The sequence below is a fragment of the Carassius auratus genome, chromosome 4 (genome assembly GCF_003368295.1).
Source record: "Carassius auratus strain Wakin chromosome 4, ASM336829v1, whole genome shotgun sequence".
Classification (NCBI taxonomy): Eukaryota; Metazoa; Chordata; class Actinopteri; order Cypriniformes; family Cyprinidae; genus Carassius; species Carassius auratus.
Window position 1 is genome coordinate 13,501,679 of NC_039246.1, and position 213,766 is coordinate 13,715,444.

The 213,766-nt window shown below is 35.5% G+C and overlaps 2 protein-coding genes across 27 annotated transcripts; both read left to right on the plus strand.

Annotated features, from left to right (window-relative positions):
• Window positions 1-26,262: 26,262 nt before the first annotated feature.
• LOC113059362 (pleckstrin homology domain-containing family A member 5-like) lies at window positions 26,263-169,807 on the plus strand. Of its 25 annotated transcripts, none has more exons than XM_026227824.1 (31): window positions 26,263-26,411; window positions 26,521-26,597; window positions 27,080-27,137; window positions 118,220-118,303; window positions 125,067-125,105; window positions 129,480-129,600; window positions 131,204-131,308; window positions 132,663-132,735; window positions 136,947-137,047; window positions 139,288-139,403; window positions 140,502-141,395; window positions 146,911-147,361; window positions 148,842-148,916; window positions 151,165-151,284; window positions 153,148-153,201; window positions 154,484-154,564; window positions 157,768-157,833; window positions 159,318-159,398; window positions 159,480-159,629; window positions 159,713-159,814; window positions 159,929-160,037; window positions 161,160-161,203; window positions 161,355-161,489; window positions 162,853-162,976; window positions 163,051-163,166; window positions 164,035-164,238; window positions 165,129-165,278; window positions 166,084-166,193; window positions 166,263-166,414; window positions 167,423-167,545; window positions 168,909-169,807. In XM_026227824.1, the coding sequence occupies exons 1-30, from the start codon at window positions 26,320-26,322 to the stop codon at window positions 167,527-167,529; spliced, it is 4,191 nt and encodes a 1,396-aa protein (XP_026083609.1). In that variant the 5' UTR covers window positions 26,263-26,319; the 3' UTR covers window positions 167,530-167,545; window positions 168,909-169,807. The 25 variants fall into 25 exon arrangements, with proteins under 25 accessions (XP_026083609.1, XP_026083659.1, XP_026083640.1 ...); XM_026227833.1 differs by having other exon boundaries at window positions 26,320-26,411; window positions 168,912-169,807; XM_026227874.1 differs by lacking the exon at window positions 161,355-161,489.
• A 2,201-nt stretch (window positions 169,808-172,008) lies between these two features.
• Window positions 172,009-184,460, plus strand: LOC113059485 (zinc finger protein AEBP2-like). 2 transcript variants are annotated; one of them, XM_026228014.1, is made up of 8 exons: window positions 172,009-172,584; window positions 177,824-178,034; window positions 178,227-178,334; window positions 179,044-179,236; window positions 179,315-179,439; window positions 180,114-180,181; window positions 182,794-182,907; window positions 183,560-184,460. In XM_026228014.1, the coding sequence occupies exons 1-8, from the start codon at window positions 172,148-172,150 to the stop codon at window positions 183,570-183,572; spliced, it is 1,269 nt and encodes a 422-aa protein (XP_026083799.1). In that variant the 5' UTR covers window positions 172,009-172,147; the 3' UTR covers window positions 183,573-184,460. The 2 variants fall into 2 exon arrangements, with proteins under 2 accessions (XP_026083799.1, XP_026083804.1); XM_026228019.1 differs by having other exon boundaries at window positions 179,044-179,230.
• Window positions 184,461-213,766: the final 29,306 nt, after the last annotated feature.

A 213,766-nucleotide genomic window follows, 5' to 3' on the forward strand; every position in this document is an offset into this window, starting at 1 on the left:
GGTTTGTACCTGCTCAGATTCTTCTCTTTGGGTTTAGTGATTCCCAAATGAATGACTCAGTGCAGCCAGTGTCGTTGATTCACGAGCAGTGCTTCTGTGAGTCAGATCCTTTTTATTGAATCAAACACAGTGTAAAAGTATGACTATTCAATGAATTACTCTTATGCAAAAGTGTTTTTAGAGAATCATATACTGTATTTACAGCTGAGATTATTATGACATGTAGGTAAAGATGCACATTATGCATTTTATCAGTGGTATTTAAAAATAAATAAATAAATGACTCATACATCCCTATATTTAATGTATAGGATAAAGCCAGTTATTGGGTTTTTATTTATTTACAATTGTAATTATGTTATTTGACAATGCAATTTCATTTCTTTATTTTTATTGTAGTAAAATAAATATAATAAAATAACAAATGTAAAAATAAAATAATATTTATAAAAAATAAATGAATCAAATGTTATTACATTTTACTACGTTTTGTATTCTTATTAGAATAAAGCAAATACAATTAAAAAATAAAATGAAACAATATAAACTAAAATTAAATAATTTAATACAAATAAATTAATGAATTATGGTATCATGTGTTATTGTTGTTTAGTATTGTTGTGTAGTATTGTGTAAACTCCTCTTTACAAAACATAATACATTTATTTAATGTCATAAATATCTCAGTTGACAGCAGCATTACACCACTTTCTTAAAAAGATTTATTCTTAAATAATTTTCTTATCAGAATAAATAAAAATAATAATATTGTAAAAAAATCTTAAATATTCAAAATAAATATAAAACATTATTTTCATTATTTGTTTAGTGTTACTGTGGATTTTTGTTTGTTTGTTTATTGCTGTAATCATCTCATTTGGAAATATAATTGCATTTCTTTTTTTATTCCTAAATCTTTCTTAAATGACAGAAAAATAAGATATTTTCTATTACATTAAATATATCTAAATAAGTAAATAATATTCCCATCACTACTTAACTGTAATACTTTGAGTTACCGGCATGCACAATATCTCAGATCTTATTTACGAGGTTTCTTTCCTCTGGTGACAAGAACAAAAGAAAGTTTGGAAAGAAAGGAAGATGGGAGGATGTCGAGACAAAAAGAGAAAATGCAGGATCACTTTGTCATCTATTGAAGCTCATGCAAACACCGCCGGTGAGTGAAATCCCCATGCAAACAAAACAAACGCTCTCTTTGCTCTGCACACAGCTGCAGTCTTTGTGTTGCTCTGTATATTGTCTTCTCTGTGTGCACCGATCAGGACTTGCACTGTGCCAGGACGACCCAAATCCTGCCATCGCCTGTAGGGCCGCCGAGGGACTTCCAGCATGCTGTGGCCAGCTCAAAAGCTGCTTGGACTTTATCCTGTGGCTCTCTGAGCTGGGATGAGTGCTCCTCATGGGCCGTCCTGGCAGATATGAACCCACAGTGCACAGCAGCTTTATGTGACCTATTAAGTAGAAGTGATATGCACCTTGTAGCTATAAATCCAGATAAGCTGCTCTGACTGACAGGCTTTTATTGCCAATAGTCCTCTAGGCCACAATTGGCATCTGACAAGTGACGTCCCTCCGGCCCGGGGTGGTCCCATTCATTAACATGATGGAGGTTTTAATGGCGTGCTTATGACAAGGTAAAAAAGCAGATGGATTGAGATGTGGAGGATGGCTTTAATCACAGCTGTTGACCTCAAGACTTTTTGCCTCTCACAATTTAACGTGAGACATATAATGCCTGAAAATATGTTCATAGACTTTAAGAGATTATGTGTTATAATAAATAATTGCTCATAATTTAATGATGTTTAACTAGTTTAACTTCCCCTTTTGTTGCTTGGTACAATGCTTAAAAAAGCAGGTCATGCAATACCACAAAAACAACAATAACGAAACTTAATATGGCTGCTTTATTTATTTTGTAGCATTTCCTTTTTCAGGCTTTATTTTATTATAATTTGTTCAGGAATCTGCACTGCATATTTTTGATTCACTATAAAGAATTGACTCATTATAATAATTTGATAGGGAATCAAACCCCAATTCATTAGAGATTGTGTGTTATAATTAATCTAAATATGATCTGTAGGTAGATACTGTACACTGCAAGATACTCAAAAAGTAGCTAAAACTAACAAAAATTACCTCAAAATATTTGAAGTTTTTTTTCTTTTCTTTTTTAGCATGTTTTATATATTTTTTTATTTTATTTTATTTTATTTTGCAGTAATTAGCATCCCTGTTTATCTAAATAAAATATAGAGCACAACATATTTGGTACAAAACAATTAGGAATTCAATTAGAATCACAGCATTAAACCTAAGAAAATATAACTAATAAATTACCCTTTAAAGTATTATGGAAAGAACAGGAATAATTAACATATTTATATACATATAAATAAAATATATATAAAAGTGCCTTAAACTAGTTTAAGCTTGTTTAGCTTTAAAAATGTTACAAATATTTATTTTATTTTATAAATTTGTTATTTGTCAGTTTACTGTGTTCATTTCTATTTTATTTTATTTTATTTGCAATGATTTGCAGCCCTGTTTGTGTGAATAAAATATAGAGCAGAACATTTTGCCCTTAAAAAGTATGATAACATGAATGATTACCATATTTATATTTGGTAAAATATTTATGAGGGAAAAAAAAAACTTAAAAGAATCTTGCATATTTGTATGTGTATGCATTTCATTTAAGCGTGGCAAATGCATATGATTAATGTACACGAATAAGGCCCTCATTAAAATGATAGACGTGTCAGTGATTTCATTACGGCAGAAAACACGAACAGAAACACACAAGTTAAAGAGACGGATCGCAGTTAGCAGATCACAGCACATGTCCTGAGGATATAGCTCTATTTCCAGACTCTAAACACAACAAAAATAACATTTGTGTGCTTTAAAAATTAATATGGTTCACACCAATTTATCTTTTTATCTCCGAAACAACTTTGTGAATATTCATCAGCGAGTCTCCAGAGACCGAATGCTGTTTTAGAGGGGAACACTGAATAGTGAACAGCTCATAACAGAATAATACATTCACGTCTTCAAAGCGGCTCAATTGCTTTAAATGATCTTTAATTCTCATCTATTCATGGATATCTAATTACAGTAATGGTTAGAGTGTACCTTTTTATTCCCGAGATAAAACAACTGTCGTGGCCTAGTGGAAATACACTATCATAAAATCTGCATCTGTGAAGCATTTCCTTTTAAAACACTTTATTCACGGTAATCAATATAAACCATTGTCAATCACATAAATATCTCATTCATGTGAGCGCTAAACTACTTCCTGTGTACACTCAAAAATCCAATGCAGCTAATGGATAAACCCTATTGATTAACTTTAGCATGACATTCATTTCGGTCTCGGATGAAGTACTGCTCTCTCTGTTGTCGTGCTGTGTTTGTCAGGGCATGGCTATGATATGGTGATGCTCGTTCACTCCTCTCCAAACGCAGAGAGAGAACAGCAGCACTTCTGCAGTCGTCACGTCAGGAGATGAAGCCACGGACAGCATGGAATGAAGTTAGATGCCTCAAATGTCTGATAAATGAAAGGGCATGACTGAGTGGAGAACGCTGTGAGAACGAGAAAACAACACACAACACAAAAGCCAGTGAGAATTCATTTATTTACTTTAATTTAGTTTTTACTTACAGACCATTCTCAATGTAAATGATTAAAAAAAAAAAATGAATAGATTCTCATTTCTTATTTTTTATATTATTTTTAGATAAAATAAATGATATAATACATAAAATAAAATAAAATAATAAAAAATAATAAAAGTTGAACCATTTTAAAAAATGTAAATATATTTTTTAATTAAATATATTTTTTATTTTCTCAGAACTCTCATTAACATAATACATATACATATTGATAAATAAAAATATGTATATGTATGTATATATATATATATATATATATATATATATATATATATACACACAGACACAGACAAATACATATGTATGAGTATATATATATATATATATATATATATATATATATTGAATTTAATACACGAGTATCTTGATTTGAGTTGAATTACTGAAATAAATTAACTTTTCCATGACATTCAAATTTTTTGATTTTAAGATGCACCTGTATATATATATATATATATATATATATATATATATATATATATATATATATATATATATATATATATATATATATATATATATATATATACATAATATATAGGTGCATCTCAAAAAATTTGAATGTATATATATATATATATATATATATATATATATATATATATATATATATATATATATATATATATATATATATATATATACATTCAAATTTTTTACATTCACATTTATTTATATGTGTTTGTGTCAAATATGTTACAAATATATATAAAAAAATATATTATGTATTTTTGGCTACATTTTGTTTCATTGGAGTACATTTAGAGTATTTAACAATTTTATTGTTTCAATCATTTAAAATATTTACAAAATATTTCTAAAATAATTCTATATATAGTATATTATAGTAGTGACATTACAATTTTCTTGGCATTGCAGTAATGAGAATTAGGAGCTGGGGGTTCGGTGTGCTAAAAGAAAACTTCTCAAAAAAAGAAAACATTTTCTCATTAAGTTTTTCTTCCTCTCCTTCTTCTTCTTTGATCGTCTTCAGTGCTCATGTGATGTCACAAACAGTGAAGCAGTCTGGTATTCTCAGCATTCCTCACAGGGCACAACTGCCTTCGAGCCGTGCGTGACGAACGCCAGAGAAATATCTGGATTATAGCTATAGATTCTCCAGCCTCCTGCAGAGCCCAGCACCATATGCTCAGCTCCTCTCTGATGAAGAAGCGTGCAGGGGGCGCAGAGATTTACATCAGGATGAAGTAATCCTGTCTCCACCTCCAGGTTCAGAAGTCTGCTACCAAACGAGATATCATGTAACTGGCCACACTGCACACGCTCGTGCTCCTCTTCACAGTGATTCATCTCGTTCTGTTCATGCACAGTTTAGTTATTTATGGATGGACTCATCATGGTTGACATAGTGATAGCTGTTGCAATGTTTTGGCATCTTGCAGCTGTAACTAAGAGACAAAATCCAAGCTGTTTGGAGAGATAAATCCCACTCTACATTGCAAAAAAAAAATGATTTTCTTAATCATTTACAAATACCTAACCCTTCTAAAATCAAGATGCATTTACTTGAGAAGCAAAATTGCTTAAATCTTGTTTTCTAAAACAAATTCTAAAAATGTATGTACATTTATACTTAAAACAAAAAAACAAATATATGCCAATGGGCATTTTATTCTTCTGACCCTGCTGGCGGATGTTTTAAAAAAAAAATTAAATGTAGGCTCAGATGTGTGTGTTTTCATGCATTTAAATATCTCATAAATTGTTTAAATCAACTTTTTTTCTCTTTCTTTCTTTTTATTTTTACCTTAAAGAAGTATTCTTTATTTTTTAATTCTCATTACCATAATGTGTAATTTTGTTTACATTTACTGTCTCATTAGATTTTCATTCATTAAGACCAGAGTATTTTTTTTATTTAAAATTTTTTTTTTTATAAAAATAGATTGTGTATAGTACAATGTACTAAAATAAAAATCTTAATATCTTTAATATTTAAATAAATATAAAAAATATTTATGTGTGTGTGTGTGTGTGTGTGTAATGTTAAAAAAATTAATATTTAAAAAATGTATGTATACATGTATATAAATATAAATTACATGTTAACTTTGCACAAATCTCATTGTTATAATGTGCCATTATAATCATTATTATTAAATGCTTTTTAGATAAAAATACTTGTAGAAACACTTATGTTTTTATACATTTAAATATCCCTGAAACGACTGAATTTTACCAATACATATCAAGCACACTGTTCAAATGGAGGTGGCAGTGTGAGCAAGAAAAGTGTGGGAACTTCGCTTCTGTCACGATCACGACAGGTGCTTTTAATGAAGCCGCAGCTCTTTAGACACGTCTGCGTGCATTTCTAAAACAGGAAGTCCGATCAGCTGAGAGAGGCAGAGGTGTGGGGTCGTTTGATAGCAAGCAGATTTCCATCACGCTTCCCGTCCTTTCCTCCCAGAGCAGCATCTTCCTGAGTGTCTGATCTCTTCACACGGCTGTAAATCACCACTGGCCCTTGTCCAGCTTCATTCGTCATTACTCTTCCTGTATTAGTACATACATGCAACATGATGTTAAGATTCGTCTTGAAATAATGAGCCAGTCTGAAAGAGGGTCTTGGTTAGACTTGTAGGGGAATTTTACATTTACTTTTGCAGGTTGACTGACTTGAAAGCATTTTTTTTTATGTTGTAATTGTAATAGCACTAATGTTCATTAAAAAAAAACATAGTAACATCCCAGAACAGCCTGTGTGTGTGTGTGTGTGTGTGTGTGTGTGCATATATATATATATATAAACCTTGCTATGTGTCCTTTGTTGGGCTAACAGAGACTTCTCATAGCAATTGCATTTTATCGCTCTTTATTGTTAGTTCAGATTGCTTCTGTTGTCCTCATTTGTAATTGAAAAAAGCATCTTCAAAAGCATCTTTTTTTAAAAAGGTAAATCAATGTAACGGTGTAATTGTAAATTGAAAGATTAAATGATTTTACTAATATGATAATGCACTCTTGAACTGCGTGTTATGAATTGAAATACTCACATTCTCCGTATGTCCTCGCACGAGCAGAAGCCATAACTCCAAAAATAATATTCAATATTCATGTGTTTACATGGTAGTGAGCATCTGAACTCAGTGTATCACAGGTTCATTCAATATGAGTGGCTTTATTTTGAGTCAGTGCGGGTTGAGATGCTCTCAAACATCTGTGTTTAACACGAGATGTTCAACAACGCACCGCGCGGCTCTGAACCTCCAGGGGTCACATGACCTCCATCCTCCATCGATGATCAATGAAGTCATGAATTAACACTGAAGCTCATGGTGAGGAAGTCTTTTCGCTGCAGTATCTCACCCTGTAACCTCCTTGAACACGCGGATGGTAATCACTGCAACAGCATCAACCTGTAGGAACACCATATAGACTACAGTACCTAGCAACCACATCGCAACCTCCAGATCACCATAGCAACCGTGCAGAAGAGCTAGTACAGTGTATTATGGCTCTGCAGTATCTCATGTTACAGCTTGTGATTTCTTCTTCGGACGAAAACAAACGATACTTGTTTTAATTGCATTCAAAGTGCGGCTTCAGTGTTGGTCAAGCAGCAGTTTGTGAGTCGGAAAAGAGCACATTCTCACAGTTCCCTCATTAGAAATAGCATTATGGACTGTGAGAGACGTGCTTTAAAACAGATCTGACTGTCTCTCATGTGCACACGACACTGGCTCTGTTCCCGACGGTAGATTAACATGCTGTTCTTACGGGTTATGTATAGAGTACATAGTATGCAGATATTCTATGCATTAAATGTGCAGTATACAGAGTGAGCAGTGTACAATGCTGCAAGTGCATTATTTGAGATATTGTTATAGTTTAATATTTTGAATGTTTTTAATTTTCTGTTTTTAGTCTACTAGTAAACTAAAAATTTAAATATACAGTTAAGTATTAAATTTCAATTTAATTTATACATTTTGTAATTTATGTTAATATTTGAACCCTCTCTTTCTCTCTCTCTCTCTCTCTCTCTCTCTCTCTATTGATACATTATTCAACATTCATAAGTAAATAATTATATTAAATAATATTGTTATAAAACTATTTAAATTCAGAAATATTAACATTAATTATTATACAAATTATTGATGATAATTCAATTTTATACTTTAGTTTTCAGACCATTTCTAATTCTATTAAATTTTATTTACAATTGAATATAAATATGTTTTAGTTTTGGTTATTTTAGTACATCAAGTTAAAATACAAATGATATGTTCTCTTGCCACCTAGATAAAAATAAATAAATAAGGGTTATTTTTATTTTTTAATGATTCAGTGTTTTATACAAAACACACAAAAACACAAAATTGTTTTACAATTTTTTTTTGCATTTTATTATCAGTGATAACTGTACACTATGTGTGTGAAATTAAACATGCATAAAACTATTAAAAATCAAAATTGCTATAAAATATGCAAATGCATTTTACAAAATAGTTAATTTATAAATATATAATTTACATTTAAATCTAAAATAAATACAATCTTAATTGTATTAATTAAAATGCTTTTTTGTGAAATCATGTTTTAGATCAGTTCTGTTCATTCAGTGTAAATGGAAGGTGAGTGCATTGCATTGTGGGATACAATGTTCCAGTAAGTATGGTTGTTGTATGTCATGCAGAAATGGCGTCCTGTCCACAAAACACATACTGTGGAAATAGTCAGAGAACACATGAGGAAGTGTAAGGTGGAGCTGGTGATTGTCGTCCCTCTCTTATTTCAGCAGAGAGGAAGCGGCGTATAATGACTCGCAGTGAAGGGAGGTGGAGGAGACAAAAAAAAACAGAAGCAAAGATTTCTTTTCTTCTTCTTTGTGAATGTCAGAACAAAAGCATTACCTGACACTCGCCACAAAAAAACAAAAAACAAAGCCACGGTCCCTCAGTAAGAACAACACAGAGAGTCTGAGGCCCCTGGGAACAAATGAAGCTGATCTCCGTCATAAACAGCATTCACACTCACTATTTACAAACTTAATTAAAAAAACACTGTACCCTAAATGAGAAAACAAATGTCCCATGTACAAAAAAAACCTTCTTTAGTTTTCATGAATATATCGTAAAATTATACAGAATAATTAGCTTTATTTCAACATTACAAATACAGATCGAATGTACTGAATAAAATAAAACGTTATATAAATGTATATCTTCAATAGCTATATAATTAAAATAATAACATTTTGTAGTTTGATGTAGTATTATAGTACTATCTTAAAGTATTATAAATTATATTCTTAAATTAATTATTATTAAATTAATAAATATAATGATTTATCGTGCTTTAGATTTTATTTTTTACTAAAATTACTAAAACTTTAATTATAAACTTGTTTGTTTAATAGTAAACTTGGATGTTTATTCAAGTTTATTATTTTTTTTATTTTAGTTTTAGTAATTTTAGTACATCAACATAAACCTAAATTAAATTGAATATCAATATATAGAGTATAAAGTTATAAAGTATATATATATATATATATATATATATATATATATATATATATATATATATATATATATATATATATATATATATATATATATATATATATATATATATATATATGTATATATATATATATATATATATATATATATATATATATATATATATTATCAATTAACAAAAATGCTTAATAGTTTATAACCCTGACTATAATACTGAAAAAAAATTAAGATATTTAACACAAAATTGTATTGCAAGTGTCAACTGGACACCATGTGTGAAATGAAACTAGCATTAATTAATAATAATAATAACAAATAATAGTAATAATAAGAACAGTTCAGTTATTTATTTATTTAGCTACAGTATCTTAATGCATCTGCTCCACTGCCTGATCATCTCTCTGTTGGTTCATATATCTGTGCTGTTTAATTTGGTGGTTATTAACTTAAACGTAATGTAATTAAGGTCTTGCTCCTTTTTCTGAACAGGATCAGACACAGAAGCCTCTAACAGCTGTTTGATTTCATGTGTAGCAGCGCATGCTAATGCTCCTCCGGGTTCAGCTTACACAACTGTGTGATGTTGTCCTGTCAGCTCTGCTCGTCCTCAGCTCCTGACCTCTCACCTTTATCATTAGTGTGTGTGTGTGTGTGTGTGTGTGTGTGTGAATGCAGTGTGCACTGACAGTTTTTAACCCCTGTCCTTCTCTCTTAGATCACTTTGAGATGTCAGAGAGTGACCGGGGAAAGCATTTGGACCTCAGCGATTATTGTGAAGGCAATCCCATAATGCACTGCGATGAGCTCAGTGAAACAAAATCAACTAAGAATGAGAGAGAAATACTGATCTGAAACATAATTCATTACAATTCATTTATTCTGCTTGAAAATGATTGGTTTAAATGTATTGAATATAATAAAAAAAAGTATTTACTCGATAAAATTCAAAATATATATTTAATGTACTGAATAGATACAAATATGTAATACAATAAATGTATTGAATGTAATAACAAATCTGTTATAAATATATATATAATACAATTTATATAAAATAAAAATTTACAAAATTTATAGAAGCTTAAAAAAATATGAAATGTATTGGATATAATGAAAATATTATTTAATATATAATAAAATTATAAAAAATTATTATATTTAATTTACATTGAAAATATAGATTGAATTTATTGAATATGAATTAATTTATACAAAGTGATTACATTTAATATAGAAATAAATGTACTAAATATATTAAAATAAATAATAAAATGAATAATTAGATTTATTTGTTCAACTAAAAATATATAGATTAAATGGTATGGAATTTATTTAAGAATAAAATAAAATTATAAGAAATAATTAAAATGTATTCACAACTTAAAATATTAATTAAATGTATCATGTAAAAAAAAGTATAATCTTTGATAAAAATGTAGAAAATTATTTATTTAAATTTATCCACAGCTTAAGAATATTGATTAAATATATGGTATAATAAAATCTTGTGTAATATATAATAAAATATTTCAAAGTAATGATTTCAATCACAACAAAAAATATATATTAAATGTATTGAATATAACCCCAAAATATATTATAGATAATAAAATGATAGAAAATAATTCAAACATATTCACAAGGTTTAAAAAATACATAGATTAGCTGTATTGAATATAATAATGAATATTATATATGTAATTGGTTTCACTGCAGGATGCCTCAGTAGACTTTTCCACGGTTCTCAAGGAATGAGGTGAATGGAGGTTAAGCAAACAGAGTCAGGTCTGCCTGCAGCGTTATCCCAGACCCCTAAAGCAACAACAGAGCAGAGCTGAGAAATGCAGAAAGTGCTGACCTACACCTCCTCTGATGATGACCAGCGCAGAAGACCCTTACAAACCTGCAGGAGTTAAGCACAGAAAGAAAGAACTTGTAGGAACATTAGGGACTATTCGATTACAAACTTGCCAAAGAAGGTCAAACGGAGCTGATTTTCTGGCCACCTTTACCTCTTTGTCTTCAAATTATATCCAGAGAAGTTCACTCTGTTCCTCAAGAAGTAGCTGTGCTTTTGTGTCTTGACAAGTGTTTAAAGCCTGAAGTCCCAGGTTTAATTTTTTTTTATCTTTTATTTTATCTTTTATTTTTATTCTTTTAGTTAATTTTTACTTGACTTTAATTTACTTAAAATAAGAATTGTTATTTTTACTTCATTGACATTTTGCTACATTCGTTTTTATTTGTCTTTATCCTTTTTATTGACTTTTTCTCTTATTGTTTTATTTTATTTTATACAAGTAAATTAATGTTTATCTAAATTAATGTAAATCAGTCTATCCATCCATCCATAACTAACTATATCTTTAATGTTATATTTTATATTTTTTTATATATATATATATATATATTGAAGTGAAGATAATGGTTAAACACTCAGTCAAGGTGCTAATTCTGGGTTTATCACCAGGTTCACTCAGGTGTGTCGGCCAGAACACCACTTAAGGCCAAATATTCCAGAGTATGAAATGAAGAGCGGAGAGATAATTCTTATTATTCTGTTTATTCCTCCTCTTTCTTGTATGAGTGAGTTTAAAGGTGAGAGTAATTTCTAGTGTGGTTTCTATAAAGAGAGAACAAATACAAATGAATAAAGGAAACATATGCATACACTCATTCAACACTCATTCAATAAACATTACAAACATAAATTAAACAGTAGTCAGAATATGACTATATCTCTTAAACCCTAAAATGTAAGCAGAGAGAAAGGATTCAGACACTTCTCAGATTTTCTACCATGCATTAAGTTATCAATAACGTAGATAGAACTTTCTGTCTTCTATGATATACTTTAAAGCATCAATAGCGGTCCAGATAATGATATTTAACACCACTTCATATTTTACTCAGCCACAGAGCACTTAACATTCATAACAACAAGTATTGAATAAAATAAACATGTCTGAACACGATGTGACCCATTTAACCCAACGTACTAAGTCAGGTGGACCGAAGCTAGAAAGTAACGCACAAACGTGAATATAATTAACACAGCGGTCGTGTAACGACCCCTAAACTCCTAACTCTCATCCATATCGAACATCAGAAATAACGGCTGTCCAAGAAATACAATATCACGAGTAATGCAGCAGATTTACTTACTTTTCTCATTCACGCACACGCTGAGGAAAGTGTCACTCACAATTATAATTTTACCGACCGATGATCTCTATCATACTGAATACTAACTGCGTGACAACCGACTGACCATCTCTATCGTACTGCATACTACTGCGTGACGTCAGATATAATATACAAACCAGCGCGTGCCTTTGCTACCCTATTACAAACACTGAATAAACGGGAGTAAAGTGAAACATAAAGCACGTTATGGTCAACTGTACTAAATAATAGCAACAATAACATAACTTTGGGGCCTTTTCTACAGCCGCCCCCAAATGTATGTAATACATTTGCTCATCACTAAAGGCAACAATGTTCTATGGCTGGGGTGTAGTGGCAGGAGTGAAACCATCTCCATCTTCACCAGAAGGAAGTGCAGGGAGAACAACCAGCCTGGCAACTGGCCGGGTGTAGATTCTCTCCTTCACCTTTACATCAGCAGACCTGATGTGCCCGTCAGGGCTGGGATGAGTCTTGACTACTTTTCCAATGGGCCAGAGGGCCCTCGGAAGATGCGGATCAGCGATCATCACTACACAGTCCCCTGCAATATCAGCTGGTGTAGCCTGCCACTTCTGGCGAGCTTGTAGACTCGGCAAATAGAGTCGGATGAAACGGGCCCAGAAGTGATCAGCCAAGATTTGGGAGTGCTTCCAACGCCGGCGACAGATGAGCTCACTTTCGGGGTAGACTACCTGAGGTAGCGAACCATCAGGCCGCCCCATGAGAAGAACACTGGGAGTCACTGGATCTGGGTCACTGGCATCTGAAGACACATAACCCAAGGGTTTACTGTTAAGGATCCCTTCCACCTCAGTAAGTACGGTCCGAAGCACTTCTTCTGGAACAGGCTGAGCACCGACTGTGGCATAGAGTGCGCTCTTAACTGAGCGTATCTCCCTCTCCCACACCCCTCCGAAATGGGGAGCTGCTGGGGGGTTAAAGCGGAAGGAGATCTTCTGTGGTGCAAGGAGATGTCGTAGTTCTTTAGACATTTCAGTGAAAGTTTCACGGAGTTCCCGCTCACCTCCCTTGAAATTTGTCCCCTGATCGGAGAACAGCTCTGCAGGCGTTCCTCTACGGGCAATGAACCGACGAAGGGACATCAGAAAAGCATCCGTATCAATAGCAGTAAGGAGGTCCAAGTGCACCGCCCTAGTTGTGAGGCACTTGAAAATGATCCCCCATCTCTTCTCCCGGCGCCGGCCCACTTTGATCTCAAATGGCCCAAAACAGTCCATCCCCGTAGAATAGAAAGCAGGCTTGAAAAGGTGCAGACGGGCTGATGGCAGGTCTGCCATCTTCGGCACTGCAGGTTTTGCCCTCCATCGTCTACAGTCAGCGCAGCTATACTGGTAGCGCCGGATAGCCTCACGTCCTCGCAGGATCCAGAAGGAGCGTCGAAGCTCGGCGAATACCCGCTCTGGTCCTGGGTGGTGGAGGCGGTTATCAAAGTCTTGAATCAAGAGCGTAGTTACTCGATGACCTGGGTCCAAGATGACTGGATGAAGAGTGGTCAGTTCTAGACCTTCTGCTCGACGGAGTCGTCCTCCAACACGAATGAGCTCTCCCTTTTCATCCAGCTCTGGAGACAGCATGCGAAGTCGACTGTAGCTGGGGACAGGTTTACCAGCTTTCAGAAGGTGGTACTCCTGCTGAAAACTATCCCTCTGAGCCCTCTGAAGTATTAACTGTTCAGCCTGTCGGTAGTCTTCAGCTGTGGGCTTATCATTAGAGTTGGCCGCCCCATGCAGCTCCTGCACTGTCCCTTCCAACAACTCCTTCCACGAGCTGTATTGGCCCAGTTCTGAAGTTGACTGGCTTGATGCAACGGCGGCGACCCCCACAGAAGATAGGTTTGCGTAGCTCTGAGGTATCTTCTGTTTGGTCAACAGTGGGGTCCTCTGGCCATGAGGCTGGACTGTTCAAGAGGAAGGCTGGTCCCAGGCTCCATCTATTTGGTTGAATAAGCTCTCGCAGCTTCTTTCCGCGTGTTACGTCATCCGCAGGGTTTCTTGCGGTATCAACATATCTCCAGGCATGCCCGTCAGTCAGCTCCTGTATCTCGGCCACGCGGGTGCCCACAAAGACCTTAAACCGACAGGATTCAGACCTCAGCCATGTCAGCACCGTTGTGGAATCTGACCAAAGGGTTGTCCGATCAATGTGGATGGTAAGCTCCCTCTTCAGCACCTGAGAGAGCTGTGCACCAGTAAGGGCAGCACAGAGTTCTAATCGGGGCATAGAGTGAAATCGCTTAGGAGCGACTCTGGAACGGGCCATCAGGAATGACAGATACACTTCACCATGTTGGTCAGTGGTCCGGAGGTACGCCACTGAACCATACGCCTCTTCTGAGGCGTCGCAAAATACATGCACCTCTCTCTGAAGACCGGAGAAGTCCACAGACTTTGACAAGTACGGTCGGGGCAGGGTGACTTGAGGTAATACTTGTAGTTCTTCTTCCCAGTCTTTCCATTGCTGCAGAAGCTCCTGCGGTAATAGTGGATCATCCCATCCCCTGTGTTTGTCCCAAAGGTGTCGGACGATTATCTTAGCCCTGGTGGTGTAGGGTAGGATGAAGCCGAGTGGATCGTACTGACTCGCCAGCACCTTGTAGATATTACGCATCGTGGGGACACCGTACTCCACATGGCGATGCTTGTAACCAAGAACATCCGTGTGGAAGAGCCAGCTTAGCCCTAGAGTAGATTCTGGGGTATCGATCTTGTTCTGAGCCAGCCACAACTCAACACTAGCAGAGCAGCTCTCTTCTGGTAGGTGACTTATTACACTTGGTTCATTGCTGGCCCACTGACGTAGATCGAAGCCTGCAGACGCAAGAATGGCTCGTAGTTTGTTGACTAGGTGCCTCGCTTCAACAATTGTGGGAACACTCTGGAGGCAGTTATCTACATAAAAACATTTCTGAACTGATATCCTCACATCTTCATCTGGCTGGCTGTTATCAGAGACATGGCGCTGTAAGGCGAATGTGGCACAGCAGGGGCTACACGTTGTACCAAACGGTAGCACCTGCCACTCGTACACTGCGGGAGGTCCTTCTTGACTGATGTCGCGCCAAAGAAATCTGAGCAGAGCACGATCCTCTGGGAGGAGGCGAACTTGGTGGAACATGCCTCTAATGTCTCCGCTAACTGCAACTGCATGCTCTCGGAATCTTAGCAGAACTCCCAGGAGTGATGCTCCTAAGGTCGGCCCAGGCAGTAGATGGTCGTTGAGGTTCTGCCCTCGATACTGATAGGAGCAGTTGAATACCAGCCTATTCTTGCCATTATGGCTCACCATATGGTGAGGGATATACCATTCCTCACAACCTTCCTTGTCTGAAACTTTCGGTCCACACTTGATGACAGAGCCCGCCTTTATTAATTTCTCCATCTCCACTCTGTAGGCTTCTGCTCGTGCAGGATCTCTGGCAAGTCGCCTCTCTACACTTCGTAAACAGGGCATGACGGCTTCTTTGGTAGCCTGAAGGAGCGGCATGTCTTTCCGGCGGAGCAGTGGGGTTGCGTAACGGAGAATGCCATCAACCTCTACCCTGATGGTTTTGGTCTCCAGGATGCTGATGGCCTCTTGGTCCTGCCTTGAACGAGTAACTAGTTTCTCGCTTCTGAATGGAACAATGTCGACCTGCCATAATCTCTCAACATGTTTCATAAGCTCGCTCACCTGGGGTGTTACTGTTGTAAATAGACACTGCTGTGATTGGGCGTGGTGACGGACTACACTTGATGGGCCCTGCAGAGTCCAGCCCAGCCTTGTGCGGATGGCAGCAGGCCCACCTGGAGGTCCCAATCTGACAGGTTCAATGGGAGTGACGAGATGGGGATGGTCACTCCCAATGAGAAGCAGGGGTTTGACATTTATAAGAGTCCGTATGGGAAGGCCAGTGAGGTGCTTGTAGGTGTTCCGGAGTTGCTCCATGGGGTAAGTATGGGCAGCTAGTCCAATACGATCACTAGTGAATGCACCTGTAATCTTAAACTTGGTCTTTGGGTTTAATGGCGAAGAAATAAAGAACGACACTGATGCACCACGAAGTGTCTGCACTTCCTCTCTAATTGTACGTAGTGGTAGGTCCTCTTGAATCCCCTGCACACCTAGCTTCTCTGCAGCATCTGACAACAGCATAGTTCTCTCAGAACCGTCATCAAGTATGGCATAGGTGTTGATTGATTGGTCACCATGGTGAAGGCGGACTTTGACAACTTTCAGAAGGACCCGACTGCCTTCAGTGGGTCTGTCTAAATACAGAACCTCTGTTGTCCCCCTGGTGCCTTGGCTTTCCACTGCCGGTGTTGACGCTGCCTCCTTGGATGACCTCATATTCACCTCATGCAGAACCTGGAGATGTTTCCCTTGGCAGAGGCTGCATGTTTTTTTTAAGTTGCACTGGGCCGCCTGGTGTGGCCGTGCACATCGCCAACACCTCTTGTTACTTTTTATCCATTCGGTCAGCTGATCCTTTGTTAGCCTGGATACCTCTGTGCACTGGCTAAGGTAGTGTGCCTCATTATTGCAGAATGGACAATATGGCTTGCTCTTGATCCTTTTGAAGGAGCTGCTTGGAACTGGAGCCTCAGATTTCTTAGCAGTGTCCTTCACACCATGGAGGACAGTAGTAGGTTGCTTACCCTTCCTACCCTCATATCTGGATACCGGCTTCTCCCGAGCTCCTCTCACAGCTAACTGTCCTTCAGAGTCCTGGCACCAAGACTCGTATTTCAACCAATCTGAAAGATTAGTTAAAGTGTGGGTTTGTGTGCCCTGATGGTACATGCAGCGGCGAAACTCTGCTCTCTGCTCAGGCGGCAGCTTGCTCAACAGACGAGCAACATGTGAGCCACATTGTAGTTCCACTTCACCCTCGTGGCCAAGCGTCTTCAGCATCCCCACCAGTGATTGTATCTGGAGTGCAAACTTCTCAAAGGCGGCAAAGTCTCCCCGCCTTATGTCTGGTGAGTCCATCACAGCAGCAATACGCCTCAGCGCTATCTGATGTGGCCGGCCGAACTTGTCATTGAGGGCAACCATTGTGTCTGAGAAGGGTGTTGGGGAGTTAAGGTAAGCATCTGCTATTAACCTGGCTTCTTCTAGTTGCAGGTGATCGACCAACACTTGATATTTAAACAGCTCAGATGCATCATGTGGTAGGAGGTTCTCCAATGAGATCTTGAGCCGCGCGAACTCACTTGGGTCCCGACTTGAGAAGTTGCGGATTGTTGGGCGTGGCCCACGGTAACTTGGTTCTGGGATGCTGTAGTTACGATCCTGAGGTGAGCTAAAAGGCGGGGGCTGTGTCCATGCCATGCCTGGATGGCGCTGCTGAGGCGTTAGGTTGGAGCCAAGCTCACTCCGTTGACCACCATAAGCTGTAGGGTACTTGGGCTCAGCTGAAGGTAATCTGTGTGTCTGCGGCAAAAACTGAATGGGCTTGAACCAGGGAGGTGGATGACGGGCAGTGTCCTCCCATGGCCTGACGGTAGGAAGGGCCTCACGTGCTGAGTGATTAACTTGTGGCTGGCCCACAAACATGTTAGGAGCTGGGGCTGGTGGTGCTTCTTCCTTAATTCTTGGAACCTCATCTATTCTACTGATAAGCGAGTGTGCTATAGGTGGGACACTAGGGAGAGGCTCGTCCAATTCTGGGTCTGGCCATGGTGGTGGTGCAGGCCATTCATCCTCTTCCTCAGCTTTAGGTTTGCGTTCAACAGGTGGCCATGGCGACATCACCGTTAACTCTGGCTTTCTGGTATGAATAGAGGTTGGACTCTGCATGTTGCGAACAGCATCTACTAACTGTTTCATGTCTGCTCGCAATGCTCTTAGCTCGACTAAGTCTGATGCCATGTCCCGCTGTGTCTGCTGCAGAAGGTGTCTTTCATGACGAATGTCATCTAACTCAACTCGGCTCTCCTCCTGTGGATGTATGGGGTGCAGCACTGAAGGCAGGGGAGTAGAGTAGTCTCGTAGCTGTTCCCTAAACTCTCTCTCTGGAAACCGCTGGGGGGCTAGCTGATTCTTCTGGCTGGGCTGTTGGTTCTCCGCCCTATAGCCCAGGTCCATCTCCTGAAGAATAGCATCCCGCCTCTGCAGGCGAAGGGAAGAGTCATAAGGGGAGGAGAGGGGTGTCATCCTGGCATTTCCCTCCTGGTGAGTACTCTCTAATTCCTCTCTGTACCTCTCACCGATGTAGCCCCTATAATCAACCTCATAATCTGCATAGCGCACAGGTGGGCGAATGTGCCGTTTGGGACGTGCACCACAAACATCATACTCTGGATGTAATTCCATCTCTGACATAAACCCAGTAATATCCGGCTCGAAGGACCATCAATGAAGTGAAGATAATGGTTAAACACTCAGTCAAGGTGCTAATTCTGGGTTTATCACCAGGTTCACTCAGGTGTGTCGGCCAGAACACCACTTAAGGCCAAATATTCCAGAGTATGAAATGAAGAGCGGAGAGATAATTCTTATTATTCTGTTTATTCCTCCTCTTTCTTGTATGAGTGAGTTTAAAGGTGAGAGTAATTTCTAGTGTGGTTTCTATAAAGAGAGAACAAATACAAATGAATAAAGGAAACATATGCATACACTCATTCAACACTCATTCAATAAACATTACAAACATAAATTAAACAGTAGTCAGAATATGACTATATCTCTTAAACCCTAAAATGTAAGCAGAGAGAAAGGATTCAGACACTTCTCAGATTTTCTACCATGCATTAAGTTATCAATAACGTAGATAGAACTTTCTGTCTTCTATGATATACTTTAAAGCATCAATAGCGGTCCAGATAATGATATTTAACACCACTTCATATTTTACTCAGCCACAGAGCACTTAACATTCATAACAACAAGTATTGAATAAAATAAACATGTCTGAACACGATGTGACCCATTTAACCCAACGTACTAAGTCAGGTGGACCGAAGCTAGAAAGTAACGCACAAACGTGAATATAATTAACACAGCGGTCGTGTAACGACCCCTAAACTCCTAACTCTCATCCATATCGAACATCAGAAATAACGGCTGTCCAAGAAATACAATATCACGAGTAATGCAGCAGATTTACTTACTTTTCTCATTCACGCACACGCTGAGGAAAGTGTCACTCACAATTATAATTTTACCGACCGATGATCTCTATCATACTGAATACTAACTGCGTGACAACCGACTGACCATCTCTATCGTACTGCATACTACTGCGTGACGTCAGATATAATATACAAACCAGCGCGTGCCTTTGCTACCCTATTACAAACACTGAATAAACGGGAGTAAAGTGAAACATAAAGCACGTTATGGTCAACTGTACTAAATAATAGCAACAATAACATAACTTTGGGGCCTTTTCTACATATATATATATAAATTGCAGTATAACATCTCTTGTCTTTATTTTTATGTATGTCTATCAATAAATAATACTTAAAAATTATTGTAAAAAATTATTTTTATTTTCTATTTACTTGCAGGAAATTGTACATCTTTAATTGTATTTAATTTATTTTAATTTTAATTACGATGCATGTTTAAAGTTGCTTGCATACAGATTGGAACAAACAAACAAGCTTCTTTGAATTGACCCAAAACCCAGAGCATTGCAAAATTTTTCATAAGATATATATTTTGACATTTATTTATTTATTTGCAAATTTAGTTTGGCTGGTTAAAGTCTGTGCTGATGCAACGTTAATATCAGAAGTTGCTCTTTTCTGCCAAAACAGCTGTAGAATATGAACACGTGCCAGGAGAGATGGACGGACAGACTCCTGGAAAACAAGCTAATAAGGTCAGCATATATAAACAAAAATGGATTAATAAAATAAAACAGAATAACATTTAATCAGACTGGAGAAAGTAAATATTAATGAGCCTGCCGTGTTTGTTTGTTTGTTTGTTTGTGTCGGCGGACGAACCCATCCTGAAGTTTGCAGACGTCTTGGTAGACGCTTGATGCAAATTGTGTGTAACTTGTCAGAGGCTAACAGCTCTGAATATTTTATGAAGGGTCGCGAAAAATCTTTAATAGAGCAGAAAGACAGAATAATTCAGTGGTTCGACTGCAGTGACATGAGACGAAACGACTTTTGAGTTTGAGGACTTTCAGCTTTAAATATCTAATACAGAGGGTGTCCAAAAGTTTGCAAACACTAGTAAGATTTTTGTATCATTTAAAACTGAATTTTCCACTACTATATAAATTATGTATCCGATCCATATATACATATTTTATTTATTTATCACTGTAATTTAGCCTATATGAGAACATCTAGGCTTTGAAATAATAAATAAAAGCTTATGATTTAAATGTAACTGAATTCATTGGTCTGTTGTTAGTAAGTTACGGTCATTAAAGACACAAAAAGAGCAAAGGTAATTTGACAGAGCTGTTGTTTGTTCATCATGACCCCGGCTCTGCGCCAGACACAATCGATTAGAGTAAGTGCAGCATTTAACTACAATAGTGTTGTTTTCTCTGAAAAAGACAGCAGCTTCCCTCGATCTTATGATAAACAGAAACCTGGAACAAACTTGAAAGATTCTCATGGTTCTATGTTATTCAGCTTTTTTGGACTTTTTTTTTTTTTTTGCATAAGTCTGAGTTTTTGTCAGCTGTTTTATAGTCCAACAGATTATATATTTTGTGTCTGTAGACTGTGAAAAATAATAAAATAAATAAAAAATAAAAACTTTTTGAGAAGTAAAACTAATTTTTAAAAAAGCATGCATAAATAAATGAAATAAATCAATCAATCAATCAAAAAAAAAATCGATAGGAAATGAAAAATAAAAAGCATTTTCTTAGAAATTTATATATAAATTACATTAAATATTTGTTGAGATTTAAACATTTAATTTTCAGTTGAGAATTAAAAATCCTAAGTTTAAGCAATAATACACTTGAAAAATAAATAGATAAAAATTAATCAATAAATTTTTTAAGTTGTAAATAAAACAGATTATTGGGGAACATTTTACAAGAAAATACTATAGTATTTCTGTCTATCTACTTCAAAAATTGTGTTTTTGTAAATTAATTTTTACTTTGTTTTTCAGACAGAATTTCTTTTATACAGTCTTATAGTAAAACCTGATTTAAATCCTGATTAAAAGATAGTAGACTGTAAAAAAATAATATTTTTCAAAGATTATTGGAGGACATTTAACTATAAAATACTATTTGCTGAAAAAGTATAAACTATAGTACACTGTAAAAAAATGGTTTTGAGGTTGTAAATAAAGATCATTGCAATACATCTTACAAAAAATGCTATTTCAGTCTATTTTTTATTAAACAGTTCATGTTTAATTCAGTGTTACTTGACATTTCTTTGTAAATAATTGTTAAATGTGAAAACCACTTCTTTCTTTTTTTTTCAGCATAGGCCTAATAGTAAAACACCACTAATAACTGAAATAAATATCTACATCATGAAGCAGATATGAACTTTTCATGTTTTTAAGAGAGCAAACCATCTTCATTTACAATTTAAACATCCTTAAAAGCTTAGAAGGAAACATATGCTTTAGTAAAAACATTATTTCTATCCAGAAGAGACGTAAACAGGCCGGCTGACAGGGGGTAGTGATTTCACTTATCTCTGTGTATCTGAAGAGCTTGACTTCCCAACATCATTTAATATCACGCACGCAACAAGTGGCTCCACGGCGTAAAAACACAAACCGCCATCAGTATGGTAGCTGTTCGGAGCCGCTCTTTGTGATAAATATGATGTGACCTGAGCGCAGCGGAAATACCATCAGGGGTCCAGAAAGATACGCAGAACAAATGAGTTTTTAGATGAAAAGATGGAGCCGCTGCAGTTATACTTGTCTGCAACAGAAACACTCATCTGCTTTAGTCAATGGATTGTGAAGAATCAACACAATGGCTGATTATTGTGAGAGAAGGCTGGAAACAGTACATAACAGATACAGGTCAAACTCTTCAATTACAAGCCAATGTATGTGTATGAAAAATATGTTATGGATGTGAATCTGGCAAAATGTTTCTGGACATGAACATGAAAAACATTTTATAGGTGTGAATCTAAAAAAAACTCTGGCCGTGAATCGAAAAAAAAAAAAAAAAATCTGGACACAAGTCTAAAAAACATGAATATGGAAAAAAAGTTACAGGTGTGAATCTGAAAAGAAAATTCTGGATGTGAATCTGAAAAAACTCTTTCCATGAATCTGAAAAAAAAAAAAAAATCTGGACATGAGTGTAAAAAACATAAATCTGAAAAAACATTTTATAGGTGTGAATCTGAAAAATATTTACTGGATGTGAATATAAAAAAAACTCTGGCCATGAATCTGAAAAAAAAAAACTGTACATGAGTGTAAAAAACATGAATCTAAAAAATATTTCATAGATATGAAATTGAAAACAGCATTTTCTGGACATGAATCTGATAAACATTTTATGGACGTGAATCTGAAGAGAAAATTTATAAACGTGAATCTGAAAAAACATTGGTGTGAATCTGAAAAAGCATTTTATAAATGTGAATCTAAAAAAAAAAAACATTTTCTGGATGAGAATATGAAAAATACTATTATGGATGTAACTCATTTTATGGACATGAATCTGAAAAATGATTTCATAGATGTGAAGGCACCGTTACTCGTATTAATTTATTTTAATTTTATGAAATAAATAACTAAAACTGAAATTAAGAAATGTAAAATATGCAGACATAAAAAAAAAGAATGTATTAAAAATTACAAAAACTTTAACACTAAACTAAAATTAAAATGGACATGTAATCTGAAAAAACATTTTATGGACCTGAAAAATGAGAATCTGTTAAATTGTACAACTATTGATACTTGATACTAAAAGTTGGTGCATAACTTCTTCAATAGTAGAATACTTTGTTATAACTAATTTATTTGGTATTAAACAAAAGAATATTTAAACTTTACAAAATTACAACAAAACTAAAGAGTAATATTAGTGTCTTATTGGATGTTTTGATGAAAATCTAACCAGTAATTTTATGCATTAAGTACCAATAAGAATTTTCATTAAAGTAATTTTTTTATTTTTTATTATTTTTGCTGTTACTAATATTTACACTGAAAAATTATGCAGGATTTACCCTGAAAAAATCTAAAACACCCAAAAATTGCTTGTAAATTTCGAAAATGAATAAAGCATGTATAACAGCATGTAATGCATTCAATTAAATGTGAAATTTTGAACCAGAAAGACTGAAAAGGTATTTGTTCAGATCTCTAGCCATGAGAGCAATCATAGTAGTGATTCTTGCCTCTGCAAACATCTAGTTACTTTAGATAAGAACTTTTGCATGACATTAGAAACAACTTTTATGTGAAAGGGCATGGTGATAATACGTGGACTGAAAACTAAGCGGCTGCGGCGTGTCTCTAGGCTCGGATTCGTCTTGAGTGTGCCACACACATAATTAGTCACGGCTCAGCAGGCGTATGGTGAAGTCTCCCAGCTTGAAGTGTATTCCTGAGCGAGGTTCTGCAAACCCACCGGCCCGTCAAAACTGCTCAAGATTGTCATCCAACTTCCAAATGTTCTCCTGCTCTTCTTTCCCACAGTTATTGAATGGGCGACGACTTCTCATGATGAATATTGATGAGGCTTTCTTACAACTGAAGCCTGTCTGAGATGAGCTATGTCTCGTAATGGCATCGCTTTAGCTCTTTAGATGGTTGGTAAACCCAAATTTACTTCTGATATTCCCTTTTACTAATGCACCTGCACATGTAGTCACTCATGAGGGATGTTTTCCTGAGGAAGCTTCACTATAACCATTGACAATTAAGAGAGATTTGAATAAACTCTATCTTTCAAAATTAACATTTGGTGCATAACTTGCTCAACACTATACTATATTTTGTGTCATGCATAATATTAATTAAAAAAAAAAAGATATATATATCAAATGCCAAATAGTAACATTTCATCAACAACACCAAGAGCCTTAATGTGTTTTATTGCATGCTTAGTTTGAACTGAATTTTGAACAATTAGAATGTTACAAATAAATATAAATAAACAATTATTTGTTATTATTTAATAGGATAAAAAATATGTTTTTTTGAAACAGTTTTCACCCAGAAATGGTTAAGAAATTTTGAATTAGAAGATTATAATGAGAAAATTAGATAAAGTATGGCAAGTAACACATTAAACCTGAAATTTTAAGGTAGAAATACTAGGAAGTATTTTATTTTAAAATGTCCTCTAATATTTTTTTTTTAATTGTTTTATTTCCAACTTTACAAAATTCACACATTTACAAAAATATTTTAGTTACTTGCATTAAAAATAAATTGTCCCTCAAATAAAAGAAATGTATGGAAATATTTACTCAAATTGACAAAAACAAACTTACTAAGATATTAACTAAAATTAAAAATAAAACAAAAAAGATTGAAATTATATTAATATAATCTAAATTAATATAAAATAAAACATAATATATATATATATATATATATATATATATATATATATATATATATATATATATATATATATATATATATATATATATATATATATATATATATATATATATATATATATATAAAACCTGTGAAATAGTTAGCAGTGGTTAACAAAAATGATCAAATGTGGAATACGTCATTTGTAAAATAATCTAAGAAAACTCTGCACCAGACTCCAGTCTTGTAGACACCAGCGTTAATCTGTTTTAAGCCCCTTTGGTCAGACTGGATTACTAATTGGGTGGATTTATAGCTGGTTTAGAGACGAGGGCAGTGCTAGAAGGTCGTTCAGCGTCTGGACACACGTTTAAGAATAAAGACTCTATTATGAGTTCAGATCAGGGTCAGACACTCGGCTGAGACAAGAGCTAACCGCTTACCATCATCATCATCATCATCATCATCCTCTCACACTCAGTATCTGAAGACTGACCTGAAGGAATCACTCTCAATGGTAAGGACATCTATATTGCTTTAGTTTTGTGTAACACTGATGATTGAAACTGATTTTTTGTTTCTGATGATCAAATACTATATAAAAATGTATTGCAATTTTGTTAAAATATTTTGGGCAGAAACTGTGAATTATTTATTTACTGTTCACTGTTATGATTTATTATTTTCACACTGAAAAACGATAAGTTTATGTGTGTAACTGTTGTTTTTATTAATAGATTTAGTTTTACAGTTTACAGCACTTTGGATCAGTTGTGTTTAGATGTGCTTTATAAATAAATGTTGCTGTTGTTTTATTACAAACAACAACAAAATTAGATTATAGATTAGATTCAACTTTATAGAAAAAAACATACTTAACACCCAAGTTTAGATTTTAATTTTAGAGATCGGTGCAGTATTTGATCAAAAACATACATTATTATTATTATTATTATTATTATTATTATTATTATTATTATCATCATCATCATCATAAAGGTAGTAAATATGCGTTTGTATTTGGTATGAATATTTGCTATAAAGCAATGTATAGCAATCGTCATGCGAATATATTAATAATATAATTGATTTATTGTTAACCTAACTTTTGTTGCATTTAATATTAAGCTTTGATAGCTTTTATATATTATATAAGGTTACTTAGGCCCACTACAATAAACGCTCCAATAAACTTTTGAAATCATTGACAATAAACTCATGTGTGAGCACAAAACATAGATAAATCATGCTAACGTAAATAATAATAATGTAATTTAAAGACGAATTAAATTAATCGCGTCTGCGCGCACGTCATTGGTCCTCGCGTAAGCCCCTCCCCCAGAGACGCTTCTCCCGCCTGCGCTCTGGACACCGTTGCTAAGGAATCCCGAGTACGCGCGAGTGGGTCGGAGGCGCGCAGCTCGAGCGCTGCTCTCGGTGCTCAGACATGGCGGCGGACCTCAACCCGGACTGGCTGTCTTGCCTGCCTTCCTCTTGGAGTTACGGCGTGACCCGCGATGGACGCGTCTTCTTTATCAAGTAAATATCCGCGGGATGAAAAGTTGGCGCTCGGTTCGACTCGAATGCCTCTCGTCGGTTGTTTTTTTTTCACCTTCTCTTCTCACCCCTTTTTTCTCTCACTTAACAGTGAAGAAGCGAAGAGCACAACCTGGCTGCATCCAGTCACGGGAGAAGCCGTCATTACAGGGCACAGAAAAACTCCAGGTAAGCGGCTTTTAACGGGAGGACAAAAAATCCGCAGGAGGAGAAACGCAGTCAATGCAGCTGCAGAGCTGTGGCAGAACGCGACGCGCGCAATGTCATTGCGTTCGCGTTCGCGTCGCGTTTCATGCGTGCAGCACACCTGCGCTCACGTTTCTGAAAGGTTGCATAGTCGTTTTTGGCTTTTGATTGGCAGCTGTCATTGCTGCTGCACTCCTCGGATGGTTTGACAACTTACAGGAGATGCTCTGTATTCCCCAAAACACTCCACAGATGCGTTTTAAAAGCCTTACCAGTTTTGTGATACTGTAAAGAAACAAAACAATCTGTATGAGACGTGTTGATCTGCAGTATTGGGATGCGAGCAGTGCTTGTGGGCATTGAACAGCACTGCAGATCACAGCACGATGAGAGATGTGCAGCCAGGCACTCTAGAAGATGCTTTCTGCATGCAAAGCTCATTGTCCTCCTGTCTCCTTTTTCAGATTTACCCACCGGATGGGAAGAAGGATATACATTCGAAGGAGCCCGCTGTTTTATCAAGTGAGTTGGAGGTTCAGCTCCTGGTGGAAGGAGGATATTTTGCCCTCGCTTGCTTGTTTGACAGCAGCAGTGATTTCAGATCGCCGCCCCCTCTCTCTCTCACACACACACACACACACACACACACACACTCATGACATATCGTTTCCAGAAATGCTTCCGTTCGCACACTGAAGGCACACACGAGTCGTTAGAGCTCTATCCCACCCCGGTTTATGAAAAAAGTAATTACCGTGAGGGTGACGGAGGGCTTGACAGGAACCGTGTGATTCAAAGCTCTGTTGGCTGAACAGGCTCAACTTGTTGGTTTCCACCGAGTGAATCATGTTAACCCTTGTTTGTACAGCTCTAGTGCAGTTTAAAGACAAACCTAGTGTGCCCTTCATGTGGTTTTCATTTGTTTAGCTGGACTTGGTTTGCTTATTTGGGTGTGGAGAGGAGCTGATCGATATTTTTAGACTCTAACAGCCTTTTTAAATTGAAGAATTCACTATTTTAATCAGTGAATGTGTTAAAAATGTTGTTTATTAGGATCTTATATGGACGTTTTGAGATTATTTGCATCAATGGTTTGTTTGTGATCAGATTAATACCTTCCGCTTGTACCATTTACAACATTTTTAGGGGATTTGTAATAGATAGTGTGTGTGCGAAATAAGTGTTAATTGCATTAGATTTTAGGGATCTTCTTTGGCTATTTTGAGGATATTTGTGTCAATAATATATTTTATTAATTAGATTAATAGCTCAACTTGTGCTAGTTGTGCAGAAAGTGCACATTTTGTTTCATTATGAGGATCTTATTTACCAGGTTTGGGATTATTTACATCAGTAAATAGTATATTATCAGATTAATAACTTTTACTTGTGGTTTTTGAGTAAATAGTGTGAAATAAGTGTTAATTTCAGCAGTGTTGTTGTTTTTGCAACCATATCACTTTAATATTCAAACATGCATTAATATGCATCCTTATCATTGGTCAATCTGTACTGGTTGCCTTGCCTTGTTTGATTTAAATGTTTATCATTACAAAAATTGCTTGTTTTTCTTTGTCATTTATTCCTTATCATGACCAAAAAAATAGTATTAGAGTATTATCTTGGATTATTGGTAGCAGAATGATGCAAATCATTTTATTTTGTCATCATTTGTTTGATTTATTGTGCAAAAAATGGTCAGCATTGGAACCTCATCTGAAAGCTTGAATTTGAGAGATTTCTACCACAAAGTCTTGTTCCTCACTCGTGTCATCTTTTGTGACTCAAATCATTCTGCAGTCAATAGACATAGGGCTGATATTTGAACTCTCTATTTAGCAGTGATCATATTTAGGCTAATTCTGCTATAAATTAGTCAGTTTTAATTGGCTTTTATGCTCTTTTTGTGTACAATTTGTATGCATGGTGCGTGCTGCTTTGTAGTATCTGTTCCAAACCCATTCCAGAGCTGAACTCTGAGGCTGATTTAACTCAGGGATTCGAGCTAAAACTCAGGAGATGCATCTCATCACGTCAGGATTGACAACTCAACCCTTTCTGGACGTCTGAGGGCATGCTGTCTGCTTGGGACATGCCAGCGAACGACGATCTAACTGTAACTGTCTCTTTATCATGGTCTCTGTGGATGATTGTTTGCGTCTTGACTCCTTTACTGCTGGGCTGATGACACCTGGAGGCCCAGAGCCATTTGAAATGAGCCCCTTTTTGCTTCTAATGTTCCTTTGGATTTTCATTTTGATCTAAGATGTGCAATTTGAGAAACTCGGAAGGAAGAGATCGTAGTGACCAATGTGGAGTCCGCTCATGTTTCCGCAGCGGCTGATGGCGGCCGGCCAGAGATTAAGAGTGATATGGGCTCATTCATTATACTGGCACAAAGTCTCTCTGGGAGTCATGAAGGAGCGACGCCGGGAGCAGCAAGTGGCTTGTGGTATTTGATCCATTGGCTCAAGCCTGTCAGAATTCCTTAAAAAAGCACTGCAGCGTGTGAGGAGGCTTTTTCTGTGTCACCCAGGAATAGCACGGCTAGCCGGAGGACGCTCAGTGCAGGCTTTGCTGTGGCCGCCATGCAGAGCATCCGCAACACTTTCTAGTCCCAAAGGAGAACAACAGCGAGAGCCCACTTTTTTCCAGTCTGCTTTTTTCCACAAGGTCTTCAAAAAATCTTCAGTAAAGTAATTCTTTAGGAAAACTAACCTTGGCTGCATTGCCTGGGGTATTAGAATCGATGAACTTGCAACAAAATGGAAATGTTAATGCGTAATATAATTTTAATCCTCTCACACACATATATTTATCATATTAAATTATATTCAGATATTTTAAAATATGCACATACATAAACAAATAATGAAAGAGTTTAAAGACACTAAATTATATATATATATATATATATATGTTTGGGTGGCCAATTACCTGATGCAATTTAAATTTTTGTGAAAATAAAAACTCTTGATTGGTGGATCTCTTTTCTGGATCTCTTATCTTGTGCAATTCTGCACCTGAGATTATTATTATTATTTTTTTGTGGCTTCTACAGAATGTTTTTTGCATTATCACTGAGTATCAGTTTCTCTAAGGACACAAGGAATGGGATATTTCCTTCTGGAGCACTACCAACAAACCCTTTGTCTTTCTCCAGGGCTCTTTGAAAAGGAAGATGAGGAATAATAGAGATGGTTGAGTAGATGACCTGTGGTCTACATCTGGAGCGGCGTGTGAAGCAGAGGTTGTGCTGGCGATTGAAAGGCCTCTGTTGTAGTGTGGCTAGCTGAAGACGGCTTCTCTTTTTTTTTGCTTTTGCTTGGCAGCTGTTGAGGCATCTTGGGAATGCTGCAAAATAAACAGCTCATGAAGACACTCATGTTGGTCATTAGTTTCCGCCTACTGCCTAACAGGCCACAGATTGGGCAGCGCGACAAGAGGCGGAGGATGAGCTCCCTCCCCATGTCTCGCTCATTCCTTGTGTTGCAAATTAAAGGGGAATGCGGTGAAATAACACGCACTCCAAACGAGTGGCTGAGGTTACTCTCAACGAGAGTGCATCTGACTGGATGGAATAACCTTTTATGTGATGTTATTTAAGTGTACTTGTTTTAGAGATGCAATCTTTCTGGGGCGTTTCTGACTGGAGTGGGAAATAAATGGAGCGATGTGTGGAGAGAGGGGAAAGTTGCAAAGGTCACTTATTCAACTGTGGCGTGCTCTTTCCTAAAGTGCTGTTTTGTGTTTGTTTGTGTGTGTGTGTATGTGTTGAGTAGATGTTAGATGGGTCATAGCAACACTGGCTTAACTAGTGACCGTCTGTTTGATTGAACAATGGCAGAAGAAATCGACTTCTGTTTAGTGTCCCTATAGGGATTGGAATGACTTGACCTTTAACCTTTTCACACAAAAGTTAAGAATGTTCAAACAGATTTTTTTGTTTAAATGTCAGCATGTTTAGAATGGCATGGCAATGCATCAAGCTTGTCACATGCTGTCAAAGTAAAAGTCCCATTCATTTTCTCCATAGAGGAATTAATGTTTAACGATAATTTACAAACTAAACACAGACTTACTTAAAGCTATAAGGTTAATTAATATTATACGCATTTGTTAACTCAATTTAAACTGCTTTATTTAAAATAATTATGTATTTAACCGTTGAATTTCTGGCGAAATAGCCATGATTCTACAAAGCAACCTGACTGTAACTGTTATAAACTGTAGGTTTTGGTGGATGTGGCTGAAAAGTGAGCAAAAAGAAGGCATGGACGGTACCCAATCAAAACATCACTCGTTCTGCTGCAGGTGTTTCCACCTCGGCAGGGATGCTGTTGAATGAAATGCCTCTAATGGTCCTCACATGTTTAGCCGGCGCTGTGTGAGCGTTTCCGAGTTTCCAGAGCAGCAGTAACGTGAGCTGCTGTGGTTTTAGGACAGTTAAGTGGGTCGATGGATGGGTGGAGTGGGTCCACAGTGATGAAAAGCTTCCTAATGCTTCCTATGACTGTCGAATCATGTGGGGCCCGCTTCCCTCGCTCGCTCGTCTCTGAGAGCCATAGGGCTAGAAGAAATGGTGTGAAAGGGTAAATGACGCTTGGCCCTCTGATTGTTTTGACACAAGATCCGGGCGCTGACAGCTCAGTTCAGCGCTCAAGTGATTCCAGTGCAAAATAACAGAATTTGGCTTTGACTGCATATAAACATTTCTTCGACTGCTCTAATTGGATAAAGCAACTTCTTTTGGACTGAAATGGTTCTGGTGCTCGTCTCAGAATCGGCTCTCATTTCAACAGACTTGAGAGATAATGTGGCTATGTTTTCTACATAACCTGACCTTAGACAAACATGGCTTATCATTGCAGTCTTTGAATTTTAGTTGTTTTAGTATGTTTAAATTTATAATTTGATTTAATTCAATTAATGCCGTCCAAACTGGCTTTGATTCAACACTTGGAATTAATTTAAAAGTTACACCTAAAATAAATAAACCAGGTGAAGTTGTTTTGCAGCTTATTCATCTGAATGGCGCCAAGTTGTGCTTTTCCAGTCTCAACGGCTTTGTTGATCATAATTGGAGCGATCTGTTTAAATTTGTTTTATCAGTCTCGTGATGTTGTTTTTTTTTTTTTGGTTTCCTACCAGTTTACAAAATTGCCCATTGCAGAGCCAATCTTTCCAGTCCAGAAATGTGTTTTATTGATTGCAAACTAGTGATGCTCTAAAATGATTTTGGCCTGTTCTGTTAATGTTTTAATATATTTTAGTGATTAGACTTTATCTATTTAGTGTAACTCCTTTGTAATGAGATATAGATCAATTTAAACAAGCTGTAGTTTGATAAATATGAAAAAAGAGATAATTTTGTACACACAGTGCCTTTTCTATATGTTGAAGTTTATGCAGTATTTTCAGCCAGGTGTTATGGCCTGTCTCCTCTAGTTCTTAGCTGGAAATTTTCTAACCTAACCAGTTGCTTTAAGACATTTAGTCACTGAGAAGCTTATCTTTCTGGTACTATTTTTATTTGCTATGCACCAAAATCAAACATTATGGCTGAAACTGAAAGATTGGCTTTATTTAGATTTTATATTGCGCTTAACATACACCCATCGGTGTGACTCTACATGAGAGATATTGATATTTTAAACAAGTTGTCATGCGGTAAACATGATTATATGATAAAACCTAAAAAGTTTCACATGCATGCTGCTTTTTCTCCATGCTAAAATATCTGTTTTGCAATAAAAATATTCTAGTACATTTTTTTATTGCTTTTAACCATATTTTTGATTCGTCCCTCTTGTAAACATAAGGAAGCCAAGCTTTATGATTGGGCACCAGAACCATCCATAAGGTAACCAGAAAACTAATTCCTGGTGAAAGTTGCATTAAAGATCTACATTAAAGAATACAATGTCCAATTCAGTTCTTTCCAGGTTTGTAAGAAGGCCCTTGGGTTGTAGCATTTAGCTCGGTGACAGCACCATTCCAGATGCCAGTGGATGGGTTACTCAGCTGTTAGACACTTAATATCGGCTTCGGATGATTTGTATGAGTGGGCTGCTAAATGAATGGGTACATGGCAGCTTGGGAGATGATGGAGTGCTTATTAATTCATAGTCGGCGGCCGGACGCTCTCCTCAGGTTTAGATTTTGCTGACGCAGAGCCATGATTCATATCTCAGATGGGGTCAGGATAGACGTTTAAATGGATGGATCAGTGCTCCTATGACTTGGGCGACCATGCTAGACTTTCTGGGTCAGCCCACCGGCTTTGCGGCCCAACGCTTCTGAGATTTTAACGAGATGCCAGCGGTGATCGTTTGCTCACAGTACTCATTAGACAACAAGAACGTGGCTCAGGTCTCGCGCTCAGTGTGCGCATTGTGCCGCCGGTGCCCGGCTCTCTTTGATGTTAATGCTTGACCGTGATCGAGCAGGTGATGCAGACGTTTTCCCAGCGTTTCCTCACCACATGCGGCCCCTTCCTGCAGCACAACCAGTTTTATCTCTCTCTCTTGCTCAGTGCGTCCTGCGGTGTGATTCAATAGCACCGGCCGCCCATCCTTCTCCTGACAGACACGCCAATAGATTCACTTATACGTCGTATTGACAACACTGTCATTTGTCTAGGCAATTCACGACTGCTTCGGCTATTTTTCCTTTAGGCAAGATGCTACAGGCAAAAACATTGGTCAGTTTTGAGATTTTGCTTCCATAACATCTTTAGGCTAGAGTAAAGATAGCTTTTGAAATACACATTGAAGTGTTTATCATTGCACTTTATCTGTTTGCATCTTTAGATTTCAATTAGGTAAAAAATGATAGGTAAAAATTGATAGCCTGAATGCACTGTAAGTCGCTTTGGATAAAAGCGTCTGCTAAATGCATAAATGTAATTTTTAATTTAATTTTTAATTTAATTAGGGTAGAACGTTTGCTTAAAACGAGTTTTCATCTCCTCTTCAGCATCACTTACATACACCAGACCAGACTAAATGGTATTATTCCTCTCTGTATTCTGAAGGTTTTTTACTGAGAGGTTGGTTGATTTGTCATTCACTTGATATGTATTTAACAATATAATGTGAAAATTCAGTTTTTTTTCTGGCTATTGACAGTATTTTCTGATTAACTGAGTGATTAAAGAAAAAGATAACCAATATCCCTTCTGTAAAAACCTTCAATATGTCAACAAAGTTTTTTACGTGGCTTTATCCTATGTTTAGATTTGTTTTCTGGAAGCGTGCAAAAATGAGTGCACTTTTAATTAGATTACATTAATTGAACATAACATTTCTGAAAACATGTAATGCAAAACTTTGTCTTAACAGTTTGGTCCTTTTTTACTTCATCTGAAAGGTAGGGAACACACACACACACACACACACACACACACACACACAAAAAAGGACATGATTCCAAAAGGTTAAATTGTCCTGAAGGAAAAAGTCAAGCTTGTAAATTAAATGGATCGTTAGTGAATTTATTGTACTGGAAATATTCGGTACTCCATACAAAACATTTATAACTTTGTGCAATATCAATGTCAAATTTGGAACACAACCTGTTGATTTTGCATTGCGTTTTGGTGTAAGATGTGTATTTTCAACTAAAATTTAATACAGTCATTTCACTGGGAAGGGGGGGTGGATTTGTCATTTTTGACCACCACGCAAGCAATTAATGTGGAGTGATTAATTAACTGGGTCAGTGCGGTTATCACATGATTATTTGTTTTACCCTATTCACCTTTATTTGTCTTGCCTTAATAGCATTTGTGGGCTCTTGGTGCTCGCTGGCACGCTTCGATTCAATGTCATTGGACTCTACACTGACATTAAGCAAATACACATCAAACAGCTGCTGCTTTTGTACCGACGCATGAATGAATGAGGGGTTCTGTATGTTACTGTAGTTCAAAATACAAAGGTTGTGTTTATTTTAACTCTTATTTTGCCTGCGGTTCTTTTGGAAGATCTTCCTGCACTTCTGATGTAGATCTTAATTTGTGTTATTGTTTTAGTTGCACGTTTCTATACAGGTGTGCAATAGATTTGTATGATGAAGAAAATTAGAGATGGTAGATGCATCCAATAACTGACTAGTCTAATATTGAAGTCGACCGCTGAGTTTGTTATTTTCAGTGGGGGTATGTTTAAAGGGAGAATCAATTCTCATACAGTTGAAACGTGCTGCTTCTTTGAGTCTTTCTGTTGCACGCTAATAGGCTTTTAAAGCAGTGTAACCTCGATCGCTTGTGTACAAAACCTCACCTTCAACAATGCATTTCAAAACAGTGACCGTCGTGCTTCAGGTTTGCCTGCTGCGATCAATGTCCTAGTGATTATGCAGAATCTGCGGGCTTATTAGCGAGGTGATGTGGGGAAATTAAAGGCCAGTATTTTCTGGAGTGTGGTGGTGTTTCTACACGGCGTGCGACTCATTTCCAAGCCAGTTTGTAAAAAGAAAGGCTTAATAAACTGCTGGATGTTGGAAACTACTTATTTTTTAGTAAGTCCAAGAAGCATAAGTGGTTTTGTGTTGTTATGAAGAGGAAATTCTCTTACATGAGGACTTTGATAGTTTTGTGCAATACAAGTGTATTTCTTTTTGGTTAGTACCTTTTTTCAAAGGCTGGTAGAAGTGACATTTTAACAGTTTTTTTCCGTTTATTTTAGACATACTTTTGATGGATATTAATCAGTGTTTTGTCATTTCGTATTGACTCAATTTAGTCAAATTTTACCTTGTTAAAATTGCATCTGAATTTAGTCTGAAAAATTGGGTTGTAGTTGATGAAAAGGAGCCAAATTAAACCAAATATTCAATTTATGAAATAGACTTAAAACCTTTATGTATAATACATTATAAAGGTGTTCATAATCTAGGTTGTAATGCATTGTATTTTTTCACAAGTAATTGTAACCAAAGATAAAATGCATTATAATATGTGAAAGGTTTGTTTGTCAAATGTTTTAATGCATAATACATAAATAAGTAATATTATACCTGTATTACAACTGTGGTTAAAATTATTCATGATGTATTGTAATGCATTAGAAGACATAATTAATGCATTGAAAATACATGTATAATGCATTATATTTCAAGCCTTTACCAAATATTCATATTTATTTTTCATATTTATTTTCATTTTTATGTTAATGGTTTAAAGTCAGGCATTATTGATTTTCATTGGATTATTCTGGACAAAAACGTTGGAAAACATTGAGGTATTTAGTTGTCGCTTTAAGTAAAATTATTTACTTATTTCATCATTTTTTATGTGTCATTAACAAATGTTTAATTTAAATGACAAAATTAACACTAGGACTTCATTTACACAGTGTAGTAGCCACTCAAATGGTCCACTGACGAGTTGTTTATGATATACATAAGCCAGCTGATAGCCATGAACCCAATAAATGCAGAAACACACCCCTAAATGTTTCTGGCTTGCAGCATCGTAATGTCTTTTAGTAGCATCATGCATGTCCAGCCGTATAATTGTCTGTTTCTGACTGTCCTCCATTCGTCTGTTTGTGTGTTAGCGGCTGTAATCTGTGCAGAGTATCACAAATGATTGAGGGCTGCAGCGTTTGGGTTTTGGGAGTCCCAGTACTTTTTACTAGTCTCTTCACATCTTCTCTCTTCAGCAAGCCGGCCTGTCATGACATTCCCATTTTGTTTTCTTTGCGCCGTGATAAGAGCACACTCGCTGCTGCCGACGGTTGAGATGTGCTGTCTGATGTGATGGCTGTTATCAGATCCGTGAGGAAAGGCTGAGGAGAAAATGGAACAGCTACCGTGATATTGAACAAATTCAAGGTGCTTTTGATTTGTTTGTGTCAGTGTGAAGGCTAGAGTTAAAACTATAGCATGTTTTGTAGGTGTTGTGATTCTCGCAATATTCCTTCCGTCTATCCATCCTTTTTTATGTATTTTTTTAATTTGATTTTTTTCTTTCTTTTTTTATTTATTCTATTTTTTTATCATTTTATTCATTATTTCTTTTTATTTTTAATTTAATGTATTTTTTATCTTTATAATTTTTTATTTCTTATTTTTCTGATTGTTTTTTTTATTTCATTTTCTTTAATTTATTATATTTTTCATTTTTGCACAATTTATTATTTTTATAAATATATTGTCTTTTATTTTGTCTCTTTATATTTAAGTGAGCATTCACAAATTTGACATTTTCTTAGTAAGAATGGTATTTAAACTTTTTGCGTTATAACATCAGTTGTATCTTAATCGTTCTGTAGCACACGGTAGACCTATTTACTGTGCGATGCTTTCCAAATAAAATAATAATCATTGCTTTTTTCTGGCGCAGTGCATTTCTCTGTATTCCCTGTACTAACATATTTATGCCCTCAGGCATTTTATTATACATTTGTAAACAGGCTTCTGGAAGCAGGAGAAGATGGCATGCATGGACATCCAGTGACATAATTTAGTCACTAAGCGGTATTTCAACAACAGCTTTATTTTCAATAAAAAACATGATTTACAACCCGACCGGTTGTAGCATTCAGAGGTTATTCACATGCCTGTGTTTGTTTAAGCCATGAACCAGCTTCTAACAGGAAGGCGTGCAAAGGTCAACCTGAACCAGTAGCGACATCATTAATCTAATTGACTCCGCAGAAGTGTATTAATTTGCGCCTGATGCTTTTAATTTGCTTTTCAGAGCCTAAACCAAACAAATGTATCACATTAATCCTCATCATTTTCGGATCAGCGAGCGTCTCTCGTGAATTGTCGAACCTTTCACAGATTGAACCAGACAATGGAGGCGGCTGACCTTGAGTGACCTCAGCGGATGCCACAGCCTCCCTCGGTGCACCAGTCCCATGGCTCTATCGCAGGGACATTCACGCTATTCGACTTAGACTCCGTACTGAGAGAGATAAGAATACAATGAAAGGGCCAAGAGACTGAGAGATACAGTATCAAGTCTAGCTCTGTCTCTCTTAGCCGCAGTGAAACATTCTTCACGGTGACTTAGTGTCGTGTCAGACGGGTGCAGAAGATGTTGCTTTTCTTTGAGGACTGTCCTCGCAGCAATGCATTTGTTGCAGGACCGTGCAAATGTGGCATTTATCATCATAATTTACCCAAAAATTTAAATTCTGTCATTTAGTCACCGTCATACCGCTTTTCTTCTTTTGTAGAACATAAAAAGGGGTTGAATGTTTAAATATGGCACGTCACGGCTGGTTTGAGATCAGTGGAGATCGATTTATTTATAATACTTTTAAGGTGCTTTCATTGTTTTTTATTGGAGCTCAACGTCAATTTGAATACACATTTTGTTGTGTGGAAAAGAGAAGCCAGTCCATTCTGCAAAATACTTCCTTTTGCCTTTTACAAAAGATAGAAAATTGTACAGGTTTGGAGCCACACGAGACTGAGTAAATAATTTTTCAGTGGATGACTGTTCAATTTTCTACCCCATGTTTGTTTTCTGATTAAGGCGCTACAATAAGGAGGGATATGAAGGTCTGAGCTCATGAGAGTTTTGTTTGGCTTTGTAGATTAGTTTTTATTGCAAACTTAAATGTTTGGTTTTCTGTGATTGTAATCTAAATTGTAATTTCAAATTCTGCTCATTTGTCATCATGAATGTGATCTTGGTTTTTTTGTCAAAGTGAAAATTGTCTAAAAGGCTTTGGGAGCATCATTTGGCAAAGCATGTAGACCTCAAATGTGAATTTTGAACTGGGTAGCATGTAAAACGATCCTCTTCAAAACATCTGTCTCACTTGGGTTGTGGTGTGGTGTGATTCACAGCCACTCCCAAGATAAGTTGGCTGTCCTCTGATCCAAAGGAGGATGGGGTGGATGCCAAAAGAATCAGAGTAATGTGTTTCCTGTTCCTGATGTGTAGCGCGAGAGCTCTCACCATAACGGATGTCGTATTTCCAAACAATCTATATTCATGCTGCTTGTATTTTCAGCTCTTTTTCTCTCATGCAGCCATTGAAACGGCTGCCAGCTGGCACTTTAAAAAGGATGAAAATTAAATTTTGCTCCCTTTTACAATGAGCACTAAAGCACAGTTTTGGCCTCCACCCAATCTTCTAGTAGAAACCAATACATTCGATCAGAGGATATTAACAGCGGCTGTGGTATCAGGAAGCATTGATCCAGGAGGCACTATCGACAGCCAAACGGAAACACTCGGTTTATTCTAGTTTAATCTACAAATCAAGTCTGACTCTATGAAAACCTTGTTGGAAGACATTAGCATTCACCAAATGCACACACTATATCCCAAAGCATCTGGTTTATCCTGCAGCTGAAATTGACTTTCTCCTTCTCGAGACGCCCAGCCAGGCCATGTTCACTGACCTGAGCTTTCACATCTCATATTGGACGCCCTCTTGGTTTCCACAGGGACCCGAGGATCAACTATAATTAAGTACAGCCTCTCTGTAGCTGCTTTGTACAGGTTTCTGTACTCTGAAGAAGTTCAGTCGGAAATCTCTTACATCACATTAAATGACATTACATTATAAATGCTGTACATTGCTAGAGAGTGGAAATGTAGCCATATTGTCTGAGAAGCACCTTGCCATTCCTTCCCATCTACTTCCGTTATGTGAGTCAGAGCAGAATGCATAAATGTCAGGATAATTGACTGTTGTGTCAAGCTGAATGATGTAATCAGCTGTGAAATTTTAATCTGCCTAATAGAGAGTCTTTTCGTATGCTACACCTTTCTCTGTTTCCTTTCTGAGTGTTCTTTTTAAAGAGATAGTTAAGCCCAAAATTCTGTCATTAATTACTCACCCTCATGTTGTTCCAAACCCATAAGACCTTCGTTCATCTCCGAAACATGAATTAAGATATTTTTGGGAGGTCTCTGACATGCAACTGATGGTATGAGCCACTGATGACACATGGACTACTTTAATTATGTCCTTTCTGGGTCTTGAACATGTTATTTTCATTGCTGTCTATGAAAGTCAGAAAGCTCCCAGATTTCATCAAAAATATCATAATTTAAGTTCTGAAGATGGCTTTGGAAGGACTTGAGGGAGAGTAAACAATGACAGAACTGTCATTTTTGGGTGAAATATCCCTTTAACCCTTGAGTGAACCCATTTGATGAGTGAACCCAAACCATCTTGTTCAACCGACAGCAAAGAATGGGATGAAACCAACGGCAAAACAAAACCAGCCCTAGGATCTTTTCCAGAGGACAACAAATCTCTCTGCCAGAACTTGCACATGACCTCACAGCGGAGTCATTCGCCTACCACAGCAAAACAGCTGATGCAGACCAAGTCCGTTTTGGCTGGCTTTAATGTCAAGCACTTCCCTCCCACTTCCAGATTTCCAAATAGTCCCCTCTTCTAGTAATTCTCACCACTTCCTGTTTGGCACTCCATTCCCATCGGACTGTAATAACGAGAGAAGAAGACCGAGGCATATTTGTGGGTTCCAGCACATACAAGAGGATGCATTAGCTGTGATGCAGCTATCCATGTGAGACTCATACATTACTTCAGAAGGCATTCTTCCAGCTCTGAGTACTAGATTTCATCCAATCAGTTGGCCTGCTCCAGAGAATGGCATTGTGCTTATTTTTGCCAGTGCTGAAGAACAGGCAGAGGATAGATGGGTAACGGAATATACAGCAAGGATTAGATAATCAGGGGATGTTGGCTGATTTATGGATTCATAATCCCAATGTTGGCAACAAGGTTTTAGCTTTGTATAGGAATTTTCTAAAGCGCTCTTTTGATGCTCTCAATCGCCAGTTTATCTGCTGGCACCAAATCCCAGAATTTCGTAGGATTGTCCTCCTCTGCAGCTGAAAAGGCTGAGCGTGACCACTGTCACTGCATGCACTGTTTTGAATCCAAAATGCATGCAAATGTTGCCATTCTCTAATCTGATAAATAAAAATGAGTCCCAGTTTATCCAATATATCTGACCTCTTTTGCATTCTTGAGAAACATGCCCATTAATCCTTTCACTTAAACTCAATGTACTCTTTGGTAACTGAAGTAAACCGTCAAATCTTTTGATTCCAATCTGGAAAAGTGTTTTCCCAGAAAAAGGGACGTCCCATTGTAACGCCGCCTCTGATCTTGACAAATGTGGCCACCCTATCTCTCCTAGTAGATAATCCCATGCTTAATCCAGTCTTTGCAGTATGCAGAGGGTGGCATGATAGCACCATTTACTAACCCACAGCCCAGGTTGTCCGACGCTGAGAGCTTTTGCATTCACAGGAGCGCTGTGGACGTGACCCCTGCGCTAATATGAAGCAGATGTGCTGGTAAGGTGGTGTGGAGGCATGATGCTTCAATTGTATGGAGGTCTTGTAGATTACTGTGTGCACGGCATGAATGTGCACTGCATTCGCGGCTATCTCTTTAGGACGTTCTGCTATGTTGATGGATGGCGATGTGGTCTTGTGTGGCCTTACTTGTTTAAATTAGTCTAAACTTGGTAGCTTGGTCTGTTGCCGATAGCTCAAATTCTTGACTCTAATGAAGTGTTCATGGCGAGTTGCTGCTCCTTTAAACTGGAGTAATGAGATTTGCTGAATTACTGTCTTAATCACGGACTGAATGGCAAATAGGGGAGGAGATGTTTATAATGATGTGATTTACAGCTCTTTCACGAACCCCCGTCTGTCTTTCCCAGCCCCCTTTTCCATTTACCCTCAACATTTTTTTTCTACTTGATTTAATTAGAATTTTCAGGCTACATGAATTACTGTCAGGTTGTGGTTGAACAACAAATTAGAGGGAGTGTGCAAGATGCCTACATCTCTGATGAGCATGAGAAGCTTCGAGGTCATCATAACACTTGACAGATCTCAGTTTGGAGCGGCTTGGTGTTTGCTGAGATGTTCTGCATAGGTAATGCGTTGACAATGCTAGTTGCTGATACTTAAACAATACTTAAAAATGTAATACTTAGAGGTGCTTTTGCATCCTTAAACTAAACCAGTCTTTTAGTATGAGTACAGTAAGTTTCACAAACCTGAAATATACAAAACATGTCATTTTGAGAGCGACATCACTAAAAGTTTAAGTTGATTAATTAAAAGAACTGACCTAAAGAGTCATTTGGTCAGAAATTGGACTCTTCTTATTGCTCTTGTTGGATGTTTTTGCATGCAGCCTGCATTGACCAACGTGGTTCATTTTATCCTACCAAATTCAATTTGAAACTTAAGTAAAACATCTCTTTCTTTTTTTTTTGGTGTAGATCTGGAGAAAAGTAGTGCAGGAAAGTCTGTATAAAATAGTGAGCCATGCCCTTGGGTGATTTTTAGATTATTTACGCAGCAGGTTGTGAAACCTAAACTACTTGGCTCTGTCTTATGCATAAGTCTTAGACGTGCTGTGCATTGCCGTATGAAGTTACTCTGTTAAATTATGTTGAATACTGTCGCACTAGAGGCTCTCCAGAGGTCTGTCAGATCTTCCTAACTCTTGAATTATCCCAAAACTTCCACACACACCCACAATCCCCCCGTTCATCCAGGGGATGACTCATTCTCCCTGTGGCACCATGCAATGACCTCACCTCCAGTGGAGTACATCATCAAAGCACGAGTATGGAACCACAGTAACGATTCCCACTTAAATATTTCACCACGTGCACTGCGCCGGCCTCATTAAAGCACATCAGATTTGCACCCAGCGCCGTCTCGCCGAGTCCTGCCAAGCACTGCTCTGCATATTAATGTCGCGACTACAAAACACCATTTACCCAAGAAGTTTTGCCAAGCAAGACCAGTTCCACCAAAACCATGCTGTGTCATGAAGCCAAAAGGGTCACAGTATGGATTAGCATGTTTCTCTTTTGCATTAAGAGCCAAACAAGAAGAAGAGGGGATGCTGGTGGATGGGACATGCCTTTTCTGTGTTAATCTGATCTGAATCTCTCACGTTCTCTATCCCACACTATGTGCTTATGTGATTACTTTAAAGGGCTGTAGAGTCAGTGCACAAGCAGATTTGCATGCCTAGCATATGTGACGTGGTTTACAGGCAATTTGCATGGTACTGTCTTGCATTGTTCATGTAAACCTTGTCCCGGTTTGAAAGTTGGAGTAATATCAGCAATATTACATTGCTAGCAGGCAGCTCTGGACTCTCGTAGCTCAAACAAAAAGCTGGGCAGTGTTCAGTCGTTTGATGTGGTAATTGCCACCATACTTTCATTTGGCTCTCAGAAAATGCCACTAAGTGATGTGACCCTGACTTCCCTGAGCTGTAACACTGATTCAGTTTGCATTGATCCGGAAGGTGTGATCTGGCTCTGATGTCCGTTTGACTTGCACCTTGTTAGTCACTTTATTAAACAGCTAGTCTGCTGTTGCATGTTCAAACACTTTATAAAGTCACACAGGAAGAAGTCTGGGTGAAATCTCAAGTTAGTTTTTTCTTTTCTTTGAGGCCTTGCTTCGCACCAGGCTTCTTATTAATAATTCACCTGCCAGTTTTACAATCAACTTGCATAGTTAAATGCCTCTTAGAGACATTAAAACATGGATTGCTCTTAAAAGTAGGGTGGTCCTCAATCAGGAATGACTGTATGAATTTGTAAAACCAGTCTGGAGTAATATGTGTCTACAATTGTAGTGTGGCTAGTTTGCGGTGAGGTGCATTGCTGTAGTTGAGGATCTGTGAGTGGCAGGGTCAACAGCATGAGGTTTTTTTTGGTTAGGTGTGTAGAATCACGTATAGTTTAGCCTTTAGGTGAAGACATCTCTGTTATAGCAGAATAAACTATTAGTCTACTTTGTCTGTTGTTATTATTATGATACATTGAATTGCCATAAGTATGTGCAAGTGGTGGTGATAAGTGACTATCAATGGGTAAGTCTTTGAATCATTTATTTGATAGATTTGTTCACGAATATTGACTCTGAATGATTCATTCTTCCCTTTTGTTCATAAGCACTGATTCATTCAAAATCAAATCAAGTAACTGTATTTGAATGAATCAGTGAAACCTCAATGAAGAAACTAGTTTTGTTTGTGTTGATCATTGAATCATTCATTCAAACCAATTTGTTCAACATCCCCATGTCCATTTGAAAGTTGATCACTGAATGATCCATTCAGCTCATTTGTTCATAAAAACTGATTCATTCAAAATCAAATTGTTACTGTATTCATAGGTAAATAATTGAATCATTAATTTGACAATTTTTCCCATTTAGGAATGTAACGGTTGTTTGAGGGAATCACTGAATGATTCATTCAACCGATTTATTCAACGCAACCATTCATTCAGTAATGAAACTTACCATTAATAAGTGAACTGCTGAATGAGTAATTCAGCTAATTTGTTCATAAAAACTGATTTGTTAAAAATGGAAATCAGGTAACTGTATTTATGACTGAACCATTGAATCCTGAATGAACAGATTGGTTGGATGAATGAAACAGTTGATTGTGTTTGTTAATCATTGAATAATTCATTCAAACAATTATTTTACGCCACCTTTCATTCAGAAACGAAATGAGTGACCCTTCATAAGTGAATCACTGAATGATTCATTCAGCTCATTTGTTCGTGAAAACCTTTTTTTTAAACCTAAATCAAATGTATGCGTTCATGAGTGAGTCATTGATTCATTCACTCAACTGATTTGTTTAACTGCAATGGCTACGTTTACACAGCAGTAGAATACTGTTGTCAATCCTGTTTTTGAGTCCTTAATACGGTTTAATTCACACAAAGTTTGGTTATTTACTGGCATGACAAACGCTTTCTGTAACCAAACTCAGCTCTCCACCCAAATTTAAAAGCTGCTGTTGGCTAATGAAGATTTCAGCTCGAATGGACTCTTATAATGTCAAGTGTTAAAACTTTCAGTTTTATACACGTCGCCATCTTTGATTTTACTTTGGTCACTGTTGCTGTGGTTAATAGTAAGGAATATGGCCTTGACTCCCATTGCACATTCATACACACCATATACTAAAACCCAACTGTGAGCTGCTTTGTGAATGGCACGTTTCGAGATTCACACATAGCTTTTTGAATACAAACATATTGAGTTGTATGCAACTCCAGTCATTGCAGGTGCTGTGTCTTTTGTATGTGTGCATGTGTCAAACATGCATCTCGTTGTTCGACAGCAGATCTTGCGGTTCCTCCAGACGATCCTCTGCTAATGCTCAGCTCAGCCCAAGACTGCCTTGCACTAATGAGGTTACCTAACGTGCTAAACCCATTCGGTGCGAGGTGATAAAAGTGGATAGAAAAGAGGATGAGCAGAGCACAGAAGCCGATGGACAACCTGGGCTTGGTTCAGGGCCAGAAATCCTCCTGCTGGACGGTTTGAGTCCCAGTCTGTTAGCAAAATCAAGCCTGTGTCGTTAAACGCTCTCCACAGGGTCAAATTTAACAGCATTTTATTGTGAAATTCTTTTGGGGCTCCTTAATGCATTTATATTTAACACTGTTTTAATTGTTTAAATGACAGCAAGCCACTTAGCCGCTCATTAAGCTGGAAATGTCGGTGTCAAATATGTCAGTTGCAATATATTTGATCATGGTGATGGAGATAAATAAACACATCTCTTAATTTGTATCCACTGATGCAGTAAATCATGTCAGTCTAACCAGTTGATGCCGGGTTACATATTCTGCCCATTTTGTTGCTACAGTTGTTTAATATCTTCATTTATGAACATGCTTTAATAAATAATGAAATTGTCATTATGGCCAAATTGTCTTGTGATGAGCACTATAATTGTCTAATATAAGTAAGTAAGTGTTAGCCTTATAGGCCTAAATGATAAATTATAAAGGAGACAGAGAATCAGAAAGCCACTGTGAGCAGATAATGTTGTTTACAAAGGCACGGTCTGTTTTTGGCAATCACAAGGTCTGTTTTGAATGAAGAAAATCTTACTGTCTCTCTTTGACCTTAACTATCTGGTCTTGTTGACCTGTCTGCTATTGTGTTGACGTCCGAGTCTATAACCTTGGTTTTATTGTTTGGTATAGTTTGCTTTAAATAAATATTGGGCCTTTCTTCAACACAGCATACATTTATATCTTTACTCTGAAAACGAGGGTAATTGATTACAAAAAAATTAGCAGTTTTGCACAGTATGTGTTGAATATTTACATTATGTGATTTATTTGCATTTTTTGTTTACATTTTGTATTATTTATTTACATTTTTATTGTTTTTAAATCTAATCTATGATCTATATTTTTAAGTCGAATGAAAACAATTTATGAAAACCAAAAAATTATGTATCCTGCATATTTCTTTGACATGATCTATAATAAAATGTATGCATTTATGCAACCCCAACTCCAACTTTTTTTTAACATTTTGTGATGGAAATGACTGTCAAAATGTGTCTAAAAATGAACATAGTTTACAAAAATACCGAAACGATCAAGTTATTTTTCCTATTATTATTACGAATGGAAAGGTAAAGCAATAAATTCTGTACATAACAGGCTTTGGATATGATATTAATGATGACAAGTGTTGCAAAAAGTTTCCAAAGTAGTTTTTAATTTGACCTTAGAAGGAAGGAAGGAAGGATTGTTTCTTGATTTATTTTAATAATAAAGTCCACCTCTTAGGCATAATAGTAGACGTATTTGAAGAAAGAGCTGTGTTTTGTTGCTAGCTTGCTCTGGATATGCATGCTCGACCTGCTGGAAATGAGATCTGCTTGAAGAACTATGCAAACTAAGGAAAAGTTAATTACCTCTCCCCAAAGCAGCAGTCCCTGTTAGCTGATTTTTCCTGAAATGAGGTGAAAAGACATCAGCGTTCGTGGTGACAAAAATAATTGTGAAATCTCAGGCAGAAATGGAGCAGAGATAATTTTAGCGCTAAGCAAAGTCACCTGACCGCCGCGACTCTGGGGAGCTTATTACAGCGAAAGCGTAACACTTATAGATGATTGTCAGAAATACAAATAACAGAACAGAGCTACGAGCTGCAAGCTTAAACCTTCCAGAGCCGTTGCCAGCGGCATGCGTCTGACATTAGGCTTTTTTATGATACAGACTGCAGTGGAGTTCACTGACGATCGCAAGGTAAAACTGCACAGTTCCCAATATAAACTTTAATATCTCAGCATAATAAAACATGATATTGAGCATTGCTTGCTTTAAAAGTAACAAACCCCCCCCAAAAAGTCAACAAAGCGAATGGTTTTCTCTTGTTCTTGTAGGTACCGTTGTGGTTAATTTATTTAATATTACTATTAATGTTTAATTATAATGGTATTGGTGTTGAGTATTGTGTGAATTCACAGCTGTTATTAATAATATTAATTATTATGATTATTATTAGTATTAGTAGTATTTTAATTATTATAATTTGTATTTTATTTTATTATTTTTTTTCTTGTGTTTACTGTTCTTTTATTATTTAAATTGTATTATTTCAATATTCACTTTAACTTTGGTGTAGATATTTTTTACAGTAATAATAATGTTTTTTTTTATTATTTTAATAAATGTTTTATTGTTATTATTTGCTGTGGCTTCTAAATGTTATTTAAAATCATGCAGTTTCACTGGCATGTGTTTTTTTTTTTAAACACTAATAATAATATTTTAATTTTTTATTTTATTCTGTTTTAGTTTTTTATATTTTAACTTTTTCTTGTGATTTTTGTTCAGTTGTTATTATTATTTATTAAACTTTAAATTTTATTTTCATAGGTACTTTTGGTATCTGATTGCTAAGCTCAGTCCCACAATTTTCATTTTCCCCATTTTCTCTCTTGCTCCCACACACTGCCTGATGCTCGTCTCCTCAGTCCTGGTTCGAAGACACGGGTTGTATATTTCGGCCCAGGTGTTCACGATCGCTCCAGTCGTGTACATCACTCGAGTGTCTCGGCGGGGAGCCGTAAACACAAGCACCTTCTTCAGATGCACTCAATGAACACAGCGGACAGTTTCAAACCAATAAAGCCTCTTACATCCGAGGCGTCTTTGATTTCCAGCTCTCCACGGCTAGATTGAGAAATTCCTCTTCTAATCTGCTGTAACTAGATAAAGGCCAGCATTGATCTTTCGGACAGATTATAGGGCGAGTTGGTTTCTCGAAGGGCTTCGTTCTAATGATCTCATCAGTGCTCTCTTTTATTGCGTCTGGTGCTGGAGTATGTAGCATTTGCATGCATTTTTCCCTCCAGGCTTTCTGTAGAAGTTTTGATGCCGTGTTTAATGAGCGTGCACTCATGCGTGTGGGTGAAGTTTAAAGCGTGTGCATCTTTATGCTGTAATAACCAGAGGCAAGAATGCCACAGATCCCCAGATTAAAAGCCTTTTAGATGGATCTGCATGTCGGATGATTTTAAAACTGCGAGATCAACCTGTGGTCAGACCACTGGGTCTGAATATCCACTCATTCACGGGCCAGTGGCGTCTCAAGCGCTCAAAACTTGCTTGCGGTTAAAGTAGCCTTGTTTATATCATTCATGCACATTCTTGGTTTTATTGTGCACAATTTATCCATGCATTCAAGTAATAAACTGTCTTTGGTGAAGCAGAGATGTATGTGATGTTTTAAAGCAATCATTAGGCTACTCATTTGGCAAAGAGAATCAGTTCCAACAAGCAAGTTTGAACCACAGTTGTTAATGTGTTTGAAATCTGTTCACAGTTGCTCATGAAATTAAATGCTAAAGACTAAAACCCGACACCCAAAGACATTTTTAGTACCCAAGTGAAAAGAACTGCTGGCAATTTGCAGTTATTTTGGATTTGCTAGATCTCTTGCTGCTTCCCTGATATATGTAGGCGGTAGAGCTACATTATTTTGGGGAAAAAATCTTAAGTGATATATATATATTTTTATGCTTTTTTCTTTAAAAAAATAAAATTCCAGGTTTTCTATGCTTGTTTGCAGGGCTTCACAAATTATATTATTATTATAAAAAAAAAAACTATTAAACTATAATATATTTTACTCTTTTAATTGCACTAAAAATAATATTTTAAGAAAATAAAATATAAATTTAAAAATAAATGAAATAAAATGTTTACAATGAATATACATTGGATGTAGGGGTGTCCATGGTTAACCGGTTAACCGATTAACCGTTAAAAATTGCGTAACCGAGTGAAACATTTTGCTCGGTTAAGTGACGTCAATGGCGTGCATTGAATTTAGTTGTAATACATTTTTGCACCACCAGAGACCGCCAGAGCGCTCCCAGACATTTGTAATGTCCACAAGAAGAAGTCATTTTTCTAATATGAAGCGGGCAAAAAAAAGTACAGCGTTGGAGCACTTTAAAATTGAGAGTGACGGGGCAAATGCAAGTATTGCAATACAGTGCTTAGACATACTTCAAGTACAACCTCGTTGTTGTAATCTCAACAGCCAACACCCGGGCATCATTAGGCCGGTCAGGTCTCACTGAATGCGTGGCGATGAGCGAAAGCATCTCAGCTGCGTGGCGTGTCTGTTTTTAATTCGGCTCCCATGTTAACAGGTTAGAGCTTGCCGACTGCCTGCGTGAGACGCGCGGCTCAGGCGCGGCTCGACGCGTGCATGCTAGAAATAGAACTGACGCCTTGTTGGAAGCGTTTCCAGGCAAAATATAATAGGAAAATATGTTTATATGTCATTTTGTACACAAATACATATTAATTCATGACATTTTGATATTTGAAAGTCTATAGGTTGACATAAATTCAGATATAAATGTAATTAAAAAAAATAATTATCGATTTTCAAATATTGTACCTGTCAAACATATCATAGTCATAGCCTTAGCGAGGCGGCCGCGGAGCCTGCTTGTTACCTTCGCCTAAACACGGAAAGTTACATAACCATTACTAGAGCCTGTTCCTTTATTTATAACATAGCCAAAGGTCGGTGTATATTTGCTTTATACATTTTAGGCTTATTCTCAAATACAGATTGTGTTAGTGGGCGGGATTATTAGGTAGTTTTAATAGGACAATTTGACCGGAGAGATTAAATTTTGTCGGACATTTTTTTTCTTTTTTTGGCCAATGTCTGGAAATTACCGGACAACGGAAACCCTGGCGCACACTATGGTTAACCGATTATTAACCGCTAAGGGCCTCGGTTAACGGTTAATGAAAAACTTGAAAACGTGCAGCCCTAATTGGATGATATTCGATATCCGTTCGAATTTGATTTTTCTCAAAAGTGACAGCCCTACTCTAGAGGAGTCTGTTCACCGCCTACCACTGAATCAATGAGCTTTTGTAATATTAATTTCTTTCGACATATTTCGAGACACATTCTCATTGTTTTTTCGTTTTTGTTTTTTTGGCTGTAGAAGCTTGTTTAGTAAGCAACATGTTGGTTTCTGTTAAACACCAACCTAGCTTAGCACAATCACAAGGCTTTTTAGGGTCCTATGAAATCAGTTTTATTTATTTTTCCCAAATTCCCAAGTTTATTTTTATTATTTTTTATGGTTTGTGGTTAAATTACATTTTAATAATTAAAAACCTTGGCTAATATTTTTTTCTGGGTTCTTTTTTTCAGTTTTAATCCAAATGTTTGTACATCCAGATAATAATAATAATAATAATAATAATAATAAATTATTATTATTATTACTTTGTACAATAAAATGTACATATCATTAGGGATGGGTACCGTAACCCGGTATTAAAATGGCCCGGGGCTAAATTATGAAAGACCGTAGTATCAGTAAGATCTGACGGTATCGGTTCTGCTTTCGGTACTGGAGGGGGAAAAAATTATGTACTATGTATTTTTGCTTAATAATGTTAATAATGTTATCATGCACATTTTATCTTATAGTATATTAAGACGTTTGTATATACGTTTGACGTTTATATTGTGTGTTTGTTTTTGACACACACACACACACACACACACACACACACACACACACACACACCACAACGAGCGCGGCACACGCACAGACATAACAGTATGAAAACTCCCGCTTAATAATAAAGAGTGACAATGGTGAAGAGATTTGCTAAATAATGTTATCGTGCACATTTTATCTTACCAAACATTTCTAATTTACGATATTATTAAGACGTCTGTCTGTGAGATCTGCGAGATCTCTCATGCGCGCCGCAGAGGCTGTCTGTCAGTCACACACACACACACACACACACACACACAACAAGAACGAGCACGGTGCGCACACACACGCATTAAAGGCCATTCACATATTGCGTCTTTTGCGCGTTCAACTTCGTAATTTCAAATGTAAGAGTGCGGTATGCGTGCTCATAATGGAAGCGACGCTGTTGAAAGGTTGCAAAGTTTTCGACTGCCTAACACAACACAAAGTAACACAACACAAAGTACCGATAAGAATACCGTTAAAGTACTGGACCGTTAAGCAGTATCGGTAAGAGTAGTAATACTGTTAAAACTTTAACGATACCCATCCCTACATATCATTGTATGTCTGTCATATTTTAAAGTTAAACAAATCTTTTATTTTGACGGATTTTTGCTAGTGAATCATAGGGCCCCAGCTTCTTCTTACTGGTTTAGACTAGTCAAATGTGAAGATATGGATGTGTTTTAGCCCACATACAGGCTCACGGCTCGTTCTGGAGTGCTTTCTGATTCACAAAGACAAAGTCTGTGGTCGTCTCTCTCTCTCGGGGCTGGCGAGCTGTCAGTTGCAGTTCTGTGACTAAAAGGCTGTTTACAAGAGCTGAATTTAGCCTGATTAAAGCATGTCCATGTGCTGAAGAAGCCGTTTGCCTCCAGGCCAAAGCTGTTGTTGCGTTTGAGGACAGATAAGAGCAGTAATATTCATCCTGTGTCGTATTACGCCTCACTGAAAGCTCTGACGGCTCGTAATGCCACCTAAACGCTGTCATTTTATAACACTCCAGAAGTTGTAAACCAACACTATCGTTGTCAGACTTTACTTATACATGACTAGCGACTGAGCAGTCTTTTCTTTTGGCTGTATTCCCGGTGTTGGGAAAGTGGCACACGGCGGGGAGTCTGGACAGGAAGTGACCTCACTCCACCTCTGGATGTATGCGCAGTTCTGATTCATTCATGTGAAACACAAGCTCTTTGTTTACCATGGCCTTCGCCTCATTCATAACCTCTTGCATCTTTCGCCTTCATTTCTTTAGCATCGTTTCATCTCTGGTGCCCTTTGTCCTGTTGTTCTTGTGCCTTATCACTATCTCGAATAAGAACTTATTCAACACCTTGTGAAGAATCTTGGTTTATCTGTCACAGTTGACTGGGAGCTAGGTATCCAGAAGACTCACAAAGTTAATTCATAGATAGGACTGGGCAAAATATGCACCAGCAGCTTCTCACAGAAATATAAAGCGATTTATGCACAATTTCTGTTGTTGAAGACTTATTTATAGCAAATGATACTTCGACATGCAGTCTGTTTTATTGATTTTTGCTGAATTTACACAAAATGACACCATTTATTTTTTACAGTCCACAGAAAACAATTATACACATGAATCTATTTAAACTATTGTTTAAACTCTTAATAGCATGCATTTTTTTAGGGCTGTCAAAATGAACATAAAATGCTTATCAAATATAATTTTTTAACACAATTTGGAATGAAGTTTTAATTTGTACTAACATTAATTGTTAAGTTAAAAAAACATACATTTTATGAAAAATAATATTTTTAAAATTAAAATAAAATAAATTTTAGATTTGTGAAATTTTTTATGTAAAATATTCAGTTGTTGGACACATACTGAAATAATTTGTTATGAATATTGTTTTTTTTTTGGACACATATATTCTGAAATAATCGGCTATGCGTATCGGTTGTCGACACACAAATACTAAAATAATAATTTATACTTATTGGCTATTGGATACAAATACTGAAATAATAGACTATGCGTATTGGTTGTTGACACAAATACTGAAATAAATGGTTATGAATATTGTTTTTTTTTGGACACATATATTCTGAAATAATCGGCTATGCGTATCGGTTGTCGACACACAAATACTAAAATAATAAGTTATACTTATTGGCTATTGGATACAAATACTGAAATAATGGACTATGCGTATTGATTGTCGACTCAAATAATGAAATAAATGGTTATGCATATTGGTAATTGGACACATAAATATTGAAATAATCAGTTATGCATATTAGTTGTTGGACACAGATACAGAAATAATCGGTTATGCATATTTTTTTATAACCGCTGCATAAATATGGAAATAATCGGTTATGCATATTAGTTGTTGGACACATACAGAAATAATCTGTTATGCATATTGTATAACTGCTGCATAAATAATAAAATAATTATGCATATTAGTTGTTGGACACAAACTAATCGTTTATGCATATTTTTTATAACTGCTGCATAAATAATAATATCGTTTATGCATATTAGTTGTTGGACACATACTGAAATGCATTGGTTATACATATCGGTTGTCAGTCATATAAATACTGTGCAAACGGCTGGTTTTGGTTGCAAGTTGTGCCTCCTGATAGTAAAATTAAATTAAATGTATGCATTAAGCAGACCCTTTTATCCAAAGCGACCTACAGTGCATATAGGCTAACATTTTATTCCTAACATATGTTCCCTGGGAATCGAGCCCACAACCTTGTGCTGCTAAAGCAATGCTTGTAAATAATAAAATAGTAAACACTGTATGAGTTTTGTGAAGACCGTGGAAAGGGCTGTACTTGGGACTCACACACCTACATGCATACGAGCTCTCTGATTTTCATCTTAAGCCAGTGTACACTCGTGCTTCCAACAAAGCAAACAAACCATAATGATACGATCTGTTCAGTTCAGGCTCCTGAGATTCTAACCTACTTCTGCTGAAACTCTGAAATCCCTTGGCTCTGGTCTAGCCCTATACGTTGGCATTCAGAACGCACATATTTGTGTATTCATTAGCACAATAGTCCAACCTAACTCTGCTCGTATTTGTAAAGTTATTTAAAGTTGCATGCTGTGAGACTCGCCTCTAGCCTGCATACAATAACAAGCTAATGAAAATCTCCATGAGATGCAAGTGTGTTAAAGAACGGCCCGTCTAGAGCTGGTGTGTGTGCGGTCAGTGTTTACCAAATAAAGGAAGGAGAGAGTGTGTGCAAGCCGTTACTGATGGCGTAGTGCCGAGTGTACAGTCGTCTGTATAAAATCCTTGGGTTCAAAAGGCCACTGGTGGTATTAATCCAGAGCGAGTGGTGAGATTTCAGTAAACGCCCCTATTTAAAGATAGCACGACTCAATTTGACTTACTGATGCCAGGTTTGTGATCTAGTGCAGAGGAGAGGACAGAAAAGCCTTGAACTGGCTAAGCCTCAGTTTGGACTTTCATTTTGATCCTCAACCACAACACTACTCCCCTATCATATACAGACGGATTGTGCATGAAATTTTCCAAACTTTATTGATCGTTAACTGTATTTAATGTATAATAATCTTATCTTTGGTGATGTACTGCAGCAGTAAGCACTAAATCAATGGCCTTCATTGGTATTTTTTTTCTTAACCAGCTGTACCCAGCTTGTTTTTGGTTGCATAAAATTCAGTTTTGTTGTGCTGCAGTGGCTTTCAGGCCGATGTGAAGTCTAATTGTTCCAAAATCCCACATGATGATATATTACACATAAAAAAAATCAGATTTTGTCATTGCCTGCTGTTAAAATTTAAATATGGACCAAAAAAATCTAAACATTTTGCGGTTGCATATAGTTGCAGGGTTCCCAAAGGGCCAAAAAGTTTAATATTATTATTATTATTATTATTATTAATTTATTGTTTAGTAAAGGATTTTCAAGTCACAATTTTGCTGATTTTCCATCGTATTTTTTGGCCCTGAATTTTCCAAATATTTCTAGGCCTAGAAATGGAAATCAGTGAAATTGAGGAATGTCTGCTGTTGCTGCTGCTGCTGCTGCTGCTGCAAAAAAAAAAAAAAAAAAAAAAAAAAATAATAATATATATATATATATATATATTATATATATATATATATATATATATATATATTAGGGGTGTCACGATTCTCCAAATCCTCGATTCGATTGCATTTTCGATTCTAAGGTAACGGTTCGATTCGATTCTCGATTTTTACATTTAGTCTTTTTAAAGCACAGATTGTCATTTTTCAAACTAGACTTTTATGTAATATAATATCTGACCTTTGTTTGCAATGTACCACATTACACTGTCAAATTTAAAACTTTTATTAACAACATAATGTAACAATAACGTATATCTTTAGTCAACTGAAAACTTAAAATAAACTGCCATCCAGTTTCTCTTTTGTAAGTGCAGTCACAAAAGATGACATTCAAGTTCATAACAAAACAAACAAAAACAATAAAAAATGACTAAACTAACCTTCAAATATTACGATGTATCTATTTAAAAGATTAAAGATAAAACACATTTTTTAAACACTTCACTGTCATTCATTTAGATTTATATATATATATATATATATATATGTATATATATGTATATATATATGTATATATGTATGTACAGTATGTGTGTGTGTCTGTGTGTGTGTGTGTGTGTGTGTGCATCATTACAGTCTGTAAAATATGTTTATCTCTTATTACAAGACTGCAATCAGAAGAATTCCAGTTAATCAAGTATCTACAAAAGATCTACTCTATAAACAATGCATTAAATTACATTAAAGACAAAAATAAATTAAACAAACAAAATAAATGATTACTCGCATGTATCTGGTCCACTGATGAAGTCATGGGTCAAGTCAAGTGAATTATTAATCATTTTCTAACAGGCGTCGAATACTGACTTTAGGAAAAGGGGAATAACCAATGACATTTGAGATAACAACTAAAACAGCAAGCCCCGCCCCACGACTGACAAAAATAAAATTGTTCGCGCGAGCAGAGGTGAGATGATCGAGCGCGAGGATGTGGGGAATGAGCGCTAGAGTTTGAAATGAGCTCGCGGGCTCCCGTTTCTTCGCATCCGATTCAGTTTTCCTCTCGCGGAAGCCATATAGCGCGCGCGCCAGCATCAGTTGAATGCTCGGTTATTTTTGTCATTGATTTGCTGTCATACAACATGGGGGCGTGGCAGCATCGACGATTCCATTTTTTAATTCGAAGTTCGAGACTGTGACTTAATTTCGATCGATTTCGATTTAAAATCGAAATCGTGACACCCCTAATATATATATTAAAATGTAGTTTTATGTGTATATATTAACAGTTAATGGTATAAAACAGAATATGTTTGTACACTCACTCATTTTATCAGCAATCCTGTCCATTTTTAACCTATGTAAATATATTATACAGTTATAATATTTATACTTATTTTTTTTCAATGATATTTTTTTGTATAAATATGGTATAAAGCAATATATGTTCTTATCTTTTGTTTAACAATCCAGCTCATTCTTTTTAATTACAGAAAAATAAAATGTATGTGAATTGCATAAGATTTATACAAAAAAATTTTTTTTACATATTTGTATGGATTCTCATTCAATATATGGTGTTTGTACATAATCAATCACTTACCCTTTTTCTCAACAATCCCTCTCTATATTTTATATACGTGGGAAAAAAAATATTAAGATACAAATAATACAATTATACTCATTGTAATTCTTAAGCATGTTTAAATAAAAAGGTGAGTTTAAAAGGTGTAAAGGTTGTTTGTGTTACAGTAAGTGAGACTTTTGACTCTTGTATGATGGACTGTATGCTTCTGTGTGGGTGGCTTTGCTGACACTGGCGATAGTTTTTGTCCTTTAGCGCTGAGCCGTCAGCAGTAATGGGAGCTGAGTGTGGATGTAAGAGTTAATGGGCTGCTCCTCGCTCTGAAGAAGGAGCTGTTTTGATTATAGTTATTGAACATGCCATTAGTCTCTGAATGGAAGCCACACACCGTCCTGTTAGTTTGGGGTCAGATGAGGAGAACACCGTTTACCTACGCAGACTCCCAGGTGTGCTCACACAAACATGCATGCTAATACACTTATAATGAACATCTGGATGGTTGAGAAGCAAGTTATCAACATGACTTAGTTTTAAATCCAATTATAATTGGTGTATTTATTTAATTTAATATTTGATGTAATAGGGATAAATAAAAACATTTAAAGGGTCAGTTTTTGACATACAATATCAACAAAATGGTAAAAAAAAATATTAATAAAATAAATAAATTTGAACTGTCAGCATGATAATAATGCAATAAGTTGTGTTTTTAAAATACATTCCCTTATACACTATTTTTTTTAAATGCCTTTGTGTTTTAGTGTTATTTCTTATTTCATTTAAATATTTTATATTTCATTTTATTTGATTGAAATAATAAGAATTGTAAAAAATATTTAAAATATTGTAATATTTAAAAAATATGGGTACACAATGTGAAAGATGGTCTTTTTTTGTGTGTGTGTGTGTGTTTTGTGTATTTAAATAAAAAAAAAATTATTAATTAAATAATAATTTTATTTAATTATTTAATTGTAATTCTTGCTTTCAACCAATAAGGATAACAGTATATTTAAAATATTTTATATATTGATTTCTGTCAGCTTTCTTAATAATAATAATAATAATTATTATTATTATAATAATAATTATACTTCTTCCTATTTAATTTAATTTAATTTATTTATATTTTAATATATTTTATTTTTGTTATTTTTTTTTATGTATTTTTTAATTTATTCATTTATTTTTATTTTACAAATTTTTTATCCACAGTATTTTATTTTACCCAGTGAAGAGAATGCAATAGGTGCAGAAAACCCTGTCCACTTGATCCCCTGCGCACACTCTCAGAGAAGCACTCATGAAGTGAGTGTATTTCCTCATACACATGTAGTAGCGGTTTGGGAGTTCCCATGGCTGGCCGGTTTGTTGTCTCTTATCTCCGCTCCCAAGAGAAGCACTCTTGCACTTCTCATAATAAACTGTGTAAATCTGTGGAGGAGGGCTGCCGCCGTCAGCAGTGTGGGAACCGTGTGTGTGTGTGTGTGAGGGTCGTGTTAGTGCATGTGAACACACCTTTGGTTGTGTGTTTCCTGAGGGATTTACACGGAGGGACGGGACAGTAAAGGCTTTGATAAGTGTGTGTGTGATAGCAAACATCCAGTTCATGTTGCTGCCAGTTGGAGAGAAGTTAAAATCTCTGTTATGAGATGTTCCTGTTGTTATCACATTTATATCTGGTTTTTGAAAGTGTGTGTGTGTGTGTGTGTGTTTTGTGTGTGTGTTTATCATAAAATAATTAATAATAATTGTATTATTTACATTTATTATATAATACAATTGAATATTTAATTTGACTACAATGATCTAATTCATTACTACTAATATTACTACTATTTATTATTTATTTTATTATACAACAGTAATATATTTCTGTACATAACAGTATATTTTATAGTTTGTTGTATTCGTTTTCTTGAATATTTTAAATGTGAATGTTGTCACTATATTTATATTGTATTGTTGTAATATAAATGTATAATAATAGTAAATAATAATCATAAATGATTTAATTTTAATTTGTAATATTAATTAATGTATAACAACATGTCATTTTGATTATATTGATGTAATATTAATTATATAATAATAACAACAGTAATAATTTAAGTTTAGTGCAGTTAATAATACTAATTCATTTTTTATACAACAGTAAAAAAATTCTGTACGTAATTGTATATTTTATATGTATTTTTTAATGTAGTATTTCTGTTTTCTATTATTATTAATAAAAATAATCATCATTTTCATTTAAATTTTATTGTGCAACAGTTATATGTTTCTCCACGAAACTATATTTTATATAGTAGCCTTCTATATTTCTGTGTAACTGCTTCACTTTTACTGCCTCTTGAGCCTTTATTTTGGCAGCAAACTGAAGGAAGACATCTGTGTGTAGTTGACTTTGTGCCAACTAGTCATTAGTTAGATTTGTTTAGTAGCTGTCAAAATGTTTGGATTGTGTGAATGTTGTAGAGTCAACCTGGAGTGTTTTGCATTGATAATGAGAGAGAAGCACACCATAGTCAGATCACCTCCTTAGATGGAGTTCATGTGGTGTGTTTGCATAATAAAAAAGCGCTTTGAGACCCCTAATGTGTGGAAATGGCACATCGTGAGGCTCATGCACACTGGGAAGTGTGTATAATAGACTAGAGACGGAGTGAAGCGCCTTCCTATCAGTTTGAAGCATGCAGACTTTGTGGTTTAGTAATTGCACAAGGCCATAGCGTGATTAATTAGATTAATTGCACAGCTCTAGCGTGTGTGTTTGGGGTACGTGGTGGGGGTCTCTTTTATGTCTCTGAGACAGTCACGTTCTTCCGCTGTCTGTCTGACCGCACCAGGGCTTGAGTGCTGGAGGGAAATTACAGGAAAGAGCAAGCCATGCACAAACGCTCATGATTACAGCGTTCAGCCCCACCTTCGGCTGCACAGAAAGGGCTGACGCACAGAAAGGAAGCACTGATGCAAGAGCAACCGGGAAAAAGTCAGAAAGAAACTGCTGTGGACGGGGTCACTTCAAAGGAGTGCAAATGAGGCCTTGTTTTAATTACATGAGTGACTATGATAGCTATGTTTCCATCCATTTGTTAGTTTTCAGTTGTGGAACAGAATTATTTTTGGTTAACAAACAAAAGTGGCAGCAAAAATGTTTTTTTTTTTTTTTTTTTAGCTGAGGATTGTTTTTGTTGTTACTTCCATTTTTAATATTCTACTTATAAATAAATGATATAATATATTATATAAATGATCATTATTATTATTATTATATAAATTAATGTACTACTTATATAATTTGTTATAAATATAATGGAATAAATTATTATATAATATAACGTTGTATGTATATGTATAAAATATATTTGTATACTGTATATATTAGAAAATATAAAAATATAGCTATATTAAATTTAGAAGCATTAATTTATTTGTATTTATACTTTGTAATTTAATTATATTTTCTGTACATTCTGTATATCGTGAACAGTAATGTGCATATGTGCATAAACACATTAAAGGGGTAGTTCACCCAAAAATGAAAATTTGTCCATCTTCTACTCACCCTCGAATAGGGATGTGGCGAGATCTCATGGTACGCTAGATTCGCTAGATCTGATGTGTGACGATAATCATTATTTCATCATTGAAGTTTTCTTCAAAAAAGTCAAAAAATCTTGTCCTAATACTAAGATTTGATTATTCTGAAATAGTAAAGTCACGTACACCTAGGATGCTTCGAGAATGAGTAGAAGATGGACGAATTTTCATTCTCGGGTGAACTAACCCTTTAAGATTGCTAAATCTTAATTGCCGATACTTCCATCCAGCTTGTGCATAAATGCTCATAAAGTACACTGATTGAAAACTAAAGTGTGTGTCTGATGATAATTTGGAAAATCCTTAGAAATGGCGAAAGACAGGAGACGATGGATGGAAAATAAGCAGAGCATCCTTCCTCAGCGTCTGCCTTCCCTGATGCATCAAGCTTTTATCTGCTCATTAGTTTGCGCTGCACATCTCGCCATGATACCCGTCTCTTGGAATGGCACGACTCTGGCGTTGGAGTATTATAAAGCTCGTGCGGATCGGGAATCTGATTCACGTCAAAATAAATCTCTCTCTGCTCTCAGACGCTCTGATGTGCTTGTGTGTGTGTGTTTGCGCGCGGGTCTCGGTGGATTGGCGTCTCGGGCAGACTGACAGAAGCGTGCGGCTCCGTCATTTAAATTCCTGCATGCTGCATCCAGCAATTCCTCTTCTCCAGTGGCTCCTCGGCCCCAGACGCTTTTCCATTTTCCCCGATCGACGCAGTCTGGGAATCTGGCTTTCTAATCAGCGTGGCCCAGCAGCGTTCCTTATTTATGACCTCGCATCCCAGCACTCGGCCAACCCGATCCATCACCATCATCTGGGCTTTTTTGTCGTCTTCACCCTTCCCTTTCGCACAGGGCCTCTCTTATTTGCTGCCCGTCTTTCAATTATTCTGCCCAAGAGGAGCTTGAGAAAGCAGCTCAATTAAAGTCCTGGGATTGATGAGCCCGTCCTCCTTATCCTGCCATGCTAATAGAATAGCAGCGGCCTGGGTGGACCGGGGCAGAGAAAGTGTTAGCTGCTAAATTACGAGGACATATACAAGTGCCTGGTTTCACCATCCCTCCTCTTCCTGTACTTAAGTTAATTGCTTTGACCCCTGCCGTTGCACCCTTCTGTATGGGAAAAAGCCATTCACAGAGGAAGAGATGCTGGTTCAGCTCCTTTGTACCCCTTACTGCCCAGTCTAAGTTGAGATTTCATCTTGTGTTTAATGGCACATGGTTCTGCCTTCATATCTGTGGCCCCAAAAAGTGCTACTTTAAATGTCATTGCGTTTAATAACCGATTGGTTCAGAAGTCAGTTCCCCTCAAGAAGAGTAACTGCTGATGTAGTTTCACTAATGTTTGATGAGAATAAAGTGTCCTAGTACTTTTTGTCTTCATTCGTTTTATCATTTGAAACTTCCATGCAGGACTCATTTAACCCCGGGTTGGTCTTTGGGTAAAAGTGTCTGCTAAATGACAAATGACTTGCTCTACCTACCCAGTGGCTCAAAGGTGCCATTATTCATATTTTAATATCCTCAGAGTGTATGCGCCACATTCACAGTGTATGCGACTAGACTGCAAGTAATTGCTTGATTGAACGAGATGTATTCCAATCAAAATGCACATTTTGTCACTTTAATGTGAACAAACAAATACTTTTCTTATAAGTAATGGAGTCTGAAATTATCATTTCTGTTGGGGAGATGCGAAATATATCATTAACATATTGGTTATCGGCTGACATTAGAGATTTTTTTATGTACTGTATTATATTGGATGGAATCGGAATATGTAATTGTTAATTCTAAACAAGTTCTTCTTATATGAGTAATAAAGGCTTAAATACTTATTTCTGTTATAGAGATGCACATTATATTAACATATCGGTTATCGTCCGATATAAGACATTTTGTATGTATTAAATTGTCCGATATCGGAATGTTAAGTTGGTTATTCTAAACAAACAATTCTGAGTAATAAAGGCTGAAATAATTATTTCTGCTGTAGATTTGCACATTATGTCATTAACATGACAGTTATCGGCCGATATTTCAGAGTTTTTCTTAGCATTGGCCAATATTGGAATATTTATTTTTTTATCATAAAAAAACAGTATATTTTCAACAGTCAGTTCCACCAAGTGAATAATAATTAACAGTTAAATATTTAATATTGGTCGATACAGTACATTAAAAATCTCTCATCAGCAGAAATAATGATTTCTGATGTCATTACTCATAACAGAAGTAGGCCTAGTTGTTTATAATTAAATATCGGTTATCAACAGATATTAGAGATTGTTGTATGTATTGTATTGGCTGATATTTGATATTTAACTGTTAATTATAAACAATTACTTTGGTTATGAGTGGTAATAACTAAACATAATTACTGTATGTTGTAGGGATGCATAATATATCAGGAAGATATCGGTTACCAGCCAATATTATTATTAATTGGATATTATAATAATTAAATGTAATTGTTTTTATTCAAATCAATTAAGTATATTTTTACATTTTGATTACATTTGCAGTCATTAAGTGCTTAGATGACCGAAAATTCAATAATTAGTAAAAGATATTAGTGCCCATATATTGGTTATCGATAATAATATGAAAATTATTATTGCTTATAGTTTTGGCCAGAATTGTAATGTTATTATATCCCCTTTACATTGTAATCATTACTTTCCCTATAAAAGTAATTGTAGTCATTTGTTCTAAATGGGTAGATGCCATGCTCTTTTACTGCAGATGCAAACAGAAACATCTTGATTGTGAAGCAGTGGAAATGTCACTGTATTAGTTGCATGACTCAGGTTTCCGAACACATTCCCGGTGCTGTGGATTACGTGTGATTTTCCCAGCTTTGTCATTTGTGTTGAGTGTTAGTGGTTGCAGCGTGTCTTGGCCGGCTGCTTCGTAAGAAAATCTCTAATTTAGTCTTTTTGAATTCTGGATCTGAACCTGAGGCCGTGCATGAATCTCACCTGGCAGGGAGAGCCTGTTTCCAAATCGCTGAATACAAACACGTTAACCTTGAGTGTGTTGTGTTTGTGCATCTGTAGTTTAAAGGAAGCCTTGCTCTATGGCACGGGTCACCTGTCAGGGCCTGTGCGGTTGTGTTGCATGTAAAGGACTGGTGGAGTGGCTGGTTATGAAATGCTGTTGAACTGAATGCAGTTTGTTGCTCTATTGAAATTGGGGATTGCATTGTCTCTTCTCTTTAAGAGGAAAGTTTTTCTCTGCTTCAAACAATACTCGGATCTATTGGATTAGTGACAAAAGCTTTAATTTCACTAGTGCAACAATCTTAACTTTGCATGCATGAAAAAGATATCAGCTTACGTTTTTTTCATAAGTGAGAATTTCATTATGAAATGCATATTTGTATTATTATTTATCAACTTTCTCAGTATGTCTCAATTTCATAATTCCCCATTTTTATTAATCTTTTAATTTAATTCATTAAGCCAAACATACAAGTAAACAGCATTTTATGATTTGAGGTCGTCTTAAAGGATGATATTTGCCTAAATCTGGGATGTTTATTTAAATTTACTGAAATATATGGACAAAAATTTTGAAATAAATGTAGTATTAAAAATAGCTACACTGTAAAAGATTTGACCGTAACTAAATAAACGAAAACTATTATTAAAATCATTATATAGAAGTTAAGAAATCACATGATAAAATTTAAATTGAAAAAAAAAGCTATAACACAAACAAACTATAATAGTATAACAATGAAACAAAAATAACACTGGCCTAAATATGATTCATATTTTTAAGTTTTAATGCGAGATATTCTCTTATTAAAATTCATTAAATTTTTTAATTATAATGCAATTTGATACAATGTTTACAGTAGTTTTGAATATAGTTCAGCACCACATTCATTTTATTTATGGACTTTCTTACTGAGTTGATTCTAAAATTATAACGTTCATCTAACATCTAGTATTTTGAATATATGTAGATACATATTTGTATACGAATGATCTCACAAGGTTTGAATGTCAAATGATAACTTAACTATAAAAATGCATGCTCAATTATGTGGTAAACGCTATTGAAAAATACTTTAAACTGAATATTTTTATTGCTAGATTTCCATTTAAGCATTTGGCAGATGCATTTATCTAAAGTCACTTGCAATGCACGGAAGGTTTAATCAACCTACAATTCATGCATTGGCTTGGTATTATCATAATTGTTGATGATAAGCTTATAAACTCATGTTGAATGAGATTACACATAACATTTATTTTAGTATTACTTTGTCACACATAGGTCCAAAAGAAATATCTGACATTTATGAAATATTAGATTTTTGAATGCAAAAGGATGTCTTTTTACTGTTATGAGTGTGATCTGAGTTCAGTTTAGACTGTGTAGCCTCTTAAAAACACCTGGTTTGACTCCGGAGTGAACTAACACCACACAAGGTCATTGTTCGCCCTGCAGCGAGGTCAGACTAAACAGGAGCAAGCGTGTCTCTTTCAGAGGCCAGGACTATCCATCTCCGTTACGGTCCATTTTGCTAAGCTCAGCGCTGTTTTCTGTGCTTGAGTGACCAGAGATTTAGACTAATATGCTCTGTTCTCGCTCAATCCATTGTGAAAGTCATCTGACGTTCTGACTATGGGCAGGTGCAAGCGATAAAGGATCGGTCCTCATTTGTACCCAATTAGGTACAAGAGACACTTACAGGTGTGGCCAAGCAAAACAGACAGGAAACGCCATCAGAAAGAGATGTGATATGCAATCAACTGTACAAAAATAGAGTTTATACTTTGTTTATAGTGACATAAAATCTTGTCGTTCTATTTAGTGTTGGCTTCTTTTTTTTTTTATATATATATTTTATTTTTCGCATTTGATATTTGGTGTGTGTGTGTATTATTATTATTATTAACATTGATATGTGTTAGTATTGATTTTATGTTATTTATATTTGGAATAACAATAAAAGACCGTTAGGTTCATTAACTGTCTTTGCAATGTGACATTATTTACAGTTAGTGTACATTAATTAATGAAATGGGAAGTAATCAATTTGACAAAAATAATAATAAAATACATATTTCAGATTATTTATACATGATGTTAGCATTTGTTGTACTGCATTTAATTAAAAATAAATGTAAAAATGTTTTTATTTTTATTTTATTTTTTAATGCAATGGTTAAAAAATACTTTGAGAATAATCAGTAAAATAAAAATTTGGTCATAATTTAAAATAGTACTAGTATAATAGTTTGGATTTATATATTTTAATAAACTAAAACTAATGTATAGCTAAAAAGTGTCAAAACAGCTAAATGACAAACTTGAACTAAAAAAAGACTTTTCTTTTTATTTAATTCAATCAATATGTTAACAAAACTATACTGTTATACTAAAATATATATTACAAATATTATATGCAAAATGATCTCTAAATATATGCTCTTAATAATTGCATAATTATACAGTTTTACACACTGTTTAAAATAGTCAGTGGAAAACACAAAATATACATTTTGTAAATTCCTTTTTTCCCCCTATTTTACATTAAAAACATGTATTTCTTCAGGCTACTTGTTCAGTCTGTGTGCACTTTTGTGATATATAAATACTATAAATACCTATGCTGAGGTGACACTGTTTGGAAAAGCTGAGTTACATTCTACTGAAAGACAGTAAAGTTTGTAGCGGCGCAGCTTTTAGTAAGTTCCTCCTGACACTTGTGATTTCTGTAGATGCGAAACTGAAATCTTCACTGCGTGCCCAAAAACAGATATAAACCCATGTGATATTTTAAAGCTAGAAAAGTTGCACTAGCTCAGACGTGAGAACTTCAGCGGCTGTTATCTATCTCTTCATGAAACCGCTCATCATCGTGTCGCTTCAGGATTGACTGTTTAATGAAAGACACTTTCTGTCACAACAGATTGTCACTCAGTTATCTGAAGAGTTTTACATGTATGAATTCATTGATGGCATGCATATTGAGCGGCTCCTTTCCCCAGCGGTGTGTCTCCGAGTCTCATTGAGGTTTATGTATGTTTGTGTTGTCATTTGAGTGTGTTTGCGTGTGTGTGGGCGTCCTGCTGGTCCCTTCGGTGCCCCGAGGCCCCGGCCGAGAGAAAAACGGCATGAAAAGAGAAAATGTATTTTTATTTTAGGATTTCACGTTACTTTGGGAGCGGCATCAGTGGAACAGCATTGGGGAGGTCTGGGACCTGGATCCGGCCTTTGAAGGCTAAAGAGATTAATGCTTTCCACAGCTAATGCAAATGACTTTGGCAAAAAATAAAGAGTTTGCACAGCAGCAAAATGAGCTGGTTCTGCTTCCCTTCCCCATCACGCTGGCAAATCCAACTTATTAGGATGCCCACACTCCATCAGAGAATGCTAATTGTGTACATAGAGATTATATTGCAAGTATTTTATTGCACTTATTATTTAAACATTTTTTTCTAAACAAGATTCCTCCTTTTTTTTTATTTCAAAAGTTTGATTCATTTAATTCGATCAGTTCCAATTGGAATGGTCCATTTCAGTGAATTCAAACCTCATATTTATTTTTTATTATTATTATTATTATTATTATTATGAAATCTTAATAGAAGTCTCTGTTTATATTAAATATTATATATTTTATATTTTTATTTATAAAAATAATTTCATGCATTACAATAATAATGTAATTATTTTTTTTATTCATGAACTATATTCTTTATTATTTTGATTTAAGTAGTATTTAATTGATATTTTGGTTTATAATTGAGATGTATAGAATATCACAATTTATAATCAAATACTGCAAAAAATATATGCAATATTATAATATGTGTGTGTGTGTGCATGTGTAAAATATACTTATATATACATACAAAAATATGAGTGGAACTTTTGAGATTATATAGTAATTTAAATAGTATTTACTATATATATATATATATATATATATATATATACATCTTTGTTTTTTTTTTTTTTGTTTTTTTTTTTACTTAATTGGCTGCAATTGTTTTGCCTTAAATGTAGTCACTCCCCTAAAAAAAAAAGAAATTCCTATCAAAGCACTTGCACAGAAAATGAATAAATACAGTAAAATATTATATAATTTTTTTACAGATATGCATGCAGAGGAACCCAATGAATATGGGCAGTGAAATCTAGAGAAAGTGTATGTGGTCCCAGGCGTTAGAGGCTGTTCTCTGCATCAGATCACACAGACCTCACATTCCCTGCGGCAGCAGATGGACACGGCTGGAGGGAACGCTGCACATGAGAGACACGGCGGTCACAGGCCACAGACCGGACCCCAGCTATAGCGTCCCAGCTGCCCTGCTCTGTGCCCATGTGTTGCAGGAGTGAGGACGGGTGTAGAGACGTGTCCTTTCTAACACTGCCCTCGGCTCGCAGACAGCAGCCAGTCTGACAGTCACTGGGGCTTCTTGTTTTATTAAAGCAAGCATTTTCATAGAGAGAAACTTATTTTTTTGACATTTATTCAGTGCTTAGTCTCTTCAGCGGTCCATCTACAGGGCTGGGTGATATATTAAATATTCACATTATATACAGTTATTATGTTGGTATAAAATTAGGAATTCGCAGCCTTTTGGAGGTTGATTCAGTTCTGTGAATCAGTTCAGACTGATTCAGCAAATTGATTCTAAATTTGATTCAGTGGTATATTCACATTAAAACACTGCTTTGTGACATTTAAAATTTGAATATAAAATTACACATTATATATTTATTAAGTATTTTTTAATGCTAGATTCTGCTTCTTGCATTAATTATTTGGATTTAAGTGACTAAAATGAGTTTTTTTTTTTATAGGGTTTTATGATAGATTTTTGGATAAGATTATAGGTTTATAGATTTTAGAGATTATTTTGCTTCTGGCTTTAAATATTTTCAGTCTAATTGGCTGTAATTTTATTTTTAGATTATATTTATTTAGACTGTTTATCCATGTAAGAAAATATATTTTTAAACACTTTAGATATAGATTTTAGAAATTGTTTTGCCTCTGCCATTAAGCATTTTGAATCCAATTGGCTATTATTACTTTTTGGTTAAACCGTGAGTATTTTTACATAGTTTTATTATATATTTCTAAATGTTAGATTATAGATTTAATAGATAATTGTGCTTCTTGTATGAAATATTTAAAATCTGATTGGCTTTAATGACTTAAGCTCTGTGTCTCATTTATGTATAAAGGTCCTAAAGGTATGCTAGCAAATACAGTCTGTGTAATTATAAAGGTCAGGAAAACTCAATTATGATAGTTTTTTTGGGGCGTGAAGCCTTGACTAACCTCCTAAATGGACTACAGGGGGAAAAATAAGATGCTTTAAAGTGTAAATATGTTCTCTTAACCCTCATTACTCTAATAGTTCCTCCATTCATACTGCTGAAGGAGTGATCATGGCCTCCCTCGTGAGCTGTTTAATATTCAGCGCTTCTCCTGCTTTGTGTGTGTGTGTGTGTGTGTGTGTAGAGGAAGAAAATGTTTATTTCATGTCATCTCTTGCTTTCACATGCGGTTGTCCTTGAATGCCTGTGACAGTTTTCTACCTCTTTTTTTTTCTAGTCCTAAATTGCAGTAATTCAGATCTGCACAATTAGGCTTTATCTCTCTTTTTCATTATCGGTGCATCGGTAAATCTTCTACATTTACAATTAGAAGTCACGTTCAACACCGCTTGCGATCCGTCATAATTAAAATATTTCCGACTGGCAGCTATAACTTTTTTGGTTGACGTTAATGTGCGTAAATTCATTCCTTCTGACACGAGCACACTGTGAATCTGCACAAATCGCTAGTTGCTTTTAGCATCTGTTTGTTCTTTGAAACATCCACCAGGGAGATTCTCAGTTTCTTGAAGCAACTTTCATCATTATTATTCTTATTGGATTATTTATAGTCCTAAAAAGTATTTGGATGTGCAAGTCACACTTGATGTTACAAAATACATAAAATATCACAAAATAAAAACATTAACCCAAGTTACAGAATGACGTAATAAATTTGATTAACATCATATATATTTACAAAATTCTTTTTGCAAAGAAATTTATAATTTTATTCAGCAAGGACACATTAATCAAAAGTGGCGCTAAAGACATAAAATTGTGTTTATTACAGTTTCTAAAAAATATTAAGTAGAAAAACTTAATTTATTATATTTTACAATATGACCCTTTTATGTATTTATTTTTTATTTTTTTATAAATAAATGCATTAGATTTTTTTTGATACAAAAAAAACGACCCTAACACTAGTGTAACTATATAAAACTGTTTAAATACATTTGTGTGTGTGTGTATATATATATGTTTTTTTTTTCTTCCTTGTTCTTCCTTCACTCAATGTGATTTCTCCCAATGTTTTGGTCTCAGCATCCCCTGCAGTGCTCTTCCATGTGTGTATATTTATTTTTTTCCATCGAGTGCTTTCACTCCACCCACATGTGTAGCGTGCTTTGCCACCTCTGTGTGATTGGCTCCTAGTTTGAGAGCTGTTGTCATGTTTCCAGCTGGGAAAGGCTTTGCCGACCGCTGACACTTCCCTGAAGGGTGGAGGGGTGATTCTGGCCCTGCTCCGCTCTGGCTTTTCAAAAGTGGATTTGTCAGCACTGCTGTGTCATAGAAACATGTGCATTGTTGTGGTGGTGACTAGCACGAGGGAGCCCTGGCTTTCAATCCCTGCCCTTTCGTTTCGTTGTTTACGAGGATTTTTCCATCCTCTACTTACCCGGGAGCGTGTTTGTGAAACCTTCGCACTCACTCAACTTGCTCTCCACCTTCGCAACTCTTTCAAAATGAGTCTAGACACGTTTATGCGTCTTTGTGTGAGTTATTGTGTGTGCGTGTCCTGCAGGCAGAGGAATCTCGCTGAAAGGAGAGACGTGCTTGTCTATATATATATATAAATTCCCATGTGTTAAATTAGACAAGCGCTCTGCATTCGTTACCTCTGAGAAAAAAGAGCGAGATAGTTTTTGAGTCCATGGCGGTGCTGAGATGCCGTAAAGCCGTAGGTCGCGGCAGCAGCGGTGGCTGGTGTTTGAGTTGTCCCTCTAGAGGGCTCCAGATGGCTTAAATGAACTAAATGATAAGAAAATGTAAATATTGTTTACCCAATGCAAAAGTCAGTGCTGTGATGCTAGAAAGCTTAGTATAGTTGCTAGGGTGTTCTGGGTGGTTGTTAACAAGTTTTGACTGGTTGCTAGTTGCTACAGTATATGGTTTATTTCTACAGCATTCTGAACGGTTGTCGTTTTTTTTTTTTTGGCTGGTTGCTTAGGATGCTTGCCTAGTTGCTTTGGGGTTTCTAGGGCATCTTGTGTGGTTGTTAGGGAATTCTGGTAGTTGTTAATGAGGGTTGACTTATTGCTTCAGTGTATCATTTTTTTTAGGCCTTTCTGACTGGTTTCTAGAGGACTGGTGGTTGACAACGAGTTTTGACTCATTGCTTTATGATTTTGAGGGCACTGTGGGTGATTGCTAGGGTGTTTTGTCTTTGCTAGGGTGTTCTTGTGGTTATTTAGAAGGTTTGGCTTATTACAATAGCCTATGGTTTCTAGGGCGTTCTGGTTAGTTGCTAGGGTGTTTTGTCTGGTTGCTAGGGTGTTCTTGTGGTTATTTAGAAGGTTTGGCTTATTACAATAGCCTATGGTTTCTAGGGCGTTCTGGTTAGTTGCTAGGGTGTTTTGTCTGGTTGCTAGGGTGTTCTTGTGGTTATTTAGAAGGTTTGGCTTATTGCAATAGCCTATGGTTTCTAGGGCGTTCTGGTTAGTTGCTAGGGTGTTTTGTCTGGTTGCAAGGGTGTTCTTGTGGTTATTTTGAAGGTTTGGCTTATTGCAATAGCCTATGGTTTCTAGTAGGGATGCTCATTTCGATTAATTTTCCTGACCGACAACCGCCGCTCGTTAATCGATTATTAACCGTTAACTGATAAGATTATAATATTGAATTGGCATTAAATACAAATAAAATTGACGCGTATCTGTGACCCTTTAAAAAAATACAAAAAATTTTTTATATATAAAAGGGTTTTAACGTGCAAACAGCAGCAGCATACAGAACCGGTTTCAGTTAAAATGTCCACGAACCTGCAGCATTTCTGACAGTGAGAAAAATAGAATAAAAAATTTACAAATAAAAAACACAATAGACCTACACTAAATATATTTTTTAAACTTAAATAATTAACAAATTAAGATGACAAAAAGAAAACACTGAATCCATTTGAATGAAGCTTTCAAAAACCGGGAATTTTTTTCGTTTGACTAAGATTTATCGTTAAATAAAAATAGCAGCCCTACCTCAACTCCTTGTCTAATTTTTATTTAAAAAAAGCAACATATCAATGTGATGTGGGGTCAGTCTGGAGCGCAGCCTTTTGACAGTTAGACCCGCGGCAGAAAACACCCTCTCCGATGGGACAGTTGTACCGGGAATACACTGGTAACGTCTCGCTAGTGGCCAGCTTCGGGAAGCGCCTTTCATTTGCTTTCCACCAGTCAAGAGGATTAATATCCAGAGAAGGAGGATCATCTCTCATATAGATGGATGTCAACATCTGCTTCTGGATAATCAGTGCGTTATCTCCTCAGATCGCCGTGCATCGCATCTTCTCCCTGATAACATGGAGGGCAGTGTTTGTTGCCCTTCATCACTCGAAGCGCGTGGGTGTTTGCTTCGTAAATCGTACTTGTGCTACTGCTGGTTAGTTGCTAGGGTGTTTTGTCTGGTTGCTAGGGCATTCTTATGGTTATTTAGAAGGTTTGGATGATTGCATTATGATTTTTCGTTATGGGGTTTGTAGGACATCTTGGGTGGTTTCTGAAGTGTTTCTGGTTTTCTGGTGGTTGCTAATGAGGTTTGGCTAGTTGCTACTGTATATGGTTTCTGGGGCATTCTGGGAGGTTGCTTGAGTGTTCACACAGGTTGCTAAGGAAGTTTAGCTTGTTGCTTTGGGTTTTTTTTAGGGCTACTACTTCTACTGCTAGGGTCACTACATGGTATTTAGGACCTTCTGCGTTGTATTCTAGGTGGTTTACCGGGTCTTTTTGGTTGTAGAATAGTAATAATAATGCTTTCCTCAACACAGAAAGCATATCAGCATACTTGCTACCATTTAATATGTATCAGCCATTGTTCACCTAGATATTAGAATCATAAGTGACCATAAAAAACCCATAGTCCAGTTTGGTGAACGGTAGTAGTTTAGTGTGAGTTCAGGGACAGATGCACATGAATCTGATTCAGATGAGTCATTAGAGAGCGGGTCTGTTCTGGCAGGACTGAATGTGAGAACATTTGTCTCCATGTCTTATTCATGCAGGAACAGGCTGAACACCGGACTCTCAGTCCACGACTTCAGTCCAAATACCATGCGAAATTATTTTCTGCCATGTTCATTCCTGCACCATGTTCACCCGATGCATTGTCATGCAAGCCAATCAGCGAAGAGCTATATTGAGCTATTCTTGTTGTTGATGTGCGTGAAGACACTCCACATCGCTTTAACTTGGAGGAGTGATGCAATAAATATCCCACTAGTGTACCATAAATAGATAATAATAATAATTAAAGTGTTTATATGTGCAGTGCTGCTTTGTTTACAGAGGAAACCATAGTAGCTGCTGTATTTCTATTTGTACAAACATTTTTTTGAAAGATAAATGTAACAATGACAAGGTATATTTGTATAATGAGGTGAATTTTATTTTCGTTAATGAGGTGGTAAAACACTGGAGAAAAATTCTACTGTAGAACGCATATGTGGACTTGAAACTTCTTTAGAGAGAAGTATTATTATTTCCCATTTTTACCCCAAATACAGTGCCATGAGCATTATGGAGCACCGGAACCACATGTAGTGTATGTTTTATTCATTCTGTAAGCCAGAGGGCACAATGTTGCAGAAACTAAAAGTAATGTACCTTATGACGTCCGTGTATTGATACAGTCAAGTATTGGAACCATTTGAGATATTTTGGTATTAATAAGAATTATTTTTATTTTCAATCATTATTTTGACGACACAAGTACCGTTTTCATTCCTGCACCATGTTGTCTTGATCTGAATTGCATTAGTCGCTTTATGATGGGTGTTTCCGTACAACAGCTCGATTGCGCAACAGGTGGGTTTCCATCCATCCTGCTGTCCCCGCTACAGTGATGTCTCTCCAGTATGATTAATAATGCGATGCTAATTTGTGCGGCTGTGGGACAGGAAACGCCGATGATGGAGGGAGAACGCTTTGGGGAATGAGAGTGCTGCGTACCCGAATGGGAATTTTTCTCTACACTAAACGCTGGTCTGCGTCTGCGTGTCGTTTATCACCTGCATGGGATGATGGGAGGTAGTTTGGTGAAGAAGTCGACACTCGTATTCTCTGTCTTACATAACAGCCTGGAGAGAGATAAAGACATTATTCTGTTCCTCTGAAGGGCCGGCTGAAGCGCCGTATACTTTACGTATGCTTTAGGCTGATATACAGTATAGTGAACATGTTCATGCAGCATGACTGTTAAACATCTGGGCTGGTAAATAAGAGTTTGTTGGTTGAAAGTTGGAGATGAATATGTTAAATGACTATGTAGTGATTCATAGTAACTTTGTAGCAAGTTGTTTTTAGTTATGTTTAAGTGTTGCTCAGATTTCTTGTCTAAATGCTTGTGTTTTACTCTCCACGTGTTTGAGCTGTTTTCAACACGCCAGCCAAGTTTGTAATCCCAGAGCGCTGGGTTGATCCACACACACATTTACACACTGTTAACTAGTACACATAACACGTGTGCATGAGATAAGAGCACTACGCAGGCCTTGCCTTTGTAAACAACAGCGGAGAGCAATGTTTAGCCTACAAGAGCATGTTTGCAGACCAGTTTCTTATTTTTCTGCTGCTTTACTTCCAGCTGCTGCTGCTATTATTTGTATTTAATTTTTTTTTTTTTTTTTTTTAGAGCTCTTAAATTTTTTTTTACTTTATCCTTTTGTTGTGTTTATTTTAATTATTTTAAGTTCTTTATTTTTATTTTTTTATTTTATTTTGTTCTTTATTCTTTTTTAGTGTTTATTTTTATCTTGTAAGTTATTTATTTATTTTAAAAAAAATCTATTTTTATGGGTTTATTTAAATTTAAGGTCTTTATTTTTTCTATAACATTTTTTTCAATTTTTAATATTTTATTCTTTATTTTTGTATAACATTTTCTTGATTTTATTTATATTCTTTATTTTACTTAATTAAATGTTTTGCTACTTTTTATCGGCATTATAAAACGGCAGTATGGGTTTAAAGGTACACGTTTAGGCCGTGTCTCTGGCTACATGGCTATTTTACAAGTCTGTTTTGTGCATTGAAGTGACATTAGAGTCGTTTTAGATAAAATCATCCAATAAATTGTATAAACAGATTCACATTAGACATATTTATGCGACATAATCATTTTAGCTTTCCGCCGGGATGGTCATCAGAGATGATTATACTCTAATCATAATCTGATAATAATGACACTCGGTGTTATGATTAAGCCACTTTATCGGCGTAATAACCAAGCGGCTGCTACTGCAAACCCACAGTCGGCTCCAATTTCCTGTAAGCGCTCGGTTTAAACAGTCGGATGAGAGATTGAATCAGTTATGCAATGACATGATTTCATTCAGCATCTCAGAAGCAAGAATGGATTGAAAGGAGAATGAGAACAATTACACATGGTGTTATGGCTATTAAAATTTGTTTGGTGCTCTAGGTTTTCCAGGAATCTGCCCACGTTTCACAAGACGTGCAATCCGCAGATCCACACACAATGAAGCAAAATGAGCTCCATGTAGATCAATCAGCATTTGTGTTTGGTTTCTGTGAGCTGATATTAACCCGTGACCCGGCGCTGACCTCCCTCGCCGTCTGAGAGCTGTAGTGTCACCGCCGCGGGAATGAAATATGTCCCGCTTCTTATTCACTCACACGTCCATTCATCTGCTGTAAACCGTGTTATGCAACCGTGACAGAGAGAGAAACCGTGTGCATGATGTGTTGCAATGCAACTAGTTTGTTTTCAATCACATGGTGTTGAAACTAGTGATAGATACATCACTGCTGCAGGTTTGGGATGTTTTTTCAAGGGAGTGAGATGCAGCGTGACAAAAGCTCTGTTCCAAACCTTAGTGAGCTGCCTTTCTGTATTTACCACTGTTATCATCTCTAACTAAAATTAAACCACCAAAAAAAAATAAAAAAAATAAATACACACACACACACAAACACACACACATACATGTATGAAATTTCAGTAAATTGGCAATTAATTCAATTAATGGTTGAATAGATTAATATTAATATTGAAAATGTAATTTTAAATAAATTAAATGTATTAAACAAAATAATTAATGTTACTGTTTCATTGTAAATATAAATAAATATTTTTTAGTAAAATTCTTTTTGTAAATAAAATATTTTTTATTCTAATAATATTAATTAATTGCAATATCTTTTAGAATAGTGTTTATTATTATTATTATTAATAATAATAATAATAATAAAACAATAAAATTATATTGTAAATAAAATATTTTTTATTGTAATATTAATTGCAATATCTTTTTAAGAATAGTCTTTATTATTATTATTATTATTATTATTATTATTATTATTATTATTAATAATAATAATAATAATAATAATAATAATAATAATAATAATAATAATAAAACAATATAATAATAATTTTATATCACAGTACAAATGTAAAATTATAAGCTATACTGTGGTTTTATTCAAATAAAATGAATGTATACTATAATAGCAAGTAAGTAAAAAAAAAAAAGCATAAAATGAATAATGATTATTAAATAATCAATAATGAATAATGATAATTATGAAATAAGCATCCGTTGTATTAAATAAGCAACTGATAAACTGATAAGACGCTCTATAAGCTTATGATAACAGCTTATTTACAGCATGCTGTTAAGCTAACATACAAAATACCCACATATTAGTATTTTTACGTTAGACATAGCATATTGAGTGAACTTTCATCGCAATGCATTCTGGGATCGGCGTGAGATTTCTTCTCGAATCAGGAGCACAAATAAACTGCCTTAAAATACAGTCTAGTTAGGCAGCTCACCTGGTTTTGGCAGCAGTCTAGATCTCCGAATCATTAATGACTTCTTTATTAATTTCATCTAATCTGGAATCAGTGAAATCTCCGAGACGAGAGGCTTTACATAATGTCTCTTCAATAAACAGCTGTGTTTTCTTATAATTGCCCAGGGCTCTCTGAATTACAGCCTGCAGCAAAGACAATATCACGTGAATCTTCTGAGACGGACACAAACGAATGCATGTTTCTTTCTTTTATTGTGCACAATGAATGTTATTCTTATTCTGTCTTTCATCGGTGTGAACATATGAAGAGATTCAGTGTGCTCAGATGTCCAGCTCACATCAGAAAAGCCTGATGTATGGATTGTGCGATGCTAAAGATAGATTTGCCCTTGCAGATGCTGATTAGAGGAAATGATATGCTATTTTATTGAGAGCAAACCTTAATGAACATGACATGATGAAATTGACTAGGACGTTTTCATGAGAAGACTCCAGCAAACACTGGATGTGTCTCTGAGGGGTTTCTTTCCCTGCATGCATTGCTGTGTTACAAGCGCACAGCTCATTGAGCTTGATTAGTTTGGCACATTTCGACGGCGTCCTGAGCAGCTGTTCTCTGCGCAGTCTGCAGGGTGTGATGGGAAGTGTGTGTGTCGTCAGGGTCTGCGGAGGAGTGTTGTATTTCTGACAGGAGTGTGTGTGGAGCGAGTGCATTATGTACAACTGACAGAGATTAAATGATTCCCGAATGATTCATTTGAATCAATGATTCGTTTGAATCGATTCAGTGAAGCAGGAGGTGTGTCATGTGGAAACTGATGAATGTGATTCATAAATCACAGGAGGAGGGTCTTAGAAATCACTGGCAGAAGTGCGGTAATGTTTGAGTAAACCTGCGGAGGAGGACGTTGGCTCATTTTACAGAGATGTGACTAAACAGGTCCCACTCCACCTGGTTGGCACAGAAAATCACCACACATCAACATTTCTGATGATTTCTTCCTCTTAATGAGTCCGTCATCAGCTTTATGTCTATCAGGAAGAAAAAAAATTGTTTCTTCATTTAGTGTCAAGAAATGAATCGTGAAGAACAGATGTGCCTGTTTCTGCACTGGACACGCTGCTGCATCCACACCCATAGAAAACAGTGTATATATGTTATAGCTTTACAGCGTTTTTGACTGTAAATGTTGATTTGAACGTATGAAAAGTGTCTGACACGCACTGTTATCAAATCCGTCTCTGTTAGCAGCATTTGACCAGCAGAGGGCATCATTTATCTTTTTATTTTGGTTCCTAATCCATTGGGAAAACAAAAACAGACCAACAAGACCCCCAGCCTTTCTGTTTATTAAATATCTTATGAATATATCTAATTTTATAACTTTTTTAATAGCCAATTTTCTAAATGCAGTTCTGTTTAACCATATTTAAATTCATTTGTAATTTAATTTAAATAAAAATAAGTGCAGATTTTATATAGGCACTTTGTTCCACAGAATGCATTACATTTTAAATTTTATATAATTTGTAATTATATAATTAAATAAAAATATATTGAATTACATTATAAATTAAAATATATAATAATTATTATTAATAATAAAAATTATTAATCTATATAAAAAATTATAATATTATTTTAATGTTTTAATATATTATAAAACGGTTTAAGTTGACGTGTTATGTAGTTCAAAATTATTCTATTCTTTGGAGTTTCTTTGAATTTTAATTCATTTTAATTCTACTACCATTTCAATTAATCAAAAATGCAATGTTTGTTTTACTTCGTTTAAATCCATTTAACATTTAATTTGACTTATGAAAAAGTGCAGAATCATATAGATTCACTTAATGTTTCAGTATACATTACTATTGAAAATGCATTAAAGTATCATTATGTAAAAAAATATGTCTGTTGTTCTTGTCTATCTGACTTTATTAAGATAGGATGAACTTTTCTTCGTAGTTAAAAATTTTCTTTGCATTTAAACAGTCCAAAAAATCACTTAGACTTGCATTGAAGGACCCACAACCAGAGTATCATAGAGACTTATAGAGTGCCTAATAACTGCATAACAGCAGCATGATATGATGGCGGTCATATTTTGGCATGGAAACACCTCTCCTGTTCTTCACAGAAGTACAGGTGTCACATGACTGCGGTGAGATCTGCATGTGTGCATGTGTCCAGATGAGGGCAGAGTGGAGCTGATGTGATGTCCTTCCTCTCGGACTCATGCACTAACCAAACGCTCTCTGTGTTTCTCTCTCTCTTGCATGTCCACCCTGACCGCGTCGTCATCTGAGCAGGTAAGACTCTCAGTCTCAGTCTGTTATGTAAAGCATGCATATGATCCGAGTGTTGAATGAATGTGTTTTTATAGCAGCAGTGTGATGCAATGAACAGGCTGATGGGATTTGTAGATACAGCAGCACACAGATGTGTTCATATGCACTTGAGCAGAGGCTTTGGATCATTAGGATTGTTTTTGAGACCATTTGTATCTTAACCATTTGTATCTGACCGTCTGATGTCTAGTCTGGTGTGTTTGTGTGGGTAGTAACAGCTTCAACTGTTGCTGTATTACAGGGTTTGAACGGCTGAGATTTCTACTTGCATCAGATGTGTAGAGATGAAGTAGTGCACCCCACTCAAAAAAATTATCATATTTTTCCATGGAAGAATAGCATTTTTGGGCAAACTGTCGCTTGTAAGCCCATTTGTGACATTAGTTCAGGATTTTTTTTTTTTTTGTCTTAATTTAGTTGTGATGTGATGTCATTTTTTCCATTCTCTCATTGGTCTTTGGATTGAATCATGCTAGTTTTGCTGCTGTATATTTAAGAGCTCTATATTTAAACAGATTCACCACAGTCAGAGAAAACCTACAATTATGGCGGTGATTTCCAGGCCTGGTAAAGCCATGGACATTTCTTTGGTGAATAGACTTTTTTTTTTAAATATGCAGCTTTTTGGTTTCTCCCAAATTGTTCATCAGCTAGATATTGGTTTTCTCTAAAGCTTGTGTACTGTAAAACATTTTGTGAGTGAGTTGTTCTTTTGAGTTGGTTATTTTCAGTGAAGCTGAATGATTTAGAGTCGCTGTTAAAATATTTATCTAGTAACTACAAATTAATGGAAATGTCCCAATGGGTATTCAGCACTCAGAAACTTTTTTTTTTTTCTTCGGTGAATCTGATTGATTCATCAGTTTGAATCTAAATGGTAGTTAAAATCTCTATCCATTGAATATAAATGATTCATTAGTGAATCTGTCTGAATCCGAAATGTTAAAAATCTTTATCCAGCAATCACAAATAAGTGGAAGACTCACAATGGGAATTCATTGTTCAAACATTTGTTTATTTTCAGTGAATCTGAATGATTCATTGGCGAATCATTATAAATCAAAAATGGTTGTTGCATTTTTTTTATCCAGTAATCACAAATGAATAGAAACTTCACAATGGGAATTTCACCAAATTGATTCTTTTCAGTGAATCTGAATGATTTATGATTGAATCAGTCTGAATCAGAAAGGCTGTCAAAAATCCTGTCATTGCAAATGAATCAGCAAATCTTTAACAAATAAAAGTCTGAATCTAAGTGGTTGTTTCTAATCTTGATCCAGTGAATGATTCATCAGCGAATCAGTCTGAATGGTTGTCAAAAAATGAATGGATGGGTTGTCAAAAAATGAATGGGAATTCATTGCTCAAGACGATTCTTTTAGTGAATCTGAATGATTCGTTGCAGAATCGGTGTGAATCAAATGATTTGCTAGCCATATTTATCCAACAATCACAAATTAATAGAAATGTCTCTGTGTAAATTCATCACTCAAAAAGAGCGGGAAATGTCCTGTGTTATGATTGGCTTATATCTTCTAGTGTCTTTCACACTGTGGTTCATCAGTGAAGTACATTTACCTGATGCACGGTTTAATTCAAAGGGGCAAGAAAAATCCTTTATTTTCCTCGTATAATTCATAATTGCTTATAACTAATAACCCTGTGTTGATCATGTCAGGTCAGTTATCCAGAGGTCGTGACCTCATGGAGTTCCTGGTTAGCTGTTGTGGGTGTAAGTGTGGTGATTTAGTGAGTTTAAGTTTGTGAAAACATTCAGAGGTGTAGAAATATTACAATATTCGGGACTGTCTGGACTCCTGTTACACTCCGTCTCAGTCTGCCAGCTGTGTGTGTGTGTGTGTGTGTGTGTGTTGAATGGTAAACATGGTGATGTTTGTTGATGTTTGTGGTGCCAGTAGAGAGAACTCTTGTGACATGGCACAGTGGCTGATAATTGTGTGTGTAAAAGAGCAGTTTGTTATTTATGTGTTTTATTTTAAGTACTGCTGTATTGTCGTGTGGATTACCGTAATTATGAGATGACAGCTCTGAAGTTTCACTCTGATCGCTCCGATTTCTCAGAGTCAGAAATGAGTTTGTTTCTATGGCAACACATAATGGCCAAATGTCTTTGTTGTTGATCGGCACAATGCTGTTCTGCTGTAGAAAACTGAATCCACTGCAGTCTGGGGAGTTTTTCACAAATATTAAATAATAAGAATAAATATATATATTAAAAAAGAAATATATGATGTAGGTAAAGTATAGAATAACCTAAACCATCTATTTTCTATTCATAATATATATAGAATATAAATATGTATGTATACACACACACACACACACACACACACACACACACACTATTACACCTATAAATGAAATAAACTGAATGAAATAAATGACTTTCTATGAATTTCTAACAACACATTTTATATATTTATTCATAGTAACATCTAAAAAATAATTACATAAAAAAAATTATCTTTTTAAGAATTGTAATATAATTTTTTAAATCAACTATTTTGTCTGTGAATTTATTATATGAAAAGTAAAACTAAATGTAATTTGAAATCCATCTATGAATAGTTATACAAATACTGTGTGTATATAACAAGGCAAACAACAATAAACACACACACACACACACACACACACACACACACACACACACACATATATATATATATATATATATATATATATATATATATATATATATATATATATATTAAATAAATACATCAAAAATTTGGTTTCTCTCTCTCTCTCTCTGTATAAAATTTTCAGCCAAATATAATTTTTTAACTTTCCTATAAACACCCTGCTTCCTAAACACGCATCTGTTGTCTCACACCATATGGACTAACAGGGTAAACAAGATAACACAATAATCAACATCCTTCAGCAAACACATCATCTCTGGCACGCAGGCTTTAATGGATTGGTTTCCAGAGGCCTGAGGGTTTGCAGCTCCTCGAGCAGCAGACAGGAGGCGCTGCTGTCATCTGCAGAAACATCTCTCTGGCGCTCAGTTCACGGTTAACATCTGAATGTTTGCATGTGAAGAGTCCAGCGTCTCGGCTGACTGACAGCGAGTCTGAAGGGTACATGGCTTGTGTTTGGAGAGCTCTTCTCGATTTTACCCATGATTCTCGCTCTCGTTCTGTTCCCTCGCCTGTGCCGGTTGTGTCATCAATCTGTGCCCCAGTTTCAGAGAGTTCAGCTTCAGCTCGCAGCTCCATACTGAGCCCAGGGCCAGAGCTGTGGGACCAGCAGAACTGGAGCAGGGCAGGTCAGAGCCGCCAGCGCAAACACACACACACACACACACACACACACACACACATGCATGCAAATACACACGCTGATTTAAATAACGAACCCATGTGCTGTTCCCAGCTCATATCAGGGTGCAACAGTGACTTGTAAAAGCTCAGTCATGACAGCTGTCGATCCGAGACATCTTAAATTGCACCTATACATGCAAACGGGACAAAACAAAGAATATGAGTCCAGTTTGGCTTTGGCGAGCAAGTAAAATTGCTGTCTGGTAACTTTATAAAAAATGGCTTTTTGGAGTTGTTTTTGAATATTTTCTACTTCAGAACGTCATTTTTAATTACTTGCCATTTCCTTGCAATTATTTTTGAAAGTAGCAATTTCAAAATAGTTTCAAAGTGAACATTCTTTACATCAGTCCACCAAAATGACAAAATATGTAAAAAACATTTTATATGTATATATATATATATATGTGTGTGTGTGTGTGTGTGTGTGTGTGTGTGTGTGCGGTGTATGTATATATATATGTGTGTGTATATGTATATATATGTATATATATATATATATATATATATATATATATATATATATATATATATATATATATATATATATATGTATATATATATATATATATATATATATATATATATATATATATATGTATGTATATATATATATATATATATATATATATATATATATATATATATATATATATAATAAAATATTTTATTTTGAATTTATTTCTTTCTTGTCCCTCTTAAAATATTAATCATTTACATACATATAAAAAGAAATCGTTGTTTTTCATAGATTTACCACATTCAATATTATATTTTATATATTTTTATTATATATATATATATATATATATATATATATATATATATATATATATATATATATATATATATATATATATATATATTATTATTATTATTTTTTTTTTTTTTTTTTTTTTTAATCTGTAGCATTTTTTCACATATTTCAGAATACATTTTCATAAGAAAAGAAGATTCAAGATTTTGAATAGTGTGTATATGTTTCTTCTTGCCTTATTACTATTATTCATTCAGCTGTTTTTAATTATTGTAAATGGTAATAAAATGAGACAAAATTTGAAAATGTTTTTTTTTTTGGGTTATGATCATAACCCAGTCCTAATCAAACTTCCCAGTTTATTTATTTTGTGTTTTGTTTTGTTTTATTTTTAATCTGGAAAATAGTTTATCAAAAGACATGATCAATAAGAAACATTTATTGTTGAGGAATGTTTACCTGCCGCTTGGCAAATGAAAAGTCAAATTTAGACCCTGTGTGTATGATGTTATGGTGCATAGTTCCTGGTGGAATGGTACCTTGTGTTCTGAGCATGCTCAGTTTGAGCAAAGTGAGAGAGAGACACAGAGAGAGAGAGAGAGAGATTAGCCGCTGCAGCAGCTGTGTGAAAGCAGCATCTCTCCGTCTCTCTCTCTTCTGTCGTTGCTTGTGGAGAGACGTCAGGGAACAGAACTGTTGGCGGTTTGTCATGGATGAGAGCCAGTGAGGGCAGTTTACACATACATACACACACTCTCTCTCTCTCTTTCACACACGTACGAGTGTGTTGTGTAAGACGCACGATCTCAGCTGGATTTATCATGAAGCGCTCACCTGCGGTAAGTGTTTATGCATATACAAATGTCTTCACCTGTATCTCCTCATAATCAATTTCACAATCATATGTGTTTTTTTGGAGGGTGCAAAAAATTGTTGGCATCATATTTTGCATGCAGTATTTTGACTTTGATGGAGAAAAGCTTGGTGTGTTTTTGCCTGGCTGAGCTTTTGGAAAGAGGATGATGATTTTTGGTCACTGTCGATATAAAACGTCCCTCTGTGTCTTTCTATATCCATAACTGAGAGTCAGAGGAGGGCAGAAGCACTGACGTCCTTTCATGACTGATGGATTGATGTAGAACTTTCACAGGCTTGTGGATTATCAGGATAGACGCACACAAAGGAGATTTTTTTATTCAAAAGTTCTGTCGTTCCCTTTTAAGAAGCGCTCTTGAAATTCCACACGGCTCATACAGAAACCGTCTTGAGAGAGAGAGAGAGATCCATCAACCCTGGATGAGGATACTGTGGAATAGACTGAGGTGTTCTGCACAGCATACTTGCATGCTACCAAACTAAATTCACCAGTAGGTAGTATGCATACTGTACACGGTACACGCATGCAAAGAATGACAGGTTTGCCAGAACAGTGCTGGAAAATTGTTAATTTTTTTTGCATTGCATTGCTCTAGATGTGATCGTTAATGTTGTTGGAAACAATACCAGCTGATATTTTCAGCACTTTCTTTTTTTTTCTTGGATTAATGACTTTTCACTGGGCTGCTAAAAGTCATTTGTAAAAATTATTATTAATTTAAATGATGAATCTAGTAAATGTTTAATATTATTGTTAATAATAATAATAATAATAATAATAATAATAATAATAATAATAATAATAATAATAATAATTGGTGTTTAATGAAAACAATTATTTAATAATATTTAATAATAACTTTTTCCCCTTTTTTATGGGGTTGCCAAAAGTCATTTTTCTTATTTTAAATTAATAATTTAAATGCATAAATCTGTAATTTCATTTAAAATTGTATAAAAAATATATATAAATATTAATTTAAATTGAATAAATCAGTATTATTTTTTTTTTAATTATTACTATTAGTATTATTTAATGATAATGTTTTTTTCCCATTTGGATGAGAATAGTTATAAAAATATTTATTATTTAAATGAATGAATCAGTAGTTTAATTTACATGTCTATTATTATTATTATTATTATTATTATTATTGGAAAGTTAAATAAAAATTCACTGTTTCTTTGGACTACTTCAAAATGTTTAAGTCATTATTCATTTAAACAAATAAATTAGTAAACTGAAATTATATTTTAAAACAATTAAAATAAATATTTTCCAGCTATGTTTCATACTACTGTCCAGTACGTTTATTGATTGAACATTTATTATGTTTCACATACCATTAAAATATTTGTTTTTATTCTGTGCACTTCTCAATTGTCTAATATTCTATTGCATATGATGCCATATTGATATTCCGTTGTGCATTTCATTGTGATGATTTCCCAGCATGCATCAGCCTTCAGTGAGTCTGTGAAGCCCTTCAGGGTCCTTGATTCTTGACTGTATAGAGACCCATTATGTTTTTCACCACTGACTCACAGTAAGACTTCAGTGTGAGTAAAAAGCACACACACTAAAACACAAATGCATGTGAAAAGTGCTGGCGTGCACGACTGCATCCGCACACAAGCATGTAATCACGCACTTTTAAACTCGGCAGTTTAGCGTTATATAACATCAGAAACCAGTCCAACTCTCCATCTTCCCCTCTTCTCCCAGAGGAACTCTCTCGCTCTATCTCACCCATCCCATCCAGAAGATATTCAGCACCCGTTACATAGCCTGAGGGTTTTTTGGGTTTCTAAGGCAAGCTTCTGTTTGCCTAGTTCCCTAAATCGGACTAATTACAACATCTAGCAACCCAGTGCACAAAGCTAAATCTCACCTCTAACAAGCTGTGTTAGTCAGCAGCCCACTGCTTTGTAAAGTGATTAACTTGTGCTGCTGTCCGTCTGCTGTGTGCAGCGGCTAATGAGACGTCTTGTCAGATCTGCGCAGGTGTGCTGGAGACGCTGAGCTCATTCCGTCTCTCTGGAGGCTCACGCTAAACTGCTGTTTGCTCTGGAGTTAGAAAAGTTCGATGGAAATCAGGCCAGATATATAAGGCCTGTTATTCCTGCACGCTCTGATTGTGTGGTGAGGAAGCCAGGTTTATGGAGGAATAATGACGGCTGCCTTGGGTTGGGGCTGAAGGCTTGGCAGAGCGGAGACAACACGGCGTGACCCCGTGGTTTGGTCCATTATCCTGATACTCAGGATATGCAAAACCAAGAAGAAGAGGAGCTTGTTCCAGAGGGATAATGATGCCAGTCTCAAACCCCAAACTGTGTGCTGAAAGCATGGTGGAGTGAAGCAGGGTTATTACAGTTTTTCACTTCTAATATTCTTTCATTTTTAGTTTATTTTTGGTAAGTATGTATGTGTTTGTTTGTTCTTTTTTTCACTTTTATATAAAAGAACATCAATTAACATTTAAAATTTGTCTTGACAAAACTAGCTTTATCTTTTTAAAAAGTTGCCGTTATTGCAATTGCATGAATTTCTTTGAATTTCATTTTCAATTTTACTTCCTGTTTATTTGCTCAGTTCAAATTTACTATTTTTGTATATATTTTTTTTATTTATAATTACATATTATTAGAATTACTATTTATAATTACTGATTATTATTATTAGTTATAATTTTATTTCATCTTTTCACTTTTATTTAAAATGTAAAAAATATTATAAAAATAAAATTCAATGAACGTCCAAAATTTGGCCTGAAACACGTTCTCTCTTTAAAAAAATACTGCTTATTGCAGTTATTTTTGACAGATTTTTAAGTGCACTTTATCTTGTGTAAACATTTTAAATTCGGATTGACAAACTTTATTTTTACTTTGTTACAAAACACTCTTATTACAGCTAAAATCATTTCTTTGAATTGCAGTTGATTTTAATTCTACTTCCTGTTTACGATATCAACTGAATTGGAAAAATTTAGAAGAAACTGAATTGGAATTTAGAAAGCATTCTTAATTCCATTGATGGTTTTTTTTTAAGAGTAGGTGTATTTGTTTTTTAAAGTTTTTTTTGATATTTATATATTACAAACATTCCGAAGTTACTGTGGTGGTATTATTTAAAAATGTTTAACCATGTTAAACTTCTCAGCGTAGTTTAGCACTGTTTTTATCAACTACAATTTTCATGTTTGATTCAGGCGGGTTTGTTTTATGATATACCACATCAAACACGAAAATTAGAAAAGTTAGTTTTCTTCTCATTTCTTCTCAGACTCTTGAGCAGTTGCTTAAGAAGTTGTTTAAGTATTAAAGTAAGTCACAATTGGATTGTAAGTTGAGGAGCTGTGTGTAGGAATAATGATGTTACCACAAATTATGGGTAGAAATATTCTCTCAACCCAAAGTCAGATCTGAGTAGTGTTTTCTCTGCTGCCGGCCAGGATTCGTCCAAGCTGCAGCAATCGCGCATTCTCTCTTGCGAAAGGTTTATTGTGCTCAGTGGCTGTTGTCTCGAGCATGAAGCGCTGCGTCTCTGAGAGCTGAATACATGTCAGATCCACACTCTCTTCCACTGCGGCACTCATGATTCCATCCATCCATCTGACTGACTGTCCATTTATCGTTTTGTTCCATTCGTCCATCCATCTGACTGTCTGTCTATCATTTTGTTCCATTTGTCCATCCATTCATCCATCTGACTGTCTGTCCATCTATCATTTTATAGTTCCAGCCATCCATCTGACTGTCCATCTATCATTTTATTGTTCCATCCATCCATCCATCCATCCATCTGACTGTCCATCTATCATTTTATTGTTCCATCCATCCATCCATCCATCTGACTGACTGTCTGTCATCTATCATTTTATTGTTCCATCCATCATCCTTCCATCCATCTGACTGTCTGTCCATCTATCATTTTATTGTTCCATCCATCCATCCATCCGACTGTCTATCTATATCTATCATCCATCCATCCGTCCATCCATCCAAATGTTTATCTATCTATCTATCTATCTATCTATCTATCTATCTATCTATTAGGGGTGTAACGATACGTGTATTCATATTGAACCGTTCGGTACGAGACTTTCGGTTCGGTACGCGGTACACATTATGTACCGAACGGTTTGTTGGACTAATTAATTATATTTGGAAAATAAATTTAAAAAATGTGAAATATAATGATATGCGTTCAACAAGGTAGCCCAATAACCCAAACGACGTAACAGGCAACGCCCCTGACACCCCCAAAGAAGAAAAAAACACCAACTTATATGTTTATGTTAGGCTACTCAGTCAGGCGCTTCGCTCACTCAGAGTCAGGTTTGCTGAAGGCTCATTGCAAAATAGCCAATGCGTTTAACAGACAAGAAATAGAAGATCCTCCAATAAACAACAGGTCTGGTGTTTGGGAGCACTTTACCAATCGATCGGGGCATCCAAACAAGCACGGTAATCAAAATGGACTAGTACTGTAACTAGCTCCATCCTTGTTCAATGTAAAAAAACAAACAAAAAAAAACATACTTTGTTAGTTTTAATAAATAATTTTTTTTTTTAAATCAAGGAAATTTATCTGCCAATTTTTTCTTTTTGCTGTATCTAAAACGTACCGAACCGTACCGTACCGAACCGTGACACCAGTGAATCGTATCGAACCGAACCGTGAATTTTGTGAACCGTTACACCCCTACTATCTATATATCTGTCTCTGTCTGTCTTTCTGTCTGTCCATCTATCATTTTATTGTTCCATCCATCATCCTTCCATCCATCTGACTGTCTGTCCATCTATCATTTTATTTTTCCATCCATCCATCCGACTGTCTATCTATCATCCGTCCATCCATCCATCCAACTGTTTATCTATCTATCTTTCTATCTATATATCTTTCTATCCGTCTGTCTGTCTGTCTGTCTGTCTTTCATTTTATTGTTCCATCCATCCATCCGTCTGTCTGTCTGTCTGTCTGTCTATCTATCTATCTATCTATCTATCTATCTATCATTTTTAAATTCAGCAGTTGAATTGGAGTTTAAAATCAGTCCTGGTCTCATCATGCTGATGATGTTTCTTTTAAGAATGCGTGTCTTTAAACTGTCTTTTAAATAATCCTGAAACATCCACCGGCCTCCCTGTCATGATTCAGAGGGACGCCAGTCTTAGTGTGACATAGGCATTTCAAAGCTTGCTTCCCTGTCTTTCATTTCTCAGTCTGTCAGAGGGTTTTAGTGCATTAGGGGGGTATGCAGCCATTCGCACCCCAGCCAGACTGTCTGAAAGTCTCGGAGGGACACCGAGTGAGGGGAGAGAGAGTTCTACAGCCAGGCGAGGTGAGCACAGCGTTCGCATCGCAATCCTCTGCTGATTTCTTGCTTTGTTTTTTCCTCTTATCAGCGATAAAAGCACAGAGACTAAACTCACGCAGAGTTCAGATATTTCCCCAGAGCCGGAGGGAGAACAGCGCTTCCCTCACCAACAACAAAGGCATCGAACAGTGGCATCTCTACAAAAAAACATTGTTTAAAATCGAGCACGTTAATTGAGCCGTTGAGGGAGATGTTGCTTGTCTGGAAGGATTTACATAAGTAAAGGGAAACGTTCGACACTTTGGGTCTTTTTGATTTTGGGTTCTGCCGGCACATCGGCCCCAGTCGCCTCCTACAATAACACACTCATCCATCAAGACGTAATTGCTAATATTGGCTGACCATGTTATTAATATAATGGCGCTGTGGATCATTTTTTCAGCCATGAAGATATTACAATGCCAAGCCTCATGAAATGCACACTGATACAATTTAGATGGCCTTTATATAATCGCTTATTGCGGCAAACCGCTTTTATTGCCTGGTGGTGCAAGATTCTTTGAGGGAGAAAACGGTTGCATCATATTTACTTGCTTCATCCATAAAAGCTACATTACTCAAACCAGGCCAAGATACGTGTTTCTTTTCACACAGTCTCGGATCTTGAGACTGTAATTGGTGTTGTGCTGACAGATTCATCAATGCGTTCATGCATCAATAATTCACATTTCCTTTTAAGCTGTGATTGATGCACGCTTGACAAACAACTTGCATTGGTTTTGCACCATTTTTTATGCTGTTGGGTATCAGTGTCACTTGGTGCACATTGCACATCACAGGTACTCAGATTTGTCGAAATCTGTTCCGCAGGCATGATCTAAGTCTTGTTCCCACTTTGCGAGGCTGTTCCATCTCGGTTCTTTTCATCTCGCAACTAGTAAAGGCATCTTATCAGCGGCTCTGGCGAGGCACATTCACCAATCTGTCCCTCTAATCTCTCCGGCCTCGGTCGTATCAACTCTCTTCTGTGGTTTTTATCCTGCCCATCTTTTCATAGATTACTAGGAAAGCACAAACAGAAGCCGTTGATTTCCCCATGTTTAATTAGTGTTGAAAAAACACGTCTTAATCCTGAACTTTAAGAGCGAGCGGTCGGTTAGTTGTCAGCCAGCGTGCTGACGGATTCCTTCAGACTTGATTTTCTATGCTGGATGTGTCTGTAGCATAAGTGCCTGCACTTTAGCAGGGATTTTCTTGTGAAGATGGATAGACATAGTTTATTGGTCCCTGAGGGTGAATTGGGGTGCAAAGACAGACGCCATATTAAATGTAAATTGCTCGTAAAACACCACCATACATCCACATAGTGCAATCAAATGAAGCATAGAGTGAGGAATAAAGGTCTTAAATGCAGTAATGCCAATATCCTAACATGATTTACACAACTAGGACACGATCCTGGATGAACATCCTTGCTAGTCATTTATCTACTTCAGCCTCATAAACTGACATTCACAAAAAAAAAAAAATATTTATGGCTAAATTAACTTAGTGTTTAAAACTCTTAATTTTAGTCATGGTGATTTGACTCTGCAGGTTAAATTGCACAAGTATGCCTTTAAATTAATTAATATAACAATTCACTTAAAAATAAAGATTTGTTTCACTACAGTGATTCTTTACTGAACTAAACAAGTAGTTGTCTTTTTTGAGTGAGTCATTAGAGTCAATTACTCAGTCGATTCATTCAGCAACACTGACTCAATTATAAATGGAGCATGATTGTCTTTTGAATCATTCACTAATATTTGTTCAACAGTATTGATTTTTTAAGAAATTGAACAAGTGATTCTTTTAAGTCATTGGATTCATTCACTAAGTTGATTTGTTCAGCAGAGATTGATTCAGGAACAAAACAAGTGACTGTGAGTCATTTGAGTCCTTCACTAAATCAATTATTACAACAACGCTCATACTTTCGTGAATAGAACAAGTGATCATCTTTGTGATTGTCATAATTTGAATTGATTGAAATTGATTTATTCAACAACATTCAATTATTCAGGAATGAAGCAAGTGACTATTCATAAGTGAGTCATTTAAATAATTCGCTCTGTTGATTTGTTTGGGAGGAGTGAATCATTCAGGAAAAAACAAGTTATTGTGTTTATAAGTGAGAAATTTGAATCATTCATTCTTTTGATTTGTTCAACACCACTTATTAATTCAGAATTGGACAGATGATCGTTTAATTGATTCATTCAATTAGTTGAACAGCACTGATTTATTCAGTAATGAAAAAAGTGACTGTTCATGAGTGAGTCATTGAATCATTCACTCATTCAATTTGTTCAGAAGAACTAATTCATTTGTGAATGGTATTTGAATTTAATTCATTCAAAAACACTGAATCATTGTTTGCTCATTCATAATCAAAACATCAAAACATGATTTTTACGGCTAATTCATTCGGTACAGAAACAAGTAACTGAGTGAGTCATTGTATTATTCACACAGCTGACTCGTTCAAAAACATTCATTCATGAACAAATTAATTTAGCTTTATACCAAATACTCTGCTTTTCCAATTAGAGTATATGAAGCTTGCAAGCATTCATTCACCTAATCCCATCCGCATTTCCATCCAATCTGTAAAGCAGGAAATCCACAGCGGTCAACCCTCCGAGACTGGATCCAGCAGAGCTGTGGCCAATCAGCTTACGATTACACACATCAGACCCTTGACAGACGGCTGGCATACAGAGTCTCGCTCTAGGGTTTATCCTAATGGACGTGCCATGTTAACGGTATATGACCCTGCAAGCAGGCAGCAAATGACTTGCATAATAATACTTTTTGACACAGTGGCAGATCTCAACAAGGCCATTGCGTGTGTATAACAGCCTTGTGTAGCAGGGCACAATGTGCATTATTTTTGCGCCGCGCAGCACAATGTCACACTCGGAGTGCAGCACATGGCAGTCAGCAGCACACAATTATGCTGCACAGATGAGCTCTCGCTCTCCATCACACTGAGCGGCCTCATTCTTTCAGCATGCCTAGCCTCTCCAGATCCTGAGAGCGAGCTCTTTTCATCGCTGGGAGTCAGCGCTCATGAGCTACCGCTGCGGAAATAGAGGAAGACCTGTCAATATACAATCTAACACATGCCTTTTCTGCCCTGGATCTTCTGTGTCAGCAAATGGACACACACATATCCATTAATGTGCCCTAGATATTCAAAACGAGAAGACAAAACTGGTTCAGTAGAGGTTTGTGTGTGTGTGTGTGTGTGTGTGTGTGTGTATGTATATATATATATATATATATATATATATATATATATATATATATATATATATATATATATATATATATATATATATATATATATATACTGTACATACTTGTGTGTGTCTGTCTATCTATCTGATCATAATGTTCTATTATAGGTCTGTCAAGTTTTATTGACAGATTTAGTCACAGTGTCCTGCATTTGTCAGATATTTGTCTTTGAAACACAACATCTCGTATATTTTGTAAAATCCTATCAACATGCAGTAACTTCCAAAATGTGACTGTAGACACTATATTGCATATTGATATTATTTTATAAAAGAAATATAATTTCGTTTTACTTTTTGATTTGGATTTTTTTTATATAAATATCAGCCCAGATGTCATTTACATCCAGTTTTGGCATTTATTTTTATTACAATAATATTAAAATGATAACAAGAACAATAATAATGTTTAATAAAGATTTTTGTCTTTGCCCACTTTGACCTAAATATTTGCCATTGCTTATTTTATATTTTGTTACCTTGAAAGATTTTTTTTTTTTAAAGTTTGGCTGTACTGCTGAGACAACTTGCATATATCATTTATTATTATTTATATTATTATTATTATTATTATTCATAATAATAATAAATAATAATAGCATTACACACACACACACACACACACACTTTTTAAATATCTTTAGTATATTCTATATGCAGTAAGTTTTGGACTGTTTTTGAATTCTCTGTTTGCTTTGAAGGTTGATTATTCAATGATTATTCAGTGTTTTTCAGCTTGTTATTCCTTAGAATGCAGTTAAAGATTTTGCTAGAAAAATTATGATTTGCATCTCTGTGCCATTTTTCATTTCTACATTTATCTCGCTATTTGATGGGTGACATTGAAATGTATATAAATCTACATAAAACTAGTGTGAGATATGATGCTGTCATGGATTGCTTTCTAGCCTTTTAAGGAATTGTTTTTGCTGGGAACATCTACAATTAATGCAGTGATTTATTCTTAAAAACAGACTCTCATATGAGGATGAACGTTAAGCACCGCTTGAAAACAGCTGCTTCATTAACACCAGTTGTTTAGTAGTGCTCAGCTGAGTGTGTTTCAGTGTTTTTAGAAGAAAAATCTAGTATTTTCCTTCCCGTTTGTCTTATTATCCATAATCCACCCATCTTTATCATGCATACTATGTCTTAAGATGGTACCAAAGTTAAGTCTGTCCAAAATAAATGGCACACAGTAGGTGGTTTGTCTCGAAAACCCTTGAGCTATTTTAGCAGCAAAAGTTAGCATTTCTGTTCCGGCTGTAAAAGACTATTACCTAACTAAATGGTTATTGCGCTTTTCAGTATGGAAATGTGGACGCACAATGATCATAATGAATGTGGCCACTCATGCTGAAACCGTTTGTGAAACCTTTTGTGCTCCCAGACTAATATATATGATTGCAGTCTGTTGCTTAAAGACGTCTGAGAGGAAATGACATATTTGGCCAGCGCTAACTCATTATTGAAATATTCGTCTGCTAACAACATGCAGATGAAGTCCATTAGTAAGCGATTGAACAGACACTGATTGGCACCCTGAACTCGAGCAAGTGTGAATGTGGTCTGAAGGCAAAGTTGACAAAATGGTTTACATTACATTTCCTCAGCTAACCGATCATTATTTTGCTCCTGGAGCAGTTCTGAATCTGTTTCTGTGAGAAATGGGCTGTTTTGCAAACTACTTTTACATTTGCCTTCGTCTCCGTGGATGCCAGTGATTGATTAATCAAGTCTTTGACAAATTAATAATAGACCTTTGACAGGCCTTGCTAAAAGGGCTTCAGAATGTGAATATAATGTGTCCTGCACGCAATAACAAACACCATGCTAGTTGCGTTATCTGATTTGTGAACAAATGACTCACGCGAACAGATACTTTTTTAAAAATAAATCAGTCAAGAAGATTCACCAGTCAACCTTAACCCTTATGCGTTGTTGGGGACATTTTCGTCCACTAGGGGTTAAAGTTGAGTCTTATTTTGTCCACAGCTTTCTATGTGTTTGAGCTAATGGAATGATTTTTGGTGACAAATCTTATTTTGACACATATTTTGGAATTTTTTTTTTCAAAAACTGAACCATACACTCTGGGCAAATTCACTACCCTTTCGTTATGTTCGTGGATGAAAAATCCACTAAATTAAACTGCTGTAAAAATGTATCAGATAATTTTTTTTTGTTGTTGCATAAATCTATTAATCAACCTCAGTCCTGATCAAAACTACCAAATGTAAAAAAAAAATCCAAGATTTTAACTCTTTAATTACCAAGTTCATAAATTATGTCACTGATTTGGGAAAAAAAACAACAACACAAAATTACATATTTTCAATTTAAAAAGTGATTGTGGACTGGATATTTTTTACCTTTTATCACAGTCTTCGGCATGTCAAAGATTAGTAACAAGATTGGCTTTGATGCATTGTTATTTTTTGTGCAGCATTAGATTTTAATTTTTTCTCCCTCATTTGTTGTTGGTGGCTGTTTTTGCCCCATTGACTTCCATTATAACGAAAATTTTTGATTGCAAAGCCATGACACCATATAATCATGCATTCTTGATTGTTTGTGATTTTCCCTTTTGAGAAGAGGCCAAATTTATTATTTTTACAGTTGATCACTAGGTTGGACCATTAACCCTTTAGATAGGCCTTGGCAAAAAATGGCTTAGTTTCTACCCTTTCGATCATAATGAAAGGGTAGTGAATTTGAACAATGCACAAGGGTTAAGCTCACTTGTGTGTGGTTTGAATCAGACTCCGTTAGTGAATCGTTCAGAGCTGTTAGTGAATTTACAACTGACTCATCTATCTATCTGAATAGTAGTTTATTATTATTATAGAGTTCATATATACAAGTGCATCTCAATAAATTTGAATGTCGCGGAAAAGTTCATTTATTTCAGTAATTCAATTCAAATTGTGAAACTCGTGTATTAAATAAATTCAGTGCACACAGACTGAAGTAGTTTTAAGACTTTTGGTTCTCTTAATTGTGATGATTTTGGCTCACATTTAACAAAAACCCACCAATTCGCTATCGATATGTATTGATAGTATCTGGTATAGTACCAAAGCCAACATTGTGGAGTGTAGATTTTCTCTCCGCTGCATTCACAGCCGCAGTCGAGGGATAGAGTTTGTCATCTGTGGATTAATGACTGACTGGAAAGCTTTAACTGCGTAAGAAAATCTACATGTCGTGCGCTAGGCTCATCCATAAAACTAGCGAGTGTGTTTGTGATTAAGTCCCTGCGTCGCGGGGGAACGCAGAGGCTACGTGCATGGCTTTAAAACCCATGAATGATTGAAGGGTTAGAAAGACGGCAGGTTATATTCCCATCAACCTGTCTGGAGCCACTTTACTAATCTGGGAATCTGCTTGGTCAAAGAAGACATTCCCAGTGGTCAAAACAGTGACATCGTGTAGCACAGGCTTGTGTTGAATCATACATTGAATGTGCACATTAGCGGACAGATATTGGGAGAATCCAGCTCTAGTAAAACACACTGAACATGACCTGACTACAGAGCCTGAATTGCAGTGCTTTGTCCCGGAGAGATGAGTGCTGGCGTGGGCGTAGAGGAGCGATTGTTGGGAAGGAGACGCCGCTCATCCACCCACAGATAGACCTGCTGCTCAACACCGGCTCCACAGCAGAGCAGCGGGAGGATGAATGAGCCAGTGCGCTTCATAGCAAGACAGCAGGATTGCTGCAGAGGTACAAGCAGTTAACACCATTGCAACTAAACAGCTTATAAAGAGATTAAAAAACAAACAGATCTGCACTAAATTCTGATTGGGTGAGCCATGTTTCAGGTTGTTTAGAAATTGCCAGGATTCTTCCATATTATATGCTACTGCTACTAATACTTATTAGGGGCCAAGCACCGAAGGTGCGTAGGACCCTCTTGTTTTTGTTGGCGTTCTTATTATTATTATTATTATTATTATTCTTCCGACTGGGGGTCTATGGCAGCCCATAGAACCGAATGCGGGAAAGTTGTAATGGTTTGACATTCTGATAGAGGACAGTGCCAACATTAAGTACACCAATTTTGGTGTGTCTAAGTCAATCCCTCTAGCGCCACCAACTGTCCAAAATTTCACTTTTATTTTGTTAATAACTTTTTAACCGTAAGGCCAATCAACAAAATTATTTTTTCTTCTGATTTCTGAGCTCATGCCAATTCGATTGCACCCTATCCAGTCATTTTTCGTCATAGAAATATGGCCGCCATTTTGAATTTTTTAAAAACCTACTTTTTCGAACTCGTCCTAGACGGTTTGTCCGATTCACACGAAAATTGAACCATATCATCCTCAGGCAGTGCTGACCAAAAGTTATGCAAATCAAATTGATTCGTCAAACCGTTTTCGATAAACGCTCTAACAAATTTTACATAGTGCTTACAAAAACAGTCGTAAGGCTGTATCTCGGCAACGACTTATCCTATTCAGACCAAACTTGGTACATGTCATAACAAGCATGACCTGAGGCAACATGCTGTGTTTGGACACAGCGCCACCTACTGGTCCGGAGATATGAAAAACTGCTCTTTTTGCTTATAACTTCTGAACAGTTTGTCCAAAAATCATAACATTGGTCTTGTTAGATTCAGGGCAACATGCCGAGTCGACTGATATCCAATTTTACCAATTCGGCCATTTTTACTGTCGGCCATTTTGAATTTTGTGCTAAAATGCTGTATTTTCAGAACGCATCAACGGATTGTTACAACACTTGGTATGGGTCATCAACACAATGTCCTGAAGGAGCGTGAGAAGTTTCGAAACAGCGCCACCTAGTGGTGATCTTCTTTTTTTAAATGCTTATAACTTTGGGTGTGGTCGACTTATTTTCACCAGACTCATCAAATTGGACTCCTGAAACCTTACCGAGTCCTACGATACCAAACATGCTAGGTTTCGCCTTACGGTTTGTGTAGCGTTGTGATTTAGCGCTTAAAAAACATTTGGCTATATCTTCGAAACCGCTTGTCTGATCGAGACGAAACCACCGTCAGAAGTTCGGAAACATAGGTCGATAGCTATATGACAATGCCCAAATGCCAAAATATTGATAGTAAGGGGTAGTAATATTCAATCAAAGTCAAGAGTCAGTCATTTTTTACATGCTTTTTCATATAAATGTCTATAACTCTGAAGTGAATTGAGATATTTTCACCAAAATTGACACACATATGTATGGGCTCACTCTGAGGACACATACAAAAAATGGTGGGACTGAGCCTCTTGGTGGCGCTATAATAGAACAAAACATGAAATTCCCATTGACTTCAATACAGTTTTATGAAATAAAATGCTATACTAAACAAATGCATTGGTGTAATATTACGAAACTCAGAATGTGCCAACAACACCATCCCCTGAAGGTACTCAAAATATTTTGAAACAGTGCCACCTAGTGGTCAAAAGTTATAAATCAATTTACATAAAGGCTAATAACTTTTGAAAAGATCTGGCTATTGACATGACGCTGATCTTAATAGATTCCTTGGGACAGGCCGAGAACATAGATACCAAGTTTTCCTTATTTGGCTGAACTTCCTGTCCGCCATTTTGATTAATGTTGAAAACCTACTTTTTCGAACTCCTCCTAGACCGTTAGTCAGACTTTCACCAAATTTGACGTGGATCATCTTCAGATCAAGCTGGCAAAATGTTATGGATTTCGTGTCGATATACGAAACGGTTCTCATTTAGCGCATCAACGAATCTGCTGGAAGGGTTCCAAAATGCATTTGAGGCTGTATCTCTGCAAAGCTTTGACATATTTGCACCAAACTTTGTATGTGTCATCGTCACCTCACACTGACCATTCCAAACTAATTTGGTAACAGCGCCACCTATTGGTTACACGTGATAAGCCAATAAATCCTATTACTAGTTGTTGTGTTTATTGTTTTCAAGCCATTTTGCCTAAAATAATCTTAAAACTGTCTTGATTACTCATTCCTGCCGTTCGTCTGAAGCTTGCTTCTGTAGTGCTTGGCCCCGTTATTGCTGCTTGCAGCTATATTTATTATTATTGTTATTGTGTTGTTTTTAACCTTTTAGTTTTACTATTTTAGTTATTGCTTCTTATAGTGAGAGAACTGGGTTTTTTATAGTTTTATTTTTTATTTTGTGTGTATTATGTAATGATAATAATAAAATTAATCCATTAATTAAATTAGCATTCATAAATTCTAAAATAAAAAGTAAAGTGTTATTATTGTTATTAAAAATGATGTTTTTACCATTTTTAGGACTCGAAAACCGTGGTGCGAGGACCCTCTTGGAATTGCTTTGCTTATAGTTTTATTGAATTGTTACTAAATTTAGGTAAAACTACATTATTATTGTTTTCGTTGTTGTTTTTTTGCGCAAGAACATTTTTTTTTCTTTGAAATAATAGAAAAAAATAATAAACCTAATATAAATAATAAATAATATAACATAATAATAATATATATTTTTAAATATATTAAATATTTAAACTTTCTTTGTTAAAGAATTCCAGTCCAAAGACTTCCAGATGATAATGAATAATAATAATAATAATAATAGGTTTTTATAATTATATATGTATTGAATACTATACTTTTATTAAGTTTCATAAATATATATATATTTTCTTTTTTTTCTAAGTTCTTAATCTTGTTTAATATTAGAATCAACATGAACCTCAAGTTGTAATAACATGCAGAGCAATCTGCACATGTGAGTGCATGTTATATATTAATATGCCAATTTTTATATATATATATATATATATATATATATATATATATATATATATATATATATATATATATATATATATATATATATATATATATATATATATATATAGCCGCTAGTGGCTTATTGCACATTCTGTTCTGGAAGTTGTAAGCGGAGTAGGAAAATGTAAGAATAGTTCAGCACACATGACGTTTGTAGGTTTGCTGGTTTAAAAATGAACTTTAAAAGCATCTGCCAAACCACTGTCTCCAGCAAAGACGATGTCTCAACAAATTTCACCAAACTCTGTACAGAGGGGGGAAAAAATAACATGGTTTACGAGAGCCTGGCATGTAATTTTATATCTATCCATTTCTTCAGATTTTCCAACATAAACTGGAAGGATTGTAAGTATGAACTATTGTATTTCAGTGGCACAAGTACAAGTTTTTGTATTAGCAAAGTTTCTAGGAGGCCAAACTGAATTTGAGCATCAGCGGTGACCCTCAACACATTTTACTGTTGGTCTAACAGAGGCCTGAGGGTCCGCGGCGCACCGTTAACCAGGTTTGAACTCATATCTGTCCAGTCGTTTTTCCAAAGAGCTGCCCTGTTGTTTCATGAGATCTGCTTTTGAAATCTTTCCAATGGATCGTTGCTGGTTTTGAAGAGCAGAATGAAATATTAATGTGCAGTTTTGTTTGGCCCAATCAAACAAGGTGAATGTTGTTGTTGTTATTGCCCAGTATTGTTTTGAGACAGAATGCCAGGACAAGAGAACCAGTTAATTATTTAATAAAATGGAGACAAGGATACTTTGCCTTTCTTCACTGCTGTGAAATTGACGATTGATGTTAACAAACTGCTGAGCTTCTCCAGTTCATATGGAGACTGGAGTCTAAATTAGTTATAATAATGGCTTGTTTTTTCCGCTGCACACTCTCTGACATCTACAGCAAACAAAAATGGCTTTATTAATTATTATTATTATTATTAATACAGCAACCAATAATTTCACAAAAAATTACTAATAAATGGCAAGTAACACATTGAATTTAATGTGTAAATTTGAAGTAGAAAGTCTATTTTCTTGGTAAACACATTATAGTACTAACGTATAGTACTATACTATAGTAATCATTTCACCTTGCATCTTCAAAAAGTGTAGTTTCTCTTATAAAATACAACCTCCCAGAAAATTTCAGTTTAAATGTCTAGTTCATCCAAAAATTCCCAAAGTCATTTATTCACCCAAACATATATGAATTTCTATTAGCTGTTGAACACAAAAAGAATGTTTTGAAGAATTTTGGTAACAAAACAGTTTACGATAGCGTGAAAAAAAAAATGCTATGGCTACAGTCAACTATTTGGATATCAACATTATTCAGAATATCTTCTTTAGTGTTCAAAAGAAGAAAGAAAATCCGTCAGGTTTGGAACAAGTGTAGTGTGATTAAATTACCGTATTTTCATTTTTGGCTGGACTATCCCTTTATAACAGCCTATGGTTCGCCAAAACCAACAAGAAACATTATTTCCCATTCCAAACGACCTCAGCTGCTATCACTGTCCACTAGGGCTGCACGATGTTTTGTTTAAGCATCGATATCGTGATGTACGAATCCACGATAGTCACATCGCAGTATGTGCGATGTAGGCTGTCGTAGTTGATCCGTTATTCATTAACTGTACGGGCTAGCTGCTCCCCGGTGTTATGTGGAGGGGTTGGGATGAACTCAGATGCAGACAGGATGTAACAAACACAGGGTTTATTAACATAAAAAGGGGAAAACAAAACCCACGAGGGGGAAAACAATGACTAGGGGAGACACTAAATAACTCTACAAAACACAATAAACAAGGTAAACAAAGACTCTGAACACTAACTACTAACAAACACTCACGGTAGTACAAAGACTTCTTAGAGGGGTTACAAGTACACGATATCTCAGGAGGCTGACAGGAAGAAACACATATGTGGAACAATGAACCGACGAAAGACAGAGCACACTAGGAGATCTAAATGGGGGAACAATTAAGACACGACAGGTGGCACAGATAGGACAATCACGACAAGACTCGGGCTGTGTCCAAATTCAGGGTCTACATCCTTCGGAGGACGCATTTGAAGGATGTTACGTCACAGCGCCGCGACGAAGGCTGTCCAAATTCGTAGGATCCTTCAAATGCGGCCCACAAATGCGTCCTCCTTTTCCCCGAATTCGAAGGATGGATGTGATGGATCCTTTCGCGTCCTACCTATCCCATAATTCTTTTCGGCAGGACGAAGCGAGCGGTAGCGGAGTGGGGGAGGAGTATTATTTTCGATGTTTTTTAAAAACTGGCTTTTCAAAAAGATATATTTTCAGTGGTTTTCTAGTTAGGCATTTTGTTTTAGCGTTAAGCATTTTTTTTTACATGTGTACGTGTATATGTAAAAAAAAAAAACGTTTACTTTTGTAAACTAGCTTCTTCCTTACTGCCTGTGTGCATACACACAGCTTATTTGTTAGTGATTGAAGCTGTTTTAACGCTTCTAAGGTGAAAGAGCAGATAGAAGTGTTTATAAAGCTCCGGGGAGAGAACGATGAGCTCTTCACCGGCGTCTTGCTTGGCGCTGTCACGGTTGCTAGGCGACAGGATATGAGCAACGGTTAAGGGAGGGAACTGAAAGAAGGGTAGGCTGTCCAAATTCACAAACACCGACTTCCGGTTTTTGCGGTTGTCGGAGGACCCATCCTCCTTCAACCGGGTAGGAAGGATCCTAAGGAGGATGCAGACCCTGAATTTGGACACAGCTTAGGATAACAAGGGGGGCGGGGCAAGGGAACGAGACAACACAAGCACATGGCCCAAAGACAAGGCCATGTGCTTGAACACAAAACACAGGTCTGCCATGATCCTGCCTCAAGACTAGGAAAAATCAAGGACACGAGGGCAGAATCATGACACCCGGCCCTTGACGATTAGCTGAGAGTGCGAGGGAGAGAGAGAGCACGAGAGAGAGAGAGCGAGAGAGAGAAGAGAGCCCGGCCGCACGCCCACCGTCTTCAAACAACACGAGTGCTGTCTTGCTCTCTCTCCCTCGCGCATATTAATCAATTGACATGATGGTGTCGATGTTTAAATCATTTAAAATGAGAATGTATGTGTGCGCACCCCATTCTTTTTTGTAAGAAAAAAATAGATTAGATTTCATACCGCAATATATATCGCAGAGAAATAAAATATCGCAATGTCATTTTTTCCCAATATCGTGCAGCCCTACCGTCCACCTCGAAAAGCAAAACCTGTCCGTGCCACTGACATTAAATGTTCCTGACAATGTGCCTGTTGTGTGTAGGTGGGTTAAGTCCTGTGCTCCGTCATCTCCTTGACCTCTAGGGTCAGTGTGAAGCCACGGCGATGCAAAAATACCCATCTCCCCGCTAACAGTGTTTGCTTGACTCCCCTGACATTACGGCCCACTCTTCATCCGTCCTCATCCCGTCTGTCCTCTCCTCTCCATCCTAGACGACATGGTAAATATCACACTGTTACCTTGGCAACATGCGTCCAACATTCCGCTCGCATCCCAAAACAAACAGTCTGCAGACAAAACGGCTCGATAAATCCAGTAAATAAAGAAAATATCTGCAAATATCACCATTTTCCTGATTAAATATTAATCCTGTCTGTCAAGATTGCAATTAATCACTTCATTCGTTTCTGCCATGCAGAGCAAATGTGGAAAGTCAAAGTACTCAAAGTATTATTTGTACATATATGTACTTCATAATGCATCTAAATGTGTTATACTTGGCATCTTAAATGACTTATTAAAATAATTGGTTTATAAAAGTAATTTGTTAGGAATCAGACTTCACTGCTCGCACTATGTTGGTTGTTTAGGTATTTAAAGTATTAATTTACTTAGTTCACACACATACTGCCTGACACTAAATTAGAAAGTTGGCATGTTGAGACTTCTTGAATGATTTATTATATCATTTGGTTCATAAGAGTTATTTTTGTGAATCAGACTTCACTGGTCACACTGTATGTTTGATTTTCTAGCCATTATGTTATGTTACATAATACTACTCATACTCTGTTGTCAAAGTAGTCATATACTCACTTATGCAAAATGCATCTCCATTTTTCCAAACTTGGCTTGCTTGATCTTGAGTGATTCATTAAAAGAATTGGTTTATAAGAGTAGTTTCTCACTGTGTTTGTTTTTGGTTTATATTTAATAGAAAGATAAGTTTCTAGCCATTAATTTGTGCTGCATAACAGAACTCAGTACTCAAGTACTCACACATGAGTACTCAAAAAAAAAAAATAGTAATTTGTTGTAAATCAGACTATAACTGGTTGTGAAAGTTTTTTGTTTCAATAGAAAGACGTGAGCGACATTCTTTTTTGTATTTTTAGCTCACTGCGTTCAATTCATACCCATAAACTCATTCACACCGCTATTAATATTATATTTGTTTGCTGTAGATTCAAAGTTATGAATAGATTTTCTTGCTTTTAATTACGCGTCTCATTCTGTTGAATGTAAGAACACATCCTGCATGTGAAATGGAGGTATGATGCATGAAATATTGCTTAGGTTGTGCAGATATTGTCTGGTAGCTTACCGGGAGCAAGTCAGTTAACTTATTAAATATTCATGAGCCATGATTTGGCCAGACTGTTTGATTCACCAGCTGATTAGCGCACAACGTATGCCAGTCAGACAACAAGTTCTGAAACATCAAGCAGAGCGATTAATATTCATGAGCAACGACTACACTTCAGTAGGACTTGCAGCATGGATCTTTAATGACTTTACATTCTAGTCATTGTGTATTTTGTGTGTAGCCCTGTGTTGCATTTACAGGAAAGCTAAGTGTTGCATGTGAGTGTGTCACACATACGGGCTTCAGGCGAGCTTTAGTTACAGCGGATGAACACAGCTGTGTGTTTAGAGAAACAAGAGCTCTGAACAAATGACCTCCATCACACACACGTCATTCCCACAGGCTCTTCGTGATTCACTTCTGTGCTTCTGCTTTACTACAGGAACACACATACTTCAGTGGCACACAAGCCTCCTGTTAAAATGATCATTTACTTCTGGTAAAAGCATTAATGCATTTTCTGATGAGGATATTGAGTGTTGCTACATGTGTGTGCCGTCCAGTCAGATTCTTAACCCAAACCACCCCACAGCATTTTGGGCTTGAGTGTGTAACCAGATACGCCCATCTGTGTGGACGCCACGGGTTCAGATCAATTTAGGTCAAGCACTTATAATACCATCTGTTTCTAAAAGTTCTGCCAGTCTGCAAACCCTCTGTCCCAGCGGAGCTAAAGCTGCAGATTGATTTCCACAATGAAGATGATATCCTTCACTGTTGACAACAAATCAAAATTCACCCTATATATATATATGTTCCCAATACAAGTTCCTCATCTTGTATATTACAGTAAAAATGTGTTACTGCACGTTATTTAAAAAAAAAAATGTTTGTCTATTTAGCCTGTATTTAATGTCTATGTGTGTATAAATAAGTAATTATTAATATACTTAAGTATTAAAAAAATAAATATATATATATATTAATATTAATAAAATATTTTTAGCAGTGCGATGCATTAGCATGATTCCTCCATGGGGCAGCAGTCATGCATTTCCTCTGAAACATACTGGTACTGAGAGCCCATTTGTTTTACCATCTCTAAATAATGCTGCTATGGCTTTTTACTTTCATCTGTTGCGACAAATAGTCATGAGTGTCATCCGGCGCGATCTAGAGATGATGTATAGAGCCCTGAAAGTGGATCTAAAAGCGTGTTTTGATGGGAAGCAGATGGTGTGGAGAGATGGGAGATGGATTGAGACATCATTGGCTCGGCCTCCTGCTGTCTGCAGTCTCCACAGCTCAGACTCAGAAGTGGACGAGACACTTTAGGATTCACCCCTCAACCCTCTATGAGTGAGGCTGTAGAGGCAAAGCTGATTAACACTTGTAGCTGTTTTTGCAGCAGAAACGGCTAAAGGCTCAGTATTAATGAAAAGGTCTGTGGTTTTTCTTTTACATGCAGTTCATAGGTGATGATATATTTGTTTTACAGAGGAACACAAAGCACATTTTCATGTTTTAACTTAGCACCTTGTTTGATTTTGTTTTTGTAGTTTTTGCTGCAAATAAACTGTGCAAGGACACATAAAATTTAATTTCTGATGATGTGGATCATGTAATATAACGAACAAGTCAACTTTGAAACATTATGCGTCTTGAAAAGGGTTATTGGAGTTACTTAATTAGTTACTTAAAAAATAATCGTCACAATTTATTATAATTAAAATATAATTTTATTGGAAAAAGTGTATTTTTTTAAAATATAATTTCAGCTAGATGCCAGCTATGTTTAACTAAAACTAAAACTGATATACTATACTAGACATATAGAACTATAGACATGTTTTAAAATAATAATAATAATAATAAATTACATATCAGTAAATGTACAAAAATTTTAGTAAAATTAAAATAAAACGGAAAATACCAAAAAAGATTATTAATAATTAAAACCAAAACCGAATCTGAAAAATATTTCATAAAACAAAACAAATGTGTTAAAAAATACAAAAATAACCAATAATCACTGAAAGTAAAAAAAAAAAAAAATATATATATATATATATATATATATATATATATATATATATATATATATATATATATATATATATAAAAACACTAGTGGTGGGCCGTTATCGCCGTTAACGTGCTGCAGTAACGCGAGACTCTTATCGGGCGATAAAAAAAATATATCGCCGTTAATCTATTCTCAAAGTTGGGTTGGGAGCTGGGTCTATACTAAGCGAGCTATGATGACTTTCACCTTGATATTTTATATAACCGACTGACTGAGGACAGCCTAAAAAGATGCTCAGGACAGTTGACGGGCCACTGCTGCGCATCGTCACGAAAGCTCATCTTTCTCACGTGTTTTTAAGCCTTACCGCTTGTCGATTTATACATTAAAGCATCCAAAAACAAGACGCGGAAAAGCTGAACAGAGTAACGTTAGCTGGGTACTCGCGTGCCATGTTAGGTGCGGAGAGAGAAAGAGAGAGAGAGCCGCGTATCACGGACAGCGACACTGAACCGAGCTCTCTTTTGCGAAGTTCTCCTTGAAGTCCCTCCTGCACATGAACGAACAAATACAAATCGCAGTTTGAACAAACAAAAAGATGTGAAAGAGCCCAATTCAGCATCGCGGTGTTCTGGTGTTCAGGGCTCGCGCACAGAAAGGCGTCTCAAAACACTTGAACATCGAATTTGCTTATTTTTGCTCTTGTGCCGAGAGATACATACAAAATATGTCAAAATATCCACCTTGGAAATTATGCTCGAAAAAACTGTCAGTTATTTCTTAAGTGAAAGTAAACAGTTGAGGAAAAAATGGGATGGTATTATACTGGATGCGTTCATCGTCTCTTAAAGTGACCGCGTCTAATTTAGCGACTGGCTGCTGTAATGTTAATCCAAGAAAATGAAAATGAAAATCACTCACAGCTCTTGACTGAATTACTTTGTAGTTTTAACAGTCAAACCAAATATTATTCAGAAACCAGATATAATTTTTGATTATATATAGCAAAACTGTAATAATGTGAGAAATGTTGAAGGTGTCTGAATAAATGTAGGTTTGATTGTATATTTAATTTTTACATTGAAGACTATCCAGTGCTATTATTTGGTTTCTGTACCTTGACACCTACTGTACAAACTTGAAAAAAAACTTAAACATTGGTGTGAAACAGGAGTAATGTTGTTTGCACCTTGTCAATGTGGAATTAGTTTACAGCTTTTTCAAGCACTTTGTGATGCATTTTGGAAACAGGAGATTAGCCCCTTTTCTAATGCACCACCTAGCTTGATAAACCCCTTCTCAAAGACTTACTGTTTGTCAATTTTATTTGGGTAACACACATATTCTGAATGCCATCGGCAGAATTCGAATGAGCCATTTTAATTTAGATTAATCTAGATTAATTTCAAGATCACAGTGAGATTAATCTAGATTCAAAAAATTAATCTATGCCCACCTCTAATAAACACACACACGCACACACATGCATATTATAACATGTTATGTTGTTTACCTATTAATTAAAAACGGAACATTTTTGAAAAACCAAACTATATAGATATATGAAAACTATAAAAAATACTGAAATAACCAAAACACACGTTTGCATGCCGGTGTGTTGCAGTAATGATTTTCAATGTGAAGGCTGATGGATTGCCTGCTCACAGTGAGATGTGTGTGTGTGTGTTGATTGATTAGCAGATGAGTCTTGAATGCAGTAACATTACCAGCTGAATCCAGTATGATGATTGTTTGAGATGATGTAATGGTTATTCCCAAAGCTGCTGTGGTTTGGTTCTGCTTATTAACCCACTGTAAACATAAATGAACCTTGAGCTCACAACTACAGTCTGCTTTGAGCAATGCAAATCAACGCTGATTCACAATTGTGACATTTTTATTTTTAAATATGCATGCATGTGTCACTTTTATGGCTGTTTGCACTAAAAATGTCTTTAAGTTGCCAAAAGTTTGAGTTTCGTCATGCAGTCTTGAGACGATTCTCATCCTTTTTCATGTGTGAGCCACATTCAACACATCTCATGCTTCATCCGCACTCTTTGATTTCTAGTCAACATACTAATGCGATGCAGTTCAGAGATGCTGTTTCAGTATTATTTATAAACTATTATAGTGTTTTTAATCTTTTGAATTAATCACTTTATTTTTGAGAGTTGTTTAAGTGAGAGAACAACTCTAACTTTGTACAGATTAGAGGAATTTAAATGTTTAATTTTTTTTTTTTTGCATTTAAAAAAGTGTAGATTTTAGACAATTGCAGTTTTTAGAAAGAATATCTAAATCTGGTTTCGGCAGGTCACATTTAAAAAAAAAAAAAAAAAATCAGATCTGGCCAAGAAACAGTTGAAGAAAGGGGCGGGGTCAGCAGAGCTCATTAACATTTAAAGGAAAATGCTACAAAACTGCATGCTCTGAAAAGAGCTATTTTGACAGGGTAAAAAAGGTGTTACAGACTTTCCATTAAGACCCTAAAGAATCATATACACTTGTGGAAAATGGGCATCCGATGACCCCTTTAAGCCCATTACCGCCAGAGAATAATGGGGCGTACTCTTCTGCTCATGCAAAACTTCAGATGTTCAGCGACTAACAAGCCGCTCCATCACCTCCTCCAGGAAACACACACTCCTGTGCTTTTAATTGAGATTTACTGACAGTCCTGCGTGTCGTCGTCTCTAATCAGCACGTGGGCGATTGTGAGCTGGAAGAAATGAACTGCTTGATGGGTTTTCAGAACCGGCGCTCGGGTTTGATGTTTTCTGAAGCATCTCAACGGGAGCCTCTCTTTCGGCTCATCTGCCTTCAAATGAGCCTCTTGTATAGCTTTTTTTCCGAACTTCCTGTCATGCTTTTTAAGGCAAAAGAGCCAGAATACAGCCCTGCCATTACTGACACAACAACAGCCATCTGCAGCAGTTACTATTAGCAACACCAACGCAGAGCCGCCTGCGCCAGACATGAGCGAATGTGTACTTGGGAGGAAGTGCTCAGCGGCTCTATCAGACTGTGTTGGTGATGTAATGTGCTGGTGATTGCAGAAGCAGGTGCAATCATCACTTTATGAAGCACATTAGATTGCATGCGGTACTTAACATTAGTGTTTTTAAAATAACACCACACTAAAAGCAGTTGCACTTAATGGTGCGGTGGAGTTTAACAGTGTTACTGATGTATGCATCTAACAGCAATAATCTAAATCCTGCAGTGTGCTCTGTGTTAACATGATTTGCTCTGGCAAAATTGAATCAAAGTATGTTTGCAATAACAAAACAATGAATCTTTTCTCATTTACATAAGAAAAATCATGCATTAAAAACCCAAATGTCTTTCTTCAGTGTGATGTCTATATGACTGGTTTGAATGTGCTATATCACAATGCTGGAAGAAATTGTGATGAAATATACTACGTTGCAAAGTTTAAGTTTAAAAAAAAAATAATGCTTTAAATCTGCAGATCAAAAATGGCTGCAAAGATGTATACTCTTATAAAAGATTTCTATTAATATATAAATACTGTTCTTCTGAACATTATATTCATTAAAGAATCCTGAAAAAAAAGTAATTCATGACAGCTTCCACAAAAATGTTAAATAGCATGTCAATGTTGATTATAATAAAAATGATTATTCTGATTTCTGAAGATCATGTGACACTGAAGACTGGAGTAATGATGCTGAAAATTCAGCTTTGATCACAGAAATAAATTACATTTTAAAATATATTTGCATAAAAACAGCTATTTTAAATTGTAATAATATTTCACATCATTACTGTTTTTTTTCTGTATTTTTTTACAAATAAATGCAGCCTTGGTGAGCAGAAGAGTCTTCTTTCTAAAACATCTGTAAAATTTTACGGACCAAAATTGTATTGTACAGAACCCGCAAAGACCAGACTAAGCGGCTTTTATAGTCTTAACTGGTTTTCTTAGTCTGGTTTAACGCAATCTAAGAAGGTTTTTAGCTTGTCACTCCAAAGTGATACAATCTTATCTTCACTGTTTTAACATTAACCTCAATGTATGAGATGCTACCTGGAAACAATGAATGTTTAGTGGCAATTCTTGACAGAAGTTGCACTGAAAGAGTTCTAGTGCCAGTTAATGCTTTTTTCTTACAGCCTCAAAACATGTTATAAGTGAATCGCACAATTAAGGGGGGTTCCTATGGACCATTATTATTATTTGCATATATTAAACATTGACTGGCTGACTGTTTCTTATACATACCAATCTGTGCTCGGACCCCTCGGATACTCCCAGATTCGCCTTGGTTAACCCGCTTATGAAATGTACAATCACTTATTCTGGAATCAAACTTCTTGAAGGAATTACTCTCTGATTAAGTAACAAATGAGGGGATTTGCTCTTTCTTTCCATTTGCACAGTTGAAGCGGCTTCTCTAGATTCTCCATGGGCGGCTTATATTGGCCCTTTTTCGTAATACGATAAGCCTGTCCAGGATTTGGCGCTTTTTAGACATTTTTTCCTAAACTGCACTCAAGCGTGTGATGTTTTTAAGATGTGAACGCCATGACGTTTATTCTCTGCTGGTTGTTCTTCAGAGAATTTTAAATTAAGATTTTATCAACAGTTTGACTTTAGCAGTGGGCCGGTATCTCTTTCAAACAGTACGCCGTTATGAACGATTCACAATGAACGAATACCACCTCTATTTCGCACGATATGTGTGGCATATTTGTTCAGAATTAGTCATTTACTAATTATGAGTTGGGCTTCCAGATCGGATGATGGTAGCAAGAGATTCATTCAGTCAGAGATGATTCATCTAAACTGAAATGCATCATTAGTTTTAAGATTGGCAGCAGTGGCTCATTTGATTCATGCATTTATAGACTCCTAGAAATGTCCTTTTAAATAGTGTTTGAAAACTTTTTAGATTTGTAGTCACATAACCTGCCTTGTTTAAAGTGATAGTTCACCCAAAAAGGAAAATGTTTTGATCATTTATTCACCCTCATGTTGTTCCAAACCTGTATGAGTTTCTTTCTTCTGCTAAGCATGAAAGAAGTTATTTGGAAGAAAGCTGGTGACCAAACGGTTGATGTCAGCCATTGACTTACAGTACATAGCATTTTTTACATAAACTATGGAAGTCAATGGCTATCGTCTGCTGTTAGGTTACCAATAGTCCCTGAAATATAGAAGAAAAAACTCATACAGTTTTAGAACAACTTGAAGATGAGTAAATAATGTCAAAATTGTCATTTTTGTGTGAAAAGAGAAGTAAAATTGGTTGTGAAGAGTACGATCCATTTCATATTGACATCCATTTGCATGGAATAACACTCTTTTGACATTGAAGATGATTTTGAATATTTCTAAAAATTATATTTTTGGCATCTTCAGATCTTTAATTAAGTATAATCAGCATTTCCCATGTATCTTTGATCTAGAAAACAACACGCACAGCCAAATAGTTTTTTATTCATTAATTAGCAAACTATGCAGCAAAGCATTGAATAACTCACTTTTGACATTGAAAATGATTTGGAATATTTCTAAAAATGTCATTTTGGCATCTCTACCAAATTTCTGAGTAAATTTCCCATGTGTTTTGATTAGAAAATCCACATTCAGTCGTGCATACCAACAACCAAATAACTTTTTTAGCCATTCTTTGGTCAAATCTTCAAATCTGGTTTCCATTCTAGGATTAAATTCACACTTTTCAAAATTCAGTCAGTTCCAATGGAAACATTTCTTTTCTTGTTGAATATCTTGTTTCACTCTGTCACACCATTTTACAAAAGTCAAATTGCATGTAAAGACCCATTTCTTGCTGAATTACATTTGCTATGAATAACTCACTTGTGATTTTAAATGAGTTCAGATATTTCTAGAAATGTTGTTTTGGCATCTATATCAAATTTGCTGTATTTATATCCCATAAATCCAACCTTGACTTTGGCATTGAAAATGAATTTGAACATTTCACTTATCAGCCAAACAGAAAAACCTATTGGCCAATGCTAATAATAAAACATCTGTTGCCAGCTAATAATCAGCTTTTTTTCTTGGTTTTTAATTGAACTTCATATATGATCATTTAAATTACATCACCAAAAACTCTATTCCATCTCAATCTTTCAATCCTCAGCGTGTGCCGTTGAAGGAAATGCTCTTCTGGAAAGCTGTGCGTTGATTCGTTGGAGGGCGCGAGGGCATGCTAACCTTTCAGAAAGGTCAGTCGCGGGCCGCAGAGAGCACATGTGAATAGCATGGAGCCGGGGGCAAATGCTTTATTGTTCGTTTTCACCCCAAGCTTTTGAATGCCCACAGGAACACTGAACATTGTTTATTTCCAAAAGAACCTTTCACAGAATGTGGAGCTAAATTTAGCCACTGGGTCACATCAATTACTGCCACCTTTTATTCAGTGGTTTGGGACCTTATGGACATTTAATGATCATAATGACTGGATGGACATAATCTCATGCCTTTTTACTCAATAAATGAGATAATGGTTGTGTTCAAAATTGAATAATAGCACACATTATATACTGCATTTAGTTTAATGTATTCATTATAACCTAGTACACTGTATAAAGATATTTTATTTTTGCTCCGTTTGGACTTATAAATATAAATGTGATGTTTTTTTGTTTTTGTTTTTCAAGTAAGAGCTCCATATCCTCACTTTATTATAGGGTCATTATTGTTAACTAAAACAAAAAATCATTGCTTTATTGGATTAAATGTGGCTGTTATACATTTTTAATTCAGTTTTGTGTAAAAAATAATGTTTGGCAAAAATTGAGTTGAATTAATTGTGCTTCATTGTGGCTGCGGTTGGTTGTAGGAGCACCACATTCAGTTTGCATACTGGGTACGGTATGCATACTGCAAAAAACACATCCAAATCTGATTTTTGTATTGCTCTGTTGTCTTGGACTTACAGTCTTAATAGAAACTTGTTTTTGAGTTGTTGCCCCTTGTTTCGATTATCAGTACATGCTGCTTCCCTTTTAAAATCATTACCACTTCCTGTCATGATCGCTCTTTTTCTGTTTGCTCTCTGTCTGTTAGCCTGTGGCTTGTGCTTTGACAAATTGTGTTTACAACCAATTAGTGTGATTTGCAATGTGCTTGTTTGCCGTCAGTGTGCAGAGTGTGGAACTGTGGAAAACACTTGTTGATTTAGTTTCAATTTCCCAAATTTCCCCCAAAAAACTTGGATTTCTACCAAATCTGTACTAGTTCTTGATGCATTATATGTATTATATGAATTCCTGTGTGCAACGGGTTTTGAGTGAGTGAATATACTGACCCGTTCGATCATTTCCACAACTTCCTTTACTCCAGTGTTGTCATTTATGAGTGTCTTTAATGTGAGCGTGTTGTTTTCAGACTCTCAGGCGATTCGTAGAAATCTCTCTCTTTCATAAGCTCCACGTTCGGCCAATCATCACGTAAGCAAATCTCTGTGAAAGCCCAAAAAGGCGCTTGTGATTTTCTGCAATTTTCTCAGTGCCTCCGCAGGCTTTCACAATGACACGGCAGAAAATGAGCCATCAACCGCTCTGTTCTCCATTACTGATATTACTGGTTTTACCCCATTAATCAAATGAAGTACGCGCTGCAACCGTACAGTCTCTTTGAAGAGCACGAGTGCAAAACAAGCTCAGCTTCACTGCGTCTCTATTCAAGCTGTTCAAAGCAGACGTTTCTGCTCCTCCTCCCAGATGATCTGTTGAATCTAAAAGGCACGTTCAGAAATAATCAAGTGACATAACAATCAAATAGCATATGCCCACCCATATATATTTGTGTAAATTTATATATTTTTATATGTTTTATACATGCATACATTTCTATACATAATAATTTGACATTAATTACCATATTCCTGCATGCTTGTACATAGTTTATATATAGATTTGCTGCTATTTGGTGATTTGGTATCTCCATCCCATTCCATCCCTCCCTCCCATCCCTCCATCCATCCATCCCATCCCTCCATCCCTGCCTCCCTCCCTCCATCCATAAATCCATCCCTCCATCCATCCATCCCTCCCTCCATCCATCCCTCCCTCCATCCCTTCCTCCATCCCTTCATCCGTCCCATCCCTCCATCCCTGCCTCCCTCCATCCATCCATCAATCCATCCCTCCCTCCCTCTCTCCATCCATCCATCCATCCATCCTCCATCAATCCCTCCCATTCTCCCTCCATCCATCCATCCATCAATCCATCCCTCCCTCCCTCCCTCCCTCCCTCCCTCTCTCCATCCACCATCCATCCATCCATCCATCCTCCATCAATCCCTCCCATTCTCCCTCCATCCATCCATCCATCCCTCCCTCCCTCCCTCCCATCACTCCTTCCCATCCCTCCATCCCTGCCTCCCTCCATCCATCCCTCCCTCCATCCATCCATCCATCCATCCATCCATCCCTCCATCCATCCATCCATCCATCCATCCCATCCCTCCATCCCTGCCTCCCTCCCTCCATCCATCCATCCCTCCCTCCATCCATCCATCCATCCATCCCTCCCTCCCTCCCTCCCTCCCTCCCTCCCTCCATCCCTTCATCCGTCCCATCCCTCCATCCCTGCCTCCCTCCATCCATCCATCAATCCATCCCTCCCTCCCTCTCTCCATCCATCCATCCATCCATCCTCCATCAATCCCTCCCATTCTCCCTCCCTCCATCCATCCCTCCATCCATCCATCCCTCCCTCCCTCCCTCCCTCCATCCACCATCCATCCATCCATCCTCCATCAATCCCTCCCATTCTCCCTCCATCCATCCCTCCATCCATCCATCCATCCATCCCTCCCTCCCTCCATCCATCCCTCCCTCCCATCACTCCCTCCCATCCCTCCATCCCTGCCTCCCTCCATCCATCCATCCATCCATCCATCCCTCCATCCATCCATCCATCCATCCCTCCATCCATCCATCCTCCATCTATCCCTCCCTCCCTCCCATCCCTGCCTCCCTCCATCCCTCCCTCCCTCCCTCCCTCCATCCATCCATCCATCCATCCATCCATCCATCCTCCATCCATCCCTCCATCCATCCCTCCCATCCCTCCCTCCATCCATCCATCGTTTAACACGCCTTAAAAAAGCCCTTCAGAGCGCGTCAAGTCGAGGAGATTCATGAAGACGTGTGCTGCCTTGACGGCTCCTCAATCATCTCTCGTTCTTGCCTGAGAACAGAGTGAGTTTAAGGTTCATGGTGTCTGGCAGTGGTTTGGATGCTGTGTCCACCTGTTCTCCGGCACATCTGCGGTCCCTGCAGGTCTGGCAGAGCTAGAGCGCAGACACAGCCCTTCAGTGATCCACCGATGTGACAGAAACAAGTCAAGTGTGACTTCCTCGCCCAAATTCACCTCTGAGTGGCAGAGAGAGAGAGACGCTGGTCTATTTTTATGCGATCTGCTGACAGTCATGCATGTATGCATGAATCGCTCTACACGTGACATAATGTACCATGCCGTGTCACATGTACAGTACTCTCCTGATAGAGTGTGGAGAAGTGTTTACTACAGCTCGCTGTTAATATTTTATATATTTTGTTGTTGATTACACATTTTATGTAGGATTTGTTATGGGAGCCTGTTGCTGCAACTGGAAAAATAAATAAATAAAAGGGTCATTGCAACTTCTCACAGTTCTGACTTTTTCCTTGCATTTATGAATAAGCATCTCGTAATTTTCCTCTTAAATTTTCTGTGAAAATGAATTATTAATTATAATAATTGCCTTCGGCTAAGAAGGAGCCTGTGTTATTTGCATTGCTCTCTCCCTGAGCTTAAGTGCGAACTGTGTGAACTTTTTGATATACAATAGCGCCAATTGCCAACTGTTATTATAAATGTTAGTTATAAATAAATAAAAATCTTACAACTTTATATTGCACAGTTCTGATTTGTTGTTTTTTATAAAGTCAGAATCGCAAGATATCTCGCAGCTCGACTAAATTGTGTTTATACTGTATCATGCCGATCTGAGAAAAAAAGTCAAGAGTGGTAAGATATTAACTTGCAATTATCTTTTAATTTGTTTAATTAGTGACCGATAGGTTTAAGAGCGTCAAGACCAATACATTTCAGATTGAACCTCTTCACTGAATTGGTTGAAAGGTTTTCTTTTTGAACAGTTTTTAAGGTAGTCACTTTGGTTTTTGAAATAAGATGCTGCAGCGGAGGCAGAAGCCCACGCCGGCAAACCCAGCGACCGGACGCATGATGGATTGAAAAAGAAGTCGGTAAAGTGATTAGCATCCTTCTAGCAAAAATAAATTAGCCAGTAAACTGTGCCGAAATCACAAGCACGGGCGTCCCAAATGGTATCCACATCCAAAGATTTATCATCAATCAATGGAGCCAATCATATCGCTCTCGGCTGGTTTCAAATGAACAGATTTGGAGATGAGAAGCAGAAAAGGACACAGAAGTCTTAAGGATCTCATCTCAAGCTAAACGAGGAACAGTCAATATGCCGTTGTGAACCTTGGGCCGTTCCTTACTTGAGCTTTAGGACAAACACAGGGTTAAAGGCTTTCAAAAAGGAGATTAGATGAAGATTTTCAATCTCAGCAGAGAGAGCATATAACAACATAAAGACACATAATCCTGCTTTAGGAAACACTAGATGAGGTCATGCTAGGCTACTAAATATAAAAATAAAGCTATCAAGCAAACCAAAAAAAAAAAAAAAAACTGAAAATACTGCTATGATATACTATTATGTTATTGTAATATATATATATATATATATATGCATATTAGATTTAGAATATATTTGAATTATCATATAGAATATATATGTAATTATATTAGCATTTATGTAACACACACACACACATACATATATATATATATATATATATGTAATTTTTTATTTATTTTTTTATGCCAAAAATCCGCAGGATATTAAGAAAAGATCATGGGTACATGAAGATATTTTGTAAAAGCTTAATTTTTGATTAGTAATATGCATTGCTATACATTTATTTGGGAAACTTTAAAGGTGATTTTCTCGGTATTTAGATTTTTTTAGAATAGTTGTGTCTCGGCCAAAAATCGTCTGATTCTAACAAACCATACATCAATGGGAAGCTTATTTTTCTTCAGCTTTCAGATGTGGTATAAATCTAAATTTCGAAAAATTTACACTTAAGACTGGATTTGTGCTCCAGGGTCACTTATATGTTACATAAATGTTAATATAATTACATATATATATTTATATATATATATATATATATATATATATATATATATATATATATATATATATATATATATATATATATATATATATATATATGCAATCATGGTGTTATTTGTACTGTCTTTATTCTGAATTGATTTGGGAAATCCTATGATTTTCATGCTTTAATGCATGTGTGTGAGTGTTATGTGATGTTCTCCTCAACCTTGGTGCTGACCAGCATTCCTCGGTCTGACCACATGTTACCCAGCAGCCCTGTGACTCTCCATGTGAGAGAGGCGAGAGGCATTTATCTGCAGTTGTGTTTATTGAGACGTCTGCGCCTCGTGGCAGAGAGGACGAGGGTGGAGAGGAGAGACGGGGAGAGGGTGGGTGGATCAGTGATGAACAGCAGAGAGAGAGAGAGAGAGAGAGAGAGAGAGGTCCCTGGAGACACAGACAGACAGACAGACATGTTGAAATTCTGCACCACCTCTCGCTCAAGGTGTGTAGCTGTGTGTGTGTGTGTGTGTGTGTGTGTGTTCGCTGCTGGTTAGATGTCATCTGTGGATTTTCATCTGGGTTACATCATGTTTGGCTCCGTCCTGTTGGGAAATCAGACTCAAACCGGTCTGTGATGGTCTGCGATCGCTGGTTTGACATGGATTCTGGTTTAGATGCTGGTGCTGACATCAGCCTTGGGAGACCATGATGGTCAAATGAGTTTAGATAGAAGTGTGTGTGTGTTTACAAATAATAACCTGTTCTTAATAGGTGATTTTATCGTATATTTGATTAATGTAATTTTTTGTTTGTTTGTTTGTTTGTTTTAAAGAAATGAACGCATAACTATTAGGGTGGGTGTTAAGTAAATGTCATTATTAACTTTTTAATATTATTGATTATTTTCATATTATTAACATTACTTAAATATATATGTGTATTTATTGGAATTATAAGTATTTATTTTAATATATTTTTAGTTATTATTAAGAAAATTCTCTTTCACATTATATTTTATTTTGATATGTAAGATATATTTTTTATTATTTATTTTTATTATTGTATTGGTTATTCTGTTTTTTAATCAGATAAGGAATAATCTATCACCTACATTTATTTATTTATTTGTTTGTTTATTTATTTCACATGTTAGAATATGTGTGTGTGTGTGTGTATACTATTTATTTATCATTTATTTTTTTCTTATTCAATTATATTAATATTTATATATTTTATATATAATTTGTTTTAATTTAAACTATTTTATTGTATTTTTATGTTTTTAGCGAAATGGCTAGTTTTTAAAAAATCTTATTTTATTTTATTTAAAAAAACAATGTTTATTTATTTATTTATTTAACTTCTTGTTTTTAACTAGTTAGTACTAGTAAGTAACAAGTAAGTTGTAAGTACTATTGATTAAACTTTTAAGTACACAAATGCTCAGTGCTGCTGTATTATAGTAACCAAATACACACATGACAACACCTCAGTTAAATTCTACGTCTTTTACATTATTGTTGTGGCAGCTAGAAACTATCCTGCATGTGTCTACTGGTGTAAAATAGTGAATAGTGTTTTTCTCCTCATGCTTGGTGTTTATTCTCTGTTCTTGTCTTGTTCAGATGGTCTGATGTTTAGCAGCAGGGCAGCACTTGAATCTGTGACTCGTTCAATCATTTTAATCATCGAACTGCTCTTTATCGAGTGTCAAAGTGTGAACAGCAGTCTCACATGTCTCTAATTCCCACGATTCCTGTGTGTTTTCTCTCCTGCAGTCACAATGAGCGAAAGGTGACCTGCAAGCATCCCGTCACAGGCGTTCCTTCACAAGACAACTGCATCTTTGTCGTCAACGAACAGTGAGTCATTTCTTTCTCTGTCTTAGTTTCCTGCAGCACTGAGTCAGAAACCCAGTGCTTTGTCTGAACTTCATACAGAAATCACACTCATTTTAGGGCTGGATTGAATGTTGCTTAATAGAGGGTATAAAGAAATGTCAAAATGAGATAATTAAGGTATTAATATTTCAGAGTAAGTCAAAAGATTGTTTTTCTGGGTCACTCGACACAAAAAACCTTTATTATTTTCCATTAGTCTGACATGAGTTGAGTGAATTTTATAAAAATATGGTCCGAATATTATATAAATTAATATATATATATATATATATATATATATATATATATATATATATATATATATATATATATATATATATATATATATATATATATATATATATAATTATTATTGTTATTTTTTGTTATTATTATTTTTTTATTATTATTTTATTTTATTTTTTTCAAGCAATTTAATTATTAACTTTATAATTATGAAATATATTTTCCGTATAATTAATGTTTATTTAAATATCAAATAAAATTTTCTCTCTATTTAATTTATTTTAACATCTAAAATAAAATCAATTTTTCATAATTTCTTTTTTTAAATTAATTTTTTTTACAGATGATCATTTACTTTTTTTATTTTATAAATTGTGCAATTTAAATATTCACTTAGATGGGTGCTATGAGAAATCGGATATCACAATATGAACAACTTTTATTCTCCGTACTGTCCGTACCATATTATTCAGATATAATTATATGCAAGTAAAAAAATGTATATGTGCATTTTTATATAATTAATTAAAAATATAATTATTTTATATATCTTTTATATATTTATCATAAAAATGATTTTTTTATATATCATTATTGATTTCATTTCTTTGTTGTTTTGCACCTATTTGCAATGATATGCAATATTATTGTTTTAATTTTTGATGACGCAGATTTTATTTAAATTGCTTTGCTATTAGGATAAAACAGTGTATTTGCAATATGCATAAATATATAAATATGTGCTATATTATGTATAATGTATATAAACTTATTTTGCAGGTCATATTAACCCCCAAATCATATCTTTTTTTAATGTTTTTAATGAGATTAATCTGAAAGCATGACTATTCCCGTTTCGTCTGCTAACAGATGACGTGTTACTATCTTTGTGTGTGTTTTATAAGTGTGAGCCGCTAAATACTCAACACACCCCCACATCTTCACACAAAGCCACTAGTAATTAACAGAGCAGCAGTTAATGAAGATCTACATGTTCAGCTGGACTTGAGTCAAGGCTTCATCCAGCTCTGCTCCTCTTCACAGCTCACCTCTCCTGTCCAACGCGAGCCGCTCTCCTGATAATTGCCCTCAAACCGCTGTCAAACACATCTCTAGTCTTTATCTCGCTCTCTTTCTCCTTTCTGTTCTCCTGCGTCCTCTAGCAAAGTCAACAACTTCCCTCCGTTCCTCCTCAGTCCCTGTTCACACATAGCTGCAGATAAACCTCAGATCCAGATCAAGGAATCAACATTTTGAACACAAATATTGGCAATCGTTAAATTAGATGCTTTGAGAATAACAGTAAAGAGAAAAAAAGCGATGCATGCATGTGTGACGTGCTCTGTGAGTGACCATAAGAAGAATATATCGCTTCTGTGTTGACTGAGATGCGACGTGGACAGTCGATTAGTAAAAAAAAGGAAGAAAATGGTAGTTGACTCAAATTTAATTTTAATGCAACAGTCGAATGCATTCATGTTTACATTAAAAAAACAATGGTAAAACGGCTCAGTTGAATAAAAAACCTGTAAACACTAATATTTCTGATATTTCATGTTTGCATCATGCTTGAAACTCCTGTTCACTGTTTTTACACAACATGACCTTCAGCCATTTAAAGCATTTTTCTTGCGTTATTTCTGAACATTTAAAATGTATAAGACAGGTTTGTACAAGATGTAGTTCATGCATGTACAGTAGTCTCATGCAAAGATATTTAACAAGTGATTTGTTTAACATTTACATCACGTGTGGTGCACTTAGAATAGGATTTAGGCTCTCCAGATTATAAAAAGGTAAGAAAGATGGTTCTTTAAAGAAGATGCATGAACATTAATACTTAAGAAACACATTATCAGCACATAAAGTCACATAGGTTTAGGCAACTGACTACTTAACCTAAAAATTCCTTACACATCACAAGACATAAACACTGCTTTTATGCTAACGTTCATCTTTAGTTTTCTACTGAAGAACGAACATCTTGAGTCAACATTTCATTTCTTCTGCTGCTGATGGCTGGACCCTTTCTTCTACCGGTTTCAATTATCACCTCTTCCTGCTTTTCTGCGAAGTCGATGTTAATGAGATCTACACTTATTTTTACTCTGACGTGAGAAGGTCTCACTCTGAGGTGTGCGAGTGAGAGTTTGTGAGACGATGACATGATGTTCACGCAGGTCCCCATCTCCGTTACTTCAAGATAACACAGAGCCCAAGATGCTTCGTTGCAGAGGTTTAGAGAGAAAACGGTTGCTGTTTTTGCAGTTATGTTGCAAAAGAATTCAGTAGAAAGTAAGAGATCGAGTTGTTTGGGGTATTTAATTAGACGTGAATTTTTGGACATTCAGCTCCTCGTCATCAAGCTATAGATTCATGTTTCATGTCATGTTAATGCTATTGATTCGTCTTAATTAGCCGGACAATAAAGGTTTCCAGAGTATCGATGGTTGTTGAGATTAATGCATCTGAACCACTTAGAGTTAAGGGACTGAAAATAGCAGTATGTCTTGTCTTCTAATTTGCACAAAATCAGTTTTAAAATACATACATACATATATACATATATATTTTCGTCTGAAACAAATAAACAAAATGAAAAAAAAAATATGATTCACATTAGTATTTTCATAAAATTGAAATTCTGGGTTTAGTGTGGCAATAAAATTAAAGCTAAGCTTAAAATGGAGAGAAAAAATAACAAAATGTAACAATTGTAATAAGATTTAAACAGTTTTAAAATGATAGTTTTAATTTGCACAAAATATTTTTTAAATATTTAAAAACATCCACATTATAAAATGTTCAAACAAAAAAAAATTATTGCAATTTTATCAATAATTTCTTCTTTATTTTCATTTTTCATTTTTTGTCACCATTTCATTTTTAAAGCATTTTTTATTTCAGGAATTTAATAATTACATTTTTATAATGGGTTTTCATTCTTCAAGATTCAAAAAGTGTTGGTTTACTGGTAAAACAAAGTAGTTTAAACATAAAATGTATTTGAAAAGTAGTAAAAATAAATAGTTCTAGTCAAATATAAATTTTTTATTAGACTTCCATATAACCCCCCAAAAATTTTAACCATTTCCATTTAAATATTTTGTAAATATCTAAAGATGTTGCACACTGTCTGTACTTATTTAATTATTTAATCTAATTTCTTTTCTTTTCTTTTTTTAAGTTGGAAATTGCATTTTAAACCATTTTAAACCAGGGTTACCTGATATATTGATGTCCATAACTTATTTGTGGTAATTAAACACAGTCTTGTCAGAAACTGATGCAATGCTGCACTAATGGTAGCGCTGGAGCTGCACCTCGCTCTCGGCCTGATTCTGTTGCTCCTGATCTGTTTTTAACTTCTGTTCATGTGATTGTACACAGAGCCAGACGCAGTCACTTTCACTACACGGCGACACACATCTGCGGAGTTCGGCCTGAAGTGTCCTCGTTTCTCATCGTCACAGTGGAAGCTTATTAATTTGCAAAGTCATTTTTGTTCACCATCCTCATATTTCCTCATTCTATGGCACTCTGTTGATGTATGAGGCCGGTGTGTACCATAATAGCGCTCCTTGTGCTGTATAAACTCTGACTAAAGCGTCAGACGCCCTCCATTAATGAAACAATCAACCGTTCAGTTAATGTATATTTGGGTGTTTCTTCAACTACTTTAAAAATAAACTCTCCAACAGTACACTTTTCACACTATCTAGGTTTTCCCTATCACATTTTCTAAAAGGTCTACAGTAGGTTATAAAATGTTCAAACAAATATACATGTAAAATTTAATAATATTTACACACTTAATTTGCAACTGTAATTGGATATTACAAAATATTCCTTTTTTTGTTGATAAAAATATTTTTACACAAAGGATTTTAAAATAGTTTATTTGTATTATAACAGTAAAACAATGTTTTTCGTTGTTGTTTTTTATGCACTTATTTTTAGAATTGATTTTTAGATTTTATGCAAGTGTTAATTTAGTGGTAAAACGATTAAATCTAAAAATTAAATAAAATGCATTTGAAATTTAGTCAAAATAAATTATTTTGCAGTAAAATGTGACATTGTAACTGGACTTTCATATAACAGAGAGAAAAAAATGTATAAATCTTAATCAGTTTTATTAGCCTTTATTGTCTGGAAATTAGTTCCTCATCATATTTTTGCTTATACAAAATATTTTTTAGAAGAAAATAATATATAATATAATAAAATATAAATTATATAAAATGTTTATAGCTAGAATTTTATATATCCAAAATAATATTTACTTTACATACTTTTTTGCACAATTTGAAATAATACTAATAATAATTTCAGCTTGATTGGAAATTAAACAATAAAATAAAATAAAATGTGACAACTTTATTGGACATTGGTGTAGCAAAAATAAATTTTTATTTTCCAAAAATTTGTATAAAATACAAATCAAGTAAAAAAAAACACCCTTAATTATATGCATGTATTAGCATTATGATTGCAGTATATCATGGCTAGTTTATCAGAAAGTTCTTGTGCGACAGATTGAGTCGCCTTCAGCAATGTCACAAGCTGCCAGAAGTCCAGCTGAGATGAATCAGACCCGTGAGGCACCAGTGGGGTTTAGGGGAAAACTTTGAGGCAAAAACTACCGGTGTCAGTGTAATTAAACACAAAATAATCTGAGCCGTATGTCGATCAGTGTTGTCATAGATCCAGTATCTTGAGGCTAGTAATTTTGCTCTGTAATAATTTCTTCCACACACTCCTTTCTCATATTATTTCTCTTATTTCTTCTCTAATCTTTCCCTGCTAGAAAATCCAATTCATATCTAACTTAACTAACCAGATCCCGCAATCATGATGACCACCTAGAAACCATATAAAACCAATCTGTAGAATCAGAAACTGGTTTTAGCTGGATTTTCCAGTAGAGTTGTCATTTATCTTCTTCATTTCATGGTTTCAACTAAATAAAACCAGTGTCTTCCGTCAGAATATGGTTTTAACTGTTTTTTCCTGTAGGTTTGCCATTTATCTGCTTCATTTCATGGTTTCAACCATATAAAACCAGCATTTACCATCAGAATCTAGTTTTAGCTGGATTTTCTAGTAGGGTTTCCATTGATCTTCTTTATTTGACCATTTTTAGTTAATGATCCCCTAGAAACCAAACAAAACCAGCATCTACCATGAGAAGGTGGCAACCCTAGTGGAAAACAAATCCAGTTAAAACCAGCAACCCATAAACATCTTCATTTTATGGTTTCAATTAATGTCCATGTAAAACATAAAACCAGCGTCTACCATCGTAAGCTGGTTTTCAGATGGATTTTCCAGTAGGGTTGGCATTAATCATCTTTATTTCATGATTTCAATCAGTGTATGCCATAAAAAGATGGTTTTAGCTGGATTTTCCAGTAGGATTGCAAAGAACCTTCTTCATTTCATGGTTTCAACTAAATAAAACCAGTGTCTTCCGTCAGATTATGGTTTTAACTGGTTTTCCCTGTAGGTTTGCCATTTATCTTCTTCATTTCATGGTTTCAACTAAATAAAACCAGTGTCTTCCGTCAGATTATGGTTTTAACTGGTTTTCCCTGTAGGTTTGCCATTTATCTTCTTCATTTCATGGTTTCAACTAAATAAAACCAGTGTCTTCCGTCAGATTATGGTTTTAACTGGTTTTCCCTGTAGGTTTGCCATTTATCTTCTTCATTTCATGGTTTCAACTAAATAAAACCAGTGTCTTCCGTCAGATTATGGTTTTAACTGGTTTTCCCTGTAGGTTTGCCATTTATCTTCTTCATTTCATGGTTTCAACTAAATAAAACCAGTGTCTTCCGTCAGATTATGGTTTTAACTGGTTTTCCCTGTAGGTTTGCCATTTATCTTCTTCATTTCATGGTTTCAACTAAATAAAACCAGTGTCTTCCGTCAGATTATGGTTTTAACTGGTTTTCCCTGTAGGTTTGCCATTTATCTTCTTCATTTCATGGTTTCAACTAAATAAAACCAGTGTCTTCCGTCAGATTATGGTTTTAACTGGTTTTCCCTGTAGGTTTGCCATTTATCTTCTTCATTTCATGGTTTCAACTATATAAAACCAGCATTTACCATCAGAATCTAGTTTAAGCTGGATTTTCTAGTAGGGTTTCCATTAATCTTCTTTATTTGACTTTTTCAGTTAATGACCACCTAGAAACCAGATAAAACCAGAATCTACCATGAAAAGATTGCAAACCTACTGGAAAACTAGTTAAAACCAGTAACTCTTAATCATCTTCAATTGATGGTTTCAATTATCACCACCTAAAACCAAATAAAACCAGCGTCTACCATCAGATGGTAGTTTTAGCTGGATTTTCCAGTGGGTTTGCCATAAATCATCTTCTTTTGATGGTTGCATTGTTGAATGCGTGTCATAACTATAATTTGAGTTTTCAAAACCCCAAATGAATATGTATTCAGTTGATTTTCTTTCCTTTTTATTTCTGTTTTCTAGACTGAATTGTGGGAAACTTGTCCATCCTGTTTTAAGCAGGTAATGCTTTGCAGGGATCTCTTCTCTCATCTGCTTCTTTTGAACCGCAGAGCCTCCATTCATCTCTGGTTGTTTTGCCATTCTGTCTCATTAATTCTGCTCAAACACTAACCCAAGGCACTGTTTGAACTGGATTGCCTGATATCCTGCTATGCATCGCTAATGTGGAGATATGCAAGATTTATGTGTGCAGTCCGATTTGTCTTACCCACATTGAATATGAAACACGAATCTCCTTGAAACAATCATTCGTCAAGAGTCACAGTTTAAGACGCAGCACCGCGGGGCTCGACGTACACGCGCCTCCGGTGGCCCCCGTCAGATCTAGAGCAATGCCATTAAGTGACAGGCCTTTGTCTTTTTAATGCTAAGTTTGAAGCTTTTTATTGCTGACGTCAAAACAAATCACGCCATTGGAAATGTCCCTGAAAGTAAAGCGTGTTAATACACTTAAATGGGACAAAAATGTTGTCCTGTGGCAAGCATGATGGGGAACGTGTCCTAGAGGCCTGCTATCCTCAATCTGGCATTGTTTTTCAGGGTCAAGATACCCCAAAAAAACCTAGAATGCTGCTTTACCTGTCTCTTTTTTTAGGGAACATCTGGGATACAAAGTAGGACAGCAATTGAGGCATTCAGAGCAGGGTTATCATCGTTAACTAAAAGTGAAGCTATAAAATAAATACATACATAATTGAAATAAAATGAAATGAACATAAAAAAAATTAAAGAAATTATATATATAAAATATTTTAACTAATTTAATTTCTATATTTGCTTAATACTAATATATGTACAAATGTTTATTTATGTACTTAGTTACTAAGTACAGTAACTTATAAAATGGAAAACACTAATAAAAACACTAACTAGATTTATTTAAAAATAACTAATAAAAATAAGAAAAGCATAAGAAAATCGCTAAAGCTTTATCTAAACTATAAAAATATATACAGTTTAAGACAATATAATGTAGAAGAAAATCTAAAAATTAAATATAATTTAAAAAAATTCACAAAAATTACAATCGTGTGTCAGTGATATAAAAAAAACACTGCTTCAGAGTCCTGTTTTTGAGGTACGGTTTAGCTTTATAGACATTAGGGTCATCACGAAATCGAAATGGACTGTTTTATTAATTTTTTTATTAGATATTTTATGTCTTATTTTGAATGAGCAAATTATTTTGTAGTTAAAAAAAAAATCTGAATATTTAATATAAAATACTTCGCTTCACTGATTTTACTGAAACAAATAAAATTTCTGTATGACATCACAAATCCCTCTCATTTTTCAACCAATCTCCTTGAGCGACCATATATGGGCATTTTCCCTTCCTATAAGCTCCCGACCACATTTTGCTCATCAGATGTCTCTGTTTACTTCGAAATACAACAGGTGACATTTCTTGATGGCTTTAAAACCTAAAAACAAGCTTGTTAATGTTTCAGACCTAACATTGCAGGTCTAAACAGACACATGCAGACATTCTGACACCAATTTTGTGATATTTTCTTAATGTTCTTCCAGGCCTGGCAGAGAGTTTTAAAGCCTTGCATGACTCACACGTTTTAGCCGATGACCTCCAGTCGAGCCGGTGCCCAACCAACCCACAAACCCATCTAAACGTCCCCTCCGTCAATTATCTCTGGACTCGGAGTGCTTTAGCGGCTCTACACGGGGCTAATTTCACACTCGCTGCCACTCTTCCTCTAAAGACGCCGTCAGATGTCAGCTGAATGATGGCCACCGGCGTGGCTACCGAGCGCACGCTAAAGCTCATTATTTGAGAAGAGATTAATTAATGAGCGCTAATAGCTGTATTGAATGCTCAATTTAATTTTAAATCAGCGGCCTGGAAGGTCGTACTTAGATCTGTGTGCTACCCTGACCTAGTCTTTCCTTAAATAACTCTGGGATGGACTGTTGTGTAATGTTTTGTATTTTTCTTGGTGCTGGTGTGTGCATGACTGCTGACTGTTTTGACCGTCTCACAAAGTGTCTCTTTGTTTTTGTTTCCAATGCAAAATCAGATGCTTGTGTCAAATGGCGAGCAAGCACACATGCAAACCATGTTCGTTAAAGAAGTGGTTCAGCCAAAATGTCTTCGTTTACTCACCTTTGTGTTGTTCCAAACCTGTATGACTTTCTTTTTTAATGCAATTATAATAAGCTTCAAAAGGTACCATAAAAATAGTCCAGACAATCCGTGCATGTCATTTAAAGTCTTCTCACGTTCTATAAAATAAGATATTTTTTATTGGTCTCTTCTGACTTTTTTAAAGTTTCAAAATCCTTGAAACAAGTTAACTTTGCCTGGGAAGCAACATTGAGATATCAAGACTTGTTTTCATAGATTATATCTTGAATATGAATGCATTTGTCTTGATCAAAATACAAAAGTTTTTTTTTTTTTTTCTGGTTTAAAGGAGTTTTCTATAAAGCACTCAAATCATTAGAAAACAGTACAAAAAGTTACTTTTAAAACATAATTTAAAAAAAATAAAAATAAAAATTTTACAGTTTTTTTTTTCTTTGGACTTTTTTGTCCTGATGTATCTCTTTTGGATTTCTTTCGCAATTTTTTACATTTATTTATACTTAATAGAAGTCAAATAGGACAGAATGCACTTACATGCAATTAAATTTCAATGTTGGCCATTTAATTAAGAATTAACAATTAACAGTTATTTTTCTTTTTTTGGTAGTGAACAGAATGAATGAAAAGAACCAACTTGTAGAATGATTATCTGCATTTCCCATGAGAAAGCTGAATTGCTTCTTCAGTTTTGGTCTGTTCTTCACACAGATCTATTGTGTGACATCAGATGACTTGGGACACAGTCCTCGAGTCATGCAGGCCACTTTTATGATGCTTTTTTGACATCTTCAGTTCTCCTTCACTTTCATTATACTGAACAAAAAGCAGCCAGGATATTCTTCCAAGCATCTCACTTTGTGTTCAGCTGAAGAGATAAAGACACACAGGTTCGAAACGACGTGACACGGGAGTCTTTTTTTGAATGAACCGTCCCTTTTAACCTTCTGATGCAAATAACAGACTGTTTAACCGCTGCTAGTATTCAGCCTTTTGTAAAACAGAAAGTGTTTTCCTCATGCGACGTGACCCAGAAGCCAGACAGCTCTTATATTTTACCCTGGTGTTCTCTGGTGCTCCAGATAGCAGCGCTCTCCCTAGACGTCGTCGCTCTACCGTAGCGTCGAAATATAGGCCAGCCCTATGGGACCGAGGCTCTCGACTGAGCGTCTGCACGCCGTTGGATTTCAGGGTTTATGGGTGTATTTATTGTGCTTTCTCTTCACTTTCGTTAAAGACGGCGGCGTTTTTTTGCCCTTCAGCTTGACTGGGTCATAAACTGCGACTGCGGTATGTCAGAGCCGGAGCTGGCAGGCCATTTAAGGTTGTCAGTTGTGTGGGAGTAGATCAGCGGAGACGTGGAGTGAGTAATTGCTTTGATGCATGGGGCCTGTCTCCTCTATTTCTCTCTTTCTCGTTCTGTCTCAATGCTGAAGTGCCCTGGCTTATTAAAACAGCCTTTAAGAGCCCTGAACTTCCAGCAGAAGCTCCAGAACTTTCCTCATTTACCTGCACAGCAGTCTCTAGTCCTTCACAGTCTTGATGTCAAGTGTGGCTTGCTGTCGATTACCACAAACAGGCTTCTTTAATGAATTGGTAAATACGTCTGTTTTTTGTTGAAGCAGTTCTTATTTGTGCTGCAGACTAGATTTCTGTCATGCAAAATGACAACGAATGCAACGAGTGCTGGCAACAGAATAGGTCATTAAATGAATATGTTAGTCTTTATGACGCCTGTTTTAAATAAATTATCTATTCAAATAATATGCATTATGTTGCGTTGAAGTGTGCAGTTTTTATTGTGAGCAACAGGTAAATCTGTCATGTTCTCTCAATGCATTAAATTAATTTGCATTAATCTGTGTGTTCATATACAGTTCTACAATATATTTATGCATCACATAAATAGACATATGAAATAAATTCAAGAAAATTAGATTTAAGGATTTATTTATTTATATATATATATATATATATATATGCATGCATACAAACACATGGAGGACCCTTGATTTATCTATTTAGTTTTACTCCTGACATTATTGTCTGTATATAAACCATGGTGACGTAGCATGCAGAAAAGTTTATCAAGCTACTACTGATTTTCAGTTTTGCTTCCGTTTTGAGTTTCTGTAGTATAAAAGCTTTTGAGAAAATGATTGTCTGCAGTAATCGACAGCATGCAGAACATACTGTAAATAACCCAGAATCTTCCCATAAGTCTGAATGATCAATTTGTGATGTTCCTCCTCTTGTCTTGTCCTCATCTCTTCCAGACCAGCGAGCAAAGCACCAGCGGCCGAGAAGAAAGAGCGTCCAACCAGCACCATGAGCGAAGCGTCGAACTACACGGGCGGCTCAGACTATACCACACATCCCAGCAGCCCCACAACCAGAGTGAGTCACGAACTCTCTCACTGACCTTGGCCTAGTTCAAGCATGGCATGACCGATTGCACTGTCCCATCATGCATCCATAGCATGTTACACAATTATTGTCCGTTACTGCACATTTCGCTTCATTGCCTTTGCTCTGTGATGTCGAGTTGATATAGAGCATCATAAAAATGCAATGGGTTAGGATGTGTGACTAGTTGTTCAGCTAGTTAAAAATCCATCTCAAGCAAGCCTTAATGTGTTTTTTTTCTGCACCTTCATTCATTTAATCTTATCTTGCATAAACATTTGTGGATGGTCTCAGAGAAGTTTCCAAATCAGACTGATTATTCAAAGCTTTTGAAAGACTTGCCATTCTGACAAGCCACCGAAAATATAATTTTGCACATCCCTAAACTCTGTATAACATAAAAACACCCAAACAAGATAAACATTTAGTGAGTGCCTGTGGCTCAGGATTCCGGCGTTTCTCAAATAAATAAATGAACATGCATATGCATACAAGTGCGTACATATATAAATTAGGGCTATCAAGTGAATACACTTTTCAGATCTAATTAATTACCAAAAAACTAATTTGGCTGAGATAGAAAAGATTATTTAAAGTCTTTGTTTTGTTAAATGAGAAAAAAAAATAGCTTTAGAAAGAAATACTTGATTTGATTCAACATCAAATAAATAGTTTTTTTTTTCAGAAGCTGCTTCTGAATTCATATTTAGGAATATTTACAGAATATTTATTGCAGATCTGGGGTGGCATGAATGCATTTACACTGCATTTACGATTTCACAAATAGTGCCACAAAGGCAATGGTTTTTTATTATTATTAATTTGTAATTAGTTTAAAATTATCTTATTCTTTTTCATTTATTTTGTAATTTAATTCAATTTTAAATTAATTTATTATTTATTTATTTAACAAAAAAAATGAAACTCTAAATAAGGAAATAAAATTGCCAGTAGATGGCGGTAAATGTCTTGCATAAAGAGTGAGTCATTCATTCATTCAATTCATTCAAACCTCCGATTCGTTTAGAAATGGAGTAAATGGTTCTCTTTAGAAATGAGTCATTGAATCATTGCCTCACCTGATTTGTTCAAAATGTGGATTTATTTAGAAACAAAATACTACTGTCTGTTGATCGGAGATGCACAAAAAGTCTGCTTTAATTGAGCAAAATTGTGCAAAAACTGACGATATTGGCTCTCAAATAGAACACAACTTATTATTTATTGAACTATTTTTGAATTGAATTAATATAAATATAAGACAAAAACTCATGAATGTGCATTAAATGCCTTAATAAATTTTACGTTATTTTTGCCTAATTAATTAAATGATTGCACTAAAATCAAGTGCTTATAAATACATGCACAAATACATTCCTAATCATTTTCTCAGATAATAATGCCAGTTTGTTTCAGAAGATGCTAAGATCATGATGTTTTTTTAATTTCTGAGGGTTCGAAAGTGCTGTTGATTCATAATGCATGCGCTAAACGACTTTACTAGTAAGTTGTAATTATTTACAGCTTCATGGTTGAATAATGTATACAGGCAAGCTTGAGGCCTCACAAGTGTCTCCTCTCCCTCTGTTCGCAGCTCTCCAGGTCCTCAAAGAAAGTCCACAACTTTGGCAAAAGGTCCAATTCCATCAAGAGGAACCCCAATGCCCCGGTGGTGAAAAACGGCTGGCTTTACAAACAGGTTTGTGACTCCGGTGCGCTTACAAACCATTAATCTGAAACCATTCAGAATCTCATGTATAAATGTACACAAAAAAGTATGTAGCATTATAAAATGATGAGGATTTTTTTGGTTAGGTTATTTTATTATTTATTAAATATATTTTTATTTATACATTAAAGTACCATGATGCAAAGCAAAAATGTATTAAAGTACATCAAGAGGAAAAAAATCTGAAATTTGGAAAATTTTATTTTTGAACCCTTGAAGTGTTTATTTATTTATTTTATTTATTTTTTAACATAATTTTCCTGACAACATTCTGCTATATTTTGTTCTTACTGGGAAAACATGTGTGTGTGTGTGTGTGTGTTTGTGTGTATATATGTGTATATATATTAAAAATAAGTTGAAAATTATATTTTTGGACCCTATATTTTCCTCACAATTAGGCAGATTCAGCCATAGATTATCATTAATGTAATGCAACATTAAAATTAATAAAACAAATTAAATCAAATTAAATTATAAATGTGTTCATTTATTCATATAAATACATTTGGAAATATATATATATTTTTAATTATAATTTAATATTAATATTATTTTTGTTTTGAATGATACTAATCATATGCATTTCCTCATATATATATATATATATATATATATTTTTTTTTTTTTTTTTCTGTTTATATCACAGTACATGACTAACTGAGATAAAAGTTACTGATTATCATGTTTTCTGAGATTTGTCTGCACTTAAAATCTTATCCATCAAACGCTTCAGCCGTGCTTCATCTGCCTGTGTTTTTATGCAGGCCATGCACGACTCCTCAAGCTTATTTGTGCTTTTGCATCATATTTTTCACAACAGCTTCTCATAAAAGCCAGATCGGAATCAACACACAAAGTGTTACGGTCGCATCAGTAAGTTGAGCGCATCTTTGTGTGTGTGATCGCTGCTCCAGCGTTCCTTTGATAGCAGCATGTTTCCATGAAAAACACGACTTCAGAGGTGGTCTCTCCTCTTCCCCAAACATCCTCCATCAAAGCTGCTCCCGCAGCACAAGCAAAATCATCAGGCTTTGTTGTCTGAATTAAAATTTACATGCTTACACAGTGCAAACATTAACACAACAAACCGTAAAACACGGAGGAATATGAATATGAATCATGCCTCAAATAAATGAGTCGCTTAAAAAAAAAGAAAGAAAGAGAAAGAAAGAGAGAGACAGTTTCCATTCTGGAGAAAAGCAGCAAACAAAGCAGAGATTTTTGAGGGAAATAAGCTTGCATTGGAAAGAGGCGGGCTTTCTGTGCTGCACTGTGATTGGTCAGCTTGTTTGATTGACGGCTGTACTGCTGGGTTTTGCAGGACAGCACTGGAATGAAGATGTGGAAGAAGAGATGGTTTGTTCTGTCTGACATGTGCCTCTTCTACTATAGAGGTGAGTCGAGTGTCTCTGTTTATAAAACACTTTATCAACACAGCAGTGTGTATGATTTTCCTGTTTATGTGTGAGAATAAATCAACCTCTGAACACTTTGTTGACTTCTGCTGCAGTGTGATCAAGTGACACATTTGCTCTGCTATCTGTGGGTTTCACGCGGTGTATTTGTCAAATCGTAGCACTGTATGACTACTAAATGGATGGTTTCTACTGATTCTGACTTCACATAATGATTTTGAAACACTAATGATTCGATTTGGTTCTTTTGATTCATTTATGTGATTCAATTTGAGTGATTCAGTGAGTGAGTCATTAGACTGATTCAAACTGGTAGGAGTCTTTTTTTATTGATTCTTTAAAAAGAACTAGTTCATAAGTCTTTTTTTGTATTTTATAATTCTATGTTTGTCCGTTATAACTTACATAGTGGATAATGTACTGTCAGCCAGTCATTATCTTGATATTATATTATCTCTGAAGAGGTTTATTTTGCACTAATGATCTTTTGACTGAACATCTCCGTTATCATGAATGGCTACTTAACAAGTAAATAGATAAATGGATATAAATATTGAAACATTTGTAACTTGTTTCTCTGTTCAGTTACACCGTTTTATTATTTATTCACATTTTAAATAAACTTTTTTTTTTCTTTTTTTCTTTTTTTAATAAAAAGAATTTTTAATATTAAGAAAATATTATTATTATTATTATTTATAAAAAAATTCTGTATTGCTTAATTTGGTTTTATTTCCATTTGAGTCATTTTAGTACTTAAGCATAATTTCAGGTTCTGTGTGAATGTGGGGATATTATAGAATAGACAACATTATATATTTTATTGTAATATTTTACATTTTAGTCATTTTAATACTTTAGCTTTTTAAATTTAGTTGCATTTTTAATTTTAGATTTTGTTTAAGATTTTTCCTCATAATATTGAATTTTTTCATGTTTAAATATTTGATTTTTATTTCAATTAACTTTATTTAAAAAAAAAATTATTTCAATTTGAAGGATTTTAGTACACCTCTCAGTTTTATTTATTTATTTTTTTTCATCTAATACTATTTTTTTTATTTCTATAAATTTATTTTTGGTTTTTAAATTTATTTCAGTATTTCATTCAGTATAACACAATTTAAAATAGTTTCAGTTTAGTGTCTTAATAGTTACCACTCTTCAGAAATATCTGACTTAAATATTGTGGATTTTATTGAGGGAGATGCATGGACAGTTTGGTCCACTTTTGGGCACAGCGGTGTCTCAGCGTTGGACAGGTTGTGCTGCGTGCTGAATTCTCTTGAGGACGCTCTCTTAGATCTCCATAAATTGTGCAATTAAGCAGCAGATCCTTCTTTCACAGCCAGACCCATGAGGGCCGAGGCTGTTTATTGGCTGACAGAGAAGACCGAGCATTATTCTAGCCACGCAGCAGACGTGCTCAGACTGTCTGTTCATATCCTCCGTCTCTCTGTGAGTCCGTATCGACGGCTCAGATTAAATGTTGCACGTGGAAGTCAGTGATGAAGGACAGGTGAAGCTCTGAACGGCCCTGACCGAACAATACCACTGAGAGCAGAGGAGGGCAGATCACTGACGCCCCCTGTCTGTGTCAGCTGCCACTGCACACACTCATCACGCACTACTTCATTGGTTTCGGCCACGGTAAGATCATATGTAAGGCATGTGATATCTAACCACACATGGAATTTTTACAGACTTTTATGAACCCTTATTTACACTGGCTGTAGTCTAAAATATTTGTAACTAATTAAAAAATGGGGATATGTCTTAAAATCAACATGAAATAATAATCCCTTATGTTATGTAGCATGCCTGAACAGTGTACGCTGTGCACATTATGCAATTTAAACATTTGCTTTTACCTAAAAATTCAAATAAGGTAAATGTTGACTGTGAGCTAGGTTTGGGAACTAAAAACCAATACATTTAAAAATAATACTAATAAACTAATTTTGGAGAACACACTACTGTTCAACAGTTAGGGGTCTGTAACATTTTACTGTTACTAAATATTGAACTTTTTGTTCATCACAGAATCCTGACAATAATAAAAATGTATCACGTTTTCCAGAAAATATCAAGAAGCACAACTGTTTTCAACACTGATATTAATCAGAAATGTTTCTTGAGCAGTAAAATCAGCACATTAGAATGATTTCTGAAGATCATGTGACACTGAAGAAGATTCAATTCATCTTTTTTAATCACAGATATAAATTACACTTTAAATTGCATTTTTTTGAGGGTTGATTATATGTAAAAACAATCCCCAAACCATCATATGGTAGTTTTTGTTTTGTTTTGTTTGTTTGTTAGTATTGTTGTTTTATATTTACTCTGTCTATGTCGCTTTTTAAAAAGATTAAAAAGTCATTAAAAAGCATGTAAACACTGTTTTTGCAAGAATGGTTTGGCACTTTCATCATTTGGCAGTGCAATTATATACTTTGGCAGTTTATAATTTTTTCATTAATGAGAAATATCCAGAACAGTTGGTTACCGCTCCAGTCCTAATGAATGTTGGCGGTGATTTCGTGCAGAATTGTTAGAGTTTTGTATCCGCCGCTGAACTTACTCTGAGCTTTGAATTGTTTTTGATTTTTGATTTTTTTTGGGGCGGTATCAGTATGTGTTTTCCCTAAAGCCAGCACGCTGAGTCTGATCATCTCTGTGTGTTTGTTTGCTGTCAGTGATTCAGTGTGGCGTCTCTGTGAGCCACCGGCAGGTTTCTTCACACTCAGTGTGTGGGATGTTTCCAAAACGCAAAAAACTTGCTCCATGTAACTTTTAAAAGACAGTTGCATATCATTGTCTTCATTGGTCTCTATGGCAAGCATGTGAGTTTTCTTCACAAGAACCTATATTTAGGAATTACGAATTAAAACATCTACTTAACACTAATTATACAACTATTAATAAACATGCATGGACATGTTATAGATATACAGATTATTCAGTGACTCTTTCTTCAGTTTACATAATCCCAGTAGATTATGATCTGTGTTTATGAGTGTGTCCAAAACACAAATTCATTCAGGACAAAAATATATTTTATTCAGTCAATCACTGAATCTTTTATGCAACCAATTTGATTCATTCAAGGACAAAACAAGTCATCTTTCATTCAACTAATTCAGTTCATTCAGGAATGATACAAGTGACTTTTATGAGTGAGAAGTTCATTGACTCAATCTATTCCTTCCTAAACAATGAATTATTCAAGAGCAAAATAAATTTGTCACCTGTAAATGATTGCATCTTTCACTTAACTGATTTGATTCATTCAGGAACGAAACAAGCATTTTATTCACTCAAAAATAAAACAAGTGGCTGTCTTCATGAGAAAATGACTGAATCCTTCACTCAACCAATTTGATTCATTGAATCTTTCATTTAACAAATTTGATTATTTCCAGGAATTAAACAAGATTGCTTCAAAAGCACTGATTCATTCAGGAACGTTCAGGAATATATTTATCACCAGCAAATCGTTTAATTATTCACTCGACTGATTCAGTTCATTCGGATATTTAAAGTGATTCATTGAATCATGTCTTCAGCAGATTGATGTAAACACGGATTCATTCAATGAATCAGAAACGCAAGTTAATTTTGTCTTGACTTTTATTTGAAACTATTTTTGTTGCCAGAGCAAAAACAGACATTTGTTTCAGGTTGACCTTCTGTTTATAAAAAAGAAAAATATATTTATTTATTTATTTATTTATTTATTTATTTATTTTTTAATTAGCTTATTTATTCATTTATTTTTATTTTTTTATTGAACGCTTAAAAGCATCATCATTCATAACTGCGCTTCATTTGTCCTGAGACGTGCCGTTATTTCTCTAAGCGAACTGACGAATGACTAAAAGGTGGGTTTTGCAAATAAAATTGGTGTTTTTTGTGAATGTTGAAAATAATAAATTGGCGTGATGGCTGTTTTTGGCGTTATTGAGGTAATAGTAACAGTTAACACAGCTGTCTGCAATCAAAACGATAGAGTTTACAGTCGAGAGCAGTCACAACCTCATTGACACGCTCTGATGCACACAACACTGCTGTTTACCCCAACCCCTGCCGAAATAAACACCCAGTCGTCATCTGCAAGTTTAACAGGTTCCCTGGCGGTCGGCTCATGTATGCTAATGTTCTCAACGTCTCTCTCTTTGTGTCTTCAGATGAGAAGGAAGAGGGAATCTTGGGAAGTATCCTCCTGCCCAGCTTCCACATCTCCATGCTGTCCGTGGACGACCACATCACCAGGAAATACGCCTTCAAGGTCAGGGAATCACATTTTACATGTAGACGTGGTTTGGAAGAGGGCAGGTGAATAAAAGAGTTGAAACACTTCATTTAAACAGATTTGAAGTCAGTATATGTTTGCTTTTAGCTCTGTTGTTGTAAAGAAACATTTTTAAAAACCATCATCAGTCATGTGAAACAAGCCCCTGCTATTTTATTGACCACCATTTGAAAAAGTCATTTAAATTGATTTAAATTGATAAATTTAATTCTACATATTGTACATTTTTAATATTCAAACATGAACTAAGAGTCAACAATTTATAATCTTCTTTTTAAATGTTATACTGTATGTTGTAAAACAAAGTATCTTACTCTCATCAATGCTGCATTAATTTGATCAAAAATACAGTTTTCTATTTATTCTCAATTCTGAGAATTTAGTTTATTGCTTGGATTAAAAGCTGAATCTTCTCCAGTCTTCAGTGTCACATGATCCTTCAGAAATGTCTAATTTGCTGCTCAGGAAAACATTTCTGATTATTATCAGTTATGTGCTGCATCACATTTTTCTGGAAACCATGATGCATTTGATTTCTCAGGATTCTTTGATGAACAGATATTCCAAAAGAATAGCATTTATTTGCAATAGAATTCTCTTGGAACATTTTAAATGTCTTTCCTGACGCTTTTGATCAATTTAATGCGTCCTTGCAGAATAAAAGAATTCAATTCTTTAAAAAACAAAACGTACTGACCGCAAACTTTTGAACATGTATTTATAAACAAACCTAAACCGAGATATAAACAGAACCGTGGAATAAAAATGTGTTCATTGTTCATTTCTGATACCAAATTTAATCTTATAACAAAACTTGAACTTATGTAATAGCTTATAAAAACAAACCTTTTCACTTTTAGGATCTTGATTATCTCCATTACAAGATTTGGAAAAATGACACTGACATCAGGCCAGCAAAACTTTTTAATATAAACATGAGAAAGTTTGGACAGATTTAGTCTCTCTCTGGGGTCAGATCAGTGTGTTAATTTGTGAATTTAATAAAGTCTAGAACAGAAAAACCTGCCATCCTGCTCAAGGGCGAGAGTTTGGCTCTAGTAAAACTATTATGAACTTGAGTTAGACCAGTTTCCTGACACAGGTTTTTGCTGGATGGCACTTTCCAGCTGACGATGCATTTTAGTGTCTTGTTCTGTGAGAGTTTGCATCTCAGTGGAGTCATTTACCTATTAATGCGGGTATTTTCTTGTCTTTTTCTCACTCTTATTCACTATTTCACAATGGTGTGGCTTGTCCTCCATGATGATTCATGAACCCGAGCATCAACATGTTTACTAGAAGGAGCTTCGCTAATACGGTGAGTCCTGAGTTTGCACAATGCCACATTAACATACTTCACCGCATTAACCAGAAATATCTTCATCCTTTCATTATCTAGACCTTATAGGAATAGTTCTCCCAAAAATGAACATTTGCTGAAAATATATTTCACCCTCAAGCCATCCAAGAAGTAGATGAGTTTGTTTCTTCATCAGAATTGGGGAATTGTAGCATTGCATCACTTGCTCACCGATGGATGCTCTGCAGTGAATGGGTGCCATCAGAATGAGAGTCCAAACAGCTGATTAAAACATCACAATAATCCACATAACTCCAGTCCATCAGTTAACATTGTGAAGCCAAAGTCTTTAAACCATTGCTTCTGGCCAAATCCATAATAAGGAAATGATTTAAAGCTTAATCATCTTAATAATGGATTTGTTTCTTCCAAACACACAGGTTTTGGTTTCACAATATGTTTACTGATGGACTGGACTAGTGTGGATTAATATGATGTTTTTATCAGCTGTTTGGTCTCTCGTTATGATGGCACCCTTTAAGAGTGTATCTCATAGAAGTGTGTTTTGTATGCTGCCTATGTAGACCGAAACATCTCGCTAGAGTTCTTGTTAACTATTCTAAAGCGCTGAGTGTTTGCTCTTTGAAGTCTGTATAAACTGTTGTGAAAGACGAGTTGTAAAATCCACACAAAAGCTGTCAGAGTCGAGCTGACAGACAAACTCCTGAGGGGCTCTGAACGATGAGGGTCTGTCAACTCAAATCGGCTCACTTCAGAAAGACTACTCAAGCATTGTTGCATTTTGTGCCGCTGACACCAGCTAGGACACCCAAAGTATTAAGTATAAGGTATTAATTGGTATTCACCATCAATTCTTTTTTCTCCTCAGGCTGTTTTGTTGGTTTTTCATAACTAGGCGACGCATCCAAACATGCGGACGTACTATTTCAGCACTGACACAGCCAAAGATATGGAGTCCTGGATGAAGGTTATGACGGATGCAGCGTTGGTCCACTCTGAGCCAATCAGGAGGTAAGAAGACGTGCTTCGGTTCACGCTGAACCAAGCAAAAGGAAAACAGTCAAATCCCTTAGTTAGGAGTAAGTGCAAAAAAGCAAAAAAGTGAGTAATTAATGATATAAATCATTTAAAAGCAATAATAAAATAAAGAAAAATATCTGAAGTAGTTTTTTTATGATTAGTAAAACTGTCAAATCATTTTTTATGCCAATTAATGACTAATGAAAAAAAATATTGAGTAAAAAAAATATATATATATTTTGTTAATTTGTTTTTCGGGGTTAAGAATTTTTTTTAAGAAAAACAAAAGTTATTGATATGATTAATTGAAAATATATATATATATATATATAAAAACATTTAAGAAAAAAATAATGTCAAAATATCAATATTTTTTAAATGTTTATTTTCACCCCAGTTTGAAAATCACTTTCTAAAAAGCAAAACTAAATATTTAATAAGTTATATAAATAGCTTAAAATCAATAATAAAAAAAATGATGCAGATTAGTAATGTAATAAATATTTTACTTAATTTTCAAGGTTAAGTATTATTTATATTGTTGTTAACTTGTCTTTATGTTGCCTCAGTAGAAACCACTTTAGCGTTTCCTCTTTACACTTGTCACTCTTTCTAACGGTGCTTTTGTCCTACCTTTTTGAGTTTCTAGACTAGAGCCGCTTATATCCCAAGAGATTCTATCGAGCAGAGATTTTCACAGCTTTATAAGTGGCAGAAGATGTTTTTGAAACTGTGTGTCTGTTTGTTTCATTACAGCTTTTAGCACACTTCACAGATGCTGAAGTCTGAGTCCTCTCAGACTTAAACACTTGCTTTTCATTTTTTTTTCGGCAAATGGATCACAGCTGTGATTGAATTTCAACTGCAGCTCACTTTTCATAGAAACAAAGTGACTTATTAAAAGAGACACAAATGTTTGGTCAAAAAGAGATTGCATTCATGTTGTGTTTCATTGGTGCTCTGTATCATGTAGTTTGTGTAGTAAAGCTATACAGTATAAATTTAGAGCAGTTGAATAGCTTGTTTTTAATTTGAAATGCTCACTTTCTTCTCTCACTCACTAGCTTCTTGTTTTTTCTCTTTCTGCAGGCTTGATAAGGTGAAGGTTGACTCACGCAGCCCTCAGGAGATGAACAACATGCTGAATCACCGAGTCCTGACCCGACCCGAGATCCAAAACAATGAGAGAAACCGCGAGACGCTTCGCCAGGAGGAGAAAAAGCAGAAAGCTGTGGACAAGCAGAAAGAGAAAGATAGCAGGGTAAGCGTGCAGAAAGATGGAGAGCGATACACCCTCCAGAGAGACATGGACAACTACACACTGCACTCAGATGCTCAGAGACTCGCTCTGCAACAGGACGGAGACAGATTCATGCTGCAGAAGGACGTGGACAAATACGTCCTGCAGAAAGACGGAGAGAAATACGCCGTCCACAAAGACGGAGAGAAGTACCTGCTGCAGAAGGATGGCCAGAAATACACGCTACACAAAGACGGAGACAAGTTCATGCTTCAAAGAGAAGGTGAAAAATACGCTCCCCCGAAAGACAGCGAGAAGATCCTGCAAAGAGAGACGAGGTTCCCTCATGGAGACAAACACATGAAGCAGAAAGACCCGGAGAAACCCGTCCCGCCGCCGCGGGAGGGCGAGAAATACGGCTTCCAGAAAGAGGGCACTGTGGAGCGACCGCTCACCAAGATCAACAGCATCAAACTTCAGCCGGCTCAAGCGGCGGCCATCGCTGCGGCCGTCTCGTCCTCCAGAAAGCTCCAGAGTGCAGTGGGATCAGGACAGTACAAGCCGGCCCAGGTCAACGGTTCTGGGGAACGAGGAGGAGACAGAAGCCCTGGAGACATGAGCAACACGATGCCCCAGAGGACGACAGAACCAGAGCGAACCCTGAGCAGAACCAACTCCATGCAGCAGCTGGAGCAGTGGGTCCGTACGCACCGCACGCGGACCCCGGACGATGACACCAGGAGGTATTTTATAACCCTTTAGTGGTTAATTTTTATCTAATATTGCTTATTTTATAGCTTAATTGTGTTTGGTGTGTTAAGTTTCATTAATGCTCTAATTCTTTTTAGCCTGTGGTTGTGATGACCCTATGAGAGACTAGCTTTTATGTGACTTTAGAGACTACAGATTAAATATTACAAACTTTACATTATGAACTGCAAGTTTTACAAACCAAACATGCTACAAATACAGATTTTACACTACACAGTACAAACTACAGGAAGCTTTACAAACTACTTTTATAACAAAGTACACAGTACACACTTAACAAACTGTATAATGTTTTAAACATTAAAACTACTTGCATTACAAACTACATGTGTCTTTATAGACTACAGAATTAATATTACAAACTTTACATTATAAACTACAAGCTTTACAAACTAAATGTACTACATGCTACAAATACACATTTTACACTACACAGTATTAACTACAGGAAGCTTTACAAACTACTTTTATTAAAAAGTACATGCTGTACAAACTGTATAATGTTTTAAACATTAAAACTACTTGCATTCCAAACTACATGTCTTTATAGACTACAGAATTAATGTTACATACTTTACATTATAAACTAAAAGCTTTACAAACTAAACATACTACATGCTACAAATACACATTTTACACTACACTGTACAGACTACAGGATGCTTTACAAACTACTTTTATTAAAAAGTACACAGTACATGCTTTACAAACTGTATAATGTTTTAAACATTAAAACTACTTGCATTACAAACTACATGTGTCTTTATAGACTACACAATAAATATAACAAACTATATTATAAACTACAAGCTTTACAAACTAAACTACATGCTGTGCAATACACATTTTACATTATACACAGTACAGTCTACTTTCTTTACTAATTAGTAAACAGGACTTCGTTTAAAAACTACTTGCATCACAAAGTACACAGTACACACTTAAAAAACTTATATTTAATGTTTGAAACGTTAAATCTACTTTGCATTACAAACTATATGTGACTAGGCTATGCAACAAATATTACAAACTTTACATTATGAGCTAGAAACTGTACAAACCAAACGTATTACATGCTACATAATACACGTTTTACACTACACAGTAAAAAAAATACAGGAAACTTTACAAACTACTTTTAAGGCAAAGTACTCAGTACACACTTTACAAACTTTACACGCTAAATGTAACATTTTAAACATTGCATTACAAACTACATGTGACTTTGTAGACTACACAAATAAATATAAAACATGTTACATTTTGAAATACAAACTTTACAAACCAATCACATTGCATATCGTACAATTTAAATGCTTCACCTTTTACAAAATGTTCACTTTGCACATCAACTGCACAATATAAACTTTACATCCCTGCTTGATAAACTATACAGTGTGCACTTTACAAACCAAACAAATATCAAACCAAAGATACTACAAGCTACATGATATGTTTTATAGAAAATGCTGTACAATCCACATAATGCCTGCTTTACACATTAAAAATGTACACAGTACACACTTTACATGCTTTACAAACCATAACAAAATAAAACATTTTTAATGGTACACACATTGTAAACTACACAAAACTATATTTTACAAAATATTCACTTTAAAAACTACACATTGTCAGACTCACAATACATGCTTTAAAATCTAAACACATTGCACATTATACAATTTATTTTTTACGAACTACTTATATTATGAATAACAGTACAAACTGCAAACTACACAAAATGCTTTTTACAAATTATAAAAAAACTTTACAAGCGAAACTCATTACACATTAGTTTTTAAAAGCAGGTATTTAGATTGTAGAGTTTGTAAAGATTTTATTTTGTAGTTGCTTGTAATGCTTTTTTACTTTTGTTTGTAGTTTTTAGCATATATATTGATTAGCTTGTAATGTTTTCCCTGTAAACTTATTTTGTAGTTTGAAAAGTGTAAATTTTACAAGACACAAACTACACTATACACAAAATATCAACTGCATAATAAATGCTTTACCATCTACACATGACAAACTATAACAAAGTTCGTGTTTAGTTCGTAAAAGCAGGTATTGTGTAGTTTTTAAAGTTTGTAGTTTGTCCTACTTTTAAATTTAGTTTTAGCTTGGATATTGTGAAGCTTGTAATGTTTAGATTTGAGTCTTATTATCTTTTACTTTAAGTGTATATTATGTTTAAATACGTATATATTCTTCTTAAACTCCACAATACAAACTTACCAAACCAAAAACTACAGGTTATAAACTTTAAAAGGTTAGTTCACCCCAAAATGATGTTCCAAAGCCGTAACACCTTTGTTTTATCTTTGGAACACAAATTAGGATTTTCTTTCATTAAATCTGAGAGCTCTCTCAAAGAAAACAAAAATTGCATAATTTATTCAATAGTTCTTCTCCCAGAGTTAACATCCTTCGCCGCTTTGGAGAGTACCACGATGCATGCGCTATCTTTCAACTGAATGTAAACAACGCTGAATACGTTCTGTGGAAAGCGTGCACATGCATCGTGGTACTCTCCAAAATGGCAGAAGACGTTAAACCACATTGTGTAGTCTTTAACGTTTAGTTTGTAAAAAGATTTTGTAGTTTTGTAAAGTTTGGATTGTGTAGTTTATGATGTAGTCATGCAGTATATGCTTCTCAAACTACACAATATGCACTTTACAAACTACTTTACTTTTTGAGTGCATGCATGGTTGTGTTTTTGTACACTCCGTCTGTCTGTCATATAGCAAACTAGATGCTGTATTCATGCATCATTCTGTCTGTCTGGGTTTCTGAAGCATCAGTGCCAGAGAGCCAAAGAGTGCTGTGTTTTATCTCCCACTCTCAGTCCCCTGATACATCCGCTCCACAACAAACTCCAGCGTCTGCAGGCAATGTTCCTGCATGAGCTCTTTATCATGACCCAACAGAGATTTTTTCCTCTGCCCGGTCTCAAAGCCTCTGTCGGCCCGGACCGGTTGTGTGGGAGCTGCGTATGCTGTCAGGTGCCATCCTCCTTTTAGGCTTGCAGTGGCAGAGTAGGAGGACGTGTGTTTGCTTTGCTTGTCTCGTCCTCCTCTCCTCTGATAAATAAGTCATGGAGCTTTGTGCTCGAGCACTACGAAAATTTGTCTCAGAGTGGATCAGAGTTGCTGTCAGTGCAGGAAGAGGAACATAAAGGTGAACGAGGAAAGAGAAACGCCGCTGTGTGTTTGTGTTATTTAAGATGCTGATTCATGCTGATTATCAAAAGGCATCTGTGAAGCATGTCTCTGCTCTGCCTACATTCTCTTCAGAAACTATAATCAATATTTGTGCAACTCATGCACGTATTGCGGCTCTCACAGAGACCGCCGTCAAGCCTCTTTTTTGACAATATTCCTCTCATGTGCATGTCCTAACCAATCAAAAACTTTTTCCAGACTCTCAGAAGACTTTGGTTGCATGCCACAATCTGTATTTATTTTCTTAGGCAGCGAACTGAATTTTAAGCCGTTTAGTTTTACTGAAACAATGCTCAAAATTCAGGACGCAGTTAAAGATACAAATAAAAATGTATCACATTTATTATCAAATTTATTTTATTTTAGATGAGATAACTTTTAGCAGATGTGCAGTTTCACTGTTAATTTTAAACATTTTAAACAATGTTATAAAAGGTTTATTGAGAAAAAAATTAGAATGTATTTATTTATATTTATTTATATATAATATATTTAATGTTGCATTTAGTATAACAAATCTTTTGTTTAATGCAAGTTTCAATTAATATTTTTAAATATAGTACAATCTTTATTATAATATTAAATATAATAAACTCAATATAATTTTAATTGTTCAAAGTTTGTTGTCACAAAATGTAGTTTTAATGTATTTAGTTAATGCATGTCTCAATTAATATATTGAAATACTAATGCTAAAATACTAATATTAGTATCATAATATTTGTAGTATTAATAGTATTCTAAATATTTCTCAGTTGTTTAAAGTTTTTGTAAAAAATAATAGTTTTTCAGTGTTGCATTTAGTTTAATACATATTTAGTTTCATGCATGATTTTATTGATATTTTTAAATATAATATTTATTATAAAACTTGAAATATTTTAACTGTGTAAAGTTTTTAAAATGTAGTTTTCAATGTAGTATTTTCTTTGATTATAATGAAAACGATTATATATCAATACTCCTCGACTGCCTGTGTTTAATTATATAAACTGAGCGAAACTAACTGCTGTAAAATGTAAATTAGGTTAATGTTGCTAATACCCTACACCAACGTAGATAATTGAGCTGGTTTTCTGCATCAAGCCAACATCATTTGGAGCTCCTCGTGTTCAGCAAATTGAGACATGAGTTTTGTGGTTGTGCATCTTGGCAGTCGGAGCTCTTTATTGATTTCTGCTCTGTCAGTACAAGGGTGCACATGCCAGACTTTTTAATGGTGCCTATAAAAGTGCCAAGCCGATCTTACCAGCTCCTGGTAAAGTGTAAATCTCAGTACAGTCAGAAAGCACAAAGGTTCCTGGGACACGTGCATCTTTTCCCTGCGTTTCCGGATGCTGATGCATGTGCGTGGTAATTATTTCTGAGCGATCGGCAGATGACGAGTGATGAAAATTAGAGGCGTTTAATGATCAGCCGGAGTGAAAGGTGAAGGCTTTGTACTGTGACGATAAGCATGACGCTTTTATCGTATACTAATGAGTCAGTGCTTAATTATCGCCTGCAGCACAACAGGAAATCATTACAAAGTCAAAGCCGGGCCTTATTAGCATGATTGTATTATAAAACTCTCTTCTTCAAGTGGAGTTGTTTGTACATCGTTGACCTTTCTGTGACGCCAATTTGTTTGTCTTCAAGCATAACATCCTACAAAATGTTGCCAATCAGCATAAATAATATTTAAATTCGTGTGGAATGAATTTAAATTTAATTTAATGTCAAAATTAGCATACATTAATTAATGTGATTCACTAACATCGAATTTATGAAAATGCTATTCACAGCATAGTATAATTCATTTGAATTTGTATTTGTTTTTAGTTTTTTACAATATTACTGCTTTTACTTTATAGTTTAATTTAAATTTGATTAAAATATAAAAACATAATTTTTTATACAATTTTTGGGTAACAAATTAATAAATATATATAAATTACTTTTACACATACATTTTATAGTTTTTTAAATAACATTTTTAATTTTTTTTTTACTGTATTTTGTATCAAGTGAATGCAGTCTTTTTTCTTTTTTATATTACAAAATTTTTTAAAAGTTATTTTTTATTTTTTATTATAAAGCATGTTTGAATGCAAATTAAAAAACATGGATTTTTTTTTTTTTTAAATAGGGCTACGAATTTTTTTCTTAGTTATGTATCGTGTCTTAACTCAAACCCATAAAACATTCATTTATCTTTTAATTAAAAAAACCCTTTCATTTTTCAATTGCAGTTGATGACGCCAATTTCTTTGTGTTCCAGCATTACATCCTACCAAACATTGCCGCGTAACATGCCGAGTCACCGTGCACAGATCGTCCCGCGATATCCCGAGGGTTACCGGACGCTCCCTCGTAACATGCTGCGGCCGGACAGCATCTGCAGTGTGTCGGGGTCGATGTACGACCGGGCGCTGCAGCCCACGTCTGCAGAGAAGCGGCGCTCCATGCGGGACGACACCATGTGGCAGCTGTACGAGTGGCAGCAGAGGCAGGCGCACAGCCGGATCGGATACGGGACGCTGCCCAGCCCCAAAACCATGAGCCAGATCGCCGAGTCCATCCCCACGTCCCCTTCCCACGGGTCTCTGGCCGGTTACCACACCTTCTCCCCTAATCGCCCCCTCAACCCGGATTCCCGCTCTGAAGTTTCCTCTCCGGTGTTTCGTGGGGACGTCACTATTGAACGCCGCCACCGACCGCACCTCTCCAAGGTACAGAGTTCAAACTGGGAAAATATTAAATAATTATTTCCAAGCCTGAAAAAACAGGTTTGGTGTTAGTGGAACTAGCTTTAGGTTCAAACTATATATATATATTAGTGCTGCCAAATGATTAATCGCGATTAATTGCATCCCAAAAAGTTTTTGTTTACATAATGTATGTGTACTGTGTTTATTTATAATGTGTATGTATGTATATATATATATATATATATATATATATATATATATATATATATATATAAATACAAATTATAAAATTGATTTTTTTATATTTACATGTATATACATTTATTTATTTAGATTATTATATTTTATATTATGTATAAATATATTTAGTATATACACCTAACATGTTTTCTTAAATATATACATGCATGTGTGTGCATTTATATATACACAAGTTACAGTTAAGTCAGTTAAAGTGTGCTAACATTTGCAAGCAAAATGAATTCTCTGAAGCTAAATTTAACTGTCCCAGACAGGGTATGAATACTTATGCAATGGAATCATTTAAAGGGATACTCCACCGTGTTTTCATATTAAACTATGTTTTTCCCTTACCTAAGACGAGTTGATACATACCTCGCTCGTCTCAGTGCGTGCACTCGATCGCTTTGGCGCGCGGAGACACTTTGAAAGCACTTAGCTAATCCCATTCATTCAATACGGGCCAAGCAAAGAAGCTACCAAACACCTCCACGTTTTCCCTATTTAAATACAGTTACTCGCGTAGTGTAACTCGACCTAGGACGGTAACACAAAACAAAACGTTGCGCTTTTCTAAGCGTGTAAAATGGATAACTATATTGTATGGCGGAATACCATCGCAAGTGCTTGTAAGCACTTCGTCTTGGCGCAGTAATATCTTCACTCGTGAAAAATCCTCTCACCGACCCCCGCTCCCTCTAGTGAAGATATTACTGCTCCATTTTACACGCTTAGAAAAGCGCAATGTTTTGTTTTGTGTTACCGTCCTAGGTCGAGTTACACTACGCGAGTAACTGTATTTTCAAATAGGGAAAACGTGGAGGTTGTTTGGTAGCTTCTCTGCTTGGCCCGTATTGAATGAATGGGCTAAGCTAAGTGCTTTCAAAGTGTCACCGCGCGCCAAAGCGATCGAGTGCACGCACTGAGACGAGAGAGGTATGTATCAACTCATCTTAGGTAAGGGAAAAACATAGTTTAATATGAAAACACGGTGGAGTATCCCTTTAAGCTTTTTATCTATGATAAATTTGAGTGCAGACTGATGTGGGAAAATAAGTAATTTAAAGCAGTTTAACATAAGGTTGCAACATAACAAAACATGAAAAAAAGTGTTATTTACAAGCCTTTAAGTTCTACTGATGCTGTGTGTTTATTGCTCTCTTGACCAGAGTGGTCCGTTTCAATGCTCATGAGATCCCTGTGCTTTCCTCTCTCTCTCTCTCTCTCTCTCTCTCTCTCTCTCTCTCTTTCTCTTTGTCAGTACTCCTTTCCTGCCGAGCGCAGGCCTGTTCCTCCCTCACAGAGCATCACCGCACAGTCTCTGCAAGGCAAAACGGTACGCTTCCCCCTCTTCTCCACCCACCACCTCCGTCTGTAACTCGCACATCCAACAACTTTGCTTTCCTCTCAAACTCTTTGCATTTTTCAGTTTGCAAGCCACCGAGGATTCGTTAAAGCTTTGGCTTGCAAATGAGCAGAAGTGTTTTACATGCAGAGGTTGAGCTGCTCATTTAAAGTCATGTCGTGAAATCAAAACGATCACATTTACTTCCATAACACACACTTCTGGTCTACTCGTGCACGATTTATGAGCGCATGTTATTCCAAAGGTCAAAAAATGGATCAAATTTGGTTTGACCTGAAAATATAGCATATGTTTTAGCAGTAAAATAGGTTGCAAATGGCATTTCTTAGGTAAATGAACATTCAAATGTTCTTGTAGGAGTATTGCGTTGCAGTTTTTCAAGCTTTAGGTCTTGAATTAAACACAATGTGTTTATTGTGACAGATGAAGCACTAATACCATAAGCTCTTCTTAAAACTATAATTATTATTCTCTTACTTGACGTTTCAGGTTCTGGCAGTCTTAAGCTGCCTTTTTCCCATTAAGCTTCTGCCTTTATTTATTCATTTTACCGATGCAAAGTACAACTGGCAGAAATCGCCTGCGATATTATTTCAGGCAGAGAGCATTTTAATGAAAAAGCCTGCGGTCAATTGATGAAATATTAATAGAGCTCCTCCATATGTGTTTCACTCATCATCGCTGGAGAGCTGCTGTAAAAATGTATTTCGTTACAGTGCATGAAATTCAATTTAGCAGCTTAAACGTTTCGGCTTGGGTAAAAAGCCTCTTGGAGAGTTTTTATCATCTTTGTTTTTCATGACACAACTTACTTTATTTGGATGAATATAAACTAAGATCAAATGACAAACATAAGATAGTCTAGATCCCAGGGTTATTTTCTTCAGATTTCATGTAATTGGAGAGCAGAACTAGTTTTTAAGGATAAATTGGCATAAACCTCTGGGATTTTCCTTTTGAAAAGCAAATTTAAACTTTATCCAGCTGTTGTTTCTGGAAAATCCAGCTTGTTCTTATAGTTTCTTGGTCAAGAAGCTGGTTATTCATGGCTATGTAGTTTATGCAATTTACCTGAACTTGGTAGAGATGATGATTATATAATACATATTTAATACTACAAATTAATTAATTATTGCATTTACAGATTTTCTACTCCCTGGACCAGTTTCATTTTACTGTTCATAAGCTATTATATTATTCATAATTTTTTTTTTATTTACTTTTATATTTATATTTATATATATATATATATATATATATATATATATATATATATATATATATATATATATATATATATATATTTATTTATATTTTTTTGAAAGTTTTATTCGTTTTGTTATGCTCAATTGTATATATATGTTTTTATATACACAAGGATTCTAGTTTACAGATTTTTTTACTTTCTATTATTTACATGCTATTTTTTTAGTATAGTATTATATGGTATATAACATCTATTAATATTTTAAATTAGCTTTTATATATATTTTTTTCAGTTTTAGTAATTTTGTTGTGTTGATTTTACATTCATGAATACAAATCTAAACTTAACTTAAACTTATTTGTATACTATTACAGTATTTATTATTTTAAATAATGTGTATTTTATATATTTTATTTTAGTTTTATTAATTTTGTGCTGCATTATTATATATAAATGTTTGTATACATACATAAATGTATTTTTTCCAATTATTTATTTACAGATTTTCTACTTCATGTTATTTATACTGTTTTAGTATTCATTAGGATTTTGAAATAGCTTTTATTTTATTTTATATATATTTTTATTTTTTAATTTCAGTTAAAGTTTCCGTAATTTTGTTGTGCTTGATTTTCCATTCTTCAAAGCAAACCTAAAATTATTTATATATTATTATAGTATTTATTATTATTTTAAAATAATTTTATTTAAAATTTTAGTTTCATTTTTTTTATAATCTGTTAAAAGTGTTGTGCTTGATTTTACATTGTTAATAGAAAATTTAAATTCAAACCAGCTTGTAATTCATTTCTAGCTCGAGAACCTGATCTTTCATGGTTTCTACACTAGTTTATATGACTTCGCTGGTGGAGCTGGTTAATCATGTTGATGAGATATCACAGGTGTATGACACTCTATCCAGCACATGTCCTCTGTATCAAACATGGCCTGATTTCCCACAACCCCCTTCACGCCGGCTCACACTAACACTGCTCCTGTCGCCCGCTGCAGCCAGAGGAACTGACCCTGCTGCTCATCAAGCTCCGGCGTCAGCAGGCCGAGCTCAACAGCCTCCGTGAGCACACGCTCGCTCAGCTAATGCAGCTAAACCTCGATGCTGCCAACCCAAAGGTCAGCCTCGTGGATCGCTAGCCTGTGCATCCCAGAGTGAAGGGCTTGTTCGTTCCCCAACACAATCCAGCCTGTCCATTTCCACGTCTGGTGGTTGTTTTCCATTGCTTCCGCATGCTGTTGTGGATTGGACGATGTCTAAAGAAATACGTTTCAGTGGCAGATTTAGTGCACGCAAGCGGTCGAAGGTTTGGAATAATTACCATTTTTGGATGATGTATTTTATGCTCATGGAGGCTTCATTTACATGACAAAAAAACACAGTAAATATGTAATAATGTATAATATTTTACCTTTTAAAATAGCCATTTTCTATTTGAATATAAGTTAAAGTGTACCATAATTTCTAAGCAACCATCCTAGATACCCTAGCAACTGCATGGAAGCACCTTAGCAACCACTCCGGGAACCATAGCAACCGCATAGCAACACCCTAGCAACCATCCCAGATACCCTAGCAACTGCATAGCACCACCCTAGCATCCATCCAAGAAACACTAGCAACCGCATAGCAACACCTTAGCAACCACTCCGGATACCCTAGCAACTGCATAGCAACACCCTAGCAACCACTCCGGGGGACCCTAGCAACAGCATAGCAACACCCTAGCAAACACTCAGGGTACCCTAGCAACTGCATGGCAACACCCTAGCAACAACTCAGGGTACCCTAGCAAACGCATGGCAACACCCTAATTACCATCCCAGGTACCCTATCAACCACATAGCAACACCTTAGCAACCACTCCGGGTTCCTTAGTAACCACATAGCAACACCTTAGCAACCACTATGTGTACCCTAGCAACTGCTTAGCAACACCCTAGCAACCGTCCCAGAAATCCTAGCAACCGCATAGCAACACCCTAGCAACCACTCAGTGGGACCCTAGCAACCGCATAGCAACTCCCTAGCAACCACTCAGTGGGACCCTAGCAACCGCATAGCAACACCCTAGCAACCACTCAGGGTACCCTAGCAACCACATGGCAACACCCTAGCAACCACTCAGGGTACCCTAGCAACCACATTGCAACACCCTAGCAACCACTATGGGTTCCCTAGTAACTGTACGGCAACACCTTAGCAACCACTCCGGGTACCCTAGCAACTGCATAGCAATTAACAAACTTTTTAACTTAACTTAAAATTTAATTTTAAACTTTTTAAACTGGCCAGGCTTTCTCAAGCCAACTTAAAGTTTGTCTTGACGAACTTTTTTATCTAGTTAAAATTAATATTGCTGTTTTTAAAAACAAAACAAAACATTTATGTCACAAAAATATTAAGCATTAGTTGAGCAGGAAATCAACTTACCAGACCGATTTCTGAAGGATCATGTCAAATTGCATTTAAAAAAAATAATAGAAAGTTATTTTAAATTGTAATAATGTTTCATGATTTTACTGTATTGTTGATCAAGTAAATGCAAACTTGCTGAGCCTTTATTTGATAAATCTGAACTATTCCAAACTTTTGAGCCGCTGTTTGGAGAAACGTCTCCTCCTTTCCACGAGGATGTGAAATCCCTCCAGTCCTGTAGGTTTGGATCATGTTTTGTGCGGCTGCTGCATGCTTCTGACACAGTTTGAGGAACATGATCTGCAGAAGTTGTGTTTCTGTTTGCAATCCTCTTTTGATAGCAAGATGTTTTCTTTGGTGGACCCTTTATGTGCAAGAAGCTCATTTCTGATTTGCTCTTCAGCTTGGTGTCTGGCTTATAAAAGTGCATGATGAACTTGAGGAGAAAGTGGAGTTGCAGTTGTTGACTTTGACTTTTTCTTTTGCACTTCCCCTGCTTTGAAGCCCACATCTATGGTTTTCTCACTGCTCTCCTCTCATCTTCTTTCTCTTGCCGTCTCTAGAGTGAAATCCTTTCCCATCACCTACAGAGGAATCTCATGTACTTGGACAGCCAGGTGAGGGCCTTTCCTGTTTCTCACTTCCTGTTTCTCATTGTCTTATTTCTCTGTCTCCTGTACTTTTATTACAGCTCAGATCAAACGGCCCACAGTGCATCTGCTGCAGTTCTTTGTTCTGTTGAAGTTCTGTTGAATGCAGATGGTGTCTCTTAAAATAGCAGTTCATTCAAAGCATTTTTAGCAACAAACCATGAGCCGGGTTCATTTGTATTTTTTTAGTTTTTCAGGCTCAATTCTCAGTGGTAGCCTGCTGTGAAAGCATTGTATTTTTCATTGAACTAACAGATCACAGCAGTAACTTGTCTATTTTTGAGCTACATTTCATGTGTAACAGCTCTAAGAATTGACAAAATGAATATGTAGACAAGTATTCAGTAACGGATGGAATGAACAACTCATCCAATAAAACATTATATATATAATTGCTTAGAAATTACTCTTAAAGTTTAATAATTTTTTTAGATATTTTTATTTAGTTTGTCATTTTATTTATTTAGCTTATTCTAGTTGCAAAGGCAACATTTCTTTTAATTTTAAGATTGAGTTTAATAATTGTATTTTATTTTATTTTTCGCGAATGCAGTTTAATAATTGTTATATAAATTATAAATAAGATTTATATTTATTTATTTAGAGATTTTTCTCTGTGCTATGTTATCTTATTAGTTATTTATTTTAATATTATAGTATATTTTACAATTTCAAATGAGCTTTTATTATTAGATTTTCATAATATAATTATATTTAGAATTTAATATTTATATTTATGTATATATATATATATATATATATATATATATATATATATATATATATATATATATATATATATATATATATATATATATATATATATATATATATATATATATATATATAGCAAACCAGACTGTTGCAGTTTTCCTGTAATTCTTACATAGTAAGTAACACTAATGCAGCATTTTTATTATTATTATTATTATTATTATGAAGTGCATCTCTGAATAAACATATCTTGGTGGACAGTTTGATATTTTAAGTTAAGCTTTTGTCTCCACTGACCTTTTTTGAAAATGGTCAACTCAGAATAGCACTATCCAACAAATCTTCTTTGACAGGAACCATTTATTGTCTTTTAACATTGTGTTGCGTTACTGAAGTGCACACAGTCATTATTCTGCAACAGCGAAAAGGAAAAATGCATAAGTACAGCAGACATGTGATATCTGTTAGACTCAAAAGCTGTAAAAACAGTTTTTTTTGATAATTCCTGTTACTCCTCCTCCTCCTCGTGCACTAGATGAAGGAGAATGAGCCAGTAATCTTCATGATTCACACTATGATTGAGAACTCTGCACCAAGGCCACAACTGTACCAGCAAGTAAGGTCTTGGAACACACGGTCATGCTCCTCCCCTTTTATGTCATGGCCCCGCCTCTTTGTTGAAGCTCCACCCCCTCACTGCCCCATCCTGTGTCGGTTTCGCTCCAGCACATCCCATTGGCTCTCCTTGTTGTTGTTTTCTTGTTGAAAGTGGAACTGGTATTGGCATGGCTTGATCGTTTCGTGTGAATCCCAGCTGCTGGTGCTAATGTGCCGTTCATTAGCAATGGCTCCATCCATCACGCCGGCTTTCATGTGTGACTGGAGTCCAGTGTGGTTTACCAAGCCTTTTGACACCTCCAAAAGACAAGCATTGCCCTGCTTTTATGAGCTTTAAAGGCCCATTCACATCAGATAAAACTCTAAGTATTAAGTTTTAGCAATCATTTTATAAGAATAGAGAAGTCATGACTAAAACGTTAATGACACAGATGAACAATATTAGTTTAATCATTATCAGATTACTACTCATGTATTTAAAGCAACATTAAAAATAATTATTGTTGGTGTGAACGGGCCTTCAGTAACCAGAAATCCCATGATGCCATGCAAATTGTTCAGTAAGCATTGGCTGTTCTGCGTGAAGTCAGTCATGTTGCAAACAAACAATTCAGAGTGAAATAAGGATTTATTGGCCATTAAATCAATTTTTTTTGCAATGGAAGATATTTAATAAACCTTAATTGTTGTCCTTACGACAATGGGACTATGCTGATTTAAGTGAAACTATACTAAAATAATAATAATAATAATAATAATTTGACTGTTACATGCACCAATAGTTTTATTAAAAAATGTCCCTGTGGCTCAGTGGTAGAGCATTGTGTTAGCAGCGCAAAAGGTTGTGGGTTCAATTCCCAGGGAACACATGTTAGGTAAAAAGTGTTAGTCTGAATGCACTGTAAACCGCTTTGGATAAAAGCGTCTGCTAAATTCATAAATTAAAAAATAGTGCAAAATACAGTTTTACATGTGAGAAAAATTTAAACCGGCCAATACATTTTTAAATTAAACTTATGTAAATATAGTTATTTTGTATGTAATAATAATTTTAGTAGCCTTAAATTACAAGTTAACAAATTAATGTTTCCGTAAATGTATCTTACTAGCCAGCCCACCTTTTTGTGACGGTCTCTGCCCTATTAGCATATACACAGCCCTGAGGGGGAAGCAGCGGTCCGACATTACTGTTCTCTTGCTGTAGCTGCTGGAGATACAATGTCAGCACCAAAGAGCCATTAACAGTGTTTTGTGTTGGGATGCACCAATGAACATAGGAGTCTCCATAGACCGCTGAGGACACGTTGTTTAACTTTTATTTTCAGCGGAAATGTCCCGGGAAAAAGTGGCAATTTCAACAAGCTATAAAAAATTATCTGTGGGCTATTTTGAGAGAAAACTTCACATACACACTCTGGGGACTTCAGAAAACAATTAAAAATATTGTATCAATTCATTCTATGGCACCTTTAATCAAAAAACATCCAAAGTATGCATTATTACTTTACTAGGCATGCAACTGCTGCAGTTAGATTTCATTTGCAACAGATAAATAGCATTTAGTTGCTTCCATCAGACAGTTATTCTCACTGTTTGATGAAGCTAGCTAGTTTATACACTGGATGGTCGTGTCTTGAGTCTCCAGTTGTTTTCGTAAGTGCACTTGAAATCTCAGAGATCCTGTGGAGTGTGATCAGCTCAGGCCATTGCCAGACCTCTGAGGGCTTTCGGGTTTTCATAAGTCACACTAACCGAGGGGATGGTAATTACCTGTAGGGAACATCTACTGCAGCAGACCGACCTCCTGAATCCTCCCGTAGTTTCCAGCACGCAATACTTTCAAATTGATGAATTCTTTTCTTTAAAATTGTGGTTCAAACTCTGCGTTTGTGTGCCTCTGGTGTCCCGTAGCAGATGTGAACGTGTACGACACGAGCGCTGTTAACAGTGTAGTGATTTATTTATTTATTTATTCTGTTTTTAGCACACCAGATGGTGCTGAAGCAGCTTTATTTCCGTGATGAGATGATTCATATCTACAGAAACTCATCCGGTTGTAGGATGATAGTGTGAATGAGTGTCTGTGCGCTGCAAAAAAAAAAAAAAAAAAACATTCTTACTCCGTGTTTTTGGACTGTTTTCTAGTACTTATATCCAAACGCCTCTAAACCAACATATATTTAATTCAAAGATACTAAGTCTTAAAAAATCATCAATAACACATTACTTGAGATTTATTTGAAGCCTTTATATATAATGCATATCAAAATAAGACTTAAAGTTTAAATTAAGAATTTACTGGATTATCAGATGGTACTATTTTCCAATATTTTTATTAAAATTGCTAATGAAAATACAATTATTTAGCCATTATTTTATCATAGTTTCCATAGTAGCATTGAAAATACTGATTTTGTACATAAAATATTCAAGATGCATTCATATTTCTTACAAAGGCCTAGTCATTAGATAATTAGTTTAGCTGCCCAATCTGAAGAATATTTCATAAATGCACTGAAAAAAAATGGTGTTGAAATATTTTCATTTAGAAATATAGAAATAAAATAAATTAACCTCAAGCGTTTGTATTTGATGCAATGTAAAAGTATTTTAATGCAATAATTATGCATTAAATAGTAACAACTATTTTTAGATGTAACAAGAGATCGGCAAATATTCTAATGCATTTTAACAGTTTACAATTATTTATGAAAATATATAATGCATTATAACAAACATTATGAATGCCTTTCATAATGCATAAAGATTTGAAGTGAAGTCTTAGGAAAATATCATAAATGGGGTCAGAAAAATGACAGCTTCCTCCGAACTTTTAGGATGGAGTTTGCATGTTTCGTGTGGATTGTGTGGTTGGTGTCAGTCCCAGTGCTGTTGTATATATTGTGACTGTATATGAAGATCCCTGCTGCACAGTACAACACATTTATAGTACACCAGCTGCAAGTGTTAGAGGGTTTACTGAAGTTACTGTTGCAAAAAAGTTCATTATTTAAAGTCTACATTTGTTTTTGCCTTCATTATTGATGAGTTGCACGTATAGCAGTAGTAAATCGACTGTACACAGACTCATGACGCTTGCTCCATCGCTTCATGTACAAGCTCTCAAAGCTGTAATCCTCGCTTTTCTAGGATCTGTTATATAATGCTTGACATATCTTACATTATTTGCTCTCATTGCAGCAGATGAGTTCTGAAGAGTACAGAGAAAACACCTTCTTATACAGACCCGAGGAGCTGGACATCGATGTAAGCTGACTTGAATGATTGTTGATGATGATTACATTGAGATAAATATTATTTGAGTCGGTGCTTCTGTTAAACATAAAAAAAGAAGACAAAAAGAGTTATTTACAGCAGTTTATCATTAGGAGTGAATCTTGAAATATGAAACCTGAAGCAAGAATTATTAAACATAAAAACTGCAAACGATTAAACTATTTTTCAGGCTAATTGGCAAATTTAAAAAGAAGATATTATAAATTTAAATTTAGTTTAAACATTAAATTCTGTAATTCATATTTTAAAATGTAGATATTTCTAAAATAACTTTTTAACAGCTTTTCAAATAGGATTTTTCTATCCCATTTTTATTTATTTATTATTTAAATCTTTGCCAAGTTAAAAATGCTGTTGAATAGTCGTCAAGATGTATTATAGTAGTTAGTGGGTGATCATTAATTTATCATTAATTTATGGAATATGAACTAAATATGGAATCATAAAACTTACTGAAGTCTAAGAGCAAACTAAAAATAAATACTGCTGTGCATGTCATTTAAAGCTTTTCATGCTGCTGAAATACATTATTCTGGTATAATTATTGGTATTGTTTTTACATTTTGATGTTTCGTATGACTACAGGAAGGAAAGACTGGGATTTCATTTGATTCCATTCCCTTCCATTCCATTTGATTTGATTCCATTCCATTTGATTTAATTCCGTTCCCTTCCATTCCATTTGATTCGATTCGATTCCATTCCATTTGATTCCATTCCATTTGTTTCGATTCCATTCCCTTCCATTCCATTTGATTTGATTCCATTCCATTTGATTCCATTCCATTCCCTTCAATTCCATTTGATTCGATTCGATTCCATTCCATTTGATTCCATTCCATTTGTTTAGATTCCATTCCATTCCATTTGATTCCATTCCATTTGTTTAGATTCCATTCCATTCCATTTGATTCCATTCCATTCCATTTGATTCAATTCCATTCGATTCGATTCAATTCCATTCCATTTGATTCCATTCCATTCCATTTGATTCAATTCCATTCCATTCCATTTGATTCAATTCCATTCCATTCCATTTGATTCCATTCCATTTGATTCCATTCCATTCCATTTGATTAGATTCCATTCCATTTGATCTGATTTGATTCGATTCAATTCGATTTTCATTTGATTTGTTTTGATTTTTGTGTAATGATAATTATTCTACAAGCCATTTTTATGACCTCACATTCACATTTTTCATTATCATATTATCATATATATATTCAGGATGTGAGTTGTGGAGGATTCTTTAATGTGTATTTCTTAATAAAAAAAAATAACATATAATATATATATGGGTATTTTATTTAAAATTGAAATAAAATTAAACAATTTATTTTAAAAGATTTTTCCCTAATTCTGGTATAATTGTTCTTCATTCCATTTAACACACTCACATTCGTTGTACACTGAAACTTACCCATTATCGGTGTGTATTTGTTCCGTTCCAGGCGAAGTTGAGTCGACTATGTGAGCAGGATAAAGTGGTGAGAAATCACGCAGAAAAACTGCAGCAGCTCCACAGAGAGAAGGTAACAAACACGTCTCTCCTGAGCGTCTGGCAGGTGCTCGTCTCAGCCGTCTCACTCGCTCGTGCATGTGTGTGTTTGCAGCACACGCTGGAGACGGCCTTGCTGTCGGCCAGTCAGGAGATCGAGATGAGTGCTGAAGACCCCGCGGCGGTGCAGAGCGTCATCCAGCAGCGGGACGTCCTGCAGAGCGGCCTGCTCAGCACCTGCAGAGAGCTGTCGCGTGTCAGCGCTGTACGGCCCTCCTTACATTTGCTTTGATTCATGCAATGCTACACGCTCTCAGTCGCTCACCCATAATGCTGTGCTGCTGACAGGAGCTGGAGCGGAGCTGGAGGGAGTACGATCGGCTGGAGGCGGACGCCACATTGGCCAAAACAAACCTGCTGGAGCAGCTCGAGGCCCTCGGGAGCCCACAGGTGACATGTGTGATTGAATACTAGCAGTAATAAATACTTTAGTCATTTCCATGAGCACAGATCTTAATATATTCTAGGTGTATTGTGTATAATATATTGTGTGTGTGCGCACAGACGGAGCCGCCCAGCCAAAAACACGTGCAGATCCAGAAGGAGTTGTGGAGGATTCAGGATGTGATGGAGGCGCTGAATAAGAACAAACCCAAGAGAAACACAGAACCCAGTGAGAGAACAAGAATAACACACAAACACACTCCCATAATCAACAACACGTCACTAACAGACATGAGCAACACTTCTGACACTTTGTTTCAGATTCTACTTGTTCAGACAATGTTTTTATTTGCCTCAGCAAGATTTATTTTACAATTTTATACCCTCTCTCTCTCTCTCTCTCTCTCTCTCTCTATATATATATATATATATATATATATATATATATGTATATATTTGTATTATTTATTAATTTATCTTTCATGCACATTTTTGTTCATTAGTAATTTGCAATAACACAAGACAAAAATATTTTAACAACTTTTTCCTATTTCCATTTTATAATTCTATATTTAGTTGTATGCTTTAATGTGTATTTTTAAATCTGTAAATTTTCATGCACTACTTAAAATTAGTTTGAATCTTTTTTTTTTTCAACATAAAAAAAAAATATTTACTGTAATTCTCAATAATAACACCAGACAAAAACTATACCATTTTAAACCGTTTCCCATTTCCATTTAATAATTTAGTTCTGTTTAGATTTATACTTTAAAATTTAAAGTTTAAATATATACATTCATCATTTTTAAATTTATTTTAATACATCTTGCCATGAAAATTTATCTTTACAATACTTTCCAATAATACCTCAAACAAAACCTTTTTTTTGACAATTTTTCATTTTATAATTCTATAATTATACTTCGAAAATTCTTATTTCAAATCATACATCTCATACATTTTAAGATTTATTTAGATATTAATTAGATTTGTTGTTCAGTTTGCCAATAATAACTGGCGATTAAACCATTATTATTATTTATTTTAATATTATTTATATACTGTTATAGTATTACTGTTATAACATTTTAATTTTTTTATTTAATTTAAGTTTAATTAAATTGTATTATTTATTTTCACTTACGTCTGTTCATTTTTTATATCACACTTTACCTTGAATTTATTTTTTCAATTTAACATTCAAGTTTTTTCTTCTAATATTTATTTATTATTTAATTCCAGCTTTATTTAAATTAACTGAATCCGTAGTTTTCATTCCCGTTAACAAAAGCAACACTAGCAACCGTGCATTCATACAGATTTGACCCTCCTTCTTCTGTATTTGTAGGTTTTCCTGGCGCAAACCCTCTGTCAAACCTGCATAAAAGTGAAGTAAGTGATTATCCCCGACCTCATGGTGATGATGTTTGTGTAATTGTGTAAACGCACACACACACACACACTAAGGATCCTCAGCAGGAGTTGAGCTGTATTGTGCTGCTGTGATTGGTTGGTTGTTGGCGTGACTCTGGGTTGTGTGTAGGAGTCAGACTCAGTGCCTCCTCGTCCTCCTCTCCCGTACTCGTATGAGGGGGGAGACCGGCCTCCTCACGCGCCCCGCACAACCCCTCACCGGCCCGAGGACCGCAAGAACGCCCAGCGCAACGGCACCCACAGCGTAAGACGCAGCTGTGACCCCCTCGCCCACCCCATCCCATCTTCATTAACACATCACCATCGCCTCTGAGATCAGATCGTGTTTGTTAGCGATAGAAGAATATATCTGCTATTCTGAGATCTGAGAAGCATCCCCGTTATCTCAGCCTCATCAGTGGATATTCAGTTAATTCTGCCGGAGTGTATTTACTTGTTTATTGATTTATTTTTCATGACCACCTATACATCATTTAACGTCATAAACAGTTTTTTTTTTTTTTATGTATTAATTTTTACTGAGCAGCTTTATATTATTTAACATCTTAAAAAATGTCAGCCTGATTTCTTTCCAAATGTTTTTGAAAAAAAAAACATAATTTCTGAAAAAAAAAAATTTGTCTAATTATTACGTAATAAATTTATCCTGACCACTTTTACACTGTAAACAATTCAAATGTGTGTGTTTTTTTTTTTTTTTTTTTACTAACCACCCATATATTATCATTTTAAATAATTTCAGCCCTTTTTTAATTTTTCAGATTTTTTTGATGTTGAGTACTTCTGACCACCTGTATATAATTTTAAATCATTAACTTTAACTTCTGACAGTTTTTTATTTATTTATTTTATTTTGACTGACCACCTATAAATTGTTGACCATTATGAATAATTTTTGCCTGATTTCTTTCACTTTTTCACAACACCATACACAATTTCTGACTGATTTACCCCCCATTTTATTATAAATCAATACTGACCACCTATAAATTAACTTTAACAAATAAATAAATACATAAAAAAATATAACCACTACCTATACTTTAGGTTATTCAGTGTTAATAAGAGCAACCATTAAAAATGTCTAATTTAAATTCATATTATTTATATTTTATTTAGACTATTAGAAATATTACATTTCATAAATGATGCATTATATCAGTCACCTACTCTTTAGATATACCAGCTTTTGGAGGAATATTTCACCCTAAAAAAGCAATTTTTGTCATTATTCACTCATCCTCATATCACTACAGGCTTGTATGGTGCCATTTATTTGTTTAATAAAGAAATAGTTTACCGTTTTCATTTTGTGCAGAATATTCATGTTAAAAAATGTTTTCCTCCTTTTTCAAAAAGTCATTTGGGTCGTCTTGGTTTTATTTCAAGTGTTTTTTTTTGCTTTTTAACCTCTTGGTTTTTTCAAACGTTCACCCTTGAGCTCTTCCTGTAACACATCCAGTAGATCCGCAGCATTAGCTCATCCTTTGTTTTTTGATTCCCATTTTAATATGTAACCCGTGATCATAACCTTCACGTGATGCCAGCAGAATGTGTGCGTCTCGTCTGGTAAATCATGTGTAAACCGGTGAGATCTCTGCTCGCAGGGGCCTGATTACAGACTGTATAAGAGCGAGCCGGAGCTCACCACCGTAGCCGAAGTCGACGAGAGCAACGGCGAAGACAAATCTGAGCAGACGGCAGAGAAAGAGCCACTCGGCGTCACCAAAGGTGTCAAACAACTCTTTCTCTCACTCCTATCTCTGTTTATCACTTGAAGTCCTAACGGTGTTCCTGTCTGTCAGGTGTCGTGTACCCCGTCGGAGTGGTCAGTCCCAGGACCAAATCACCCATGCCTGAATCCTCCACCATCGCCTCTTATGTCACCTTGAGGAAGAGCAAGAAACCTGATCCCAGAACAGTAAGGATGCCGTTTATTCTGTATGTAATGTAGAAACTGAACTGTGTTTGACAAATGTTTGGATAGATTTGGCTTAGAAGAGACGAATAAACATGTGAAACAACAATATCCTGCGCTGATGACATGACTTTAGCTTTAGTTATCATTTGTATCATTTTATTTATTTTGTACATAATTTAAGTTAATTTGTATAATCGTGTACATTTTAATAAATGGTAATATAATATATTAATGCATATATATAATAACATTTTATTTAAAGTTAATACTTGATCATTTTATATAATATTAGTTTTAATAATATATTTTAATATTATTTATTATATAGTTTTTTGTACTCGTTTTTGTAATATTTAGCTAATATATAAATATATAATCTAAAATACATCCAAATGCATCCAGTTTATATATATGTATACATTTCATATTATTAAATGTATTAAATTGTGTGTGTGTGTGTGTGTATGTGTGTGTGTGTATATATATATATATATATATATATATATATATATATATATATATATATATATACATTTAATTTATTTACATTTTAATTTAATAAAAAAAAAACACACGCACACATATATATACAATATTAATGGAAATACTATATTATATAAAAATATTTGATTATACATAAAAAATAGTTTCGCCTAAAATAGAATTTTAGTATTTCACATGAATATTTGTTTAATATGCATGTATTTGTTTATGCATATATATATATATATATAATATACACATTTTGTTTGTTTAATATATTGTTCTTGCTTCTTATTTCATATTAACATTTGTGAAGTATACATCTGTATTTATGTATGTATATACAGTGTAATGTGTGTGTATGTGTGTGTGTGTGTGTGTGTAGTCCCAGCCGCAGGAGCGTCCGCGCAGTGCGGTGGATCACATGAGCAGCGCTGTGGAGGTGGGCCGGACACGCATGAGTGTGGAGGAGCAGATGGAGCGCATCAGGAGACACCAGCAGGGGGCGCTGCGTGAACGAAGACGAGAGGACGGATCGCTGTCCCGCAGCCTCTCCTTCACCAAAGACAACCTCTACTACACCCTACAGGTACAGATACACTCGCCAGCTTCCCGTTTCTGCTCTTCAAACATGGGATTCACTATATGCCCCCTTCTTTAGAACAGAAAAGATACGGAAACATAATTCATGCATTTAAAAATAGTTTTTCCATGTGTGTTGCAACAGTTTTGGAAGTGTCTTTTCAGTTCCATATAGTGCATGTACAAGTCACTAGTGTTTTGTGATGAGTTCTTGGCTCGAGGTCTGCATTTAAAGTCACAGATAAAACAAAAAAAAGGGTCCTGTTCAACTGATGCTATAAAAGTAGCAGCACACAGTTCTCTAGAATATCATTACATGCTTAAACATTCAGATCTGTGCTCATGGAAATGACTAAAGTATTTATTAGAAGAGTACTTTTGCTAAATAGTGTATGTAGTGTTATGTTTTTACCTTGTACACAGAAATATGAGACAGTAAACCTTGTGTCTGTTAGTTGACTATCATCTGAGGTTTATAAATGTCTCACATGAGTGAAACAGCTCAGACTACCACAGGACCTGAATTACATTTACATTACATTTACATTTATGCATTTAGCAGACGCTTTACCCAAAGCGACTTACAGTGCATTCAGACTATCAGGTTTTACCTAACATGTGCTCCCTGGGAATTGAACCCAGAACCTTGTGCTGCTAACACAATGCTCTACCACTGAGCCACAGGAACACATACATCAGTAACGGAGCATCCGTGTCACATTCCCATCATGAAGGCTCTTCCTCTCTTAAACCTGTTCTGTCCGGTTCATGAGTCACTGTGCTGATGATGATGATGATGATGATGATTCCCACAGTGCTCCACTTTGCAGTCTTTCTGCTAGGCATTAGATTGGACGTCTGTGAACGTCTCCATCGCTTCCTCTCCTGTTCCCTCAGACGCGTAAGAAGAGCCCGGTGATCTCTCCAGACGAGCAGGACACGTCGCCTGAGGAGCAGCCACAGCTGACCACCAAACCCACTGATGCAGAAGACAACTGCAGGAACACGGACCATGAGGAATCTGGGAGTGACAGCTTGGAGAACAAGGTGCATACTCATACACGAAAAACCTGAAGTATGATATTAATATCTAGTAATAATTACATCAAATAATTTAAATACATAAATATTTGCAAAATGTATAAATAGAGAAATATATATATATATATATATATATATATATATATATATATATATTTTTTTTTTTTTTTTTTTTATTATTATTATTTTTTTTTATTTATTTTTTTTTATTCCAGCCAGTTGCTAAGTTTTATATACTTTACCTTTATGTAGCAAGATACAGTAACTAAAACTGAAATAATGATAAAAACTTTATGGGAATGCTAAAAACAATTATAAAATAAACATAAAAAGTATGAAAATAAAAATGTCAAAGGTGTACAACAAAATTGTAAAATTAAAATGGAAAATATAACAAATTAATTAAAGCTATGAATAAAAATACATAGTAGTGTCTTAATGATATTAAAATAACCCTGCTGAAAGAAACTGTTGATCATGGTCATAAAAGCAATTTATTATATATATATATATATATATATATATATATATATATATATATATATATATATATATATATATATATATATATATATATATAATAAATATTCTGGTTGGGTTAGGTCAAGCTTTATATTATATTTATTATTATTATTTTTGATATTGCATTGGCATTAAAACTGGGATCAAGAATGGTGAACTATTAATGCCACTTTTATCGTGACCACCCTTACATGAATTATTATATTATTTATACATTTATATATGTAACTATGCCTCAGTGGTGATTGAGGGAGCAGTGAAGACTGAAGGTGTTTGTGTTTGTGCTCAGGAGACAGCGGCCGTGTCCCGATCGGCCTCCATTAAAGAGAACGAGGACCAATCAGAGCCCAGACACACCAGTCCACTGGAGTACAGCAGGACTCTGGCCACTCAGAACAGGTACAGACCGCTTCACACACACACACACTCACTCACTCAGGACTGAGCGCTCTCCGCTGTGTGTGTCAGCTTACAGACGGCCGTCATGGTGCGTGTGGGCACAGAGGAAGACGAGGAGGAGGAAGAGGAAGACGAGGAGGAGGAGGAGGAGAAGCCCTCCAGTCAAGAGCAGGACGTGTCGTATGATCTGAGCAACAGCAAACACAGCACACTGATGTCAGGTGTGTGTCTGAAACACTGACACCTTTTAGATTCCAAACCTCTTCCTTTAGAATATATTCACTTGTAGATTTATGAATTGATATGTTTGTTCACATATTACACTATATAGAGATTCTTCATTCATTTAAATGTTATTTTTACTTCTATATTGATTTATATGTTATATATTAGAGTACTTTTAATATTTAAATTAATATATATATATATATATATTTAAATATTGAAATTAAAAAAATTATTTAACTCACCTCAAGCTGATACAAACAGTTGTGTATTCGAGTGTTTTATAACTGTTTTGTGAATTTGATTTTAATTAATGATACACTAATTTGTATATTTATGTTCATTTATTTATATATATATATATATATATATATATATATATATATATATATATATATATATATATGTGTGTGTATGTATATGTGTATCTTTATTAATATATGAATATTTATTAATTTAAATATCTATAGAGTAACAATTTATTCTAATTAATGTATTATATTTTGTTAACTCTGCACCTGAAATTGTTTTTTTTTTTTATTGAATTTGATATTAGTGAATAATATATTAATTTGTATATTTATTTGTTTATTTATTTATTTAATTATATAAATTAACTCTATATTTATATATGTATATATTTAAACGTCTATATATTTGTAACTTACATATTCATTTAGTTATTTCATTATATATTCATAGAGCTATTTAACATTTTAAATATAATTCTTTGCACATGAAGCTGGAACACTTAACCTGTGTTTTCATATTTTTTTTTAGTGAATTTGATTTTTGCAAAAAATACATTAAAAATGACTACTACATATTTTTGATTCACTAAAAAGAATCAGTTCAAAAGAGTCATTTGATAGAATCCAAAAGAAGTCTTTATTTAATGCCCTGCTTCAACGTGATTAACCAGCTGTGTGTGTCTGTCTGTCTGTCTGTCTCTCTCTCTGTGTGTGTGTGTGTGTGTCTGTCTGCATGCACTGTGGGTTTTTCAGTGAGCAGTCTGTCGACTCCGCCCCAATCTCCAAGCTCCTCCTCCTCTCCCCCACCTCCCCCCTCCCCCCCACAGCTGACGGACGGATCGCACTTCATGTGTGTGTGAGCGGAGAGACGGACGAGTAAGACACACACACACACACAGTCTGACTCACTTCACAGAAGTTACAGTGTTTGTTTGAATCTCTCCTTATGTGTTTGTAATGACTCTGCTCATAAAACCAGTTTCTGAGGGGTTTTAATGCATCATAAACACAAGCGTGTGTGTGTGTGTGTGTGATAATCTGTCTGTTCTCGGTGGAAAATGAAGCATTCTCTCAAATTAAGCAGAAATTAGCCTCCTAACTAGAGTTCATTAGCTTCATAGAGTCTCGGTGAGCATAAAGCTTCACTGATTAACAATGCAATTAAGATTCATTCAGACGCCACTTCACATGACAACACGCTCATATATATATATATAAATATACAAACTCTTTTCCTATATGTATCAATTTTATTCAGAGGCCCAAACTGAGCAAAAACGATATTTGGTGACGATCCTGATGTTTCTATCGACAATATAAACATTTGTATTACCTGCATGAACGCTTCCCTTTTAATTGCTGTTCTGTGGAACAGAGAGGATTTTAATGTGTTTTTGTCAGTAAGTGAAGTCAGTTAAACACAAAGGCGATTTGTGTGTCTTAATGAAAACAGTTCGGGTGTTATGATAAAAATATTAAAAGTACCGCATTATTTAACTGCTGAAAATTCTTCTTGATTGCATGAAGATTGCATTTGTTTTGCACAGCAGTATGAAGTTCACTAAGAAAACCCAGAGTCACATTTCACTCCAAAATCAAAAGAAAAGCATCAGTTGTATTTTACATAACCAAAATGTTTTTGTTTTTTTTTGCATTAAACTGAGTTATGAAAATCAACCCATTTGAATACCTTTTTAAATAAAAATCTGCATAAATTAAATTCAGTATTCAACAAATACTAGCATAATTTTTTTTACAGTTGAAATTGAATGTACTTTCATTACATCTTTTTTATAATAGTATTTTTTTGTGTGTGTTGCTGTATTAAGATGCCAGAAATGTGTTTAATGTTTTTTAAATCAACATGCATGCATGCATATATATATATATATATATATAAAAAAATGCAAATGTGTTAATGGTCCATTTGTCTGTAAAAAAATAAAATAAAATAAAAAATAAAAAAAAAAGTTTTCAGACATGGTATATTATGTTGAACTGTAATGTACCTGTATTGCCATAAAAATATTTTTAAACACTGCATCTTTTTTATTATTACAATTAGAATTTTGCTGTAATAACAATATGCAGAAAAGCGTGCATTTAGTGCTCCGTTTGTTTTGTTTTCGGATCAAATGTGACACATGCATGATTTTTTTCCCTTTCTTTGAGACTCATTTAGATATAGAAATGTTAATATATCTGTAACACAAGTGTGTAAAATGTTGTGTCTGTCCAGCAGCCTCTCCGCCGACATCAGTGAAGCTCAGCATGTGAGGAGGGGACGTCCCGTCGTGAGCCAAAATACATCATCATCATCAGAGACAGACAGGACACAGAGACGTCCAAGCCTTAGTTCAAACCATTCTTTTATAGTGATTATTATTTATATTCCTCTTGAGTTTCCTGACGCATCTGTAGATGCCAGAGTTTTATTGTTTGATGGGGTGTGCAGACGCGTCTGAGGTGCTATCAAACCCTCGCTCGTGTACATTACAGCGCTCAGACTCGCTCTCAACAGGAAGAGGAGGGACAAAGCCCTTTTCTTCAGACTCCTGAGGATCGCGTTCAACGTTGGCTTGTTTTATATGGATTTGAATCAGTCTCTCTCCTGGTTTTACCTAGTGTTTTTAATGTCTGACACCCATCGTTTCTTTTTTGCTGTTTGTGTATAAACGATGTACAGCTATAAAGAGTCAATAAAGTGCCAGCGTACTGCTGCCGAAGGACAGGATTTGTAAATGATCTGTATGTTGGATAGTCCGCAGTAGCCACCACACTGTTTCCCGACACACTCATGAATGTTCCAGCTTACTGTACCTTTTATTTTTCTATGGCTGAGATGTATTTAACTCTATAGAGACGAGTACAGAGTATTAGCGTTTTCAGAAGAGTATTCCAGAGGTCGGCTTTGGTTTGAGGAGAACAGCACACCACGAGCAAGCGTTTATAGCCGTTGATAAAGCAATAAAAGCAGGGTTTGGTGTTTAACTTGGATGTACAAACTGTAAAGTTCATGATGTATATACTGTACACCATTCTGTGAGCAGAGCAGAGACGCAGAAGACGTTATGTATCAGAGTCAATATGCAAATGTTCAGATTTCATCTGTTTTATATCATGTGAAATAAATGTTGATGTTCTTATATATATATATATAAATATATATATATGAAAAGCTTTTGATTCCTTTTTTCTGTCTGATGAATATTACAAAAAATATATACTTTATATGTATTTTTTATTTAAAAAATATGTACATATATTCATTCAATTATACAAACATTTTCTCTAAAATTTATTATGTATTTAATTTGATTTAAAAGAAATACACTTAAAGTACATTATATTTTCTTAAATATTAAATGTACATATAATATGCAATGTTTAAAATTACTTAAAATAGCTAAATTAGAAAATTATTCATTAGAATATCCATACAGTTCTATATACGTGATATGTAATTTTTACCTACAAGTCTATTTTTTTTAATACTTTTGTTATAATGTTTGTACTGTAGTGCATACTCTGTGTGTGTGTGTGTAAACGTTTTGATAAATTACATTTTATTAAGATAATATTGTAAAGCACATGTTAAAATATTACACTCATAAATGTGTTATTTACAATTATGAAAAATTTTTAAATTGCATGTAAAACAAATTATTTTACAACTAATATTAGAATGCAATTTATTTTATTTTATAAATTTACTTTTTAATTGAATTAATTTTATTATTTTGTATGTTTGTTCATATGATCTTAGTGGCTTTACAGAGTACACTCTCCCAAAACTATACAATTAACTAAAGGACAAAAACAGGCTTTTGGAGTCTAGTACTTCTATTTATATCCACGTTCGAAGCCTAAGATTTTTAGTCCATTAAAGAGTTAATGAGGTGTTTTGTCACCATCTGCTGACTCAATGCAGTACTGCAGCGGCTCATATTGTGTAAAACCACCAATAAGTTCTCATAAACGACCATTACATTTTCAGTCTTTCATAAATGTGAAAATATCAAATGCAATAAATGCTTATTTATTATTTGGCCTCAAAATGCTCCGAACACAGTTGATGCGTTTTCTGGGATTTTATCTGACGCCATCTAGTGGTGTTTTCCAGGAAGAGACAGAAAGGTTCATCTGACTCATTATATTCTCTAGATGAGTCTGGAAACCCCCCACCTGAGACAGACGAGAAAAGCTGCAGATAAAAGTTTCTAACCCAACAATAAGACCGGAATTAGAGGAAAACCTGTCATCTAAATACAGTAACACTGGCTTTCATAAACCCGCTTGGACTTCCGCTTGGACTTCCGCTGCCTTTTACACTGGTTTTATTTATGTTTTTATTTTTTTATGTATTTATTTCACTAAATAAAACATTAAATACACCTCACATTTGTTATATATGTTATAATAAAATTAAACAATATTATACAAATGTTTTTATTAAATGCAATGTTCTGTTCTGCAGAACAGAAAGCCTGATTACATGAATTTATAACCTAAATATTATTTGAAATAAATTTCCCAAAAGTGTGTGTGTCTGTGTGTGTGTGTGTATATATATATATATATATATATATATATATATATATATATATATATTTATTATTTTAGTAATAATAAAAAATAATGTTACATTATTACGCCAACTCAACAATTCAATCTTTTAATACATTTTTTTACACCACTTAGATTTTAAAAAGTGCTATACCTGTTTCAAAGTATGTCAAGTATTTATTTTAGCCAGATTTTAAAAGAAACTTTCAAATAATCAAAGAATTTCATATTTGCATCTAAATTTATTTTTATAGTGTTTTATAACACTACTGTTATTGAAATTTTCTCCTTAAAGAAGTGGATGTAAATTAATATCAAATGCATTCTATGATTAAAAATTTTAGATTTTTCTTGTACGCCAAAAATCACTAGGATATTAAGTAAAGATCGTGATCCATGAAGATATTTTGTAAATTTACACCGTAAATATATCAAAACGTCTTTCTTTTTTAAATAATATGCATTGCTAAGAACTTAATTTGGGAAACTTTAATATTTTGATTTAATTTATTTATGTCATATATATATATGTATTTTTATTTTCATTATTATTATCTCTTTTTTTTTTCAGATTACAGATTTTCAAATAGTTGGATCTCAGCCAAATATTTTCCGATCCTAACAAACCATACATCAACGGAAAGCTATTTATTCAGCCTTCAGATGATGTATGAGTCTCAATTTCATAAAACTGATGGTTATGACTATTTTTTTGGTCCCAAACATAGACAGTAAAAGGGTCGAGCACGTGGAGGCATTCATAATAAGCGCGACGTCACGCTCGCTCCTCCCCCCGCGCGCGCGCCCCCGATCAGCCTCCAGCAGTTGTCGATCCGGTCACGGACAGCCTCGCGTTTCATCCGTTTCCCGTCGCTTAAACCCGGTAAGACCGCGCGCAGACGAGCGGAAACGATGGCCGCGATGACTTCTGACGGTTCCCAGGAAGAGTCGTCGAGCCCTAGCGAACAAAACGGCGACGGGAGCGAGTCGGGCCTGCGCGCCGCCGATCCGGAACCGGCCGTTAAGATGGACGCAGCGGAGACCGACGAGAAGCTCAACGGACGCGAGTCTACCGAGCAGAAAACGGAGGAAGCCACGCGGGGAGACACCGGCAACGATGAGGATGGCGAGACCGAAGCGGAGGCGGAGAAAGAGCCGCAGAAGAGCCCCGGCGGCGCGGACGAAACGACGGAGCGGATGAAGGGAGAACAAAGAGAGGAGGAGAGCGCGTCTCCACCGGCGGAGAAAAACAGCGGTAACGGCGGAGGACTGAAGAGGCGCGCGAGTCTGGAGATGATGAGCTCGTCCTCGGAAGGAGAGCCGCTCAGTCGCATGGACTCGGAGGACAGGTGCGCGCGCTACCGATAGTCAACTGACATATGCAGCTTAATCAGTCGTTTAAAGGGTTAGTTCACGCGAAAATTACAATTAAGCCATCAATTTCTCACCCTCTTGTCTTCCAAACCCGTGAGGCCGGGCCTAAACTGTGCGATTTCCATCCGATTTTGAGCCAAAATCTGACTCGTGCGACTCTTTTTCGGGTCGGGCCGATTTTCAGCATTTTCGTGCGTCGTTTGTCGTGAAGTGTAGAAGGCGAAACAAGAGGCGATTAACCTCTCCCGACCGGCAATCGGTTGGTCGGATGAATTTCTGACATGTCCGAAATTTTGGTCACCTCTTGTGAGGTATCGCACTATTGAAGCAGGGCTACAAACCGATTTTTCGCGTTTCTCTCACTGCGCATGCGCAAAACGCAGCGTGTAGTGTGGACTGAAGTGATGTAGGGAAAACTTTTGGAGTTATGGCAAAGAAAAATAAAAGAGGAAAGAAAACGCCTGCTTCCCTCCAGTAAACATTGCAAATGAATTCTTAGCGATGCATATTACTAATCAAAAATGAAGGTTTGATATTACTGTGGGAAATTAACAAAATATCTTCATGGAACATGATCTTTACTTGATATCCTAATGATTTTGGCATAAAAGAAAAATCAATTATTTTGACCCCTACAGTGTATGAAATATACCTGTGATACTCACAACTTAAGATATTTTTAATTAAATCTGGGAGCTCTGTGAATCCTGTGTAGACGGCGACACAACTGCAATGTTCTCAGGCTCAGAAACATCTTTAAAACAGTCCCATGTGACATCAGTGTCTCATCTTCTGTTTTGCGAAGCTACAAGAATACTTTTTGTGCGCTAAGAAAACAAAAATAATAAATTATTAACCAAGTCTTTTCCCAGAGTTACCATCTTTCACCATTTTGGAGAGTACCACGATGCATGTGTTGTGCTTTCCCAGAACATAATCGATGGCTGCATCCGAAACATTGCACTCTTCATGTTACTTCTAGAGATAAATCAGTATTATTGTAATTAAGTTTTCATTTAACTATCACCAAAACTCATTCTATTTTGTTGTTGATCATAAAACCGTTAAACTGCCTCAGAAACCTGTTCAAAATCATATTGCAGTTGCATTGCTGTCTATGGAGGCTCAGAGAGCTCTCAGATTTCATTAAAACAATAGATTAATTTGTTTTACGAAAATAAACGAAGGTCTTACGGCTTTGGAACGAAGTGAGAGTGAGTAATTAATGACAGAATTTGTATTTTTGGATGAACTAACCCTTTAATATCAGGTCTGCTGGAACATGATGCATTTTATGTGGTGTTTGGATAATTATTCCTCTCTCTCGAGCAAGAAATGTGTAGCTGAACAATTAGACTGAGCCCAAATGAGACGATGACCATATATTTGTGACCGTTTAGACCAGAAATAACAATAATGGCAGAAATAAAAACTATTACTAACAATAATTCATGTAATATTCATGTGGCTTATTGTGTAGTCTTATGGTCATCTGTTTTCTGTTGAATTATTATTTTGGCATGAAACAGAAATAAAACAAATAATATCTGTTCAACCAATATGTGGTGTAACCATAAAAAGCATTAAAATAATCGTTTTTTTTTTTTTAAAGGCATTTTGTATAGTCTTATGTCATTTACTATTAGTTATTTTATCAAAAGCAAAAGTTAAAATCTCTTCTGCAAACACATGGTGCAACCATCAAAAACGTAAAAAAAGTCATATTCATTATACATATATAATTGTATGGTAAATAAATTAGTTGTTTTTTGTCAAAAAAAAGAAATTAAATGTTATGCAAAAAACATTGCGTAGCCATCAGAGAAGTACATAATCATATTATTCATGAGGCATATTTTAGTTTTACGGTCATTTATTTACTATTAGTTATTTTACCGAAAGCAGAAATTAAATAATCTCTCTTTTGGAAATACATCATGTAACCATCAACAAAAGTACAAAAAGATCACTAAATTCATAAGACATTGTATAGTATTTTGGTTATTTTTTTACTGTTTGTTTCCAAATCACTTATTGGACCCTTAAAATTTCCTATTTATGTTATTTGTGTAGTTATGTAAATGGTTGCAAACATGAGCTGCACTTCTCACTTGACGAGGTTCAATTAAACGACACATGACTTGAGTTGCTTCACATGCAAATACTGTTTTTGGGTGAGTTTTCTTAAGAAACCCATCCATTGGATCAAAAAGCATTATACATTTGGTGATGAAATAAGTATATTTTTAGTGTTTACATTTATAGTACAACCATCCCAGATGCATTTTAACAATATTTCTGAGTCTTGCTGCCATTTCGTCATTTTAGTAACTAATTAAACCTGGTGTATTTCTGTACCATAAAACTCATTTAAATGTCTTTGTCACAGAAACACAAGAAGGGGTTAGTCAGAATGACTTGTGCACGCTCACTTTCACTGTATGAAAGCCCGATCCAGTGAAAGTGAGATTGAGCCGCAGTCATTCGAGTCATTTCAGAACTCGAAGAATCAGTGAGCTACCCATCAGCACACACAGCAGTTATAGACGGCCTGTTTTTTCCTGATCGAGTCGAGCGTTTTGCTTTGAACTGCTTTTATGTCATCCGGCGTGCTTGGACCCATGAGACCTTTTGCCGTCTTTCCAGATCTCCAGGGTAATGTAGGTGCAGTTGTGCTTGTGTTTTATGGTCTCTTCTGTTGAGGCGCTGGATATCATCTGTCTTTATCATGCCAGGGTGGCTCTTTTATTGTTTGTCTTACTCTAAAGGCACAAGAAAATGGGTTCCTCGTCGTCCGTCTCACTGTAGATGACCTGGCTCGCAGCACATGGGAAATCTCCCTCGACTATCTGCACGGTGAACACAATGCATCAGGTCAGCCCAGGGGTGGAGGCAGGAGAAAGAGGAAGTGTGTGTGTACAGATGGGAATCCCTGCTCTGGGCTAAACGTGCTGCTTTGTGGAGCTTTCACTGGGAATAAGATCTTAAAATCTGAGCGGAGGTCCTGCTGTTTGGGCAGCTGGAGGGGTTAAATGTAACTTTTGTGCAGGGCGTCTGGGAGAGTTTGACCCAGAACACACGACAACTGGCGGATAAGATGACATGTGCTTTACAGTGTAGCTCAGGTATCATTTGGAAATGTTAATTGTCTTCAGTTCAGATCCACAAGTAGTCCAGGTTATTAATCAGAAGGAGGCGCAGAAGTTATTTCTGTTAAAGGGATCGTTCACCCAAAAATGATAATTCTGTCATTTACTCACCCTCAAGTTATTCCAAATCTGTGTATGGGTTTCTTTCTTTCTTCTGAACACAAACGTTTTTGGCGTCCAAAGAGTTGGTGGGAGCCATTGATCTTCATATTATGAAACAACATGAAGGCGCTTAAACGACAGATATTTTTTTTATTTTGGGTGAACTAACCCTTTAATCATTTTCAGCACAACAATGGCATTTTTTAACTCGTGTTATTCTCAACCAGTGGCTAATGTAAACACATCTGATTGGTTAGTGCATTAACGCACCCAACATGTGTGCAATTGGTTATAATGCTGCAAAAACTTCAGTCAATTTCACCTGAATCACAACAGTCATAATTTAGTTTAATTTACACGGGTATTTTAAATCTCCTTGTCTTCAATTTTAGGGGCATTTTTGTTCTTTTTGGTGCCAATTTATTCCTGACGCCACTATTAATTTTCAACCCTGATCACAAATCGTTTTGGAAATTTAAGTCGTCAATTATAATATTGTTTTTGCAAAAAAGTGCCATTTAACGTTCTTTTTCAGACCCTTAGAGCTGAAAGTTTTTGTGGACTGGGTCATATAATGAGCTTTGAGTTTTTAAATTTCTGTTGGTATAATCTAAATATCATTCAGGTTTGATGTCTGTGCCAGTTCCCCAGGTGTGCCGGCTTGAATATGTGAAAGTGTAAATTGAAGTTTTGAGGGGAACTCCGTGTAGGGTTTTTTTTTCCGTTACGTTTGAGTAAAGGCAGGTGTTAATTGTTTGCTCATCCTCTTCAGGAAGTTTTGAAATGGAAATCTCTCACATTTGTAATGTTTGACGGCTCCTGCACTTCAGCATAAAGAATTAGAAGACCCACGTGTCGAGGTTTTAACCCACTTTGTAGTCTGTCAGGAGAGTAACGAGAGACCAGCTTCTGCTTTCAGATAAAAAAAAAAAAAAACTGCTGCTAATGTCAGATGTCAGACACTCAAATACAACGGTTTAGTGACCCACTGAATATGCATTTGAAATAAGTCTGAAATATTAATGCATTTCATGTTAATGTTCATTTTAGTGGGATGGACAAGTATTGTTCATACTTGTGGAAATTGATTTGAACAAGTCCCTCATGCAAAATATTGTATGATAGCACATGCACCATTTTTGTGCATTCTTCAGATAATGTAGAAATCCAGTTGGAGGATTTTCATCAACAACAAAAAAAACAAATCACTGCCGTACCTGTGGGTTTTGCAGCTGTAAACACTTCATCAGAAGTCAGACTGGCAGTTGGAGTTTGTCTCTGTGATTACCCAGCATCCTGTTCTCTGGCACATCCTGAGATTTAGCGTCGGTTGTGGGCAGTGAAGTCTGAAAGGAGCCAACAGATGGAAGTGTGTGAGCCCCTCCTCATCTCCCCTCAGGAGCCATTCAGTCACATTCACTAGAGTTCATGCATGGTGTTTTACTGCGACAGTTTACTGCTGTCCTCTCCCACAATGCACAGCTGCACGCTCAAAAGATCACTATTACAGCATTTGTGTGCCACGGTGAGACAGTCGCCCTGCTTCACTGGCCTCATTTACCGCACACAGAGACCTATGGTCATTAACATGGGAGCTGCATTACAGGATTTACCTCAAAAAGTCATTCTTCTCCATCAGTCGCACCTTGTTTGCTTCTTTGTGTTGTTCTGCTTATCAGTGCAACAACCTGTCATTTACAACCTCATCATGTCCTTTGTGCGTGTAGATTATATTTCAGTGTATATTCATTACTACAGTGGGATTTAATCCTGAAAACATTGTTAAAGGGCATTAAAACGTTTCCACCGAAATAAATTACTAATAGTACTTTTGACATTCAGGAATCAGCATAATCTGAACGATTACGGTCATATCAGGCGGCGAAACATAAACACACCTGAGGTTGTTTCTGAATGAAATTTGGTTTTCTTTGTACTAAGTGATTGTTTCTGTGTGTTTTAGTATCAGCAGCACTCTCATGGACATGGAGAGCATCGCATCCAGCGGTCGATCTACCCCAGCTATGATGAACGGGCACGGTGGGGTGTCTTCCTCCTCCACCAAGGGCTCATCTTACCCCTGCTGTTGGGATCAGTGCCACATGCTGTTCAACAGCAGCCCGGACCTGGCCGAACACATCCGCGGAGTGCACGTGGACGGACAGCACGGCGGGGTCAGTGTGTGACTGTGCACGCTCATTTTATGCACCAAAATGCATTTAAGCCATGTTAAATGTGGCTTTGCATTAGAAGTTCAAACACATTTTTAAAGCAAAGTATTTTACAAAAAGATGTTTGAAATGTCCAAATGCTTTTTGAGACGTGTAAAGAGTGAAAGTCTCTCACTGCTCACTGTTTGCGCGCAGGTGTTCGTGTGTCATTGGAAAGGCTGTAAGGTGTATAACACGCCATCCACCAGTCAGAGCTGGCTGCAGAGACACATGCTCTCTCACAGTGGAGACAAACCATTCAAGGTCAGCCTCTTTGCATACACACACAACATTTTTTATTTTTTTTTTAGCTTCCATTTTATTTAATTGTAATCTGTTTATTTTTTCTTGTTTTATTTAATAAGTTTTTCAACTTATTGTTTTGTAGATTATATTATATTCAGTTGTATTTTATTATATTTAATATAATATCAAGCTTTTAAAATGATTGCAAATGTAAAAGTACTTAACCTTCAAACCTCAAGATAAAAAAAAAATCTAACTTATAGCAAATGTTACTTTCACTATTACTAGTTTTTAAGTTTCTGTTTTATTCAATTTTATTTAATTTAACTTGATTTCATTTAGTCGATTTAGTTTGTTTTATTTTTGTAGTTTAGTCAAATAATAATAATAATTATTAATATTATTATTATTTTATATTTACTTTATTCTGAAGCACAACTTTAAATTGTCTTACAGGGTCAGTCTCACACATCAGGCCACATTTCACCAAAATATCTAAATTGAGGGAAAAATGTAAATTTAAATTAATACATTAGTAAATTAGAATTTTAAGAAAAAACATCCTTTTCTTGTTTGTATGATTTTGAGGTGATATATCACTTAGAGATATTTTGTATAGTGCATTGAGATCCCACTGTTCTACAAGTATAAGCTAGACAATGAAAACTCATGTGAGGTGTTATTTTATTTGCTGTAATTGCTCTGACCGATGTGTGTCTCTGTGAAGTGTGTGGTGGGAGGTTGCAATGCCACCTTCGCCTCCCAGGGGGGGCTAGCGCGCCACGTACCGACCCACTTCAGCTCCCAGAATTCCTCCAAACTCTCAAGCCAAGCCAAGGTGAAGGAAGACTCGCCTTCCAAAGCGGGCATCAACAAACGGAGGAAACTCAAGTACAAACGGCGACGGTCGTTGCGTAAGCGTCAGTGTAACTTCAGTCCTCGTTTAATTCTGCGTTCAAAACTTCCCCTCAATAACTCATTCTGTTTCTTCCCTCCAGCACGACCTCATGACTTTTTTGATGCTCAGACCATGGATGCGATCCGTCATCGTGCCATCTGCCTCAATCTAGCCACTCATATTGAGAGCCAAGGCAAAGGCCACAGCGTTGTGTTTCACAGCACGGTGGGTACAACACTTAATCATGCTATTATATTAGCTACTAGCATGAAACTCATACTATTTCTGTGTAGAATATCTAAATATGATTCGTTATTGATCAAGCCATCAAATATTAACATCGTAAGGTCATGTGAAAATCATGGCATATTATCATAATTTGTATTGCATACTGAATACGGTTTCAGACACATTTTGTTTGTAGTAGAAACAGTAAGGAGTATCCTAGTACTTGTAAATTGATTTATTTTCCAAATCAGTGTTCACTGTAGTGTGTATTCTTGTTTTATAGAGGAAAAATGGTAGGCATCACTAAATGCTTCGTATGCAGTGCACTGTTATTCCATTCCTAACACAGCCCATGGTGTTAGTTTCTGTTCTGGACTAGTTTCTTTTTACATGCTAACCATCTCATCAGCGCATTCACTTTCCATAATCCTTTCTAAGGAACTGAGCTGAAGTCAGACTTGCTTGGGCTCTCACGGTCCAGTTAGTCTGGGCCGCTGCTCCCCTGTGTCTTTAACAGTTAATGAGCTCTTCACAGTCACAACCTCAACTTCTGCTCCCAAAACCCATGAAAACGCCCCGTTTAACCAGCAAGCACACAGCAAGTTTGTAGCATGCGATTAACCCATAAACAAGATCTTATGCATTTCTTCTCATTGTGTGTAATTGAGCAGGTGATCGCCAAGCGCAAGGAGGATTCTGGGAAGGTGAAGGTGCTGCTTCATTGGACACCGGAGGACATGTGAGTATATGAAAGTGCACTGCTCACCTCAGAGCCATGTGCTGAATGTCAGCCGTTTATGAGAGTCACGGGCCACTTGAGGGCGGCCTTACACACTAACGCTTCAAAACACACACACAAACACACACACACACGCCTATGACCTGATATATGTGACAGACTGATGGTTCTGAGGCTCCTTAAGTCACATTAACTTCCTCAAAAACACATACAGACTGTCTATAGCTGGCTTTGTAGATGTTATTAATCCCAAAGGAGAAGTTTAGCATTTCTTAACAGTAGGGGTAGTATACTGCGTACTACGGAGTATGTCATTTTTTAAAAACTAATTTAAATACAACTCATGGGATAATTAAGTGGCCAATCATTTTTTGATTTCTGTGAAAATGGTAGATCATCTGGGTATTTTTGCCTACTGTTTTATAAATACTATGAATTTGGACCTAATGCTGCATTTCACATGTTTTCCACCTACTATGTAGTAAGTATGCATATTTGAACAATATTACACTACATTTATCAAATGACCTTTATTCAATTGGTGTCGAGTTCTCATCCCATTAATAACTGATTGTTATGCATCGAGTCGTTTGGGATAAAAACATTGCCGTAATGAGCCGCAGAGGGAATTGTGGTTGATGCTTCTTCTGTTTCATTCATCACACTTGAAATAGAAGGTCAATTTCAGCACACTGCATTGTGGGAGACAGTATCTGACCCAGTGTGCTTTTTATACATGACATTTTGGCAAGCCAAGTGTTTGTCATTTGGGAATATTAATGCTTACAGAAACTTTCTCATCTTAGAAATAGTAGATAATGTGCCAACATGCCGCTTCTCGTTATTTTTGTCTCTCAATCACTTTTTTTCTTCTTCCTGTCTCACTAAATCCATTCTTTCCTTTCTCTTCTTTTGTCTTCGGTCTTTTCCACCTCTTCATGAAACTTTTTTTTTTCAGTTTAACCTATATTTCTCCGGTCTCTAATATGTTCAGAGGTGCATCAGATCCACCTGAGCACTCAGATTCAGATCAGTTCCCAGTTCTATGTGGTAAATGTCCACATTAATGTCAGATTTAATGGATTGAAGAACGCTAGCCTGCGTGAATCACCACCCGCCTGGAAACAAACTCACTTTCCACTGAAGTTTGTCCAAGATAAATACTTTCTAAAGGGTATCCACTCGCTCTCAACATTTCCATGGCTTAGACAAGAGGCCTTTGAACGCATTGCCCGTAACCGTCCTCAGGTTTCCACTCTAATTTGACCATTTTTAGTTAAATGCAGTGAATTATGAGCTGCTTACTTTAATCTTGATGTGCAGTTTAAACTGGTTTTAAATCGACTAAACCACTTTTATGGTTAATGAGCCCCGCTGGTAATATCATTGAATTTACTGCGGCTAAAATGGTCCGTGTTGTGATAACTGATGCACTTGCATACCTGTACACTCGTGCACACCTTCGCACGGGACCGTGTGCATGTGCACGCTATTCCGAGTCGGGCATCAATCTGAGCCGGAGGAATGTTTGTCAGCTCCGAGATAACACTGAAGAAGTTGCTGTCTCAGGAGACGTTTAAAATGGATTTCTGGGTCACCACAACAAGCTGGAGCCAGACAAGCCTCCTCTGTGGAGGGGAAAAAAGGAAAACATTTTTAATAATCTCATTGTGGAATGCATGTTGGAGGAGAGGGTGGAATGAAGGGCTGTGTGTCTATGCGTTATCCGGCAAATGCTAATATTTATACAAAGTGTATATTTTAAAGCTATGATTGGAATTAGGAATTTGCATACTGTATGCACACTAGTATATTTTTGCTGGTGTACTTGATTGAACCCTATGCTGCATACTATTCATGCTATATGAAGCATCATTTTAGACTATGAATTTTGCATTTGTGGTCTGTAAATATAAATGACACAACTTTAGGCGATTTGAATACACCGGAAATTGACAATCTAGCATGTTGCATTCTGGGATACCCTATGCAATGTGTACTGGTCGAATAGGGCACATTTTAACACATGTAGTATGTTATATAAATTGCTTTGAATACTGTACATTTTTATGTTTAGTTCGTTGTATTATATATTATATTTTGCATACTACGTTGTATGCACTAGTTGTGTACTGCACGTCCTGTTAAATGTTGTATGTTAAGTGCATTGGATCCTACTAAAGGATGTAGTATCCATCCTATGTAGTGTGCTCCGTTACTGTTGTATATTAGATATCCAAAATGAAGTGCCTAGTATACTACAGAATACAAGACATTGTTTATATTGTATGTTGTATATTACTCATTTTGAAACATTTAATATATGTTGAGTGCATAGTATTATACAGTAGGATATAGTATCCTATGCAGTATCCAGTGCTTTGCATTATAGGATGTAGTATCCTATGCAGTGTGCTCTGGCTGTCTACTATGCTATATCCCACAGTGCAGTGTGCTTGATGCACCACAAAATCTGGGACATTGTGTTTAATATATGCACATTTTGACATACAGAATATATGTATTCTATGTACAAAATGCATATTGCTGAATGTGTTCTGTCAAAAAATGGCCCATATTAAGTGTTTCTCTTGTCTTTCTGATGTGCACAGACTTCCAGACGCCTGGGTCAGTGAGAGCGACCGTCCCCAGCTGAAGACCAAAGTGGTCCACCTCTCCCAGCTTCCTCAGGACACAGCGGTTCTGTTGGACCCCAACATCTACAGGTGATCTACATTAACAGCTCACTTAACCCCCCCCCCCAAACATTACATGAAGGAGCCGGCAACAACTTCCACGCGTTCGGGCCACGGGAGCAACTGAAGATGCTTTATGAATTTCTCCAGCAGATGGCGCTGGCGTCACTGCATCCAGAACCCAAACATACGCTCCCAAACTCACATGGGGGGGAGATCAATAACCTTCGATCCAAGAGAAGATGTTAATTAAAGCTCGGCCCCCTCACATGCTCTAAACTCACCTTTGACCTTCTCCCAGAGACGTACACAGTGATTCCAGGATTGTTTCCCTCGTTAGAGTGGCTATTAATTGATCGTGATACATCATTTCTTGTGTTTATGAGCCTGCAGTAGGAGTTTGTTTACCCAGACTCTCGCACTGGCGTGGAATATGATGCGCTCGGAGCATGTGGTCAAGGCAAAGGTTCTGTGGGTGGAAGCGCATGTATTCATGCATGTTAATGACAGCATGGAGGTCTTCAGCTCCCCTGAATAACAGAACAGATGCTGGTCGTCTTCAGGGCTCTGGCGTGCTCTGATGAGCATCTTTATGCATCGTTTTGCCGTACAGAAATGCAATTGGAAATGACGTGGTTGTGCGTTTGTGTGTGGTACTAAAGCAGGTTCTGCTTGTTTTCAGGATGTTTTTCTAGAAGACTGGGTGGGGAGGGCAGCTTCTGTCAGCGCCTGCTGACGTACCCAAACCGAAGTGGACGCGCGGATCTTTTGAGACGGGACTTCTTTCCCTTTTCCCCCTCCACTTTCTCCTTTTTTCTTTTTAATGCTCTGAGTCTGCCAAAGCATGCAGTGAATTTTTAATGTGCTTGAAGAGGAAAAAAAGCACAAAATTGTGAACGGTGACTGTGCTGGACTTTTTAACTGTTTGGGAGGATGTGTTGTTCACCACGGTTTTGGTTTTCCTTCCCTGCGTCCTCAGCTCTGCTGATTATCTCATGCTTTTTTTCACGGAGGAAGTTCCCATGTAAATATTCCAGGAGAAGTGTAATATATTTTTGTACTGTGGAAATGTTACTGTACTGTAGATAGATGTAATAAGCCACAAGCTGACAGAAAACATAATTGTACAGAGTGTGATGGTTAATAGTTATGGATGATGTGAATGCTTCCATAGATTTTGAGAATTATTTTTTTTTTTTTCCCGAACACGCGCTCACAGACTCTTCTAACTGCTGCTCCAGCTACTGATGATGATGATGATGATGGGATGTTATCGCCCTCCGTCTGCGCCATTTGTGCGTTCTGCTCAAGCCAAGGAGTGTATAGACATCCTAACGTAACGGTGCTAAAGCTAACACTAGCGATTAGGCTAATGCACACTATAGGATCAATAATGATGGTGCTTCTTAGATCATGTACTTAATAATAATCCGCTGTTTCCCGTACTTAGATCATACTGTCTTTGTAGTAAAGTTGAAATGATATAAAAATGTTTTTATTTTATTTTGGTTGCTTGTTTGTTTGAGTCTTCAGGTTTGCAGCTAACGCAGACTCTAGCCCGTATAAACCTTGTGTTTCTCACACAGGCCTGTTGTTCATTAGCAGTGAGGAGGCCAGGGGCATCTGGGAGTCATTTTATTGGGGCAGATGTGCAAGCGTTGAGCGTCAGAGCCCTCCCAATATGACTCGCTGGTTTAGTCGACACCTGACTGTGGGTTTTTGACTTCATTCTCTCATTCTCATCTGCGGTCGCACTCAGTTTGGGTTTTTAGTCATTATAAATGAGCTCATATCTTCATTCTGGGTTTCTCCAGGTCTTAAAAGTTGTCCTCCCACAAATTCATACATTAAAATATGTACAAAAGGTGTTAGATATGTTGGTTTTTCAGTATGAATGTCTAAACATCCTTAAATTTAACTGAGTCTTATTTTTGGAGAAAAAGCACAAAATTAACAGGTTTTGCTTAAAACGACAACATATATCTGCCAAAAATGCTCTTTTGAGTTGAGTAAATTATTTTGAGTCCATTTTTTTTCCTTTCTAATCATAAATTGAAAATGAATTTGAAGGTTATGTAGGTCTTTTGTATTTTAAAATCTTGAAATATTGCTAATGCATCTAATTGTGACTTGGATCAGAGACATTTTGGTGTGCACATCAAATATACATTGTGTACATTTGTTATATACATATAAAGCTTATGAAATACTTTAATGCTTTTTTTGTGAAAATACAATAACAAAAGAAGGGTGAAATAATGCTCCACCCTCATTCAGATTTATTTATATATTTTTATTTTATCTGTAAATGAAACCACACACTTATTCTGACCTGTACTTATTAAAATATATTAAAGAAAAGTCATACTAAAGTTATGATGTTTAAAAAACGGACAGATGGGTAAAACCTAGAGGTTTGAAAGACTGTGGTAAACGACTTAAAATGATGATTAATTTTGGGGGGCTGAAATAATATTAAAATGTCATCTAATGATTATTTTTATGAATATGCCTGAGTGACGAGATTTTATATGGTATATAAACTCTCCTTACACTAAATGTCTTGTGTAAATCATGTCAAAAATGTATGATAGTCATTTTTCTTCTTGGAAAAACTTAAACAGGACTCATTCTATTGTATGAAAAACGTTTGTTTTAAACTTTCGTTCGATGCTTGAAAACCTCTTTATTATAAGAGCTACAGTGTTTTGTTTCATGCACAAGCGCATTGGATTCATGCTTTATTTTTGGTGTTCGTGTAACATAGTCATTGTAGTCAGCTTTCTCCTTCAATATAATCAGAAGAGCAGTTTGTATTTGGGTCTGTGTTTGACTTTCCAAATGAGTTTTTATAGTGGAACGTACTACTGAGTAACAAGCGTGTCTTAATTGCGAGTAATACACAACAGCTGCGGTCTGTCAGAGCGGGTACAATGGGACTGTTTGTCCTAAAAAACCTATATATTCAGAGCTGCACACGACTCCTGTGCTTTATTCTTCAGGAGAAAATACAGCCTCCACTAAATGTGTGAAACCACCAAGAGAATAAAGGTGAGATCTTAAACAAATAAAGCTTAGTGTAATGTCTGCACCACTAGAGGTGTAAGTCAATTTCAACAATAAAGTCTCTGTGTTTTTTTTGTATCAGGTAATTAACCTATTTTTTTATTTTAATAAATGGCCAAAAACTGCAAGTTTCATAAATTACTTCATGCAATAATTACTACAAAGCTGTGTTTTTTTGGCCATTTTCTCTTGCCGAATGCTTTTTTATTTATTTTTAAGATAGATATTTTTAAGTTTTATGCTGCTATTTCGGTGTCACAGTTCGGTAGAAGGTTGAGGGATAAGTTTAATTTGAAATATTATAGTTTGTGTACATATTTTGAATTGGTATCTTTTGTTTTCTGCTTATTTCAGAATATAAGAACAAATCTATACTGTATCAACATATTTTGCCCGTTAACGAACACATGCCATGCAACATAACCTTTTTTTTCTTTCATTTCTGCTCAATGTACAACAGCAGATCCAATCCATAGCCTGCATTCATTTTTCTGCAAAGTCGGCTGTAAATAGGTAATGTTTTTAAGTTTTAATGTGCACACATCACAATCTAGTTAACTGCACTAAAAATAACATGTCTAGAAACTCCTGTAGGCAAGTTTAAACTGCTTATGACTTGTAATGTGATGCTGAATATAAAAGGTGCTTCTAAACAGAACTTTTAGGTTTATTTTTTCCCATTAGTTTGTTTGGAGTGGACTGTTATAGCCTTTACAGTTGCTTTGACGTTCTAAATGTCACTGTGATGTTTATAAGATAAAAAAAAACTCCTGCATTACAGCACACAGCTTAAATGGTGAAGAAAATCATATGCATTCATATTTGTGCTGATCCGTCAGATTGCACATGTATGTGCTCATGTAGATCTTTTTATTTTGGAGTGGCTATATTCATTCCCTGAAGCGTCTGACTGCTTTGTTTTCAAGCTGTTATGCCATTAGCGCTAATGCCTTCTCTCCAGGGCCTTGAAGAGAAGGTAAGCAAGTGACCTAAATCTGTTTGTAGCACAAGCGAGAGCATATTTCACTCCAGCTCTGATTCTGCCGTGCTGTTAAGGGTCCATTTACATCCACACGCTTTCTCCCCTGACAAACCTCCTGCGTGTTTCTCACGGCTGACGCGCTTGTGTGGGTCTTATTGAAGCCTTTGGGAGGGACGAAAAGAGAAATATCATATCTAATAACTAATGGAGACAAAAGTGCACTTTTCTCGTAGTAACAGGCGTTCTCTCTCACTCTCAGATTCCGGCTCTGTTTCAAAACTTAGTGAGCTGTCTTCTAAGGCAACATCCAAAATGAAATAAACCTAACGAGGGACTGATTTGCAACCGCATGTGCCACAGAAATAGTGGTCTTTATATGCTATTTATAAACTATTAAAATAGCTTTATAATAGTTCTTTTGTGAGATTTTTGTATTTATTATTTTCTTATGTATATATTTTTATTTATTTTAAGTTATTTAATTACCTCAACTTATTTTAAGATATTTATACATTATTTTTATTTTAGTTAATTTCAATGTGCATAATTTTTTTTTTCTTTTTTGTTTTTCTAACACTATTCCTGTTGTAAAGCCAACATTTAGCTTTTCATTTTTAGTCATTTTAATAGGCCTATTTCCACTTTTTTCTAAATAGTTGCTAAGGCAGAATTTCTGTTACTTTAATTTCTACTAGTTCTTCATCTAATATTTATTAATTATTTACATTTTTAGTTTATTTTTTTTATATAATTTTAGTATTTAAACTTTTGAGCTAGCTGCCAATGCAACATTTTTAAGTTTTCATCTAATGTTTTATGTCTTTTATTTTGGGGTAAATTTTTTCCCTTTTTTATATTATGAACAGTCTTAGGACACTAATATTTTCAGCAACAAAAAATGTTTTGAAGTCAGTGATTTATATGTTTTGCTGTAGTGTGTTTACAATTAATGGCAAAAATAGTGTTTTGAAATGTAAACTGATATTTACTACTGACACACTACAGCAAAAGATAGAAATAACTGACTTAAAACCATTGTTTTTTTTTTGTTTTCTTTTGCTGAAAATACCAGTGGCCTAAGACTTTTGCACAGTACTGAATATTTTAAATTTATTCATATTTTAGTTTAAGTAATTTTAACTTTATATTAAAGTGTATATTTCGCATTTATATACGTTTTAATTTTAGTATTTAATATATCTTGGTAGCCGACTCGATTGGTTTTGGATCTGAGCTCTTGGTCTCAAATCCATGTTCCCTCAACATCAGTCCTGCTTTCCAGTGATCTGACCTCTCAGTCTCCATCTCCTTTTATTATTGTTGGTTTCCTCACCATATCATCATATTGGAGTCAGTTTAAAGGGTTTGATTAAATGAAACCAGTAGGTTATTGGATTCCTTAATCGTCCGGAATCAGGATGTAACTTTATTTTAACTTTCCTTTCCTGCTCTGACAGATTAATACACCGGCGTTCAAGAGTGCTTCTGTTTGCAACAACGTCACGTACGGCCAGACTTGAGGAGTAACAGAATACTTGGATCTGTGTTACATAATCAGGATAGGAAAAGGTATCGATGTTCCATTAGTTACATAAATATCTAATCATCTTGGCCAATTATGTAGAAAAGGAGGTTGTAAGCAGGTTTCCATTTTTATAACGATTAAAGAAGAAATACTGCTGTAGGATCCTGACAGACAAAATAAGCCACCATTTAGATTACTACATTGATTGCTACACTACAACCGAATTAATTTACAATCTGACCTTGGTGATTTCTATTTTGTTATAGTAAATTACCTTTTAGCATAACTTCTGCACCATTCTATATTTTGTATTGTACAGAAAGTAATGCATTTTTATTTTAACACCTAAAAAGATGCAGTGAGACGAACAGGTGAGACCTACATGTTCAACCCAAAATAAATGAATAAATATGCATTCAATTTTTTTTTTTATGATTTCAGCTTTACTTGGTGGAAGAAAAGCCCAATGTGCTGAAACTAATTGTAGTTGTGTTAAACAATGGTTAAAATTGTATAAAAGCAATTGCATTGATTTGCGTTGTTAAAACTGGCGCTGTAAAACAATTTAAATCATCATTTGTACACTCATTATTGGGTTTTAGTGCATGTGATGTGTTGCCATGGCAAAAAAGCTGTAAAATTAGATATGGTTTTACTATAGAAATATAAATATTTTAACGTCCCCCTTCACTCCTTTTGCAAATGTCTCACTTTTTGGTGGCAGAAACAAATGTTAATTGATGCATTGAACATAATCGTATTGGTGTATTGTACTGATCATAATCTGGGGAAATAATCTTTCACTTATTTCACCATTTGAAAAGTGAATATTTGAACTGATGATGGTGCTATAGTGTTGGTTCTAGATGCCTCAAATTTGGTCAGATTACTGTTCAGACATATCACTAGATGTGTAACAAATTTCATAATTGTACTACGTTTTCAAAGGGCTACAACTGACTTCCAATAAGAAGGTAAAAACCAACAGATTCAATAAGGCCTGTAGTGTTTTTGGTGGTAGTTTAGAGAGTTGATTCTAAAGACCTCAAATTTGGCTAAATTACTATTTAGGACCACCACTTGTGGTTCACAGAGTTGCCACTGATTCCCATTAAAAAAAAAATAAAGAAAAACAATAGATACAATAAGGGCTTAGGCATCTTTGATGCTTGGTTCCTAATACATTCTTGTGTTAGCCAGCATTATGAGCAAATCTAGTCACTGAATCTGATCTCATATCACTTGTGTTTACAGTTTCGCTTCTGTTGCAAGTGTCCGACTGTAACCCAGATTTTTTTATAGGGAGAAACCAATTGGTTTTTTTTTTTTTCTAAAGGATTCAAAAGATAAAACCATTTGGAAAGCACATTTTGTAACCGGTGGTGCTGCAATAGAGTTGGTTCTAGAGACCCCAAAGTTGGTCAGATTACTGTTCAGACATGCCACGAGAAGTGTATCAAATTTCTGAATTCTGCTACCTACGGTTCATAGGATTGCCATTGACTTCCATGAAGAAAAAGCAACAGCTATAACCTTCTGTGATTGGCTCCTAATTAATCATTGCACATTAAAAGTCGATTTATCGTATCTAGTTCATATCTCTTGTTCCATGTCTTGAATTGAGGCCGTTTGTTAATTCAGAAGTAGTTGCAAGTAATTGGATGCTACTTTCATATATAGTGATATTTGGATAAGGTAACTCAATTCTTGTTAGTAAACAGGAATTTCTACTGGAATACATTTTTAAAGTAACCGTCCCATTTCTGCTTGGACTGGTTGACCATTGTGTGCATGCTGCTATTTTTAGCATCTGCCTAAGTTTGTGTCTTTACCAGATGTACGGTACCAAGACTGTATGTTTTATAGTGTAAAAGCAGCTTGGGATCAGCGTGTGTTTCCCTCTCTCTGGTGCTGAAAGTGTCACTGCTGCGATTTATGAACCTCTCTGTGTGAGTCAGATGGAGATACAGTTCTGCATCTTATCAACTGGATTGAATCTGATTATTCAACGCCGCATCCAATTGTTGTTTTGGATGCATTTCTAATATTTGTGCGTGAATAAGGATCCCGTCTAAAGCCAAGAACGTCCTATTAAACGCTGAGTGATTTACGAAACTCGAGCAGGGCCTGTTTTGCTCCGTTTCTCCTGCAAGCAAACACAAGCTTCATCCATCGGCCCTCAGATGAGGAAGTGATTCTCTCGTTCTTATGGAGAAGAATATTCCTTTGGGAAAGTCTGGATGTTGATAACAGCTGTTATAACTGACACATGAGGAGTGATCGTCGAGTGACAGTAAAGCGGGGCATTTGCGTCATTGTACGGCAGTTGTAGGTTGCCGAAACGCCCCGCGGCCGCCTCATTTCAGGACCGGGTAAATTATAGCTGTCTTCCCCTAATTAGAACAAGAGAGGCTGACTCTCAGGAGGACCACAGCGGCCTTGATGACATCACACTTTTCCCACAAACCCCAGAGGCAGCTCTGCGCTCAGACCGTTGAGCTGTAAAGATTGAGTTGTAGATTCACATTCGCTGTTTATTTAGAGGACATGGCAAGCCACCAAAGATTGGGGAGATTTATTGCTGTTTTGTAATTATTACGCCAAGTTCTTCCAATCAGGGCCAATCAAGTGAAAGAAAAGCCATTGCAAACTAAACCAATAACATGCATTTGGTGGAAAGATATGTGGCTTATGCGTAGGAGGAAACTTATCACGTATTAACAGTTTTAGTAAATGAAGAGATGGTTGTTTAATATCTATGTTGTCTTTACATATCTGTGCTGTTCTAACCAGTGCAATGGCTATATATATATATATATATATATAGCCTGGATGCACTGTAAGTCGCTATGGATAAAAACGTCTACTAAATGCATAAAAATTTATATATATATTATTTTAGCAATTTTCTTATATTGTTATGTCTTGAATAAATATTGCTTAGTAATTTAAGTCATGTTTTTTATATTCATTTTTATTTTTATTTACCTTTTTATTTATTTTTTTTATAAAAACATTTGGGATATTAAATTTGTGTTTTTACATGCAAACTATTACTGTTTCTTGTTTTTGTGCTGCAGTCTATTCTAGTCGGAAAGTTGGAGTTTTCCTGGAAAAGTGCTATAGAAGAATAAAGAAATCCAAAAGAAAGTCATTTTGCTGTGAGCAGCTGAGGCAATATTTCATTAGTCATACAAGCATTGTTATAGCAGATTAACCCTTTTAGCTTTCTTGTGTTTAGAGCGACTTTAATGGCAGTGATATATCTGTAGTTAACATGGAAATAAAATAAAGTTATTCCTTCCAATGCAAACTTTAAGGATTTAATTCTGGCTCCAGTGCAGTTTAAGTTAAGAAACATTTATCATGCCTTTAACCCATGCAGATCTGTGACTGATGACGCAGGAACTCCAGCATCCTCGTGTTGCAGTAGTTCTGTCAGTTAATGTTTTCAATTTCTGCTTTTCTTACTGACCTCATCAGTTCAAGAGCCTCCAGCATGAAGCTCATTAGACAAAACTGAATTCCTGCTCTGCTTTTAATGGAGTGAGACTCACAGCACATCATACACCCATGAGAAATAGACTTCATTATTGTAATTAGCATTTTATTCAAATAAATTGTTTTCATACACTGCAGTAAAACAGTGGGGTCCAAAATATACCTAGATTATATATTTTATATATATATATATATGTATATAATGATTATTATTATTTTTTTTTTGTCTCATATTATATTATATTATGCACATTGCTTCAATGGAATTTAAAAATGCATTTGGTTACTGACCTATAAACATTTTTAATAAATATTTATTGGTAGTAAATAAAAAACATTTATAGTTATTATTTTAAATGTTCAAAATCGTACTTTGTTATTGTCTTCCTATTAGACTTCGTCATTGTGGCCCATCATATATTAATTATAAAAATGATGCTTGTTTTGAACTGTCATCTTTCAAAGGTCAAATAATGACCTTTGACCTAATGTTTTTAGCTGTTTGTAATCAAGCAAGACTGAGAGCAATGAAATGCACGCTTGCATTAAGTAGCTTTATTAGTCTGCATCTTTCTGAGCTTGCATTTTCTTCTATTAGATATGTGGCTCATGCAGTTTGTTCTTTTTGGTCACACACCAGGGTTTTGACTGACACTTCTCTCTAACTCTTTTCCTTGCGGTGCTCTAATTGCTGCTTCAACATCAGTCTGCAACACAAACCGCATCCAGCAGAGCGCGAGTGTTTTGCACGTCTGAAATCAGGTCAGAGGAAAGCCTCAGAAGATTCAGGCTTCGGTAGGCAGCGGAGATGCAATCGGATATCTGCTCCAACATTGCGCTCTGTGTGGTCCGACATCTCTGCTTTTCTCTCCGTCTTTCACCTTCTCCAGCTAATTTTTTGTCGCTGAAGCGCTGTTGCGATTTAAAGCCCATTGTGTAAGACTTCACTCTTGGAGGTGACTACAGATTGATAGATTACCAGAGCTGGCTGTGAATTGGCTCTTCTCACGTCATGCGTCTAAATGTTTCTCACATGGTCCCTCGGCGCGAGCAGAGTTTTCTCATGCATTAAAGCTAACCGACTTCTCCGAGCCCCAAACCTCGGTGAAACTGAGCCTCACTAATAATTAGACCCGCAATCACATCGATGGCTTGTGGGAAGGGTTCGGCGCTTGCCAGCGCAACAGAAATTTGGATGACTGTTGTGATTGGCGTGCTTTAAGATGGACAATTTTGTCTGTACTGTCAGAATCACTCAAAAGGCCCTAGTGATCTTATAAACGGGTCGTTCTGTGAAATCGGTGCTATTTGCATTTTTGAAAAGGCCATTTAAAAAGAAAAGAAAATCTGTATTATTTTTAAATTTTGAATTTTTTAGAGTTTTAGAGTTTAAGTATTAATTACATTGTGCCATTTCAAACTAAATGAATGCATGTTTAGAAATAGTTGTGTCAGGGTTGACATTTCTTTTATGGTTTCACATTAACATTAATTGAATATTACAACACTAGTGTCCAAGATCATCCTACTGCTAGTGCTATATATGTGTATATAAATATTGTAAATATATATATATTGTTTTGGGTGTGTGACTCATTAACTTATTTACTGTAAAATGTATTGTTATTATTGGAAATGTTAACTTTATTAAATATAATAATTGTATATTATATATGTAATTATTCATAATGTAATTTGTCCACCTCATGACAAAAGAAAAATTATCTAGAAATGTGTCTAAAAATCAATTTTAATGATTATGAGAGTAATATTTATTCAGTTAAGTAAATACCAATCTTATGGCAATTGTAGTTAATGTAAAATAACCTTTTATTGTCATTATAAAAAAAAAAATATATATATATATATATATATAATTATAAAGCTAGACCTTATGGTATATGATTTTATTTCATATAAAAACTCATGGTAACACTTTAGAATAGGTAACACCTATTCATTGCTTATTAGCATGCATATTACTAGAATATTAGCCATGTATTAGTGCTAATTAAGAACATATTAATGCCTTATTCTACTTGACCTTATTCTACATCCATAATCTTACCCAATACCTAAACAACTACCTTACTAACTATTAATAAGCAGCAAATTAAGAATTTAATAGAAGTTAATAGATAAGTGTTACCTATTCTAAAGGCTCATTCTAGAACAGCTGACTAAATCACACTCTTCCAGTTGTTTTCATCCTAAAATACACGGAGATGGTGTATTTTCTTTTTATAGATGAATTATATCTCCCTTTGTCACAAAAAGGCATTACCTGAGTAAGCAAATTTTGCCCCAAAACATGCCTGCTACACATGCCTCCAAAAGTTAATGAATTGCTTTGTAAAATCGTTTCCTTTTCATTTCCACCTGTGTCTGGTTATACAAAACAGCACATGTTTTAATAAGTGAAGCTTGTAGGTGTTTGTCTTTTGATTCTCATTTCTTAAGTTCGTAGTTTTGTTGGGTTTTCAAGACATCTTAAGCATTTTATGATGCATCCTTGTCATTCTGGAGTTATTGTGTTCTAGAGATGAGCACGCACTTGAAAGTGTTAACTGGAGAACCATGCTGGAAACAAAATTGCCCAATTTTCGCATTTTGTTCTGACCAAAATCGCTTTAATGTGCGTTAAATTGTAAACAAGCTCCAGGGAGACTTAGCAACGAGCCCTTAATAGTGAGCACATAGCGTAGCACACTATTAGTCGTCATACTTGTGGTCTGGTCTTGATTTTGGGCAGGTTGTTTTGAGTCCGAGAGGAAGTGAGGTGCGAGAGAGAGGTGGACCCCATGTGGAAGCCATTTCCTCGTTCCTGTAGCCACTTTTGAGAGCCTCGTGCTTTGGTTCTCACCCAGAACTGGAGCGTCAACCAAGTCTGAACTGAAATTTAGGATCTGGTTACTCTTATTCGGATTGCTGCTTTCGGGGATAGTAGAGTGGGATTCACTCCAGTGACGTGAATCATTTGAATCTGTTTACCACAAAGACCAACTCTGATTTGTCTGGCTCTTCAGGTTGCTTTTATTTGGTTCACTGCATTTGAGGACAGCTTTTGATTGAAGTAACATGATCACTGAATAAATGCAACCTGCAGAAAAGGCCACTGACGAATCAGTGAATCAACCTGAATGAATCTTTCTAGCGAACAGATTAAAAAGATTCATTCAGGTTGATTCACTGATTCACTTGACTTCATCAAGCTGTAGAAGAATACAAGAACAGTTTAATATGAGTTTCAATAGCATCCTCGTGTCACTTTAGTTGTCTGCAGTCCTCAGACAGTTCTTCCGCTTTCTTTCTCTGCTTGTTGTGAGCGATAGTGACACATGACAGTCATGCCCTCTCACGTTCAGATCCTCCTTCGTGAATCAGATGTCCCAGTTCATGCAGTTCGTTCGTCTCGTTCAGACCTCGGTGAACAAAATATGAGTCAGTGAGCAAGAATGATTTGTTAGCTCTCGTTTCATTCTTACCTTTTGTCTTTTATTAGTGTCTGTGACGTCCTCCGATCTGCAGGCCGTGCGCTGGCGTGTGGAAGTGATCCGTGTAAACAGAGCCGGTGTAAAGAGGACTTTGGCGCACACAGTCCATTAATCATCAGATAACCCCTGCAAGCTGTCCAACCATGTCTTTCACATCCAAAGATTCTTGTTCCTTTGGCTTTTCTTCATTTCGCCCCTCTCCAAAACATCTAAAATTGCTTCACAGCTGCTCTTGGGTTGGGAAGAAGAAACATTTTCAGACACCGTGTTTACATTGCTCTTCTCGCAAAGTGCCAGCGGGACAGACAGACGTGTAATGGAGCGAGTAGAAACGCCGGACAACAAGTCAAATAACCGAGTGCGAGAGAATCTTGGCCTCGTTCCTCTCCCTGTCAGTTTGTTTTCCATGTCTCTACGAAATGTTTTCAGGCCTTTTACAATTATGCTAACACAATCCAAACTCTCCTGGACTACTGTCAGATGTTAGACACTTATTTTTTGTTTTATTAGAGACGAATGCTAACGAAGCGAAAACCAGAGTGTTGAAAAAGCATCTAACTTTTATCGTTGTTTGACAGTTTCTGTCAAACTTTAATATCGAACCTCTGCGCTTCTTCTCCTTGATGACCTTCTCTTTTTGTAGGAGCTGTCTGCGTTGGTATTTGAGAGCGTAAGCAATGGTGCCTGATTCACGTTTGGAGAGCATCTCTGGTTAAATACGACCCCAGCTTTGTTTTCCTATAAAAGGATTCATGTTTCTGTCTAATTTAAGATGACACGGCTCGAGCTCGAAGTCAGCTCTAGTCAACTTTTCACATTCATTTGCGAGGTATCGTCTAAATTGCTGTAAAGTTAAAGCGTTTGAGCGAGCGGCAGAACTCTTGGCTGCGGTGTAACCCAACAAAAACATCAAACAACAGCGTTAACCTCTTCCAAAACCTGGTTCTGGAAACACATGGGGAATGTGGCTTAGCTCCAGTTAGTCCAAACAAGAAACAGGTTTTTATAGGATTTGGGTTGAAATTCAAGGCGTTTCGAGCGTATTGTGAGCCCCGCATCGCCAGACGAATAGCGCAATGATGGTCAGTTGAGAATATTGGATTGTGCATTTTTCAAGGGATTCATGTGTGGAAACAACGAGTCAATCAATTTCACCGAGGTTGGCAGCGGGTAAACCTCTCGTTCTTAGCATCCCACGCGTTTTAGAGTTATCGGAAAAGGTGGCTGCCTCTTGCAGGTGTTTGCCAAGAGTGCCAGAGTTCAGTAATATTGCATTACCGAAACCTCATGCATAGGAACAAACTCTTTCTAGAGCCTGATTATTGGTTTGTGGATGTAGGATAAGGAGTTGTTCTGTGTTTTTGTATGGATAATTCTGTGTGCATTAAAATACTGTTATTTAGTCACTATTAGTATTGGTAATTCTAAAGCTTACAATTTTTTTTTTAGCAACCCCTGAAACCAAGTAATACATTTACCCAGCTAAAAAAAAAAAACATGTTCCAAGAACGTTTTGCTTACGTTCCCATTAGGTTATGAAAATGATCTCTCAACATTCAAAACATCCATGTTTTAAAAACCTTATTTATTTTTCGGTTATGAATGTGTAGGAAACATTCCATTTCATACTTTTGCAAACATTATAGAAACATTATTTTGGAATGTTTTAAAACAAGTAGTAACATTTTAAAAAGAATCCAACTGAGACATTAAAAAAAAAACATTTCATGAATGATAAATAAACATTTATTTATTTATTTATTGTGCAAACATTTTGAGAACGTTAAAGACTAGGGGCCAGATTCATGAAACATTCATAATAAGAAAGTTCTTAACTGCCATTTTCTTCTTATTTTCTAACTAAAATGAAGAATATTTTGTAGTCTCAAAGATTTTTTTCTCTTAAGATTCTTCTTTAAACCTGAAAAGAATCTTCTAAAAATCATTGTAAATAACTCTAAAGTTAGGATAACCTCAGTATTGTTTATATTCCAGATGTAAAGAAAAAAATTATGAATTTGAGTTTTCAAATGAATTGTTATATTTAGGCATTACAACAACACTAGCTACATATAAAACATAGCCAGTCTATTAATTTAATTTTAATTTAATTAATTTTAATTCATGCATTTAGCAGACGCTTTTAACCAAAGCGACTTACAGTGCATCCAGGCTATCAATTTTTACCTAACATGTGTTCCCGGGGAATCAAACCCCCAAATTAGATTACATTTTAAAATACTTGTTATCAGCCTAGAGTTACAGATGGTGGACAGCCTAATTGGGCTTTACCGCCGCGTGTACCGCCGCAGTGGTGCCGCGGCAGTAACTGTAATTCAGTCGCATGTTAAAATCATTTGCGAAACTACTGCCAGGTGGCACAAAGGGAAGGATCGCGAAATGAATGTAATTGTAAAATGAGATAAAAGGAAGTAAAACAACAATAACATTATGATATAACATTGTAACGTAAAAAAAAAAACACATTAAAAAATTTACAATTTGTTAATTTGAAAATGTGGGACAGTCTTAGGCTACAGTCTAGTAAACAAAAATTAAAAGACCTTTACACAAAGGATCATATGCATGCTATTTTTATTAAACAGTAAGTAAATATAAGGCCTTTTGAATGACTACTTACTGTACTTTTGATTACATGATTACTATTTTATTCAAACAATAGCAATAGATTTGTCAAGTTATTGATTATCCTTTTTTTTTTCCTCCTAAAATAGTCTACCACTTACATGCATTCAGAAAGTTTTCCAGTTTTGTGGACATTCACTAGACGAGTGACTATAATAATACAGAAAACTGAGAGGCCACTCATCATTTGACCACTGGATTTACAAAAATCACAAAAACGAACTGTAGTTGAACAATCACGTGCTTGTCATATAGAAGCAGAAATAAAACGTTTATTATGCTCAGAACTCATCGTAGCTCTGAGGTCACTCGGTCACATTTGTTTTTGAAGGTTGTGGGAACGAAAAAAAAAAAAATTTTTTTTAATGAATTTCAAGAATATTGAGGCTGTAATTCCAGCCCAGTGCTTGAAGAGCAATGCAACGTCTTGTCAGAACGGCTTATTTCTCCAGACTCTTCTTGTCCGCAGGACGAGGCTTCTGAAGGCTTCTTTATTGATTTATTAATGCTGTAACCGTGGAGGCTCAGGAGACGATTGGCCGCGGTTATCAAGGCAGTTATTCCACCATTCTTTGGTCTGAGAAACATTATGGCTGCAATCCGAAGAATGTGTGAAGTAAGTGTTTGGATGCCGGCGGAATGCCGTTCAGGATTTTGCAGCGACCACAGATTGATGATATTAATGTACTCTTCAGATAATTAAATTCAAATGCGAGTCATTTAAAATACAGCATCTCCTGGGCTTCCCTGCTTTTTATTGAGCCGAACTCGTTGCAAACCGCATGAGGAGCGGATCGGAGAGGGAACTTTGACTCCAGAAGGTGTCGAGTTTTCCTGTTAATGGGAAACACATGCAGCTGTAGCGGTTCGAGTGTCTGCTGCGCGACTGAAAGCGGTTCATAATGAAAGCTCTCAGTGTAGATTACTGAATAAAGCGCCTCTCGTTTTCATGCAGGTCACACAGTCGTGTCATGTGGCTCCTAAACCTTTCCTGATTGGTCCAGTGGGTCCTTTTCTGTCCAGCCTTGTTCACTCTCGCTCTGTGATTGAATTTAGGTTAGCTTTGAGGCTGCTTTTCAATGTCATTTACAGGATGTGAGTGACAGATGTCATCATGTGCAATGAGTGAAGTGATGCATGTTTTAAGAATGTGCATACCAGTACTTCTTTCTCAATAGAAATACATATATTTATATATAAAGAAACATCTAAAACAGTTAGTGCAAACAAATGATTGATGTGATGAATTGGCCCTTTCCCATTGTTCTTGTCTCACTTCCACCCAGCAATCCCATCATCCACGAGGCCTTTCTGTGCAGCTCCCATTAATCCCCACGGGTAAATGACAGACATGTTAATTCCGTTCCTCCAATCAGCTTTGAGAAAACGCCAAATCCATCTGCACTGTTGCCCTTTCACTCCCCAAGGACTTCCTGTGACCTTGTGACATATTCACTGTTATTTGCAGTGGATTATAAAGCAAATAGTTCTGCTCCTGGATGCTGATTGATTAATACAACATTACAGTTGTGCTAAAATATATTTAAATGAAATTAAAATAACATAGGAAAATGTTTTTAACAATGTTAATACCTCATTATACATTTTTGTATGTTTTCTTTTTTTTTTTTTTTGCATTTATAAATCTTTGTCAGTGCCTTTTTGTAGCTTTATATATATATATATATATTTGTGCCTTTTGTTTTCTTTATCATGTATACATCTCATATATATAAATATACACTTCTTTTTGTATTTTTAAATAGTAATTTTTTTATTTGTTTGAACATTTTACTAATTATTTTCTCTCATTTATTTAACTTGTCAGTGTTTTTATTGCTACCTTTTATATATTTTTAATTATTAAAGTTTTTATTTTTAAATACTTTTCATAGATTTTTTTTTGTCAGTGCCCTTTTGTCCATTTATATATTTTATTTTTTATGTTTAGATATATTTGTACAAAAGCCAATGAAATAAAAAATAATGATAATAATAATAATTTGCATTAAAATTAACAATTAAACTTAAAAATAAATATTTTTGTTTATTTATTTGTCAGTGCCTTTTGTACCTTTTATATATTTGTTTTATTTATTCATATTTATATCATTCATTATTTTAAGGATTATATTTGTAACATATCTTTCTAGTTCCAGACAAAGATAAATTTGAGTAAATGTTTAAAGCTCGTAAAGTCATTGGCGAGCGATTGCTCCGCAGCTGTTGGTCATTTTCCCATGATGTTCTTCATGTGGCGAATCGGTGACGTGTGATCTAACAGTGGCCTGCTCTGATGTCATAACCCCAGATTGTGTTTGTCTCATGGCCATATGATGGACAACAGGCCAGAGCCCTCAGCTGCGAGCGAGCGTGTGTGTGTGTGTGTGAGGCGGTGTGACACGGATTGGGTACAAATATAGCCAAGCTCTTTTGATAATGAATAGATGTACGTGAGCATTTTTGTTCCATGAGAGCCGACAGTCCCCAGAGATGGGCTGCTCATTATGAAATGCATCATCCTCTTGTAGTTTGTGGAGACCACATCAAAACCTCGGCTGAGTTCAGCGCTTCAGTCATGACACAGAATTTCTTTCGCTTGTTTTGTTTTTTCCTTCAAACAAGCTGAGAGGAACCCAAAAAATATTGAGTCTGTTTCAAAATCATGTTTTCAACATGATTGGTTTTACTATAGGGATGTGCATGTCTCTATGTCGGCGTTTCTAGAATATAATTCAAATGTTCAGTGTCTATATATATTTTTAAAGAAATTTATGCTTTATTCAGTAGAGATGCTATAAATTTAATCAAAAAATGTAGCATGTTTTCCACAAAAATATCAAGCAGCACAGCTGTTTTCAGCATTAATAGTAATAAAATGTTTCTTGAGCAGCAAATCAGCTTATTATACTGATTTCTGAAGGATCATGTGACAAGGAAGACTGGAGTTATGATGCTGAAAATTCAGCTTTGATCACAGAAATAAATTATATTTTCCAACATATTAAAACAAAACCAGGTATTTAAAATTGCAATAATATTTATGAATTTTACTGTATTTTTGATCAAATAAATGCTGCCAGTGCCTTGGTGAGCGGAATATATAAGTAATCTTACTGACCACAAACCTTTTTCTGGCAATTTTCTTTAGCAATATATTCTATTCTATGCGAATATCCTGTTATATATATATGATGTGTATAATATATGTGAAGTAAAACTGTTAACCGATGAGATTTCATAATAATTATGACAGTAAATACAATCATTCTGATCTACCACAGTATATTACATTATAAAATAACCTACTGCAATGGAATATTTGATTACATTTTCTATAAGATTTTTGCTAGAACTGTGAAAAATATATATTCTTTTTATATAATAAAGGTCTAATGAATAAATAATAAACACATCAAATGTAATAAAATAAAAAAAAATTTAAATGTTACCTTTAGTTTTAAAAATGTTCATTATATTGTGTATCATAATTTTATAAAGTTTATAATTGCATTATTTATTTATTTGGGTGTAGATAAACAAGCAGCTCAGTAACTGTCTTGTTGCACGACATTTCTCTCCGTCAGGATAAAAACAATTGCTATACACTGTAAAAACACCCTAATAATACCGCTAGCTGGCGACTTTAATAAAACATGGCTAAAAATATTGTTCTGTACTAAATAATCTTGCTCCAATAAAATCCTAACGTCATTTTGCAACCAGGGCAGCGGGTTCACGCAGACAGAGTTGGCGAAGAGTTCGGCTCTCATACTGGCGACTGGCTGTTTAATCGCTTCCATCAAATGTCTCGGATATATTCGTCCCGTCATTTCTCTCTGTGCCTTGCATAAAGTGCACTCCCCACACAAAAAATGTCTTATTATGGACAGTGTGCCGCTAACTCCACTCCCATCTATGACCACGCTTAATGCCAACCAGCAAATTCTTTGCATTATTCACGTCAGTAAGAGACGACAATGAAAAGTGTGAATTTGCACAGCCGCGATCACTCCTGCAGTGCTGTGTTTATGAGTGCATTAAACACTGTGACCGCAGATAAACAAAGTTTTCTTGCAGTCGGATTGAACTTTTAGATCAAGATTTTGTGCTTGGGTCTTTTTTTTTTCTTTTTTCGTTTATTGCATGCACATGCTGCGTCCGAGGTCACTTTACAGCACTCTGTGTATGGCAAGCCATTTTAACATGTAGTCTATAAAACGTACCACTAGGCCTGTCTATTTAAATGTTATTTATTTATTTATTTTTGGCTGCTGGCATCTGTTATATTAGGCACTAGTACTATTTTTGGCTACTAGTGCTTATTCTTTAGGTACTAGTATTTATTCATTACATACTAGTTTTCTTATTTATTACATGCTTGTATTCATTCATTAGGTACTCATACCTATTAAATAAAGACTAGAATGTAGGCTATTAAATATGTATTAAATAGATACTATTAGGTACTTATTTATTAGATGCTAGTTATTATTAGATACTTGTACTTATTCATTTAATACTAATACTTATTTTGGTACATGTACTTAGTAAATAGATGTTATTTCTCAGTTAATTAGACATTAGTTCATATTTCAATAGATTCTAGTAAGTATTCAATTGCAAAAAAATGTTTCTTTTGCAGTTGGCGTCATACAAATATCAACTAGTCAGTAATTTCTGACTAGTATGTATCTAATTATTATAATTAAACATTTTGGGGTTTTTTGTGTGTACTTGTTGCATATTACATATAATAATTATTATTATAATAAAAATATATTAACCCTAAGTCTAAACCTAACCATCTAGGAAGTACATGTAGTTCATTAATATTACTCCGTACTTAAATGTATAATTTGACTGTAACAAGGACACCTTAAAACATTCCTTATTTATAAATATTCATTCATTAAGAACTAGTACTTTTTATATTACTACCTGTTATTCGTTAGTAGTTCTTAATTACATACTAGTACTTATTTATTAGATGCTTGTATGTATTAAATAGATGCTAGTGTTTATTACATATTTATTCATTGCTAGTTCTTATTTACTTAAGTAACTTAAATACTAGTACTTATTGAGTATCTTCTGTACTTATTCAGTACATACAGTATTATATAATAACTAGTAAAGCATAAGATTTGTTATTATTAACAATTGTAAAAGATACTAGTAACTAATAAATAACTAATTTATAACTAAAACTCATATCTAATTGAAAATACTAGTACTTACTAAATAAGTACTAGCATCTAATGAATACTTGTACTTTAAAAAAAAGATGTACTCACTACAAGAATAAAGTCAGTGTGACTTATATAGTACTAGTACTATATAAATACTATACTACTACAAATACTAGTTTGTAATAATAACTGGTGTCTAATGAATGTATTATTTTTTTAGTTACTAATTGCTAAGGAATAAGCACTAGTAGCTAATGATTAAGTAGTAGTGCTTAATGCAATGCATACAAGTATTTAACTAAATAAATACTAGTAGCATCAAAATAGTTACTAGTATGGTGAATAGAAAGGTCTGAATGTTAAAATGGCTTGCCATACTCTATGCGTCCTGTGGGAAGGTGTTGTGTAGATGTGAAGCAGGCAGCAGTGAAAACAAGAGCAGCGTTTGCACTCACAGCTGAGTTCAGTACAGCGCTGCAGCAAACTGATGACTCCCAGATGTTTAATAAAGCCCTACTCTGTTACTGTGCACACACACATTTTGTCGACAGCACACACCCCCCCCCCCCCCCCCGGTTATTACTTAAAAACAGGCATCACTAACCCGTCCACAAATGCTGTTTTCATTTAAAAGCCATTTAACTTAATAAATGGAGTATATGTACTGTAATCTGTTTACGTCTCTTGTTGTTTTTGCGCACAACTGCCTGGTATTGTATCATTTCTCGCAGTGTTAACCGTTCACCTCTTGTTTCCATATGAAATGCTGCTCGACTGTGGGAACAGAAGCTTTGCATGTGTTATGTGGACACTGTCTCTCTACCTTTGTGCTGTCTGTCTGAATCTGTCTCAGTCGCTTTCAAAGTCAGAGGGAATTTGAGAAGTGTGCAGACTTCGAAACTTGCAGACATGCCGTGACTTTTTGTTTTTTGTGATTTTTTTTTATTATTATTATTTCAAATAAATTTTAATAGTATTGGCAAATCTCACAGAAACATGTCATCCCAAGATACAGAAAAAATTAAATAACATTTTCCTCACATATTCTCATTACCGTAATGCATCTATTTTTTTATTCTATTTTATTTATTTATTTATTTTTTAATTTTCTTTTTTTAAATTTTTTATTTATATGACAGCAATGCAATCATTTTTACTGTATTACATATTGTGCTAGAAATAAATAAAAACTGCAGGTCCATGTTTTTTTGTATTTATGATAAAGCAAGTTTGCTATGTTTAATCTAATATCACAATATTAAATATTATTAGGATTCAAGAGCAAAAATTTTATTATTTATATTTAAAAACACGAATGTAAATGTATTAAATGAAAGCATTAAAAATATAAAAACAAATACAGAAAATATAAATATATAAAAATACTAAACATTAAATATTCATTAGTCCTTTTTATTTTAAATATTGTAAATATTTAGTCTATTATATATTGGATTACATTATACATAAATTCAAGTTTACTGTAAAAAATATGCTGAAACTAATATCACAATAAAAATATCTTACAACCTGTATGTTTTAAGAGTAAAATAATTTTACATTATAATTATAAAATGTATTTGTTTATCACATACATTTTTTTGTTATTTGTTTCGTTTCTTCTAATAAAAAAGACTATCACTCAGAGTACTAACAGTAAATTTTGTTCCAAGTTAGCCTCTAATGCAACCCATAATTGTAATATTTCTTTTTTTAAGCAGTGCTGGTTAATTTTTCCCCAAAACAATATCTCTATCCCACATCGTAATATTGTTCCATTAAACTGAGTGTTTGGGCTCCAAAGGGCCAGACAGAGGTTTCTGTTTTTTTAATTTCTGGGGTTGTAACAAGTGGAAGGCTTAGTTAGCAGCAGCTTGTAAATGAGCTCCTGTATGGAAGGTCTATCAGTCTGTTTCCACTGGATTCTCCAGGAATGATTTGCAGCAACTAATAAAACAAAGAGGGAGACTTTCAGTCTATTTGCCTTTATTTGACTCGTACTGTATTCCTCCTGCTGTCTGGATAGTGTGGCTTCGGCTCCTGGCCTTCATTGTGTGCACAGAATCGACTTGTGTTTTCATGCATTGTGGATGTTTCTGCCAAACCCATGAGTTTCGGAAAGACGACGATCATATCTCTTCACTGTCTCGGGAGCTTTCAAAATTTCTTAGTTGCTTGAATCTGTTTTGGCTGCTGTTGACTGTCCTTCACCGGATTTGGCTTGGGTCTGTCTCTTCCATTTTTCCCCACTCACTCATTTCTGACTCTAAATATTTGAGTTTTATTTGATGTATATGTGTTCTTTACCCTGTTGGACTTGGATTGGAGGATTGGCGTATAGTACCCAAGCTGCGCGCACACAAACTCGCTTACGTGCTGAACCACATCCATTAATACAAAAAAGACCGCCTGTTCACAAAAGCACTTTTGTGTTGGTGTACTATTAATGGTTTTTGTTACCCAAAAGAAAACAGAACACCTGCCGGTTTACGACGACCACACGGGTGGAGAAGGAACATTCTCCGAACAGTTTGTTCACATTAAACTTGTTTATCTGAATGGTAACATTAGGGGTTCTAGGTCTTCCCCCTCGTAAAAACCACACGTTTGAGCATCTGTTGGAAAGTATCGGTGTGTTATAATGAGCGGTACTTTCTAGGGATTTAAACACAGCTTTAGCATGTAACTCAGGGCTTCAGACATGAATTAGTCCTTAAATAATTGAATTTTGCTTTAATGAAATGGCCATTCTAGAACACCATTAAGATATTTTGCATTTTGATGCAATTTCGAACACAATTTCCACAAAATTATCATGACCATAATGACTGATAATATTGGTTAAAATGTCTTGATGATACAGATTGATTAATTAATTTTTTGGGGGGTTCTGTACTATCTTTTCTGGTGTAAAAGAATAAAAATAAAATTAATTGCACTTTATTAATTAATAAAAAATTTTTTTTATTTTTTAATTATTTTTTTACATTACTCTAATAACAATTTGCATTTAAAATGTGCTGAAATTATCATGAAAATTGTCACAATGGCTGATTTTTGAATTGGTGGCCTCATTTTTACATACATGTGGTTGATTTTCTTACTGAGAGTTTTGAGCCAGTATCTTAGTCTCACCAATTCTGAAAGTGTTAATATATATGGTTATACTAAACTGTGACTCACGCTAGTGTACTGATTAATGCATACGGCACACTATATACATATCATTTATTTATTGTGCTGTATGAAAAAGTATTCATTATGCATAAGCGTTTCAAGCAGAAGTATGCTTGTCACATGACCTCAACATGCTTAATTTAGCTAGTGACATACATTTAGCATTTTTCAAAAATAATGAGCTGACTGAAAAGATTGTCACTGAAGTAAGGTCAAACCAAGTGCATTGCATAATGGATATTTGCATGCTATATGTAATGATATTCAGTGATATTATCGATTTAACTGCACTGACACTGTCTGAAAACAAGAAGATTTGAACAGAATTGAGCTTTACAACCTTGACCCATCTAGAACTGTAGAGAGCAATATTAATAATGATTTACAACACTATTGTCTTCTGTTGTGCTGCTTTATATCTGAAATTGAATTTGGTTCAGATTGATGAATTTTACAACATTGACAAAGTTATTGAACTGAATTGAATCAACGTTGAACTGAATTGAGCTGAATAACAACACTACTCTCACAACTCTTCTGTAGTGCTGCTTCCTAGTTGAAATAGTTGACTTTGGTTCATAATTGATGAATTGCCACAGCATTGAAGCCTATCAAACTGAATTAAATCAACAGTGAACTTTGATTCAGCTATGAGTTTATAATTGAGCTGAATAACGTCTCTATCTTGTACAGATGTTTTTTGTGGCTGTAATTGAATTTGTTTCATAATTGATTAATTTTACTACATGCCTGCAGTTTTACTGCATGTACTAACATTTTACTACGTGCATTAACAGTTATTTCCTGTTTAAAATGTGGAGCTGCTTTGAAACAATAAATGAATAAAATGAATATAAATAAATATAAATAAATAAATGTAAAAATAAAGTTATACGTATTAGTTGTCAGATCATCAGTTGTTTGGCTTTTGGTTCACTCTCTCTCTCTCTCCCTCTCTCTCTCTCTCTCTCCCTCTCTCTCCCTCTCTCTCTCCCCCTCTCCCCCTCTCTCTCTCCCCCCCTCTCTCTCTCTCTCTCTCGCTCTCTCCCTCTCTCTTCTCTTTACCTGCAGCCTATTTGAAATAATGACACAGAGAATTACGCTGTAAAAAATACAGGCTCCCAGAAGCAAAAAAAGAAAATTGCTGGTTCAAAAGAGTGGAGTCAGCAGTGCAGGCAAGAGCAGATGGAGATGAAGAAATGATTGGTTGAAATAAAAGTGTTCCCCCATCAGAGCTCGAGCGTGATGATGGATGATTTCACCTCCGGCGGGCAGGTGACAAAGAGAGTGAATTATTGTAAATATCCCGTAATCCGGCGGCGGGGCGATGGGGTCATCTGAACACATGGAGCACAGTGTGTCTGTGTGTAGATTTGACTGATGGCTGTGCTCTCTGATCAAGCCCTCTGGGGATATTAAACTTTCATCACGACTCTAAAGCTCACTTTATCTTGTGTAAAGGTGACATAACTCTGAACGTCAAGAAAGAGGCTTCATCTATCTGGACAGAAAGTCTCTTTTCCTTCTGCTCTAATGCTTGTCCTTTGATATTACTTGCATATTAGCACTGCAATTGAATTTAACACTGACTTCACTTTTACATGCACACTATATATGTGTGTGTGTGTGTGTGTGTATGTGTATATATATATATATATATATATATATATATATATATATATATATATATACACACACACAAGTTGGAAAGAATGTACTTTTATTATAGGATTCCAAAGGATATGAAAGCTTTTAATTTCAAATAGTCTTCATTTGAACTTGAACTAAGCAGCAACTGTTTTCAACATTGAGATTATATGATGTTAATGTTTATAATAAATGTTTGTTGAGGAGCAAATGAGCATATTAGAATGATTTCTGAAGGATCATGTGACACTGAAGACTAGTGTAATGATGCTGAAAATACAGCTTTGATCACAGGAATAAATTACATTATAATATATATTTAAAATGAAAATGTGTTTTTTAAATCGCAATAACATTTCATAATTTTGCTTGGTACAGTAAATAAAGTGCACAAAATCTGTATTTTGTTTAGGCAGTATTAGTGTGCGTTTTTGCGCCAATGTACGTCATGTAATATTCCCATATAAACTTTACGGCCACTTAAAAAATATTGGTAAAGTAAATTTGGCTAAATCATGAGATCAACACATCGTTTATTAAACCGCTTTGTCGAGTTTAATGCATCCTTACAGAAAGTGTAGAAATGCTGTATCAATTAAATCACTTAATGGAAACAACATCATTCACATAAAGGGCAGTGTGTCACATTATTTAAAGAGGGAAATTGGCTGTTAAAGGTGCTGTAGGGAACTTTTGTAAAAAAAATTTTTACATATTTATTAAACCTGTCATTATGTCCTGACAGTAGAATATGAGACAGATAATCTGTGAAAAAATCAAGCTCCTCTGGCTCCTCCCAGTGTCCTATTGCTATTTGCAGAAATACATCGCTCCCGGTAAGAAACAACCAATCAGAGCTGCGGTCCGTAACTTTGTTTGTGTTCAAAATGTAGAAAAATGTATATAATAATACGCGAGTACACCATGAATCCATTTTCCAAACCGTGTTTTTAGCTTGTCCTGAATCACTAGGGTGCACCTATAATAAGTGTTTATATTCGGACTATTTTAGATTGCTTCGGGGGTACCGCGGCGGAGTAACCCAGTACCTTTGTGATTCTTCATAGACATAAACAGAGAGAAGTAGTTCCGGCTACGATGTTCTTCCGCAAGACGCAAGCAGTTCTGTTTATTAACCGCTAGAGCGTCAAAAGTTCCCTACCGCAGCTTTAATGAGTAGCAAAGGATTAATTAGGTGCATTGATTACCGGTAACAAAGGGTTTTATAGGGTTGACTGAAATAATAATGCAATAACTGACACTTTAAATCAATGTTTCAAGCAACAACAACAAAACAATTGAACAAAAACCTAATATAAAAAGTAGCCATTGATAATATCTAAACATGTATCCAAAGCCAAATGTAATAAAATTAATTTGTGTGATTAATGTGCAAATTATGTGCATTGTCTTCGCTACTAAGGATTGTTACATAGGGCTATACAGGCATATAGTGTCAACACAATGATATACAACTAATAATTTGTAAAAAAAAAAAACATGTATCTTAACAGTCAATTTACAAATAATGCATTCAGATTTTTGGAACTCACAATGGTTAGAATCTCCACAAATTTGTGTTGTTACTGTGACAACCAATTTGAATGTGACAAGAAATTGGTGTCTGAAAAGAAATCTATATATATATATAGCACCAATAGGGATTTCGCCTAGGGCATCAAATTGGCTAGAAACAGCCCTGATTTAGGGTTTAGAACGACATGAAGGTGAGTAAATGATGACAGAATTTTCATTTTTGGGTGAACTATCCCTTTAAGGTCTTGTGGAGTGCTTTGCATTGTGGGGATGTATTATTCTGGGTTGTGTGTTAGGATGAGTGCTTCATATTTAGGCAAACATACTGCAAAAATAGTATGAGTATTAACAAAGAATCCCTGCTTTATTTTTCGACTTTCTCTGTGACTGAGATGTTGTGTTTCTTTTCTCAGATAAACGTGAACCACTCTCTCCCTCATGAAATATTTCTTCATGAATTTATGCTCTGTTTGGGCTAGCAGTCGTATTGCTTTCCTACTTGGCCAGTAAAGCTGTGCACGTCGAGTTGACCGGTGATAGATAGATGCATATATTTATATGAAAATTAAATAAATACAACAGCACATTCCAGCACAGAGCAGGAACTACAACAAGGTCGTCTTCTAGGATAAAAGTACAGGAATGTCTGACCTTCTACAAATAGAAGAAAAAAAACACTTCATAGTTAGGTTCTGTTTGTTAACATTAGTTAATCCAAAAATTAAAATGTCCTTTTACTCCTCAAGCTTCAAGATGTAGATGGATTTGTTTCTTCATCAGATTTGGAGAGATTTAGCATCGCATCACTTGCTCACCAATGGATCCTCTGCAGTGAATGGGTGCCGTCAGAGTCCAAATAGCTGATAAAAACATTATAGTAATCCACGTTAATAGTCCACCAATTAACATCTTGTGAATCAAAAAGCTGCATGTATGTAAGAAACAAATCAATTATTAAGTATCATAAGATGTTAACTGATGTTCTGGAGTGGTGTGGATTACTCTGATATTTTTATCAGATGTTTGGACTCTTATTCTGACGGCACCCATTCACTGCAGCGCATCTACTGGTGTATAATTGATGGAATGCTACATTTCTCCAAATCTGATTAAGAAACAAACCCATCTACATCTTGACCTGAGGGTGCATGAGTACATTTCAGAGAATTTTCATTTTTGGGCGAACCATTCCTGTAACAATCAGGGACTTACTGTAAAGTGTGTCCAAAAGTATGCGAGCATGCTTGATTTATCAGAAATCTTTTAATGGCGAGATGATCAATCAGCTTGTTTAATGGAGGAAGTGAAAGTACTAGGAATTGCGATCAAGATCAGGGTTACTAGTTACACTCCAACTGACCTTCCCAGAGGCTCACGCCGTGTCCCAAGCCCTCTCTCATTTGCAAATGCACACGGCGCTTATATTAAGCAGGCACCATAAATTATATACACATTCAATCTTATTTAAGAATTAATAGCTGTAGAGCGTGAATCGTGTGATAAATAAAGTGCACAGTGGGTTTAGTGTTTAGGCCAATGAGGCGGCTATTACCATGAAGATTATGAAAGTGAGTGTAAGTGTGGTGCATGAAATGATTTACTCAAGACAAACGTCATGTTTCTGAAGCGAGTTCTTCTCGATCAGACCGATTGTTTGGAGTGACTCCGACACTACGAGAAACACTACGAGATTCTCGGGAGGCGTTTGACGTCACGTAAGCTTCCTTGTGAATCATGTCATTTCGTGGAGCTGAGGGTGACCTGGCTAATGTTTCTCTTAAAGAGGACAAATGAAGCCGGTTTCGGAGACCTTCGTCCCTGTCGCAAACTCTGTGTCAAGGTTGACCTGACTCCTGCAGCCCGAGGGAGCCACAGGTCTCTTTGAACATTATATTGTTAATGAAAATGGAAACCAGATTCGATTCTGGGACTTCAAAGCCAAAGAGCATGGAAGTATGTGTGTAACACTCTTAAAATCTCTGGTGCTCCCAAACAATCAAAGACTGAAACTTTGCATCTGCACCTTCATTATGGTCTGTATGTTTGAAGCAAAAGAACTTTTAATAGATTTAACAATTTACTCTCACTCGTGCCATTTCAGTGCTGTTAATATTTCATTTTGAAGAAACTTCATGCATGTCTTGTTCCAAAAAGGCAAAAAAAAAAAAAAAAAAAAATATATATATATATATATATATATATATATATATATATATGTATTAGTTCATGTGCCTGTCATGTTCCAAAATTAAATTAAATTATTAAAAGCTAAAAGTCCATTTATGCATCACAATTTGATAATGTGTACTCTGCAAAATGTATATTAATTTTGAGATCTGGTTACATTGTCATTAATCTATTAAATTATTATATGAATTACTATTTTTTAAGAGCACTTTAAGTATTAGATTACATATACAATATCAATAAAATCAATAACTGATATATCACAAATACACTAATGTTTAAAAGTCACTAATCTTATAGGGGAAAAAATGAATTAATACTCCGCAAGTATATATTAAATTGATAAAAATTGCACAGTGAAATTGTTTACGTAACAAAAAAATATCAAATAAACGTTGTTTCTGATTCTTCATCTAAGAATCCTGAAAATGTTCACAAAAATATCTGAATTATATTAAGCAACACAACTGTTTTTAGCATTGATGATAATAATAATCCTATTTCTTGAGAAGCAAATCAATATATCAGAATGATTTGTGAAGCTGAATAATGCCTAGAATAATAATGCTGAAAATTCAGCTTTGATAACAGGAAGAAATTACATTTTTTAACATATTCACATAGAAATCAGCTATTTTAAATAACAATAATAATATTTCACGATATTACAGCTTTTACAGTGTTTATGATCAAATAAATGCAGGCTTTAAAATATTTACCAACCCCAAACGTTTAAATGATATATTGTGCAATGCATCATAAATCTATCATAACAGTCCATATGATCTCAGGACTGCTTTTATAGTGCGTTTATGAGGCCTTTTGTGAACGTGCATTTTTATATACATGCAATTTCTTGAATCCTTTTGTGTTTCACATGGAAAATAACCTCATATTGGATTGGAATGACGTGGGTGTGAGTACATCAAGAAGTCTCTCTTCTCTCGTCATCATTGTCTTAATCATCCCCCGCTTTGGGTGGAAAACATGAGCAATATGAGCGTGACCCTCAGTGAAGTCCAGTGGATGCACCAACCGTTTGCTTGCCCTCCTCTGATGCTCTGCTGTTCATTTTTGATTTCAGGCCGTAGATGTGAGAAACGCGTTTGGTCCTTTCAGACGCCCGAGGCGTTTCTCTCAGAGCTGTGAAGTCCAACTCCCCGATGTGTCAGATCACAGGGCCAGACGGCAGAAAGCAGCTGCTCTCGCAATGCTTAAAGAGCTACGGGTTACCTCCTCGTGTCAGGACGCTTTCATGTCCAACATGAAGAAACTCATCGCTCTATGAGCGTGCTTTTAATGAGCCTGAGAATGAAAGAGAGTTTAAACTCCTGCATTTTTTAGTTTTAGTGCCGAAGCTCTGGAGGCGTTTTCATTAACGATTGATGATCATTACGAAACTTAACGACTCTTGAACATCTTTGGACAAAAAAAGACTGACACTTACCCCTCCATCTCCTGCTTTAGATGAGAGTCATGGCCTTGCACTTAATGGTTAGCACACGTGCTTAGACACATGTGTATACATGTATACACAGTACAGTAGTCAACATTATATATTTGTAATTTGTAGAAAGAATGGATAAAAATTAAGAAATAGACAACTGTAATAAAAAAGAAATTGCACTTGGGGACAAAGTTATATTGTAATATAATAATATTGTTATATGTTAGTATTCATGTGAAAATTGGTTAATTGTAACCAATGTTAAGATAGATTTTAAATAAAAATCAATTAAATAAGGTAATTTCAACTTTTTTTCCTTGCAATTCTCAAAACAATTATGAGATATAAACTCATATAAAAACTGAAATTCTGAGAAAAAGAAGAAATGTCAGAAACATGAGATATAAACTCATAATTGGAGAAAAAAGTTGCAATTATCTTAATTGTTATTGTTTCATGGTGGAAACAAGCAAACAAAACAAAAACCGA

Bases quoted from the DNA above. Each gene is read 5' to 3' on its own strand.
- LOC113059362 (XM_026227824.1), top strand. From the start codon at position 26,320: ATGGCGGCGGACCTCAACCCGGACTGGCTGTCTTGCCTGCCTTCCTCT. The intron at 118,304-125,066 runs GTGAGTCATTTC...TCTGTTTTCTAG, and splicing joins ATCTTTGTCGTCAACGAACA to ACTGAATTGTGGGAAACTTG. The intron at 141,396-146,910 runs GTATTTTATAAC...TTTGTGTTCCAG, and splicing joins CCGGACGATGACACCAGGAG to CATTACATCCTACCAAACAT.
- LOC113059485 (XM_026228014.1), top strand. From the start codon at position 172,148: ATGGCCGCGATGACTTCTGACGGTTCCCAGGAAGAGTCGTCGAGCCCT. The intron at 178,335-179,043 runs GTCAGCCTCTTT...GTCTCTGTGAAG, and splicing joins GTGGAGACAAACCATTCAAG to TGTGTGGTGGGAGGTTGCAA. The intron at 179,440-180,113 runs GTGGGTACAACA...GTAATTGAGCAG, and splicing joins GCGTTGTGTTTCACAGCACG to GTGATCGCCAAGCGCAAGGA.